Raw genomic sequence first — 216,126 nt, forward strand, 5'->3', positions numbered from 1 at the left:
CCCTGCTGCCTGCGCCTGCTCCTGCTCTGAGCTTCAGCGGGTTCTGAGGTTGGAAAGGGCAACTGAGAAGACGGGGGCCTGTCAGTGGCCTCTGCCTGCAGCTGACACCGATTGATTGATTGATTGCCTAATTGTCTGTTTAATCCCGTACAAGAGGGTGGGTTTATTATTTAAGCAAGTCAACTCAAAAACAACAAAACAATGCGGCCTACCAAGAACCAGCAGCAGCTGAGGAGTAGAACAACAAAAAACAGTGGAAAAGGGGAAGGAAGAAAATCCTCTTCTCTGGGAGGATTTTACTTAATGAGACACCAGCTTGGGACTGTTGTCCAGTGACCAGCCCCTTGGTCACATGAAGTCCAGGGCTGCTTCCCCCTTTCTCCAGCCTGGGGTGAACAGCAGGAACCTCAGCATGTTTGACTTTACAGGGAGAAAACGATAGCGAGAGAAATATGTATATATTTTTTCATCAAGTCGCACTCCCTAGATAGAAGAGTATAGGAAAGGCACTGTCAGCTCTGGGCTTGGCCACAGTTTTTCTCAACATGCATATGTGTATCTACCTGCTTGCTCAGGATGGACTCAGACTATCTTTCGTTCCAGAGAGGCAGATGTCCCTAGGATCAACCTCGGAGGAAGCCAAAGCTTTCCCTAGCAGATAGGGAATGCTCTGATTCCATCTCCCACCCCTTATCATTGGAAGAAAATTATTTTCTATGGTCATTTGGCCTTAGATTCTGGTAGTCAGAACTTGCCTCTCCCATGTGAACCTCCGAGCATTGGCATATGGGTGTATGAGTCTGTGTGTACCACTACGTGCAGATCCATAGCTACTCACAGAGAGAGGAGGGGGAAAAGAAAATCCAGACTACACTGCTAATGCCTTGAGCTGGGAGAGCATTTTCAGGGTCAACATGGGAAGGAAGGAAGGTGTTCATCATCATCTGTGGTCATCAATGCAAATCCAGAAAGTGCCCTTGTCCTGAGCAGGGAGTTGAGCCTATGAGACACAGCCTCTCTTCGAGTCCCAAGGACACTTATATCTTCCCCCACCTCTTTCCCAGGAAGATATACTAGCTGATATGTTGGTGTTGGGTGGCTTAGGTCCTACACAAGTTACCCTTGACACCAGGACTTGATTGGGTATCCACAGGACTAGCTGAGCCCCAACCACAGCTGCCCGCTTAGAGCTGTTGGGAACTCAGCTTCCTCTGGAGAGGCTCTGTGCTTCCATGTGGGAGGGTCAATCCCCGAATGACACACCCATAGCCAGGCTGCCTCCCTCCCTGTGGCCCTCCTAGCAAGGCTTGAACTTCCGAAAGGAGTTCCTAGCAAAGACCCCATCTGAGCAGGGGGAGGAAAGAGAGGAGGCTGGTCATCTGACTTAGCTGCTCCCCATAACTTAGCGGGGAGGATCAACCCAGGTCCGAAGCTGCCTGGCATATTTGAAAGCCCTGGAGTTAGTGTTTGACCAGCAGTTCAGGGCTTCCCTTGCCGCTTCTGAGGCCTCCATGGGGGAGGACTGCCCTCTATTGGTCCCTGAGCTGGGACATGGCAGGAGATATCCGGGCCCCCTTGGAGCTGAGCATCCCACACACACCCCCATCCCAAAACTGGCTTCAAGTCAGCTGCTCTGTGGGAAGTGCCAGCTAGAGCTAAGGCAACTTTAGCCTCCAAAGAAGCAATCCCGCTTCATGCGGGCACACGTCTTGCCCTCAGGACCTTCCTTCTCAGTCGACCTCCACCTGCAGTCCCACATGCATTCGGAAATTTGCTATCGCACGCAATCTCCTCCATCTTTCTCCCACTCTCATGTATCACCATCCCTCCTCCTGCTGAAACCCCGGGCCACACTCTCCCAGCTTGCTCACTCACACACATTCTTACACACCCATGGTCACACCCACACGGTATTTTGGCTGTCTAGTACCAGCTTTCTGGTCTTTGGCATTGAGCTCTCAGGAGTTTCTGGGTACCTGGCACATGTAGTATTTGATTCAGCACATGCAACCATCCTATGCAGCGCTGATGGGGGCCCCTTGTCTTAGAATTTCCAAGCACTTACCCCACAAACTGCTTTCCAAATGCATCCCTGCCCATCATTGTCTCAGCTCCTCCCAGATATCTTCCTGCTCCCTTTCAGATAATTAAAGTTAGGCTGTGTGTTTGTGTGTGTGTGTGATCTTATTTTTTAAACACACACCCCCACACGTACATATGCGTGTATATATACAAACACACACAGCAATTAGATCTCCCCACTCCTGCCACCATCCCTCTCCTGCAGTAAAACCTCAGCTACGCACATGCAGCCACCTCACCAAGCATGTGAATCCTGCACAGCATCACCTAGTCATGGGCTCCCGATGTCACACACACACACACACACACACACACAGTGGCACTTTCACAGTTGCACCCACCCCCAGTTCCCTGGTGTTCCTCCAGGGGCACGACCCACCTCCCACCCACCTCCCGGGCATCCAAGTAGGCTCTGCCCCAATAAGCTAAGTGTCAGAAGGGCTCTGCTTTAGCCCCCACCACCCCCCACCCAAACCCAACACACCCCAGCGGACATGTCTCCGGCTGAGCCAGACCAGGGTGGGTCTGGGTATTATTAGGCTGCAGAGACAGCACGGAGGCATATGGTCTCGTACACAAGAAATAATGTTCATGTTAAATCAGACCTCATGCATAATGCATGGTGCCTGATCTCACATTATTTTGGGTGTTCGTCAAAATCAGTGTTCTTTCTTGTGAGGGCTCCTGAAAAGAAGGAAAAAAAGGCGCTTGCTAATTACACCCGCAGCCTGGACCCAGGCAGCTGAAAGGGCCCCAGGAGCCTCCCTCTGGCTCCACTTCACCCACCAGTGGGTCTTGTCCCTCTGCCCCACTCTGTCTTCCCACATGGAAGGAGGGGCTGACTCGGGTTTGTAGCAGACGTGAGGCCCCGTGTTAGTTTTATTTCTTTTCTCTCGGCTCTCTGTCCCCGGAGGGTTCTGGGGAATAGCAGTGGCTCCGCCGCTCTCACACCCGATTCATTTGCCGTTTTATGAACTCCCCGTTGATTCATCGCCTCCCTAAGTCAATGATTCACTCCTGATGGCTTTTCAGAAATCCTTCTTCAAAGGCTCCAGATTATTCAGCTCTGAACAGGAGCGAGAACCACAGCAGGCCTGGACTCTGCACGGCTGCTGCTCCTAGTGCTTGGGGTTGGATATGGACACTGTTCTTAGCCTTCGCTTTCCCAGGGATAGGAAGGCCTGGGGAGGAGGGAGTGCTCCCTCTTCTTAGAAGCTGGTAGAGCTGACCCAATCAGCTCATGGAGCGACCTAGCCCTCCGCCAAGGCCCCCTCCAGCCACTGTGGGTCACCCGCCTTCTCCCATTCTTACCAACATCCCTGGGAAGCCCTCCATGGCTCGGGGAAGCAGAGAGGAGAATGGTGGCACGTAGGCTGTGTGATCAGACAGACCTGGTTACAAATCCCAGCTCCACCTCCTATCAGTGTGGTACCTTAGGCCAGCTACTTATCCTTTCTGTGCCTCAGTTTCCTGATATGGTAACAATGGCAGTCCCTATATCATAGGGCTCTCTTGAAAATAAAGTGGGCTAATGTCTCTATAGTGCTCAGGATAAGCAGGTGACCAATGAATGAAGCTGTTTTATTGTGGACCCTGGACAGGGCATTGGGCAAAGATAAGTGTATAGGGCAGAAAAGCAAAACATAATGAACTTTCACCATGGATCCTGCTCTGTCCAAGGCACTCTGACATAGTACTTAGCTGGCACTTTATTCGTTACTTTCATTATCTCATATTTATCATTCCCATTTTACAGAAGAGGAAACTGGCACCCAGGGAATTTTAGTGATCTGTCTAAGGTGACATGACTAGTTAATGATAGAACATTGGATAAAACTCATTTTGTCTGACTCCCTGGTCCATGTTCTTTTCAGATATCCTGGTGGGCAGTAGTGCCCAAAACAGGAGATTCCAGAACTCAGGAATGGACCAGAGATGAGGACCAAGGGTGTTGGAGCAAACTGGCTAGGATCTCTGCCCCCCCTCCACTACCCCCAAACCAGGTAAATGCTGTGAAGCTCAAGGAAGTTGAGTGATTTGACTGGTGTCACCAGCAAGCTCCAGAAACCCTCCTGATTGGTCCATTCCAAGCTGCTATGCATTGAGCAACCATATGGGGTGGCTAGCAATGTGGGCGCCAGAGCCCACCACGCTTTAATCCTGGCTGCCCCACCTGCAGCCATGTGACCTTGGGCAGGCCATTTAAGCTCTCCACACCTCAGTTTCCTCATCTGTAAAATGAAGATAATAATAGTATCTATCTCATAGGATTTCTGGGAGAATTAAATAAGAGATGATATACATAAACACTTAAGAGGAGAGCCTGGCACATTGCAAGTGCACATTAATTGTTAGCTATAAAAACAATTTTATATGTACAATATATATTATCATATTATTGCTGGGCTGAAGCAGGGCAGAAAAATAACACCTCGTGCTTTGTCTTCCCCAGAATGATTTCCCTTCATTCTCAACACCACTCTAAACTTAAAGGCTCAAGATCTCCATCCCCAGTCCACACAAGAGGAAGCTGAGGTCCAAAGATGTCGAGGAACTTGTTCAAGATGACCTCAGAAAACTAGTGGCAAGTGCAGTCTCCCCAACCATTCCCCACTTGTGACTCCTTTTGCCAACCCAATGTATCCAACAAAATGTTCTCTGAATCCCTTTTGAGTACTAAGGCTATGTGCTGCATTCTGCAGGGACAATAGCCAGAGTTTCAGGAAAGGCTTCATAGAAGGTGGTACTGTGAAGCTGTGTCATGAAGAATGGGTAGAAGTTTGCCAGTGGCGGTGGGGAAGGGGCACATGCTTCAGGGCCTGATCCCGAGGAGGCCGTTCAGGCCTAGTGCCCTCAGACCCCACCCATTCTCCCTTCTTGAACCTTCATGCCTTTTCCTACCCCTTTTAGCACCTTTTCAGCCCCTCACTTCCTCCTCTGTCATCTGACCCCAGTGTAGAAGATTCAACTCAGGATCAGGCTCCCTAGATCCTAGGAAGTCACCTACCATGAGACCCAGCCTGGCTGTAGATTCCTTTTAGTCCCAACTCCTGGTTCCACTCCAACCCAGCCCAGCGGATGTCCAACAAACTATACCACAGAGCAACTCAGCCTCACAGGTCGGGCCCAGGTACTAGCTCCAGGCCTCACTCCACTCTTCATCCTTAATATGACCCATATTGGATCACTTGTCATCCCTGGACCTTAGTATATGAAGTGGGTATTCCCTCATCCACCTATCCACAAATCCTCCATCCATCCATTCATCTATTCATCAACCTACCCACCCATCCATCCACTCATCCATTCACCCATCCACCCCTCAACTACCCATTCAACAACCCACCCACTTATCTGCTCATCGAATCATCCAATTTAACAACCAAGCCCTGTGTTGAGTACCAGGAACATAGAGTTCTCGAGAAACTCCTCAATTAGCCTCTTTCCCTCCCTGCCTCTCAGTCATGTAGGGTAGGCATGTGAGGTCCCATGTGAAACAATTGTGATGAAAGGACTAAATCTGTTGTTGCCTCCATAAATCTTGTGTGTCGGAGCACTGGGAAGGTCCATGCCATGTTCTATTCTTCAGGGCTCCACAGAAGTTGTAGTCGATGTGGTCTTTGCATGGGCCTGGGACTCCCCTTCGCTCTAATTTCTCACTCTCTGGGTGCCAAGTGCTGACCTAAACTAGAGGAATTTTCAAAGGAGGTGGGAGAGAGGAAAGAGCTTATGTGCTTAACTCCTGCCAAGGCTGAAGATCGCCACTGGGACTCAGTTTCCCACAGAAGCTTCTCAGCATCAGGAGATGTGGGACAATATAATGTTCTGGTCCCAGGCCTGTCACCACCGAACTGTGTGACCTTAAGCAAGACCCTGCCATTCTCTGGACCTCCATTTCTCCACCAGTGTAGTGTGAGGGGTGGTCTATAGGCCCTTCCTATTCTGAGGTTGCCCCTCTCGGTTCTCGGCCCCGTTCCAGCCTGGGTGGGCCTGCTGCTCTGACAATGGGGCCTCTCTGACCAGCCCACACATGAGAAGGGGTGGGAGATGACGTGGCTTGGCGTCCATAGCCCTGAGTCCTCTGGCTATTCAACTCCTCCTCCTCTGACACAAACAACCCTCAGTCGCCTCCCTTCCTGCCCCCCAGAATCTGGGCACAGCTGGGGCCGGCTATGCCCTGGCCACCCCATGAATCACCCTTCTATGGGTCCTGGGGGAGTGGTCCAGGGAGCATCCTACGCCCCACGTGGGGTGAGGGACAGAATTGTGGCCTCAAGCAGGCAGTGTCCACAGGGACAATGGGGGCCTGTGGCTGACAGCCGGAATGCAGCTATTGTCCCACCCTGGCCCCCAACCCCAAGGCCTCAGGTCCCCAGGCTGGGTAGGCTGGCGTGGGTCGGTGCGTCAGGCACTTGTGTGCCAGGGCCAGGGATGCATGGCCTGCCGCTTCCCCTCTCTGGGCAGGTGGGCGGGTGGGCTGATGGGCCAAGCCCCACCTCCACACCCAGCCTCACAAAGGAACCCATGCACAGGGAGGGGAGAAACAAGACAGGGCCCAAGGCAGCCAACTTAGGCTCCAGCCCACCCATCCCTTGGGTACTTGGAGCAGACCCTCAGAGAAGGGGCCTAGCAGCTCTGAGGCCCAAGCTATACATCACAGTGTGGAGGGGGACCACATTAGAATAATGCAGGATTAGAGTGGGGTTGCTATAGCGACGTATTAGGGCAATACATCTAGGAACCCTGGCCCCTTGGTGATATATGGCTCTGCTCAGCTGTAGGGAGCAGGGGGAGGGGACCTGACCCGCCCCTCCAAGGGGAGAGCAGACACCAAACATTCTCTTCTTTGGAGAAGAACATCTGCCTTGGACTCCAAAAACAGGCTTCTCAGAATTCTGCCGAGATGGAAGGAGATGCCCAGCCAACCCAACCTCCAGCACCCCTGCTTTAGTCCATGCTCAACTCGACTGCAACTCTTAAACCCCAGCTCCAATCTCACCCTCAGCCCCAGCCTGTTCCCCAGCCCCAGCCTGAGCCCCAGCCTCCATCCCAGCCCCTCCAGCCCTGTCCTTTCTGCCTGTGCTAAGGACCATTCCTGCCCTATCTCTTCAGTAGCCACTGGATTAATAGGATTCTATTTCAGGGGATCAAAGAGGGAGAGGGAGGAGAAAGAGGTGGGATTATCCACAAATACTCCACAGTCAAACCACTGGAAGCTGATGAGAGAAGCCTAGAGAGTAAGTCTGAGGGCAGATGTGCTGCCCCTTCTCACCCGGAGGCCTCCACAGGCCAACATCTGGCCAGCCCAGCCCATCTAATCCCAGGTCCGGGAACCAACTGCCTCCACACACCCCCAGAGCCACCAAGAGGGTGTACAGGTGGACTGGCCCAAGCACAACAATTGGGTGGGAGCCCAGCAAAGGAGGACTGGTGAAAAAATCTTCACACAATATTTGTAACAAAAGGCGACAGAGTCAGCAGGGGCTCCCTTTCAAACTGCTGTGTCAAGTCCCAGCGGCCCTTGCATGCCCTGAGTGCCTGGGGACTTAAGGGAAGATTCTCTTGAGATAACCCAGGTTGCTCCATCCCCCTGAGTGTCTCCGTGAGAAGAGGATGAGGGACAGGTAAGGCCAAACACCTTCAAGAATCACAGGTGTACCTATGACTATCTCACTGTCCCTCTCTATCTTGACTTTTCTTCTATGTACTTTGTGTGTAACTGTCAACACTGGTGTGTACATGAGTGTGTGCATGTATATGTCTGGCTCCTCGCTGAATAGTAATTTTTAGTTAATTCAGTTGACTACAATAGTTACACAACGCATCCCCCGCCCCCTCCAAATCTTCCTCTTTCCCTTGGAAGTGATGTTCTGGCTCTATGCTGGAGAGGGCGTTACCTCGTTCACATGCACACATGTCCACACCTGCCTGGCACTCACATGCATGGACATCATACATGCACGGACATCATACATGCACATATACTTTGGCCCCATCCCTGGGTATGTCCCCACGATGGGAGAAACCAGACCTTTATCCCCGATTGGGAAGGACACCATAAAGGGGGTTTCTTCTCTGTCTTTCATTCTCTGTGCCTCTCCCTTCTCACACTCACACACACATGCATGCTCACACATGTGCACATACAATATGCACATGCTCTCACACACAGAGGAGCAAAAAGAAGGGAAGAGAAAGACTAAACAAAGAAGGTAGGTGGAAGACAGAGTGTGTGTGCCCAGAGGGCAGTTCCTGGGGTGGGGGTGGCAGCATGCCCAGGGCTTTGAGTGGGCAAGAAAGCTTCGTGGCTTCCTCTCTTCCCTAGCCAGCAACCAAAGGTCAGCCCAGGCTGCCCAGCCACGTGCGGTCCACCCACTCCCCAGGCAGGTCATGTGAGACCAGGACCAAAGCCCCATGAACATACCATTGTCTTCCAGAGCCCAGCCTTATGCCGAACCAAACAAGCACCCTCCAGCCCAGGACTAGTCCTTGCCCTTCCAGAACCTTTGGTCCCCTTGGGGTCTCTAAGGACAAGCCGGGTGATGCTTAGTCGGGTCCTTATTCTCTTTGGGACTTTACATACCCTTCTGGGAAATGGGAAGGAGTTGGCCTTCCATTTTCACTGAGAGTGCCTGGGGGTGGGGAGTAGAGAGCAGGGCAGGAAGAGCCCTTTTCTCATGGTCCCTCTGAGGGGGCACATATACCATCCCATGCCACCCCCTCCCTTTGCCCATTCCCCAAATGCTCTGGGGAGAGGGCGGGGGAAGACAGCAAAGCAGAGAGGGCCAAAAAGTTGCCCTGAAGGTCACCTTGCACGTCAGCACTGGGATGGGCACCAGAGCCCCTTGTGCCCTGGCTCGCAGCCTGAAGCACAACACAGGCTCCATTGACTCCTGGGCACCCTGTTTCCCAAGATGCATGCAAAGCTGTGGGCTCGTGGTGCCACCAGACCCAGCCAGGAAAGGAGCCCAGAGCTGGCTGGCTGGATGACCAGGGATGAATGCAGCTCCTGAGGGGTTGGATCTGGGCTGAAGGACCTCATAGTCAACCTCTAGGCCCTGTCCTACCCATCCTGGAACCGAGTCAAAGATCTCGGGTACCCAGATAGCACAGAGTCTCTGTCAGTGCTGTGTCTACCATCCCTAAACCCTACCTATACCATGCAAAAATGGACACCGCACACACACACACACACACACACACACACACACACACACCCTGAGACTAAACCTGGGTCAAAGGCACCCTGGGCCACGCTCTGTCTCTGACAAGAGAAGTCTGGTAGGGAAACATGGTTGTGTCTGGGAGAGGAAGATTGGAGGAAAGCTGGGCTGGGAAGCTCCGGCCCCTCTGGGGGCTCCAGAAAGGGAGGGCTGCCCCAGCAGGATGACAGAGAGATGATTAAACCCACAGAGAAGATTGATAAGGGAGCTAAACAGCTGCAGCTCTGCAAGGTGGGCTGGGGACAAATCTCATCTTGTCCTGGCATCGCTCAAAGCACTGGGGGGCTGGGCCAGCCGGGTTGAGCTCATGACCTACACAAGCTCTGGAGCAGGGGTGGGGGTGGAGCAGAGGGCTGCTCCCACCTTCTTCCCTCAAAGGCCTCTGGGGGGTGGATTTCAGAGCCCAGCCCCCATTCCTGCCTCCCCAGAGCACCATCCCCGCTCGATACGCATCCACACCTGGGCAGTGTGCCTGCCCACAGGTGTCCCCTTCACCCACTGCATCTCTACCACATTTCTCACTCTCATTATTATTAGATGTGATTTACAGCGGAAACGCTGAGTCAGACAAACCAAGACTCCCAGTTAGAAGCAGGGGGAGAAGAGAGACGAGTCCAGGAGAGATGCCCCTCTCTGGGCAGGCTCCTGGGAAGAGAGCAAAGAAATTGGGATGGGGGAGGGGGGACTTCTAGGATACAGAGGACATTTTTCTCTCCTGCGTCTCCTTCAGGCCTCAGAGGCCCAGGCCCCTCACCCAGGACATTCAGGCCCTTACCTGACTCCTACCCACCCCCTCAACCTTGGTCCTGTCAGCCTCAGGCTCTTTCTGGACAAGTTTGAAGACAGCCCAGGAATCCTGAAGCCTTGAACTGAGGTGGCTCTGCTGAGCCTCACTTTTCCTCACCCAAGGGCTCATGGTTCTCAAGACAGCCCCTGAGTCCCAGAGATGGAGAGAGGCAGGAAAAGTGCACTGCTGGGGTCCCAGTCCCCCACCCACAAGCAGAAAACATGGGCACTGGGTGTTCGTGTGGGTGTCCAAAGGCATAAGGCTGCTTGGAGAGCACACGTTTTGCTTCCGCCTTGAGCAGAAGAGCACGGTGGGCAGGTCCTTCTCTGTTCCCTGGGTCTCTGACTCCCTGGCAGGGAGGTACTGGGCATTGTTGCCAAAAATAAACGTTCCCTCTCCCGCTCCCTGGCTCCCGGCTCCCGCTCATTAGGATGCGTGGCGTTTGGCTGCGGTCCCACACCTTGCAGCTCATTATAAATATGCAGTCGCTGCTGGCGCTACCCCAATCATCTCTGCAATCAGAGCTTTTAATTAGGTTAATTAAATTGTATCAAATCTCGCAGGGACGCAGTTCACTGATGCTGATGAGGCAGCCAAAACAGACCCCAGCTCCTCTGCTAATGAAGGCCGCTGCCTGCCTGAGCAGTGAGGAAGCAGGAGCGCATAATAAATGGGCGCGTCCTCTGGGAGGAGCTGCTGCCCAGGCCATGAGCTCCAGCAGGGGTCTGCGTGAAGCAGACCAGGCTCCAGCTGCAGCAGAGACTCCCACCTCCGGGACCATCCCCTTCATTCAAGAACTAACCGGGGCAGCTCCAGCAGCCCGGGCAGGTGGGCAGTGTCAGGGCCCTGAGCACCTGCCATCCCTCCACCCCAAACTTGGGTGGGCCCCCAAGATACACTGACTCCTTCTAGGGTCTCCTCTTTACTTCTTCCCCCAGAACTGCCCAACAAGGTCAGGATATCCTCTCCCACACACCCACACACTCACACATACACTTAGCCCTCTCACCACCTCTCTGGTTGTCTTATTAGCCAGGGAGGCCAGGCTGAGACTAGAAAGCCCATCCAGCCACTGCTGGCCTAGTCTCCATCTGCCACAGAGGCCATCTGCCCCTGGTGGGGTGTGGGGGTGCCTATAATGCTCCCTGCCCGTAACAGAAGGGAGTGGCACCCCCCCAGTCTCCAAGCACCAGATGGAGCCTATATCTTAACACCATCACTGCACCGAAAGAGCCCTTGCTTAAGGAGAGACTCTTGCCCCCAGACGTCTTGGGATCAAATCACTATGGGATGCTAGATGGGAGCAGGAGAGAGGATGTCCCCTTTCCCTTGACCCTCCCCATCCTGAGCTGGCAGCCCCAGCCTCAGGGGCTCCAAAGCTAGAGGACCTTTAAGCAGGATGGCAGGTGCTGCCACCTGCAAAGGGGCTGTCCCCAGCGCTCTCTCAGCCTGGCTCCAAACCCTCCTCTTAACCCCCACATCACTGGTCTCAGTGTCACAAAGCAGAGGAGGAGAGAGGATGGGGAAATTTTCAGCACTCTGAAGACTCGTTTCTGCTGTAGAAGCTGGGTTTTTTTTTTGGCTTGGAAAGGTTTTTTCTTTTTTTTTTTTTCCACTTGGTAACATGAAAACATGAAACCTGAAACTACCACCACCACCCCACCCCCTAACATTTGTCACCTCAGAGAGAAGCCTTTGGGGTTAACTGGGAGAAAGCTGTAAATGAGTCAGGTTGATTCAAGGCAGAAGGGGCTGCCCAGCTGCCTCCCAAGCACCACAGTTTCATTAACACTTATGATCTGAGCATGGCCATTAGGTGACAGACAGGGGAAAGGGTTTCCTTCCCACCTCTTCTTACCCCCAAACACAGCAGTCTCAGGAAACATTCCTCTTGCCTAGAAATAGCTAGGTCCTTGGCTCTGTTCTGGACCAGACTCTACCCCCACCCTTGCCGAAGCAGAGGGCCCAAGACTGTAACTGAAAGGCATCTGGCAGTTCGCTCCCCTTACACGAGAGAAGCCACTGCCATTACTAGGGCCATCAAGTAAAATGCACAGGGAGAATTAGGTCTGAACACTTCATTTAGGAGACACATAGATTGGACAAGACTTCCCAAATGTAGCAATGATGGATCCAGGAGTGGGGAACAGGGAGATTCGTCATAGGGAGTCTGGAAAAGCAGGTGAGATTTTTTTCTCCCCTCTGACCAGGGTAGTTCAGGAAAGGAGAACAAGCAGAAACATGAACTGGGCAGTCTATTCTAGCATCCTGACTCGTAAGGTAGTGGACCTGGGAAAGGAAGCTCTGACTCTCATTGTTTCACGGCTTCTCTCTGATATTTTCTCACACTTTCTGCTGAGACAGATCCATGGAGGTGGTGGAAGCACTGCCAGCAGGGAAGCCCCATGACCTAGCAGGCTCTAGAGGGCGCACCCTCTGACCCCAGGAGGCAGCTGCACAAGCTTTAGAAACCCGCATGCTCAGCCCCCCAGTCGGGGACTTGGGGTTTGCCCCCAATTCCTCCTGTCACTTGGGGCTTTGAGCCAGGACTCCCATCCAAGCTTCAGCCCATCCTCCCCCAACACCTTGTACATGAGGCTCCTAGGAATGGCACACTGTAAGAGTCTGAGAAGGAAGGAGGCCAGCACCACACACCTACTTGCTTCACTGCTTCAAGTCCCAACAGACCCTGGCCTCACCAGCCTCCACAGGTAGGCAGAGCAAGTCTGCATTGCTGGCTGCCTTCCCTGCTGGAGGACGTGCAGCTCTAATTGCTCAATGCCCCAGGGCCAGCAGCATGGGGAAAGACAACTAGATTTAAACACTCAAAATTGCATGTGGGGAGACCCCCATCATGTCTTGGTGGAACCTTCAACAACAGAATTGTAGGAAAGACTCCAATGCTTCCTACAAATGACCTCTTAGGGAAAGCCCTTTCTTCCTGGGGCCAAACTTACCTCAAGCTCAGGAGAAAATCTGTTTTTATGGGAACTCTCCCCCATGGCACTAAATCCAATAGACAAATACATATAAACCACCCACGGAGTACAAGGATACTTCTGACAGAACCAAGTGTGCTAGGTGGGTGGACACCAGCACCCTGTGATCTAATCCCAGCAAAGGGGCAGCAGCTCCACCTGCTGGGCCCTTTCCCACCCTGTTTCCAGGAATCTGTTTCCTCCAAATATAGAAGAAAAAGGGAAGAGTCAGAAAAAGGTTTTATTCAAGAACAACGCTAGGGCTTGCCCCTCTCCCACCTCAGTCAGAAAGGCCTTAAGCATGGCAGTGAACAGACACTGAGTCAGGCTCATTGATTCTCTGCTGGACAGACCTGGGGGTCCATGGTGTCCACATAGCTGCTGCCACGGAGACTTGGTTTATATGAGACCTGGACCAGACAAAGGTCCTGACTCACAGAAATGTTCTCCATCCCTACAGGCTACCCACAATCCCCTTGGCAAAGCCAGGACAGGATGCCACCCACAGCCCAAGCTACCCCTTGGGCCTGAACAGGTGAATCCTAAGGGAACAATGCTCTCTCCCTTTCCCAACCAAGCCAGGAATCTCAAGAGGCCTCACTGAGCACCAAAGCATCAAAGCCTGGAACTATTTTCAGGACCCATGAGGCTGCAGCCTCTGACTTGGGCTACTCACAAGGCGCAGTCAATGTCTTCCTTTAGAATCCTTGGGCCTCAAAGATAGCCTTCAGTGTTAACAGCAATTCAGGACACCTAGCCTTATCCCTTACAGTTCTCTGATAACCTCTGGCCTGGAACTAGAGCACTCCAAGAACATGGACTTCCATGTTCCATGTGACCTGTGCACATCTCTTCAAGTGAAATTCTATACTTACATGCGTGTGAACCCTGTGTGTGTGAAACCCTAGTGGTGTGTCCGTGTACCTGTTTGTGAGGGCTGAATTGTGCCTTGTGTCTGTTAATGTGAAAGCCTAATGAAGTACGTGTACCTTTGTGTGGGCGTATGCTTCACAAGGCATTTAGGTATACTTGCTTCCCTCATCCCCTGCCCCTTCTGAACCAACAGGGACAGAAGAAAAGGTAGGAGCAGCAATATCAAGCCATTTTGTCCCAGGAACAGACTGCTGCTTGGTCTGCTCACTTCTCTGTCCCACACCAGATAAACCCCTTCCCTGGGTTGAGACATGCATGTTCTGTAAGACTATCAACATTTACTGAGCTCAGCACATTCACAGACTGGGAGTTAAACAAACTGGGAAGCACTTCCTTCCAGAGGAAAAAGCTGTTGGCGTCTCTCCTGGGCCCTTCGTGTTTTCTAGGGTCCCCAGATCTGAATCCCATTGGGCACACTCTGAGGAAACAGGCTTTTCCTCTAGGTTTTGTACAGGAACCAAGCAATCATAAGAACTTATTAACTATTAACAATGATTTAAAATAAAATCATCATTTAAAATCCACACACAACTGTTTCCCCTTCAGGGCACTGGTGAGGTGTGAGCAAGCCTCCCAGAACCCTGCTCCACACCCCTCCCCCATTCGGCCTAGCATGCTCAGTCCTGTACTGACAAGCCTTGGCCTACAAGGCCTACAGGGGCAGGGAAGGGAAGGGTGAGACTCTGGAAAGAGAAGAAAGCTACCACATGCATTCTGGGGTCTGTATCCCCAGAGTGAAGGGCTCTGCCAATCCTTTTACAGCCTTGGAATCACAAGTTGACCAGGAGAACGAGAGTAATAACACAGCCTGTTCTATTCTGATTTGAGCTTCATGAATAAGGAGGTGTCTCTATGGGTTCCTGGTTCCATGGGTTTCTATCAGCTGTTGGAAAGTATGAGAAAAATATTCCTCCTTGGATAACTTTCAAAGCCACCTAAATATCCAATAAAATAACAAAGAATGAAGGTAAAATCAGATGAACTACTGGATAAAACATTATGCTATCACTAAAAATATTTTAATTTTTATGACCATATATTACTTCTTAAAAATTCAGTGATGTAACAAAATAGAAAAGAGCTAATGATTCAATGTTAAGTAAAAATGTATGATATAAAATTACTACATTACAACTACAAAACACAAAAACATAAACAAAAGGTAGTGCATAGCTTTACAAAATGGAAGAAATAAACCAGAATGCTCAGAGTAGTTCACCCTCATAACTCCAGCTCCTAGCACAGTAAATATTTTTGTTCCTGAATAAGTATTGGGACTAGAGATGAATTCATCTATTTTCCAAATTTGCTATGAGATTATATGACCTTCATAATGAAAACAAATTTAAGTTTATACAAGTAAGAGAGATTTCACAGCCCAGAACAATAACACAGGGAAGGGGCTTTAATGTAATTTATAGAAAGACATCAAAAGTCAACTCTACAACAACTTATGGTTACAAACAGAAAAGCTAAGCCATCTGGACAAAGAATTCGAAGTGACTAAGAAAAAAAAATAGAATTCTGTCCATGTGGAATGAAAAGGCTCATCTATAATAATTCAACGTTTTCGACGACTCTGAAATTTGTAAATAGCTGGGGAGTTCACTGTTTCTTTCTTCACCTTCACCTTCCGAGTTTTATCCTACAAAAGAGTAAAAAGGTTACCAGTAAACAGTGGGGGGGGGGGGTTAAAATAGGGAGATTAATAAACCACCTAATAAAAAGTCCCTAATTCAGCCCTTCTCAAAGTTTAGGAAAGACAAGGTCCTAATTCTCTAAGGCACCCCCCACTGTATGCGATGAATTAATTTCTCTCCTGGGTGTCTATAAAGGTACTATCTTGGAATGGCTGAGAAAAAAGATATCCAGATGATTATTTTTTTGTAGGGCTTAATTCTCTCACAGAACCCCAGTTAAGAAAGGCTGAACTAAATAACCTGCAGAGCTAAAGAATGTGACATTTAGAGGAATAATAATAAGAAAGGGGCATCTTATATTCCTTAGCTCTGCTATTTAACTTCACAATGTTGTCTATTTTTAAATACCAATGAGTGACATGCATTGCTTTGTCAACCTGTTTAAATGTTACAGATAGCTGCTCATAAGCTACAAAGTTCATATATAATCCCCTTATTACCTTCTTAATCAAGAAACATTTCAACACTGTCAGAGTAACAGACACTGGCTCAAACCACTACTCCCAAGGAGCAGACATTTTCACTCTCAATTAAGACCTTTATCAGAGAGAGAGAGAGAGAGAGAGAGAGAGAGAGAGAGAGAAGAGGCCTAAGGCTTCTCTCTGCTCACCAGAAGATCTTTGCGTGTTTGAATTTTCTGTGCAATAACAAACAATTCCTTCTCTCGTTCAATCCGCTGTGTCAGGCAGTTATACTGCTTTTGCCTTTCTTTAGCTATCCGCTGCAGAAGAAACACAAACTTTCAATAAAACAATAAAAGAATAAAAATGATTAAGAAACTGTCTTTTAATCCACTTAAGCCCAAACTCATAAATGGTTTTGATAGTTCCCTTCTCATTCAGAATCAACATAGTGTGATACTATAAAGTTGTCTGTTTAAGGAACGTCACATTCTAAAGCTGAAAGGATGCTTGGAAACCATCTTACCCAAACCTGCCATTTTACCAATGCAGCAATTGAGGCCCAAAGAAAAATAACCTGCCCAAGGATATACGGTTCACCTGGAGCAGAGTCAGGAGTGAGTCTCACAAATCCCAAGAATCTTTCCACTACTACACTAAACTGCGTCAACCCTTGTGTCTGAGCTACCCGGTTATCTGAGGTGATGGCAGGGCATGAACCAGCCCTGGAAACCCTACACTAAGTGAATGGAGAAGAGAAGGGCCACCAGGCAGTGGTGGAAACTGAGAAGCCTCAGAACTTAGTCAGCAAAAGGACTTTTTCAAGGGAAGCTGACCCGAGAATTCTCACTGGTAACGACTCCTCAAAAACCAGCGGTCCTTAAATTTGGGGGAATCATAAACCTATAAGAAACTGATTAAAGTTTTGGATCCTTTCATGGGATAAATGTGATATGTATTTCTACAAATGTGTATGCAAACATATATACGCATTTGCAAAAATTTCAGTGTGTGTGTTTGGGAAGGGGGGTGTTCACAGACCTCCTGAAGCCCATTCATGGACTGCCCACCTCTTCCAAGTTACAGACTATTATCTACCCACCAGCAGCTCCTTAATAAAAATAATTTTGCTTTAGACAAAACAATCAAAAGAAACAATACTGCTACACAAAAATGACAAGATCCACACCTTCCCACCTTCTCAAGAGCTATTTTGGTGAACTAATTTACACAGGAGTTTGGGATACTAATCTTCTTTAGGGACTACCACAATACCTGAGAAGTATCAGTGACACAACTAATTGAAAATAAACCTAACTGACAAACAGGGTTATCACAAGAACACCAGTCAGCCAGCTCCTCAGCTGGAAGTGTTATTTACATAGAGGGGAATATTACTGGGTGTCAGGCTCCAACAATTCACCAATCCTAGCAGAGTCTCACAGCAGTGGTTTCAGACAGCTTTTGTTTCCACTTTATTACACACACTGTCAAATTTATGGGATTACCCAATATAGTCAAACTAATTAGGGGTATTTATATTACTAAAGCAAGTTTAGCTGCCTCTGAGCTAGAGAAAACTGCTGTGAAATTAAACATTGGAAGCAAAACTGATGCGGTGTAAATGATTCAAATCAAAACAGAACAGCTGTCTGCCTGAAACACATTGACAGCATTTTTTTTTTAAACGAATCAGTCAGAAGTGAGAGTTCAACTCCAGAAGGCTCTGAGAAAAAGCATGTCTTCTGTACAAATCCAGTTACAGGACTGGAAAGCACCACAAAAGAAAAGTCAATTACAAAGTTTTGGTTACAATCACTAGCATGATATGAAAAGATCTTTTGATATGTGTACTCACTGCTAAAGGCAGAGTATCAAAGTATACCAAACTCCTTAATCTTCGTTGCTCCCTCCTTTCTCTGCATTTTAAAAATGTTTGGCATCTGTTACAAACGTTAAGCAAAAAAGCATAGGTTTGGAGCTAGGATTCAGGCCCAGATCTAGAGGCCAGACCCTAAGTCATTGACCACTAAGCTACATACACGTCCTCCAATCTCAGAGACCAACGAATCCCCTCCACTTTCATTCCTATCATCCTATCATCACATCCCCACTCTACTTTTCTAAGGAACTTAGTGCGCTTTCCACAAATAATTATACTAAATGCAGTGGCAAAAAAGGAATCTAGATTCCTCTAGCCTCAAATCTGAAGAACAACAGAGAAAATTACCTTCAATTTACTCTGATGGGTAACTCCTTTCACTTTTTCCTTCCGCAAGGTCTCTATTCTGGGTCTATTAAAGACTCTGTCGACTAGTTCCGGGGCTGTTCGCAGGTGAGTTGCAATATCAAACTGTTCAACTAAAAGTTAAAACAATCCTTAAAGCACTGCCCAAAGTCTGTCTCTAACACCAAACAACAAAGACCAATATGCTAGATTGCCCCAGAAACCTTCATAAATTTCATACCTTCTTTTTTGGTATCAAAAAAGAACACGTGCTTGTTCTGTTGTTTCCCCTGGAAATCCAGCAGATGGAGCTCTGATTTTAGTCTTTCAATTTTCTAGAATACAGAATATGATCTCACTTTATGCTGGGTTCTTCTGGGATATCAGAAATGAATTCCAAAATTTCAAACCATTTCACATCATAATCACCAGCCAGCAAAGAATTTTTTCGCACTTAAATTTATCAACCACCAACTACATACCAGGTACAGGGCTAGGCATTATACAAAACTGCCTATGAAATAAAAAAGGGGAAATAGCTTCAGGGAGGTTAATTTGTCCATAATCATGGGGCTAGTAAATGGCAAATCCAGAATTGAAACCTAAGTCTGTCTTATTCCCAAACTTGAACTCTTTCCACTCCACCATGCTAATTATACTTCTAACTTGTTATTACAGTTAAGGATATTTTAAGATTTTAAATGCCAGAAGAAATCAATTTATGACCTGAGATGGATGGATTTAAATTTTCCTTTCTTACCAACAAACATACATCAGATCAAAGAATTCAATTGTTACCTTAGCTTCTGCAACCCTTTTCATTTCTATATATTTGATATCCTGAGTTTTCATCAATTTCAGCTGTTCTGGAGTTACTTCTTCCTTAGTCTCCTTAATAACATGAACTCCATCCTAAAATCCAAATTTAAAAGATACACTCACTATTAGATTAAATTCACTAATTAATCGTACAGTTCACAGTTGGAACAAAGGCAACCAAATGTTTTATGCTAATGGCAATCCAATGCACTAGGCCCCTAAGGTACACATTCAATTTAGCACCTCCAGTCTTCCACTCTTAGAAGGGCTCCAGGCGAAAGACAACTCAGGTTCAGAAACAGAAATGCACATAGCCCCACGAAGAGGCAGGTTTTGCCTTGGCTACTGACTGACCAAGAGTGCCTGGACCAAGCAGAGAAGGGTTAAATTAAGGCCAAGGATTCTTCCTCTCCATCTCCTCCCCCATCCCTATTTTCCAACAGTGGAACACAAAATACCAACTGACCACTGGATTGAGGCACCCACCTGGAGCTGAACCCGAGTCATTTTATAGTAGAATTCATCTGGATTTTTTTCAAGGGCCTTCTTCCGGAGAGCTTTGAGGTATTCTTGCTTTTTTCGGTAGTCACTAAAAAGTAGGTTAAACAAGGTTCATAGCAAAAAGAACACAGTGAGCAAACTCCACAGGGATCTACGAGTTCACACAAAATGAAATTAAAAACTGCCAAAGCAATGACTGGGTTCTGATCCATGGTAACTCTCCCCACTCCACATGTTTTATATCATAACAGAGAAACACCAAACAAAGCATGAATAAAAACTCCCTAAACAGGGTTCTGGTGCAAGCTTGGGCACCAAGGAACCAAATATGATTCAGAAACTACACAGTGCAGTATAGCATAGAATTAGGACTCTGGAGCCCAGTTGGGGGAGACGAGGCAACTGTTTGGGTTCAAATCTTGACTCTACCACTTCTGGCTGACTAACCCTGGGTCAGTTTATAAACCACTCACTATCCTAATTTTACCTGTAAAAAGGGGATGATAATAATAGTAACTTACCCCAGAAGGTTGTTGGGAGGAATGAATGAATATAATATTGTACATCTCTTAGAGCACTACCTGGCCCAGTAGCAGCACTCAATTGTTATTATTAGCTTTAAACACTCTGGGACCCAGAACAATCTACTTAATCCACTGCCATCTGTATGTACCAGGAGCATAAGAAGGACCTCAACAGGCATGCATGGTTAACAAATAATTATGAAGTATTTTGCAAATAAAGTGCTTAAAAAGAAAAAGAATGGGGATAATTGTTTTATAAAATGCTTTCAGAGTTCATTATCACCCACACTCAGTCTCATGAATCTATCTTTCACATTTCTTCATTCCATACCACACACATGGTGATGTAAGAGACTCAACAACTGGAATTTTAGATTATATCTTGCACTTCAAGAAAAGGGAGAAAAAAAGATTCAGCTTTTGGCTCAAACACCAAGGCAGAAGCAAATCAAAGCCACCATGAGAGAATAATCTGGAGCAACATAATAAAAAAAATTTCACAATGCAACCACAGTTAAATACATACCACTCTGCTAAACAAAGAAAGTTTGGGGTCACAGAAAAGTATCTCACAAACTGCCAGAGCCTTGGCCATTTTATCAATGACAGGAAATTATCCCCTTTTGGTAGCTCAGGCAATTCAGCTGCAACGCAGCTTTCTCAGCAGCACCTCTACCAGAGAGACTGAACTCACTCTGCACGAAGTTTGTAATCTTTCTTTTTCTCTAGCAGGCCCAGATGTTTTCGAAAGCCAGGCTAGAAGACAAAAGAAAAAAAATTGCTTAGTTTCCTCAGCAAACACATACTCAAATCAACTGACAGGAATGAGGGTCTCTAAAGTGCTCCGTAAATGCATGTCCTTGAAGTTAAACCCATACCCTGTTCCCTCCCTACCCTCCCCCAATTGGGCTCTGTCCAAGGATGAGAGGGACCACACAGGTGCCAAGAGGTCACATAGTAGTTTTCTTGGCCTATTAAGGACAGAGAGAGAAAACAATGACTCGGCACTAGGCAAGCAGTTGCCAGTTGTACTAAAATTACTACTAACTTAATCCAAGGATTTATAAACTACTATGAAGGCAAAATATAGTAACAGGGTGGCAACTGTGGTAAGAGAGCTAAATTTAGAACCTGGAGACTTGGGTTCAAATCCAAACTTTACTTTTTAACAACCTGTGACTTTCGGCAAATCACTTAACTTCTCTGAGCTGCAGTTACCTAACTGCAAAATGAGAATAAGGTACTTAATTCACAGGATTATTATAAGGGTTAAACAAGCCTCTGTAAGTGGAAGTGGCTGCAGCTTGGCAAACAGCAGGTGCCCAGCAAATATCTACTATTACTGTTAATGTTATTAACCTATGCTACAAGTTATGAGAGAAAATCAAGCATGACAGGAAATACTTTCTCTGACACAGATCCTGGATAGTATGGAGGATATGAAGATTAAATCTTAGTATTATCAAGCTACCATTTGCTGACAACTTATTACAAGTTAGGATCTATGCTAGATGCTTTGCCCACAACATCATAACAGACCATATTTATTAAGCATTTATTCTATTACAAGACAGTGTACTAAACTCATTATACAAAATCTCATATAGTCACATACCATATAATCATCCAAAGTGTACAATTGTTCCCAGTACCATTATATAGTTGTGCATTCATCACAATTTTTTAACATTTTCAATACCACATACACACAAAAAAAGTCTCATATAACCCCCACAACAACTACAGAAAGTAGGTAAAGCAGGCACTAACTAGTGTTATCCCAGTTTTCCAGAAAGGGAATAAGATTTAGGGAACAATGTGCCCAAGAATAAAGAACTAATTAGTGGCTAAGCTAGAACTAAAACCCTTTCCATCCAGTGCCACAGTCTATGCTCTTCACCAGCCCACTAGACTATGTCTGCTTCTGCTTTGGGAAATTTTGACGTTTGCAGAAGTACACTTCTCTACTGCTTAAATTTGTATAACAATTTGGGTGGAATTTTTAACAGTCACCTTTCTCATCTTTTATCCTTCAAATGATGCAGTAAATAACTCAGTATTTAAAATAACACCCAAAACTGCCCTGGATGATTTTTATTTAAATTACAACAGGCAATAAGAGGTTGAGAGAGAGTGGAGAAAGAAAACTCAAAGGTCAAAAGAGCAACATGAGGCAGAAATCTTAGTATATGTCATGTTCCCTTGATGTACAGCTGCATTATAAAAGGAACCTGACATTGCATCTTAAATGCTCCTCACATTATAACATACACACCCTTGATAGTTCTCCTACTGCATCACTGACGGACCTATGGGATACAGTCCAAACTTCATCCAAATAGGGAAGGTCCTTGTCAGTGTTTACCCACTTTTCCAGCACAGCCTTCTCATCACCTCTCCCACAAAGTCCCTCTATTCCTCCTCAGGGAGTATCACTCATGCTATGCTCGTGGCCAACCTGGAAAGCCCCTCTCCCTCCTCTGCTAATCCAAATCAACTGTGACTTTGGACATGCTATTCAATCTACGCAACAGATACCTCATTTGCAAAATGAAGATAATAGCAACTACCTCACAGGAATGTTGTAGGATTATATGAGAAAATCCTTGAAAAAACAGGAGGACTGTGCCTAGCACAGTTGGGTGCTCAAAATTGATAGCCATAATTACTGCCTTGCAAGTTCAAAAAGTCTAAGATGCTTTCTCCTATCATCTATACTCTTCCCACTCAAATTCCTCATTTGGCATTTTTTATGTGCCATCTCTTATGAAGTTGCCTCTTTATAAAACTTTTAGTAGCCTCTGGAGTTAAAACACCTGTTTCCTGGCTTTGCCACTTCCCACCTATAGCTGCACATCTTTGAGCAAATTAACCTTCTGAGCCTTAGTTTCCTCACCTGCAAATGTGAGAAAATAATAATACATACTTCCACATGGTTGTTTTGAGGGTTAAATGAGCTAATGAGGGTAAGCACTTTGCACTTTGGCTCTGGCACACATGGAACACCTGCTGCTATCACCACTTTTAGATCCATCCAACACATAAGTCTTCCAAAGAAGGTGGCAAATCACACTGTTGCCCCCAGTACACCACTAAGCACACAGCAAGTGTGCAATAAATGTCTGATAAATGCTAAGTCCTCCTGCTTTTCAAGGATTTTCTCATAAAATCCTACAACATTCCTGTGAGGTAGTTGCTATTATCTTCATTTTACAAATGAGGAATCTGTTGCTTAGACTGAATAGCATGTCCAAAGTCACAGGTGAATTGGATTAGCAGAGGAGGGAAAGGAGCTTTCCAGGTTGGCCATGAGCATAGCATGAGTGATACTCCCTGAGGAGGAATAGAGGGACTTTGTGGGAGAGGTGATGAGAAGGCCATGCTGGAAAAGTGGGTAAACACACTAAGTGAACTGTGATCGAGAGGTCTTAGTTCTAGTCCATCAAGCAGCTGCCCAACTTTAGATACATCTCTTCCCCTCTCTCCCCCATCTGTAAAATGAAGTTCGACCAGATCTCCTCGAGTGGTCGCAGCGGCTGAGGCAGTGCTAAGTCTCGGCAGCCGGAATCCCACACGTAATTTCCGAAAGCAGTGGGGTGAATAAATTGATTCTGCATCTAAGAAGTGAATATTAACCTCCCCACAAAGAAACACCCTCCACAGAAATCCTACAACAACTCTTTACTCTGCCTGAATTTGGGGTTTGTGACTGGGCAAGTCATTTTCACTCTCTGGGCCTCAGTTTCTCTGCCTGTATAATAGGGATGGAAAACACCAACATTACAGGGAGAGGAATAAGCAAAAACCTATGTGTTAGATCTTCATGAACCACAAAGCCCACGCATGATGACGATACCACATTAATAACAGCAACCCCTTGGGTCACGGCCCGCATATGTAGAGAGCAGAGCCGAGTTTTAGAAGTATGTTCTGATCTCAAAACTTAACTAGTTTTGTCAGCACTGATGTGGACTTCCTCAAGGAAAGTCAAGCACTTTTACACACATTATCTTCACTTAATTACCCACTGAAACCCTGCAAAGTAGGTTTTGATTATCCCCAAGGACTAAGGCGCAGTCAGTGTTGGAAGCGGGACGGCGCTTCCAGGAGAGAGACCCCACACCCTCCCACCGCGATGCTCCGCCCCAACCACGGGTACCTTAGCATATATTTGAGTATATTTACATTCAGCATCTCAGAACAGCCCGGGTCAGAACGACGGGGGCTGTGGTGAGAGCAGCGCAGGGGACCACCGCCTAGCGCTCGTGGAGGCTGGCGGTCCTACCTGACTTCGCTCCCGGTGTTCCCGCTGCCGGGACTTAGCCGCCTTCCGAAAAGCCGCCGCCATATCTGCTCACGCCTGGAAAAACTTAAAAGACAAGGATGGCTCCGCACTGCCTCAGCCGCTGAGACCACTGACACTACCGGAAACAGGCCAAGTCACCAGCGTTAGAACCGCCCACTTCCTCTCCTCAGCCAATCCAGCGCCTGCTTTTCCGGAAATACGTCTTTTAGCAAGGCAGCCGCCACAGGCTTCTTCTGGGAAGCGTAGTTTCTTAGGTCTAAGTCTCTTGACTCTACTAGCTTTAGTCTTTATTCGCCAGTGCCTATCCACGTGTACCAAAATATCGCCTTAGCGCTCGGCTCCGCGTTGGTACCTGGGAACACGTGGCTGGCACTGCTCGCTGGCTGAGCTGGGCTGGGCGTTTGCGCATGCGCGATCCCCAGTCTCTGCTCGGGTGGGGCATTTACGCGGTACATTTAAAGCTAGGAGCAATGTGGTTTTTACAGTGTGCTGGAAAGAGCACTTTATAGAGAGACAAGAGTCTTTAAAGCTGTATCTGGCTCTGCCACTTACTGGTTGTGTGGCTTTTCGCAAGTCGCTTGATTTTATTTAATGAGCATCATTTTTTCTCATCCATAAAAGGAAGATAATAGCCTGCTTACAGTTTGAGGAGTCGTTAACTATGAACAACATAGAAGGAAATCACTTAATGGCAATTGTTGTCCCTCACACTACCCTGTGTGACAGAAGTAGCGTCAGAGGCAATACGATTTAATGGTTAGGACCATGGACCATGGAGGTGTGTTCCAATCCTAACTGCTACTGGACATGGCAAAGTTAGCTTCGCTGAGCCTCAGTCTTCCTATCTGTAAAATGGAAGCAATAATACTACTATACCCCCAGGATTGTTGTGAGGATTAAATGAAATAATGTGTGTAAAGTGCTTAAGGCAGTGTTCTCCCCTTAGCAAGTTCACAATAAAATTAGAGCTATTATTTTTTATTATCACCAAACCTGTCTCTACGGCTAGAGAGAAGCTTGAGAACAGCAGAGCATTCCAGAGGTATTTTGTTTCTCTCCCATTACGTGAAGCTGACCTTCTGTCGGTTCATGACAGGGGTCACCCTTGCAGCTGAGGAGTTCTGGAGAAATCCTCTCCTTAGTCCCTGGAGATGCTAGTCCAGTAGACCAGTGTGCATGAAAGACCTGAAAGTAGTTGAGATCTGCCATGTGAAAAGTCCTTTCTTGCCTCTGAACCTAAGTGTTGCCCAACTAGGGCCATATGCATTATCAGAATTCCACCTCACATGTCACTCACCACTGGAAGACAAAGCTCTTCATGATCTGGCCTGTGCCTACTGTTCCAGCTTCATCTCACTCATTTCCCCCAGCCATACTGTCCTTCCTGCTCCATGAACAAAAAAAAAGCACATTCTCACCTGAAACCCTCTGAAATTGTTTTTCACTCTGCCTAGAACTGATGTCTCCTGATGCTTACTTGGTGAGTTCTTCCTTCTTCCTCAGATCTCAGTTCAAATGTCCTCTCCCTGGGGAATTTCCCTACCACTACATTTGATGTAATGGCACTTTCCATCACATCACTCTGTTTTCTTCAAAACACAGTCTGATATTTTTGTTTGTTTTTTTATTTATTTTCGCCTCCCTCATCTATTCCATACATATTCACTAGAATGTAATCTCCATGAGACAAGGATCATGTCTGTCTTATTTGCTGCTTGCATCCCCAATCTCTAGAGCAAGTGCTTAGAACACTTTGTAAATTAATAAACCACCACCACCATCACTTACCCCTCACCCCCACAATCAACTCTGTGAGGGCATGTTTGTATTATTATCCCCACTTAGGCAGCACAGAGGCCCAGACTGTACCGTCCAATTGAATTTTCTGCATTGATGGAAATGTGCTATATCTGCTCTTTCCAATATGGTTGCCACTAGCCACTTGTGGTTATTGAATACTTGAAATGTGACCAGGGCAGCTAAGGAGCTGAATTTTTTGTTTTATTTTATTTTAATTACTGTTATTGGACAGTACAGTTTAGGAGGCTAGTCTAAGAAAAACCACACAGCTAGTTTGTGGGAGAGCTAGAACTAGAACCTTTGTACCTCTAGGTCCCAGCATAGTAGGTATTTGTAGGTGTTTGTTTTATAATAGATTGAATCCAGGCCTCCTCATCCCAGTCCTGAGGGTTTCCATGGCTCCACAGGGCTTCTTATGCCTAGCCCTCACTTAAAGATTGAGGAAGGAAAGGGAGTGAAGACACTGGATGGACCCTCATCGCACTGACAAATAACCAAGATGCCATAATAAACCAGATTAAGAAGCCCAACCAGAAGACAGAGTGACCTGGTGGCAGCACCAGCCACTCCTGCCACTTCCAGGAAGAAGGCATTGAGTGACAGGCATACCAAGGAAAAGGCAGCTCCATGTACTGGAGGAGACCCTGGGGTCAGCCCTGGATTAGAACTTCACATCCACAATGGAGCCACATTCTCAAACTGTCAGTGCCTCATTTCCTAATCTGTAAAAATAACCACCTCATATGGTTTCTGTGTGGAAAAAGTTGGTAATGAATTGCACTTAGCATGGCATCCTGTACACAGTATGCATTTAACCACGTTAGTTCTCCTTCTACCATATCCTCCCCACTCCCACCCCACCCTGCCTGTGCTCTGTGGAAGTCACTCATTTCACCTTCACCCACAGACCCATTGTCAGGTTTGGGATCATGAGGAAAGTGCTTCTGGACAATTTGAAAGAGGGTGTCTGCTTAGCAATGAGGCCTGCAAGGACTCCAGGCAGCCTAGCCTGTAGCAGAGAGCAATAAGCTCAGACAAGGAAGGAAGTTTTCTCACTGGGGGAAGGAGGGCTTGTGGTTACAGGCATCAGGGAGTGATTCAGCACTCAGAGGAAACCATAAGAAGCTTGTCAGTCGTCACCCAGGGCCTCCTTTTGAAAACCCCTCCAAGGTGGGAGAACAGCTGGGAGGAGAGCAAGCCCCCTTCCACAATGAGACAAGAAAGGCTGTGTAGGGACCTCCTGGCAAAATCCCACTCACCCCAAGACCAGTCATCCAGCACACGGGCTCGGCTTCCAGCCCCAGGTCAGACGCACCTGTTGCCCGGAGAGGGGGGTGGGGAGGATGGATGGGGAACAGGAACAGGGAGTCCATGTGGCTGATCCCCCTGATGCCCCTGGGGCACGTCCTCCTGGCCCAATGTAAACAGAGTGGGCAGGGAAATGTGAGCCCATTAGGCAGCTGGAAATGGGGAGGGAAAAAGACACAGCCCCCCTCCCCTATCTAGTCGCCCTTTCCAGGCCAGGCCAAGCCAGAGGTCTCTCAAACTTTTCTGGCATGTTGATTACAAGCCCAAGCAGCAGAACCTTAGCACTTGACCATGAAAGGGTGTGAGAGGGGTGAGGGTGGGTTGGGGGTGGGCGGTGGGGGTAACTACCACATTTTGAAGAACTACTGTGTGCTTTCTTTCAATTCTCACAACAGTGCTGTGAGATAGGTAGTCAACAACTCTTAGATGAGAGCCTGAGGCTTAAAGAGGGTAAGTGACTAAAAAGGCCATACAGCCGAATAGTAAGCTCATTTTGGCATAAAGTGCTTTGGCATTTGATCATCCAGATTTGAATCCCAGCTTTGCCATTATTAGCTGTGTCCCTCTGGACGAGTTACTTTATCTCTCTGTGCTTCCAATTCCTCATCTTTAAAACAGGGATAAAAATACACAGCTCATAAAGTTGTTGGATGATCGAGTGGGTTAATATATGGAAAATGCTCAGACAGGGGCCGGTGCAAAGTAAGAACTCAGAAAATATTGGCTCTTGTTATTATTATGCTATTTAGCAGAGATTGAAACCATGAGTAAAGAACAGCAACTCCAATACTCTGCCTCTAATCCAGCACCTGTCTTATTCATTCATAACTCCTCCCTTTCTGAAGGCTCCTTATCTTTACTCATAGCTGTCACCCCTCACCCAGAACAGACGCCCCTCCTGCCATCTACTCCAACCTGGCAGAGTCCTTCCTGTATTCCCCAGGGCTGGGAGTCCCCTACTCCTATAAGACAAATCTCTGGACTCTGCTGACCTCAATCCCTGAGAAGGGGCCCACCCATGGGCTGGCTGCTCACCCCCTGAACTCCAGATAACAGATGCCTGTGGTCCAAACTAGGGGGCAGGTTTCCAAATTGAAGCAGTGTCTTTCATTCATTCATTCATCAGATATTTATGATGTACCAGGCACTGGAGCAGGTACTGGGAATGCAGTGATAAACAAGAGAGGCCCAGCACCTCCCCTCATGAAACTTACTGTTTAGGCAGTAACAACGATAATAATAAACACGCAATTATTATATATGAAAGGAAACTTGCCCTCCAGGGCAAACTTGGGACCCAGGCATCCAGGTATGTGATGCAGAGTTGGGAGAGGAAGGTCTTTGGTTGCCCCAGCCAGGGAAGGAGTAAGTCCCTGCTCTGAGAGTTTGCTGGGTGTAGCCTGGGGGATTGGTGGGGAGGGCCCTCTGTGGACACCTGAATCTCTTGCATACTAGAGGTTATTTCCAGGGTTGGTTTGTTGTCTCTTGTTTTGCAAACAGCATAGCAGAGCCTCCTCCCTCCCTCCCCCACCCCTCCAGACCTAGGCTATTTATTCCTAGTGACAAGCCTGAGGATCCCAGGAGGGGTGGCCTCAAGGACCTGGAGGGGCCCTGTGTTCCTGGCAGGCATGCAGCCCTCTCTCCTGGGCACAAGGAGGAAGCAAGCCAGAGGGTCAGAAACTGGTGGGGGGTGGGGGGGATTGGGGGGGAGTGTCTTCCCACACACAGGCACACACTCACCCTCCTCTCACCCCTCCCCAAGAAGCTCAAAGACCATGGGGCCAAGGATTAGGGTCTCCCCTGGGCCTCAAAGGTCAGAACTATTCCTGGGCACTGTGGAAGCAGAGGCAGGGCCTTTCCATGCCAGGATGCAGCCTGGGGTGGGAAGGTGGTGAGCTCTGTTTTTGCTACTTAGAGCTGTGGAATAAAGCCCTTTAAAGGTCACGGTCCTTTAGGCAGGCCCTCTCTTCACCCCATGTCTCCAGAGAACACCTCAGTCATGGAGCCAAGAAAGCAGAGTCAAAACCACCCTTCCTCCAGGCTTGACTTGAGCCTTCTTCACACACTGGGGCTGTGCTTCTTGGGGTTAAACTAGGCTAGGAGGGACACACGGAGGGAATGAAGATTCTTTAGTCCCCAAATACACCGTGGTCTGCTGGGCCCTGTACCCCTTTCCTGGGATTGAATACAGCAGGCCCCGCTTGCAGTTGGGGGAATGGGGAAGGGGGGCAGGGAGAGAGGGTAGCCAAGGCTGAAGGGAGGGGGCAGGGGCGGGGTCCTGGCCGCTGGAGAAGACCGGGAGAGTCAGGTTAAGCTGGGCCGGGGCCGGGGATGGGGGTGGCTGGGGGCTGGCTCAAGTCTAAAGAAGAGGTGGGGGCGGGGTCTGGCCCCCCGCAGCCGGGATAGGGGGCCAGGGGCGGGATCCTCACCCCGCAAGCAGGGGGGCCGGGGGCGGGGCCGGGGGGGGGCGGACTCCCGCGCTCACTTCCTCGGGGAGGGGTTGGGGCCGTGCTCTCACTAGCCCACAGTCCGGCTCCAGCCCGCAGCCTCGCCGGCAGCTTGCCCGGTCCCTGCTCGGCCCCGCCGGCAGGTAGGAGCCGCCGACGGACACGGCCCCCGGTTTCTTGCCCCACCCCCGCGAGCGCTGCGCCCCGCTTCGAGGTGAGCTCCCGGGCAAGCGCGGCTCGGAATCCCGGCCGCCGCAAAGGGCTAAGGGCAACTGCGGCCCCCGGCCCCAGCCCGGGCCCAGGTCCCACTGTGGGCGTGGGAGGCTCGCCAGGAGTAGGGGCCCCGGGAGCGCTGAGTACCGGACGAGATCGCTTGGGGCCGCCGGGAGGGGCGGGGGCTGCTGCGAGATTTGGGCGGGGAGGGGGGGGGCGAGGTTTGAAATAGAAAAGCCGGACTGGAGAGATAGACAGGGACGCTGGCCTGGGGAGACCGGGAGGGGCCGAGAAACTGAGGCTGACGGAAACCTCGGTGGAGCGACACGGAGAGAGAGAGACAGGGACACAAGCGACAGGCTTAGGCTCGGGGCTGCAGACGGGAGGCTACCTGGATATTCGAAATGGGGGGGGGGCAGAGTCTTGGATGCACAGTCACCGAGACAGACGCGAGGCACAGGGGCGGATCAGGGATTTGTGGAGCACTTGAAAGAAAAAGCATACATATGACTCTGGTGAGCACGTTGCCTGGGCTCCTCCCAGGGCCTCGGAGGGGCCTGGGCAAGTGAAGGGCCCTGAAGCCTCAGCCTCATTAGCTTCATAGTGAATCAGCCCATGCAAGGCCTACAGACACGTTCAGGGTAGAGATGCTAAAAGACACAGAGAGCCACTTGGCCACACAGAGACAGAGAAAGCAGAGAACCAAGGCACTTAGAGACACTGTGAGACCAAGACTTGGGTGCACAGAGACAGAAATCCAGAGAAGCAGCAGCTCCCACTGGGAGACAGCCACTCAGAGGTACAGAGACCCCCAAAACATGAAGACAGCTGCTGCGGAACAGAGCTAGAAACCGAGGCTGAGCTTTAATGGAGGCAGAGGGACAGAGGCATGCTGACAGCTTCCAAGACTGACCCTGAGACTCCAGGCCTGGAAAGATTGGGGAGCAAGGATGTGGGGAAACAGAAACTCTGAACCAGCTGAGCCCCCAGGAGACAGAGGACCTGAGATGGTAAGATTGAGATCAAGAAAGAGCCCCATGGACATACACAGCCATCAAGACAGCCTGAATTATTTTTAAACTCAAATCTTGGACTGGCTACTTTAGCCCTGGGGGACCCAGGGTGAATGAACTCTTCCTCTCCTGTCCCCAGGGCAGCTGCTTGATCCTGCTCCCTGCCCCCATTCCACCCCCAAACTGCTCTGACTTCTAGGCCTCATGGGGGGAGGGGAGGGGAGAGGAGAGGGGAGAGAAGTTTGGGGTTGGTGCCTGGTAGCTGGTGGGGAGGGAGGGAGTTGGTTTCTCCCCTAAGTCTCCTGTCAGCTCCTGGGAGCTGGGGGAGGGGTGTGTTCTGAACTGACTCACAGCTGTGGGGCCTGGCCAGGGCCCTCCTGGACAGTGGGGGCGAGAAGGGGGAACAAAAAGGGTTGAGCAGTTGGCATGGGTAATTGGAAAGGCCTCTGGGTGTCTTCCAATTGCAGAGCTGGCAGCTGGGGGTCCAATGGGGAAAAGAGCCAAACTCCAGTCCTAGTGATATGGCCCAGTATCTCCTTTCCCCCTGCCCTTAAATTCTGACCACCTCCTCTGCCACCACCACAGTCCTCTCCCAAGGGATTGGGAGGCAGGAGTCCTGGGCTCTGACTATCTGAGTGACCCTGGGCATGCCCCTGCCCTTACCCTGGCCCCCTCTTGCTCACCTGTAAAATGAGCTGGAGACTCTACCTGCCTTCCTTTGGGGAGATCCGATAAGATGGTGGGTGTGAATGCATTTGTGAGAGGCAGAGGAGCATACGGGTATTTTCACGTGTCCCCATGTGAGGGGTCTCAGTGGAGTTAGAGTGGCTGGGCTGGAGTGGCCACTGGCCCAATTGGTCTCCTCTGCAAGCCCTATAGGCCCGAGGCCTCTCCCATTTTCCCAGAACAACTGCAGGTTCTGTTTGCGTTCTCTTTCTGGACTTACTCTGAGAATGTCCCGATTTAAAAAAAAAAGAGAGAGAGACAAAGAGAGACTCAGGGAGCATAAAAGACTTGTCCAAGGTCACCCAGCTAGTAAGAGAGAGAGCCGGGATTCAAACCCAGGTTTATGATTTCATAGCTCAGACATCTCCACACCACACACCATAGCCCAATAGCCGACCATTTTGCGCTCTGGGAGGTTAACTGGGAGGTGCCAGGTGTGTGTGTGTGTGTGTGTGTGTGTGTGTGTTAGTGGGGGCAGGGGCTGAGAGCCATCTGGCAAACTGAGCATTTCCCCCCACAACCCCCAGCCAGGAAGGAATACAAGACTGATTCTTCTAGTCCCTGCCAGGGAAAGAGGCCAGGGATGGGGGTGGGGGTGGGGGGATGAGGGAGGGAGGGTGGGGGATGGGCAGAGACAGGTGGGCATTAATAGTGCCCTTCACTCTGTCCTCACCAGAGGCCAGCTGGACTGACAGGGGGATTCTGGGAAGGAAATAAGCCACACCCATACCCTATTTGGGGTGCCCCATCTCAAGTGGTGACTGCCTCTCACGGGGCGGGCCCAGGGCTAGCCTGGGCCTGGGAAGGTGGCTGCTTTGCTGCCGGCCAAGCCAGGAAGGAAGGAAAGGGCCCAAGGCACTCTCTACAGACCACTCCACCTGTGTGACCCCCTGCTGCCCGGTGGCTGCCAGCCCAGAGCAGGCTCAGATGTTGGGCCACCAAAGGAAAATGGGGCCTAAGTGGGTAGGAGGGCACTGATAGGGAGGAAATCCGGTTCTGAAGACCCCAGCTCCCTAGTGGCCTTGTCTGCTGGTCAGAGGTGCAAACCAGGTATTCTCCCACTGCATAGAGCAGAAGCTGAGCTCTCACAGCCACCCCTTCAGAAGAGCCAGGCCCCCTCCAGGCTTCCGCTGGCGCCTGGAGTCTGAGCTCCAAGCCAGAGCAGTGCTTGCTGGAGAGAATTTCCCGCTGGGGGTGGCTAAAAAAAGGAGGGCTTTTCCTTCAACTTGAGCCAGGGCAGACTCTGGGGACAACAAGTCACTGGGGTCTAATGGCAGGGGAGGATTTGAGGGGTTCCTTTGTATGTCCCTTTAACCTCTTAACTTCCCCAGGCTCATCTGCAGCTGTGAGAACATCCCACCTCGGCATTTCAGCCCCTTCCTATGGGTCCAGGTTGCTCCTCTCCACCCCTTTCCAGATCCCAGCCCTTGGAGAGCTGGCTTCCTGGGACAGGAGGCCAGGGGTGCGAGCTCTGACTTTGGGGCTCGATGCTGAATTGCGAGCAGCAGCAGGGACTGGGAACCCCACTTCCCTACCTCCCCACTCCCCACGCTCCTGTTCCAGAGGCAGCTGTGTGGATGACTTCATCCCACAAACATGCTTTGTTCCTGAGAAAATGGAAAGTGTCTGAGGTTTGGTGGGGGGCGGGGTGTCTGCAGCAACAGCTTGCAGGGCTCCCCCTTGCCTCACTCTCCACCCGAGATGGGGCCTGAATCAGGGAGAAAGTGTCTTCAATGGTTCTCACTTCCTCACCCTTCACTCTCCCTGCTCCAAACCCTTAGAAATCAGAAAAACTAGGGAGAGGCTGTCTCTCCCAGAGGCAGGAGAAGGAAAACAGTGACCCAGGAATGGAAAGATCCTGGGGTGATGCCTGGCAGGGAGTGATAGGGGGCACACTGCACTCTCGCAGTCTGTCTCCATCCAGTTCCCTTTTCCTTCCCCAGGCAATTCATTTTCCTTTTATCTCCCAGTTGCTGGCAAAACATGTCATCTGGCCATCTGTGCTGCCACAGCTGCTGCAGATGTTGCAGGCCAAGGTTGCTCAGACTGGTGTGACCAGAGACACAGCAGGGGTAGAAGGGGATGAGGGAGAGGGTCCAGCTGGGGAAGCCTAGCTGTGTCCAGCTTGCAGGATTTCCTTCCTGCTTAAACCTAAGCTGGTTCTTAGGTTCTTGTTGCTTGGCTGATTCTCACACTGGCCTCCTCCACCATTCATCCGTCCAGGGTCCATCTAGCCTTCCACCCTTTCCTGGATCAGGAGGGGAAACAGGGAAAGCACATTCCCATTCCTAAGCCCCCCACTCCAGAGAACTCATGGTAGAGTTTCCACATTCCTAAGGCCCCTTCCTGGGAGTTGGGAGAGGGTGAGGGTGCTGCTGTTCAGATGGAGGTGGATGGGGTAGCTCCTTGCCTCTGCTCCTGCCACCCTGGGGACAGCAGGGACAGTGGAGACCATACTCGGGCTGGGACAGGAAATGAGTCACTGACCCAGGAAAAGCCCCCCCTCCCCCGATCTGCCAGGCCCAGATAAGAAAACAACTTCTGCTTCCTGATTCTTTCCTAACCCCCTCCCTTCTTCCCCTCTAAATACAAAAATAAACATACAGGACTCCTGGGTTCCCAGAAGCACCTATTCCATCCCCACTTGTTTTGACCAGATATTTCCTAGGCCTGGTCCCTTGCTCTTTCTTGAATGCAGAGGCTCTTGCAAGGGGCTAAGCCACAGTCCCCTGGTGACCCTTGCCCCACCTTGTGCTCCTGACAGGCTCCCCAGCACATCACCGCCATGAGCGAGGCCTTTGACTGTGCAAAATGTGGTGAATCTCTGTATGGCCGTAAATACATCCAGACGGACGGTGGCCCCCACTGCGTGCCCTGCTATGACAACACTTTTGCCAACACCTGTGCTGAGTGCCAGCAGCTAATCGGGCATGATTCGAGGGTGAGGACTGGACCAGACAAAGAAGGGGGAGGGGACTGGCAGGAGGGGACAATGGGAGGATCTACCAGGCCTAGGTGCCAGTGCCTCTGCTGTGCTCCCTGCAGGAGCTGTTCTATGAAGACCGCCACTTCCACGAAGGCTGCTTCCGCTGTTGCCACTGCCAGCGCTCCCTGGCCGATGAGCCCTTCACCTGCCAGGACAACGATCTGCTCTGCAATGACTGCTACTGCAGTGCCTTCTCCTCACAGTGCTCTGCCTGTGGGGAGACTGTCATGCCTGGTACATCTCCTGGGGCTCATCGTGTACGGGGACTGGCACGCCTGGCATCTACCTGAGGGCTTATCATGTGCAGGGACCAGCACGCCTGGCATCTGTGTAGGGTCTTTGCATGTGCAAGGAATTGGCACGCCTATCTGATGCACAGATGGAGGTTTGGTATGTCTAAAGACTGGCACGTGCAGTGTGACCCTGGAAATGTAGTGCATACAGGATATGCCATGCCTATGTGCTGTTGGGAGTTTAGTGTGCACAGGCTCTGGCACACTCAGGTATACACATGAAGGCTTACCATGTGCAGGAAGTGACAATCTTCGTACATTCCTGAGGGCTTAGTGTGTACTGGACCAGCAGACCTGATGTACACCTAGGGGCTTAACATGTATGAAGACTTGCATGTTTGGTACATGTTGGAGCTAAAGTTATGCTGCAACTCTCATGCTTGGTGCAGAAGGGCTTAGTATGTGCACAGACAAATAACTGAGGGTTTAACATGTAGAGACCTGCATGCTTAGTAGATAATTTAAGACTTAGCATGTTTGGAAAATGACATGATTGGGAGGTACAAGGGCTTAGCATGTACTGAATCTAATGCCAGGGCATTAGACCTTTGTGTGGGCTTGTCTAGTATATGTGGGGCTTTGGTGTGTACTTAAACCATCATGTCTGGTGTGTATGGGCTTAGCATATACTAAGACACCATGCCTGCTTCTTGGAGACTTGAGGTGTGCTGAATAGTCTCCTGGTATATATGGGCTTAACATCTGCCAAAACTTCATGTTTGGCTTAAGGGGGCCTAGTGTGTGCTGAGCCATCATTTCCAGAGTTTGCAGGTGGCGGGGTTGGAGGGAAGTGAGCATGTACAGTATACGTGGTGGGAGTCTTGATGCGTGTGCATGGATGCCATCCTGCCCAGGATTTGGGAGCATTGGAAACTCCCGTGGGGGGAGCAGAGGGTGGCTCTCGGGAGCTTGCAACACAGCCTCTGAGTGGGACCCCCTTTCCCCGCAGGGTCCCGGAAGCTGGAGTATGGAGGCCAGACATGGCATGAGCACTGCTTCCTGTGCAGCGGCTGTGAGCAGCCACTGGGCTCCTGTTCCTTTGTGCCTGACAAGGGTGCTCACTACTGTGTGCCCTGCTATGAGAACAAGTTTGCGCCCCGCTGTGCCCGCTGCAGCAAGGTGGGGGTTGGGCCAGTGGGTGGTGGTGCTAACCTCCACTGCTTTCGTGGGTGGGGGTGAGTAAAACTCTGTAGTGGGGTGGAAATCCTCACTCCCCCTTGCTGATGGGTGCTGCCCCCACAGACACTGACACAGGGTGGTGTGACGTACCGTGACCAGCCCTGGCACCGGGAATGCCTGGTCTGCACCGGGTGCAAGACACCCCTGGCGGGGCAGCAGTTCACCTCCCGGGATGACGATCCTTACTGTGTGGCCTGTTTTGGGGAACTCTTTGCACCCAAGTGCAGCAGCTGCAAGCGCCCCATCACAGGTGGGACAAGGGTCAAAGAACAGGGTGGGTAGGGTGCAGGCAAGTGAAGGGGATCTGGTACTGGGTGAGGTTGTGGGGCAGGATTACCTCCAGATCAGCAGAGCTAACCTCCAACCTTCCTTCAGGACTCGGTGGGGGCAAGTATGTGTCCTTTGAAGATCGCCACTGGCACCATAGCTGTTTCGCCTGCGCCCGCTGCTCCACCTCCCTGGTGGGCCAAGGCTTCGTGCCGGATGGAGACCAAGTGCTGTGCCAGGCCTGCAGCCAGGCAGGGCCCTGAACCAGGGTGTCTGGGCCCAGGCCCTCCTGAACCAGTGCTCCAGGACTTGCAGCTCCCTTTCCAATCCACCTCTGAGACACAGCTCCTCCCCAAAATGAGGTTCCTCCTGGCCTCCAGGATTCAGCCTCCCCCTCCCAACATCCCCAAACTGGTACTCTCTGACTGAGGGTCCCCAAACTTGGACTAAAAGGAAGCCTCTAGGATTCAAGGCCCCCCCCCCACACACACACACACACCACCACCACCACCACCAAACCAGGACTCTAGAACTCAGCTCCCTCATCTATCCAAATCAGGGCTCTAGACCTCAGCCCTCCACACATGGACTCAGACCCAGGCCCCCTTAAGTCTAGACTTTCCTCCAGAGATTTTATGTCTCCTGAGGGTGCCTGAGAAGTCCTCAAAACTGGACTGTACTCAGGCCTGACACCCCCATCCCCCAATCACCAAGGCTGGGGCTGTCAGGGCAGCAGAGCAGCAGGGGTTGCTGGTTGGGGGATCCTAGGGTGCAGGGCTCTGCCTAGCCCATGTCCATCAAGTGTCTTCTCATTTCATTTCAGTCCGATTTTGTCCAGAGGTGGACAGAGGGGTGGGCATGGCTCACCCCCTTTCCAGGTTCTGCAATAAAGCAGTGTGAGGAAGCCGGGGCCTCTGTGTGTTTGTCTGGAGGATGAAGGGGGCAGGAAGACCCGGAGACTGAGGCTCCGTGCGGGGCAGTCGGGGGAGGCTGCCGGGACGCAGGGTGGGAGATCCTTCCCGAGGAAGGGATCCCTGCCGCCGCAGCTACCATCCGTCTCCAGCTTAGCCTGCCTGCCTCCTGCTGGCGTAGGGTTCTCCCCTCCGCGTGGGGAGGGAGGGGTTTGGGGGAGGTGGGGTTCCCTCTGTCTTGGTATGATAGCCCCTCCCCTAACAGCCCTTCCCAAATCTCACCCCTTCCCGTCTCGATCCCCAGTCTGGGCCCAAATCCTCTGCCCCCTTCCCCCTCTTCCCAGGGATTAGCGGGGGCGGCCCAGGATCCGCTCGCGGCCTCGCGTTTTTTGCCAAAAAAGGCAAGGATGCAGCTGCACGCGCCGCGGGAACATCTGGATCCGATTCCCGGCATGAATGGGTCATGGCCCCGCCCCCTCGCACCCCCGCCGTGATTCACGAGCGGGGGCGCGAATGAGCGAGGGGGGTTACCCCCCAAAGTGGGGAGATGGGGCGGAGTTCTGCTCCAGTCACCCCGGCGTCCGACGCCCCCTGCCCCCCACCCCCTTCGTGACCTGCGGTCTGGGACGCCGCCCTCTGACTGTCGGAGGCAATTTCATGCGCACACGCAGGCTAATACGCACAAATAGTCAGCCGGCAGCTTCTCTTCCGGGGAGGGGTCCCGGGCCTCTATGTAGGCCGACCCTCGGCTTGTGGAGTGAACCGCAGGGGCCCACTCCGGATCTGGCGGAAACCGTGTGATCATATATATCTCAAATTAAATCCTCCCAGAAATCTTGTGGGGTGGGCATTATTACTTACATTTCACAGTCAGCTGCCCCAAATCGCATAGGTAATCACTGATGGATCCAGAATTCTAATCCGCTTTACACTGCCTCCCGGGCTCATTTTGAATCCTAAACTTTTTGAGGTAGTGATTGACATTTTCAACAAACCTAACTAATGCCCACCATGTGCGCTTACCACGATTAATAATTATGTGTTTACCTTGCTTTTGTTTGTTTCTTGCACCAGACTCTGAGGATGGAGCTTGCGCCTGTCTTCTCACTGCTCCATTCCCAGGGCCTTGCTCTCTTACTACATGTTCAATAAATTCTTGTTAAGGAGGAGCAGGCCAGGCATAGGAAACAGCTGGTGCAAAGGCGTGGAGGCCTGAAAACATGATGCTTTGGGATGCACAGCAAGAAATTTACTTTGGAGTTAGTGCCAGGATACTAAAATGGCAGGCAGAGCCCAGGTCATGAAAAGCCCAAAGCCAAGTTAAACAGACCTCACCCTGTGGGTAATGCAGCCAATGAAGATGTTTAAGCAGGAGCGTGAGATGAGTTTTGGAAAGATCACTCTAGCTGCAGCCTGAATAATGAATAGGAAGGATAAAAGGAGCAGGCAAGTCAGGAGTCTAGTGCAATGGTTCAGGCGAGAGCTGATGAGGCAGGAAGCAGCCAGAATAGAAAACACAGAACTTGGTGACTGATTTGATGGCATGGGATGGAGAGGGGAAGAGAGGCATCAGGTTTGCAGCAGAGTGTCAGGATCAACAGTGGCACTTAGGTGGTCCTACAATACCATGGTGCTGCTACAATACCAGGTTTCATTGATTTCAAAATAAATATTTTTTTCAAATTTAACATCTCAAAAATCTGGGATGCATCTTATAATCAAAGATGTTTTTACTATTTTTCTTTCTTTCTGAATCATAAAATAATGTGTTTTACATTTGATGGCATATCATATTTGATGAAGTGCAATAAATCACAAACCTTTCCCCCAAAATACATACACTCCAAGTCTCTCCATTCCACAATGGAGATTCCTTCCCTCTTTCCTAGTGGCCCAGGAAAAGCCGTAGGTGGGGAGCTGTGCCTGGGGTCTTCTCTCTAAGGTTAGAGATTCTGTTTAAATTTTCAGACACCAAATATGATCCTCAAAACAACCCCCTGAGTAAGCAAGACAAGAATCATTATCCCTACTCTATTTTTCAATCTTTTAAAAACCAAAAGATAACTTTTTTTGATTAAAAAAAAAAAGGCAAGGTATGCTCATCATAAAACAAAACAAAACAAAAAATGTGGAGAGTTCCAAAAAGTAAGAGAATAAAAGTAAATTACTAATGACTCCTTGTGTATTATAGCCTCCTAGTCCTTTTTTAAGCATGGATATGCATAAATGTATTCCTTTTTAAATAGAAAAAGCAATACATCTATATGTTAAAACTTTTCCTCTCTACTTTGGGAATATATGAAAAGAAAAATTTCCCTCTCATTCTAGATCTCCCAGGCTATCTCTTCAAAAACAACCACAGTTTACTGTAAGTTGGATATCCTTACAGAAAGAATCTCTTTGTGCATCTAGTTTTTTTTGACTCATCTTTCCATGAGTTCATACAGAATTTTTAACAGCTCTATTATATAATTTATATACCATAAAGTTACCCATTTTAAGTGTACAATTCAATTATTTTTAGTAAAATGAGTTGTGGAACTGTTACCACAACTAATTTTATAACATTTCTATCTCCCCAAGAAGATCCCTTGTATCCATTTGTGGTCACTTTCCATCTTACCTCCAGCCCCAGGCAACCACTCATCTGCCTTCTGTCTCAGCAGTATTGCCTTTCTGGAATTTCGTATAAATAGTATCAGACACTATGTCGTTTTTCTCTCTGCCTTCTTTTTATCTAGCATGATGTTTTCAAGATTCATCCATGTTGTAGCATTTATCAGTACTTCATTACTTTTTATTGCTGAATAATATTCCAATGTATGGCTATACCACATTTTGTTTATCCATTAACCAATTAATAGACTTTTGGGTTGTCTCCATTTTCTGCACGTTTATGAGGAAGTCTCTGTATGGACCTATGTCATCACCTAGAAGTGAACATATAGATTTACTTCATTTTTTTTAACGACTGTAGCATCCCATTGCTTGTACGTACCTTATTTTATTTAAGCAGTCCCCTGCTGATAGACAATTAGGTTGTTTCCACATGTGAATTTCTGAAAAAAAAGCTATCATCCCCACTTTACTGACGTGACACTGAGGTCCAGAGAAGTGTAAAACATTATTATAGGTCACACTGAAAGCTAAAAACTCAAGTTCAGTCCCAACTCCTATCTCGTGCTCTTCAACTATTCCTCAGAACAGAGAGTCTCCCTGCCAGCCCTACGTGCCCTGCCGACCCCGGCAAGCCCCAGGAAGCCCGAGGCTTAATTTCGGGTTCCTGGATTTCCATACGCCCTCTAAAGGCGTCGGCAAACCTCCCATCATTGCTCCACCATACCCACGACCAGCAGAGGTCACTACTGACATCTCGGTAGGACAGACTGGCTCTCCCCCTGGTGCTCACTTCCCCGAGACACTTCCGACACGTGCGGAACTTCGGTGCAGCCGGATGCGAGGCGTGGGGACGCAGGCGCGCAAGGCGGCAGGAGTTGCTTCCGGCTGCGTCGGTGGTCTGAATTGAGGTTCGGCGGCTAAGTGAAAATGGAGACAATTCTGGAGCAGCAGCGGCGATATCATGAGGAGAAGGAACGACTCATGGACGTCATGGCTAAAGAAATGCTTACTAAGAAGTCCACGGTGAGTGGGGCCAGAGCAGAGGCTACAGAAGGTTGGGCTCCTTGCCCAGTGTTCAGCCTCCGAGAGCTTTCTTTGGCTCCCAGACCCTCCTGCTTCCCTCCCCCTGCACTCTCACGGGGCTCGCTCTCCAAGCTCCGGCTTTGGTAACCTCCTGCAGGGACCCAGCGTCCCAGAGGCCTCTGTGCTTCTGCCGCTCAGACCTGGGAGGGTAAGTTTCGCCCCCGTCGGCCTTTCCAATTCCAGGACGCAAACTAACGGCGTCTTTGTCACCGTTTGATTTCAGCTCCGGGACCAGATCAATTCTGACCACCGCACACGAGCCATGCAAGATGTGAGTGCTCTGCTGTCCACTTCTCTTTAGGTCGGGAGGAGGACGGGGGTGGTGGAAAGAGAGGAGGTGGGGTGCGGGATCTCACCATGAGCCCTGGCCAAAGGTTGCCGGATTGGCCAGTCGAGGGTTGCCTGCTTGGAGCAGGGGACTAAACTGTCCTCTTCTCTGAAAGGGAAACTCTTAGTTATTCTTCATTACTAGGAAAAACACCCTTTCTTATAGCATCCTGTGCCCCTTAGATGTGCAAATAAGTGGTATGGGGAGTCAGTGATTCTGGCACAGAAGGTATTATCCCGTCCCTCCAAAAGAGAATGCTCTGTATTAGTATTTTCCTCTCAGAATATTGTGTTTTAAAGTATTTTTGTCCACCAAACTGCATTTGCGCAGTACTTATTGAAGCTGGTTGATGAGTAAATGGAGGTTCATTATGCTGTGCTCTCTACTTTTGCATATGTTTGAAATCTGTCTAGAAAGGAAAAAGACAATCGGAGCTTCGGATTTGTAGATCATCAGTATTTCAGGCCCCCAGTTCCTTATCCCAATTCCCAAATACAAAAATCTCTGAAAACCAAGAGTTTTTGTTTTGTTTTGTTTTGTTTTTGGGAATTGTTTGGCAGCAAAACCTGACCTGAGCAGATGAGAGGCTTTTTGTGTTCTTTATTTATCCCACTTAATAGATGTGCATAAATTTCACCACAGAATTATTCATGTGTCTATTAATTATTAACATCCCATATTGCTCGAGGGGGGTTATGTAATTTATAGTTTATGGTACCTTTCTGACCTGTTAAAAAAAATGCAAACTCTGAAATAAATCTGGTCCTCCCAAATTTTGGTTTTATTATGGATCTGTGCTATCATTAGTTAATATACTTTGGATCCAAAGGAAGCTGTGTAATGTTTTAGTTAACCCATGTACTCATTTGAGCTTGTTGAAATACTGAGAATCTTTGAAGTCCTCAGGTGGGAACTTCTGCTTAGCCAAAGGGGATGAATCTTTTATAGGGAAAGTTAGTCATCTGTAAGATATAAAGAGGGAGCTGCCATCCCTCAAATCATATCACTTAAGTAATCTTCAAATCAGCCTGCTTTAAAAACTAATCAGAAACTAGGGCTGTCTATTAATAGGTATTAGAAAATACCAGAACTTTTAACATCACATCTCCTGAGGTTTCCCTAGGCTGTGACTAGAGAACCCTTGTTCTTAGCCCTACAGTTGTACAAATTGCTTTATTCTAATGGGTTTGTATTTGCCTTTCAGAGGTATATGGAGGTCAGCGGGAACCTGAGGGATTTGTATGACGATAAGGATGGGTAAGTGATAGTCACAGCCAATCCAGGAGTTAGTGCTTCTGAGGAACCATGGTTAAAAGACTGACTTTGTGCTCTGTGCCCTTTGGATTTTTCCTGAAATTCCAGGTTACGAAAAGAGGAGCTGAATGCCATTTCAGGACCCAATGAATTTGCTGAATTCTATAACAGACTCAAGCAAATAAAGGAATTCCACCGGAAACACCCTAATGAGGTATAGCCTTAATAAAGCATTCTCTCCAGACCTACTCAAAAAGCATACTAAAGGAAAGTTTTAAGGAAAATAGAGGCTTGCTAATCAGATGTCCTTTCAAGAAAGAACTTGCCGTTTAGCTGCAAGGAATGTCGTTAGTGGACAGCCTACAACTGTAGTGCTTTCAGGATCCCCCTCAGCTTTTAAGCCAAGGCCACACTCTTTCTGGGTAACTCCCAGCCAGTGATTGAGCACAGCAGGGAACCTAGGGCCTGGCCATTTCTACCCAATGTGGGAGTAATCTTTGTTCCAGAGTTCCCCACTTGGTTAGTCAAGATTGCGTCTGATTGGTCATGGTCTAGATTCTCTCTGTACAATCCTACTTTCTCCTCCTTTTTATCTTTTACAGGCATTACCACCCCCACCCCCAACCCCCAATAGACTGCTTATGTTCCTAGTTCTGTCTCAAGATCCCCCTCCTAGAGGACCCAACTAACACAAAGATACTTTATTCCCAATGTCCATCACACCTTCAGGATCCAGCCCAAGGCCAGCTTTCATGAAATACCTTTCCCAGTCCACACCTCCCAAATTAATCTTCCTTTTCCTTATCATCCTATTGTATTTTATATTTTTTCTGTCAATAGCAATTACCACTTTACAGTTTGTAACAGTGAATGTCTACCCACTATATTGAAAAGGGAGCAGGGATTATGCCATGGTTAGAACTTGCTAAGCACGTTGCACAGCTCCCCAAAGGAATATTTGGAGGGGTGGGGGGTGACGAAGGGTGGAGTGAGGCACAGCTGCAGATGAAATGGAGAGGGATGAGTCAAAAATAACTCCGTGCTTTCATGACTGTATAACTGGGAAGATGTTTGTTTCCTTGGTAGAAATAGGGAAGAAGGGGGTAATCTATTTTCAGTAGAAAATGAATTTTTATGTATGTAGATTTTCAGGTGATACTGTTATACCTAAATAGAAGTGTCCCATGAGCAGTTGAAATTAGGTAACTGGGGCTCAAACAAGAAGTAGAGGCTAATGATTTGGATTTGGAAATCATCATATGGACTTGATAGTTGAAGCCATGAATCATAGAGTTGAGAGAGAGAGAAGAGAGACTGTTAGAGAGCCTGGTTAGGTGCCTTGGGCACACTCACTCTTAAAGTACAAGAGGAAAAGGAGCCTGGGAAGACCTCCGTAACAGACAATGCCAGACAGTATCTTACTGAAGCTAAGAAAAAGAGAATTCTATAAAGGAAGTCACGGGTGTCAGCTGTTGTAGATTGGTAACCGCTAGGTTTAGGATTTCTGTTTTATTGAAGTAGTGGGAATGGAAATCTGGTCACGGGTGAAGATGGTAATGGGGAGGTAGAAATTTGGAGTGTGGAACATGTACTTGAAAGATTGGCAGAAGAAAAGATGAGAAGCAGGAAAGAGTAAGGAAGACAGGGAAGACATGCTTATCTAAAGGAGTAGACAGCAAAAGAAAAAGACTAAAGATACCAGAAAGGGGAGGCTATTTATTGAAGTAATGTGAAAGTAGATGAAGGATTCCATACACACGCATAGTTCCACCTCCCTTGGAGAATAGAATATGAATTTTGCTAACCAAGAGAGAATATATTAGCACCATTCTGGTGCATTAACCTTATTCCAGCCCTGGTAGAAAGGTGAGGAATACATGGCTCAATAAACAATTGGAGGGCCACTTGAGATAGATTAAGTGAAAAAAAGAAAGTCCATTTATGCAAAAAACATTAAAACCTGCATGCATGTGAAAGTGTGTTTATATAAAAGATATTTAAATATATAGAGCGGTGGTTTCCAAATTTTGATGCATATTTGAATTATCTGAGACTCTTTTAAAGGTATGGCTGTCTGACCCCTCCATCTGATTTAATTGGAGTGAGGTGTGATGAGCGTATCTGGATTTTTAAAAACTCCTCCAGGTACAGCAAAGTTTAGGAACCGCTGGCAAAAAAAGAAGGCTCGGGGTGGGGGATGGGGTGTCTGGAAGTATGTACTCTAGAACATTAACAGCAGTTACCTCTTTCAAGGAAAGCTAATAAAGGGGAACTTTCATTTTTCATCTCTTTGTATGATTTGGGTTTTTGTGAGCATGTTACTTTAGCAATTTTTAGTTTAAAAAAAAAAGGGGGGGGAGATGAGGGATGCTAGGTAATTTGAGAAGAGTAGTGGCCCCTAATGAAAACTCAAGACCAAACAGAGCATCTGAAGCCCCCATTCCTGTGACATTGAACTTTTATAAAGGATCCCCCTGAGCTTTTTCTCTTTTTTGCCTCAGATCTGTGTGCCAATGTCAGTGGAATTTGAGGAACTCCTGAAGGCTCGAGAGAATCCAAGTGAAGAGGCACAAAGTAAGTAGGATTTAATATTTCTTTCCATTACTAACAAAAATACAGTTTAATGACAGAGCTCAGTTTTGCCCTCTGATCCCTGGAAAACAGGACCCCAGAGAAATTTATAATCAGATTATCTCTTTTTTAAAAAATATAATCTCTGTTTTAAGTGCACAATATAATCACTGTTTTAAGTGCACAATTCAGTGGTTTTAATTACTTTTACAATGCTGTACTATCATCACCAATTACTAAAATTTTTTCATCACCCAAAGTACAAACTCTTTACTCATGAAGTAATAACTCCCCATTCCTCCCCCTCTTCCCTTGGTAACCCCTAATCTACTTTCTGTCTCTATGAATTTGTATAGTCTGATTATTTTGCTAGTTTTCTCTTGGCTGATTTCTGGGCCAGATTGACATTCAGAATTGGCCTTGGAAAAAATGTTCATTTTGTGCTAGCCTACTTCAAACTCACTGGCCTGGAAAGCTGAGGTTTACTTTGGTAGCATAGGGAGGACATTTTGATTTAGGAATGCCTCATGAAACAAGGAACTAGCAGTCATTTGAAAAGTCTAATGCAAGCGAGTGGTCTTTAGTATCTGAATATTGATATCTGATTCCTTCAGACTTGGTGGAGTTCACTGATGAAGAGGGATATGGTCGTTACCTTGATCTCCACGACTGTTACCTCAAATACATTAACCTGAAGGCATCTGAGGTAAAGTGTGGGAGATGGGAGGGTGTTTCTGATTCCAGGGGTGAGTCAGGACACTGGTCTGGGGCTACCAGACATGAAACAGTTACAGAGGATCTTTGTTGCGTTTTGTAGCTGTTTCCTTTAAGAGAGTATATGCTTTTTTGGAATGAAGCAGTATTTGGAATGTAAATCGGGTTTCTATAATGAATGCAACAAGCACATTATTACTTTTGTAAAAACAAAATTTTCCGTAAGACCACAAATAAATATCTGGGTTCCTGTGTTATGCACACACACTGGTAGGTATATGGAAGATACAAAAAACAAAATCTCTGCTAGCAAAGGGCTATTTAAATGTGTAAACAAGACCTCAAAAAATAACTTATAAGAGATGAGGTTTAATATGACAGTCTCAGAAAGCCATGAGGAAATGTGTGATTAAGTTCTTCAGGGAGTCATAAGGAAACGTCCCCAAAGGCCGGTGGCTGAACTTCAAGCTCTGGGAGGGCAGATCTCTTGTCTGTTTTGTTCTTTGTTGTATCCCTAGAACTTAGTACAAAGGTGGTCGGTAGACCGGTGTATAAGTGAATAAATGGCACCTTTAGTACTTTATTTTAGGATATAATGGATGTTAAAGTCCTTAACCAAGTGCCTGGCATACAATAAGTGTTCATTAAGTTTTCTTGATATGCTTTTACTCAATTCAGTGGAATTAACATCCCAGTTAATGTAGGGATTGAATAATGGGAAATGAAAAGACTAAAATAATCCAGAGCTTGTTACTTTGTTTGGGAACACTCAATTTTAGTCTCACTTATTGGAGATTATATTGTAACTTGGAGCAACACAACTGAATCTTATGTCCTCTTTTTTTAGAAGCTGGATTATATCACATACCTGTCCATTTTTGACCAGTTGTTTGACATTCCTAAAGAAAGGAAGAATGCAGAGTATAAGAGGTAAGCATTAATAGCTTCTAGGCCTCTGCTGGATTTGATTAGATTATCTGATGTGAAAGTCTGAGAGCAAAGTTTTGAAGTTTGCTACCTGAAAGGCATACATGACTTCCAGGTTTCTTGGAGATTAGGGGTTTTGAATGATGTGGTTTTAAAACATTTGTAATACTTTGGCTCTGGAAGAATGTGTCTTTGGGTATATCTGCAGTCTTATCCCCATACTCTTCTTAATTTTGTCTTTGGTTGTAGAAGGAAGTCTCCCATCCACATCCCATCCACATCTCCTATTAAACTCCAGAGAAACTTTCCCAATCTGGGAAAATCAGACTTTCCCAGATTGTGACTTAAGTGAGGTGCTTGGGTCTGGTGTGTAAGTGGGAAGTTATGTTGGTGTTATTACGTTCCTGATTAATGATCTGCAGCCCTACATTCTTTTTTTTTCTCATTTTCTTTTTACCTGAAATCTTTTATGTGTGGGAATTGTGTCATGAGGGTGAAAGGAGGTAGGGAAGGTCAGAATGAAAATGACATGTTGGAAAAAAAAACTGTAAACTCATTTTAAAAACTAGTATTAACTAGAATTACAAGTATATTCTGCAGAGCATAACAGTATTAAAAATGCTTTCCTTGCATTGCTTTTCTTGTGTAGATACCTAGAGATGTTGCTTGAGTACCTTCAGGATTACACAGATAGGGTGAAGCCCCTCCAAGACCAAAACGAACTTTTTGGGAAGATTCAGACTGAGTTTGAGAAGAAGTGGGATAATGGTACTTTTCCTGGATGGCCGGTGAGCTTCAGTGGAGGTCTGGGTGGAGGACAAGCCAGGGAATTTAACTAATTATTTTACTTTAATCTTCCACTTCCTCTTCCTATCTGTGGCATTAGATGCTAATAGTCTTGTCATCAGTTGTGACCACAAGATGTTCCCTGCCAGATATGCTAGGTTTTCTCTATGTACTTTGGAAAAGATTTGCCAGGCCCCTTGCTGTTGACTGGGTGGTGGATTTTCACCAACCACCTTATTATTGCTGCATGGTTCCTACTGACCAAAAACTGATAAAAATATGTGCTGGATGTCTCTACAATGTATCTTGACTCCTGGGGATGAACTTGACCTTTTCCTTATCTCACAGGGAGAGAACAGGATATACATGTATATATTTTGCCCTGCTTCTGTAGGAATTCATAATGTGTATAAAAAGAGGGTCAACCAGCACCTGATCATTTAGATGGCTCTATTACCTTCATCCTAAACCTGGATCTTAATAAACTCGTGCTTTTCTTCCTATCAGAAAGAGACAAGCAGTGCCCTGACCCATGCCGGAGCCCATCTTGACCTCTCTGCATTCTCTTCCTGGGAGGTATGTTTTCTACAGCCATGGCATTGGGCTTGCCAGTCCACCTTCAGAGGGACCACTCGCTCTCCTGTTTTTAATGCCATGGTCGTGTTATGACTTATAAGACACCAGTTCCTGGGACCCAGCTTCTATAAAGAATGTGGAAAAATAAAAAGAAGATGTTATATAACTACTTTGAAAACTGTGTAATAATAATTGTAACTACATTAAGCTGTAGTGGAGGTAATATAACTGTACCAGTGTGATTAAGTATGAACTTGACCACAGGGTCAGTCCTTTGGAAGATTTGAGCTGTTAGGAGATCAGCTAAGAAATGCGCAGTCTTACCACTGCCTCAGAACGCTCACACACCAGCCTGCAAAGACCTAGGTTTGAGCATTTCCCAAAATCTATTTATCTAATATTGTGACTTGTCCCCTTTTTTTCAGGAGTTGGCCTCTCTGGGTTTGGACAGATTGAAATCTGCACTCTTAGCTTTAGGGCTGAAATGTGGCGGGTAAGAGATTGGTTTTTCAATTTTAACTGTCCATTTACTGTCTGTCTAGCTAGATCTTCTAAGTGACTCTAATTGCATTCCTTCTCTCACCCCACACTGTAAAAATAAGCAAGTCTGTATGGTAAACTAATCCTGAAATCCTTTGCCCCTCCTGTCTCCCTAGCACTCTGGAAGAGCGAGCCCAAAGGCTGTTCAGCACCAAAGGAAAGTCTTTGGAGTCGCTTGATACCTCTCTGTTTGCCAAAAATCCCAAGTCAAAGGGTACCAAGCGGTGAGTGCAAGTTTTTAGCACAACAGTGTAGGTTTTAAAGCCTGTTTTATCATCACCATTGGTTCATAGAGATCAAGACTATTCTTTATCTCTGTTAATGGTACAGAGGGCTGTCACCATTGATAGAAAACCAAGGGCAGTCTGTATTTGTGATTGAGAATGGGTAAATGTAATGTTGAAATGGTGCTCTAGGTACTTCTGTTACCTCAAGAGGTTATGGAGGGTGCTTGCTTCAGCGGCGCATATACTAAAATTGGAGTGATACAGAGAAGATTAGCATGGCCCTTCACAAGTATGATGTGCAAATTCATGAAGCATTCCATATTTTTTGACTGACACTCCCTTTATCCAGTGTATGGGCAGATGAGTAATAAAATAAAGACAAAAAAAATATTATTATTATGGGGGGGGTTAGTAAGGGGTATGGGATGTTTTAGGTGTTCTTTTTTATTTTTATTTTTCTTGTGTTTTGGAGTAATGAAAGTGTTCTAAAATTGATTGTTCTAAATTTGGATGGATTATATGGTGTATGAATATATCTCAATAAAATTGCATTAAAAAAAATCACAAGGACAAAAGAAAAAAAAGGCAAACTGTCAATCTAAGAGGCATAGTCACACCCCAAGCGCCTGTTTTCTACAGTGACCACAGCTGCACACCACAGGGAAATATTTGCTCACAATGATAATGATCCCTGACAATAAAAAATTTGCACAAAGGAAAAAAAAGTAGGTTATGGTAGCAGAAAGGTTAATTAGGTTCAAAAAACATTTTTCTAAGCTTATTTTTGCTAATGACGGTTGAATGTATTCTTGAGCCACAGGACATTTCTTATATGTGTTTTTTTCCTAATTCTCACAATAATCTTGAAAAGTAATTGTTATCCTAATTTTTTGCAGATAAGGATTCAGAAATATTACATAATTTGTCTACTTCTCACAGTTACTCTTTTGTGGGGCCACGATTTGAGCCCAGGTCTGCCTAACTCCAGAGCTCTTCTATACCACATTTCCTTTGTAGATTATAATGATGGGAATTTAAATGTTCTTGACACTTCTTCCAGAATGAGGTCAAAGAGGAAATTTCCATGCATTCTGAGAAATAAGCTCAGTACTTCTGTGAGAGAGTCTTGAGCTCAGAAGAGTATTTTGCTTTCATAGTGTGGTATTTCTCATGTGCTTGTGGTATTTCTCATGTGCAACCATGGAGTAAATGTTCCCAGATACGGGAGCATGATATTGGGGGATGAACCCCAGAGTTATTCAACTTGGTTCTTGTTCTCAGAGACACTGAGAGGAACAAAGACATTGCTTTCCTCGAAGCCCAGATCTACGAATATGTGGAGATTCTTGGGGTGAGTAACCAACTTTGCTGAGGGTTATAAAGGCTAGAAGGTGTGGAAATGAGGTAGATTGAACTATCCATGACAGGATTTTTTTTCAGGGTTCAAAAGAGGAAGGGATAGGTGTTAAACTATTTCCTGAGGGTCCTTGGACCTTCAGTTAGTCCAGTTGTGTGGTCAGCTGATATCCCCAAGATTGTCCCGTCCCGGCATAGAGAATAGACTCCCTCCCCAATACAGTTTCAAAAATAGGACCAGTTCTTTGCCACAGTGTATGCAGGGGGCAACCCAAGAAGCAGACACTCAAAGGGCAAATAATAGAAAGGCTACTCATACCAACTTTTCAGGTAGGTCTCATATTTAGGAGTTGTCACAGTCTTATTAGGGCTACAGTGTTAGTGGTACTAAATTGGGTGTGAGCTGTTCCTTGACTGTTCTTTCATTCAGGGTTGGGGGTGGGAAAAGGCCTGACCTGACCAAGACCCTGGCTCAGAAGGTAGAGAAGGGGCAGGAAGAAAAGAGATCTTTTTCAGGGAAGAGAAGGTAGAAGAAAGGGCAGTCCTCATCCAGAGAAGATGGTCAGTGCCTCTGGGAGTTTGGAGAAGGCTGGTCTTTCAGCTAGTGTCTGCTTTTTACAGCTTTCAGCTGCTCTCCGAGCCTGTCCCATTGCAGATGCTCAGGTGGTAGTTGAATGGTTGGTTCTGACTTAGATAGCTATCTCCTAAGAAATTTATATATCTCTGTCACTTGCCATAGACTTTTTCATTCTGTCCAGTTTGAGGATCACTAAAATAATAGCTATAAAACTAGAGTCCCCTGTTGGTTCACTCTGTTATGACTGCTTTCAATGAAAGTGGGCTAGCCCGACATTGGACATGGGGATGGTTAACGTTCTGCATAGTGAAATTGGGCTATGCCCAAGTGAGTGGTAATCTGAGGTGTCAGTCCTCTGAAGATGGGACTAATTTGTACCCTCTACTTTCTCCTTCTTTGAGAGCATTTTGCTTTTCCTGCCAGGAGGTGGCACCATTCTCATTGAAATTTGAACTAGTTCCAGCCAAAATGATTTCTGGAAGTTGCTCTCAATGTATATATATGATTGTTACCATTATTTCACCTTTTATTCATGGCTCTTGGTTTCCAGGTACTGTGTTAAATCTTTGGATGCAACAATGAATATAACTTAGCCTGTCACCCTCAAAAAATTCACATTATAGTTGGGGAGAGAGACCGATGATCACAGTGTAATGTAATATGTGCAGTAATACACTGAGGTTGAATTTCCTAAGTAAAAAGAGGGAGAAAAAATTTCAAGGTAGAGGAAACAGCAAGAGCAAAGGTACCACATTATGCAAGGAAATTATATGTAAGAAACTAATGAGAAATTCAGTGTGACAGGAGTGTGCCTTCTTGAGGAAGGGAATAGTCAGAGAAAAATTTGGAGTTATGTTGGAAATGTGGACCTTGTCCTGTAAGCAGTAGGAAACCAGTAGAAGCCAATGGAACTTTTTTAAGCAGGAGAATGCCCCACTAGATTTGTTTCATAAACAGATAAATCTGGCAGCAGAATGGAAGCTGGACTGGAATGGGGCAAGACTCAAGGCAGGTTAGGAGGTGAGAGCAGTAACAGTGGAAAGAAGAATGGACTGGTTCAGGGAGTATTTTAGAGACAGAATAGATGAGACTTTTGTTTTCTGATGTTCTGGGATAACCTGTGGCCTCAGGTGAGCAATTTAGGCAAATGAACTAAAACCTTTGACTTTTTCCTTTGGGATTAAAGAGGGCTTGCTGATAAGTTCTGATATGAAGACAAGACTTTCCTTTTATTCTGTAAGAAAACCTTGTGCTTGAAAATGAGGGATCAGTAGGGTTTGGGTTAAAAATAAGAGGTAGTTTCCCTTCTTGTTGCATACTTTTCTCTGACTTTCCCTTTCATTTATGGACCTGCCTTAGGAACAGCGACATCTCACTCATGAAAATGTGCAACGCAAGCAGGCAAGGACAGGAGAAGAGCGAGAAGAGGAGGAGGAAGAGCAGATCAGTGAGAGTGAAAGTGAAGACGAAGAGAACGAGATCATTTACAACCCCAAAAACCTGCCCCTTGGCTGGGATGGCAAAGTAAGTCCCAGCATTGGCACCTACCTCCCATTCCACATTTTGGAAGCAAATTTTCAGCTGCTCTCTGAGCCCTTCCCTTTGCAGACATTAAGCTAATACTGTTTCTCATCTGATTTCTTTTAGCCCATTCCTTACTGGCTATATAAGCTTCATGGCCTAAATATCAACTACAACTGTGAAATTTGTGGAAACTACACCTATCGAGGGCCCAAGGCCTTCCAGCGACATTTTGCTGTAAGGAATTCAGAGCCTTTTCTCCTGGGAATTGAAGTATGAAGTGTGAGACTTTTAGAGAAGAGGATAGAAGCAGCCTGAGAGCAATCAGAGAGTTTAAGGGAATCAGAGAGAAAGTGGGTCCAAAGTCAAGCATGGCTTTTAGCACCAGTACTAGCCTTGACTAATACCTGGGACAGTTTCTCTAGGCATTCTACTCCCCTGCTATTTGAAATTCAGTTTTCTCGTTTCAGTTTGCTCTTGCTTGCTCTACTTTTCTCTTCTTTTTGTCTTTCTGCCAAGATCTTTGACTAATCTCTGCTCCTTGGACATTCCTCTATCCCATTGCTAGTATTTGGGTCCAACGAAGAAGCTGACCATATCTCCCTCTTTGGGACTTAAATGGGTCTCTGCCTCTTTAAAAAAAGAAACCAAGCGGATGATATTTATCATGTTATTCCTGGAACAAGGCATTATCTGGATGCTACTCTAGTTAAATGTAGACCCACCCTTGATTCTTTTCAGTCTTCAGTTCTTGGCACTTGGAGGGAAATTTTACAGAATGGAAAAGACTTTCTAGACCAAAGATGACAAACATTACTGATTGATCCTGGCTCTTTCCTGCTAAGCCCTGAGTGATCTCTGAATTTTTCACAGCATTGCCCTTCAATCAACTGGAGTTGGCATATAGGACAGAGCCCATGCACTTTGCCATCCCTGAGCCAAAACTGTCATAATGTCAGAGTCTCTCCCTGCTCTCTTTCACATCCTTTCTTATGCCCAGTAAAAAGTCTTCTCCTTTACTTACAAAGATGACACTGACCTGCCATCAGTAAGCCTTATGGGAGTTCTCTCATGCTGGTGGTGGGGATTGCTTGGGCTCAATTAGATTCTCCCACAGCCTGATTAGTGTACTTTCTGTGATCTTGACACAGAGGTTTTATCTAAAAACTACTGGATCTAGAATCTAGGTTTTATAAGCCAGCTCAGTGAGGCAAACAATGCTGTTGTCAGTCACAACCAGCTGTTTATAAACATCAACCACAAAGGGAATGCTGCCTTTAGGCAGAGTCTTTTGCAAAGCGTCAGGTTAGGGTTTTTGAGCAGAATGAAGTTAGCACTCTGTGTTCAACTAGTCCCATTTCACACTGTCCTTTTGCTTCTCTTCTCCCAGGAATGGCGTCATGCCCATGGCATGAGGTGTTTGGGCATCCCAAATACCGCCCACTTTGCTAATGTGACACAGATTGAAGATGCTGTCTCTTGTAAGTAAACTTTATTTATTGTTCCTTAGTACAGACCATGTGGCCACTCCTGCAGCTCACTGTCCCAATACGCTGGTGAATCAGCTCCAAGGGCAATAGACTGTAGATATGTAAAAGCTTGAACTATCGTACAATTATTGCATTTTGAGGGGAATGAGTTAATAGTATTGATTGTTTCTCCCTTGAAAAGCGCCCCATGCTGAGTATAAAATAGTAGTGTTTAGCCTGGCATCTGTGAACCCCCTTATATGTGAGATTTTGAGTGAATGTTTGTATGTGTATTTTTCTGAATTGATTTTAATATGTTAAGAACTGCTGATATAAAGGAAAAATTAGAAATGGTCCCAGTAAACTTATTTCTGAGGTAAGAAGGCAGATTCACAGAAACACGACAGCAGAATACCTCTTGGAGAAAAAGAAGGAGAGTGCATGTGAGGGGATGTGCTGTTAAAGCATCAGAGACTTCCGATTTTCCTGGCAGTGATAGCTTTTTCTGCCATTAGCATTTTCCTTACAGGTTTTTTATTTCTTTCTAATTTCCTCTTCCTTGTCATGTTGGTTAGGCTGAGAAAAGAATTTTACCATTCCATAAGGTGATCTCCACCTTGTTAAGTTACAGGCACTCTCTCATCAAACTGTTCAGCTGCTTGATAAGCAAACTCACCCTTGGCTCCCAGCTCAGGGGTTCTTCAAATCCCCCATTGCAGAGCCAAATAGAAATGACTGTCTAAAGAGCTTCCTGATCCCTGACTTAGCCCTTGGATTCTGGGGACTTTTTCATTGCTTTTTTTCATTGGGAATTAGCTCAAGAATCACTTTGTTCTTTTCCTAATAATTTTCCAGTCAGGATCATACAGTTCCTCTGTTCAGAATTACAGTGCATCTCATCACCAAATTCTCCAGTCAGCTTTCATTTTGCCCTTCACTTTGTTAAAGGAGACTAAAGTAGTATTGAAATTTCATAGAATTATAACACTGCATTTAGAATGCAATTTGATTTTTTATGTATTTTCTAGTTATATATCACTAATATACCTGAGTTAATTTATGACTTATAATAACCTCTGGATTAGTTTATTTTAGGCTTAAAATCATGTCAGCTGCAACAACAAAGGTTGATACTTCTGTTTAGTTTGTTCCATGTATTTATTATTTCTTCATGGATAGTTATCCCAAGCATTATCCCAAGGCTTATATTAAATAAGAGCAGGTGATACATCATCCCTGACTGTTTTTAAAGGAAATGATGCTCTTGCATCTATATTCATTTTAAGATTGGCTGGTGATTTTAATATCATATTTCAAAAAGGAAAGATTGCTTAGTACTAATTTTTTAAATTAGATATAAACAAAAAATGTTACTGAATTTTATTAAATTTTTTAGGATGTGTTAAAATAATTATAACATTTTTACCACTTTTCTTTTATCAGGTATTAGATAAAACATCATTCCTGGATTATCATATTGAATGATAGATACTAATTGTTTTAATACAGCTGTATGTCCTGTTAAGATTCTGTTTAGAATTCATATATCTGTTCATAAATCAGATGGGCCTAAAGTTTTCTTTTGAGGCATTGTCTTTGTCATGTTTAGGGATTGAAACCATATTTATGGTAAAAATGGATTGGATTACATGCTACATTCTCTCCTGTTGTTAGAAACTATTTATATTTACATAGTGATTGCCACATAAAAAGGGACCTGCAAGATTCTTTAGTTAATAGTAAGCAATGTAATTTCTTGATTTCTTGTGACAAAGTAGGAAATCAAGTGTTTTACTTTTTTTTTTTTTTTTTGGTTTTATTATTTCCTTTCTCTTACTTTTTGTGACCTTGTTTCTTCAAGCAAGGACTTTATTCTCCTTGTTTCTTTATTCTTTCTAATATAGGCATTTAGAACTGTGTGTCGTTCTGTAAAGACTCCGTTGAAAACACCCTTTAAAAAATTTTTTTTAATTAAAAATTTGCAAAATTTACACTCAATACCCAACAAGGAACAACTCTTCTTTCTCCCATCACACCATCTCCTGGTAATCTCTAATCTACTCTCTCTCTACAAATTTGCTATTTCTAGATATTTTTTATAAGTGAAATCATACATTATTTGTCCTTTTGTGCCTTATTTCACTCAGTGTTAATTCGTGTTGCCACATCTCAGAATTTCATTCCTTCTTACAATCCAATTATATTCCATTGTGTGTATGTACAAGATTTTCTTTATCTGTTAATCTGTTGATGGACATTTGAGTTGTTTCCACTTTTGGCTGTTGTAGATAGACTGCTATGATCATTGGTGTACACATATCTCTTTGAGTCCCTGTTTTTAGTTTCTCTGGGTATATACCTAGGAGTGGGATTGCTGGGTCATATGGTAATTCTGTATTTAACTTTCTGAGGAACTACCATACAACTTTCCATTGTTTTTTGTTTTTGTTTTTTTTTTGAATATAGCCATTCTTGAGGGTATGAAGTGGTATCTCATTGTGGTTTTGATTTTCGTTCCCTAGTATCTAATGATGTTGAACATTTTTTCATGTGCTTATTGGCCAGGAACATCCTTTTTTCTGACATGTATTAATAGCTTCATTTACTAAGAATATTCATCTCTGATTTTTTTTTAATTAATTCAGAACTTACTTGAAAACGTACTTTCAATTTTACTTGGTTGAGCTCCTTTTAACTCTGTTTCTATGTTCTTGGTCCATGCAGTAAGATACAGAATTTCTGCCTTTAAATTATATTGTATCTTTGTGTCCAAGTATAGTCAGTGATTTGTTATAAGATTTATGTATACTTGGAAAGAATTGCTTAGACCATTTCCCCAATTATCCAAATTTTGGCAATAAATGTTGACTCTTTTTGACCCCAGTCATCAATACTTGTCATTGTATAGGAGAACTAAACCTTTTAGACTCAGTGTATTGATGGATCTATTTTTATTCATCTCTTTTCCTGGAAAGGTTCTCTTAATGCATATTTTTTAGTTGAATTACTATAAGAGGTGATTATATCCAGATAGACAGAAGCACTGTAAATTCCATACTTTTCACTTAAAAAAAAAAAAAAAGAGTACAAAGCATAGCCAAAGAAAGAGTCCTATGTAACTGCCACCAGCAACCCCCATTTAGCAATATTTACTAGATCTATATCTAACTATTAAACTAATAGCATCAAGTCCAAATATCGTCATCTCACCTATAATAACATTAAGACTTAAATGTCTTAATGAAATCCAGGTATATTGCCTATAAGAGCAGTTGCTTCGCTAAAATCATGCTCTGTGTCTGTGGCATTTTATTAGCTTAGGTATCCCATCAGAAACAGGAAATTCAGATAGTTTGCTTGACTTTTAGTGAACCCATGCTGATACCTAGTCGTGATCACATTCTTTTCTAATTTCTCTCAGATTTCTCTGAAGAATAACATCTTGCTTACTGCTCTACCATTTCTTACATCCGTTTTTTTTCTTAAGAAAATCATGACAGCATTTCCAGTCTCCAATATTTTAGTACCGCTCTGGTTCAACTTAATATATTGGTTTCCTGAATGACCTAGACAAGAATATGAAAGGACCATGTCCTGGTGCATAGTAAGCAAGTGATAAATTCTCCTTTCCTTTCTGATGTGCATATTATCTGGTCTTGAAGACATCAGCTAATTTTAAGCAATTAGCAAGGAAAGAAAATAATAGTGGTTGAGCACCTATATGCCAGGCCCAAAGCTAAGCATTTTCACATATATTAACCTCATTTGTTATCTCTTCACCCATCTTAGGCTTCAACTTTCTCTATATATTTCTTCTAATTTTGTCAAGTTTGATTGGAAAAATGGAAGCATATAGGAATCAGGTAGCTTTGCCTTCTCACTGTCATCTATTAATGTTGTTATCTTCCCTCCCTAGTAGTGGACCTGACCTATCTTATCTATTCACTGTACCATTTGTTTTAAGTGCGCCTTCCTGATAACCATTCTTATGGATTTCGTCATTCTTTCCTTGATTTGTATCTGTCCTGTCTTGTGAACATGAATGATCACTCCCTCTAAAGATGTGAGGTTTTTTGTAGTTGTCTTTCGCTTTTCATCTTCATTGGGATAAGTTGTTACTGTACTGTCAGAATTTTGTTTTTAATTTCTCCAGTATCTGTTGAGCCATGTTATCTTTTTAGATTCTTTGGTCATGATATTTTGCCTTTTTTTCTCTGAAGTTTTTGAAATACATGCACCAGATTTTAAATAAACATATTTGACAGTATATAATCATCCCTCTCTCTTCTCTTATGAATTTTAAGACAATAAAATCACTTTTTTTCCAAAATTCCCATAGGTTATTCCATATCAACACAAGTTCTTCCTTTAAGAGAATCAGTTCTCTATTCTGTGAAGTCTTTGGTTATATTAGATCCAACTTTTCTTTTCCAGCAAAACAAAGATAATCATATATTTTGCAGTGGAAGGGATTTTGTCTATAGGTGGTCCAGAATCAAAATTCCAGTTTTGGGTAAGCCAAAGTCTGGAGGCAGGAGTCATCCTAGGCAGGAGTCACACCTAGGGGTGTGTTATAATACTGTGTACCCATTGGATACTTAGTAAAACTAATTGTTGCTCATTTCTTATCCTGTAGTGTGGGCCAAGCTGAAACTGCAGAAGGCATCAGAACGATGGCAGCCTGACACTGAGGTGGGTGCTAATGGAGGGGATTAGAATCAGGGACAAAGTTGAGGATAGCATCAAGTGATAACCTTGGAGAAGGGAGGTAAAGATGGTCCCTAGATCACTGCAGTATCAAATATAATGTGACAATATCTATAAATTGGGTCTTGACATCTAAGCCTAATTTATTTATGATATTTAATATCAGACTTTCATTCTTGCCTTAAGACCAATTGTATTCTCCTATTGAAAATTCTTTTCAAGTGGCAGGCAGGAATACCCAAACTCTTGTCTGCTACTGAGAGTCATAAGCTAAGAAGTTAAGAATTGTATCACACATTAGATCTTCTCTGAGAAAGCATCTGATGAGAGCTGATCCTCTCATAGGGTTGGGGAGGCTTCCTTGTTGGCCTTGAGATAGTTATCCTTGAGCAGTAGATTTCAGAGAGGAGAGGTGACGTGCATGTGAAGCATGCTCACAACTCACCCAGAGTCCCACAGTGACTGGCAATAGGTTCCCTTTCTTTTAGGGCAGTGGATTTTAACATTCCTTCTTTAACAACAACACCTTTTTCAAACAAACTATAACATGGAACTTCAGTGTATAAAATGGAATAAAGCAGAATTTCTCTGGAAATGGGGAAGTTCAGCCTTCTTGGTTGAACTTGATCTCCTTTTCAGCTCCCACAGTGGCCTCTTTGGCAGAAACTTAGGGTTCTTGGGAACTATTGGAAAACTGTTGTCTTAGATCAGCCGTTCCCAACCAGAGTTCTTCATCTTAAACACAGAAAGTTAATTTGAATAAATTATTTTTTCAGATATCCCAAGGATGGGTCATAACTGGTACCATTGTAGATGCATAGGAAGTTATTTCATTCTACACAATGGATGCCTTATGGCAATAGGACAATTCTCTTGAGGAACCTTAGTTAAGAAAGACTGTCTTAAATGAACACCAATCTCAAGAGTACCAGGATATGCTGTGGAATGAGGCCACGGTGAACTTAGGTGCTCAGAAATTGTTTCCAAACATCTCCCTCAGGAGAGGTGGCTGACAAAGTGTATCCCTTCCGTTTTAGGAAGAGTATGAAGACTCCAGTGGGAATGTTGTGAATAAGAAGACTTACGAGGATCTGAAAAGACAAGGACTGCTCTAGTGTTCAGTATCTCAGCTGTTGGCCTTGCCCAGGCTTCCTTGAGATCTGCTTTTTCTACTTCTCCCAACCAAATGCCCCTAAAGACTCTTTGCTACATAGTCTTACGGTCTAGCATGTATCTTGTAGAAACAAGGCATGCTGGAAGATTGCAGAGTTGTGGTGTATTTTAACTTTGTTTTATATTAAAAAAAAAAGATTCTGTCAGAAAATAAAGCCAGCCCTTGTTTTGAATGTGCCTGATTCTGAAACCCAGGATCATGAACTAACTCCATTAGTTCTCAGTGCCTCTCTACCCCTTTCTTACGAATATCAGTGGCAACTAAGGTTTAATGAGCACCCGTTAGGTTGCATGTATTATGATAGGGAAATCTGATTTAACTTCTTTCCAATTGCTGCCACTTCCCCAAATCAGCATCACTCAGGATAATCGTGCCCTTAGTTGAGTCAGCCATTTATGCATATACTGGGAAGGACTGGGAGAATCAGCAAGGGCCTCTCCTAAGCACAAAATTGTAGCACCAAGGTTTGCCTTTTATTTTCATAAAAAAAAAGGAGTCGGACTGTTTGGGAGTGGGTCTTCAGCCCTACCCCTCCCCAAGCCTCGGCAGCTTGGCACACAATGGAACCAGGACCGGCAGTGACTTCACCTGCTTTCTGGTTCAGAACAAGAGCCTGTGCTTCGGTGATCCTGTCTGCCTGTTTGTTCTACAGGATCCCATGGGGCTGTAGAAGTAGCTGATATTCTTGTATTCTCTAGGCCCAGATACCCAAGACCTTGCATGGAGTTGAGCAGGTGCCCCAGGATCTGAATCTGGTATCCCAAGTGGAAAGAACAAGGGGAACCAAGGAGGCACTGCTCTGTCCACATGCACAATTGTTTGAAGGCCCAGGGCCTGCTCCAGAACAGGATTTCCTGAGAGGTTCCCTTTGCCTGTCAGCACTCACACCTTTGGTTTTTTGGGTTTTCTTTAATATATCATTTTTGTAAAACTCCCAACTCCAGAACTGGCTTTCTCTCACACATTTAGGAAGTTCCCTGGTCACCTCCATGGCAGTAGGATTTCACCACCTCCACCCCTGTGGCACTGTGCTCTGGGCTGGCATTTTCCTTCCTGGTTTAACCCCTCCCTTGGGCAACTCCTTGTATGTGTGTTTGTGCTTTGGCTCCTCCAGTTGCTTAAAACCATAGTGGGGGAGGCGGGGCAAGATGGCAGACTGGTGAGCTGTATGTTTTAGTTACTCCTCCAGGAAAGTAGGTAGAAAGCCAGGAACTGCGTGGACTGGACACCACAGAGCAATCTGACTTTGGGCATACTTCATACAACACTCATGAAAACGTGGAACTGCTGAGATCAGCGAAATCTGTAAGTTTTTGCGGCCAGGGGACCCGCGCCCCTCCCTGCCAGGCTCAGTCCCGTGGGAGGAGGGGCTGTCAGCTCCGGGAAGGAGAAGGGAGAACTGCAGTCGCAGCCCTTATCAGAAACTCATTCTACTGATCCAAACTCCAACCATAGATAGACTGAGACCAGACACCAGAGAATCTGAGAGCAGCCAGCCCAGCAGAGAGGAGACAGGCACAGAAAAAAAACAACACGAAAAACTCCAAAATAAAAGCGGAGGATTTTTGGAGTTCTGGTGAACATAGAAAGGGGAAGAGCCCTGAGGCGCATATGCAAATCCCGAAGAAAAGCTGATCTCTCTTTTTTGTGGACCTTTCCTTAATGGCCCTGGTTGCTTTGTCTCTTAGCATTTCAATAACCCATTAGATCTCTGAGGAGGGCCCTTTTTTTTTTTTTTTTTTTTTTTTTAATCCTTTTTTCTTTTTCTAAAACAATTACTCTAAGACGCCCAATACAGAAAGCTTCAAAGACCTGCAATTTGGGCAGGTCAAGTCAAGAGCAGAACTAGGAGAGCTCTGAGACAAAACGCAATAATCCAGTGGCTGGGAAAATTCACTAAACACCACAACTTCCCAAGAAAAGGGGGGTGTCCGCTCACAGCCATCATCCTGGTGGACAGGAAACACTCCTGCCCATCGCCAGCCCCATAGCCCAGAACTGCCCCAGACAACCCAGTGTGACGGAAGTGCTTCAAATAACAGGCACATACCACAAAACTGGGCGTGGACATTAGCCTTCCCTGCAACCTCAGCTGATTGTCCCAGAGTTGGGAAGGTAGAGCAATGTGAGTTAACAAAGCCCCATTCAGCCATCATTTCAGCAGACTGGGAGCCTCCCTACACAGCCCAGCAGCCCAGAACTGCCCTGGGGGGACGGCACTCACCTGTGACATACCACAGTCATCCCTCAACAGAGGACCAGGGGGTGCACGGCCTGGAAGAGGGGCCCACTTGCAAGTCTCAGGAGCCATACGCCAATACCAAGGACTTGTGGGTCAGTGGCAGAGACAAACTGTGGCAGGACTGAACTGAAGGATTAGACTATTGCAGCAGCCTTAAAACTCTAAGATCACCAGGGAGATTTGATAGTTAGAGCCACCCCCCCCCTCCCTGACTGCCCAGAAACACGCCCCATATACAGGGCAGGCAACACCAACTACACACGCAAGCTTGGTACACCAATTGGACCCCACAAGACTCACTCCCCCACTCACCAAAAAGGCTAAGCAGGGGAGAACTGGCTTGTGGAGAACAGGTGGCTCGTGGACGCCACCTGCTGGTTAGTTAGAGAAAGTGTACTCCACGAAGCTGTAGATGTGATAAATTAGAGATAAGGACTTCAATTGGTCTACAAATCCTAAAAGAACCCTATCAAGTTCAGCAAATGCCACGAGGCCAAAAACAACAGAAAATTATAAAGCATATGAAAAAACCAGACGATATGGATAACGCAAGCCTAAGCACCAAAATCAAAAGATCAGAAGAGACACAGCACCTAGAGCAGCTACTCAAAGAACTAAAGATGAACAATGAGACCATAGTACGGGAGACAAAGGAAATCAAGAAGACCCTAGAAGAGCATAAAGAAGACATTGCAAGACTAAATAAAAAAATGGATGATCTTATGGAAATTAAAGAAACTGTTGACCAAATTAAAAAGATTCTGGACACTCATAGTACAAGACTAGAGGAAGTTGAACAACGAATCAGTGACCTCGAAGATGACAGAATGGAAAATGAAAGCATAAAAGAAAGAATGGGGAAAAAAATTGAAAAAATCGAAATGGACCTCAGGGATATGATAGATAATATGAAACGTCCAAACATAAGACTCATTGGTGTCCCAGAAGGGGAAGAAAAGGGTAAAGGTCTAGGAAGAGTATTCAAAGAAATTGTTGGGGAAAACTTCCCAAATCTTCTAAACAACATAAATACACAAATCATAAATGCTCAGCGAACCCCAAATAGAATAAATCCAAATAAACCCACTCCGAGACATATACTGATCACACTGTCAAACACAGAAGAGAAGGAGCAAGTTCTGAAAGCAACAAGAGAAAAGCAATTCACCACATACAAAGGAAACAGCATAAGACTAAGTAGTGACTACTCAGCAGCCACCATGGAGGCGAGAAGGCAGTGGCACGATATATTTAAAATTCTGAGTGAGAAAAATTTCCAGCCAAGAATACTTTATCCAGCAAAGCTCTCCTTCAAATTTGAGGGAGAGCTTAAATTTTTCACAGACAAACAAATGCTGAGAGAATTTGCTAACAAGAGCCCTGCCCTACTGGAGATACTAAAGGGAGCCCTACAGACAGAGAAACAAAGAAAGGACAGAGAGACTTGGAGAAAGGTTCAGTACTAAAGAGATTTGGTATGGGTACAATAAAGGATATTAATAGACAGAGGGGAAAAATATGACAAACATAAACCAAAGGATAAGATGGCTGATTCAAGAAATGCCTTCACGGTTATAATGTTGAATGTAAATGGATTAAACTCCCCAATTAAAAGATATAGATTCGCAGAATGGATCAAAAAAAATGAACCATCAATATGTTGCATACAAGAGACTCATCTTAGACACAGGGACACAAAGAAACTGAAAGTGAAAGGATGGAAAAAAATATTTCATGCAAGCTACAGCCAAAAGAAAGCAGGTGTAGCAATATTAATCTCAGATAAAATAGACTTCAAATGCAGGGATGTTCTGAGAGACAAAGAAGGCCACTACATACTAATAAAAGGGACAATTCAACAAGAAGAAATAACAATCGTAAATGTCTATGCACCCAATCAAGGTGCCACAAAATACGTGAGAGAAACACTGGCAAAACTAAAGGAAGCAATTGATGCTTCCACAATAATTGTGGGAGACTTCAACACATCACTCTCTCCTATAGATAGATCAACCAGACAGAAGACCAATAAGGAAATTGAAAACCTAAACAATCTGATAAATGAATTAGATTTAACAGACATATACAGGACATTACATCCCAAATCACCAGGATACACATACTTTTCTAGTGCTCATGGAATTTTCTCCGGAATAGATCATATGCTGGGACATAAAACAAGCCTCAATAAATTTAAAAAGATTGAAATTATTCAAAGCACATTCTCTGACCACAATGGAATACAATTAGAAGTCAATAACCATCAGAGACTTAGAAAATTCACAAATACCTGGAGGTTAAACAACACACTCCTAAACAATCAGTAGGTTAAAGAAGAAATAGCAAGAGAAATTGCTAAATATATAGAGACGAATGAAAATGAGAACACAACATACCAAAACCTATGGGATGCAGCAAAAGCAGTGCTAAGGGGGAAAGTTATAGCACTAAATGCATATATTAAAAAGGAAGAAAGAGCCAAAATCAAAGAACTAATGGATCAACTGAAGAAGCTAGAAAATGAACAGCAAACCAATCCTAAACCAAGTACAAGAAAAGAAATAACAAGGATTAAAGCAGAAATAAATGACATAGAGAACAAAAAACAATAGAGAGGATAAATATCACCAAAAGTTGGTTCTTTGAGAAGATCAACAAGATTGACAAGCCCCTAGCTAGACTGACAAAATCAAAAAGAGAGAAGACCCATATAAACAAAATAATGAATGAAAAAGGTGACATAACTGCAGATCCTGAAGAAATTAAAAAAATTATAAGAGGATACTATGAACAACTGTATGGCAACAAACTGGATAATGTAGAGGGAATGGACAATTTCCTGGAAACATATGAACAACCTAGACTGACCAGAGAAGAAATAGAAGACCTCAACCAACACATCACAAGCAAAGAGATCCAATCAGTCATCAAAAATCTTCCCACAAATAAATGCCCAGGGCCAGATGGCTTCACAGGGGAATTCTACCAAACTTTCCAGAAAGAACTGACACCAATCTTACTCAAACTCTTTCAAAACATTGAAGAAAATGGAACACTACCTAACTCATTTTATGAAGCTAACATCAATCTAATACCAAAACCAGGCAAAGATGCTACAAAAAAGGAAAACTACCGGCCAATCTCCCTAATGAATATAGATGCAAAAATCCTCAACAAAATACTTGCAAATCGAATCCAAAGACACATTAAAAAAATCATACACCATGACCAAGTGGGGTTTATTCCAGGCATGCAAGGATGGTTCAACATAAGAAAATCAATCAATGTATTACAACACATTAACAAGTCAAGAGGGAAAAATCAATTGATCATCTCAATAGATGCTGAAAAAGCATTTGACAAAATCCAACATCCCTTTTTGATAAAAACACTTCAAAAGGTAGGAATTGAAGGAAACTTCCTCAACATGATAAAGAGCATATATGAAAAACCCACAGCCAGCATAGTACTCAATGGTGAGAGACTGAAAGCCTTCCCTCTAAGATCAGGAACAAGACAAGGATGCCCGCTGTCACCACTGTTATTCAACATTGTGCTGGAAGTGCTAGCCAGGGCAATCCGGCAAGACAAAGAAATAAAAGGCATCCAAATTGGAAAAGAAGAAGTAAAACTGTCATTGTTTGCAGATGATATGATCTTATATTGAGAAAACCCTGAGAAATCGACAATACAGCTACTAGAGCTAATAAACAAGTTTAGCAAAGTAGCGGGATACAAGATTAATGCACATAAGTCAGTAATGTTTCTATATGCTAGAAATGAACAAACTGAAGAGACACTCAAGAAAAAGATACCATTTTCAATAGCAACTAAAAAAATCAAGTACCTAGGAATAAACTTAACCAAAGATGTAAAAGACCTATACAAAGAAAACTACATAACTCTACTAAAAGAAATAGAAGGGGACCTTAAAAGATGGAAAAATATTCCATGTTCATGGATAGGAAGACTAAATGTCATTAAGATGTCAATTCCACCCAAACTCATCTACAGATTCAATGCAATCCCAATCCAAATTCCAACAACCTACTTTGCAGACTTGGAAAAGCTAGTTATCAAATTTATTTGGAAAGGGAAGATGCCTCGAATTGCTAAAGACACTCTAAAAAAGAAAAACGAAGTGGGAGGACTTACACTCCCTGACTTTGAAGCTTATTATAAAGCCACAGTTGCCAAAACAGCATGGTACTGGCACAAAGATAGACATATAGATCAATGGAATCGAATTGAGAATTCCGAGATAGACCCTCAGATCTATGGCCGACTGATCTTTGATAAGGCCCCCAAAGTCACTGAACTGAGTCATAATGGTCTTTTCAACAAATGGGGCTGGGAGAGTTGGATATCCATATCCAAAAGAATGAAAGAGGACCCCTACCTCACCCCCTACACAAAAATTAACTCAAAATGGACCAAAGATCTCAATATAAAAGAAAGTACCATAAAACTCCTAGAAGATAATGTAGGAAAACATCTTCAAGACCTTGTATTAGGCGGCCACTTCCTAGACTTTACACCCAAAGCACAAGCAACAAAAGAGAAAATAGATAAATGGGAACTCCTCAAGCTTAGAAGTTTCTGCACCTCAAAGGAATTTCTCCAAAAAGGTAAAGAGGCAGCCAACTCAATGGGAAAAAATTTTTGGAAACCATGTATCTGACAAAAGACTGATATCTTGCATATATAAAGAAATCCTACAACTCAATGACAATAGTACAGTCGGCCCAATTATAAAATGGGCAAAAGATATGAAAAGACAGTTCTCTGAAGAGGAAATACAAATGGTCAAGAAACACATGAAAAAAATGTTCAGCTTCACTAGCTATTAGAGAGATGCAAATTAAGACCACAATGAGATACCATCTAACACCGGTTAGAATGGCTGCCATTAAACAAACAGGAAACTACAAATACTGAAGGGGATGTGGAGAAATTGGAACTCTTATTCATTGTTGGTGGGACTGTATAATGGTTCAGCCACTCTGGAAGTCAGTCTGGCAGTTCCTTAGAAAACTAGATATAGAGTTACCATTCGATCCAGCGATTGCACTTCTCGGTATATACCCGGAAGATCGGAAAGCAGTGACACGAACAGATATCTGCACGCCAATGTTCATAGCAGCATTATTCACAATTGCCAAGACATGGAAACAACCCAAATGTCCTTCAACAGATGAGTGGATAAATAAAATGTGGTATATACACACGATGGAATACTACGCGGCACTAAGAAGGAACGATCTCGTGAAACATATGACAACATGGATGAACCTTGAAGACATAATGCTGAGCGAAATAAGCCAGGCACAAAAAGAGAAATATTATATGCTACCACTAATGTGAACTTTGAAAAATGTAAAACAAATGGTTTATAATGTAGAATGTAGGGGAACTAGCAATAGAGAGCAATTAAGGAAGGGGGAACAATAATCCAAGAAGAACAGATAAGCTATTTAACGTTCTGGGGATGCCCAGGAATGACTATGGTCTGTTAATTTCTGATGGATATAGTAGGAGCAAGTTCACAGAAATGTTGCTATATTATGTAACTTTCTTGGGGTAAAGTAGGAACATGTTGGAAGTTAAGCAGTTATCTTAGGTTAGTTGTCTTTTTCTTACTCCCTTGTTATGGTCTCTTTGAAATGTTCTTTTATTGTATGTTTGTTTTCTTTTTAACTTTTTTTTTCATACAGTTGATTTAAAAAAGAAGGGAAAGTTAAAACAAAAAAAAAAAGAAAGAAAAACAAGGAAAAAAAAAAAGATGTAGTGCCCCCTTGAGGAGCCTGTGGAGAATGCAGGGGTATTCGCCTACCCCACCTCCATGGTTGCTAACATGACCACAGACATAGGGGACTGGTGGTTTGATGGGTTGAGCCCTCTACCACAGGTTTTACCCTTGGGAAGACGGTTGCTGCAAAGGAGAGGCTAGGCCTCCCTATGGTTGTGCCTAAGAGCCTCCTCCCGAATGCCTCTTTGTTGCTCAGATGTGGCCCTGTCTCTCTAGCTAAGCCAACTTGAAAGGTGAAATCACTGCCCTCCCCCCTATGTGGGATCAGACACCCAGGGGAGTGAATCTCCCTGGCAACGTGGAATACGACTTCCGGGGAGGAATGTAGACCTGGCATTGTGGGACGGAGAACATCTTCTTGACCAAAAGGGGGATGTGAAAGGAAATGAAATAAGCTTCAGTGGCAGAGAGATTCCAAAAGGAGCCGAGACGTCACTCTGGTGGGCACTCTTATGCACACTTTAGACAACCCTTTTTAGGTTCTAAAGAATTGGGGTAGCTGGTGGTGGATACGTGAAACTATCAAACTACAACCCAGAACCAATGAATCTCGAAGACAGTTGTATAAAAATGTAGCTTATGAGGGGTGACAAAGGGATTGGGAAAGCCATAAGGACCACACTCCACTTTGTCTAGTTTATGGATGGATGAGTAGAAAAATAGGGGAAGGAAACAAACAGACAAAGGTACCCAGTGTTCTTTTTCACTTCAATTGCTCTTTTTCACTCTAATTATTATTCTTGTTATTTTCGTGTGTGTGCTAATGAAGGTGTCAGGGATTGATTTGGGTGATGAATGTACCACTATGTTATGGTACTGTAAACAATCGAAAGTATGATTTGTTTTGTATGACTGCGTGGTATGTGAATATATCTCAATAAAATGAAGATAAAAAAAAAACAGAATTTGGGGAATATTTTTTAAGGATGGTTCAGCAGTCTTCTAATTCGTACAGCAGAAGGAAATAATTGATGTATGTTCATGTGAAAGAGAATAAATACAGCTGAAAAAAAATAATTAAAATGGAAAATTTTGTTATATATATTTTACCACAATAAAATTTTTAAAAAAATTTCTTAAAAAAAAAAAAAAAACATAGTGGGACCTGAGCCCAGGGCCTGAGCTTTTGGAGCAAAGTGAGTGGATAATTAAACCTAATTATCCCAACTAGAAACACTGGTTACTGAAAACTGGTCCAAGGTGCAAAGAGACATTGCCATTTGAGAAAAGAGTTAGACAGAGCCTTGGGAATGGTAAATGTGGGGCGGAGAGTTCCTTCCAGCCTTCCTGTTGGAACAGTAGCAACATTGGGGCTACCAAGGAATGAATGCATCTTTCACTTTCCAGCTGTTACACTCCTCAGAGCCCCCTCTTTAGGAGAGGGCACCTGAGACTCAGGGTTAACACAACACCTGACAACCTGTCTTTCTTCCCAGTGCCAAGGGTAGGTGGGACCAGGTTCTGAGGAGTCCTTCCAGCACCCTACCCAGGAAACTACAGTCATTCTGTGAAATGTGTGTCAGAACAACCTTAGAGGGAACTTGGGGTTTACTTGTCCCAGCAAAGGCTTCTTTTATTTGTTACATTCATTCATTTTTTTTTTTTTTTTTTTTTTTTTTACTAAATGTCCACTAGAAGAGATTCAAATCATGAATTACGCTTACAGCACTTTTGTTTTAATTTTCATTTTATTGAGATATATTCACATACCACACAGTGATACAAAACAAATCTTACTTTCGATTGTTTACAGTACCATTACATAGTTGTACATTCATCACCTAAATCAATCCCTGACACCTTCATTAGCACACACACAAAAATAACAAGAATAATAATTAGAGTGAAAAAGAGCAATTGAAATAAAAAAGAGCACTGGTTACCTTTGTCTGTTTGTTTCCTTCCCCTATTTTTCTACTCATCCATCCATAAACTAGACAAAGTGGAGTGTGGTCCTTATGGCTTTCCCAATCCCATTGTCACCCCTCATAAGCTACATTTTTATACAACTGTCTTCGAGATTCATGGGTTCTGGGTTGTAGTTTGATAGTTTCAGGTATCCACCACCAGCTACCCCAATTCTTTAGAACCTAAAAAGGGGTGTCTAAAGTGTGCGTAAGAGTGCCCACCAGAGTGACCTCTCGGCTCCTTTTCAAATCTCTCTGCCACTAAGGCTTATTTCATTTCCTTTCACATCCCCCTTTTGGTCAAGAAGATGTTCTCCGTCCCATGATGCTGGGTCTACATTCCTCCCCGGGTGTCATATTCCACGTTGCCAGGGAGATTCACTTCCCTGGGTGTCTGATCCCACATAGGGGGGAGGGCAGTGATTTCACCTTTCAAGTTGGCTTAGCCAGAGAGAGAGGGCCACATCTGAGCAACAAAGAGGCATTCAGGAGGAGACTCTTAGGCACAAATATAGGGAGGTCTAGCCTCTCCTTTGCAGCAACCGTCTTCTCAAGGGTAAAACTTATGGTAGAGGCTCAACCCATCAAACCACTAGTCCCCTATGTCTGTGGTCATGTTAGCAACCATGGAGGTGGGGTAGGCGAATACCCCTGCATTCTCCACAGGCTCCTCAAGGGGGCACTACATCTTTTTTTTTTTTTCCTTGTTTGTCTTTTTTCTTTTCTTTTTTTTTTTAACTTTCCCTTCTTTTTCTTTTTCTTTTTTTTTTTTTTGTTGTATTCTTTTTTTTTTTTAATCATCATTTTATTGAGATATATTCACATACCACGCAGTCATACAAAACAAATTGTACTTTCGATTTTTTACAGTACCATTACATAGTTGTACATTCATCACCTAAATCAATCCCTGACACCTTCATTAGCACACACACAAAAATAACAAGAATAATAATTAGAGTGAAAAAGAGCAATTGAAGTAAAAAAGAACACTAGGTACCTTTGTCTGTTTGTTTGCTTCCCCTACTTTTCTACACATCGATCCATAAACTAGACAAAGTGGAGTTTGGTCCTTATGGCATTCCCAATCCCACTGTCACCCCTCATAAGCTACATTTTTATACAACTGTCTTCGAGATTCATGGGTTCTGGGTTGTAGTTTAATAGTTTCAGGTATCCACCACCAGCTACCCCAATTCTTTAGAACCTAAAAAAGGTTGTCTAAAGTGTGCGTAAGAGTGCCCACCAGAGTGATCTCTCGGCTCGTTTTGGAATCTCTCTGCCACTGAAGCTTATTTCATTTCCTTTCACATCCCCCTTTTGGTCAAGAAGATGTTCTCCATCCCACGATGCCGGGTCTACATTCCTCCCCGGGAGTCATATTCCACGTTGCCAGGGAGATTCACTCCCCTGGGTGTCTGATCCCACGTAGGGGGGAGGGCAGTGATTTCACCTTTCAAGTTGGCTTAGCTAGAGAGACAGGGCCACATCTGAGCAACAAAGAGGCATTCGGGAGGAGGCTCTTAGGCACAACCATAGGGAGGCCTAGCCTCTCCTTTGCAGCAACCGTCTTCCCAAGGGTAAAACCTGTGGTAGAGGGCTCAACCCATCAAACCACCAGTCCCCTATGTCTGTGGTCATGTTAGCAACCATGGAGGTGGGGTAGGCGAATACCCCTGCATTCTCCACAGGCTCCTCAAGGGGGCACTACATCTTTTTTTTTTTCCTTGTTTTTCTTTCTTTTTTTTTTTTGTTTTAACTTTCCCTTCTTTTTTAAATCAACTGTATGAAAAAAAAAGTTAAAAAGAAAACAAACATACAATAAAAGAACATTTCAAAGAGACCATAACAAGGGAGTAGGAAAAAGACAACTAACCTAAGATAACTGCTTAACTTCCAACATGTTCCTACTTTACCCCAAGAAAGTTACATAACATAGCAACATTTCTGTGAACTTGTTCCTACTATATCCATCAGAAATTAACAGACCGTAGTCATTCCTGGGCATCCCCAGAACGTTAAATAGCTTATCTGTTCTTCTTGGATTATTGTTCCCCTTTCCTTAATTGCTCTCTATTGCTAGTTCCCCTACATTCTACATTATAAACCATTTGTTTTACATTTTTCAAAGTTCACATTAGTGGTAGCATATAATATTTCTCTTTTTGTGCCTGGCTTATTTCGCTCAGCATTATGTCTTCAAGGTTCATCCATGTTGTCATATGTTTCACGAGATCGTTCCTTCTTAGTGCCGCGTAGTATTCCATCGTGTGTATATACCACATTTTATTTATCCACTCATCTGTTGAAAGACATCTGGGTTGTTTCCATGTCTTGGCAATTGTGAATAATGCTGCTATAAACATTGGCGTGCAGATATCTGTTCGTGTCACTGCTTTCCGACCTTCCAGGTATATACCGAGAAGTGCAATCTCTGGATCGAATGGTAACTCTATATCTAGTTTTCTAAGGAACTGCCAGACTGACTTCCAGAGTGGCTGAACCATTATACAGTCCCACCAACAATGAATAAGAGTTCCAATTTCTCCACATCCCCTTCAGTATTTGTAGTTTCCTGTTTGTTTAATGGCAGCCATTCTAACCAGTGTTAGATGGTATCTCATTGTGGTCTTAATTTGCATCTCTCTAATAGCTAGTGAAGCTGACATTTTTTCATGTGTTTCTTGGCCATTTGTATTTCCTCTTCAGAGAACTGTCTTTTCATATCTTTTGCCCATTTTATAATTGGGCTGTCTGTACTATTGTCATTGAGTTGTAGGATTTCTTTATATATGCAAGATATCAGTCTTTTGTCAGATACATGGTTTCCAAAAATTTTTTCCCATTGAGTTGGCTGCGTCTTTACCTTTTTGAGAAATTCCTTTGAGGTGCAGAAACTTCTAAGCTTGAGGAGTTCCCATTTATCTATTTTCTCTTTTGTTGCTTGTGCTTTGGGTGTAAAGTCTAGGAAATGGCCACCTAATACAAGGTCTTGAAGATGTTTTCCTACATTATCTTCTAGGAGTTTTATGGTACTTTCTTTTATATTGAGATCTTTGGTCCATTTTGAGTTAATTTTTGTGTAGGGGGTGAGGTAGGGGTCCTCTTTCATTCTTTTGGATATGGATATCCAACTCTCCCAGCCCCATTTGTTGAAAAGACCATTATGACTCAGTTCAGTGACTTTGGGGGCCTTATCAAAGATCAGTCGGCCATAGATCTGAGGGTCTATCTCGGAATTCTCAATTCGATTCCATTGATCTATATGTCTATCTTTGTGCCAGTACCATGCTGTTTTGGCAACTGTGGCTTTATAATAAGCTTCAAAGTCAGGGAGTGTAAGTCCTCCCACTTCGTTTTTCTTTTTTAGAGTGTCTTTAGCAATTCGAGGCATCTTCCCTTTCCAAATAAATTTGATAACTAGCTTTTCCAAGTCTGCAAAGTAGGTTGTTGGAATTTGGATTGGGATTGCATTGAATCTGTAGATGAGTTTGGGTAGATTTGACATCTTAATGACATTTAGCCTTCCTATCCATGAACATGGAATATTTTTCCATCTTTTAAGGTCCCCTTCTATTTCTTTTAGTAGAGTTGCATAGTTTTCTTTGTATAGGTCTTTTACATCTTTGGTTAAGTTTATTCCTAGGTACTTGATTTTTTTAGTTGCTATTGAAAATGGTATCTTTTTCTTGAGTGTCTCTTCAGTTTGTTCATTTCTAGCATATAGAAACATTACTGACTTATGTGCATTAATCTTGTATCCCGCTACTTTGCTAAACTTGTTTATTAGCTCTAGTAGCTGTATTGTTGATTTCTCAGGGTTTTCTCGATATAAGATCATATCATCTGCAAACAATGACAGTTTTACTTCTTCTTTTCCAATTTGGATGCCTTTTATTTCTTTGTCTTGCCGGATTGCCCTGGCTAGCACTTCCAGCACAATGTTGAATAACAGTGGTGACAGCGGGCATCCTTGTCTTGTTCCTGATCTTAGAGGGAAGGCTTTCAGTCTCTCACCATTGAGTACTATGCTGGCTGTGGGTTTTTCATATATGCTCTTTATCATGTTGAGGAAGTTTCCTTCAATTCCTACCTTTTGAAGTGTTTTTATCAAAAAGGGATGTTGGATTTTGTCAAATGCTTTTTCAGCATCTATTGAGATGATCAATTGATTTTTCCCTCTTGACTTGTTAATGTGTTGTAATACATTGATTGATTTTCTTATGTTGAACCATCCTTGCATGCCTGGAATAAACCCCACTTGGTCATGGTGTATGATTTTTTTAATGTGTCTTTGGATTCGATTTGCAAGTATTTTGTTGAGGATTTTTGCATCTATATTCATTAGGGAGATTGGCCGGTAGTTTTCCTTTTTTGTAGCATCTTTGCCTGGTTTTGGTATTAGATTGATGTTAGCTTCATAAAATGAGTTAGGTAGTGTTCCATTTTCTTCAATGTTTTGAAAGAGTTTGAGTAAGATTGGTGTCAGTTCTTTCTGGAAAGTTTGGTAGAATTCCCCTGTGAAGCCATCTGGCCCTGGGCATTTATTTGTGGGAAGATTTTTGATGACTGATTGGATCTCTTTGCTTGTGATGTGTTGGTTGAGGTCTTCTATTTCTTCTCTGGTCAGTCTAGGTTGTTCATATGTTTCCAGGAAATTGTCCATTCCCTCTACATTATCCAGTTTGTTGCCATACAGTTGTTCATAGTATCCTCTTATAATTTTTTTAATTTCTTCAGGATCTGCAGTTATGTCACCTTTTTCATTCATTATTTTGTTTATATGGGTCTTCTCTCTTTTTGATTTTGTCAGTCTAGCTAGGGGCTTGTCAATCTTGTTGATCTTCTCAAAGAACCAACTTTTGGTGATATTTATCCTCTCTATTGTTTTTTTGTTCTCTATGTCATTTATTTCTGCTTTAATCCTTGTTATTTCTTTTCTTGTACTTGGTTTAGGATTGGTTTGCTGTTCATTTTCTAGCTTCTTCAGTTGATCCATTAGTTCTTTGATTTTGGCTCTTTCTTCCTTTTTAATATATGCATTTAGTGCTATAACTTTCCCCCTTAGCACTGCTTTTGCTGCATCCCATAGGTTTTGGTATGTTGTGTTCTCATTTTCATTCGTCTCTATATATTTAGCAATTTCTCTTGCTATTTCTTCTTTAACCTACTGATTGTTTAGGAGTGTGTTGTTTAACCTCCAGGTATTTGTGAATTTTCTAAGTCTCTGATGGTTATTGACTTCTAATTGTATTCCATTGTGGTCAGAGAATGTGCTTTGAATAATTTCAATCTTTTTAAATTTATTGAGGCTTGTTTTATGTCCCAGCATATGATCTATTCCGGAGAAAATTCCATGAGCACTAGAAAAGTATGTGTATCCTGGTGATTTGGGATGTAATGTCCTGTATATGTCTGTTAAATCTAATTCATTTATCAGATTGTTTAGGTTTTCAATTTCCTTATTGGTCTTCTGTCTGGTTGATCTATCTATAGGAGAGAGTGATGTGTTGAAGTCTCCCACAATTATTGTGGAAACATCAATTGCTTCCTTTAGTTTTGCCAGTGTTTCTCTCATGTATTTTGTGGCACCTTGATTGGGTGCATAGACATTTACGATTGTTATTTCTTCTTGTTGAATTGTCCCTTTTATTAGTGTGTAGTGGCCTTCTTTGTCTCTCAGAACATCCCTGCATTTGAAGTCTATTTTATCTGAGATTAATATTGCTACACCTGCTTTCTTTTGGCTGTAGCTTGCATGAAATATTTTTTTCCATCCTTTCACTTTCAGTTTCTTTGTGTCCCTGTGTCTAAGATGAGTCTCTTGTATGCAACATATTGATGGTTCATTTTTTTTGATCCATTCTGCGAATCTATATCTTTTAATTGGGGAGTTTAATCCATTTACATTCAACGTTATAACCGTGAAGGCATTTCTTGAATCAGCCATCTTATCCTTTGGTTTATGTTTGTCATATTTATCCCCTCTGTCTATTAATATCCTTTATTGTACCCATACCGAATCTCTTTAGTACTGAACCTTTCTCCAAGTCTCTCTGTCCTTTCTTTGTTTCTCTGTCTGTAGAGCTCCCTTTAGTATCTCCAGTAGGGCAGGGCTCTTGTTAGCAAATTCTCTCAGCATTTGTTTGTCTGTGAAAAATTTAAGCTCTCCCTCAAATTTGAAGGAGAGCTTTGCTGGATAAAGTATTCTTGGCTGGAAATTTTTCTCACTCAGAATTTTAAATATATCGTGCCACTGCCTTCTCGCCTTCATGGTGGCTGCTGAGTAGTCACTACTTAGTCTTATGCTGTTTCCTTTGTATGTGGTGAATTGCTTTTCTCTTGCTGCTTTCAGAACTTGCTCCTTCTCTTCTGTGTTTGACACCGTGATCAGTATATGTCTTGGAGTGGGTTTATTTGGATTTGTTCTATTTGGAGTTCACTGAGCATTTATGATTTGTGTATTTATGTTGTTTAGAAGATTTGGGAAGTTTTCCCCAACAATTTCTTTGAATACTCTTCCTAGACCTTACCCTTTTCTTCCCATTCTGGGACACCAATGAGTCTTATATTCGGACGTTTCATATTATCTATCATATCCCTGAGGTCCATTTCGATTTTTTCAATTTTTTTCCCCATTCTTTCTTTTATGCTTTCATTTTCCATTCTGTCATCTTCCAGGTCACTGATTCGTTGTTCAACTTCCTCTAGTCTTGTACTATAAGTGTCCAGAATCTTTTTAATTTGGTCAACAGTTTCTTTAATTTCCATAAGATCATCCATTTTTTTATTTAGTCTGGCAATATCTTCTTTATGCTCTTCTAGGGTCTTCTTGATTTCCTTTGTATCCCGTACTATGGTCTCATTGTTCATCTTTAGTTCTTTGAGTAGCTGCTCTAGGTGCTGTGTCTCTTCTGATCTTTTGATTTGGGTGCTTGGGCTTTGGTTATCCATATCATCTGGTTTTTTCATATGCTTTATAATTTTCTGTTGTTTCTGGCCTCGTGGCATTTGCTGAACTTGATAGGGTTCTTTTAGGATTTGTAGACCAATTGAAGTCCTTATCTCTAATTTATCAGATCTACAGCTTCGTGGAGTACACTTTCTCTAACTAACCAGCAGGTGGCGTCCACGAGCCACCTGTTCTCCACAAGCCAGTTCTCCCCTGCTTAGCCTTTTTGGTGAGTGGGGGAGTGAGTCTTGTGGGGTCCAATTGGTGCACCAAGCTTGCGTGTGTAGTCGGTGTTGCCTGCCCTGTATATGGGGCGTGTTTCTGGGCAGTCAGGGAGGAGGGGGTTGGCTCTAACAATCAAATCTCCCTGGTGATCCTAGAGTTTTAAAGGTGCTGCAATAGTCTAATCCTTCAGTTCATTCCTGCCACAGTTTGTCTCTGCCACTGACCCACAAGTCCTTGGTATTGGCGTATGGCTCCTGAGACTTGCAAGTGGGCCCCTCTTCCAGGCTGTGCACCCCGGGTCCTCTGTTGAGGGATGACTGTGCTATGTCACAGGTGAGTGCCGTCCCCCCAGGGCAGTTCTGGGCTGCTGGGCCGTGTAGGGAGGCTCCCAGTCTGCTGAAATGATGGCTGAATGGGGCTTTGTTAATTCACACTGCTCCACTTTCCCAACTCTGGGACAATCAGCTGAGGTTGCAGGGAAGGCTAATGTCCACGCCCAGTTTTGTGGTGTGTGCCTGTTATTTGAAGCACTTCCGTCACACTGGGTTGTCTGGGGCAGCTCTGGGCTATGGGGCTGGCGATGGGCAGGAGTGTTTCCTGTCCACCAGGATGATGGCTGTGAGTGGACACCCCCCTTTTCTTGGGAAGTTGTGGTGTTTAGTGAATTTTCTCAGCCACTGGATTATTGCCTTTTGTCTCAGAGCTCTCTTAGTTCTGCTCTTGACTTGACCTGCCCAAATTGCAAGTCTTTGAAGCTTTCTGTATTGGGCTTCTTAGAGTAATTGTTTTAGAAAAAGAAAAAAGGATTAAAAAAAACAAAAGGGTCCTCCTCAGAGATCTAATGGGTTATTGAAATGCTAAGAGACAAAGCAACCAGGGCCATTAAGGAAAGGTCCACAGGGCAGAGAGATCAGCTTTTCTTCGGGATTTGCATATGCGCCTCAGGGCCTGAGCTCTGCCCTTCCCCTTTCTATGTTCACCAGAACTCCAAAAATCCTCCGCTTTTATTTTGGAGTTTTTCGTGTTGTTTTTTTTCTATGCCTGTCTCCTCTCTGCTGGGCTGGCTGCTCTCAGATTCTCTGGTGTCTGGTCTCAGTCTATCTATGGTTGGAGTTTGGATCAGTAGAATGAGTTTCCGATAAGGGCTGCGACTGCAGTTCTCCCTTCTCCTTCCCGGAGCTGACAGCCCCTCCTCCCACGGGACTGAGCCTGGCAGGGAGGGGCGCGGGTCCCCTGGCCGCAAAAACTTACAGATTTCGCTGATCTCAGCAGTTCCACGTTTTCATGAGTGTTGTATGAAGTATGCCCAAAGTCAGATTGCTCTGTGGTGTCCAGTCCACGCAGTTCCTGGCTTTCTACCTACTTTCCTGGAGGAGTAACTAAAACATACAGCTCACCAGTCCGCCATCTTGCCCCGCCTCCCCCATTCATTTTTTTTTTAGTGCCTTCTATGTGCCAGGCACAGCTAGGTCTGCAAACCTTGAGAATTAGGTACAGGCAAGATGGTGGGAGCAGAAGCCAGAGGTAAGCAACCTCCAAAGGCAGAAAGAGCCATATAACCAACTCTGTCCAGCCTTGAGAGGCACAGAGCTATTAGCCAAGAAGTTGGCAGTCTTGGACCAGAGGGACCTCAGAGAAGTCTGGACCATGAAGTCACGGGATCTGCTGTAGGAAGAACAAAAATTTCAGCTCAGCTCCTTGAACAGGATGGGGAAGGAGTAGAGGATTGCTTGCTCTTGTTTATATAAGTAGTTCCTAATCTCTTTAATATCAAAATACAAACATAGCTGTGGACTTTCTTCCTAGAAACAGATACGCATGCATACAGAAATCTGTGCACACTGGTAGTGGTTCATAGATCCCCAGAAGTCTATCCTTAGTTCCTGGGTTGAGAATCTCTCTTTTAGAGATGGAGTCTAAATCTATTCTAGGGCTCTTAACTGCCAAGACCAGGTGATCCAGCTAGCCCTTACAGGAAAAGCTGCAGGACTATCTGTCCCTCCTGGCCCAAACAGGAAGCCTTTGGGGAGCTGTTCCTAGGATTGACCCCCAGATTGGTGCTGCTGAACCCAAAGGCTGAACGTCCCAGGAGCAAGGGTCTCCTAACTCCCCACTTCTGAGGAAAACAAATAAATGTGTGTCCAGCTTCAACCGGTTATCACTTTCCACTCCACTTCCCTTCTGTTGCCCTCCCTAGGATCAACTTGTACCGGAAGGTGGGAAGCTCTGTGAAGAGAGCACCTGAAAGGAAACCAATGTGTTGTGGAAGTAAGGGTAAACAAAGTTCTGAGATTTTTCTCATTCTTAATGCATTATTATTATTTTGTATCATTGGGCTAATGAATCCCTTTCCCCTCATCCTTCAGGTCCTACCATCAGTTCTCATAGTAAGAATGGGCCTGTGACTCTCCCCAAAGTCCACCCCCTTCCACCATCAGGCAGACAGAGTCCTCCCATTCCTGGGGGCGGGAGGAGGGGGGGTGCTGGGAGGATACTCTGGCTTCCCCTCCTTCTGGTCCCTTCTGAGAGCTTTCTCTACCCTCCTGTTTTCTGATCAAGTTAAATAAGTCACCTCTCGGGGGGATGTTGTGGGATGGGCATCTTTCAGTCTGCCCAGCTGCCAGAGGCTTTATCCTCTCCCTCTGGCTGCATTCTGGACATTGGCTGTGTTTCCTTCTTTTGCCTGTGGCCCCTGTGGGTCTCCAGTGGCAGCTGCATCAGAGGAAACTCCCAGAGCCAACAAATGGTTGGAAGGGAGGAGGGGTAGCTGCCAGCCTCCCGGGCTGCACGTGCAGCCTCCCTGACTTGCACATACACTCGCTGCCTTCCACACCCTCAGGTGTACAGGTAAGTCTACAGCTGGGATAGGGTGAGGCATGGAATATTGGGAACATTTTCTCTAGCCATGGAGGGGTGCACAAGTGGGTGGACAAGGAGCCAGAATTAATGCCTACAGGAGGTAGCCATCTAGGTTTTGCCTGGCCCTCTGATTCTGCCAAGAGCCAGCTGACTGAGTGTCTGCTCTCACCCCCACCCTCTCCCCCTCCCCACCCCCTCCTGAGCTGTCCCTGCTGCCTCATCTATACAAAACAGGGAGGATGTGTGACATGAGCCCTTCCTCCATCCTTTTGCAAGGACACAGGGACCTAGGTAGAACTTTTGGGCCGTTCTCTTGACCTTTCATCTTTGGAGACTGAGGTCCCCTTGGAGAGCTGCTGACCAGATGAGAATTGCTTCTTGAGTGTAGCATTAGAGGGGAGAGCGGAAGCTCTGGGGCTAACTATGGGGCAAGGGTGGAGAGAGAAGTCCCTCATTGCCAAGGGATCATGTCTACCTCACCTGATCCTGAGCACCTGGGGTGGGGGAGGGGAGGATGGGGGGACCCAGACCAGAGGGGTCCTAGCTCCAGGCTCTGTTCTGTATCCCATCACCCTGGCAGCCATCACCTGAGAGACGGATCTGAGTGCCGATGGAGTACCACAGCCATGAGGACAGGGAAGCCAGTGTCCTGTTAGCCCTAGGAATGCTGAGGGCTGGATTGTGCCCAGGGTTGGGTGGGAAAATGGGAATGTTGCCCCAGTCTCTCTTCTCCAGCAGTCTTCTATCCTTCATGGTCAGATTCCCCAGTGCTGGGGGAGGCAGTGTGCCAGTTTGAATGTACTGTGTCCCCCAAACGCCATTATCTTTGATGTAGTCTTCTGGGGCAGACGTTTTGGTGCTGATTAGATTTGCTTGGAATGTGTCCCACCCAGCTGTGGGTGATGACTCTGATGAGATATTCCCATGGAGGCATGGCCCCACCCATTCAGGGTGGGCCTTGATCAGTGGAGCCATGTAAATGAGCTGACTCAAAGAGAAGGAACTCAGTGCAGCTGTGAGTGACATTTTGAAGAGAAGCAAGCTTGCTAGAGAGGAGTGTCCTGGGAGAAAGCCATTTTGAAACCAGAACTTTGGAGCAGACACCAGTCACGTGCCTTCCCAGCTAACAGAGGTTTTCCGGATGCCATTGGCCATCCTCCAGTGAAGGTACCCGATTACTGATGTGTTACCTTGGACACTTTATGGCCTTAAGACTGTAACTGTGTAGCCAAATAAACCCCCTTTTTATAAAGGCCAGTCCATCTCTGGTGTTTTGCATTCTGCAGCATTAGCAAACTAGAACAGATTTTGGTACCAGAGAAGTGGGGTGCTTTTGCTGCTGAGTTTGCAAATACCGAACATGTTGTAACAGCTTTTCAAATGGATAAGGGAAAGATTCTGGAAGAATTGTGAGGAGCTTGATAGAAAAGGCCAAAACTGCTTTAAAGACTACTGTTTATGGAAATACAGACTCTAAAGATACTTCTGATGAGGACTTGAGCAGAAATGATGAATGTGTTGTTGGGAACTGGAAGAAAGGTGATCCTTGTTTCAAAGTGGCAGAGAATTTGGCAAAACTGAGTCCTGGTGTCAGATGGAAGGAAGAATTTGAAAGCAACAATCTGGAATACTTAGCTGAGGAGATCTCCAGACTACGTGTGGAGGATGTATCCTGGCTTCTCCTTGCAGCTTATAGTAAAATGCAAGTGGAGAGAGATAAACTTAGAACTGAACTCTTGGGTTCAAAGAAACCAGAAGCTGATGGCTTGGAAAATTATGAGCTTCCAGGGGGTGGAATCCCAGAAGCTACAGCCCAACGTGAGGATGTAACCAAACATGGAACCCAGCCACCATTTCATTACAAGCCAAGATTGGAGATGGAATTATCCAGAAAGGATTTGTGGAAAGTCCTATTGTCTGATGGCTTTGACCCCTGTATGCTTCATGCAAAGCCAACAGAATTTTTGCGAGATCTTTACAGACAGAGCCATTGCCAGTCTGGACTGGAGAAGACAGACAAGGAACAAACTGAAGGAAAAATTTCTTCAAGGACAGAGCCATGGAGGTTGAGGTCTGGAGTCAAGAGGTCTTGGGCTGGGAGAGCAGAGTGGCCCACACACATGGAAAAGGTGAGTTTGCCCTGGAGGTCGAGGGCGGGCCTTCCACCTCGATGCTCAGGAAGTGTCTTGCCACCCCAAGCCCCAAAGAGGGTGGAGCACATTCCCAGGGAATTGGGGAGAGCCTGGCTGCCACCACACTGTTCTGAAGGGGTTGAGCATGTGCCCCAGAGATTGAAGGGAATCCGGGAGCTGCCCCAATGTTTGAGGAGGGTGGGGCTGAGAAGGTGGTCTCCCCAATGTGTGGATATGTTGGAGCACTCACCCAAGTGTTTGGAGAGGAAAGGGCTGCCACAAAGGCCCTTAGGAAGGGTTAGACTCCCGCTCTCTCAAGCCCCAAGGATGCAACATCATTCTGTGAATGACTCTCAGACTTTGAAATCTAATGGAGTTTGTCCTGAGGGTTTTAGGAACTGTTTTGGTCCTGTTAACCCTGTTTTCCTTACTGTTTCTCCTTATGGCAATGGGAATGTTTATCCTATGAATGTCCCTCCTTTGTATATTGGAAGCATATAACTTGTTCTAAGTCCACAGATCCAAAGCTAAAGGAGAATTATGCCTTAGAACCCACCACGCCTGTAATTGATTTTGATAGGATCTTGTACTTAACTCTTCTTACTGAAATGATGTAAGTTTTTTTTGATATTGTGATGGAATGAATGTATTTTGTATTTGGAAAGATAATGTCATTTTGGGGTCCAGGGAGTGGAATGTGCCAGTTTGAATGTACTGTGTCCCCCAAACGCCATTATCTTTGATGTAGTCTTGTGGGCAGACGTTTTGGTGCTGATTAGATTTGCTTGGAATGTGCCCCACCCAGCTGTGGGTGATGACTCTGATGAGATATTCCCATGGAGGCATGGCCCCACCCATTTAGGGTGGGCCTTGATCAGTGGAGCCATATAAATGAGCTGACTCAAAGAGAAGGAACTCAGTGCAGCTATGAGTGACATTTTGAAAAGAAGCAAGCTTGCTAGAGAGGAATGTCCTGGGAGAAAGCCATTTTGAAACCAGAACTTTGGAGCAGACGCTAGTCATGTGCCTTCCCAGCTAACAGAGGTTTTCCAGATGCCATTGGCCATCCTCCAGTGAAGGTACCTGATTACTGATGTGTTACCTTGGACACTTTATGGCCTTAAGACTGTAACTGTGTACCAAATAAACCCCCTTTTTATAAAGGCCAATCCATCTCTGGTGTTTTGCATTCTGCAGCATTAGCAAACTAGACACAGGGCCTGGGATCCAAATATCCATGGTCTGAGAACTACCTCCTACCTTTGGCTCAGTTCTAATTAGGGACAGACAGTGAGGCCTGAATCCTGAAGAACCTTTGGACAAAGTGAGCCCTGACTTCGACCCTCTCTGTGACTCATGGTTTCCCTGCCCTGGGTTCTGAGGAAGCGTATCACCCTGCCCTTGACACTACCCCCCTCCCCACCGGGGTACCTTCTGATGTCACAGGCAAATGAGGCCAAACCAGAGGCACCGGATATCTATTTCCTGTCACTGCACCTGCTCCCCTAGGGCCTGGGATGCTACTGTTGCCATGCCAACAGCAGCCACTCTCAAAGGAGCTGTTACTAGGCTGCAGGTCCTTTTGTGCCTGTCTAAGTGTCATTTTGATGATCTGAATTGCAGGAAGCAAGGCCCAGCCCCTGGGACTCACTCCCTGCAGGTCTACCTCCCCTGCTCCCCAGCCTCAGTTTATTCTTCCACACAGTGTAATCCTCGTCTGGGCTGCCCAGAACTGGTACTTCACTCTCTCCAACTCCTGCAGCACCTCAACAGAAGATGTCTGTGGCTGCTGGTAGCCACAGCACCGCTTTGCTCAGAGGTAGCTGCCCTCAGCCCAGCTTTTCCTGAACCCTGTCGCCAATCCTGTACCATGACTATTGCTGGACCTGGAACTGCCCCTACTTCTCCCCAACCTCATGCCCTCTTCCACTTAACCACTGCATGACCTTTCCTTGACCTGTGATCTTTGAATTGGTTACTCCCTGCAGTGTCTCCCTCTCTCCATGTCTTCCTACCAGTCCTCCTGCTGGTCTTACTGGTAACCCAGACCTTAGTGAGAAGTCACCTGACCCCTGCCTCTATCCAGGTAAGCAGCTTATGAAGGATGGGAGAGCCTCCCTAAGGCCTTCATCCCCTGGGAAGGAGGCCACAGCGTTCAAAGCCTTCTGTAGATGTGCCACAGCTTCCACTGCTTTGGGGAGATGTGCTACCAGGAGGCCAAGTTCTCCAACACCAAATGGGAGGGTGCAGACCTGGGGAGCACCACTGTGAGGTGAGGGATTGGGGGCTCCTATGGGGTCCCAGATGGGAAGCTATCCTGAGGGGAAGGAGGGTGGAGGGAGCTACTGCAGGGGCAGAGGAGGGTTGCCATTGGAAGGGGTGCTGACATTCAGGTGCAGTAAGGTGCTGGGAAGAGAGCTACTGAAGGGGGAGAAATGGGGTCAGGATTTGCAATGCTGGGAGAATTTGAGTCCTGAATTTTGCACTCCCTTTACCCAGCTGATCCAACTCAATGCTTTCTACTTCATGGCCCAGTGCAGTTTCAAGTGTGTGGGTGGAAATGAAACCAGGTCCAGCCCTTGCCTACCATTCAACAACTCGATGCCCCACCCAGGACCCTGCACAGTGCTGTAGTGGGCCACTCTGCCTGGTGCTCAAGGAACTGGCCTCGGGTGAGATAGTACCTCCAGCCTACAGCTTGAAACCCCTCCTCCATTGCCCCCCAACATTGGCTCCTGCTCCTGTTGACCTATAACCTCTGAGCTCTGCCTCCCACCTCTCCCCTTCAACTCTGACCCTTGTCGACCCACAGATCCCCAAAACTGAACCCCATCCTTTGACAAGCCCCCAAGTCAGAGCTTAATCCACACTAACCACTCTTGATTCCAAATTTATCTCTGTCCATACCCTAACTGCTAAACCTCGCCTGGCCCCCTACCTCTGAGATCTACCCTCCTCATTGACTCCACATCTGAGCCTTCAGTGCTTACCTCCCTCCAGGTCCCCCTCTCAATTTCCCCACCTTCTCTCCCCAGCCCAGTTTATCCTGACCCCTCCCACCCAAGCACCAAGAAAGCATGGAGCCCAGCTCCTGTGCATGGCCAGGCAGAGCCAGGAGGATGAGCTGCCCCCACACAAGATGCCCTCCCTCACAGAGGGATTGGGACCCTGCAGAGGACTTGCTCCCCAGTGGAGCTGCCACAGCACTTCTCGAGGCAACTCTGCTCTGCTCCCAGGCCTAGGTCCCCTGACGATCCCAGAGGACAAGCTGCTTCCCACTCCACCTCTGGTGACCACTAACTTGCCAGTCCCCAAGGAAAATGTGAGTGTCTTTCCACACCCGCCTGCTCTGGGAGGTGGAGGCAGGAACGGACAGTGTGTGGGTGGTGGGGCAGTGGGCAGGCGTGGATGGGGCTTCAGCCGGGCCTCTGACCAGCGTTCACCCTCTGTGCAGTCTGAACAGAGCTCCCGGCACTCAAACCTTCCTCCCACTCTCTCTTCCAGGGAAAATCTGTGCCACCTTTTCCTGCCAAGGCAGTGACTGCTTCAAAGGGCAAAAAGCTTTGGCCACCTGCCCTGAGGGCTTAAACTTCTGTGAGGTGGGCCCCTAGGCAGCTCCAAGGATTGGGGTGCTGCCCTCCCTGGGAACTGCAGTCCTTTCCCTTCCTGCCAGGAGGGAGTAGGGTAGCAGCTGGCTCTAGCTGGAGATGGACCTGCTGGGAGTCAGGCTTCCTGGAGTCCAATGTGCTTGACCTGGCTAGAATCTTCCAAGTCTCCATGATGGGTCCTTTGTTTCTGGTTACCCTATGTGTTCTCTGGGGACTGGCTGGCTGACCTTGTTGGGAGGGAGCTAGGGATCCAGAGAGGTTCAGCTCAGCTCCTGACCCCAGTTGACACTCCCTGACTCAAGGAGTGGAGGAGGGTGCAAGCGGAGGATGAATGACAAGTTCTGGAGCCCGAACTGAGGCAATCCCATCTCTTCCAGCTGAAACTGTCCAGCTCAGGCTATATTGCAGGCTGCAGCCAGGTCTGCGTGGCAGGGATCCCCGGGTGTCACAGGGCTGTGTCTGAGCCCTGCTACCAAGATGCTGCCTCAGCCTCAGGCAGCTGCCTCCAACTGGATGGGACCCTCCATGTCAACCAGGGAGCCCCAGGGGCAACCAGGGGCCCTGTGCACTGGGCCTTGGCTGGGGCTGCACTGCCACTCCTCCATGCTGCCTTGCTCCCATTCCTGCTCCCCTAACTGGGCCCAGCAGAATCAGTGAGCAACAGCCCAGAAGACCCTGTACACACTGCAAGCACCTGATTCTGATTCCCATAGCTGTGTCTTTAGTAAAAGAGATTTATGAAGTCCACAGCTCTGGACCCAAGGCTCCTCACTTCTCTCCTCCCAGGGTTGGTACCTGAATGGGGTGCCCTTCAGGGGGACAGAGCCTTGGTCCCAATCCCAAGGGGCGGCTGAGGTTTGTCTGGAAGAACAGAATAACCTTGCATCTGATCCCTAATCCAGTGGGAGAACCCCAAAGTCTTCTAGGGACAGTATCCTCATCTGTAAAAAGTGCTTGGCCCCATCCACTTTCCCCAGATCCTCCTCCCCAGCCTTTGACACTAGGAGTGGGGCTGGTGTTGGGGGTCCCCTGCTCTCCTGCAGTGATTCCCAGCCCCTGATCTCTAAGAACCTGAATCAATCCCCTTTTCCCTCACCCCCCAGATGACTCTGCAACCAAATCTAAATAAACTTGGCCTCCATCTGTGCTGCAGATGTTTCCAGTGAAAGGAGAAGACTGGGGAGAGGGTGATATTTCTGGAAGGGGTTTAACTGTACAAAACCAAGTTGGACTGGTCATTAGGAAGGTAACTTCCAGCTTAGGGAAAGGCAGGGGTGAGGAAGAGGCTTGGAGAGAAGTCTCCCCTTCCCCAGGACTAGCCCATTTTGTTGTCCTTCAGTTTGGTCAAAGTTTGAGAGAAGATGTATTCATTTAATTCATTCATTAATTCATGCATTAATCCAAGAAACCTGTTTTGAGGGCCAACTGTGTCAGAAACTGCTGGGGTGATGAATGAAATGGTCAATGGGCTGAGACCCCTATCCTAAAATTCCTTATCTGAGCTAGCTAGCCATCTGAAGCAAACTCTCCTCATCTTAGTCGGGGAAATTGAGACCTAAAAAGGAGAGATTTTACCTAAGGGCACATGGCCTGGTAAATCAGGGTAAGGGCTTGAGCAACAACACAGCCCATCCTCTGGACATCTGGAGAGCTGGGAGGCCCTCCCTGATGTATCCTTCCCCCACCCCCCACACCAAGGAATACAGGACTCAGCCTCTGCATGGTGACAGTTAACAGAGCCTGTATGTGGCACTGCTACACACTTTGCAAAGTGTGCTCACATCCATTATCTTCATGACAGTCCCATGAGGCAGGTGGGAACGAGTTGCCCCATTTGCAGACAGTGGAGGCTAAGGGGGAACTAGGGCAGCCTGTGGCAGGATAAATGGCACAGGCATTGGAGTCAGAGTTTCAACTGAGACCCAGTTATGCACTTGCTAGCCGCAGGGACTTGGTCAAATTGCTTAATCCCTCTGAGCCTCGGTTTCCCCATCTGGAAAATGGGTGTAATGTTTCTTCATAGTGTTTTTTACCTTTAAGCTTGAACAGAGTGTTAATTTTGTAAGGGACAGTTTCAGCAGAGGCCTGAGCTGGGCTGCCCAGAATGGGAGGAGTTGAGGATGGAATTGAGAAGGAAATAAAAATGCATTATTTTTTCCTTAGGGCAAACGTGACATCTTCCTTCCAGGTCCTGAGCGGGTGGGGGGGGTGAGGGGGTGAGGGGGTGGCTTGGAGGGTGGGGAGTGGAAGTCAGAGCATTCAGTAGAAAAACCTTTCCAGAACAGGGACTCCCAGCATACCACAGGACCTAAGGGGTTAATGGGGAGCCCTCCCCGCCATGATTGACACGGGCATGCTGGGACTTGTAGGCAGGCTGCCCATCCTGTGGCCCGGAGCCCTGTGGGAAGCGTAGTCACTGGCCCAGCCCCGGGGCCATGGTATCCTGCGCCCAGCGGTGACAGCTCAGGAGGTATGCGGCAATGGCAGGGGCCTGGGAACAGCCGTGGGCAGAGAAGCCAGGGCGGTGCTAAGCAGGAGGGAGTGGGCAGGCTGAGGGCTGGGGACCCCTGTACTGTAGCTGTCAGAACCAGACACCCCCTGGCTTGCGGCTGATGCAATGGGGCCTGCAGGCCGGTGGTGAGGGGCAAGGAGCAACGGGATGCCTTTCCAGCCCCCAAGGGAAGGGGAATGGGCCCATCCTTCCCGAAGGTAACGGGATATTCCCCCCAACCTGATGGAGACCATCACTGACTCCTCGGAGAGAGGCGCCAGAAGGACTAATACTGCTCCCCACCCCTAAAAAGGGAGGAAGAATCCCATCCCAGGAGCAATGGGACAAGGTCCCCCACTCCAATAATGGGACCATGCACCCCACTTCCAACAAATAGACAGAACTCCACTCAGGAACAACTGGACGCCCTCCCAGACAAAGGGCGGTACAATGAATTGTAATCCCACCAGGGGCAAAGGGACGCGGCCCCTCTGCCTGGGAACTTGAAAACGTCCCACTCCAGGGAAGAGGACGGGAGGAGGAACAGGCCACCCCTCTCGCTTTTCCCTCCACAAAGGCCCTTCCTTCCTGCCTGCCAGCCCTCTGAGGCAGCTCCGTCACCTCCTGGCTAACTCATTGGCCAAAGTGGGTGCCCACATCCTTTTTTCTCCAGGGTGTGTCTGTCTGCTCATCAGGGGCAGGCATGGACCAGTCCACGGCGATCCAGGAGACCCTGGCTGAGGGGGAATACTGCGTCATCATATCCTTCCCAGCCCTGAACTCCCCAGCCCTGGGACCTGCCCTGGCCTTGGAAGTGGAATGGAAGGTGCCTGGGTGTCTGTCCGCTCTCTCCCTCTCTCCATTTCCTTGGGGCAGAAGGAAAGCAGTATTTACAGGTACCTACTCAGTGCTGGACTCTGCTGGGTGCTTTAAAATACACAGCTATCCTCCCAATCCCCTGTGAAGTCGGGGATATTATCCCCATTTCACAGATGAGGAAGGTTCAGAGGAGTGAAGTGACTTGGCCAAGGTCATACAGTTTATCTGTGCAAGCAGGGAAAGGGCAGGGAAGGGGGTGGAGGGCTGGGTTGGGGGAACCCTGGCCTCTGGTTTTGGTTTTCCTTGACCCTGATCAGCAGGCGGTGCAAGGCATGCTGTGTGAGGGAGACAGTCGGCAGAGCCGCCTCCTGGGGCTTGTCCGATACCGTCCGGAACACGGTGGCCAGGAACACGCGTAAGTAAGGGGTTCAATCCTTGCCTGTCTGGGCCGTAGGGTTATTCTTCACTGTACCCTCCAGCTGAACTTCAGTCAGCCCTTTAGGGCAGGATCAAAGTCTAGAATAATGATACCTAATATTTTCTGAGCCCCTACTATGTACTGGCAGTGTCCTAAATCCATTACATGCATTAATTCATTTTATCCTCACAATTCAATGAGAAAGCTCCCATAGAAGAGGCAGTTTAATATGGCGGTCCAGAGCTTGAGTTCTGTTGCCTGACTGCCTAGGTTCAAATCCAGGCTTTGTTAACTTGCGAGCTACATGAATCTTCAGCAAAGTGTTTTACTCCTCTGTACTTCAGTTTGTCAAGATTAAAGTGCATTAGCACATGTAAAGTGTTCAAAACACCATGGAGCACATAGCAAGTGCTCAATAAATGTTGCCTAGTAACACCTGCATTTTACAGAGAAAGACTAAACTACACTTGTCTAAGTTCTCATAGATAGTGAGTGAACCTTAGTCTCAGAGCTGGGCAGGAGGGGACCTGAGACATTTTCTAATCCAACACACCCATTTCACAGATGGAGAAACAGAGGTCCAGGGAGGGAAGGGGGGTGGTGGGGGTTGCACCACCTCTGTCTCACACAGTGCTAGAATGTGCAAGGATAGATCGAGCACGTGTTTTACTAACAAAGCAGGGACTCCCCCAAATGAGGAAAGCTTGGCTTTGATGAACTCATTCATAAAAACAGCCGCCTATAATGCGCCCCATGGAAAGAGATGGCAAAAGGAGTGTGTATTGTCAGGGCACTACCAGCACAGTCCTAAGGACCTCCAGGACAGGCCTGAGGGGTGGCCAGTGGCCCCTGTGCTCACGTCTGCTTCCTGCCCTCAGCCTCTTCCTGTATACGCACCGGAGGATGGCCATTATCGGGGATGATGTCTGTTTGGACCAGATAGTGCCAATCTCGCGGGATTTTACGCTGGAAGAAGGTGCCACAGGGACTGGGTGGTATGAGGTCCTCCCCTCTGGGCTCCCCAGGTCATCTCTGTCCTTGTTGGGGGCGAGGGCAGTGGGCAGCTTGGTCACATTTCTGTGGGAGCAAGGATGGTGCTGGAGTTGGGGTGCTCAATGACGAAGGGCATTCTCATTTCCTTCCCTACAGTCTCCCCAGATGGTGAATGCTACATCCTCGGTGAGTGGTCCTCTCAGTCTGGGTCCAGTTGGGGCAGGGGGTACAGGATCTGCAGAGAGAGGGGAATGGTATGAAGTAACAGCACCCCCTGATATCTTTATTGTGCCAAGTAAGACCCTATCTGGGCTCTGCTCACCTCTCTGGCTGGCCTCATCTCCCATCACTCTTGTTCTTGCTTACTGCCTCCTGGATTGCTTCCATTTCCTGACATCTGACATGTTCTCATCATGGAGCCCCTGCACATGCTATTCCCTTTTCTAAAAGCCTTTACACCTCTTTTTACTTAGCAGACTCCAATTTGTCCATCCATCCAATTCACACTTACTTCCCTTGCGAATTGAACCCCTGAAACTGTATCTCACTGATACATGTCCCTTTTTCCTATCCTTGCCAGCTCCTTGCCAGTTATTTATAATAACTTATTTAATGCCTGTCTTCTTTGCTAGCCTGTAACAATAATAATTATCAAATTGAATATTTAATCAATGACTGTTGTATGCCAGGAAGTATGCTAAAAGCTTTGCACCCATCATATTGTGCTTTACTCATAACAACTCAGGTTATCACTGTCTTCATCCCTGTTTTATGGGCAAGGTAACTGAGGCCCAGAGAAATTAAGTAATTTTTAAGTGGTAGAACTGGATTCAAACTCAGACTTTAGACTCTAGACTACACACTTAACCACGCTGCTAGATTGTTTCTACTCATTTATTAGTTCAGCATGTCTTTTTTGTTGTTAAGCATTGATTATTTTTTTAAAAAGTTTTTATTGTGGTAACATATATACAACACAAAGTTCAGCATGTTTTTGGGAGCCTGCCATGTGCTTGGTCCTGGGCATAAACCATGAACAAGGTGCCTGGCTCCATGAACACAACAGGCCCACGTCTGTTCTCTCCACATTGGTATTCCATGTGCCTGGCACAGTCAGGTAGACTGACTGACGGACAGTCCCTCTTGTCTGCCTCTACATGCTTTGCATTCTGCTGGGAGTGGTATAGACCAGAGGTCCAGAGAGCCTGTTCAGTTCCATCTAATACTGCTGTGGTCAAGCTATTGACTTTGCAGGGCCTTGGTTTACACCATCTGTAAAGTGGGGATGATGTTAATTTGGAGCTGAGGGTACAGAGGGTTCCCTTATTGCCCCAGGGACAACCTTGAGTGAGTTGCTTAAGGACCAGAGAGGCTTTGGGAGCCTGGGCTGCTGGTCTCCATTCTGGGAGCTCCAGCTTGAAGATGCATCCAAGCAATTACCTCCAGGCAGCCAAGAGCTCATTTCTTAACACCTCTGTGCAGGCTCAGATGTGACCATCCAGCTGGACACAGGGGAGCTCAGCCTCATATTCCAGCTCCCCTTTGGCTCACACACCAGGACGTTCCTCCAGGAAGTCTCCAGGGCCTGCCCAGGTAGGCAAGGCCCCAGACTCCTTGTGGGGGTTGGTTGGGCGCTGACTACTCCAGTTGACAGTCCACCTTTAGGACTCATAGTCCACAGTTTCTGTGCCCTCTCAAAGCTGCAGGCAGGAGGCCACAGTGCCCTCAGGCCACCAGCCAACCATGGTGTTCGCTTTTCTGTTTACCCTCTTCTGGACCTGAGTTTTTACTCTAGCAAGGCCCCTTTGACCTCCTGGCTCTGGCAGGGCTGCATAGAGTGGATTGTGATTCTGATGGAGAAATCTCTTACGAGTTTGCAGGATCAGCAGCTTCTATACCATCTTTCCTCTCTCTGTCAACCACAGCTAGAACCAAGGGAAGGTTGTCATATGGATTGTCCTACCCTTGTACCCTACTCTGTCCCACTGCAGCTGAGAGGGTGGTCAAGCAGTGAGAAGTTAGTGGCCTCTAGAGCAAATTTTGTTTAGATCTGGAGATCAGCCAAGCAGGCAAAGGAGAGTTTGTACAGAGCTGAGGATCAGTCACAAAGAACACAAATTCGAGCCACCAGGTGCTGGGCCTTAGCTGTGGAGGAGACAAAACTATAGAGTCTTGACTGCCTGGTTAAGGAGTTTAAAATGTATTTTATAGGCAGGGATAAATTTTTTTTTTTTTTAATCATCATTTTATTGAGATATATTCACATACCACGCAGTCATACAAAACAAATCGTACTTTCGATTGTTTACAGTACCATTACATAGTTGTACATTCATCACCTAAATCAATCCCTGACACCTTCATTAGCACACACACAAAAATAACAAGAATAATAATTAGAGTGAAAAAGAGCAATTGAAGTAAAAAAGAACACTGGGTACCTTTGTCTGTTTGTTTCCTTCCCCTACTTTTCTACACATCCATCCATAAACTAGACAAAGTGGAGTTTGGTCCTTTTGGCTTTCCCAATCCCATTGTCACCAGGCAGGGATAAATTTATCTTTAAATCTTAAAATAATATGACAAATATCTGATTTTATGTTTATTATGAGTAGTTGTAGGAGGGTTGAAAATAATAATAATAGCAAAGAGCATGGGCTTTGAAGCTACACAGACCCTTGAGCTTGAAACCCACCTCTGCCAGTCCCTAGCTGTGTGACTTTGGGCAGACCACCTCACTTCTCTGAACCTTAGTTTTGTAGATGCAAGGATTTTGAGAATGAAATGATGTAACACGTGACCATGCCCTGCCCAGAAAGTGTTTCCTCCCTTTGCCAAGAGGGTTCAGAGCTTAGCTAACATTCGTTGTTGATTTAGCATGTGTTAGACACTGTACTAAGAGCTTTCCACATGTCATCTCATTTAATACTCACCACAACCTTACAAAGTATTATCAAAGTATTATTTTACAGACAAGGAAACAGAGGCTCAGAGAGTTTGAGTGCCTTGCCTGGGTACATGGCTGGTAAAGTGTAGCCAGGATTAGATTATCTAATGTAGTCTAATTAGGTAGTTCTACTTGGGAGCTTGAGCTCTTGAGCATGTTGCTCTAGTACTTCCTTAGTTTATGCTCACCTGTCACATATAGATGTCTCAAGAAAGGCTTCAGGTAGGAGGTCATGTTTAAGCTGAGACTTGAAGGATGAATAAGGGTTTTTCCAGGCAGGCAGCAAGGAGGATAAGAGCATGGCAGTCAGAAGGAAAAGCAGGTGGTTTGTTGCAGCTTAGCTTCTGGTAGGAGGAGGGGTGTTGAGAAAGCTGAGCCAGAAAAGGCCAGCAGAGGGCAGCTGCCAGGTCTTGAAAAACAACAAAGAGCTCCGACTTTGGCCTTTACCTCCTGGGGTGCCATTAAGGAGTTCTCAGCTGGGGAATGATTGGGCAGGATTTGCATGTTAGAAAAATTCATCTGGCAACTGCAGAAGGAAGCTGGGAGATCAACTGGAATGTGTTGCAATGGTTGGGACACAAAGGAATGAGGCCTGGATGAGGGAGGGCACTGGTTTTGGAGATGGGAAAGAGGGGATGGACTGGAGAGGCAGAAGAGGTCAAACAGATGAGAAAGAAGGCAGTGAGTTTGGGCTGTGTTCACTACCTTATCCCTAGTGGTTAGAACAATGCCTGGCACATGGTAGGTACTTAATAGATATTGCTTGAATGGATGCATACAGCTTGGTACCTGGCTGTGAGAATGAAGGGGCTTGGGTGACTGCCTTGCAGTCTCCTTACCTGCTCTTCCTTCTGGAATCCACACCCATAGTACCCAGCAGGAAAACTCTGCACTGACTCAATTTCTCTCAGTAGGTATCATGACTGGGGGTGGGAGGGGCTTCCTCAGGGAGGAAGGCCCTTGTATATCCACCAGCCCAATCCTTTCATTTCACAGATAAAGACACAGAGGCCCAGAGAATGGAAGTACCTGTCAAGAGACCAGAGTTAGAGAAAGGAATTAGTTAACATTGATTGAGTACCAATTAATGTGCCAGACATTTTTTTTTCCCCTAGACTTCCAACATGTTCTCCTACTGAGTCTTTTGAGCAATACTGAGGAGTAGGTATCCTATTTTATAGATGAGCAAACTGATACAGAGAAATTAAGTAACTTACCAATTTTCCTTAGCTATTGTTATAATAGGTCCAGGTTTGGAACCCCAGGTAATCTGACTCCAAAGCCCACATAGTCTAGAGATTTCAGTTCAGATTCCAGCTCTGCCATTTCCTAGATGTGAATGTGGACAACATATTTTATTTCTTTAGGTCTTGATTTTCTTATTTGTATCACAGAAGTATTGACTTGCCTTACCTACTCTTCTAAGAGTTTTGTGAAGATCTGATGAGGCTGAGAATAATTTAGTAGTATATAAATGCTGAAAAAAAATTTAAAATCTGTGTCTGGAAGAGCCATAGTGAGGATTGGAACCCCAGTCTCCTCATTTATGATGTCCTTCCAAATCCAGTTCAGTTCAGTTGGGTCCATGCAGTTCGATAAGCAGAGCAGGTAGGACAGCATAGTGATTAATATCAAGAGTTTTGGAATCAGGCAAACTGGGATTTGAGTCACAGGCAGGGTGTCCGAAGAATTTATTGGAAGGAGGGGCTTAGGCGTAGCAATCAGGTTGGAAGCGGGAACCAGAGGGTTTGTCTTGAAAGTATACTTCCTAGCAAACACAATGCTTTTCCGTAGAAAAACATTGGGATGGTTTGCGAGTTGCTGATGGAAGGTATGGGTAGGTAAAGCCCCCTCCCTACTCCTTAATACCGATACCAAGTTTGAGTCCCCACTCTGCCACTCACTCTGCGACCTTAGAAAATTACTTAACCTCTCTGAGCTCAGAGTCCGTTAAGTAGGAATAATAGTTCCTTACTTCACAAAGTTTGTTGTGAGGTTTAAAAGAAGCAGTAACGTAAAACACAGACCTTAGCCCATAGTTACCATAAAGTCGGGGGAATGGTGGGGGTCGCTGCCTTGGAAGAGCACTTCTGTTTTCACATTTATCGTCGAATTTGACTCTCAGAACCACCAAGAGAGCAAGGGAGAGGCTGAGCGATTTGCTCGCGGTCATATAATCGTTCAGAAGTGGAACCGGCCCTTGAGGCTCGTGGCTCAGTATTCCCTCAATGTTCCTGCCACAGGCTTCGATTCTGCGACCCCAGATCCCGAGTTCCTGTGGCTGTCTCGAAACAGGTGCATGGAGCCGGAGCCGGAGCCGGAGCCGGAGCCGGAGCGGGAGGGGGACTCTCCAGTGCCTCGGGGTAGGAACTCGGTCCCAGGTACCTGGTCCTGCAGCGCTAGAATTGGCGGAGACAGGTTTCCGTCCCGCTAGGGGCGGTGGGGATTGGACGAGGCCCAAGCTGCAGAGGGCGGGCTCCGTTCTGTTTAGGGGCGGGGCGATGGCGCCGACGGGCCTCCGATTGGCAGAGGTGGCACGCGGGGGCGGTCCCCTCTGGGGGGCGCAGCGGGCGGGGCGGACGGCGGGATGAAGAGCTGGAGGAAGCAAGCCGGGAAATGTCTGCTGCCGGCGGCTCTCGGGAGCGCGACTCTGCAGGTTCGGTGGGCGATGGGACGCTTGGCTGGAGATCTGGGCCGGGGGCGGAGGCGGGCTCGGCCCCCGGGCGGCCAGGGTCCGCGGTGTGGCCGGTGGCCGCCCGGGGCGAAGATCCAGGTCCTGGCCTACCGAGAGGGAACCTGGGGCTGAAGTTCTGTGAGAATGTTGAGTTCTTCTCAGCCGGACGTGGTGAGGGCGGGCGAGTGGGGATGGGGGTACCCAGGAAACCGGAGGTTGGGGTTCAGTTGAAGCCCGTTTCTGACTCGCTCTGTGAATTCGGGCCAGTCACTTCGCCGGTCTGAGCCTCAGTTTCCCCGGCTGAGGTTGGCGTCCGTGTGAGTGCACTCGCTGTGACAGAGCCTTCCTTTGGGGTGAGGTATGGTGTGTGTGTTGGGCTGTCTGCCTTCTTGTCTGTCCTCAGCCCCTGTGATAGATTGGACTTGTGTGTATAGCTGGAGGCCAGGGAAGCCTTGGGCACCCTAAGACTGGAGTCCAGGGTGAGGTTAGTTACAGGTGAAAGGGGCTAGGTTTTTAACACCCAGTCCCTGGTGGATTATGCTGTGCACCACAGAAGACCATTGTGGAGCAGGAGTTTGTCTTTTGGAGAGTGAGAAGCCCAGTGCTGAAATTTGGGTCAGTCCATTGTTTGGGGAGGCCATGCAGACCTGTCTTTTCTGTCCAGCTGCAAGGTTTCCCGCCAGGGCTCCCTGGTGTTTTTGCCCCTGGCTGTGCCCAAGCTGCTCCAGTTACATGCAAGCTTTGGCATGACCACTAGTACCCATTTGTGTCCCTTTTCTCAGATATTTGCTAGAGATGAAGAGCCTGTTAAGTAGCTGTGTAAAGTGTGAGCCAACACTCCACTTGCTCTTACAAGGCTTGGAAACTATGAAAAGAGGGGAGCCATATTGCACAAGACTGTAAAATGAGAGGAACCTAAGCAAGCAAAGGACTTACTTCCTCAGTGTCACACAAAGTGATTAAAGCATCTGATGGTGCTTATAGTTTGCATTTTTCTTGGGCTTATCTCAGGGCTCACTTGAAGTGCTGATCTTGAGACAGCTGTTGCTTCAGTTTCCATGACATTTTGGTCCATGTGGCTGGGTCCGTGAGAGTTTTAAGATTAAGAACATATCCTTTGCTTCCTCCTTTGCAAAGGGGCTGCCAGAATCCAGGCAATTGGTGGGGGCAGGCCCAATGGCAGCAGAAAGAGGTGGGTTCTATCTTCTCAGCCAGTATGTCAGAACCAGGCCCTTGGAGTGCTTCATCCCCTCAGTAGAGGGAGGTCTCCCAGGAGAGGTCAGACCAGTATTGAAGCCAATTACCTGGCCCTGGGTGAGAAATGTGCAGGAATCTCAGTATCTTTCGTTTCCTTTCAAGAAAAAAAAAAAAAACAAACTAGCCACATGCTGCTGAGGAATTATTGTCACAGTTTGGGTTTTATTTTTCGTTTAACAGAATTTGTCACCATTGTAATCCCTTACAGTAAGTGGAGTTAGGCTAATAATTGCCAAGTTGCTCCTGTTTAAAATCTGTAAGAAATGACACCAGGTTCCCAGGTCATCACCTGATGTTCAGGTCATCACCGTTTCCAGAGTTGTTCTAATCTCAGAGGACAGATACACCTTCTGCAACAAGTAGGAGGAACCCTCTGAACTGCCTCCAATGTTCAGGACGACCCAGGCCCCAAGAGAAACAGGTAGTGGGTTTGGTTCTTCCTATATACAAATGATCAAAACACCAACTTCCTGATGGCCTGGGGAACCAACCCAAGGCAAAAGTCTGCTTAAAAATGCTGTTTGCAATGCACAGCAGAAGAAACAAGATTTCCGCCCCCTGAAGCTGCCCACCTGATAGGGAGGTCTGACAGTCCATAATAGAGTAAGAGAGTGTGGGGTCAACCCAGCAGGACGGCAGTCCTTGTGGGTGAGCCAAGGGCAAGAGCACCTTAGAGCCTAAGTATTTTGGGGGCAGGGTGAATTGAGTCTGTATAGTAGTGGAGAAAGAAAAGATATCGCTTGAGTGCTTGTTTCCAAAATATCTGTTCTTTTCTTTGAATTGTCTCTGCTGAATTCAGAGGTATTAGGACTGACTTGGTAGGGACTGTAGTAGAAAAGTGAAATGAAACTAGTTTCAAATTGGAGTCCATGTCTTCAGCTTCAGACCTGTGTTTTTGAACCAAATTGTGATGTTGAAGTGAGATGCAGTCAGTGCTTCTGGTTGAGTGCCAGGCTCTTCCTATGATTCTCTTGGCCTGAACAGTCAGCTGCTAAGATTTTGCACTAGCTTTAGACTAGCTGTTGTTGGCAGAGGCTTTTCTGCTTTTTCACTAATTTAATTGCTCTTAACTTCTTTGTATAGCCACCACCCCCCACCCCACCCCTTAAAAAGGATGGGGTCTGATTTGGGAGAAATGCCTCATTGTTTCTATCAAACACCTGAAGGTGTGCTTATCCAGAAAACCCCTTGGGAAATCTTGCATAGGGCTCAGTACTCATCCATGTCATTGTGGAAAGTGTTCACCTGCATTTCATCCTGGACACATACAAAGACCTGGAGCCATGTTCTGGAGGATTCTGAGATGTATTAGAAAGGAAACAGCTACTCAGAAATCCCACTGGGGCTGTTCTGACTAGGCTAATTTAACGTAGTGGTAGTAAACAAATTTTGGTGTTTTGAAGTGGTTTTCTTATTCCGTGGTTGATTCAAAGCAAGCCAGCTTTGTAGTAACTCAAATTTAGATTGAAATGTGTTGAGTATTTTTTCCCCTGGACCCAGGAAATAAAGCCTTAAAGTCTGTCTGGCCTGAGAAAGGAAATGAATGCTATTTATATCTTGGGGTAGCATAAAGGGTAAATTAAACTATCAGGGCAGAAGCCAGAGACAATGTTGGAAAAATATCCCCTGGGTTGATTGGTTTTCTTTCTTTTTATCTTTCTTCTTCTTCTTCTTCCTTCTTCCTTCCTCCCTCTTCCTTCCTCCTTCTTCTTCTTTTTTTTTTTTTTTAATTTCTTTAGTTTCAGAAGTTGTGGAGCCTTGACCTGTCAGTATTTATAAGTGAAACCTGTGTGATTAATGTATCCTTTTAGCATGGAGGAAATTAATTTGCTTCTTTTTATCCTGGAGGTAGAAATATAACTACCCCATCATCTCTACCTTCTTGAGAAGCTCTGCAGCCTCCTAAGCAAATGACTTTTTTTAGGTCAGTTTGTTTCTTTAAACAAGAGAACTGTGTTCATATTTCTTCCTCTTTTTGTTGTTCCCCTCTCCATTTTCCTTCTTTGTCCCATTTAACCTTGTGTTTGTTTCTAGTACAAGAGAATCCCCTGCAGACTTTTTTTTTTTTTCCTGAAAACTGTTTGTTTTGGAATTCTACAGTGGGAATCTGCAGCAAGAGAGGTGACCCACAAACATTCCAATAGAAGTAGAGCTTTGCACAGAAAAATCCTCAGGGACGATGTTCAGCGAGAAAGTTGCATCAGTATTTATTAGAGGAAGGATGGCATTGGACCATAGAATCTAGCTGACTTGCATGTTTTCCTTTGCTGCTTAAAATATGCTGGAACAGTTTTGTAGACTTTACCGATGGTACACATGTGAAATGAAGCTAGCAAATATGAATCAGAAGAGGCATTATTTCTTGGAATGTTGATGATGAAGATTTGAAAAAAGTGTATATCTAAGTGGGTGAGGGCCTAGATTTAATATTAGACATGTATCTTGACTTTCCTCTCTTGCATCTGTAAAATGGAATTAGCCTTTGCCTCCTGGGTGGTCAAACAGGATTTAAGGAGCACTAAATTATTTAGGGGCTCTTTCTTTGGGAAACTTAGTTAGAAATATTGCAAATGCCCACATCTAGTTGCTTAGAAACTTACTGCCCTCTTCAGGTCCTACCTGAGGGTGAGTTTCTTCAAATAAGTCCTATACTCATTATCTTCTTTACTCTTTCCCTTCTTCCAGTGTCTTTTCTCTTAATGCAGTCACTAAAAACCTCTTTCATCCTTGAACTCTTTCTTCTTCTCTCATGTCTAATAACCAAACTTGGCCCATTCTTTTCCTGCAATGCCTTTCCTGCCCATATTTTAAAACCCCCATAGTTACCGTTGGTATTATATTACCTGAACAATTACAGTAGTCTTCTTACAAGTCTTCCTAATCTTAAGTCTCCCTTTCCCTTGGGGATCTCTTTAAACCATAACTTTTATCATGTCCTACTATTTGGGTAGGAACGTGAATGTTGGACCCCTCCTGTTGCCTATGGAATAAAGTTCAGAATCCTTAGTGTAGTGTTCAAGCCCTGCACAGCCTGGCCAAGTCCCACTCTCTAGGCTTAGCTGCCACAGCTCACCTTCATTTTTACTTCAAACTTGGCTGCTTATTATTTCTGAATCAGGCTCTGTACCTTTTTACCTCTTTGTTAACTTCTCATTCAGCTACATTTCTGTAAGCTCAACCTCACTGTTCTTAGCATTTTGCATCCTGTCTCCTTCCCAAATGCCAACCTAATGCCTTGTACATCAATAGGGTTAAAAAAATGTCCTTGGTTGAATTGTAGCACCCCATACAATTCATACCCAAAGACCGTACCCGAAGATCTACTGACCCCTTCCTCTTTGGGCATGTGCTACACTCCCCCACCCCACACCACCCCCACCCCCATCTTCCTGGTTTGCTCTTGCCCACTTCTCTTTCAACTTTATCACTAGACCACAGACAGTTCACAGAAGGCCCCAGTGAAAAGAGCGCACTGGAGGAAAAAGTCAAGTCATCTCTCCTGTAGCCCATCACCACTAATCTGTTGCCTTAATGAAATTGTGCTGTAGTCTGCCTTGATCCTTGTTAACCTAAATTGGATTTGCACCAAGTGGAAATTATTTTGAGTCCAGGGCTCACAGGTTGCAGGGCATAGGATGTGTTTTACAGCTCTCTGCCCATTTTAGGTGTCTAGGAATTCTGTGGGTTTTTTTTGTTTGTTTTGGTTTTCCTTTTTAAAATCATGAGCTAGTGGGAAATGTAGGAAAGAAAGGGAGGGAGGGAAGGAGGAAAGAAGGAAGGAAGGAAAGGAAACTAAGAATGGTTATTTGACTTTTAAAAAGTGACGCTGTTTGGGATGGTGACAAGGCTGAAATGGAAGAGATAGATTCTTTTCATTCTTTTTGATGTTAGGTGCCCTGTGTTATGGGGATCATTAAATATATTGAGTATAAACTGAACTCCCTGCCCTATGTACTATGTACTATGTAAACGCCTAGCTCCTCTTTGCCTACTGGGTAAAATCCAAACTCCACATGGCATTCCACATCCTACAGTTCAGCCCTAGATTTATTATCATTATAACTATAATTATCAGCAGTTACCATTTATTAAGAACTTACTATGGGCCTGTGGTCCCCACACTGTGCCACAAAAATTCTGTAAGAAGATCTCCATTTTTCAGATGGGGAGATTGAAGCTCAGAGAGGGTAGGCAATGTCCCATGGTCACCCACCTGGTCAGTGACAGAGTTGAAAATGGAACTCAGGTTATCTGATTTACTTGCATACTTGAACCCTACCACCACCTCTCTACTTTTGTATCCCCTAATGCTTTTCAAACAAGACTACTCATTTTTACTACTCCTTACCATTTATTTCTGAGCATACCAATAACACCATGTCTTTGTGCCTTTGCTGAAGTTGTTTCTATTTCCTCTACCAGAAATGCTTTCCGAATGCTTCAGTTTTCTGATAGGTAATGTAATTGCTTGTTAAGAGCAGAGACTTTAAAAAAATTCAATTTTATTGAGATATATTCACATACCATACAGTCATCCCAAGTGTACAGTTGTTCACAGTACCATCATATAGTTGTGCATTCATCACCACAATCAATTTTTGAAAATTTTAATTGCTCCAATGAAAAAATGAAAATAAGAATAAAAATAAAAGTAAAAAAGAACACCTAAAATATCCCATCCCCCCCATTATTCATTTAATTTTTGTCCCCATTTTTCTACTCATCTGTTCCTACACTGGATAAAGGGAGTGCGAGCCACAAGGTTTTCACAATCACATGGTCGCACTGTGTAAGCTACATAGTTATACAGTCGTCTTCAAGAATCAAGGCTACTGGGTTACAGTTCAACAGTTTCAGTTATTTCCTTCTAGCTATTCCAATACACTAAAAACTAAAAGGGGATATCTATATAATGCATAAGAATAACCTCCAGAATGACCTCTGACTCCATTTGAAATCTCTCAGTCCCTGAAACTTTATTTTATTTCATTTCTTGTCCCCCTTTAGGTCAAGAAGGCTTTCTCAATCCCTTGATGCCAGGTCCAGAAGAGCACAGACTCTTGACCCAGGCTTGCTGGGTTTGAATACTGGCTGTGCCCCTTTATACTTAGTTTTGTCCTTTTGGGCAAGTTACTTAACCTCTCTGTGTTTGTTTCCTGGTCTAAAGTAGAGATAATAGCATCTACCTCAGAGTACCTGTGAGGATTAAATATATGTAAAGTGGCTAAAACAGTGCATGTCATGTAGTAAGCCTTAAGTATTTGCTGTTTATATTACTAATGATAATATTGTTATTGTTATCATTTTTAACACAGACTGACTTGGATTCTGGTTAGTTGTATCTGGATCTGTTTATCTCCCAGTGAATTGACTGTATCCCGCTGCTCTGTGCTGTCTTGGCCTGTGAAAGCCTACAGGACAGGGCCCTCTTTTGGTATGTGCACAGCATGGAGTCACTGGCAGCATCACACTAACCCAGTTTCAGCTTTCAGTTATTTTGGAGTACATGGTTTGCAGGTGTTTTGTTCAAGTGGTTTTACAAGTTCTTCTAGTGTGCTGGAGATGGAATGCAAAGGCCAATGACTGAGGATGTAGACGTCCTCTCAGATCTATCTAGTAGATGCTGAGGAGGGTCAGGCCATGATCTCCACCCAGCAGTGACAGCCACACACCCACACATCCTGTGGAGATGGTGGTGCTACTTTTGCTTTGTTGTCCAAACAGGCTTAACCCTTCTCTTCATTCAGTACTTATCCCTCAGAGTTTAGTCTCTTTGAAGGTGTTGTGTTCATGCTTGCAAAAGAGGAGGCTATGGGGCTTTGGAATCAAGCTAGTATCAACTTTGCCATTTACTGGCTCTGTGTCATTTACTGCACCATATTCTGTGTCCTTGGACATGTCTGCTATCTGCTTTGGTCCTCAATATCCTTATTTGTAAAATGAGGCCAATAACTGATCAGAAATAATACATGTAGTACTTAGCACAATACCTAGCTATTAGAAAGTCCTCAATAAATGGTAGTCATTATTATCAAAGCAATTGGGGATTAGGAGTGGAAGAGAAGAGGGAAAATACTAAAAGTTACTGAGTGTCTGCTGTATGCCAGGTTTCTTAGTTTTGCCACAGCTGCTATGATAAATACCACACAATAGATTGGCTTAAAAAACAAGTATTTTTTAGCTCACGGTTTTGGAGTCTAGAAGTCTAAACTCAAGGCATTGGCAAGGTCGTGTTTTCCCTCCAATGTCTGTAGCAATCTGGTGCTGGTTTGTTACAATCCTTGGGGTCCCTTGAGTTGCATCTCTGCTTCTCATCACATGGCGATCTCTCTTTCCTTGTGTCTGATCTCCAGGCTTTTTAATAAGGCCTCCAGTAATATGGATTAAGGCCCACCCTGATTCAGCTTAGCTTTACCTAAATAGGATCTTAGAAGATCCTATTTGCATATAAGCCCACACTTTAATAATGCATCTTCAAAGGGTCCTATTAACAAATGGGTCCACATCCACAGGAATACGGATTAAAACTTGATCATGTCTTTATGGGCAACATGATTCAATCCTCAATGATTAGGCATGGAACTAGACTCTTGGCCCATATATATTTCATTTGTTTATCCTTTTTGCTTCTCTGTAAGCTTGGTGGTGTTACCCCCACTTTACAAATGAGGAAACAAGTAATTTGCTTGAAGTTTCATATCAGTTAATGAATGGAGCCAATAAAATAGCCAGGTCTATTTTATTCTGAAGTCCATGCTTTTTCCAAAACACTGATAATATCTTTTAAAGTGACAAACAAGTTATATAGACAATAAGGCCCTCAGAATTTAGAGAAATGACTAGTAAGGACTGGTGTGGTTGAGTAAGACATCATGAAGGAGGTCACGCTTGAGGATGGGCTTTGAAGCAAGGGTGGCCAGAAGATAGGAGACACAGGAGTGAGGGAGGCAGGAGTGAGTGGCATGCATGGGGAACCTGTCTGTTTAGATTGGGCTGCCTTTGGCTGGTGAATTGGTGAGCCACAGATGGCCAATCTGCAAAGTGCCTCATATGCCAGTTTAACCAGTTTAGACCTTAACCTGCAGGCAGTGGTGTAACACTGCTCTTTTTTTTAGAGCAGTGAGAGATGAAATCCGAGTTTAATCAGGACAGGTCGAAAGTTGAGTAAGAGTAAGAATTGAGTATGAAGTGGGAAGATCGCTTAGGAGGCTCTTGAAGTAACAAGTAAGTCATTGGTGGAATGAAGAACCTAATGACTGGCTGGCTCTGGGGGCACAAGGAGAGGGGTGAGTGGATGTCAGGATTCCAAGAGAATGATGGTGCTGGTTACAGAAGGAAGAGCTAAGGGAAAGGACCCAGGATTCAAATCACAGTTTTACCTGGGACCTATCTGCATGCAGACCATCCTGTGGAATTGACTATTAGGCACTGGAGGGTCTGAGCTCAGGCAGAGCTGGACAGCTCTGTTTAGAATTGACTGATGGCTGATGTTCTCCTTGTAGAGGAGGGGTCTAGATCTGCCCTGTCCAGTTCAGTAGCCACTGGCCACATAGGTTATTTAAATTTAAATTAGTTAAAATAAAATTTAAAAATTCAGTTTCTCATTTGCTGTGGCCACATTTCAAATGTTCAAGTGTGGCTAGTGGCTATGTTGGGCAGTGCAGTTACGGAACATTTCCATCATCACAGGAAGTTCTATTGGGCAGCACTGGTCTAGATCTTGGGGAGTACCTACAAATAACTAGAGGGCCTAGAGGAGGTGAAGGAGACAGAGAAGAAGACAGAAGGAGCAATTCAATTAAGAAATGATGCTGTGACCTCTTGGACAATTCTCAAAAGAAATGAGCTACTTGCATTTTGATTTGAATGTACTCTTTTCCTTTTTAGAGACCATGTTTTAGAAAAAGGTCAGACCCCAAGTTGGTGGTAGGCCTGGCTAGTAGAAATTGAAATTGAGGCCTTGCTTCCTATATTTGTTTTGTAGAGCTGGACCTCCAACTGGTCTGGTTTGGCCTCTAGAGCACCTTTAGGCTGTGCAGTGAAGGATATAGCCTTAAATTAACCATGGGAAAAGAAGACAGCAACCACACAAGGCCCATACTATTATCTTTGTGCAGTTGAGGAAGCAGAGGCCTAGAGAAGTTTGATAATTTGATCAAGGTCACCTAGTTAATTAGTAGCAGGGCCAGAAATGGAACCAAAGTCTCTGACTCCAAAGCCTGTGCACTTAATATACGCATATTTTTTATTATATAAAAAATACCTGTTATAGCTAACTTTGAAAGTACATGTAAGCAAAAAGAAAAAGAAATCCTACCACTGAGAAATGACTGCTATTAACATTTTGATGTATACCCTTCCAGACTGTCCTTTGTGTATACGTGTGTGTCTATACAAAGATAAATGTGTATTTCTAAACATGTGGTATATGTACCTAGATATCTACTCTGGTCCTTTTTAATCATATAGATATGTTAGGCTATGCTTTTAACTACTGATCTGAATTCCTTATAGGCAATTCTGAAGCCCTGAAAGTGCTGAAGACTGAAAAAAAAATTTTTGTAAGTTTGGCCAAAGCTCATTGGCGGTAAAACTTGCTTGAAGTGACATGAGAATATTTATAGACATTATTTATCCCAGAAGTGTCAGTATTCAAAATTAGTACTGTACCAATATTAAAGCTTTTGATTGCTGGATGTTGCATCAGACTTTGCTGGTCATGTTTTATATTACATGGCATAGGTACTTTATCATCTTTCTAAAATTCCTGAAATTCTGAATTCCAAAATACACTTGGCCCCAAGGATTTCAGAGAAGGGATTATAGATCTGTGTTAAGCTATCCTGCAGCTTGGGGTAAAGGAGGAGCCTCAAGGGTCAATGTTTTCTGCTTGTTGAGGTGTGTGAGAGGGGTTTGGGTTCTGTAGGATGGGTTTTTTTTGCAAGAAAATTAGAATACTTCTGCACGTTCACACCTCCAGATCAAGCTGCAATTGTTGCTATAGTTGACCTACGAGGCTTTTACTGAGAAATGGTTTCAATTGTAAGTATGAAAGGTGGTAAGCAAGAACTCACCCAGAAGTCATGGTGAGCTTAATCTCTGCACTGAGGTTGTTTGTTCAGTATATGCTTACTGAACTGCCTGGTATGTTCCATATTCTGTGGTTTGCCTGGGACACAGAAAAAAGCCATCAGTCCCTGCTCCCAAGAAGCTTGTGGTCTAGCTAAAGAACTAAGACAAATAAGAACACCGTTAAACACAGTTATAGTTCCATTATGATGAATGCCTTGACAGAGGAGGCACTGAGTGTGTGAGAATGTAAGGAGAAGGCCAGAGAAGGCTTTTTGAGGAAGATGACTCCTGAGTTGAGGCTTGAAGGATGAGTTGAAGTCCACCACGTGAAGGTGGGATTGGGAGGTGATTAGGATTTACCCAGGACCAGGGGTTGAGTGAGCGGGCAACATCTGAAAAGGTAAATAGTTTCAGTGTCACTGGAATTGGCAGTAGGGGAGGAGAGGTTGGAGTGGGGAAGGAGTGGGACGCGGGGATAATTATAAAGGTACTTGTATGCAATACTCAGAGGTTTTGGCCTTATTCTAAAGTTGATGTAAGTTATTGAAGGATTTTATGCAAAGGACTGACCTGCTCAGATTTGTGATTTCTTTCTAGCTGTTGGCAGAATGTATTGGAGATGGGTGAGAATGGAGGCAGGGAAATCCTGAAGTAGACTTCCCAGAAGTGTTAAGGGCCTAAACTAAGACATAGCAGTGAGGATAGAGAAGAGGGTCAAGTAAAAACATGCATAGGAGAGAGGACTTATAGGATTTGGTGACTGAATGTGGGAAGAAAAGAAAAATATCAGATATCACCTATTATATTTGGTGACAAAGAGCTGGAGGTTTGAGGCTGGCAGAAGGGCAGAGTGGTAGTAGCGAAGCAGGAGGGGAGAAAGGACAGAAAGCTGTGGCCAGAGTGGGAACTGTGGAGCTGTGTGACGGTAAAGAAGCTGCAGACAACCAGCTTCCTTCTGGGCGAGATCCTGGAGAGAAGAGATTCCGAGAAGATTGCCCTGTGGCTGGAAATCCCCCAAATCGTGCCTTAAAGTTTCCATACAGAGCAACATGAATGAACATGTTCCAGTCCTTGCTGGACTAAGTCCAGAGGGAGGCACAATGTGAAAGGGTCGATAAGATATGTCTCTCCCAGGAGGTTTTCTGATCAGTATACTACCCACCCGTGGAGGTAAGCTGAATCTGCAAGACAACCACTTGTCCCTAGGAGTTGTCCTTCCAGACTGGCTGTTAGGAGGAAGTACCCACAGAAACAAAACCCCAAGGGAGCCCTTAGGAAGCACTGACACGCAGAAATGGAGCACTTAATCTTAATTCTTTGGTTTCAGAAGTGCAAGTACCTTTGCATATTGTAAATGCCCCATAGATGAGGAAACTAAGTCCCGAAGAGAGGAAGTAACTTGTCAAGTCACACAGGAAGATAATGGCAGAGCTGGATTTCAATTTCAGTTTCCCGATTCTTTCATTCATTCAACACATTGAGGACCTATGGTGCACCAGGTGCTGTCTACATCCCAGGAAATAGCATAAAGAAGACAAAGCCCCTGCCTCATGGAGCTTACATGTTAGTGGAAATGGCATCCAATAAATGGATGAATAAGTGTAAAATTTAATATCAAATAGTATTAATGCTAAAAGGAAAATAATAACAAGAAGGCTGTGGTTCTTAAACTGTGTGCTGAACCACCCTGGAGTTCTGCAGTGAACTCATAGGGACACTGGGATATTTAAAAATTTCAAGGTAAACACAGATACTTGACACATTTTGACATTGAACAAACTTCTGGTTTGAGATGGGTCAGTTTCAACATCAGATGATGCTACATTCCTTTTGATGACATCATATCCTTATGAAGCTGGATTTTTGTTGGTTGCCACAATTAAAAACAAGTACCATGCAAAAATCACTGTGGAACAGGAAATGAGTGTGGTCGAGTCCAATCTGATTCCCAGGTTTGAGAAGTTGTGCGGTGCAAAATAGGCACACCTACTCACTAGTAAGTAATTGTGGTTATTTTAGAAGATATAAAAATATTTTTTCTTTCTATATTATTTTTTCAAACTGCTACTAAGTTGGTAGGACTTAAACATTTATTACGTTACTTGGCCGTAACTTCTTAAACAGAACCATCAGGTATTTCTTTTTGCCTATAGACACCTTGAAAAAAATTATTGAGACAGTAAGGGAACTGTGAACCAAGAAGGAACCTCTGGAGTAAGGGGATAGAGTGATATGGTGTGGCAGGGCCTGTTTTTTCAGATGGGGTGGTCAGAGAGGACTTCTCTGAGGAGGTGACATTTGAGCTAGACCTGAATGAAATGAAGTAAGCAGTGTGAGCATCTGGAGGAAAGGCGTTCCAGGTAGAGAGATCAGCAAGATCAGACTCTGAGTTGGGAATGAGTTTGACATGCTCAGAAATAGCAAAAAAGGAAGTAAGTGTGGTAAAATCAGTCTGAGAGAGGTGGGCCAAGATGGATGAGGCCAGAAAGGCATGGAAGGCCAGGTTAGGTAGAGCCTTATCAATGCTATTCAGGGGGTTGGATTTTATTCTGCGGTGATAGGAAGCTATGGGGATGTTACTTCATCTGATAGACTTTTCTTTTTTTTTTTTTCAAAGTTCACTCTGGCTGCTATATGGAGAACTCACTATAGGAGCATAAGAATGGAAACACAGAAACAGGAGGCTGCTGTCGTAGTGTTGATGACAGCTGGTGGTCACTTCTCTGAAATGATTAGTGGTGGAGGTTGGGAGAAGCAGTCCGATTCTGGGCATGTTTTTGAAGGTAGAACATGCCGTAATTCCTGGTGAATTAGGTGTGGGGTGTGTGGATGGACAGAGAAGAGTCACAAATGAGTCCTAGGTTTTTATTCTGAGCATTTGGTTGAATGCTGCTGCCATTTGTTGAGATGAAGACTAAGACGGAGAGCAGGGTGAAATCTGGAGCTCAGGGGACAGGTCCAGGCTAGAGATGTAATTTGGGAGCGATCAGCATTGTAGGTTAAACACTGAGACTAAATGAGTTAACCTAGATGAGAAAGAGTGTAGCCAGGGAAGAGGTACTATGTAAAGGGGGTGGGGGTGGGGGTAATGGAGAGCAGGAACCTTTAAGGAGTAATGTGGACAGAGTTGTCAGGGAAGCCAAGAGAAGATAGTGTTTACCCAAGAAGGGAGTGATCATCTATCAGGTACTGCCAAAGAGGGCAAATTGCCTAAAGACTGAGTGAGAAATGACCATGGGATCTGGCTACTTGAGTGAAAGCAATTGCTGGGGAGTAGTGGAGACAAAAACTCAATTGCTGAGGGTTGAAAAGAGAATGGGAGGTGAGGCAGAGACTAGCTAAGCCTTTGAAAGAGTTTTGATTTCAGTCCCCAGTATGCTTTTTAAAAAAATTGAATAAACTTTAAATTTTATGACAGTTTTAGATTTACAGAAAAGTCGTAAAGAGCATACACGAGTTTCCATATACTCCAAACCCAGTTTCCACTATTATTAATATCTTACATTAATATGATACATTTTTCACAATTAATGAACCAATATTGATATTATCTAAAGTCCATACTTTATTCCCATTTCTTTTTTTTTTACTTAATGTTCTTTTCCTGTTCCAAGATCCCATTAGGACACCACATTACATTTAGTCATCATGTCTCCTTAGGCTCCTCTTTGTTGTGACAGTTTCTCAGATTTTCCTTGTTTTTAAAGAAAATTTGAGCAGTACTGGTCAGGTATTTTGTAGTGTGACTCTCAGTTTGGGTTTGTCAGATGTTTTTCTTAATATTAGATTGGGATTATAGGTTTTTGTATGAAGACCACAGGGCTGAAGTACCATTCTCATCACATCTTATAGGGGTCATATCGTCAACATGACTAACCATTGTAGATGCTGACCTTGATCACCTGGCTGAGGTAGTGTTTGTTAGATTTCTCCACTGTAAAGTTATTCTTTTTTCCCTCTTTCCATGCTGTACTCTTTGGAAGGAAGTCACTATGTGCAGCCCACACTTAAGGATGAGTTATCTTCCACCTGATTGAGGAAAGAATTTCTGCCTATATGATTTGGAATTCTTCTGCATGGGAAATTTGTCTCTCGTCCTCCATTTATTTATATGTTCACTCATTTCTTTATATCAGTATGGACTCATGGATATTTATTTTATACTTTGGGAAATAATCCAGTGCTACTTTATTTTGTTGTCAAATTGTTCCAGCTTTGGTCACTGGTACTTCATTCAACTGGCTCCTTTGTCCTTTTTACATTTCCCCCCATGATTGTGGGGTCGTTTTTGTTTTTAGAACATCCTTACTGTGTGGCACTATTTAATGCTTCAGGCTTATCTTGAGTATTTCCTGTCTCAGTCCTAGAGTCAACCATATCTCCAGGGTGCCCTGGTTCCTTTTATTGGAGAATGATACTAGAAACCACCATCTACATGTGGTCATTGCTACCAGGCTATCCTTGCTTCTAGGCCCTCCCAGCTTACAGAGCAAGGGAATATGTGTGTGTACTAATTCATGTATATACACATATCTACACATATTTCTATATGGTACAATCTGTATTAGTATTAAGCTAAACATGAGTTGGTTATGACGTCTGTAATTCTCATCCCTTGCTACATGGATCATTCTAGCCTCCTCTCCTTGCTTATTTGTAACTGCTTACTCTAACAGCGAGAAACCTGGCTCCCACCATTCACCATCCATTTACTTAATTGTTCAATTCCAAGTATAGTGGTTTTAGAATTGTTAACCTGTACCCCCATGGGAAACGAGTACAGTTCCTTTTGCCTTTAGCATTATGGTCTCCAGTCATTTCCAAAGTTCTTAGGACAACTCTTTCCTCCTTGCCCCTTCAATAAGGTTGTTTCATACATTTATAGTATAGATTCTTTTGTCACATTCTACATTGCATCCCAGAATCCCCTGGCCTCTCAAATGATTTTTTTTTATTTGCATACATTAAGGTTCACTCTTGAGGCTGTAAAGTTCTACGGGTTTTGACAAATGCATACTGTCATGTATCCACCATTACAATTTCAAACAGAAGTTTCACTACCCTAAAAAAGTCCCCTGTACTTCACCTATTCAAACCCCACCCTCCTCCCAACCCCTGGCAACCACTAATCAGTTTGCCATCTTTATAGTTTTGCCTTTTCCAGAATCTTCTATAATTGGAATCAAAAAGTATGTAGCCCCTTGGGAAGACGGTTGCTGCAAAGGAGAGGCTAGGCCTCCCTATGGTTGTGCCTAAGAGCCTCCTCCCGAATGCCTCTTTGTTGCTCAGATGTGGCCCTGTCTCTCTAGCTAAGCCAACTTGAAAGGTGAAATCACTGCCCTCCCCCCTACGTGGGATCAGACACCCAGGGGAGTCAATCTCCCTGGCAACGTGGAATACGACTCCCAGGGAGGAATGTAGACCTGGCATCATGGGACGGAGAACATCTTCTTGACCAAAAGGGGGATGTGAAAGGAAATGAAATAAGCTTCAGTGGCAGAGAGATTCCAAAAGGAGCCGAGAGGTCACTCTGGTGGGCACTCTTATGCACACTTTAGACAACCCTTTTTAGGTTCTAAAGAATTGGGGTAGCTGGTGGTGGATACCTGAAACTATCAAACTACAACCCAGAACCCATGAATCTCGAAGACAGTTGTATAAAAATGTAGCTTATGAGGGGTGACAATGGGATTGGGAAAGCCATAAGGACCACACTCCACTTTGTCTAGTTTATGGATGGATGAGTAGAAAAATAGGGGAAGGAAACAAACAGACAAAGGTACCCAGTGTTCTTTTTTACTTCAATTGCTCTTTTTCACTTTAATTATTATTCTTGTTATTTTTGTGTGTGTGCTAATGAAGGTGTCAGGGATTGATTTGGGTGATGAATGTACCACTATGTAATGGAACTGTAAACAATCGAAAGTACGATTTGTTTTGTATGACTGCGTGGTATGTGAATATATCTCAATAAAATGAAGATTAAAAAAAAAAAGAAAAATAAAAAAATAAGTATGTAGCATTTTCAGACAGGCTTCTTCCACTTAGCAATATGCATTTAAGATTTATGTGTGTCTTTTTGTGGCTTGATAGCTCGTTCCTTTTTTATTGCTGAGTAGTATATACCATTATATGGATGTATGGATGTAGTTTGTTTACCCATTCATCTATCAGAGGATTTCTTGGTTGCTTCCAGTTTTTAAGGATTATGACTAAAGCTGCTATAAGCATTTGGGTAGAGGTTTTGTGTGAACATAATTTTTCAAATAAAAAATACCTAGGAGCATGATTGCTGAATCATATAGTAAGACTATGTTTAGCTTTGTAAGAAACTGTCACTCTGGTCCAAAGTGGCTGTTACCATTTTGCGTTCCTACCAATAATGAAGGGAAGTTACTGTTTGACATCCTTTCCGGTGATTGGTATTATCAGTTTTTTGCCGTTCCAATAGATGTCCTAGACACCTTTCACTATCTCAAATGCCTTAGTTCTCTAAACTTTATAGTTCAGTGGGAATAAAGCAGGAGAAGTGGATTGAGGATTTCGTTTCCTGAAATATAACTAACTGATTAAGAGGTCCTAGAACTCTAGAGACAACCTATTCTAGTTTTCCCTTTTTACTTTTGTCATATGGTTGAAGACAATAGGAAGATGACCCAACATTCCAAAAGAATGCTACAGATTTAAACTTGGATGTTATGTATTTATTAGGGATTCAGGTACACTTATTCCTTCATCCAGTATTTTCTTTTGAATGGTTGGCTGACTGAACCAGTTATAATGTGCTGGGTAATGTGCTGGATGATGGGGATGCAGTGATGAATAAATCAGACATGGTTCTTTCCTCAGTAAGCTTACAGTCTGGGGAGACAAACAGTTACAATACACAGTGATCAAGGCTATGATTAGGCAGTTTAGGGGGCTGTGGGAACACCAATGTCAGGGCATCTGACCAGTCAAGGAGGGGTCAGAGAGGGCTTCTTGGAAGGAGTGACCTTTAGGATGTGGTCTGCAGCAGGGGTTGGCTAACTATGGTCTATGGACCAAATCCTGTCCTTTGCCTGTTTTTTTGCAGCCCTCAAGCTTAGCATTTTTAAATGTTTGAAAAGAATCAAAAGAGAATAATATTTTGGGACATGCAAAAAGTATGTGAAATTCAAATTTCAGTCTCCCTAAATAAAATTATATTGGAACACCGCCATGCTTATAGCTGCTTTCACACTAATAGCAGAGTAGTTGTGGCAGAGACTGTGTAGCCTGCAAAGCCAAAAATACTTACTGTCTGTCCCTTTACAGAAAACATTTGGAGGTCCCTGTTCTACTGGACTAACAGGAGTTAACCATGTAAACCATGTAAAAGATGAGAAAGAGTGAAGTTGTTTTCTGATGGATGGAATCTTTTATGCAACTGCAGTAACTTTATGCTAAGAGTATGGCATCCAAGGAGACAGGGGGCAAGGGGGCTGTGGTGGCTGGACCGGTGGGCAAGATCCAGACTGGAAAGAAGCCTCCGCTGACATATGAAGGGGTTTGAGTATCCCATTGTGGGGAGCCTTTAAAAGGTTTTAAGTGATGTAATCAGATTTACTTTTTCAAAAGATCCTCTAGCCAGTGCAGAGATTGGATGGGGTGAGAAATGGAGTCTAGATGAGGCTTGTACAGTCATTCAAGGGAGGTGTTGGTAACCTGGATGACTACAGTGACCTTGGGGATAGGAATATATTGATCAGAGAGGCATTTAGGAAATAAAATTGAAAGGCCTTGGTGATTGGAGGCATTGAAATGCAATTATTTTCATGTTTTGGACAATTTTCTCTTTTCGGTTGTTTTTTTCTGGTTCATGTGAATGCATGGTTGAGAAACCCATATTTAGTAATACTCTTCAGTGCAAAATTCTTTAGTGGTGTTTCCTGCCTCCGGTGGTCCTGCCTGTGACTTGTGTATTGGAGCAACTCTCTGTGGCCTTTTCATGTTGTTCCTTGTTGACTAGAGATTTGGCCTTTAAGTTGTGGGAAGCTATTGGCAGATTAATTTTCTTTTTCGAGTTTATCTTGGAATAAAAACTTTCCCAAAATATTGCTTTGTTGGGAGCCTTCAGGCGTTTTAGTTTTCAAGAGAATTTGTTGGGACAAAAGTTTCTCATTCCCTAGAGCACTTAGACCCTTTCCAATTTTAGCTCTTTGACCCTTGCCTCTTTCCTCTTTGGAGTTGAAGTCCCACTGGCAGTCGATAGTAATAAGGTTATCTTTTATTTTGCAATATGTTTTATGGCTTTCAAAGTGCTTACTCACATGTCAGCTCACTTGATTCCCACAGTAAACCTGTGAGGAAGGCAGGACATGTCAAGTTAATGGGATTAAAAGAGGCTAAATCACTTGCCCAAAGTCAAAAGTTCAATTAATAATAAAGCAAGTGATAGAACACAGGTTTTCAGATTTCATAGTTTTATTCTTTCTATAATGCACCCTGTCTCCAAGAAATGGGAGTTAGACTAGCTGGAATAGTTATTTTCAGCAGTGAAGACATCTGATGAAATACTTTTTCCCCCTTTTGTACCCAGACATTGGCAAAGGCCTTTCCTACATTTTTGAGCAATATGTGGACTACCAATAATTCCTAGACTATAATGTCAAAGTGTGTGTATGTATGTTTATTTTAATTCCTTTCCCCATTCCCTTAGGTGGTTCTATCTTTGACAATTCGGGGCCAAATGGGAAATGTCTGTTTGTGGACCAAAGCTCCAGGAGTCAGGATAAATCAGAAAACCTGTTTACCAGGTAATACAGCTCTCCTTTCATTCTGTACCTTTTAGGACTGAGGTTATCCTCATTATAGAACTGAGGTCTAAATTACTGTGCATGCTGTCAGTTGTCTTAAGGTAGCTGGACAAAGAAATGTCTTAATGCATGACATTTATCAAACACTGACTGTATATGCCAGGCACCATGCTAAGTGCTGTTAGATGGATTATATTGTTTTGACCTAAGAGGTAGGTACCATTATTTTCTATCTCTTACAGCCAAGGAAAATCAGGTCCCAGAACTAGCAATGGCACATCTAGGATCTGAAACTAACAGTCTAACCTCACCTTAGAAATGTATAAGATTACAAACATTTTGATTTCTCCCTCCCACTCTTTTACAGGTTCCCTGACTCTGAAATAACTTCTATTTTCCTTTTTTTATTTACTTCTTTTATTTTTATTATTATTAGAGAAGTTTACAAAAAAATTGTACATAAAATAAAAAGTTCCCTTATACCCCCCAATTATTAACACCTTGCATAAGTGTGGTACATTTGTTACAATTCATGAAAGCACATTTAAAATTTTATAATATACTTTATTAACTATAGTCCATCATTTACAATAGGGTTTGCTGTTTGCATGGTACAGTCCTATGTTTGTTTGTTTGTTTTAAATTTTTGTTCTAGTAACATATAAACAACCTGCACAATGTTGTGCTATCATTGCCACCATACATTACCAGAACTTTTCCATCAACCCAAATAGAAACTCTACCATTTTAAGCATTGCCTTTCTTTTTTTTCTGATAATGCTATTATATTTAGTCTGTACTCCTGTGCCCCCTACTGATCATAGCCAGAATCATCTGCTCAAGTTAAAACTTCACTTTCTTCTGTCAGTGTTTTAATTATGCACTTAAACAATAAACAATGCCTTAACTTTACACGTAGCTAGAGCCCTCATTCTCAATTCACTTTTGAGCCTTCTTGGTATACATAGATACATTTTTACATAGCCTTAATTAGTATGTACATAATTATAGTAATATCAAACACTTAAATGACATTTATTCAGTGTCAGAAACTGTTTTAAACACTTTTTGTATCTTAATTCATTAAGTAATTTTCAACAAGTTTCTTGAGCTATTATATAGGATTATGTTAGATAAATATGTCAAATTCTGCATAACTTTTAATGTTGGCATTTGAATAATTTATAGTATGATTATAAATACCTGTGTGAAAATTGTCTTTCTTTTTATTTTGGATTATTCCTGTGTAATAGTTTGAACAAGTAGAATTATCAAGTCAAGGGATCTGGATGGTTTTATGGTTTTGTTACGTGAACCACTAGGGTCCAGAAAGAGCACTGTCATATCTGAACTCTAATCCAGACTTTTTCACCATCCAATAGGGTGGATCATTAATAATGCTGGGTCTTATTTCTCTCATTTGGAAAATGAAGGGGTTAGATTTATATGATTTTCAAGATCCCCTTCTGGTGTGAGATTCTACGAATCTTTTCAGGAAACTCTTCAGAACTACTGGACCATTATATTTCACAATCAACAAAATAAATTCACTTAATTCTCCCTAGACATAATGTTGTGATAAATAAATTTTACTTTGTCCTCCTTTAGTCTTCTGTGACTCAGATGCTTGTGTGTGGAAACTTTTAGCTTTATATTTGTGTAATTTGTCATTGAGGACTCATCAAAATATGATAAATTTATTTTTGTTTTTCTAGACAGAATAAATCCAAGTCTGAAATTACCAACATGGTTCGCTCCTCCGCTGTCACAGTATCAGACAAGGCTCATATTTTATCGATGCAAAAGTTTGGCCTGCGAGATACAATTGTGAAATCACAGCTACTACAGAAAGAAGAGGAATACACCTATATCCAGAACTTCAGGTAGCTAACTGAGTCATAAGAGTATTTTCAAATTGAAATGGTCATTCATCTCTTTGAAATTAAGCACTTCCTCCCAAATCCCAGATTTGGAAGCAAATCATTCTGTAGAATCTCTCTCATCATTTTCTAAATGAGTGATCCCTTTCATTCTTTGTTAGCAAGCATTTATTCTTTTCCTATTCTAGCCAAGAAGATGCAGTAGATGCAGTACAGTGGGAGTGATACAACTTGTAAATAGTTATAGAAATATTTGGAGAGAGATGTGAGTACAGAAGAGGGATCAATATCGTGGTGTTTTTATATCCTCTGAGGTTTTTTTACTCCCTGATCAGTGTGAGCCATCGAAGAAAGTCATTTAAAATGAAGTTAGTAAAATGAAGTTAGTGTTTTCATAATCTCATTAGACAGGTCTACTGAAAGTTAAATGAATAAAGGTCCCAGGATTCTGCTAGATCTTTTTAAGTCATTGCATTGGGACCATAAGACAAAGTAACGTTATTTCTAGGCATATACACAGTGAATCATAGTGCAAAATCACCTTTTGAACACTAGCATTGCTTTCTTGCAGAAAGTAATTACCAAGGTACTTATCATTTCATTTCAGTTGCATATACAGGTCAAGAATCATTTGGGGGATTGTGGCTATATAATGGCTATTAAAGGGAAATGTTCACAGTATGTCTATACTGTTTGAAGTTGTTATCACAAAAGCAACAAAAATCATGGCAGACTGCAAGCCATCCCTTGGTCTAGGCTTTGGTCTAGGCTAGATACAACATTTTTAAGTCTTAAAATTCCACTCCAGAAAGACCAAAACCAGGCAAAATCAGCATAAAATGCTTTTCTCTGTCATCTCTATAGTCCTCACCAGTCACTGATTGATTCTCTTTGATGACAGATTCTTTGTGGGAACATACAATGTGAATGGACAGTCCCCCAAAGAATGCCTCCGACCGTGGCTAAGCCATGGTATCCAGGCTCCAGACGTGTACTCTGTAGGGTGAGTGCTTCTCCTCCTCAACAATGTATAGCTGTGGTCGAAGGGATGGGGATATGAATATAACTGAGTCTTCACAGCAGGGGAAGGAAATTGAAAAATGAGCATGTGGTTAATAACATCTGCTTCCCTGTTTGATGTTCTTTCTCATGGTAAACAAATTTCTAGCACTATTAAAGAGCTGTGTTGGCATTTAAATGCTAATATTTAATTTTTAGTGCAACTCTCTGACAGAATCAGTACATCTTGAACTGAATTTCATTACTTAGACCTTCAACATTTTGTTGGTCACAAAGTAAAAATATCTTTTCCCCCCACACTCAGCCCACCCCCCCCCACATTCAAAATCTTCTCATCACTGTACTAGGCACTTTTTTTTTTTTTTTTTTTGAGGGAGAGGTTGCAAAAGAAGCGTGTATGGTATAGTGGGAAGGGTGGGAAGGGCCTAGAATTTGGAATTTATATAGACCTAGGTTTGGATCACAGTTTGCCACTTGGTGCTTGTGTGAACATCTTTTAGGCTTTGAGGCCAGTGATCTCTGACATAAAATGGGGTTGGTTCCATTTACTTCAGAGACAAGTTTTGAAGATTAAATAAGCTAATGTTTGTGGAAGTACCTGTTAAGTTCCTTGGCAATAAGTATTTATTTTTTTGCCCTCCTGAGGGTGTTGCAGATTAGCTGGAAAGCTAAGACCTTTGCTCCTAAACCAATCTGAGAAAATGTCATCTTGCGTGTTACCTTGTTCTGTTAACTGGTTGCTCCTTCCAACAGATTTCAGGAACTTGATCTGAGTAAGGAAGCCTTTTTTTTTCATGATACCCCAAAGGAGGAAGAGTGGTTTAAAGCTGTATCAGAGGGTCTTCATCCAGATGCCAAATATGCAAAGGTAAGAGAGGAATTAGGGCCCTTTTAATTTTAGCTTATCATCCAAGGAAATTATAAGATGATTTTTCACTTTTTCTGTGACCTTTATCGTAAGCCAGTCCTAGTTACCCTGCTGGGTGGGAAAGATGCAAGGTCTTGGCCCTGTTGTAGGCTTTCTCAAGTTTTTGCATAGCATGCTCAGGGAGTCAAAGGTGATTATCCTGCATCCTAGGATGGGGAAGGAGATACATCAATACCCTTGGCCAGCTTCAAGATCACTTTTCCTTTGGGATATGTATTCCTGTTTTTCACTTCTAATTCATGCCATGACTCAAATGTTTGGCTGTATTTTCCAGGTGAAGCTCATCCGACTAGTTGGGATTATGCTCCTTTTATATGTCAAGCAAGAACATGCAGCATATATCTCAGAAGTGGAAGCTGAGACTGTGGGGACAGGAATCATGGGGAGGATGGTGAGTTCTTGAGTTCTTGCATTCTGAGGACCTAGATCACAAGTTTTGACCCAGCTTCTCACAGAGGAGGGTCTACATGTATCCCAGTTTGAGGGTGCTGATATTGCAAGGTGAATTAGGTCCTCAAGCAGGACTACATTGAGCAGATTATTTATAAATCATATATTAGTGAATTGCCGGCTGATTTGCCCAGCTAGCATGCATCCTCATTCACTTGACACGAGGACCTCCAGGTGATCCTCCTGTTTAATCCATGAACTATGTTGGGTCATCAGGGAAAAGAAAGAATGCTAAAAGTAGGTTTGCAATTTCCTCTTCCTTTTAGGCAATTAAAGTCCTGCTTTTAGGTTCTATTGCAAGAGCTTAGCTTCATGTGGAGGAGGGAGGGCATGTAATTTGCCTATGATTTAGTGAAAGAACACTGGACTGAGAAGAGCTAGGTTCTGGACCCACCTCTGCCACTGACTGGCTGGTCCTTTTGCCTTCTCTGATTTGTTTTGTTATCTGTAGAATATAGGTGATAATGTCTGCTTTATTTACCTCACAGGATTATTGTGAAAGCTAATTAAGAGGAAATGTTTTGAAATTTTGTGGGTATGTATCACTGATGCAATTAAGTTGTAAGCTGGATTTCTCTTTTTGGATCCTTTTCATAGGGTAACAAAGGTGGAGTGGCAATCAGGTTTCTGTTCCACAATACCAGCATCTGCATTGTGAATTCTCACTTGGCAGCCCACACAGAAGAGTATGAGAGGAGGAACCAGGACTACAAAGACATTTGTTCTCGAATGCAGTTTTGTCAGGTTGACCCAAGCCTTCCCCCTCTGACCATCAGCAAGCATGAGTGAGTCTGGGCTTCTCCCTCTACAGTTCAAAATGTCTGCTCTGCAGAGTTGTGGGCTCTATCTTTTGTTGGGGACATGACTAGGGGCTCTCCCACTGCTAGAGTGGTAATATCTGCCAGCTCTCAGTTACATGTGGATTATATCTCTTGGAACCTAATTTACCATCTGTCATACCTCTGGAATCTTTCTCAAACATCATCTGTGCCCTGAAAATGTATAAGATTTATTTTAATGTGGGTCTGCCTTGATCTAACATCATGAGGAACGCATCCAAAGAATGAGCTTCTCAAACCTGGATTTTATTTGCCTGTTCTTTCCAGAAGCATGTGCAGTTGAGAGATGGGCTGCATTTGTCTGTCTTCATGTACAGTCTTTTTTTCTCTTGATTCAATTTTACAAAACCATAGTTGCAGCTACTTGGAGCATCTTTTTTTAATTTAATTTTATTGAGATATATTCACATACCATAGTCATCCACAGTGTACAATCAGTTGTTCACAGTACCCTTATATGATTGTGCATTCATCACCACAATCAATTTTTGAACAGTTTTATTACCACATACAAAAAAGAATAAGAATAAAAGTTAAAGTAAAAAAGAACACCCAAAACATCCCATATTCTCCATCCCTCCCTATTGTTCATTTACTTTTTTTTAACTTTATAAAAAAATAAAAAAAAAATTTCAAACAAAACAAAGGAATAAGAAAAATAAATAACCTAAACTAACTACATTGCTTCCAACATGTTCCTTCCCTACCCCAAGAAAATTAACAAACCGTAGTAATTCCTGAGCACCCCCATATCATTAAGATTACCCTTAATATCTTATCTGTTCTTTTTAGATTAGGATTCCCCCTTGACTGGTTGCTGTCTACCTCTAGGTCCCCTACATTCTACAATATAAGACACTATTTTACATTTTTCAGAGTTCACATTAGTGGAAACATAAAATATCTCTCTTTTTGTGTCTGGCATATTTCACTCAGTATTATGTCTTCAAGTTTCATCCATGTTGTTGTATGTTTCACAACCTTGTTGCCTGAAGCATCTTGTAACAATTTTTGTATATTCTCTTTATTTTATTTCTTAAACTTCCTATTTGTCTAAATTCAAAGTGTATTAGGATTTCAGACTTTGCAGTGACACTTAAAGGTTGCGCCACTTCTTTTAAAAAGAGGAAAAAGCCATTAGGGCCGCAGTATTTGCCAGGGAATAATGAGAGTCAAGCCTCTTTTCCTAACTACTGTGTTGGAAATGTTTTGAGCAGAAACCTGCTTGTGTTCTTGAAGCTGACAGGATGACTTTCATTCTCCAGGGAACCTAGCAGGGAGTGTGTCTTACAGCTGAGAGCTTCCTTTCTGGTGAACCTGCAGTATCCTAGTTTGTGAGGTTACAGCTTGAGTGTCTGTCTGTCTGCTTTTAGCTTGTGGATGCATTTATTTTGGGGGTGTGTATACTGACATGCAGATTCTCTAATGATATGGTTGCTGGCTTCAGATAGAGCAGTATTGGCCCTTATGGGATACGTGATATCATCTGGAAACATTCAGTTATCTTCTCCTCAAAGCAGTAGGTATAATAAAATACCTGCCACACTCTGTACAGGAGACAGAAAGAGTCAATAATATGATGGTGGCTAAATACAGACTCCACTGTAAAAGTTGAGCTGTGAACTGGAGTGTGCCTGGAGGCAGAGGTGATGGCATAGCATCATCTGGTTTGGGGTCCCTGGGTGATGGCACAGAATTCCCAATACTTGGTCCTTTTTGCCTTTCCCCAAGAATGAGGGAAATTCTCATGTTGCTTTTAGATCTTATTAGACTATCTTTTCAACCATGTAAGAATAAAACAGTAAAGGAGAACTCAATGCCGTTTATAATGAACTTGAACCAAGATAATTGAGTAAGCAGCATGTTAGACACGGTATTAAATGGATGACAAGAGAAAAAAATTTAACTGAACAGCTGGATCACTTCCCCACCCAGCTCCCAAGAGGCAGAGCCTCAGGGGACTTCTCTCAGAAGCACCCTGGATAGGATGGGTTAAAGTCCCTCCTAAACCTGTTACCTTTGTGCTCTGCCCTCACAGCGTGATCCTGTGGCTGGGGGACCTCAACTACAGGATAGAAGAGCTGGATGTGGAAAAGGTGAAAAAGCTCATCGAAGAGAAGGCCTTTCAAACCCTGTATGCGTATGACCAGGTACATACGGTCTCCTGGGTCCTCTTCAGGCAGCTGCTCCTCTCTGTAAGGGCACAGGAACACTTGACTTCCAAGCTCTCAGGCCTCCTCTTCTCAGCATGCGAAGTTTCCCTCAGGAGCTGATGTGGTCCAGTCATTTCTTTATTTCAACTGCATTTCCCTCTTCCATAGTTGTTTCCTTTTTGGCTCTTTCCTTGAGATACTTTGTCTCCTTTGGGAGCAAGATCCCTCACTCTCTCTCTCTCTCTTTCTCACTCACTCTCTCACTCACTCATTCACTCCAGAGGTCTGAAGTTGGGGCTAAAAGGGTACCAGACTTCTCTTAAAGAAGGTACTTTGTATGTCTGGTATAATTTAATAATTTTTTAGAATGATTCTCCTACACCTTCCCCATTCACTTGGTATGAATGAGAGCTCTTCTTCCTGAGAGGCTTGCTTTACTTCCTGCAGGAAACAGCTCTGTAACCTGCTCTTCTCCACTTCTGTTTGACTTAGCCTTTCTTTCTCAGAACATTTGCCATTTCACAGTACAAGGAAAATCTGTTTCTCTCTGACTTTCTTCAATCTACTCCTCTCTGTAGGTTTCAAAACTGTTCAGAGTTGTTCAGAAGGTTTTTCATCCATATTTCCTCTTAGTATTGTCATTAGTTTAAATCTTTCTACTATCCATTTTTTGCCCAGTGTAGATCAACTGAAGAAAAAATTTCCAAATTTGTTATGTCTGCTGTATGGAATAATTTTCCCTTTATTGATTAATTTTTCTCTTCAGCTTTTTTCCTTGGTAAATTACTTGCATCCTCTTTAGTCCATTTCAGCGTTAATCCATTCTGCTCTATAGCTATCTCTTGCCTCTGTATTCTTGACTGATGTATTATGATTTCCCTTGTAGTTTGATTTCTGTCTCCTCTTGCCTTCTTTACTGGCCTTTCCCGAAGTAATTGTAACCACTTTATGTGGTCATTTTGCTTTCTGCATAACTTAAAGGTCTTTACATACCCATTCAGGAAGGATCAGCCTCCATTAATACCTAGTTTTTAAAAATTTCCTATTGCTTTCTTCCTTAATGGTTTTTTAGCACATCATGTTTTGGGGAAGTTGGCAAGTGGTGTCCCCTGAATAGCTGACCCTGTCTCCAGTGTTAGAGCTGACAGTTCTTCACCAGTCTACCCAGCACCAAGCTTGGTGCTCCAGGGAAGAGGTAGCAGCACCTGTAGTTTTTGACTCTTGCTAAGAATGTGATCTGGAAGGAGTTCCTTGCATTAGTGCAGTAGGAAGAAAGCTGGCTCTTCTTATGTGTTGGGCACTGTTGTAGGTTGATAGCTAATCTTCCCAACAATCCTATGAGGTAGATTCTATTATAGATCCAAAATTTACAGATGGGGAAACTGAAGCACAGAGTTTCCCCCACTTCTCATAACTAATTTAACAACATAGTTCTTCTAACTGTGTATTTGGAGCTATTGTGCTACCCAGATGAAGTGTTCAATACCTGGAAGGGAAAAACTCTATGTCCAGTGGTACCTAACCTTTCTAGAGACATCTCAGTAAGATGGTGTTCAGTCATCCTTGGATGTAGGTACATACTCATAAAAGATCCTTAAAAACTGTGCAGGTGAAGAAATGGCCAGCTTGCTCCTCTTCCTAGGAGTTACTGAACTCGAGATCCTTATATGCTTTCTCACGGGTTTGGATTCGATTGATTTTCTTTTCTTCGTTAATTCAAAGTTTGACCTTTTTATTCTGAGATTTAATTTTCTTCCATCCTTTTCTATAGCTGAAGACTCAGGTGGCTGCAAAGGAGGTCTTTGAAGGTTTCACAGAGGGCAAACTCACATTCCAGCCTACATATAAGTATGATACTGGCTCTGACGACTGGGATACCAGGTAGGTCAGAGGTTCCTTTCTTTGGGGGTTGAGCAAATGAAAACCCAGAAGTTCTGAGAGGCACTTGCCCTTGTGGGTCTACAGAGGAAGATGTTTCCTGTGGCTTTTTCCCATATTTTGAGCTCTGGTCAAACATTTTCTCTCATTATCTGCTCATTAAGCAGCCTGCCTTCCTATGTACTTTCCTTACATTAGTGTTTTTTTTTTTGTTTTTGGCCCCCATTTAATCTGACTGCTTTAGCCATTGTGCCATAATAATTCTTGCTACTGATTTACTTTTCAGCTATGCTTAGGGTGATGAGGGGATTCCAATTACATTAGCTTGTGCTAACATGGTAGTTAAATGTTATATTAGTACTTACTGTGTGCCACACACTATTCTATACAATTTACTTTAATCCTCTCAGCAACCCTATGAGGTAAATATGATTTCTTATCCTTAGTTTATAGATCAGGTAACTGAGGCATAGAAAAAGTTAAGCCTCCCAAGCAGGCAAGTGGTAGATCCAGGATTTGAACCCAGACAGTAGGAATTCAGTCTGCTCTCTTAACCACCGTCTTTTAAGGACAGTGTAGTACTTACTCTCAGATTGCCTTTTTGACTCTCTCCTTATCCCCGTAGGAGAATAAAGAGCAGAGAATCTGTCCGATTGGTATTTCAGCTCTGAGCTTTGGGAGTTACTTTGAGATGATAGTCGCAGGATGCATCTTACCCCTTGGTAGACCTGAATCATTCCTGCCTTATGACATCCCTTAGCTGCATGGACTTGGAGGCTCTTCCCTGCCTTTTCCTGACTGAGCCAAGGTGTTTGCCAGGCAGTTGGTGCTGTGGTCTCCGTGAGGTCTCCCAGTGTGGACTTTGCATTTCAGTGAGAAGTGTCGTGCTCCTGCCTGGTGTGACCGGGTCCTCTGGAAAGGGAAGAACATCACTCAATTGAGTTACCAGAGCCACATGGCCCTGAAGACCAGTGACCACAAGCCTGTCAGCTCAGAGTTTGACATTGGGGTAGGTAAGCAGCTGGTGCGTGATGTAATAGTTCTGTGAGGAATTGGTTCTCACAACCAAGGTCCCTTTTGCCTTCCTGGTCTCCTCCTCCCCTCTTGAAAATGGGGAACCTCCTTTTAAAAATTGTTTTAACATTATAAAAGCAATTCACTATTGGTATTTTGCTATTATATGTTTTTACATACATGTATATTCCCCTTTGCTTTTTGAACTGAATCTTTCCAAACCTTTTTATGCATTTACACACGAGTATGTCAATTTTTGATTTACAACATAGAGGATGTTTTTCCTTTTTTGTAAAAGAGACTACGTTCTGACTATGTCTTAGAAGAAATTTCCATATCAATAAAGGTAAAGCCTCCTCATTACTTTTAAAGACTGTGAAGTATTCCATGGTATGATGAACCCTAATGTATATGTCGATGATCGTTTAAGTTGTTTCCAAAGTTTTGCTGTTGTGAGCTCCCTTCACGTAAATCTTTGTGTACCAGTGTCAGTACTTCTATAGAATGAAATGCCTAGAGGTGAAATTAGCGATTCAAAGAAAAATATGTTTTAAATTTATTAGATGCTTCTAAATTATCCCCCCAAACAGTCCTCATCATTTTATTCTTCTGCCAACCATGTATGAACTTTATTTTCCCACACTCTTGCCAATATTGGATTTTATTAATCTTTTAAATTTTTGCCAACCTGATGAGAATAAAAATGGTTTTTCATTATTTTAGATGGCATTTCTCAGATTACTAGTGAGGTTGAGCATCTTTTTATTTGTTTATTATCTATTTGCATTTCATCCTCTGACTTCTGTGTTTATATTGCCAATTCTTAAGGGTGTGGTTAGGTGTATATCAGAATCTCTGAGGTTGTGGGTACTTAGAAAAAAGCCTAACGAATATTATAAATAAAGTTTTATTATTGGAAAATGAAAAAAATTATGTTTGTAATTAAAAATCCAAATGGGAAAACTTCACAAAATCTTCTTGGCTGATAGAATATTGGTTCAAAAAACTTGAGAAATGCTGCTTTAAATCAAGCCTTAGAGAGGATTCTCACTGCAGGATGGTTAGCAGCAACAAGCAAAATAAAGCTAGGCACTGAGCATCTTTCTGTTCTGGATCTACTACCTGGCAGAACTGCGAGCCAAGCTTCCCCTTTTTTCTGCTAATCTGGAAACAGTTGACTTTACCACAAGCTTTACTTCCAGGGGACCCTAATAATTATATTGTTAATTGGTTTCTTTGTTAATTAATTAGATCTAGTTAGCTATCACTTTCTGTAGGAAATTACTGTGTTGCTATCAACTTCTATCTCATAATGCTTTAAATGCCCTCCATAGTGAGAAAGAGGGCATGGGCACAAGTCCAAGCACTCATCTTTGATATTTCCCTTCCAGGTGAGGGTCATAAATGACGAGCTTTACCGGAGGACCCTGGAAGAGATTGTTCGCTCCCTGGATAAGTTGGAAAATGCCAACATTCCCTCTGTTTCTCTCTCCCAGAGAGAGGTAGGAAGGACCTGTTAAGAATATTAGCATCAGGCTCTTGTATTCACAGAACTTAAATCTCCCTGAGCTGCTAGGGTTTTTAATTCAAGGAAGCACCTCTCAGACAATGGACGCCAATCTTTCTTTATAGGTTGCTTTTAGATAAAGTGAGGCTGATGATGCTAGCTGAGAAGAGAGGGTTTGTTGGTTTAGGTATGTTCATCTCCTGATCTTGTAAACCAGCATTCTTTAATTTTGTAACTCATCTATTCCATCCACACATGGGCCATCCATGAGTTAAATAATGGCATAGGTGATCCAAAATATGTCTTATTTTATTTTAGAATAACTGATTCGTATTTTTGCAATGGATTTGTCTTCCTACTGGCGGTTTGCTTTAACTGAGATTAAACTTAGTCTGAATTTCTTGGGTATGCAGAGAGAGAAGGCAATGTAGAAAAGTCATGGGAAATGGAGGTAGTCAAGTTAGAGCTAAAGGTTTTTCATGTTAGAGCCACAACATAGATGATTCAGAGTTGACAAAACCAAGCAGTCAGTCAAATGGAGGATTATTTTTAATAACATAAAAATGAGGGCATTTTTAATGTCAAGCTCCTTGGATGGATGATTTTGAGCTTAAGTTTGGGGGTAGAATTTGCAAAGGGTGTTTTGGAAAGGCACAGAAGATGTAAACTTTGACTTCTTCGGGAAACTTATCTACAAAAACAACTTAAGTTTTTTGAGTTTGGAGGTTTCTGGGTTAAACACAGACAGCTGGTCTTTAGTAGTAGCTGTGGCTTTCCAGGTAAATTCTTAACAAAGCAGAAACACTATTTGAAAGAGATAGTCCTTCACTTTCTTTCCATGGTAAGGGTAACCTAGTTGAGTTGAGGTTGCTATTCATTTGCCAAGGAGAGGGCACTAGTTCTGAACTGGTCCTGGGCTTGTTCCCAGTTCTGTTTTCAGAATGTGAAGTACATGCAGTTGCAAGTAGAATCCTTTACAATTCACAATGGACAAGTACCCTGTCAGTTTGAATTCATCAACAAGCCTGATGAAGAATCCTACTGTAAGCAGTGGCTGAATGCCAACCCCAGCAGAGGGTTCCTCCTGCCAGGTAAGGCCTCTGTTCCCCAGTTCTTGGTTGCTGGTTTGGGGAGCAACCTACCCTGCCTTTGCTCATTTTTCTAAAATAAGCTTTTTGCTTGTGAGTGTTTTGTTCTCCACTTGAAACTTTTTTTTTAAAGCCCTATGGATGCACCCATCCACAAATAAAATATAAAGTAGTAAGGATGAGCATGATTCATTTCAAAAGGATTCCCAGTAGGGGTTTATATGTTCCATCATTTCACAGAAAGAGAAACAAGATTGCTGTAAGGCAGTTGCTGCTGTTGAAGAAACCATTTTCACTGTCTCACTATAATCAACTCCCAATTATCTGCTCCTGTAGAGGAAAGATAATGGGGTGGTCATCTGGAAGTTAGGTCTGGCTCTGGAATGTACCACCTGAGTCTATCCCCTAACATTTCTTTTCACTCAGCATTATACCATGTGGCAGAGGGATTAGGCATGTTTTATGGATAATTCATAGGTTGAAATTACAGTGTATTTCCTACTGAATAGGTATCTTGATCTTATCTGGTTCAGGGAAGGTTCTTGATTCATGCCTTCTCTTGTATTGTTTCTAGCTTGAGCTGTGCTCCTTAGTACTTGAATTGAATTTCATAACATTTGTCTTTTCAAATGTTTTAGTTAGTTGTTTCTGTATTCCCAGTTAATCATAAACTCCTTGTTCTTGTGTTTCCCAGGTACTGAGCATATAACTCCTTGCTGGTTGACATCTTTTATTTCCTTTCCCTAACCCGTTATGCTGCACCCGCCTCCCTCCTATCTTTCCCCCTTTACCCTTGGCCTCTCCCTAGCCAACATTACTTTTTTTAATTTTTATCCAGATTCTGACATTGAGATTGAATTGGAGCTATTTGTAAATAAGACCACAGCCACAAAGCTCAACTCTGGTGAAGACAAAATTGAGGACATTCTGGTTTTGCACTTGGACAGGGGAAAGGATTACTTTTTGTCTGTGTCTGGAAACTACCTACCCAGTTGTTTTGGGTCTCCCATTCATACACTGTGCTATATGAGGGAGCCAATTTTGGATCTACCACCTGAAATAATTAGAGAACTGGTGAGTTATGTGACAAAAGGAAACATGTAGAACTGTCTAGATGCCAAGCTACTCAAACAGGATATTCCTGTGCCTACCTTTTCAGGGACCTGAGACTCCCCAGCCTCCCTAGAGCTTGCCTAGTATATAAGTTATACATTGCTGTGGAACAAAGTACCCCAAAATTTTAGTAACTTAAAATGATGATGTTTTTGCTTCTCATGATTCTGTGGGTTTCTAGTGTGGTTCTTCTGCTAGTCTCACCTGGACGCATTTATGCATGTGTAATCAGGTGGCAGCTGTAATACGGGACGGGTTCAAGATAGCCTTCCTCACATGTCTTGGTATTGGCTATTTGCTGGGCTTCTCTAGCCAACTGGTCTCTCATCATGTAATAGGCTAGCCCGGCTTCCTTACATGGTAGCAAGTGCATTCCAAGAGCACTAGGGCAGAAGCCAAAGCTACAATGCCTCTTAGGGTTTAGGCTCCATAACACATAGTACTACTTCTGCACATTTTACTGGTCAGAGCAAGTTACAAAGCTGCCAGATTCCAGCAGTGGGGCAACAGATTCCGCCTCTGAAAGGGAAGAGCTGCAAAATCTTTTGGCGATGTTTTTCAGTTTTTCACACATAGTATTTTAGAGAAACTCAGCTTTGGATACTAAGATAATGAAGAGTCCCTCGCTCATGATATTATTCCTTTTTTTATTTTATTTTTTAATTAAATCATCACTTGGTAGTTTACCATCCTAAATTAAATTTGCTAAGATCCAAAAGTCTTCTAAAGAGATAATTCAAATACAAGGGGACTAGTTTGGAGCATATTTATGGTAATATGTATTCTTTTTTTTTTCCCATTGCATTTTTTCATTTATGGACTCTTGAACTCTATCCTCCCTGTTGTATAGACGAAAACAGAGGCCCAAACAAGGAGAGTGATTTATCACAGGTCACATGGTGAGTTGACGGTAGACCTGGACCTTCAACTCAGGTTTTTGGCCTCCCAAGTCTGTGTTCTTCCCTTACCACAGACCACACCATCTCTCTGGTTCTAACAATGAAATGCTCTAGGTGTGATTTTTGTGTTTTATTTTTTTTTCTTTCCAAGAAGATGGTGCATATTTTATCTGATTCATTGAAACTGCTTGCTATAACCCTCTCCCAATTCTTAAAAAACACCTTTTGTCCCTTGATTTTACCACCTGATTTCATTTTTTGCCTGTGGAATGTTTAATTAGGGGTATTGAAAGGCTTCCCTTTTTCCATGGGTTGGCTGTCCCTTCATCACGTATTCTCCTAAGCCAGCCTGGAAGAAGTTCCATTGGTGGGCCTTCCTGTCACGATTTTTATTATTTTTCAGACTCTGATGCCAGTACAGGCTGAAGATGATGGGAGCCAGTTGGAGAACCCCATGGAAATCCCCAAAGAGCTCTGGATGATGGTTGATTACCTGTACCGAAATGCTGTCCAGCAGGTAGTTAAGCAGTCAGACCTGATTGAGGCAAGCTGCCTTGAGAAAGCCTGTCATCAGCCCCAAGAACTTTTGGCTTTTTGCTTTTACCATAGGGAACCTGTGGAGAACTGTACTTCCTCCAGAAAGTGAATGAGGAATACCCAGGTTTATGTCTCACAGCCCTGTGAGACCCTGCTATTACACACGGCACTTGATTACCCCCAAGGGAAGCAGCCTGGTACAGAACGGCCTTCCCAGCACAGCATGTTCTCTCCTCTGTCCTCTGGAATGCCCCAGCTAGAAAGCCATCTGGAGGCCTCTCAGGATGTCAGCCTGCTATCCTTTGCAGGAAATCTCACCAGCTTTTGAGACTAGGAGGGACTAACTTGTTGACAAGCCAACCAGAGGTAGGGAACCAGATGGAGAACCCCAGGCCATCAGTCAGCATTTCTTATGTGACTTAAGCAGGCTTCATGGTGTCATATTCAAGCTGTAATTCTACAGCTCTAACACTTCAGAGAAACATTCATTATTATGATATTCCATTTTTACCTTTTTTTTTTTTTTGCTTTTTTCTTGCATATATTGTTACAGCGTATCAGGCACTATTCTAAGTTTTAGGGCATTTCTTCATTTAGTTCTCACAATAACTTCAGCTGCATAGAGAGGTTAAGTAACTTGTTCAGTGTTCCAAAGCTGATCATTGGGCAGGGTTGGGATTTGAACCCAGGAAGTCAAATGGTGCTTAAGAATATGGACTCTAGAGTGTAAGAATCCATATTCTTAAGCACCATGCTACTCTACTTTTTCTGTAGAACTCCTTTCAAGTGTAGCTTTTGAACTATACATATAATATTGATATTATTCAAGTGTAACTTTTGAACAATATGTATAATGTAGTTATTATTAACACAGTTTTATGACTTTGAGTCTTTTTATAAAACAAATGAATATAAAGTATCCTAGGACTAGTGGAAACACCTTTATTGCCATAACCTTGTTAGCACAAAGCACTTGGATGCATTTTGGCTTAAAAATTTTATATTTTCTTGTTTTACTTTTTCTGGTTAATGTCTCCATAGCACTTCAGGAAGCTGAGCTACTTTTAAGTTTTCCCTTTACATCAGATTTTCTTATCATGTGTACTATGTCCTACCCATAGTTTTATAATAGACGCCTTGTCATTCTAAAGATCTTTTGGGGAAGCATGCCTGGGAAGTGCTGCAAGATGAATAAGCCACATCAGCTAGATCAGATTGTCTACCAGGGTGATTTAAGGATCTCACCACACTGTTCCTTTTTGCACTATAGCTGGTGATTATATTTCTAGGCCAGAAAATCACTGCCAATTTTCTGTGAAAATAATTATTTTGTGACTTTTTTCCCTTTTGCAGGAAGATCTGTTTCAGCAACCAGGCCTGAGATCAGAATTTGAGCATATAAGGGACTGTTTGGATACTGGAATGATTGACACCCTCTGTATCCTTAAGACATTCAGCTGTGTTTGTGTGTTTGTGTGTGTAAGTGAATATGAGTAAGAGAGGTGAGAGAAAGTAAGTAAGACTATTTTAAGGCTCAAAAACTTATATTTTATCCCCTGCTATTATATTTTTCTTACTTAAAGTTTGCATAGAGAAGACTTTACAACTTTAAGCAACCTATATAGCAAGAACTCAGGAGGGCCTGGCTGAGCTGACAAAGAGTTTGGTCCCTTCAAGATGTCAGGGTGGCATCCTAAGTCTGATCGGAGAGACTGGTTGGGCAACACTTCTGGCATGTGCTCGCTCCTGGGCCTTTTCCTAACTAACCATGGGCATCAGCATCAAATGTTCCTTAACCATGGGCCAAAAGCTGCTAGCAATCATTCTGTAGCTGAGGCCTTGTTGCTTTTCCTGGAGAGCCTCCCAGAGCCTGTCATTTGTTACAGTGCCTACCATAGCTGTTTGGAGTGTTCTGGCAACCACACAGCAAGTAAACAGGTGAGGGGATGCACTGAGCATCAGTGTACACATCACTAGCCCCAGGTCTCATTGGACCTGAGGAAACAAAGTAAGTACAGTCCTTCAAATACAGTGTCTTAGAAACCCAACTCCGTTTCTTTCCTTCCCAAACCTGTTCTCCCTCTCATGTCCCTTTTTCTTTTTATGGCATCATCCTTAACTCCAGTGACTCAATCCTGAAACCTGAGTTCATTTCTGACTCCTCCCGCTCCCTCACCTCTCACATGCCAATTCCCATTGATCTATCACCCACCCTTTCACCTCCACTTTCATTCCACATACCTTGGTTCCAGAACCTGCATTCAGGCTCCTCCTTGCTGATTTGTTTACACACTGCCTTCATATTATGTTTCCTAAAGCTGTCTTTCATCATGTTCCGATGGTCAAAAACCATACATGGCTCTCCATTGCCAGTGAGTCATTTTCTTAAACAAATATCCAAGACCTAGTTGTTCACACATGCAGTAGGCCAAGCAGAATAATCTAGAAGACTTGTTAATAATATAGGCTCCAGTGCCTCACCCCAAATCCACTGAATCAGAATCCCTATAAATGAGGCCCAGGAATCTACAAGCTCCCCAACTGTCTGATATGCAGATAGGCGGGGTACTTATTGAATTCCAGCCTGATCAACTCTTCCAGGCTAGTGCCTATTAAAACTGTTTTGCTTCTGCCAAAATTGACTTTTCACAATGTGTTCTACTTGTCTCACTGTTTACCTTCTCTTGCCTTGTTTTATACTTTTCTCTGCCCTATGCACCCTAGGTCCTGCCTCTGCAAGTCCAATCTCGTCTTATATTCAATATCAAACTTAATTGTCTTCTATTTCCTGTAGTGTTTTGAAAACACACAGAAGTTCAACCTCTAAATTTATATAGTGCTCAATCTATGTCTTTTGGCACTTGGGCCAAGTGGTAAGTGATCAGAGTTTTCTGTGCGCCATCTTATTTGTGCAATTGGATCATGTACTTAGTTCCTGGAACATAGTAAAATCTTGGCAAATGATTGAATGAATGAGACAAAACTCCCAGTTCTCCCTCTTTCAGGTCATCTCCACTCTCCCCATATTCCACAAAAATGTCTTCAACTACTTGATGGCGTTTTTGCAAGAATTGCTGAAAAATTCAGCAAAAAATCATTTGGATGAGAATATTCTAGGTAAGCAGCCAGGTGTATGTGGGCAGCATCTCCACAAACTCAGAAACTCATTATGAGAAATGTGGTTGAGGAGGGTCCCAAATCCATCAAGTCCACTGCTGAATCATTTGTTTTCTTTGTTTTTCATGCAGCTAGCATATTTGGCAGCTTGCTGCTTCGAAGCCCAGCTGGTCACCAAAAGCTTGAAGTGGCAGAAAAGAAGAAGGCTCAAGAATTTATTCACCAGTTCCTCTGCAACTTATCTTAAGCCTTCTATCTCCTTCCCTATTTTACTGGAGGCAGCCAATTACCAGCCCCACCTATTTCAGCTCAAGGGATGCCTTAAGAGGTGTGAGGTCCTCTTGGAAGCAAGAATGGTAGTTGCCTGTTTTCTGAGCCCAGATCCTCATGGCTAGCACACTCAGCGCTATTAAATTGTGAAAGATACAGGGGAAAATCCACAACAATAAAACTGACATTTGGTGTTCAACTTTAGTTATTTAACACAGCTAGATCTCTATTCCATCTTTTAATTTAAAAATTTTTAAAATAACTTTACTTCTTGTGCTCTTGCAGTATGCCTTCAGGGCATAGTCAGTACCTTCCCTGTGTCCTGGGATGAGCGCCTCATGATCAGATATCATTTAAACAAACTTTGGAGTCCTGAAAGGAAAGTGAGTTGGACAGTAAGAATGCAGATGGAAATTGCTGAATAAACAGGCTGCACCTCAGGGGCTTCCTGTGCTCAGTCTGAGGACATGTGTATATGCATATGGAGACCCTATCCTCCACCTACTCAGAAGTGGCTCAATATTTGAGGCTGGCCACTCAGTCTCTGAGGGCAACAGTGTCTTGAAAATGAAAGCACAGAAGAAATCAGTGTTCTGGTGAAGTAAGTGGGATTTTCTGGGCCAGCAAATCCTCCAAACTGTATATAATGCATCCCTTCATTTGTGTAATATATTTTGATGATAAATGTATTTTTAACAGTGGTTGTTGTGTATGTTTTTCTCTCTCTAAGAGATGGCAGCTCTCTACAGCTGGACCTTTGTGGCTTAAACATTGGGGCAGCTGGTCAGAGACCAAAGAGACATTTACCTGGCTGCCTGGTGGCTAACAGACTATTCACATTTTTCAAGCAAAAGATGTTACAGACATGGCCTGAACCCCTCAACTACTGGTTGTCCCACTCTGAGTATTCTAGAGAGGAAGTTTATGGGGAAAACAGGCAGTGGCTGCTGAGAGGAATCATCCAGGCATTTGGGTTTGAATGAAAAAGAGCCTAGTGAAGGCACTGGCAAGATGGTGACTGTAGTACTCAAATGCCATTGCTTGGTGGCAGAAAATTGTGGTTTTCGAACCTGGCCAGTAGGATGGCAATGTGAATGGTTAAAGACAGAGAATGACCTGTAGGTGTAGATGGAGTTGAGTTCTCTTGAAGCCAACGATCCTCTGCAGGGAAAAAAAAAAGTTGGGCAGCCTGGACAGGAGTGTGAGAAGAAGGAATTGGAAGCCTATGAAAAGAGAGGAGGAAGAGGCGGCAGCCTCTCTGGCTGGGTTTGGAATACTCCTACTTCTGCCTCTTGGGTCCAGTCTTCCTTTCTTAATTTCTCCACTGAGTCCCTAACCAGCCAGGACCGTCCTGCCTATATTAACTTTGATGGGTGATGAGGGGGAGCTGAGGCCACAGAAGGAGAAATCCGGGAATGCCATAGTCTTCCAGGCTCTCCCCTTGCAGGTCCGAACGAGGATCCTTTTGGTTAGCTGGTCTTTACACTGTAGTTGTGCCTGCCAGGGAGAGGGTGACCAGCGCAAGCCTGCCTGAGGTGCCTTAAGAAAAATGGTTGGGTGCTCGTCTGGAGCCGCGGGAACGAACTTACCGCTCGGGCCGCAACCTCGCTGTACCTCCCCTACCCCTCCCCGCTCGCCAATTGGAGGCTCGAGCTCAGCCCCCAGACCGCCTAAACCAACCAGAAGCACGAGGGGGAGAGCGAGCCGCTTTCCCCTCCTTCCTCCGGAAAGCGGAAGCGGAAGTGACGCTAGGGGAAGGTGGGGGCAATCATGGTGCCGCTGGGGAGGGGAGAAGCTGCTACTGCCGCCGTTGCCGGGAGCCGCGGAGGTAAAAGGCGAAACTAGACTCGGCCTGGGCTTGGGGCTTCGCGGGGGGGCGGGGGACTTGGGCTTCCTCCTGAAGCATTTCCCAGTAGAGACCCCAGTCCAGTCACTATAGGGACCCCACCCCTCCTCCGTTTCCATGGGAATGGGTATCCAGCCCCCCTCCCCTGTTTCCATGGAGACCCGGACCCTGCCCCTCTTCGCCGGGTTTGGAGCCCCCAGACCGTCTGGGATTTTTTCCGAGTAGCTCTGAGCTGGAGCTTTCCCAGACTAGTTCTTTTCCCAGCCTCCTCTCAAGGGTGCTCCGTTCGTACTCCTCTTTTGCCACCCTCGAACCTCCTGGTCTGTTTGTTCCGGACAGTTGGTCTGCGCGTTGCCGCCGATGGTGCCAGGACAACCCAGTGGTTGTCTTATCTCTCCTCTCAGATGTGGCGATATGTGCATCTACGGCGTTGCGTAAGCTAGAGCAAGGGGTCGGGCCGGTTCCTCCCGGATCTGATCCCTTGGCATGTCACTGGTAATCACCTCTGTCTAGCCTATTCACTACGTAAAGGCTCACTTTCAAACCCAGAACAGAAGAGAAAGGTAAAGTAAAAAGTCAGACGGAAAACTAGAAGTGGTATGCTGATTATCTGTATATTCTCTGTTCTGCCTGTCATACCTACATTTGTAGAACCTGCGTGTTTGCAGGTGATGGAAAAATCACTATTCCAGAACAGGAAGGCTTCAGATTTGGTATTTTGCTTAAGTGAGTATATCTGCAGGTCTTTCATTCATTTAGCTGACATTTCCTGAACCCCTAATAAGCTAGGAGTTGTAGAAACCAAAATAAGTAAGACTAATTATTCCCTCACTGCAGAGACCCTATTATTCAAGTATAGCTTTTGGTTAACACCAGATTCTTTTAAGAGAGAATAAGATAAAGTGATCTTCATTAGACATGCTTGATTAGGGAGCAGTCCCTCCACTCAGAAGCTGAAACATCTGTTCTTGGAAGGAGAAACAAAATTAACACTTGTTCCTCTACTGTTTGTCAGACACTGAGCTTTACATACACTATCTCTTTTATTCCTCATAACCTGGAGAGAACAGAATAACAAGTATCACCTTACATGTAAGAAAAATGAAGCATAGAAAATTACTCAAGTAGTAAGGGGCAAAGCTGGGGTTTGTAGTTAGGTCAGTCTGGCTTCAAAGCCTTGCTCCTTCTGTCATTGACTGCACCAGCTTACAGTCTGATTTAGGGGATATTGGAGTGGAGTTTTCTTACTTTAAGATTTACAGCAACTCAGCTTTGAAGCAGCACTTGTTCTCTTTACTCCTTTATCTCCCTTAGGAATTTTGACCAATTTTCAAATTGTTTGGCAGCAAGGCACATTCAGAAGGTTTTATGAACTGATTTGCTACTTACTATTTCAGTTTTTTTTTTTTTTTAGAAAGGCATTGCTTTTCCTTAAAAATGACTTGAAGATATCAAAGTTAAACTAAAAAAAAAAAAACTATTCTCACAGAAGATGAATTTTTCATTTGCTTTGACCTGCCCTTTGAATAAGAGGGAAGGTGAGCCCTGTGGCTGCTGAGGAGGCCCCTGGGTCCTATGGTATGGCTCTAACTCTGGCCTTGTTTTATTGCAGACAGGTCATTACCTTTTCATTTCTCACAATTGGGCTGAACACTATTGAACCATGGGAGAACACAGTCCAGACGACAACATCATCTACTTTGAGGCAGAGGAAGATGAGCTGACCCCCGATGACAAGATGCTCAGGTTTGTGGATAAAAATGGACTGGTGCCTTCCTCATCTGGAACTGTTTATGATAGGACAACTGTTCTTATTGAGCAAGACCCTGGCACTTTGGAAGATGAAGATGATGATGGACAGTGCGGAGAACACTTGCCTTTTCTGGTAGGGGGTGAAGAAGGCTTTCACCTAATAGACCATGAAGCAATGTCCCAGGGTTATGTGCAACACATTATCTCACCAGATCAGATTCATTTAACAATAAACCCTGGTTCCACGCCCATGCCAAGAAATATCGAAGGTGCAACCCTCACTCTGCAGTCGGAATGTCCAGAAACGAAACGTAAAGAAGTAAGTAAAATGGGATGAGGGCTTTGTTTGGCATTGGGGAAAGTCCTTTGCACAACTCTTGTTAGCAGTTTTTGTTGGGGTGTAAAGGTATCCCTGGGGTTAGGGCCTACGGTGGTTTTGCTTGTCAACATTGATACATATGCCTCACATTTTCTTGTGACTACATTCTGCTTTCTAGAACTTCTGGTTTGTTTGACCTCATTGAAATTTTGGAAAACTAAATATAATTTCTCAAAAGTTCTTCCCCACATCATAAATGAAATAGAAATTTCACTAAGTGATAAATCCATGGTTCTGATGCTGACATAACTAGTTTTGGTTTATCTGATAATGAAATAACTGGATTTGGCTTATCTCTGGGTTGCATATAAATTCTTGAATATGCTTTATTTTTCTAGATAAGTGGTAAATCCATGGTTCTGATGCTGACATAACTAGTTTTGGTTTATCTGATAATGAAATAACTGGATTTGGCTTATCTCTGGGTTGCATATAAATTCTTGAATATGCTTTATTATTCTAGTGAATGTTTAATGAACAATAAAGACTACCTTTTTTTCTTAAGGAACTCAGGCATTAGATGGTAAATGAGAATAAGTTATCTAAAATAAGTTTTCACATTCATCTTTAACTGATGTGAATAAAGTAATACATGTCAGAATGCCTTGGAAACTAAAGCATTGTACAGATTGTACTAATGGTGCTTATTAGCAGAATAGCAGATATAATTTAAAGGCGATGATTTACATTATCCAGGAACTGATTACAAGTCAAGGGAAAAAATAGGTCACTGGCAAAGTTGCAAGGACAGAGACTAAGTATAAGATGTTACCAAACATAAATAGGGAAAACTACTCAGCAAAATATTTTCCTTTTTTGCTTGAAATTAGAGAACTTTGTTTTACAATCATCTTCAAGAGTCAAGGCTACTGGGTTGGAGTTGGTAGTTTCAGGTATTTACTTCTAGCTATTCCAACATATTAAAACCTAAAAAGTGTTGTCTGTATAGTGTGTAAGAATGTCCACCAGAGTGACCTCTTGACTATTTGACATCTCTCAGCCACTGAAACTTTATTTCGGTTTATTTCACATCCCCCTTTTGGTCAAGAAGCTGTTCTCAATCCCACAATGCCGGGTCCAGATTCATCCCCAGGAGTCATATCCTGCGTTGCCAGGGAGATTTACACCTCTGGGAGTCAGGTCCCACATAGCGGGGATGGCAGCGAGATCACCCGCTAAGGTGACTTAGAGAGGGAGGGCCACATCTGAGCAACAAAGAGGCACTCAGGGGGAGACTCTTAGGCACGATTATAAGCAGGTTTAGCCTCTCCTTGCAGCAACCAGCTTCATAGGGGCCAGCCCCAAGACAGAGAGCTCAGCACATCAAGCCATCAGTCCCCAGCGTTTCATCAGCAACAGTCCAAGTGAGGAAGTCCAACACCTCTGCATCCTCCCCCGGCTCTTCGGGGGGCCAGCTAGGGACAATTTTGCCCCCCAGTAGATATTTGGCAAAATCTGGGGCCATTTTTGGTTGTCGCATTGGCGAGGCACTACTGGAATCTAGGGGGTAGAGGCCAGAGATGTTACTAAATATTCTACATTGCACAGGACAGTCCCCTACAACAAAGAATCATATGGCCTGAAATGTCAATAGTGCTGAAGTTCAGAAACCCTGCTCTCGATTATTTTCATGTGTGCAGCTGTCAAGTTAGGCGCCTCCTCCACCCCACCCCATCCTGTTTCATCTTTATGCAATGGAATGTAGAGGCCAGCCTGTAAAACTTTCCCTACTAAATTATTTTTTTCAAATATAATTTTTTTTATTAGAGCAGTTGTAGGTTTACAAAAAAAATCATACGGAAAGTACAGCGTTCCCTATACCCCCTCTCACACACCTACCAAATCTTATATTGTTGGTTTCAACCCAATATTTGAATTTGTCAGCGTTCCTTTCACTTCAACAAACATTTATAAAGCAAGGTACTGTTATGCTTTGTGGGGGTTGCAAAAATGACTGATAACTTAACAGTGTAGAAATAGAAATACATTTATACCAGCAACCATAGCATCAGGTACAGTGTGAGAAATGTGAAGGAGAGGCACAGACATTGCACTGGGCGCACAGAGAAGTCATCTTTAGCTTCAAGGATCAGGAAGGTCTGTGGAAAAAGTGGCATTTGAGCTCGTCTTGAAGAATGTGAATAACTGCGAAAAAAAGCTAGAGGGAAGGCTTTCCAAGAGACAGGAACAGCATGAATAAAGGAATGGAAGTGGGAGAGTACGGGCCATTTTCAGGGAATAGTGAGTTGTCCTGTTAGGTTAGAAGAGAGGTTCAGCATACTTTTTCCATAAAGGGTTAAGTAATAGATAGTCTAGGCTTTGGGCAACATATGGTCTCTGTCATATGTCAATTTTGTTATTTTAGCACAAAAGCAGCCGTAAACAATACGTAAATGAATGAGCCTGTATGTGTTCCAATAAAACTTTATTTACAAACACAGGCAGTGGACTGGATTTGGCTCACTGGCTGTATATAGTTTGCTGACCCCTGGACTAGAACACACAGAGTAGTAGGAGACAAGGATAGAAAACAATGGAGGTCCAAACAAGGAAGGCAGTGAAAGCATGCTAAGGGGTTTGGACTGTATTCTGGAAGTAGTGGGAAACTCTTGAAGGTTTTTGAGCTAAGGAGTGATGTGATTAGAGTAACATTTTAGAAAAAGATTCATTTGGTATCAGTGGTGGTTCAGAGACAGAAACTGGAGACAGATTGCCCAGTTGGGAGATAGTTGTAGTCGAGGTTTGGGGTTTCTTTTAAATTTGATGAAGGATAGAACCCTTATACATGTAAACAATCTAGAGCTTTGGCAGGAGTGGGTATGAGAGAGGGGAAAACTGGTTTGTCATTGGATTTTGAAGAGTGAGCCATGAGTTGGGCATGATTCAAAGGTTTTGAATCATGTTGACTGGAAAGATTCACCCACTTTTCCAAGTGTGTTGCGTTTCTACTGTTCTTAGCAAAGGGCCACATAGTTGATTGCCAGGGTTCTCTGCCCTTGAAGATCCTCAAGTCTATAGAGTACATTGTGATAAGTATTTTAATAGAGACATATTCATAGTGCTATGGGCATGCTGAGGAGAAAGTGGCTAATCCTGCTGCCCCTGGGAATGGAGATTCCAGTAACAGGAAGGAGTCATGAAGACAGGAAGAGGAGAAAGTTTGGTGGGGAAATTGATGAGTTTAGTTTGGAGTATATTGAATTTATGGTCGTTGGAGAAAAGTAAAGCGAACAAGTTGAGAAGTACATTGAAAGTGTAGATCTGAAGTTGAGAAAATGGCTTGGAATTAGTATTGGGGATCCACAAAGGGGCAGTAGTTCAAACTATGGGAAGTTTACTCAAGAGAAAACTAAGAGTTGGTCTGAATTTGAGGCTTGGAAAGAGAAAGAAGAACCAGAGAAGATCGCAGTGGTCAAAGAGATGGGTGGAATGCAGAGTTGTGGATGCTGAGAGAGAGGAGTTTCAAGAATGAATATTCTTAGCTGACTCTGCAGAGGGGTTGAGGAGAGGAAAAGAAGCCATTAGTTCTTCCAGGTATATAGTTGTTCATATCATGAGAAGACTTTCAGTAGAGCACTGGGGCCTAAAGCTAGATTTCTAGTGGAGAAGTAAGTGGATAGTGAGGAACTAGAGGCAGGAAATGTCAACTGTTTTTTGTTTTTTTTTTTTTAATTTGGAGGTTGGAGGAAGAAGAGTTACAAGGCAGTAGTAGCTAAGGAGATTGAGTAATTTGTTTTTTAGTATAGAAAATTTGAATGTGGTTTAGAACCTAAACTTTAGACCATCCTCAGTTAATGATTATTAGGTGAAAAGTTTCATGAGCAAATGTTTGAAACCAAGACAAAGGTTTATTACAGGATTTTTCAGAGCCTTTAACGTGCTAATGACTAAGAAGGAAGGAAATGCAGAATTCTGCAGATGTTTCAGACTTGGGAAACCTTTCTCATGTCTCATTTCCACAGTCCAATGTTTTATGGAACAAATTTTGAGAGATGCTGATCTAAGGCAGAAGAGACTGCAATAGTAGGAGGGAATGATTACAAAATCAGTGATGTTAGCCCTTACCTTCCCATTTTGTGCTATTTGCAAATTGTTCTGTACCATTTGCAAGCCTATTTGCCATTCATGTCTTCAGGCCATTGATGTTCATTTCGAATAGGACAGGGTCAAGGATACCATGAGCACCTTGTTCAGTCTGCTGTGGATTTAGCTCACTGTACTCTCCTCCTACCCAAATTTTTCCATTCTAGCCGTGAAACCTAATGGATAGGTCTGTAACAGTCTATAAACTATTCTCTAAATCAGTAGGTGTGTGGTTGATTGGGGATTGAGGGAGAAGCAGCAGTGTGTTTAGTCTTTGAAAATCTTGCTTAACGACCAGGCATTCAGAAGACTTTGCCTCCCTGAAGCACCATCTTATCTTAGCTTTTTGCTTTAACAGTGATTCCCTTCTCATTTAAATCCATTTAATTGGACTAAAGAGGCTGATATTTATGTCTATTTGATAACATGCTTCATGATCTCATCCTTTTTTTATTTTTTAACTTGGTCTTTTTCTCTATCTCTGCATCCAGGTATTACTCTTAAGAAATCAAATCGTTTAATAACTGGTTAGTCTTGGTTTCCTAAGCAGCTGATTTTCTGAGTCAGATTTTAGCCTGATTTTCCAGTTTACCTCTAGTTGTTCCATTGTTTCCTCAGTGTGTACAGGCTTACCTGTTAATTCATTGTTTTTCCCCTCCTGCTTTTCTTGTGAAGAAATAATCCAACCAGAACCTTGCTACAGATACAGTCTTCTCCTACCACAGAGCCACTGGTCATTTTGGCTCTAATTTCATATATCTTAGTCTCATAGTTGCTATTTTACTACTGGTTCCTTATTGAATTGGTAGCTTTGAAAAGTTTCTAATCAAATATTGTCATTCTGCCAAACAGCAACATTCTTAAAGGTTGTTCCTTCAAGACCTTTCTCCTCTACGTTTCTAGGCAGCTGTTTTTCCTTTAGTTGGTTTAAACAGTCCATGGTTCCCCAAACTTTTTTACATCTGTTCCCTTCCAGAGAATCTGCCAGGACTATCTAGTTATCTGTTCATACACCTCTGTCTGAAACACATTTGATGAACATAATATACTCCCACCCCCAATGGCTAACTGACTGTTGCTTTACTGCTGAATAGTTGGCAAAAAAGTATGAAGAAACCCAGGAATCATCATATGCAAATATGTTGTTCTTGATGCACTTCAATGAATTCCAGTTCATTGATTGAGAAGGAATATCCTTTTTTTTTTTTTTTTAACCAAGAAGCACAGTTACAATGCTGCTTTATGAATTAGGCTGCTATAGTGCTGCCAGATCTGAGGGATAAATTGCATGGTCAGTGGCACATCCAAGAGATTTTTCTTCAGTGTGACAAATTTTAAATATAAAAGTAACAGAAAAAAACTTGATCCAATGTTTCAGAGCCTTTTTGCAATGTGTCCTTTCCTTTGGGAGGCCTACTTTCAATCTTATTTCTCATTATAAATCCCTCAGGCAAACCAGGATGTTGCTGACTCTCGGAGGGAACCACTCACTTTTTTAGTCTTTGCATACTGTGATTACATTTCTTTGCAGGTTCCCTTCCGAACTCCCACGGAATTGCCATTCAGAACTAGGACAGATGGAGACTGTTTCCACTTGAAATCTTGGTGTTAACGAATCATTCATTCTATCCACAAGCTTTTACTTATTGAGTGCCTATTTTTGTGAAATATTAGGAAGTACAAAGAAATAGACCCTGCTCTGAGAGGCTTGGAATCTCATAGAGAGACTGCTAGTGACAATACATGCAAGGTTCTGTAAGAGCCCAGAACAGGGAGCGTTTTCTCATTACCATCCAATGAAGCTGTTTTAGTGGTGTATCCACTATAGGCCTGCATGTGTGCTATGCACACCCCCCATTAGTCATCACTGTAAGCCCACTGGCATGGGAAAGGGGAAGGGATTGTTCTGTGTATATTGTTTTTTGAATGTGGTGCTGCAGGAATAATAGGCCTCAAATTTATATATGGTAAATGTTAGGTATTGCTCAGTTTTTGCTATTGTAGGGCATTGACGAAAGAACCTGAGTTTTAATGATTGCTTCCTCTTATTTAAATCAAACTTGTTTTTAAAATTGTTTCTGCTCTGATGGGCAAAGGAATAATTTAGACCTGGGTTCCATCTTGGCTCTGGTATAAGCTAAGTGTGTCACCTTGTGATTAATTTCTGTTTTCCTCTTTGTAAAATGGAAATTAAAATATACCATTGCATTTTGTGAAGATTAAATAAGATTATTCATATATAAATCTGTATTAGTGTATGCATAAAACATTTAGCATAGTGTCCAATTTGTCACAGTTTTTCAGTAAATGTACAGTTACTTTCTCTTCCTCATAGACCCACGTGGTTCTTGAAGGAGGTATGGAAGTAATCTCCAGTTTACAAAGAGGCTGTGATGTTAAAATATTCTTTGTCAGGAACTCCTTAGGAAGCATTTTCTCCTTGAAACAAGGTTATAAACTGTGGTTGGGTTTCAGACAGCCCACAGAAGTCTCAGTAACCCCTAATTAACTGAACAGTTGTACTTACATTGTTATACTAATACTGCTACAGAATGCAAACCACTATTTATAACCATGTTTCCAAATGAGACCATGTACAGGGGTACTGTGGACACCAGCCTTGCTACAGATAATCTTTTGCTATCATACTCACTCCCTTTGACTTCTCTAACAACAGGCCACTGAAAGTTATGTCCAAAGTGGTTAATTGGGGCACCAGCCAAAGCTGAGGGCTCTTATAGCTAAAGATTGAGACCCCTATTTTACCTGGCAGTGGCAGTGGAGAATGGATGAGATAACTAGTATCTGAGTGCCTGCTTTGTACCAGTCTCTGTATTAGCAGCTTAAATATAGTTTTGTTTCTAATTTTCTTAACAACAACCTGTTTCACAGATTAAAAAGTGGTGGCTTAGAACCATACGACTAGCAAGTGGTAGAACTGAGATTTGAACTGAGGACTTTCTGGATGCCAAAGCCTATGCTTTTCCACTGTAACACACACCACCTTCCTGAAGACAAAAGGGAGAATCAGACACTGAGACCTGTGGCTGTGAAAAGGGCTGAGAAACGAGGAGCAGCAGGATGGCATTCGTTCTGTGGGGGAAAAGGGTAGAGTCATGGGAACAGCTACGTGAATTCAACTCTGGTGGTGGGTGATAAGAGGTCTGTTGAAGAAACGGGCAGTTCAGAGCTTAAAGTTCTGCTCTGGATTCTTTGGTTGCATGTAATAGAGTTGAATAAATGAAATCAGTTCCAGCATGGGGACAGGGTTGGTGTGGAGAGAGGGAAGGGAAGTCTCTAGTGATGGAGAGAAAAGGGCAGTTCCTATGGCCATAAGAGCCAGGCCGATCATTTATTTATAGGTATGTATGCCAGGTGCTCAGAATCAGGGACTCCTGTCCATCCTAAGGAGGGGACTATACATGTATATAGAATCTAGTACTCTAACTCTCACTTCTTTTTCCTCCAGCAGAAACCCAGCCTTTTCTCTTCTCTGAAAATTTTTAAGCTTCTGTCTCCTGGAGTTCCAGTGTTTAATTTCTCACTTTTACTTATCTCATTCACCTTTCCTTCTTCTCTGATTCTGTTATTTAACAGGGCAGTCATCTTTGTTAAACGTTTCTGTGTGTTAGAACGGCTCAGAACACTTTAACCACCATCAGTTCTCTGAGGGCTCATGCTTCCTTGCCTATTATTAGCAAGACTCTGTACTAAGCACAAATCCTTAGTGAACCTAACCTATACTCCTTCTGTGCTCCTTTAAAGAGTAATTGATAACTGTTTGAGGCCATACAGGAAGATGAAAGTGATGTCATTCTTAAGCTCTTTTGGAGAAACAAGTTTTCCTTATTATCCAGTGGCATCATCAGTGACATTATATTTCTATTATAGATTCTTTCATTAATTTTGGTAGGCAAATTAAGTATGTGTCACCCTCCCTCAAGTTCTTCAAATTCAGCTGAGACATCACCTCTTCTGAGAACCTGCCTTAGTCATGCTCACGTCTGAGTTGGATGCTTCTTTTATATAGTCCCATGGAATGTGGAACATTCATATCATTACGACTTCTCACGCCATATTCTTGTTTGTTTTTGTGTGAGATTCTCCTCTTGACTTTGAGCTCATAGCTCTAGGGCTATATCCCTTTTTTCGGTATTCTTCACACCTGGAAAAATATAATGCACGGGATATAAATTTTGAATGTATGAATGATAAACCTTAATTTTATTTAAATGTACAAGAAGTTGCAGAACCCTCTCTATGTAACCAGGAAAACCTACATTTTTTTTGCAACTTCCTGTCCTGAGCCAGTTTAAGGAGATTCAGTTTTCTCTTTTTGTAAACTGGGTGCTATTTTTAAATGATTCTGAAAGACACAGACTATTGACATGCACTTACTGTCTCCTTCCAGATAAGGTGAGAGATATCACTAATTTATTCAACACATTATGGTGGGGAGCAGGCATTTGCTTTGACAGTCAACTGTCCCCACCACCTATAAATACAAATACCTTCCCCAATCTTGTGTCCTCTCCTAACTTTCTGTCCTTTTTCTTCTCAGCCAAGTTTCTTGAAAGAGTAGTTATTTATTGTCTCCAATTCCTTGTTTCTCCCTGACTCCTCAGCCATTGCATTCTGCTTCTGGTCCTACCACTCCAATGAAACTAGTCTTGCTAGGGGCAATCATGACCTTTTGAGTTGGGTAAATCTTAAATGCTAAACCAGTCATCTCTGCTACATTTGACCTAGTTGACCAATCTTCTTGAAACTGTTCCTTTAGTGTCCTTGCTACTACTTTCCTCAGCATGGTTTTATTTTGCTAATTTGTTCATTCATTCATTCATTCAACAAATATGAATCAAGTGCCAGTTATCTACAAGGCTAGATCCTGAGACTGTGACACTGAAAAAGACAGACATGGCCCTTGCCTTCATGGAGTTTACAATCCAGCCGGAGTAGTCATTCGCTCATCTAGTTCAACAGTTATTTATTTAGTCCCTGTTGTCTTCCAGTTACTGCTGTGCCTAGCAACTAGATAACTATGTAAATTATTTAATTATGTAATTATTTAATCTTAATTATATTTTGTGCTTTGAAGAAATACAGGAAACTATAGGGGCCTATGTTTTAGTTTGAGATGGGGCGAAGAGCAATCGGGAGATTTCCTTAAGAAAGGAACATTTAATGGAGGCCCGATTTGTCTAAGTTAAAAAAAAACAAAAACACTGTGAAATTGGGGGTTGGCAGGGCAGGAGAGTGAAGGGGTAGTTAATTATTTGTTGCACTGTTACTTATAAAGTTATCAACTGTGGTATAGTCTGAAGAACGAAGCTCTGCTCTTATCGTTCACTGTTGTCACAAGCCTTCTAATTAGCCATGCAGATTCCTTTGTTATCTCATTCACAGTCCCAGTTCTCCTTACTGGTCAGTGATTATTTTGAAATCTCTATCTGGCAGCATCAAAAGAGGTTCTTGGTCTTGGTGGGTAGTCAGGATTTATGCATGAGAGGATAATTAACAATAATACACTTACTAAGTGTCAAATGAGTAGTATAGTTAAATATTATTGGAATTGAGAAAGGGGTACTGTTACCTAGACATGGGGTGATTGTGGAGAGCCTTGGACAGAATCAGAAAAGCAGAGAAAAAAGGAACCAGGCATTCCTCGTGGTGAGAAAGGAGAGAGTAAAGGCAAGAAAGTGGGAATTCAGTGGTGCAATTGGGGAAGGGTATACTGTTGACACAGGCCTAGACAGAGCTGACCATTGGACTGATTACAGAGTATTGTGATAGAAGATGAAAGGACCTGTGAAGGGCCTTGACTAGCAGGCAAAAGAACTGGGACTTTATCATTTGGGTAGAAAGATGGCATGTGTAGATGTTGTTTTAGAAATAATCAGGCAATGATTGACTTCAAAACTAGGCATACTAGCACATGAGAAGAAGAGTGCCTAGACTAGTGAGTCAATTCAGTTCAACAGATATTTATGGAGCACCTACCGTGTGGTAGTAGCAAGAGTAAGGAATGACCAGGTGAGAGCATTTGCCTAAGTGTTGGGAAGATGAGAGAGGGAGGCGGAGGGATGAACTCGGGCCCTCTCTTCCCCTCACTGGTTTTAGGGGTCCACAAACTAAGGCCCAGAGGCCGGCCAGATCCCTCCATGTGACTTTTTTGTACAGCCCTTGAGGTAACAGTGGTTTTTATATTTATAAATTGTTGAAAAACATCAAAACAAGAATATTTCATGATTCATGGCAATTATATAAAATTCACATTTCAGTGTCCATAAATAAAGTTTTATTGGAACACACCCATGCTTTTCATTTACTTATTGTCTATAGTTCCTTTCACATATAATGGCAGAGTTGAGTCCCTGTGACAGAGACCATATGTCTAGCAAAGCCTGAAATATTTACTATCTAGCCCTTTACAGAAAAAAATGTGTGAACTCCTGAGTCACACCCATCCTTATCTCTATTCTGCTGTCTCTGAAACTGAATGTCTCTCTTCCTACATGAGGCTTTTCTCTCCACCAAGGCTTTTAATCTCTCTTCTTAATGTTATTCCCTAAATCCCCAATTTCTCCCTTCTCTTTTTTCCAGGAGTTTTTTCCATCCAGGTATGCCCAAGACTTATCCTACTTGAAAAACAAAAACAACTTCAACTCAAAAATCCACTATGCTGCTTTCCATCTCTACTTTCTACTTCCACTTCACCTTTCATTTATTCACTTAATTTAGACTTAATCTGACCTCATCAATCCATTAAAACTTGCTAAGGCATTGGTGAACTCCTATGTGGAGATCCAGTAATTTCCTCATTCCTTATCTTCTTTGTTTTCTCTGACATTTTTACAGTTTTGATCATTCCCTTTTCCTTGAGAAACTTGTTCTTTTGGCTTTTGCACCATCATCATTCTCCTTTGTTTCTCTTTCTACTTCTGCAGCCCTTTCTCCCACTCACCCAGTGAGGGCTTCCTTTCTTTTACCAGTATCTTAAACCTTAGTAACTTTCAGGGGTTAATCCTTTGTCCTCTTAAAGGAGCTATTACTTTATTGAGTGCCTCCCCTATGCCACTCATATTAAAATGCTTTATACACATTATTCCTAATCCTTGCAACAACCATGCAAAGATAGGTTTTGTTTCCTCCATGTTATAAATAAGGATATTGAGGCTTAGTCAGTTTAAGTAATTTTCCCAAGGTTATACAGCTAGTAAGTAATACAGCTGGGACTTGAATCTGAACCTACTTTCGTATACAGGTAAAGTCATCTATTATCTGTGTAGCAAAGACTCCTGCTGTATACTTTCTTGGCTTACAGCTTGTATGTCCAACTGTCTTCTAGATAATTCACCTGAAAGTCCTGGAAGCACTTTATACCCAACTCACCATTTCTACCTAATCCTCACCCAACCCAAAATTGGCAGTGTGACCATCTATCCTAATCATCCAGGCCATAAATTCGGGGATTGTTCCAACCCAGCTCTTGAAGGGCTCGGGCTGGCACAGCCCTAAGACCAAAGAACATGCCAAGCAGAGTCAGACATGACTTCTATTAAGACCTAACAAACAGGAGAGGGTCCTCAGTAGTGGCCTTCTGAGGAAAATGAAATCACCACACCATAAAGGTGGGGGTGCAAAGGGGCAGCTTATAAGGGTTTAGGACAAAGACGTTCCACAGGGTATGAGAACAGAGTTTTAGCAGGGTCTCATGACACAGGGGTCTGGAGATTTGTTATCAGAGGTGATCAGGGGAGGGGAGTTTCAGTGCTTTACAAGATAAGTGTACAATACCATCTGTACATACTTTCTTCCCTGAGGAGAGGGAAGTTACTGTACATAGCAGTAACTAACTCAATATGGAGAGGGAGTCCAGACCCTGGGTCTCCACAGGGATTGAACTCAACTTCCTCTTATCCCCTAGCCCTTTCATCTCCAGCACCCAGTGTTTACTATAGTTGATAATTTCTTCCCTCCATAATTTCTCTGGAATTCATCTCATAATTTCCACTGTCGCTTTCCTAGTTCGCTCTCTCTCATCTCTCTCCTGGACTGTTGTCCCTCTTCTCTTAACTTCTGTCCCTTGTACTCTCTTTCCCTTCCAGTCCCTCCTCCACAAGGCTGCCACAATTCTGTCTCTTAAATCCCGTATCTGATCGCATTGCTTTCTGGGTGAAAACCTGTAGATGGTTCTCCATTATCCTATTCTACTCCTTAACTTAATTAAGGAGGCCTTACCTTATTTTTCTAGATTCCTCTCCTGCCAATCTCTCATATACTGCAAGTGTGTTTGTGGTTCACTGTTCACTGTTGTGAACAGTTCCCATGCTGTTACCTCTTTCTAGAATGCCTTTCTCTTCCTGGTTTGTCTGAGGAACACATTTTCACCTCCTCCCTTAAAAATAGACAAACAGGTGGTAGGACAATAATGTAAGTGTATTCAAACAGTGCTGTGTGAGTATGATTGAAAAGGGAAGTCTGGAATCATGTATGTCACTAGAAGGAAAGCTAGAGGATAAAACACGGAACTGTGTAATAGTGAAACCTATTGTGGATGATTACTGTGGTTAATTGTACAAATATAAGAAAGTTCTTACATGAACTAGAACAAACGTACATCACTAATACAAGGTGTTATTAGGGTGGTATATGAGAAAAAATACAATTAATGCAAACTAAGGACTATAGTTAACAGTAACATTGTAATATTCTTGCATCAATTGTAATGAAGATACTATACCAAAGCTAAGTATCAATAATAGGGGGTATAAGGAGTAAGGGATTTTTTTTTTTTTCAGAGCAATGAAAATGTTCTGAAATTTGTTGTGTTGGTGAATGCATAACTCTGTGATTATACCAAGAGCCATTGAGTATACATTTTGGATGGATTGTATCATGTGAATGAAACTGTTAAAAAAAGACACAAAAAACTAGACAAGCAAAAAACGCACTGAGTTCAGAGAGAGTACCTTAGCTTCTACGCTTTCACTGATTTTTGCTGTCTCTGAGAGGAGTTAGGTCTTCTCTTTTTTATGTTCCTAAAGCACCTTATGCATGTATTTGTTATAGGACTCAGCGTACTGTATAATAATGTGTACACACATCTGTTTCCTTAAGAGTGGAGCTCCTTAAAGGTACAGATTTTGTCTTGTCCACCTTCTTATCTGTGGTATCTAGTCTGGTGCCTGGGATATAGTAGTTCAGTAAATGTTTGTTCAGAGAATAACAAACAAAAGTGTAATTGGAGATATGGACTGAAACTTTGGAGAAAGATTAGGATTAGAGATTTGTGCACATGAAGATGTTGGTTAAGATTAAAGAGTAGATAATACTAGCACCTTCATATGTATGGTGTCAGTTCAAAAAGTATTTTCACAAATTTTTTATCTCATTTTGTTCCACTCAAAAGCGCTATGAGACAGGCAGAGTAGGCATTAATATTCCTATTTTAGAAATAAAGATCCTAAAGCTCAGAGAAGTGAAATGGCTTGCCCAAGGACTTGAACATAAGTATCAGAATTCAGTCTTCTGCCACTAGTCTAATGCTGTTTCCATTGCACCAGTGTAGACATGGGAAAAGACTTGAGAGATGAGAGATAAGTTTTGGAGTACACCTACATTTGGGAGTTAGGGGAAAGGAGTGGCTCAGGGAAGGAGATAAAGAGTTCTCTGAGAAATAGGAGAAGGACAAAATGATACTGCTTTTATGGAGAGGAGACATCATCAATGAGGTGTATTGCAAATTGCACAGGAAAAATGGGGAAGGATGAAAGAATTTAACCAAGAGAATAATTTTAGTACAGTGAAGCCAGCTTGCCAAATGGTTTGGTATACTTGGGTGTTGAAGGAATTGGAGACACACATAGACTGCTCTTTTAAGGAGTTTGGCGGTGAAAGGAAGCAAAGAGGTTGGTAGCTGGAGAAATGTCATACCACCAAATATTCCAAGAAATTCATGATACATTGTTTTCATTTTGTAAGCTTGAAAATTTGCTGTGGGAACTATGCTGGGGAAATAATTGCTTGATGATTGAATATATAAATTTCAGGATGTTTTAGACTCTGATGGTGGTCAATTCAGCCTTCATGTAGTACCACAGGACAGGGTGTGGTATTTGTCAACCAAAAGCTTGGAAACAGTCTAAATGTCCATCAACAATAGAACAGATAAATAAATTGTGGTATATTCATACAGTGGAGAAATAGCAATGAAAATGAAGAAACTATTGCTAACATGCAACAGTCTGGATGAATCTCAACAAACATAAATTTGCAGCAATCAGCCAGACTATATGATTCTGCTTATAAAGAACAAAAACAGACAAAGCTAATCTATTGTATTTGAAATTACATTCGTGGTTTCCTTTGGTAAAAAGGAAGGGAAAAGTGACTGGGAAGGACTGCAAAGGGGTGCTGTGGAAGTGCCAAGAATGTCTTGACCTGGGTCGTGAACTTTATAATTCATTGAGCTGTGTACTTATGATTTATGTATTTTCTGTAAGCATGTCATACTTCAATAAAAAGTTAATTAAAAAAAATCATGGTTTTAATCAGTGCATCACAGCTGTCTTTAAGCAGTATTTAACAGATAAATATAGTTTAAAGGGGCAATAAAAATACTGAATGTATAAAAGACAACCCTTTAAAGTGAATTCAAAATTACTTGCTTTTTAATTCAACTACTTCTATTTATTTCTTATTCATCTAAAACCTAAAGCAAGAAATTAGATAAAAATTTTAAAAGATACAAAAGAAAACAAAACTTGTTAATGATAGTTGAGAATACAGTATTTTTCCCCTAATTACCCATATTCCTCACTTCTATTATTTCTTCCCTCTCATATTTTCTTATTTTCCACAGTTCTTTTCTACCTTCTTTCCCACTTCCTTTAATCCTCCAAGATCATTTCCTAGGTAAGTGGAGATTTCAAAACAAGAGCATACTGGGAAGCTAGCTTCCCAGGTCATCTTAGGACAAATGTAGCTCTTCTTTCATATCTCCTATTTTTCTCTTCCTCTTGTCCTCAAATTCCATAATTTTTTCCGCCATCTTTTTTTCTCACATCTCTCCCTCTGTTCTCCACCTCCATACTTCTTCCTAATTATACCATGTCCACCTGAAGCACAAATAATAGTAAGAGGACATCAATCAGTATTTGTCCTCCACAAAATTATGTTCTTCTTAATAACGATTAAAGCTATGAACACTGTGTTTATGGTTGTTCAGATGAAACAATAAACAGCAGTCTTTCAATGATAAATACAAAGAAACTGCTGCTTTTGCCTTTCTCTGTGATTTTCCACACTCCAAAACTCTGCATTGGTTTTCAACCGATTTTCTGGCCCAAAACACCTGAGGGACATACCATATTCCCATCTCAAAAGTGATTAAGGTAGTGATTCTTGGCTGGAAGTGAAGGAGAGGTAGAGTGTAAAGAAAGAACGAAGGGGCAGGGGATGATAAATAATTTTGAAAAAGCTCAATGCAGATTATCTACTCAAAAGTCATTCACTTGACTTCTACTCTAGAGGCTGGAAAACTAACATGAATGTTCCAACTTTCATTGAAGCTAAGGGATAGCCATGTGACATAATTCTGACTAGTAAGATGTATACCAAAATTTTTGAGTAGGGCTTTCTTCCCAAATAAAAAGTCAAAGCCTTACTAGGAATAAGTGCCATGCTCTAATACAATCTTCCTACCTGGACTACTAAGGATTCAGATGTAAAAATTGTACTTAGGAGAGTGTATCTTCGCCTCTGCTACTGCTGTCCTCATTCCACATCATTCCATACATGACATCCTTTTTTTTCTCCAAAGTAGGGCACATAGTCTTCCCTGTCTTTATGCTCCAGTGCTTCCTTCTCCAGGTATGAAAGGAGGTGCTTTCTATCAAACGGCCCTGTGGCAGACTTTGAAGTCTGGTTCTTCTGCCAGAACCCTGAAGGCAGAAGGGCATTCTCAGGGTCAAGATCATCCAGAACAGTTTCCAGTTGTTTTAGTTCTATTTCCGATAGATTGCCAAGGAGCTCATCTTCATCAAGGTCCTTGTACCTTTCCAAGTCCTTCCGGAATGGTAGTGCCATGACTTGCAATGTAGAAAGTCACTTAACTTTTGCTATATTCAGTGTAGTCAGAAGTGATTTCTTGGAAACAACCCAAATGTCCTTCAACAGATGAGTGGATAAATAAAATGTGGTATATACATACGATGGAATACTACACAGCAGTAAGAAGGAACGATCTTGTGAAACATAAGACAACATGGATGAACCTTGAAGACGTAATGCTGAGTGAAATAAGCCAGGCACAAAAAGAGAAATACTATATGCTACCACTAATGTGAACTTTGAAAAATGTAAAACAAATGGATTATAATGTAGAATGTAGGGGAACTATCAATAGAGAGCAATTAAGGAAGGGGGAACAATAATCCAAGAAGAACAGATAAGCTATTTAACGTTCTGGGAATGCCCAGGAATGACTATGGTCTGTTAATTTCTGATGGGTATAGTAGGAACAAGTTCAAAGAAATGTTGCTATATTAGGTAACTTTCTTCGGGTAGAATAGGAACATGTTGGAAATAAAGCAGTTATCTTAGGTTAGTTGTCTTTTTCTTACTCCCTTGTTATGGTCTCTTTGAAATGTTCTTTTATTGTATTTTTTTTAATTATTATTATTTTTTTATTTTTCGTACAGTTGATTTAAAAAAAAAAAAAAAGGAAAAAAATATGTAGAACCCCCTTGAGGAGCCTGTGGAGAATGCAAGGGTATTGGCCTACCCCTCCTCGATGGTTGCTAAAATGACCACAGACATAGGGGACTGGTGGTTTGATGGGTTGAGCCCTCTACCACAGGATTTACCCTTGGGAAGACTGTTGCTGCAAAGGAGAGGTTAGGCCTCTCTATAATTGTGCCTAAGAGCCTCCTCCTGAATGCCTCTTTGTTGCTCAGATGTGGCCCTCTCTCTCTAGCTAAGCCAACTTGAAAGGTGAAATCACTGCCCTCTCCCCTACGTGGGATCAGACACCCAGGGGAGTGAATCTCCCTGGCAACGTGGAATATGACTCCCGGGGAGGAATGTAGATCTGGCATCGTGGGACGGAGAGCATCTTCTTGACCAAAAGGGGGATGTGAAAGGAAGTGAAATAAGCTTCAGTGGCAGAGAGATTCCAAAAGGAGCCGAGAGGTCACTCTGGTGGGCACTCTTATGCACAATTTAGACAACCCTTTTTAGGTTCTAAAGAATTGGGGTAGCTGGTGGTAGATACCTGAAACTATCAAACTACAACCCAGAACCCATGAATCTCAAAGACAATTGTATAAAAATGTAGCTCATGAGGAGTGACAATGGGATTGGGAAAGCCATAAGGACCACACTCCCCTTTGTCTAGTTTATGGATGGATGAGTAGAAAAATAGGGGAAGGAAACAAACAAACAAACAAACAGACAGACAAAGGTACCCAGTGTTCTTTTTTACTTCAATTGCTCTTTTTCACTTTAATTATTATTATTATTTTTGTGTGTGTGCTAATGAAGGTGTCAGGGATTGATTTAGGTGATGAATGCACAACTATGTAATGGTACTGTGAACAATCGAATGTACGATTTGTTTTGTATGACTGTGTGGTATGTGAATATATCTCAATAAAATGAAGACTTTAAAAAAAAGAAAAAAAAGTGATTTCTATGTTTTTCTTAAAGCTTTGATAAAATGGTCCCCACTGGGAAAGAGAAGAGTTTTTGTTTGTTTTTAAATGGACATACAACAGCTGCCTTGGTGAAACTTCTCGTTACCTTCGGTCTCCTTCAGCTCGCTTCTAACGAACATTTTTCTGGAGTAGAAGGTCTAGAAAGGAATTGTTGAACAGCTAACTTTGAGATTTATCTACAGCAGATCTTCCTCTCAGCTTCTGTGCAACTCATTCACCAATTGGCTTTAACTAACTTCCTTGGTTGATACAATCACAATCTATCTAATTCTGATCGCGGCTTGAAGACCAGGAGGAGCCATATTTAAGCATAAGTACAAGTACACACAGAAATCAAACAAAAGTGGACTTGAAATTTCCATGTCACGACTTCCATCTTCTGGTGCAGATAACAAGAGAAGGTGATGTAGGGTGGTCACTGCCTAGACCCCCAGGTCATTATTCTTTGTGATGGCAGCCACCACCCTTGTTTGGTAAACTGGTATCCAAACTTGAGGATCCTTGAATTCTCGAGCATCTGGGCAATTTCCATTTCTATACCCATTCCCAACTTTTGTCTCTGCCTGGCGCCTGCTGGGGCCACAGACCTCCTTCACAGACCCGCTGGGACTGCTGACTGCTTGAAGCTGCTCAGTTCCCAGAACGCAACCTTTTTCCACAGTCTATGTCCCAGGGAGTTGCCGGATCCACCCGCCTCCAGCAAACCCAACTCGATGGCACCGTCCATGGGGTTCTTTCCCAGTCTGCCATGGACGCGCGTGAGCCAATCAGTCTTTAAACAAAGTCAATATTATTTTTGAATATAGGTAATTGTAACAGTATATGGCCACCTTTAGAGGACAGATGTACACTAGAGTCTGAAAATACCCTTTTTATAGTCATTTAGAATATTTGCCTACATACAAATTTATCTTTTCTCTGTTGTATGTCATTTGTTGTCCAGATATTATTTCATCAATGGAAAGATTTCCCCACTTCATTGTTAGAGGTTGTTTTCTATGTTTATGACAAAAATCTGTTTGTATTATCCTCATCTGAGAATTGAGCTTTATGGGGAGTTAGGCCCTGGGCAGCTCTATTGTCCCACTGATGAGGTGTTCTCTCTCTGCCAGGTAAAGCGGTACCAGTGCACCTTTGAGGGCTGTCCCCGTACCTACAGCACAGCAGGCAACCTGCGTACCCACCAGAAGACTCACCGAGGAGAGTACACCTTTGTCTGTAATCAAGAGGGCTGCGGAAAGGCCTTCCTCACCTCCTACAGCCTCAGGATCCATGTGCGCGTGCACACGAAGGAGAAGCCATTTGAGTGCGATGTTCAGGGCTGTGAGAAGGCGTTCAATACACTGTACAGGTCAGCCTCTTCTCCTAACCTTGTCATGATTGCAGAGCTCTCATTCTTTGCACAGTAGAGATGTTCACTTTCAGGGTTTTAAAGAGCACAGCTATGCTTAACTATTTAAAATTCACTAGAGAAATTTGTTACTTAAAGATTGACATATACTAGGTTACTTAAAAATGATATCTACATCTGTGTTTAGATTTGTATCTCATGGAGTGACATTCTGCCTGGGTATATTAGTATTGGCATAGAGTTGTGTCTCCCCTTGGCTCAAGATCTTGGTGCGGTAGCTGCTGTAATTTTCTTTCCTACCTCACTTCAAAGATAAGTTTTTTTTTTCCTACCTCACCTTGAAGATAACCCTAGGAAATAGGGAATGACCCATTCAATTGCCATTTCTCTTTTCCACTGTTTATATCAGGTGACTTATATTAGTCTTTGACATTGGGTATAAAATAACAAAAATAACAATAGCTAACACTTACAAAGCACTCTCTATATGCTAGGCACTCTCCTAAGTGTAATCCTCACAACTGATAAGTAAACTGAAGCACAGAAGTTCTGGAACCAGCTCAAGGTCGGAGTACCAGGCAGTCTAGTTCCAGTCACGTTCATAACCTCTATGCTATATACTCTGAATTTCTCTTCAGGTGAAAAATTTGGATACCGTTATTTTATTATAAGTATAGAATTCCTATGTACTTTATCCTGAAGGACATTAAACTGACATTGGGACGCTCTGTAGTACATTATGACAAAGGGAATTTCTCTGGGATATTTTCCAGGCTGAAAGCACATCAGAGGCTTCACACAGGGAAAACGTTTAACTGTGAATCTGAAGGCTGCAGCAAATACTTCACCACACTCAGTGATCTGAGGAAGCACATTCGAACCCATACAGGAGAAAAGCCATTTCGGTAGGTCTTGCTGGTTTCCACAGGCCTGTTTGTTACAGACCAGGTTTCAACTGGGTGTCTTGATATACTCTGAAAATTTTCAAAGTAGGAAGAAAACTTCTTTCACTAGCTCTTTCTTTGGCAGTGATAGCTTTCCCTAGGATAGTTATAACTAACTACTGCAGATTGGAGAAGTGGTGATGGATTCCAAGAACATCCTTACTCTGTAGATGATGGTCTTTTTGCCTCATTTTTTCCCTTTATTTTTAAGAAGCATTGGTTGAAACTCACTTATATGGCAGGTACTTTTATTAGTGCTGCAAAAATACTAAGACACAGGCTCTCTTCCCCCAAAGACCTTACAGTCTGGTGGAAAAGAACAAGTAACCAGACAGTATCTGAGACTGAGAGATGCCCAAAGTGCTTTGAGCATAGAAGAGAAATAGCTAGCCAAGAATTGAGATAGAGAGGGGAGGAGAGATGAGAGGGGAAGTAAGAGGTAAAAATGCTTAGACTAGTGCTGTAGGTATTTTATTATATTACTTGTTCAGTTGATGCTTTGTAATATCATGTGCATGTATACACACACATGTAGGTCATTGATTTTTATTTATATTTGTCAAATATAATATATATATATATATAAATGTAGTAAACTCGAAAGAAAGACTTGTATAATCTTCTTTCTTCCAAGCTCCTAGCATGGTCTGGGCATTCAGTATATGTTCAGAAATAACTTGGGATGATTATATGACATTTACTTTGAGATAATCAGTTAATAACATCTTAAATGCGATATAGAGATGTGTTAACTGAAAATTGCCCGTAAACAGTGTCTTTTAAGTTTAGCAAGAGGTATTGCTGCTCTAATTGTGGAATTAAATATGCTACCTCTCCCTTTTCAAATCACTCATCTCCTTATTAGGGTACTTAGACACAATTTAAAAGTCCTCAGGAGGAGGCGGGGCAAGATGGCAGCATAGAGAGGTGTGGAATTTAGTTAGTCCCCTAGAGCAACTAGTAAATAGCCAGGAACAAGTAATAAATGTTTTGGATCAACTGTTGGGGGACATCCATGACTGTTCACACATCGTACACCAGCCTGGAATGGGTGGAATGGCTGAGATTGCAGCATAAAAACTGTAAGTAAAGCTCCCCAAACTGCAGAACCGGTGCCCCTCTCGCACCAGCACGGCAGGCTGAGTTGCAAAACTTTGCTGTGGGGGAGAGAAGCAGTCCTTGCCGGGAGCAAGGGAATGTAGCTCAACCAAACTCCAATAGCAGTTATAATTAACAAATTTGGACTACTGAATACAAACTACAAGCACAGTTAAAACCAGAGCAAGGAGGAATCTTAGGTTCCTCCCAGCAGACAGGAAGCAGGGCTGAAGGAAAAAAAATACATAACTAAGTAAAAAACAGAGGCTTTTGGAGATGGCTGAGCTCAGAATACTGGAAAATGGCTGTTTCCCAAGAAAGGGGGCACAGAGAACCAGGTACCAACACTGGTTGACCAGCAAAACTGGGGTCTGGGGACTGGTCCTGAAAAGGGGCTTTTGCTCTCTTCCGCCCTTTTTTTTTTCTCTCATTCCAAGCAGGTCATGACAGAAAGCCTCAGGCATTTTTCAATTGTCAGTGCTGACCCAGGCGAGGGTAGAGTTAACAGAGTCAGAGAGACAAAGGAGAAATTCAAGTGTAGAAGATAACTCCCAAAAGAGTATATCTTCCTTAGGAAAGGGAGGCAGGGCCCAGCTCAAGTGGAAGCCCTCCTTCAGAGAATTCAGACCCCAGGGCTAGGGGTATGGGGAAATACAAAACAGAAACAGCTTAGGCTTGGCTTCTGACACCCTCAACCCCTGGTCAGGACAGGGTCCACTGAGAATTAAAGGAACCACACCTCTTTACACTAGTGGGGAACTGCAGGCTGACAAGCACCACCTGCTGGGCAGGATAGGAAAAGTACAGAGATTAGAGGCCTCACAGGAAAGTCAGACAACGTGCTGGGTTTCATCCTCAGGGGAACGTGATACTGATTAGACCTTCCTCCAGAGACCTGGGCCCGTCTGGTCTAGGAAAATCTGACTGGGGTAATAAAAGAAACTAGATGCCTAGACAACAAAAAATTTCAAGTCATCTTAGGAAAAACAAGGATATGGCCCAGTCAAAGGAACAAACTTACACTTCAACTGAGATATAGGAATTGAAACAACAAATTAGAAACAAACAAACAAATTAGTTATCAAACAAGTCTCCTAAATCAATCCAAAAATCAAATCAACACGTTGAAGGAAGGTATGGCAAAGAGATGAACGATATAAAAAAGACATTGGGTGAATGTAACGAAGAACTCAAAAGTGTGAAAAAACAATTTGCAGAACTTATGGGAATGAAAGGCATAATACAGGAGATGAAAAAACGAAGACATACAACAACAGATTTAAAGAGGCAGAAGAAAAGATTCATGAATTGGAGACCAGGATATCTGAAATTCTGCACACAAAAAAACAGATAAGAGAAAAGAATGGAAAAATATGAGCAGCGTCTTAGGGAACTGAATGACAACATGAAGTGCAACCCAGTAGCCTTGATTCTTGAAGATGATTGTATAACTATATAGCTTACACTGTGTGACTGTGTGATTGTGAAAACTTTGTGGCTCCCACTCTCTTTATACAGTGTATGGACAGATGACTAGAAAAATGAGGACAAACAGTAAATGAATAATAGGGAGGGATGGGGGGTATGGGATGTTTTGGGTGTTCTTTTTCACTTTAACTTCTATTCTTATTCTGTTTTGTGTGTGGTAATGAAAATGTTCAAAAATGGATGGTGGTGATGAATGCACAACTTTATAATGGTGCTGTGAGCAATTGATTGTACACCGTGGATGATTGTATGGTATGTGAATCTATCTCAATAAAATTGAACTTAAGGAAAAAAAAACTTGGTATCACAATTTGAATTATATTTAACATAAAATGTTAAATATCAAGGTTTTTCCTAAATTTTTCAGTGCTCTTGAAAGTAACAATAAATCAGGAACTCTCTGGGAATCAGATTATCTTTAAACCATTAAGACTACTGTGTTGAATTTATTCAGTAACACCTAATAACTTACTGCTTGTAAGTACTACAGCTTCCTATAGTGCCTAATGGGAAATTTGGAACTGGTTAACTTCTTTTTTTTTCTAAATAATTTTTAATTTTTTATTGAGATTGTTCACATACCATACAACTATCCAAAGATCCAAAGTGTACAATCAGTTGCCCATGGTACCATCATACAGCTGTGCATCCATCACCACAATTTTTTTTCAATTTTTAGAACATTATCGTTACTCCAGAAAAGAAATAAAGACAAAAAAAGGAAACTCCAATCCTCCCACACCCCTAACCACCACCCCCTCCATTATTGATTCATAGCTTTGGTATAGTACATTTGTGTTGATGAAATAATGTTAAAGCACTAACTGTAGTATATAGTTTGCAGTAAGTATATGTATTTTTTTCCTATATGCCTCTCTATTATTAACTTCTAGTTATAGTGGTTAATCACGGACATTGTCCACCACAAGATTCACTGTTTAATACATTCCCATTTTTTAACCTCCAACGTTCCTTCTGGTGACATTCATGACTCTAAGCTTCCCCTTTCCACTACCTTCACACACCATTCAGCACTGGTAGTTATCCTCATAACGTGCTACCATCACCTCTGTCCATTTCCAAACATTTAAGTTCACCATAGTTGAACATTCTGCTCATAATAAGCAATCATTCCCCATTCTTTAGTCTCATTCTATATCCTGGTAACTTATATTTCATGTCTATGAGTTTACATATTATAATTAGTTCCTATCAGTGAGACCCTGCAATATTTATCCCTATGTGTCTGTCTTATTTCACTCAATATAGTGCCCTCAAAGTTTCTTCATCAACCCATTTTTTTAAGATGGTTTTGTTCACACACCATACTTTCCGTCCTAAGTAAACAATCATTGGTTCCCTGTATAGTCACGTATTTACGTAGTCAGCGCTATCACCACTATCTATATAAGGACATCTCCATTTCTTTCACAAAGAAGGAGGAAGAGTCAAAGAAGGTAGAGAGACAAAAGAAAAAGAAAAAAGAGAGAGAAAAAAAACATGACATCCAGAAAGCAACAAAAGGAAAGATGGCATTAAACTAAAGTAGAATAAAGAGTCAGACAACATCACCAATGCCATACCCTTCCCCTATGTCCCCCCCGCCATATGCATTTAGCTTTGGTATATTGCCTTTGTTATATATTAAAGGAAGCATAATACCATGTTTCTGTTTGCATGGATTGTATTTCCCCCCAATCCCACCCTATTTTTAACACCTTGCCATGTTGACATTCATTTGTTCTACCTCATCTAAAAACATATTTGTACCTTTTATTACAATCTTTGAACACCCTAGGTTTCGCTGAGTTATACAGTCCCAGTCTTTATCTTTCATCTTTTGTTCTGGTGTCCCACATGATCCTAACCTTCCTCTTTCAACCATGCTCACAGTCATCTTTGTTCAGTGTACTTACATTGCTGTGCTACTATCTCCCAAAATTGTTTTCCAAATCTCTCACTCTTGTCTTTTCCTTTCTGTCTGCAGTGCTTCCTTTAGTGTTCCCTGTAGAGCAGGTATCTTGTTCACAAACTCCATCATTTTCTGTTTGTCAGAGAACATTTTAAGCTCTCCCTCATATTTGAAGGACAGTTTTGCTGGATATAGGATTCTTGGTTGGTGGTTTTCCTCTTACAGTATCTTAAACATATCACCCCACTTCCTTCTTGCCTCCATGGTTTCTATTGAGAAATCTGCACATAGTCTTAACAAGCTTCCTTTGTATGTGATGGATCACTTTTCTCTTGCTGCTTTCTGCAGTCTCTCTTTGTCTTTGACGTTTGATGATCTGATTAATTAAGTGTCTTGCTGTAGGCCTATTCATATCTATTCTGTTTGGAGTACAGTGTGCTTCTTGGATCCATAATTTTATGTCTTTCGTAAGAGATGGGAAATTTTTGTTGACTGTTTCTTCTATTATTGCTTCTGCCCCTATTCCTTTCTCTTCTCCTTCTGGGACACCAATGACACGTACATTCCTGCATTTCATTTTGTCCTTAAGTTCCCGGAGACATTGCTCATATTTTTCCATTCTTTTCTCTATCTGTTCTATTGTGTGTAGGCTTTCAGGTGCCTTGTTCTCCAGTTCTTGAGTGTTTTCTTCTGCCTCTTGAGATCTGCTGTTCTATGTTTCCATTTTGTCTTTCATCTCTTGTATTGTGCCTTTCGTTTCCATAGATTCTGCCAGTTGTTTTCTCGAACTTACGATTTCTACCTTAAGTACGCCCAGTGTTTCCATTATACACTTCATCTCTTTTGCCATATCTTCCCTAAACTTCTTGAATTGATTTAGTATTAGTTGTTTGAATTCCTGTATCTCAGTTGAAGTGTAAGTTTGTTCCTTTGACTGGGCCATGTTTTTCTTAGTGTTGGTTGTTGTTTTCTCTTGTATAGGCGTCTGATTTCCTTGGTTACCCCAATCAGTTTTTCCCAGACAGAATGGGCTCAGGTCTCAGAAGGAGGCAATAGTATCACATCTCCCTAACGGTGAGTCTTAGAAGATTGGTACACCCTGTGAGACCTCAAGCCACTGTGCTTTTTTGCCCAGCAGGTGGCACCTGTCAGCCTGTAGCTCCAGACTGATGTAAGGAGGTGCGGCCCTTGGCTGTTTTCCCCCAGGCTCTGGGGTCTGGTTCTGAATGGAAGGTGGGTAGTAGAGCTTGGCGCCACCTTCTTCCTCTTAGGGAAAATACACCCCCTAGGGAGAGGTCATCTCCACCCTTGTCTGGGTCAGAGGGCTAGGAACTGAAAATGGCTGAGGCTTTCTCCACTGAGCCAAAAGAGAGACAGAAAGCCCCCTTCTGGCTCTCCAAAGTCGGTCGTCACCAAAAGCCTCTGTCTGCTTGTTGGGGATTCATATCTTGTATTGAGCAGTCCACGTTTGTTAATTAAACCCCCAGATGGAGCTCAGCTGAGTTATGTTCACTTGCTTGGAGAGTGCTGCTCTCTAGCACCGAGAGGCTTTGCAGTTCGGGCCGTGGGGGGTGGGGTCAGGGCAGGGGGAGTCTTCCGGCTTGGATCCTCAGTTTTTACTTACAGATTTTATGCTGCGATCTCGGGCATTCCTCCCAATTCAGGTTGGTGTATGATCAGTGGACAGTCACATTTGTCCCCCTGCATTTATTCCAGATTATTTACTAGTTGTTCCTGGTTGTTTATTAGTTGTTCCAGGGGGAAAACTAGCTTCTACTCCTCTCTATGCTGCCATCTTCTGGAACAGGTTAACTCTTGCTCATTAAAAACAAAAGTTATTTAAAAAAAAAGTCTTCAGGGAAAGTCAAGTCTTAAATACCAATTAAATGGAATTGTAGTTTTTAAATTGCAAATGAATTTCTGAGTCATGGCCCCTTTAGAAGCAAGAATAGTTAGATTCTAGCTGGTTACTCTCCAGATGCTGAAGCTTTGATTACTTTTTCCCCCCATAGGCTGCTGAGGGGACTCTGACTTCTACTCAGTTATGTGCATTTATTTGTGTGATGATTAAAACTACTAGTGGAATTTCTTCTTGAATACTAGATGGGACATCAGACCTCATGATTATATGTAATTAAAAATTAAAATGCTTAAGGAAGCTTTCTGTTTAAAGAAAGTATTTTAATTTATAAGGAAATGGATTCATTCAATGTAAATAATTATTGAATGCCTGCTGTGTGCAGGAACTACAGCAAATCTGAAGAGCTACATGGACCCTGCCCTTGAAGAGTTTACAATCTATGAGAACAGATAACAAATGTACCACCCATAAAGATCCCATGAAATTGGAAGTGAGAGGTGCCATCAAAGAAGAACGCAGAGTTCTGAGGACAGAAAGATTATTTGTGGTTTTGGTTATCAAGAAAGAAAAGGGGAAAGAGTAGATCTCAACACTGAAGAGTATGGATAAGTCATTACAGTCAAAAAATTCTGACTGATTTTCTGTTCTAATGTTATAGTTCAGGCTCCCATGCATGTGTGAGAGCCTCTGTATCGACCACTGATGTTGCTAATATTCCACTGGCAGTAGATTTTCCATTCCATTTCTCCTTGTTAATAAAGTTGTGTTAAGGAATTCATGGAAAGACATCTATTGTCAGGCTCTCAACATGTGCTTTACCTGTAGGACAAGAAGTATTTATACAGGCCATCACATCCAAAATATGTCACCTTTTCCAAGGACGTCCCAATCCCATCTGTAAAACCAGTTTTTATTCATCTGATCTTGGTGTTCCTAACATTTGTTTTAGTATATATTTGTAAAAGATGTTGAAGATTAAAGGTCTATTAGCTAATGATTTCTGTTTTTCTTTTCTTAATACGTGCTTAGGTGTGATCATGATGGTTGTGGAAAAGCATTTGCAGCAAGCCACCACCTTAAAACTCATGTCCGTACACATACTGGTGAGTTTAGGCTGTTTTTTTTAATTTTAACCTTCATCAAGCCCAGAGATGTCTGTGTTTCCATTGAGCCCTTTAAAGCTGTGTGGAGGAAGCAAGCTTAATCAGCTATAATGTTTAAGTTTCTTTCAGAGGTAAAAGGGTTAAAAGGTCAATTCAGGAGTCCAATTTTAAGAAATGATAGCAATACAGAGATGCCTTAAAAAAGAACCTGTGAAAAAACTAATCTTCTCTTTAGACTTCTCACGAGCCGGCCCTTTCTTTTCCTTGCACTGCATTAAGTTTTAGGCCTGAGATGATTAACATGTAATTTATCCATCTTTTAACAACTCTTACCTGAACCTTCCTAAGAATATTTACTTCCCTTTGATAGGGAAAGGTGGATTTCTTAGTCCGATGAAATGACTTTATGGTAAAATTAATGCTGCTTTGTCATTTTTGCAGGTGAAAGGCCCTTTTTCTGCCCCAGTAATGGCTGTGAGAAAACATTCAGCACTCAATACAGTCTCAAAAGTCATATGAAAGGTCATGATAACAAAGGACACTCATACAATGCACTTCCAAATCACAATGGATCAGAGGTGCGCAGTGGTTTGTTTCTTTTTTTTTTGATCTGGTCACTACAGAACAGCAACAATTGTTTGTGTATCAAAATAAAAGGTTAAAACTTATTCTCTATATATCTGTTAGCGAGAGGGAAGAAATCAGAGTCAAGATCTATATCTTTGTGATGGGTGGTGGAAGCCAGAGATTTCACCAAGCTCCCTGTACTTAAACTTCTGATTCAACTCTGCCTCATTTTCATCAGGTATGGTGGAAAATGGTGTTCTTAAAACCAGCAGTCTCAGAATGGCTTTCAGAGGATCAGTCAGATGCTCTAAGAGGCTTTTGTTTTCCCATTCGTGTCTATAAAAATGACGTATTTGTACTTGAGTTTGGGATATGAATTAATGATTTGCTTCACATATCTATCCTTGGGGAGCCAGGCAGGGTCTGCAGGAGGGTCACTTGTCCTTTTGAATTATCTGCCTACTAAAAAGTTTGAGAGCCACTGGGTTAAGATACTGAACCACACGACAAGCCTCTGAAGAGTTTTAGGCAGTTTTGTCACTTCTTCTTTACCAAGCCCATCTTCCTTATTTCCTTCTTCCCTATAGCTCCATTCCGGAGAGATCTTGGGATAAATTTATTGTTACTACTTCTAATTTGGTATTGAGCACTACCTTATGTCTTTTAAACCTGTGAAGTGAGTACTATTATAATCTGCATTTTACAGATAGAGAAACTGAAGCACATTGACCCCTTTTGAATAATCAGGTTCCTGGAATGTGTACTATGATTTTGATTTGGAGAGAGACAACATGCTCTAGTTCTGTGGTTTTCAATTTTTAAACAACAAAGTGTCCATTTAAAAGGAACCCCAACCCTGTGTTTTGTTAATAATAGCTAATATTTATTGAATATTTACTATGTGCCAGGCACTGTGCTAAGTGCTTCTAAATGGATTAACAAACTTCTCACAGAAATTCTGTTAGGTAGATACTGTTATTATCCCCGTTTTACTGATAGAGAAACTCAAAGCAAAGACAAATTAAATAACTTGCCCTAAGTTTCCATAGCTTATAAATTAGTCTAATTTAGGCAGGCAGTCTGATTCCAGAGCCCAGTTCTTAACCCCTACATTGAGAGACAAAATAGCGTTAGATATGAAAAGTGCAGCCTCTGGGGCCTGGTTGCCTGAGGTCTTCATTTGTAAAGACAGATTTTTTAAAAATTGGAGATTTGAGAGTCTTTGTTTACTAAGCTTCATTTATTAAGTCATGATCAATTTTTCATTTTTGTAATAATCCAAGGACAACTGCCAGCAACCTCTAAACATTGGAGTGTCCCAGTGCTCACACTTCAGATCTCATCTTTTCTGGGTCCTATTTACTCCCCAATGGAGTAAATCTCATCTGTTTTCAGGGCTTTAAATGCCATCTGTATTGCCTTTGAGCCCTTAATTTGTGTCTCCAATCTAGATCTCTCCCTGAACTCCAGGCTTTGTATATTCAACCACCTACTAAACATCTCCACTCAGGTATCTGTTAGGCATCTTAAACCTGACATGTCCAAACTCATTCCTCCAGCAGTCTTTCCTACCTTAATAAATGGTGTCTCTGTTTTTCTTGTAGCAGATGCCAAAAATCTTGGAGTATTTATTGACTACTCTCCTTTTCTCATACTCCACATCCAATCTACCAGCAAACTTTGAGAATATATCTAGAATCTCATCACTTCTGATTACTTCTTTCAAGCCCCACTATCCTTTCTTGCCTGGATAATTGCAGTAACCTGCTCAGTAGTTGTTTTAGTATCTTTTCTGTCTTCCTCTGCCCATTCCACTCCACACTGCAACAGGTTAGTCTACATATATCAGCCAGAGGGACCTTTCTAAACCATATGGCAAGTAATTTCTGTCCTCATAGGCATCTGTGTATCTTCTTGTATCACTTAAAATAAAAGTTTAAATCTTTTTAATGGGCTACAAAGCCGTATACAATCTGGTGTGATCACCTCTCTCACCTCATTTACTTCTTTTCCCCTCCCTTCTGCCATATTGTTCTCCTTTTGGTCCTTTGAACAAAGAAAGCCAGTCTTGCCTCCATACCTTTGTACTTGTCCCTCTGCTTGGAATACTTGCCCCAGACATGTGCATGGCTCCCTCCCTCTTTTCGTTAGTCTCTGTTCAAATATGGCCTTATCTGAAAACCATTCTGTATTATAAAATAGCAGCCCCTACTTCAGCATTCCCCATTCTCTTTACCTCCATAGTACTTATCATCATCTTGCATATTATATATTTATTTGGTTTTTTGTTCTTCTCTCCCCACTAGAATGTTAGCTCTTTCAGGGCAAGGACATTGTTTTGTTCATTATTATATCCCTGTGTTTGAAACAGTGCCTAATACGTAATAGACGTTCAATAAATATTTGTTGAATGCATGCGTGAATGGGGGCATCTTGTCCACATGAGGAAAAAAAGGGTTACTACACAAAGTGTGCAAATCACGACTGGCATTCTAGGAACTAGAGTTCAGAATTAGCCTGAGCAGCCGTATTTGAATAATAAATCCTCAGTGCTACCCTGAGTAAGGATTCCTTGGATCCCCATATTGGGAACACTGTGGTATAATGGAAGGAAGATGAATTTTTCAGTCAGAAGCACTGGGTTTGTTTTCCGCTAATCATATGTCCTTGTGTAGTTCATTGCCCCTTTGTTAGCATCAATTTTCTCATATTTGAAATGCAAATATAAAATATTTCAAAGTTTATATGAATAGTAAATGAGGACATGTGAAATCACTTTGTAAATGATAAAAACCAATTTTACAAATATGAATTTCACATTTTTGCAGCTTTTGTTATTCTGGAGTCTGAGTCCTGGGATAGCTTAGGTACTCTTACTTTGTTAACCATCTTTAAGAAATGTAAGAGATTCTTCTAAGAATATCAGTTTTTTTTAAATAAAATAACTCACATGGCCCTTGCTTTTGAATGGTTTATGCCTCTCCAGGTAACACACCTAGACATTCAGAACCTTAGGGAGTTCATAATCAAGACTTTTAAAAAATGGTCCTTAAGGTGCTCAAATAGCTAAAGGAAAGCATGAACAAAGAATTAAAGGAAATCAGAAAAGTGATAGATGAACACAAAGTGAATACAATAGAAAGATGGAAGTTATGAGAAGGAACCAAACAGCTGAAGACCACGGTAACAGAAATTAAAAATTCCCTAGAGGGGTTCAACAGCAGATTGGAGCTGGCAGAAGAAATAAGCTGAGAACTTGAAGATAAGATAATTCCAGTATAAGGAGCTGAACAAAGAAAGAATGAAGAGAAGTGAAGAAAGCCTAAGGAACCTATGGGATACTACCAAGCATGCTAGTATACATGTTGTGGGAGTCCCAGCAGGAGAAGAAAGAGAAAAGGGGCAGAGAGAATATTCAAAGAAAGAATGACTGAAAACATCCCAAGTTTAACGAAAGACATGAATATACACATCCATTATGCTCAACAAACTCCAACCAGGATAAACCCAAATAGACCCATGCTGCAGCATATTATAATCAAACTATTGAATGCCAAAAATAGAGAATTCTGAAAGCCACAGAGAAAAGCAACATGTCATGTTTAAGAGAGCCTCAATAAGATAAAGTGCCAATTTCTCATCAGAAACCATGAAGACAAGAAGGCAGTGGGATGACACATTTTAAAGTGCTGACAGCAAAAAATTGCCAACTGAGAATCCTATATCCTGCAAAACTGTCCTTCAAAAATGAGGAGGAATTAAGACATTTCCAGATAAATAAAAGCTGAGGGAGTTCATCACCACTAAACTGGCTCTACAAGAGATGCTAAAGAGAATAGTATGTTGAAACAAAGGACAATAGACAATTGACGCCACATGAAGAAATAAAGCTCTTGGGTGAGGGTAATGACATAGGTAAATATAAATGCCAGTACTATTGTACTTTTGGTTTGTAATTCCACCTCTAAAGGCAAAAGCATAAAATGTAATGGAATAAGTGATTCTGGACTCATGATGTATAAATATGTAATGTGTAACAAGAACTACGTAAAGGTGGGGGACAGAGGGGTATAGGAACATACTTTCTATATACAGTTGAAGTTAGTTGGTATCAAAGCAAACAAGAGTATTGTAGATTTAAGATGTTAAATTTAAGCTCCATAGTAACTACAAAGAAAATATCAGAGAATATGCAAGCTCATGGAGACAGAACTTAAGAGTATGGGTTGCCAGGGGTGGTGGTCAGTGGGATGGGGAGTTAAAGCATATTATATATAAGGTTTCCGTTTGGGGAGACTGGAAGGTTTTAGTTAGTAATGGATGGTGATGAGGGTACTGCAGTATTGTGAATGTGATTAATCCCATTGAATAGTACGCTTGGAAGTGGTTGTGATGGGCAAGTTTATGTTGTATATATGTTCCAACAATTAAGAAAAGAAAAGAAAGAGCAACTAAAGAGATGACAACAGTTAAATGCAATGCATGTTCCTGGATGGGGTCTATCAAGGGTGGAGAAAAGGCCCAAAGGGGACATTATTGGAATATATGGAAAAATTGGAATATAGACTGAACTTTATATCAATGTTAAGTTTCTTGAACTTGATAAAAGTGCACTTAAATTAGTTATATAAGTGACATCCTTGTTCTTAAGAAATATACGTGGCAGTATGAAGTGTTCAAGGAGCATGATGTACACAGCCTACACTCAAGTGTTCAGAAAGTGGATGGACAGATGGATGGATGGATGGATGGATGGATGGATAGATAAATATGGCAAATGTAGCAAAATGTTAAAATTGGTGGATCTATGTATCTTGGGAGTAGAGGGGAGTATCTGTATGTTGAAGTTCTCTGTTTGGAGTTTGTATTATTTTTGAAACTGTCCTATAAGCCTTAAAGTATTTCAGAACAAGTTGTGTTTTGTTTTGTTGTTTTTTTAAAACAGTCAGAAACTGGACATAACTTTGGAAGAAGGGGGGATACTTGGGTAGGTTTTCAGATTTTATGGCTAATCACCACAGTTGGCAACAAACGAGGTGGCCAAAACTCAGTAAAAACTTAGTCTTAACTGGCTTGAATAACCAGAGGACAGAGTTCAGGGCAACCACAGTATCTGGAAAGTATGGGGAAATAGCCTAGAAAAGAAAGGGCCACAAGAGGGGAGACCCAAATTCTATGGATAAACTGCCCAAATCTCTGTCTGACCCAGCCTGAACTGTGGATATGTGGACTCTAAGCAGCCCAGCTAAAACTGAAGAACTGAACAGAAATTGCTGCTACCTACTGCAAGGGAGACAGAGTTTGGAGTGTGAGCATAGCTAAGTAAGGAGCCTGTTAAAGCATACAAACAAAACCACCACTCTTCAGAGAAGTATAAAAGAATCCAGAGTATCTGCACCATCTCATTTGCAGTATCCAGGACAATCCAAAATTAGTAGACATGTGAAGAAATAGGATAACATGATCTCTATTCAAGAGAAAAGATAATCTGTGGAAACTGATCTTGAGATGTCCCAGATGTTGGAATTAGTGGACAAGGATTTATAAACAGCTATTATATGCTCAAGAATGGAATATGCTTGTAATGATTGAAAAAATAGGAACTCTAAGCAGAGAAATAGAAACTATGAAAAATGTACCAAATGGAAATTTGGAACTGAAAAATATGATATCTGAAATAAAACAAACAAAAAAAAACACATTGGGATGGGCTTGATAGCAGATTGAAAATGACCAAAGAAAGAATCTGTTAAGTTGAAGATAGATCGATAGAAATGAGCCATTCAGAAGTACAAGAAAAAAAGATGAAATAAATACATCATGTGATTTTAATGTAAATTCACATTTCATAACTAGTGTTCTAAAAGGAATTTCTACACTGGTTGGCCTGGGTGCCCTCTGCCCTCTGAGCTAGCCAGCTCTAAGACTTCTGAATATAATATCCTTTTGATCTTTGACACTATTAAATGGCTTAGTAGTGCACTCCCTAGCCAGTGCTGTGACATATGACTGAAGAACTTTCTGGAGCCCTATGGTCACCAGGTGAGATACCCTGGTATAAAGGGACATTAAGTACTTACAAAAAAGGAAACCTTTTCTGTCACAATTTCCATGAGCAAGAGAGAGAAGAGCTCTATCTCTTGAAGTCAAATTACATATTGTGCCTCAGCAACCAGCCTTTATTCCAGAATTGGAAAGTCTCGTATTTCATCTTTCAAAGTATTCTTGAGGTAATAGGATTAATTTTGCTTTGCTTTGTTTTAAAAAAGTTATGAATTGGTAAAATCCAATGATAAATTTTTATGAGATAATCATTTGAGTTTCTGGACTGTGTTTATGTGTCCTTAGAAGTGAACTTTGGTTCACTCAGATACTTTAACGAAGGAGGGCTGACGCTGCTAGGAGGTGGCCCTCTTAGCTCTCTCTTTGCTCCAATTCCCACAGTCTCAGACTGTTCTTGTCTTCTCTACTTTTGGGTGCAGCTCCCACTCACCATTTCCCCAGGGTTTTTGCCCTAAAGCGTAGCAGTGGCTGAGTAGCTAACCCCTCAGCACTTCTCTTTTTTATTTTATTTAAAAAAACTTTTTATTGAGGTATAATATACATGCAGAAAAGTACACATATCATAAATATACTGCTTAATAAATTATCAAAATTTATCACACCCATGGAACCAACACCCAGATCAAGAAACAGAACATTACCAGCACCCAAGAATCCCCCTAATTCCCAGTTCCAGCCACTGCCTCTCCATAAAGATAACTGCTATCCTGACTTCTAGCAATCTAAGATTAGTTTCCCCTGTTTTTGTGCTTCATCTTATTGGAATTATATAAGACATACTCATTTGTGTCTGGCTTCTTTTCTGCAACATTATGTTTAAGAAATCAGTCCATCTTGTTGCATCTAGTTATAGATCATTCATCCTCAAAGCAAAATTAACAGTTTGTCTTTTGTTCTGTTTTTGGACATTTGGATAGTTTCTGATTTGGGGTCATTATGGTCTTCATATCTATAAGATATGAACATTCTTGTTCATGTCTTACAGAGGCACAAGGCCCATTCCTTTTTAAGGGTGTTATTGATGATAATCAGTTGTTTTTAAGCGGGTAGAACAAAAATAACCATGTGGAAGTTGCAAAGCTTACAGATTGGTGGTAGTTCCTAATTCGCTGTTTTTCAAGCTGGTTGTACGTCTTCATTGGGTTGTAAATTAGTGATTTGCAATTAGCATTTTAAAAACATCAACAAAATAAAAAATATAAGAGGACATTGCACATAGCAAGGGTAAACACTGTTTCATAGACTTTTCTTTTTCCTAAGTTAAATTCAGTCCAATTTATTATACTTCTTAGGTTTATGGTTCTTATGATAAGAAATTACATTTTCAAAAGCTTTTTACAATTTACAAAACACTTAGTTTATTAAGTCTTCTGTTTCATAGACATTTGTTTGATGTGTGTGTGTGTATAATATAAAATGTATTTCTTACTTTGTGTCATGGTGAAAAGTTTGAAGACCACTGTCCTGGCCTTTGGTTCTTAACTCCCTTTGAACTAGAAGCTGGCAACTCTGCATAGATTTCTGTCTTTAGTTTCTATCATGCCTGGCAGTCAGATTCACTGAACTTCCCCTGTCAGTCTTCTAGTTGATGGGATCATAGTGGAGTAATTGGCACCTTTTGTCTCAAGTGAGCAGTTTCATCTCTGGGTACCTCCAGATTGGTGGACAGTTACGTTCACCACACATTTGCCCAGCACCAGAGTAATCCTGAGTACAGTTATCCCTTCCACCTCATGGGGTTAGGGGCATGGCACCCCCATGATCTGGAAAATCCATGTAAATTTTTTTTACTTATTTTAACTTTAAAAAAGAAATTTTGTATATTTATGGTATTAAAAGATAAAATATTTTAATATTATACAATACTATACATATATTTTATGCATTTCTGAGTTTCTAAACTTTTTCTTTGTCCTCTGCTAGCCTTTACATGTCATTTGTGGCTTTTTGGAAAAACTTTCCCAAAATTCCCATGTAATTTCTTATCCCAACCAGTGCTATATCAAAACTGCAATAGGGAAAGTCACTATTTGGAAAGATAACTGTATTCCCTCCTAGAAGCAGAGTCTGTTGCAAAATGTCCTTAAAAAAACAAGTTGGCATTGGGACTAACTATATGATGGTACTATGAACAGTTGATTGTACACCATGGATGCTTGTATGGTATGTGAATATATCTCAATAAAACTGAATTTAATTAAAAAAAAATAATAAGTTGGCACTGGGGAAACTCTGGCCCTAAGAAATGTTTTGTTTGTTCTACATAGTGCTTTTAATTTTTTTTGTTAGTTTTATTTACATATCAGATTTCACATAAAAATCCAAATTGCTGACCTTTTTCAAGCTTTGGTAATACCAGGCTTGCAATTCACCTAACCACAGGTAGCTAAAAGGACTTTAAATGGGTGGGCCAATGCTCTCCAGTTTGCCACAGCCTCCCCCAACCCCCTTCACTTACTTATATTACTTGCCTGACTTTGTCACCTTTGCTCAACAAAATGAGGTAGACTGGAGATGAACTGGAGATAAAATAATTGTTTTTATTCCCCCTCCCCTCATATAAAGTAAAGAGTGGAGGTGGTCATTGTCTTTAGTGCCTACCAGCAACCAGGTTCTCAGGGATTAGAGTCTTTTTTTTTTTTCTTCACATTTCATCTTTTTTCCCAATGTCTGTGACCTTTGATTAAGTTTAGGGTTATTCCATTTTGTCAATGTAAGCTTCTTTGTATTCTTTGATTTATTATCATGCGTACTCTTAGAATATAATAGATGATTTGTAATGACTTGAAAGCATATATTTTATATATATTATCATATATATATCTTGTAATATATTATTACAAGAGAAAAGTAAGTTGCAGGGTAATGAATATTATACAGTCCCATTTTCATAAAAACAAAATAATAACTCCTGTATATAGGATTTGATCGTTTCAAGGAGAGGTCTGCAAACTTTTTTTTTTGTATAGAAACAGACAGTAAATATTTTAGGTTTTGTAGACTATCCAGTCTTTCACAACTCCTCAACTCTGCCTTGTAGTGCATAAGCAGCCATGGGCAATATGTAAATGAATGAGCATGACTGTGTTCCAGTAAAACTTTATTTACGAAAAAATAAAGTCATAGTTTGCCAGCTCCTGTTTTAGAGCATTTGAGGACTCAGAATTTTCAGTGTCTGATGTATATGGAAATATGTCACCTTGAAATAGGATAGGTAGGAAACAAGAACCATATCAAAAGATCATTCTAGTTTTTCTCTGAAAATGTTTTTTACTTGGTGGAGAATTGCCTCGGGATGACTCATCTCATGTCTTTGCCTCTCTTCCTCAGACACAGGGCCAGGACCTCAGCACAATTTCACCAGCAATCATCTTTGAATCAATGTTCCAGAATTCAGATGATACAGCAATTCAGGAAGATCCTCAACAGACAGGTTTGTTAATAAAGACTCTACTGCTCACAGCTCAACAGCGGGAAACGGAATTCGCACTTCTTGACACAGTGAATGACAGGGAAAGTGAAATAATATTTCAATTGCTTGAATAAAGTGGACTTTCTTTGAAGGATTAGTAAAGTATGGGCCTTTCAGTTCAATTCCATCTTTCACCCTACTTCCCTCAGCTCCTGAAGAGGAGGGTCTCTTTTTCCAGAAACCCCTGTATTTTAAAGCTCTTGTTGACTTGAAAAAAAATGGGAGGAGCTGTGAGCACTTTCTTTTTCTGATGTGGTACCCTGTTTGTGAGTGGGTAGGAACCAGAAACCAAGCTGCAGATGTATAGATCATTACTGTGTTTGGATGAAAATTTGTTCATAAAGATTCTTCACAATGGTGAGGAAGTCTATTCACTGGACATGCCAAAAGAGGATGTCTATTTTGTTTTCCAGAAAAGCCTTAGTGGTTAGACCTAGACTAGGTTTTCACATTTAGAAAGTGAGGTTGATCATGCAGCCTGGTACTTTGACCAGAGGTGTCATTAAATGAAAATCAGAAAGCCAACCTGTTAGTGAAGAATTGGCCCTAATGGACATCAGCTGTCTTTTATGTAGCCTATAATAACTCTATTTTTGTGGCTCATATAAGGCTTGGGATATGTATATATATTTCTATTTCTTTTTTTTGCCAGCTGCCTTGATTGAAAGTTTTAATGGTGATGCAGAGGCAGTCAGTGATGTTCCACCATCCACAGGAAATTCAGCATCTTTATCTCTTCCACTTGTACTGCAGCCTGGCATCTCCGAGCCACCCCAGCCTCTACTACCAGCCTCAGCGTCATCTGCACCTCCTCCTGCTCCCTCTCTAGGAACTGGTTCCCAACAAGCTGCATTTGGCAACCCCCCTGCTCTCTTACAACCTCCAGAAGTGCCTGTTCCCCACAGCACACAGTTTGCTGCTAATCATCAAGAGTTTCTTCCGCACCCCCAGGCACCGCAGCCCATTGTACCAGGACTTTCTGTTGTTGCTGGGGCTTCTACGGCAGCGGCAGCAGCAACGGTCATGGCAGCACCACCCCCACCACAAAGTACTACTGAGCCTCTGCCAGCCATGGTCCAGACTCTGCCCCTGGGTGCCAACTCTGTCCTGACTAATAATCCTACTATAACCATCACCCCAACTCCCAGCACGGCTATTCTGCAGTCCAGCCTAGTCATGGGAGAACAGAACTTACAATGGATATTAAATGGTGCCACCAGTTCACCGCAAAACCAAGAACAAATTGTAAGTATTATGTATAAACAGATCCAGTGTGGTGAAGTGTGTTTACATGGATGACATGTTCAGATGCTTTTACTTCAAAAAGGAAAATGGTTATCATATCTGCCCTGAAACACATGATTCTATCTCTTAGTCATTTTCCCCATAATCTAGTATATAAATTTAGGAAATACTGTGGGGTATACCTACAAATAGGAAGGCAGAGAAACACCCTTCAAGGTTACTGAACACATATTCCATCCTTAGTCTAATCCTATCTTCTGTATAGGAAGGCAGTCAACAAACTGCAGAGGCCCAAGAACATTTCAGAAAAGTAAGTTCTCTCCTAGGCAGAGCCAGACTGATGTGAGGGACTAATGTAACCTAGTCAGACAGAACTGGACAGCAATGACCAAATCAGAACACTAGCCTGTGCTCCCAAAGCCCACCATAAAAGCGGTTTCTAAGAAAGTGTTTGCTCTTAAGAAGGGACTTAGTCATTCAATTCAATATATTTTGAGAGCCTAGTTTTGCCAGATACCATACTGGATACTTGGGGGTGGGGTGGGGAGGGGGTACAGAAAAGTGAAAACATGATCTCTTTTTCATAAAAACTTATACTTTGGGTAAAGAAGCTAAAATACCTAAGAGGAAATTAATGTTGCCAATAGATGAAGTGCCAAATAATAATAATAATAATAATAGTAATTAAGAGGAATAACAATAGCAGTAGCTATTACTTATTGTGCCCTTACTATGTATCAGGCACTTTTGAAACTGAATATCTATCACGGGTCAGTCATTAAATTAGATACTTTATGTATATTTTTAGTTTTTAGTTTTGTTTTGTTTTTTTTAATTGAACTGATGGTACAGAGAGTTCCCATATACCCCCTTCTCCCCAGCTTCCCCCAATATCCCCTATTATAAACATCTTGCATTAGTGTGTTACATTTGTTTTGGTTGTTGAACAAGTATTGTATTGATACATTTTTATTACCTAAAGTTCATACTACCCGTTAGGGTTTATTCTCTATGCTGTATAGTTCTGTGGGTTTTGAGAAATGTGTATCATGAATCCACCATTACAATATCATCTAGAATAGTTTCGCCATCCTAAAAATCCTCGGTGTTGCACCTATTCATCCTTCTCTTCCCTGCTCCCCTGGCAACCATTGATCTTTTTACTAAAAGTCTCTATGTATCTGTATCTCTGTATGTCACACACTGTGCTAACGAAGCAATTTTAATGCATTATCTCATTCACAGCAGTCTAGGAGGTAGGTATGATTTTACTGATAGAGAGCTGAGGCTCAGAGAGATTAAGTGATTAGCCCAAAGTCACACAGCTCGTAAGAGGCCAAGCTGGGATTTGAGCAAAAGTAGTCTGACTCCGGAGCTTATGCTCTTGGCTACTACATTGTCCTTTCAGAAGAGGGGTTCAGGCACTAAGAATTATTGGAGGATGGCCGCACAGCTCAGCTTTGAAGTATGGGTAAGAATTAGATGGAGAAAGGATTTGCTAGGTAGGAAATATGTGGGTGAATGTGTGACCATATCAAACAAACTGGAAAGGTAGTGTAGAGGTAAATAATGAGAGACCTCAAATTCCAGAAATGGGATGCCAACCACTTCTGGAGGCAACACATTAATTTCTGGATCTACCTTGGGAAGCAGCATGGAACAAGTGTCATCCCTTTTCCACACAATTCACTTATTTGTATTTTTTTTGTATGTGGTTCTCATTTCCTATCATTTTATAGTGTCATCTCCTATAACTTAGCCAAAAGCTTTTACTTTCCTCTAATACTCATTTTACAGCACTTTTTTTCTTAAAGGGATGAAAAAATAAAGCCCCTTTAAGACAAGACTTGAAGGAAGCAGAAACCCTTTAGCCAATATAATAGGGAGAGTAATAAAGTGATACGGGTGATTTTTTGGCTGTGACTTCATAATCCTACTTAGTAATAATATAAACAGCTAATGTTTTTTGAATCTTTGGTATGTACCAAGTATTCTATGTGCTTCATCTCATTTAATCCTTGCAAGGATCCTTTGGGAGGTTCTTCGGTTATCATTCCCATTTTTATGGATAAGGAAACTTAAGCTCTAAGGTTAAATAACTTGCCTGAAATCAACAATTAATAGGGAGCAGATCTTGGACTTTAATCCAGATGTGACTGTTTGAAGAGGCCTTCTCTTTAACATTTGTCCTTTGCAGCTTATAGCACAGTGCCCAGGGCCTTCGAAGCAAGTTGCTGCACAGTGGCTGCTCTGGCTGTGGTAGGAAGCCTTAGCTCCTATCTTTAGCATGCAGCTTAATCCTTGAGTGGAATAAAGAACTTCCCAGCCTTTATGGAAGTATGGGGGTAGGAAGTAGAGTGGAAATCCTGGAGGGGATGCCATCCAACCCAGGGGTTCCCTCTGAGAAGACCATCAGCTTGAGAAAAGCCCCCTTGGAAGAGCCTTTGGGCACATAGAACCTATTGGACCAGGCAGCTGGGGAGACAGCCAAGTCGTCAGGCACAAAGCTGACAACATTATTCAGCACTGAATGTCAAAAGTTTAGTGACCTCATGTCAGAGCACAAACAAAACATCACTCAGTACAAAAATCCCTAGACACAGGGTTTTCTGTCCCAGGGTGTGACCATTACAATTGTGGAGACTGCCATGTTTGAGTGACCATAAATGTGATTTTTTTTTTCCCCAGCAGCAAGCGTCTAAAGTTGAGAATGTGTTTTTTACTACTGCAGTACCAGTAGCCAGTAGCACAGGTATGTAATTCTGCATAGCTTTAAAAGAAAGTAAACTCTCTGGGTCTTGAGGCATGAGTTAATTATTACTTCTTCTCAGTTTTTAGAATGTTAAAAATCTTTAAATAGCAGCAATTAAATTTGTCACATTATTTATTTATTACAGTATTTCATATTCTCATAGTCGTTGGAAGTTAGCGCATTTATGATGTAAATACCGTGTTTAACATTCTTTACTAATGATTCTTTCCCCTTCAGATACAGTTTTTAATGTAGTCAGAAAAAAGTTTGAATCACAGTTAATACTAAAGAGGGTATATGTTAATTCCCTGGACTCTTTTCTAATTACAGTAATAAATAGCACCTGATTCAGACTCTTACAGAGATGAACGGTCCTTTTGTCAAAACTTTCTATGCTATAGATTAAGAAACTGGGACACAGAAAAATTAAATGACTCCCCCAAAATCACATAGTGAATTTGTGGCAGAGCCAAAGCACTAGTTCTCAGGTCTCCTAACTCCCACTTTCTTCTGCCCATCAGCCTCTCTAGCTTTGTTGAGACACACAAAGCCTAGCTGAATTCAGAGCGTGTATGTGCATAACACCCAGACACACACACACACACAGGTGAGAGAATAGACATGCACAAAAGGCTGACTAAAAGGAAACTTACTGATACCTACTGTGTCAGACTCTGGGGCTACAAATATGAGTAAGATGGCCTAAAAGACCTCAGAGCCCCTCGAGCTGCCAGAGCTAAACAAGTCCTGTATAGTGTGGAGAAACAGGAGCACTGTGGACTCGCATCAGGAAGCTCACGTGTGGGCCTCACTGGGCTAGCCCTTGGTACCAACCTATAGGGAAGGGAAGCCATACCTGGGGGCATCAGGAAAAGAGGGGATTGAGCTGATCCTGAAGGATGAGAGCGACAGTGTCTGGGGAATTAAGGCAGAAGAAAGGGTCCACAGGCTCAGAGGTATGAAGAATGTATCAGGAAAGAGGAGGCATGTATGGAGGGTGCAGGGGAGAATAGCAGAAAATGAAGCTGGAAAGAGAGGGTGTATCTAGACTGTGTGTGTGGCTCTCTAAGGAAGGGGGACTTCATCTTGGAAAGGATGAGGAGTGTCAGAGGTTTTTTTCCTGAGAAGGAACGTGGTCCAATTTTAAGCAGAACAAAGCCTGGAGCATGGCACCCACCTTCCTGCCGTTCCTGCCTCTGTGGCACTCAGCCCTGCCCTAGTCTGTATACCCGTCCCTCATGCCCTTGCCCTGCGCCTACTTGAAGAGCAGTCTCTCTCGCCTCTTTCACAGGGAGCTCTGTACAGCAGATTGGCCTCAGTGTTCCTGTGATCATCATCAAACAAGAGGAAGCATGTCAGTGTCAGTGTGCATGCCGGGACTCTGCAAAGGAGCGGGCAGCCAGCAGGAGAAAGGGCTGTTCTTCCCCTCCCCCTCCAGAGCCAAGCCCCCAGCCTCCTGATGGGCCCAGCCTGCAGCTACCACCACAGACTTTTTCCTCACCCCTTGCCCCCCTGCCGTCCTCTTCCACTCTACCCTCTTCCTGCGAGCAAAACAGACAAGCGGAGATTCCTTCAGACCCCCAAACTGAAACATTAAGTGCCATGGATGTGTCAGAGTTTCTGTCCCTCCAGAACCTGGACACCCCATCCAATCTGATTCCCATTGAAGCACTACTGCAGGGAGAAGAGGAGATGGGTCTGACCAGCAGCTTCTCCAAGTGAAGGGTCCGTATGTGCTCACCTCCAGGAAGAGGGTGAGCAGAAGGCATAAGGTTCAAGTGATGCCTACCACCTTGGGTCAGAAATTTGAAAAATGAAGAGATCTACTGTTTTGAAATCCTCGCCTTTCAGATGTATTTTCTTCATTCACATCCCAGGAGCATCCATTTTAAGCAACTGATCTTTGGAAAGGAAAAAAAAAAAAAAAAAAAGCTAAGTTATAAATGAACTATTTGGCTGCACTGTATGTCACTTTTGCTTATTGTCATGTGAACATGGAAATTAAGGTTACTCGTATGCATAAAAATTCTAAATGAAAGGGTGTGGTTTCCATCAATCTGATATAGCCCATCACTTGCACTGGGGTCTTTGTGGTTTGGGCATTAGAGTTCAGTGATTTGGGTGCTGCTCTTCCCTGTGTGTCTTTTGCATCTGACGCTGAAGCTTGCTCAAATGGCCAGACCCTCACTGTCAGAGAGAGAAGTGGGAAAGGCAGGTCAGACAGCTGTGAGTTGGACAGGGATTGGAAGAGATGGCTTTGTTGTTTGCGCTTGGTGTCCGTGGAGTTCATGGTGGATAATGCAGGGGTTGTTCTCCAGCCAGCGACAGCACAAATGGGCCCCCTCAGGCCTGCCCTGCAGCCTGTGTGTGGAGATGATTTGGTTCAGCCAACTGCTGTCTATCCATGGTGTGTGTGCAGAGCAGGCTCTAGCAACACGATCAGAGTCTTTGCCTTGCTAATTCTCTCTCTCTCAGTTGGTTGCTAGGCCTTGCAGATCACAGTGTGTTTTCCTTAGGGAACATCCCTGTTTTGTCCCAGAGTGGACATGTAGGTTATGGCGGGGAGCTGTCAGTGGTCTGCCTTGCCTTTAATTTGCTTCCTCAGAGCAGAAGGGCTGCATTTTGCTTATTAGGAGAAGGTGCGGATGTAAGGAAGTTTTTATAAGGTGGCATGTAATTGGCAAGCCAAGTGTCCTGGTTCCAGGTTCTCTCCAGGCTTTTGGTTGATCCTTCCCACCTCTGTCCCTCACCCCTTTGGATTTTACATACAGCCTAGTACAGTGCAAATAAAGATGACGTGCTCAGCTTAGTTATATGATTTCTAAACAAAACAAAATACAAAACGATGATCTTTTACTCAGGGTAATACAAAACAAAACAAAACAAAACAAAAAAAATTTCTTCCACCAAAAAGCCTGAAATGTTGCAATAAGTTATCTCATTTGGAATGTTTCATTAAGTTGTGTTATAGGAAAAAAAAAATTTTGGATTTGTGTATAGAATTTTATCCATCTGCCTTTGGCCCCAAGTCATTGCCTCTTAAAATAAAACATAAAATACAATCCACACTTTCCTATATTAATGTAGTTATGAGGGTGTTAGCAAAGAACTACTGTGCTTACCAAGCTCAGAAGCTAGGGAAAGCTCAGGGTCTGGAATGGGCCTCTGCCTCCCAAGAGCCCTTTCTCTGCCTTGAGCAAAAAGCAGATTTCCCCAAACAGGGCTACTCTTTGGTCCGTGATATCAGGCAGAAAGCAGCCATAATTTTGCCTTCCTTTTCCACTCTCTAAGGTAAAGAGATTTACATTTGTCACCCTCCTGTTCTCTGAGGCATACTCAGGGCTAGCCAAGGCAGTATCCAGAGCAGACCAGAAGCCCTGCGTTTTAGCCAGGATATTTATGGATGGACTTGGACAAGAGGGCAGTGTTGGTAAATGTTGTTACTGCCATGAGGAGAAATGGGCTTACTTTTAAGCAGCTGATTTCTCATCCCAGGAGTCTAGTCAGGAGAATTTTATTTTTTGACCTTCTGTACTCTTCTTCCCAAAAGGCTGATGGGTCCTGGTGACCACTGACCTCAGGGAAGTTGAGAAAGCAGAAGGAATCATCTATTACCACTAACCTCGAGGTTAGTCTTCCTGGAAATCAGCTACTGAACATGGGTTGTCCTTAGCTGTCTCTAGGCCTTGCACCCATAGGAAGCTTTGAGGGAACTGTTGAGTCCCTCAAAGCCGTTTCAACTGCTGAGAGAGAGCAGCAAGATGGGATCCCAAAGTCAACTTGTATAGGAGAGCAGTAATGACCTCACCACATCACCAGTGCTGTTGTCACCTGGGATTCTGGTTCCCTGGGAGCTGAGGTGGGAAAGAGGAGCCCAGAGAAGGCCATTTGAAGCTGCCCACAGTTTAAATATTGCTTCTTCCTGGGTAGCCAGGGTGTGCTCATGTTGGGCCTCCTGACCCAGATCGATGGCTTTTCTGCTCTCCAAATATTGGGGCTAATAAAGGAAGCATCTTAAAACAGTGTTTAGGTTGACAGATTTTTCTAGTTGAAGAAGTTGACGTATCTGCTTTTTGAAGATGGCTCTAGATTACAAGGGGGACTATCAGATCCAATCAGCTTTTGAAAAAACAGGAGTGTACTTAAAATGATAGTGAGTGGTTGTGAAGGGCAGGTTTATTCCACAAGTAGGCAGTCTTTCCTTCCATCTTCTTCCAGCCCTCCTTCCCTCTCCACCTCCCTTCCATTAGCCTGGCCTCTAGTGTGGGTAGTGTGCCAAGAACCTGGGCTGAGCTAGAGCCAGAAAGAGCCTTCATAGAGAATATGGTTTCCAAATCTGGGTATTTACCTAGGATTAGGTTAGAGAGAGTTTGCAGACTTCTGGCTGGTGAAATCAACCTTTTTTTCTTCCCATGGTAACCTTCACTACTTCCACCCAGATTTCTATTGTTAGCTCCCACTAGCATCCCAGTTAGGCTGTCCCTTTAAAGTGTGCTCATCAGCACCAGGGGTTGGAATTCGTGGGCTTAGGAGTTGGTGAGGAAACCTTGGCTGGTACTGCCAAGCTGCCTTAGTGAATTTGGCCCTTTCCAGGCACTTGGGTGCGGCATTGAGGGAAAGGGGCCTGGCCTTTCCTGCCAGAGTCTGGCTTCATCACAGCCAGTCTCATGGGGGCATCATTAATTTACTGACAGAAGTTGGGGTCATGTATTGAATCCCACTCCCCTTTAGAAGGAGATCATGGTACAAAGCCCAGGAAGGGCCTTCAGGTACAAAGACCTCTCTGGGTAGAAGGCAAGGGACTTCTCTTCACCGCCCCTGGGAGAGTCGAAGAGTTTTGTTTCAGGGTCAAGGCAGTGGGCCGATGGGGATAATGGAGGGTGGGTGGGTTTTCCTGAGAGAATTTGTATAATGCTGAATGTGTCCGTCCGGAGGGACAAGTTTGCAAAACCTCATATTGGTATATTAAAGAAATAATAAAAGAAAAAAGCACTTTAGATTATGTTATCTTTAACTCAATTGCTGCAATTACTTGTGTGTGTGTGTGTGTGTGTGTGTATATATATATATATATATATATATATATATATACACACACATATATATACTTTCCACAAAGTTTTATTTTTTGCTCAGAATTACAACTTAAATTGAGGTGTGAAAAGAAAAGCACTTATCTTGGTGCAATATTTGTAGCTTGATGGTCGTTGTCCCATGTGGCCCTGGCCTGGACTCGTTTTTAATGCTGGGTCAGCCCTGTACTATGAGGCTGTCTATAGGGAAACACTATTATGCATTCTCAATAACTGCTCAATCTATGCAAGCCTTCCCTGTGCCCCTGGGCACCCCCCTCAGGCTCTCAGAACTTTTGTGGGTCCTGTTTTCTGCTGACTTTTGAGGCCCTTTTTCATCACTTCTTGGTCCCTTGCCGTCTTTCCCTTCTTCACCATAACCAAGTGACGCCTGAAAGGAAGAAACAGGTTGTTCCTAAGCAGAAACCTAGCACCTTCTAGACTTTTATATTAGCAATCACTTCCATGGTCCTTAATCTAACAGACTTCTCCAGAGTCGCTGAAACCATTGATTTGTGAAACTACAACAATTGCTAAAGGAGTTTACAATTTTCCTATGCCACCAAGCAGAAATATGTTTGGGTGGGTGGTGGGGGTAGTGGGGGGTGGGGGAAGGTGAGCCATTTCCATACCATTCCCCATACCACCTGTGTTGGCTGTTTAAGCACAAAGGCCTCCAACCTTCATTAAATCCAGTAAACAAAGCTGTTAGTAATCTAGTTTATCAACTTCTTTCTCTCACACTCTCTCCTTCTCCCCCATTTTATCTTCAATTCTCAGGCTAATATAGAAGAGTTTTAAAATACACTTCAGCTAAAGTAGAAAGATTTCCATAGATCCAATATTATGTAAATGGTCTGTTGTGACATAGACAGGAAATTGTGCATTCCTTAATAATTGGGAAGGAGGGGCAGCAAAACTGAATTATGTGTATTTCTGATTTGTTAGTCAGTTTAGCCTGTTTTCCTCTTGAGTATCTGGGGGTGGGGATGGGGGAGAAGGAAAAGTTTCTTCTCAGGCCCTTTAGGGAAGCTGATGATCATAGTCTGGGCATTTCTCACTCCTGTTCAAGAGAGGGCTTCTCAGTCTGCACTGAAAAATGCAAGTTAAACTGGATCTTTATGTCAATGTGTACATAGTACAACCTTTTTTTACTGGAAGCAAGGTTTAAAACCATGCACTGCCCTTTTGGTGGTGTGCCTGCTGGGCCAAAAATTGGGTGATAATGTAGTGTCACTTTCTCAGCTCAATGCAGTTTCTACTCTTTTTCTTATGGGGAAATTTTTCATAAAACCTTTTTCCACCAAAACCCAGGGGTGTTTTTTGCAATATCCTTGTTATCCTTGTAGTGGTGCCAAGTCAGAGGCTTCTCTTGCCCCTTCTCCTGTGCTCTCAGCCTCCCCAGGGCTCTGTTTGATTCAACAGTCTACATCCTTTGTTGTATTTTGGAGAATGTGGGGGTGTAGTCAGGGTCCAAGGTGGCTGTTCCCGTTCCCTGTCAACTCCTCCTAGTCCCTGTTTGGGGAAACTGGCTGGAAACAGGTTTTTGTTGAATCTGTGACTAACATGTTCTAGCCGGGAAAGGCAAGAGCCCCCAGGAGCCTTCTTTTTTGACACACACTGATCAATCATTGGCTGGTGTTTTGGGAACAATGTTAAAATCCCAAATAGTTTTATTTGGATTTTATGTAAAAGTCTATCAAATTTCTTTAAGTTTGCAACATGGGAACAACAGACTTTCACTGAGCGATACGAAAACGTTACAGGTTCAGTACTTCCAAAGGAAGAAACCTCGAAACCCAAAAAAGAGTACATATGAATTTGTATTTTTGAAGAATGTGAAATAATGGTGTTTGCTTAATTGCTCATTTTGTATAAACTTAATATTGTACTTTAAAATATCTACTAAGAACTGAAAATTTAACTTTTTGGAATTGAAAAAGCAATATTAAATACTAATGAAATCCTAATTAAATGCTTATTTAAATCTGGTGGTATCTGTGGCATTTCTTCCCAACGCTGCCCATGGTTGTTAGCTGTCACCCGTTTCCCCCTTCCCAGCCATCAGAGTTGGAGAGGGGACAGAAAGGAAAGATCATTCACCAGGAGGGTCTGCAGGTTTCCTTTTAATCAAGGCTCTGCTGAAGGTGTTCGTGGAACTAGAAGCCCCCAAAGTATGAAATGCACAAGTGGGCTGACACCGCCTGAATCCCCCAAAGCAGGCAAGACCAAACTGGCAAGCACTGCTGTTCTGCTCAAATTCAGGTAATCAGACTGGGTATCCATTGGCTGCATTTCAAAACACAGCACTGCTTTTAGTCAGGATGAAGTGGAAGTGAACCCAGCTGCTAGCAGAGCTGCCACCCCAGGCTGAGGGCCAAATAACAGCCACTGCCAGTGAAGACTGGCCCCTTTATTGAAGGGGAGTTGTTCAGAGTCCAGTCACCAGGAGGGAGAGAAGTCAGGGCACCCGCTTAGAGATGGTCAGGGCTCCGCAGCTCCATCACCAGCATCCTTTGGAAAGCCACCTCTGGTGGAGACAGTTGGCTGGGAGGGCCCTCCAGGTTTGGCTGAGACGTTCTGGTTGGAACAGAAAGGAAGAAAAGTGAGGCTGGGAAGAAAGGCCTTGGATTAGGCCCTGCAAGGATATGGCCACTATACATTTGGATAACACTTAACTTTTCCAAAATCTCTCTCCCAGATCAAAGGGGGTTAGGAGTAGGGCAATGGACACACTGCCAACCTCCGGGAAAAGCTAGGATTTGGCAAGTCCTGTCAGAATGTAGACCCCAACCCCCCAGGCCCAGCTGGGAGTGGGCACTGACCCCGCCACCAGCTGGCTCCGGGCGCCGGCGGCCAAGCTGCCTCAGCATCTCCTCACAGGCGGCGATGGTGTCCAGGAGCTGCCGCTGCCGCTGCTCCACCGCATCCAGCAGCTGCTGGGCGCGCTCATCCCGGGGCGGCTGCGGGGGTGGCCTCCCGCCGAGCCCGAGCCCAGCCTTACCGCGGTCCACGCCGGCAGCCTCCCTGCCCCGGAGAGACGGAGAGACAGACCTATGGTCAGAGCCGGCGCTCGCGCGGGGTCTGAGCCCTTTCCCCCCGCCCCGACGGGCCCCCTCTCACCCCCGTGACCAGTCTGAGCCTGGGCCCCACTCCATCTCCGCCTGCGCGGTACGACCACTGCCCCCCAATCGGCCGTCCCCCCTCCCCAGCGCTGTGCTAGGGCTCTGCAAAGCTGCGCCCCGCCCCGTTCCCACCGGTCTCCTTCAAGCCTCCTGGGGGTCGCTGTCCCTTTAAGGTGCCCGGCGTGGAGGCGGGGCATAGCCTCTACAACCGGAAGCTGACTGTTCGCGTCACTTCCTCCCGGAAGCGGGCCTCAGCGGATGTCTCCCCTGCGTCCGTGCAAGGGAATCAAGGCCGCCGTGGCTGCTAGCGTGGGGTTGAGCGAGGGGCCCGTGGGCTCCTCCAGGAGCAGCCGTCTCCTCCGCCCACCGAGCCCCGCCCCGGCGGTGCCGGGGGCCCGGCTCTTGCGGCTGCCGGGGAGCGGAGTCTTGCGGGCAGCGAGCTCTGAGCGCGCCGGTTGGACAGAAGCGCTGCGGGCCGCCGTGGCCGAGCTGCGCGCCGGCGCCGTGGTAGCTGTCCCCACCGATACGTTGTATGGCCTGGCCTGCTCAGCGAGCTGCTCGGCCGCACTGGGCTCTGTCTATCGCCTCAAAGGCCGCAACGAGGCCAAGCCGCTGGCTGTATGCCTGGGCCGCGTGGCCGACGTCTACAGGTGAGGCCGCCCGGACCCGGCCCGGCTGGGGGCGGCACCGCGGGAGGGGTTTCCGGTGACAGGCTTGGGAGACTGAGGCGCAGGGAGCGGGAGGGGCTTGTCTAGGCTTACCAAGGAATCCGGAACTGGAAATATGTATTGAGCACTTAGCGTATGGCAAGTCTTGAACTGGAAGCTAGGACGCAGCGATGAACGAAACAGGCAGGGCCCCTATTCTTTTGACGCTTTTGTGCTAATGGGGAAGAAGGGGTGTCCGATGGTTTAAAAAAGAAAAAGAAAGAAACAAATAGATACAGTAGCTTGATTTAGTAGGGAGTGCCTTGAAGAAAATAAAATACGGAACACGTGCAGCTTTGGCAACCCCTGACAGAGGTTGCAGGTGGTTTCCAAGCCTGGGGTGCTCCTAGGAAGGTGAAGCTGGGAGACAGAGGGATCCATTGCAGTCCCCAAGGACCTTTTTCTGGATCTGGCCTGGAGTCTGGAGAAGGGCCAGTGGTGGCCCTTCATTCATGAACTGAGTTATGCCCCTCTGTTTCCCAGGTACTGCCATGTGAAGGTTCCCAAGGGGCTTCTGAAAGATCTGCTGCCAGGACCAGTTACCCTGGTAATGGAACGTTCGGAGGAGCTCAACAAGGACCTGAACCCCTTCACTTCTGTCAGTCAGGTTTTCTCTTACTGCGTTCCACATTAAGATCTAGGCCAGACCCATCCTTCATCCCTTCCAGCCTTTCTGATGATCCCTCTCCCCTTCTTTGTCTTGTAGCTTGTAGGCATCCGGATTCCTGATCATGCCTTCATGCAGGACTTGGCCCATGTGTTTGGGGGACCACTTGCTCTCACCAGCGCCAACCTCAGCTCCCAGGCCAGTTCTCTGAATGTCAAGGTGAGGGTTACCTAGTCTTCTCCCCATTGATGTTACCAGGCGAAACACAGTTTCCTTTGATCCAGTGGAGTTGGTGGTGCACTTTATTACCTGGCAGGGAAAGTCTCCCTTTTTGTCTAATGGTGGGAAGTCTGTCCAGTTGGCAGCAGGTAGGGGTTTGGGGCATCCAAATTAAAGAACCTTGGAAAGGTTTTATCACAAAGTTTGAGAGGCCAAGGGGATAATTAGTGTTTTCTTCCAACTGTCTTGATGATAGTAAAGGTAAGTACAATCATTGTTTCCCCCCTTTTGTAGGGGTAGCAGTTGTTGGACAATACAGAGTTACAACAGTTGAAGTAGTTAAGGCTCCAAGAAGTTAAATCACTTGTCCCAGGGCGCAGAGCCATTAAGTGGCAGATCCAGATTTTTACCCAGTTTGTTACTCCTGCCCTGTTCTGGTCACCTCTGCCACAAGCCAGCTTGAAGAAGGTATCATCCTAAGCCCGTCTTGACTGCATAGTTTAGAATGAATAAGTACACAAAGAAGTTTAACTTGTATTTTTCTTACTAAATTTAAATGTAGAGTGTAGTAAGGAGATGGGGCCTTCCATGCCCAGACCTAGAGAATGGTCTCAGTGCCCTTGGAAGGTAAGGGCTCAGTGTCCCTTCTTTGTCTGCAGACAGCAGGTTAATCTTGGTCCTGGTGGTGTACTCAAAGCAGGAGTGGGGATTTTGGGGTGGGAAGATGCTTTTTTCTTCATCCAGTAATTGACCTACCCAACACAGTAACTGGTATATATGATCCCCTATCCTGTATTCCCAGGCATAACTGTCACTGCAGTGTCTTTATTGGGGGGTCTCTTTCTCAGCAATTCAGTCCACAGTTCATGAATATCTTTCCCACATCACCAAGGATTGAGTGCTGATACATGCACTTACAGAGTCCACCCTGTTTTCCTCTCTCTACCCTGATCCAGAGCTCCACCAAGATCCTGGATCAGAGTGCTAGAGCTGGAAGATCCCTTAGAGATCATCTAGTTCAGCCCTCTTGTTTTACAGATGAGGGTAAAGTAACTTGCCCTAGGTTGAACAGAGATGGGGTAGAAAGTCCAGGGTTAGAACCCACATCTAACCTAGGACTCCAATCATTGCACTTATTACCTCCCCAATGGAAGCAATGTGAGAAAGTTCCTGGTACAGCAAGAGGCTGTAGGCCTTAGGTTCTAAACCGCTGTTGTTTGGGGCTCTAATCCCAGGGGTGGAGGGAGGGAGGGCATCTCCAAACTTTATAGGAAGCCAGTGTCCTTAGCAAAGCTTACTTGACTAAGTGAGGGTCCTTCTTCTGCCTAGGGGAAGATACCTCCTATTTTGGAACTGTGTGGCTTTTGTCTTATTTATGAATCCCACACTCAATGAGACATCATTGCAGATAGATGCCAGAGATAGTATCCATGCTCTTCCTCTCCCCCTTCTCAGGAGTTCCAAGACCTCTGGCCTCATTTGTCCCTGGTCATTGATGGGGGGCCACTTGGGGATGGACAGAGCCCTGAGTATCGCCTTGGTTCAACTGTGGTCGACTTGTCTGTGCCTGGAAAGTTTGGCATCATTCGTCCAGGCTGGTGAGTCTCTTTGCTGTGGGAGGTTGGGAGATGCCAAAAAAAAGACAAGCCTCGACAAAATGAAGACTATCACTCCTGTCTTGTCCTGAGTGGGGCGGCTGGTTCCAAGAAGTGGTTGATACAGTGGGACCAAGTTTGCTGGTATTTACTGGTTCTTTCAGGATTCTAAAGGCTACCCCAAGGGTTTGATGAACAGAGCATAGTAAAACCAGTGTTTAAAGGTCCCTAATCACCAGACCCTGGTAGGTTCAGGGCTTTGAGAAGTCAGACTGTAACTGTTCTCCATTTCCTCCTCAGTGCCCTGGAAAGTACTACAGCCATCCTCCAACAGAAGTATGGGCTACTCCCCTCAGATGGATCCTGCTTGTGAAACTTGGGAGGAAAGGGGTGCCCAAGGAGTGGTGCTGGACACTATGTGTCTGTCTGCTGGTGGTTGGCAAGGCTTCATTTGCAGAGGCCATTGGGGCTACATCACCCCAAAACCTGACCCCTTTGGGCAGTATGTCTTTCTGAACATTGTAGACCATGCCCCAGAAGCTGCTGGTTTAGTTCAACAGGTGTGTGTGGGGGGGTATTTATTACCTGTAATTTCATGTTTCATTCAAAAGCTGAATTGAGAGGTTAAGAACATTCCAAAGAAGGCCTTGTTCTAATGAATTTCTTCTTTGTTTCAACTGAAAAGTGATTTAAATAACAGATTTGGAGTGTAGGGAGAGCCTCCTTCCTGGTGGGTGGTGTCATTTAAGGTCCAAATGAGCTAGAGCTACCACTGTTGTTTCAAAGCCTCACATACCAAAGGCATGTGTTTGGACTACTAAAACTGGAACCAGGTTATGATAAAGATTGTAGGGCCACAGCCCAAACAGTTTCCTCTGAAATAGTGGGGCTGGAGGTACACTGTAATTGCCTGGTGGGGAACATTGTCATTTTGTCAATGGTAGGAGATCTGTTCAGTTGGCAGGGGGTAGAGGTCAGGGGGTGGGGGGGATGGGGGGAGGTGCCAGGATCCAAATCAAAGAATATTGGAAAATAAATCTCTACCATCCTTTTCAGCCAGTAGCTTTTCTTATTTATTCATAAAATAAGGTATAGTTGATTCTACCTTAAAAGCCCTTTATTTAAATCCAGTATTTACTCAGCAGCCTTTTATCTTTACTCTTATGTATATCAAATGTTAAGCATAATTATTGGGCATTTGAACTGTTTTTATTTAATATAAAACAGTGCTGCTATTAAATACCTTTGTAAATGGTTTATTTTTTTCTTCAATTATTTCCTTAAGTCAAAGTGTATGAATATTTTTGTGGCTCTTGATACAGATAAGCCTCCAAAAGAACTGAGTCAAGTTAAGTTGCTGCCAGCAGAGTGAGAATTGCTGATTTAATTATTTTTTCAAATTTCATTTGTATGAAATGAAGCCTCTGTGTTATTATCTTTTGTATATTACTGTAGGTGAATATTCCAGCGCTTTTCATCTGTCCTTGCCTGCCTTGGTTTCCTCAGCTAATGCATAGGTGAAGTGGCCAGGCTTGCCCATCCATCTGGTGGGCTTTAGTGTTAGCTGCATAACTGGAGCTGGGTGTCCTTGTGGTAACTACCAGGTCCACTTTCTCTCCTTGTACCCCAGTTCCCAGAATGGAAAGTCAATCTTGAGTCCATAAACTTCTCACTGCAGTGGTTTCCAGTGCACATATTTTTAAGTAGGTCCTAAGAATCTTGCCAAGAAGTTGTCTCAAGGGATAATGATCCCTGCCATTAGCATTTTAGTTTATAACTAAGCACTGGTTTGTTAAATAGTCCCTCTAGAGATCTCATTTAAACTAGTGATTTGTTAAGCAAATGTATTCTTCACTGCTAATACTGGAGCCAGCCCAACCCACTTCTCAATTTGTCATGGAATCTGGCTGGGGTCAGAGTCAAGAAGGTCTTGGAGAGAGAAGAAAGAATGCTTTTTGGAAAACATCATTTCATATTTAATTAATAGAAATCACTGTAGCACTGAAGGTGGCTCTAGTGAGTGGGTCTTTTTCAGTTTAGGCAGCTAAAGGGAGGGGGATGTCCTCGTCTTCTCCCTGGGAAATATAGGCTCCAGACCACAGAGCTATTTTCTTGAAAGAAAAAGCTGATCTCCCAGCATTGGGTAAAACTGTGAGAAAGAAAAACTTATAGTTGTGCCCAGGCACTGACTACAGGCCACAGCAAATAGGGAAAGCTGGATCCTGATAGCTTCAGGGTTGGAATTGTTCCTTGGTCATTTCTCCCCCAGCATCTAACACATAGAAAGGTGCTTCATTAGTGTGTATTGAATGAATGTACAAATGTCAGGATTATTATTTTCTGATAGTTGGCTTCAGCAATCTATTGGGAAGAACTTAAACCTAGAATTTCCCTTTTAGAAAAATTTTAAATGGTTCTTTAACTTAGAGAAGGCAGACTGGACGTGAAAAGGAGGCCTGAAGAGAGATGCAGGCTGGCAGAAGGGAGCAGGGTGTGCATGCTAGCGCAGAACCCTGATGCCTCTCCAGAAGCAGCAATTTGCATGACCACTACATACCACCAACCTGCTGCACAATTCAGAACTGGAAAGGATTATTTTGAAGTGTTCTAACTGATACAGAGCTGGGCTCTGGGCTTAGTCCAGTCACCTAGCTTCTGTGGTTGCCTCTGGACCTCCACCTAGTTTCCTGTCACTGCAGACCACTCCAGCAACACTTGCCTGATGAACAGGCTTTGTTCTTCAGGGGCCTGCCCAGAAGCACCAACTGCTGACTTGGAGACAAGTGAGTACCTACACATTCTCAGCTGAGCCCCACATTGTACATCCTTCAGGGATGCTTGGACATCGGCACCTCAGGCTCGTATTTGCAGACCCCTCACATTAGCCACTGCTCCTTCTCTTTGATGAAGTGCTCTGCCCAGCGGCGGGTCAGCTCAAGGTACAGGCTGGGCTGATGCGGCAGGTAGTCCAAATATAGGCGACTTGGCGTCTTCTTGGGAATGGCCTTCTCAATTTGGGTGCCCTCATGCCACTCATTGAAAGAGGTGATGGAGACAATCTCAGGCCTTACTGTTAAGGCTGCCTGCAAGGCTGTCTCATAGTACTTGCCATTGACCCTGTTCCGCGTATTGTGATTGTTCCAAGGCCGGATGCTGGTATCAATGTAGCCAGGCCCCACGCTGGGAATGAACATGAGGTTGTTGGCATCACAAAAGTTCTTCACAGCTCTCCAGTTCTGATGGGAGGAGCCGAAGGAGAACCCATTGGAGGCAAAGTAGGTATACATGCCATCGAAGCCGCCGGCCAGAATGTCATGGGTGTGCCCCTCCTCCACCAACAATGCTATGAAGACCCCATCATAGGGGGTGTTGCGGAGGGAGTGGGGCCCATTTGGCGTGAGGAGGTGGGCCCAGGCCTCAGGAGATGTCAGATATGAGTCGTAGATATAAAAGAGTGGGAGGCTCTTACCTATGCTGTTCTTATAGCGGTAAAATGCACCATGGGAGCCATACCTGAGGAGCAGGAGGAAGAAGAGCCTGAGTTGGCAGCCTATCAGGGAAGAAGCCAGCACAGCTATTGGACAGGCCATGGATGGGATCTTTCTTGATGCCCACGGCACAGATTAGAATCCAGCCAGTCTCCACAGTTGGACTTGTCATGCCTCTAAGCAAGAACCTAGTTCCCCTTCATTCTCTCCCCAGGCCTGTTAATCATTTATTCAAGTCTCACTTCCCTACTTTAGGCCAAGCAACCACCATCTTTCATTTGGACTGCTGCACAGCTGCCTAACTGGTCTGCATGCAGGCTTCTGCTCCTGCCTCCCTATAATCTATTCTCTTTTCAAAACGTCAGTCAGATCTTATTGCTACTTACCATGATCTACAAGGTCCCACCTACTTGATCTGGCCCTGCTTACACCACTCCTACTCCCCCATCTCTTCACTCCAGCTATACTCCACCCTTTCTGTTCTGCTGTCATGCCAAGCTTGTCTCACCTTATGGCCTTTTTGCATTTGCCAGCCTTCTGCCTGGAATTTTCTGCCTGCCCCCAGATCTTTATAGAGCTAACTCTTCATTGAGGTGTTAGCTCAGATGTCATCTCAGAGAGGCTCACTTAACCACCCTAGAATAGTTTCTTAGGAACACTCTAACACAATATCCTGCTTTCTTCATCATTATTTTTCCATAATATGGATCACTTTAATTTTTCCTGCTTAATTACTGTCTGTTCCGCTGCCTGCCTAACATACTAGAATGTAAACTTGAGTCCCATTACTGTATAACTGGGGCTCAGACAATGCCTGAAAGCATGTAGGTACTCAAATGTTTTTTGAATGAATGAATGACATGTGCCAGGCAATGTGCAAGCCACTTTCACATTAGCTCATGTAACTCTCAAAAGATTTAAAGGCTTAAGAGGCTTCTGACTGGAAGCTGCAGAACTAAAATTCAAGCAAGGTTGCCTGATTCCAAGCCCAGTACTCTCTTACAGCTGCCAGGAACACAGGCATTCTGCCCTGTGCCTCTCGGTCTGCCCCTCCAAACCTTCTGTCTTCACCCCTATTTTGATTCCCACCAAAATCCCAGCCCCCAGAGCAGTCTTACGTGTCAATGATGTACTTGATGTTGTCATGTAGAGTGATGTCATCCCGGCCCTTGTAGGGCTGGATGTGGAAGGCCACCTGCCACAAACAGAGGAGTTACTGGTCAGGTGGGTATCTGTCCAGGGGCCACATTGCTGACCTGACTGCAGGCACCAGCGTATAAGGCTCATGCTCCAACCATGGTCTGGATGAGAGGCTGAGTTCAGGAGGGGGCCTGGCAATGGTGGATACAAAAGAAATAAAGGCAGCCACTGCTCTCCAGGACCAAAAATGCGACTATCAAGCCGTAGCCTTTGGGATGAGAAGTTTGCCCACTTCTCATAGCAGGGCATCTGGGAATCTTCCTGATGGGCTGTTGTAGGACAGCTAATAGGTTTCAACCTATGTGCCATTCCAAGTGATGAGTGGTAGCTGCCTGAAACAACGGGAAGAAGGATGCTGAAACTGTATCAATGAGTTATGATCTATTAAACATATCAGTGATGGACTAAGGAATGGGGAATAAGGCTTCATTTTTCTTCCTTTGACACAAAAGAGGGAAATGACTTATTTGAATGGTACATTTGAGGAAAATAACTGGACATGCTTAGCTCAGCTCCATCCTTCTTTAAGCCTGCCTGGCGAGAGCACATGTTATGCTCTACTCCTTGAGGTCCAGCACTGCCTTCAACCAGGGAGGTGAACCTGACTTCAGTCTGGAGTTCAATTTGCAGGCCCATTTGGCTCTTGCACTAATCTCCAACTTAGCCTCTATTGCTAACTAATAAAAGTGTTAGTCTTCCATTTGTCCTATATTAAGGTTTATTTGCAATTTTTTTCAGAGCTCAAGAAAATAAACAGTGATAGAGGCACTATTTATTAGGCCCTTTCCCCAATTACCACAATTGCTACATATTTGCCATTCCTGGGCTGCTGCTAAGAACTTATGAGGGTGGAGGAGGGGACAGCTCCAGGATGGGAGCATTTGACCTCTTCTTGGAGACTCACCTGGATGCTGTACTGATGGGCAGTGTCCAGAATGGCAGGAACCAGATCATCTGAGGGTTCCCCATTATCATCGGCCATGCCAGGTGGGTACCAGGACAAAACCAGGACGCCTGAGACACAACACAGAGACTGCTTCAAAGACATACAGCACCCCCCTCAACAGAGATTATTTTTCCCCACTCACAAACCATCTTCAACCACAAAACAAAGGTTTCTGAAAACCGTGAAAGAGGCTCCTGCCAGGTTAACTTCGCCCAGATCAGATTCCAGAGCTGCGCGTCGTGGAGCTGTCCACGCCCGCGGTGCTGAAAAGCAGCTGCTGCGGGAACCATAACCAGGCCGGGAGGGAACCCGAGAGAAACGTGGGTAGGAACTGGGCACTCGAGTGCTTTAGCAAGCAGTAGAACAAAGGGAACGGGTAGACAATGCCACACCCACCTGAAAACCACAGAGCTGCCTCTGGAGAAGAGGAGCACCTCTGAAGTCCCCCAGGGAGAAGAGCCCTGAGGAACTGTCATCTTAGTGCTTCCCGTGGGAAATAACATTTGCCCCTCTAAGGTATAAGATCTTGAGGCATGGCTCAGGTCTGCCTAATCTTTGTATACCTCCTACCTCTGCCTCTGGCATTCAATGTTTTTTGTTTGTTTTTTCTCCTCACTCAAACTACCACCAGATAAATTGAAATATACTGCAAAATCCAGCAGAATTCAGTGACAAAACCTGAAATAATTGAGCCAAGGAGCCTCCCCCAAGCCAGCAAAGGAGGCTCCCAGGGACTCTCTTTAAACCAAGTACTTGATAAAAAATTCCTGGGCCGCCCACTGCAAGCAGAGCAAGATCCATCATACAACATGGGCAAATTTTCCTCTCTGCAGCCAGAAAAAGCAGGAAGGGCTACTCTACCTTGCACGTGGTGTGAAAGCACAGGCCAGCCCAGGAGCTGCTACTCTGAACCTCAGAGTCCCGAGAAGTCACTACACCCAGGTCTCACTTCACCTCGCCAAACCCACAAGCCCAGCAGATGGAAAGACTGCCTCCCTCTGCTAGTTGCCCATACCTGGGACAGTTCTGGTGCAAACTCCTTCCACTGGCCGTTCCAGCAGCTCCGCCCTGTAGAAGGGCCCTGGAGTTGTGGGGGGTCAGGCGGCCAAGTGGGAAGGGGGGATCTGAGTGCCGAGTGGCAGTGCAGAATGAGAGTGGGCGGGAAAGGGTGAGAAGCCAAGCTCAGGGGTGTGTCCCGGTGACAGACTGGAGGGAGATGGGGTTGTGGGGAAGAAAGGCGAGGCTGGGGGACGGCCTCCCGGGCAGGGAACTCACCGATGGCGGCTTCCTTGAGCTGGGTCATGTGCTCCCTCAGCACGTCGGGGTCCCGGGAGCTGTAGGGCCCCAGCTCCGGGTAGAAGCTGGAGCCCAAGTCGTCGGGGGGACTGTGGCGGCCGCGGGGATAACTGGCCGAAATCTTGGGGTCCCAGTGCGGCACCATGACGTGGTCCCAGTGAATGTAGTGGCCCTCGCGCCGCGGGCTCCCATACCAGGAGTAGTAGAAGGCGTGCAGGTCGGAGTAGACGCGCAGACTCTGCCCAGGGGCCGGCTCGGCCTCCGCGGGGGCCGGCCCGGGGGAACTACCCGGGCCCGCGGTACGGGGCGGGGGCGGCGGAGGCGGAGGCGCGGCTGGGGCGGCCGGAGCCCGGGCGGCGGGCGCAGGGGCCGCCTCCGGGCGCCGATCAAAAGGCGCCAACTCGAGGCCGGGGCCCAGCGCCGGGAGTCCGTCCGGGGCCTTGAGCGTGCGCAGGCCCATGAGGGTGCCAAAGGCAAAGAGTAGCACCAGGAAAAGCGCGATGCAGGCGCGGCGCCGCCGCCGGGCCATGACGACCCCTGCGCTCCTCTGCCTGGGCCCAGCTACCTCCCCGAGCGCCTCGCCATGACTGCCCGCCCGGCTCCCGCGCGCCGCGCAATCCGCGCGCGACCCAGGGAGACGGCGCCGCCAAGCACAGAGCTCGGCGTGGGCGGCTCCCGGCCTCTCCCCACAGTGCGGGAGGGCCCGGCACACATAGAATGCAGGCGGCGCAGACCAAGTGGTCGCGAGCTGAGGGGGGAACGGACGGAGAGTAGAGACCCAACGCCACTGAACCACGAATTTCTGTACTGAAGGATCGGGATCCTAAATCAAGCCGCGTCATTCGCGGAAGGATTGTTGCAGCGGGGTCGAGGCACCTGGCGGGGCAAAGAGAATGGCCTTCGTCCGGAGCACTTGAGAGGGCCCGGGCAGCAGCGCTAAAGGGGGTGGGGGCAGAGGGCAGGGTGGGGAGGGAAAGGGAGTGGTCTAAGGTTTTCCCGTTCTCCAGTGATCTTCCCTAACGGTCCCTCTTTGTTGACTTCATTGACCCTCTCCCTACTGATGTCATTGACCACCCTTGTTTGCCCCAGGTCCCCCATCCCTCGGATCCCCTCTCACACACCCTGAGAAGACTCTGAAGTCTGGGGGAAAAGGAGTGGGGAAAACCCCGAGGAGCCAGACACCCCAGAGCATTGATGGAAGAGGGGGACCTTGGCTTGCGCAAGGTCACACCGGTCAGGCCGAAACCCTGGAGTCTGGGACTGGCTCTCCAGAGCTCCTTTCACGGCCCAGATTGCCTGGTCTCGGGCCTGCTATCACCCTTGTCTCTCCTTGGACAACTTCCTAGAGTCGTTCAGGATTGAGACGGTTCCCATAGAGGTCTTTGCCCAGGGCCTGGCAAAATAAACACTCAGTACATGTTCGCCATTATTCCTAGACTCGAGTTCCAAAGAGCAGGCCCCAAGTCTTATTTACGTTTTTAGAATCCAAGAGTTACCAGACAGGGTCTGGCATTCAGTTCCCAGGGCTGTTTGTTGAATGCGTAGCAGACTCTGGTGTGCTTTCCATAAACAATGATAAGCTTTTCACTCAACATTTGTTGAGTTCTTACTATGACTTATTCATTATTCATTCAGTCAGGAAATAGTTTTGTTTATTGTCTTCTTCCTTCACTGGTCCATGATGACAGCAACTGTGTTTCATTGACTACTGTATTTGCAGTGTCTAAAACAGCTTGACATAATAGTATGCATCCAATTTTTTCTTTAAATAAATGAATTGCAGGGACCCCAGGAAGAAGAAGGGAAAGGTTGGGAAATGATGGGTAGGTCTGGAGCCCAGGCATGTGAGTTTGAGAGAATTCATGGTAGTAAGTGTGAATTAGTGGAATGTTTTCAGCTCCAATTAGCAGACACCTGATTCAAACTGGCTTAAGCAATATGGAAATATATTACTGTATCTCACAAAGCAGTAAGCCCAATGGTAGGGTAGAGTGGGTAGATTCCCTAGTTCAATAGTGTGATGAGAAATCTGAGACATTTCCATCTCACTGCTCTGCTGATGATGATTTCATCCTAAATCTGGCTCCTCTTATGTCAGAAGATATCTTAGCTGCCAGAGGTAATTGGGGCTGCATGCCTCCTTTTCCCATTCAACAGGCAACAGTGAGACTGATTTCTCTTTCCAAGAGGTCCTAAGCAAGCATCTCCTTGAATCTCATTGATCTAATCTGGTTTAGATTTGATCATCCCAAACCAATTGTTGCCAAGGGGGATGGAATTATCATGACTGGATTAGATTAAGTTTCTGGAGTGAAATAAATGTTGGGGAGAATACCATAATGTCTACCATGGAATGAGATGACTCTGGGAATGAATAAGAGTGAAAAGAGAAAACGAGTAAGGATGAAACTCTCAGGAACACCAGCATTTATGGTTGGGCAGACAGAGCAGAGTCCATGAAGGAAACTGAGTCATCAAAGAGGAAATAAGAGTGGGAGTGGGTGATGACAGTTTTAATAATTGGGAGTGGGTGATGATGGTTTTGGAAAATTAATGGGAAGGTTTTCCCAACTCTCAATAATTGCACTATTTCCAGAAATGCCCTGAAACACAATAGTGTATTGTGTTTGGCCATGCTCAAAGTACTCAACCCTGCCAGCCACTCAGCTACCTCTGACCCAAAACGGACCGACCAATCATGGTGCCATCTACTGCTGTAGACACTGACCAAAGAGTGGTCAATTACAATATTTTTCTGGGATCTTTCTCTGATGTTGGGAATAGATTCAATTCTTCTCTCTAAAGGTGAAGCCATTAGAGGAGAATGGAAAGGCATAGGAGAAATTTGTTGGTATTGGAGTCCCTGGTTTCAGTTTTCTTTGAGGCCTAGTTTCAGGTGGGAAATACTGAAATATCCTTTCAATAAATTGCCCCTTGTATTCAAGATGAACAGATGGAGCAGACGTTACTAATTGCCTATACCAAGAAGAGTTTGAAAAAAGGGACTTGGAGGCAGGGAGGTCATTTGAGAGGTAATCCCAATAAGCAAGACTGAGGCATCAGGGAGAATGAGACAAAAAAGAAATAAAAGCCAAACTAATGATACTTGTTGAGGTTGCTGCTATAGATAAAGGAGACTTGATTCCATCAGAACTTCTGAGAAGTACACAAACGCCTCCTAGAATTATCTATCTAAAATGTGGGCAGCTGGAGCACTTATCTACTGGCTCCTCTCCCCCATTGGTTGAGTGTTGTCCCTAAGGGTGTTAACTTCCTTGTACTTCGGGTCTGCTTTTTACCAAGCAGGCTCCCATGACAGCAGAGAGGACCTTGAGGCAGGCACAAAGAAAGAAAGATACATTGTTTGTTAGAAGTGAGATGCTGCCAGTGAGAGGTAAGTCTAAGCTTTCACAGACTATCCACCCCAAGTGTATTCATTTCCTGTTGCTGTTGTAACAAATCACTTCAAACTCAGCAGCTTAAAACAATACAAAATTTATTGCCCCACAATTTCTATAAATCAGAAGTCCAAGTTCAGCTGGTTCTCAGGGTCTCATGAGGCCAAAATCAAGGTGTTGGCAAGACTATACTCCTTTCGAGAGGCTCTGGGGGCAAATCTGCTTCCAAACTCATTGACAGAATTCAGTTCTGTGCAACTTTTGGACTAAGGTCCCCATTTCCTTGTTGGCTGTTAGTCAGGGGTTGTTCTCAAAGTCGGTTCACAGCCATTCCTAGATTAGTGTTTCATTGAGTAGCCAAAGGATGGGAATCTTGGTAGGGTGTGGTGGTAGATCTTTTAGAATTCTGCCTACGACAGTAGCTGTTCCTGAAATCAAGGTGGGCCAAGGGTACATGACATACTGAATGAAAGGTGTCTGCTGTACCCGCTCTATCAGTTAGAACATATTCAGCTGCAAATAAGACAAGAAACAGCTGAGCATGACTCAAAGCAGTGTTTCTCAAACTTTAATGAAGTTTGAGATTCCTTGGAGGTCTTGCTAAAATGAAGACTATGATTCAGTAAGTCTGGGATAGGCCCTGAGATTCTGCATTTCTAACAAACTCCCAGGTGATGCTGCTTTTTCCTGGTCCTCAGTCAACTTTTTCTTTATAACTTATTATTTTTGAATAATTTCAAACTTATAAGACAGTTGCAAAAATAATATAAAATCCATAAAGAGAACTCCAATATACCACTACCACTAGTTACCTAGATCCACCAATTTTAACATTTTTCACCTTTAAAATACCATATCTATCTTTTTCTTTCTTTCTTTCCTTCTTCCTTCCTTCCTTTCTTTCTATCACCTATCTATTTCCTGAACATTTGAGAGCAAGTTGCACACATCATACTCTTTGAACACATAATACTTCAACATACATTTCCCATGAACAAGGATATTCACTTATGTAATCACCTTAAGTGCTGCTATCAAAAAAGTTGACACTGATATGAAGCTTACATTCTGTATCCTAATTTTTTCTTATATCCCAATAATGTCCTTTGAGCCTTTTCTCCTCTATTCTCAGATTACACCCAGGATCATGTATTGCATTTAATTGTCATTAGCTCTTTCTTTTTTTTTAATTGTGGAAAAATATATCTAACATAAATCTCTCCATTCCAATGTCTTCCAAGCATACCATTCAGTGGGATTAATCACATTCACAATGTTGCAGTCCCTTCACGACCATCCATTACTAGAACTTTCCCTGTACGCAAACAGAAACCCTACACTCATTTTGCATTAACTCTCCTTTACCCCTGCCCCTACTCCTGGTAACCTACACTATACTTTCTGTCTCTATGAGCTTGCATCTTCTCTGATATTTTCTTTGTGGTTACCATGAGGCTTAAATTTAACTTCATAAATCTATAACAATCTAGTTTGCTTTGATACCGACTTAAAACTTCAACAGCACACATAAAATATGTTCCTATATCTCTTCTCCTCCTCCCCCTTTATGTAATTCTTGCCACAGATTACACATTTATACATTTAGAGGCAGTATCATTAATTTTTGTCATACTTATGCATTCGCCTTTTATATACTGTAAGAAGTTAAAAGTGGAGTTTCAAAGAACAAATAGAAGTATTGGTATTTGTATTTACCCATGCATAATAAATGACAAGTTCAGCCCTTTACATCACTCAACCCTAAGAAAGCCATCAGTCATAAGTCAACCCTCCAAGCAGAAATCCAGGCGACTCTTCTCTGCAGAAAATGAAAGACCCCTGAGAAAAGTCCTACACATTCTGACATTGAAATCCTTGAGAAAAGTCCTACATGTACCGAAAAGCCAGCTCACCGCCTGATCAATGAATGAATGAAACACATCAGTCAGCAAACCTGCCCCATGCATTCAGACCTTTAAATCAGCTTTCTAGTGCCTCACTCTAAATGTGAATAAACAGCTAAAATTCTCAGACATTTACTGAAAGCATCTTGCATGAAAGACAGAGATAAAAAAAAAAAAAGAAGAAAGAAAGAAATGGAAGAAGAAAGAAAGAGCTGCAGAGGACAAGAGAGAAACAAACTAGATCAGAGAAAACAGAAATAATGCAGCTAGCTAAATAAAAACAAATAAACAAAATACTATACCCTGGAAGGTTTGCATTCGTGAAACAGAAACAGGATGCTATATAAAAGGGCGTAGGGTTGATCAGAGAACAAGAAGAGTTCTTGGAAATTGAAAACAATAGAGCCTAAATTTAAATTTTTAATTGAAAGTCTGGAAAATAAAATCAAGGAATCTCCAAAGAAGTAAGAGAAAAGCCCAGAAGACGGAATTTGGAAGAAAAATGAGAAAATTAGAAGACCAATCCTCAAGTCCAATATCTGATTAATACAAATTCCATAAAGAAAGAACAGATAACATGAAAGGAGAAATCATCAAGGAAATCATTCAAGAAAATTACCCAGGACATGACTTTCTGGATTGCAGTAGCCCTCTCAGTGAGAAATGAAAGAAAGAAACAAAGAAAAAGACCCACACAGGACTCATCGTCATAATATTTCATAATAATTCTCTGAAGACAGAGAAAAGATCCTAAAAGTTTTCAGAGAAAAAGACATCATATAACATAGATTTGGAATTAGAATGGCATGGGAAACCAGAGGACAGTGGTGAATTACCTCCAATATTTGAAGGAATGTAACTTTGAACTCTAGAATTCTATAATCAGTTTTTTTAATTCAATTTTATTGAGATTGTTCACATACCATACAATCTTCCAAAGTACACAATCAGTTGCCCACAGTACCATCACACAGCTGTGCATCCATCACCACAAGTAATTTTTTTTCAATTTTTAGAACATTTCATTACTCCAGAAAAGAAATGAAAACAAAAAAGAAAACTCAAATCCTCCCATACCCCAACCTCCCCCCTCCATTATTGACTCATAGTATTGGTATAGTACATATGTTACTGTTGATGAAAGAATGTTAAAATACTACTAATTGTAGTACATATATTTTCCCCTATATAACCCTCAATTATTAACTTCTAGTTATAGTGTCATACATTTGTTCTAGTTCATGAGAGAGATCTCTAATCATGGACATTGTCCACCACAAGATACACTGTTTTATACATTCCCATCTTTTAACTGCCAACATTCTTTCTGGAGACATACGTGACTCTAAGCTTCCCCTTTCCACCACATTCACACACCATTCAGCATTGTTAGTTATTCTCACAATAAAGTTCTCCATCACCTCTGACCATTTCTAAACACTTAAGTTCAACCTAGTTAAACATTCTGCTCATAATAAGCAACCACTCTCCATTCTTTAGCCTCATTCTATATCCTGGTAACTTAGATTTCATGTCCATGAGTTTACCTATTATAATTAGCTCATATCAGCGAGACCATACAATATTTGTTGTTTGGTGTCTGACTTATTTCACTCAATATAGTGCCCTCAGGTTTTCTTCAACCTGTATTTTTTTAAGACGGTTTTGTTCACACGCTATACATTCCATCCTAAGTAAACAATCGATGGTTATCGATTGTGATTATGCATTCACCACCATCACCACTATCTATATAAGGACATCCATTTCTTCTACAAAGAAGGAGGAAGAGTCAAAGAATGTAGAGGGACAAAAGAAAAAGAAAGAAATGACAGCTAAAAAGCGATAAAAGGAAAGACAGAATTAAACTAAAGTACAATAAAAGAGCCAGGCAACATCACCAATGCCAAGAGTCCCACAGCCCTCCCTGATATCCCCCTCTTATAGGCATTTAGGTTTGGTATATTACCTTTGTTACATTAAAGGAAACATAGTACAATGTTTCTGTTAACTATAGTCTCTAGTTTGCATGATTGTATTTTTTCACCAATACCACTCCATTTTTAACCCCTTGCAAAGTTGACAGTCATTTGTTCCCCCTAATGTAAAAACATATTTGTACGTTTTTTCACAATTGTTGATCACTCTAGGTTTCACTGAGTTATGCAGTCCCAGTCTTTATCTTTCCTCTTTCCTTCTGGTTTCCCACATGCTTCTAACCTCTTTCAACCATACTCACAGTCATCTTTGTTCAGTGTACACACATTGTTGTGCTACTATCACCCAATATTGTGTTCCAAGCCTGTCACTCCTTTCTTTTCCTATCTGTCTGTAGTGCTCCCTTTAGTATTTCCTGTAGAGCAGGTATCTTGCTCACAAAATCTGTCATTGTCTGTCAGAGAATGTTTTAAACTCTCCCTCATAATTGAAGGACAGTTTTGCTGGATATATGATTCTTGGTTGACAGTTTTTCTCTTTCCATATCTTAAATTTATTGTACCACTTCTTTCTTGCCTCCATGGTTTCTACTAAGAAATCTGCATATAGTCTTATCAAGCTTCCTTTGTATGCGATGGATCGCTTTTCTCTTGCTGCTTTCAGGATTCTCTCTTTGTCTTTGACATTTGATAATCTGACTAAGTGTCTTGGTGTAGATCTGTTCAGATCTATTTTGTTTGGGGTACCCTGCAACTATGCTATAAGGAGAAGAAATTCCTCTTTCCCCAAGGAAAGAAGAAAAGAGAGAAAGAGAGCAAAAGACTTTTTCAGAAGGGAGAGAGCAGCTGCCTCAGTATCTGACAGGTTTCCAGAGCCAACTCCATTTCCCGCTAAGCTGACCAGTTCATCGTGGGGAGGTGTTTGCATCCACACCACGACTACCCACCCCTTCAGATGAGTTGGTTTGAATGTTTCTGCTGTGGAAGACAGACCCCAGAATGGTCCCCAAGATTCTCATTTCCTGGTGTTCACAGCCTCCCCTTGATTGTGAGCAGGAATTGTGACTTACTTCTAACCAATACAAGATGGCAAAGGTAAGTGATCCTGATGATGTAACTTAGGTCCCAAATCAGTTGATTTTGAGTTAATTAAAAGAGAGGTTATCCTGAATTGATCAGATGAATGTCTTGAGAAGATAGAAAACAGGATTTTTTTTACACAATATGTAATTAATCTCAGATAACAAGAAAGAACATATTTTCCCGTAAGGATTTGGGGAATTCCTGTGACAGAGGGCCCAAATATTCCATGTGCTCCCCTATGTTTCCCATTCTCCTTGCAATTAGTTTGGGTCCACATGACTTGTTCTAGCCAACGATCTGTGTTGTGCTACTTCTGGGCTGAGGTATCTAAGAGTTAGTGTGCCGTGTCCATCCTTCTCTTTCCCAGTCACATGTTCCTGATGGTGAAGATACAAGATGACAGAATCCTGTCAGCCTTTTTCCCTGAGGACTATAAGTGGAGCAGAGTTCCTAATAATCCACAATGAACATATAATGGGAGCTAGAAATAAATTTGTCGAATTAAGCCCCTGAAAGTTAGGGGTGTGTCTTTTGCAGAAGATAGCAGTTAATACGCTAATTACTTTTATCCCTGGATGCACTCTACATTCTGTATTCATTCCTTTTCACAAATTCTTTTTTCGTGGATGCCCAGGACTCTTTTTACTGCAGACATGGAGGTGTGGTATGCATGATGTGCATTCATATACTTTGAGGCTATATTAAGGTGTTTACAAATTTAGATTTGTTATATCTTCCTGGTTATTGAACCTTTATTCATTATCTATTATGTCGTCATGCGTCTTGATTTAAAGTCTAATTTGTATAATGCTAGTATAACCACATGACTTTCTTTTTTTATCAGTGTTTTTATGGTATGTCTTTTTTCAACCTCTTACTTTAAAATATCTGTATCTGTATATTTAAGGTGTATTTATTATAAGCAGTATGTAGTTGATTTTTAAAAACCAATCTGTGCTACCTGCTACATGGAAGAACCTTGAAGAAATCATGTTGAGTGAAATAAGCCAGACACAAAAGGACAAGTATGGTATGATTTCATTTATATGAAATAATTAGAATATGCAGATTCACAGAGGCAGGTTATGAGGGGCAAGGGTGGGGAGAGGGGAATGGGATGTTATTGCTTAATGGGTACAGAGTTTCTGTTTGGGGTGTTAGAAAAGTTATGGTAATGGATGGTAGTGGTGACTAGAGCACAACATTGTACCACAAATATACCACTGAATTGTATATCTGAAAACAAATGAATATTTATTGAACATTTGCTATGTTTGAGGAAGTAGAATGGGGTGCTAAAAGAATAAATGATGCTTATAATCTTAAAAAATTTGATGAATAAAAAGAAAGAAAGAAAAAATATCTGTATTTTGCTTAGTAATTGATCAGGTTGTTTCTCTTTGAGGCACCCAGCTTGAAACAACTTCAATATTTCTTTAAAAATAAATGTTCCATTTCCTGGGCAATGCAAGGATTTTAAAACCTATTTTAATTCCATTCACTTCCTCCCACTGTGCATTATTTTTGTTATGTGCTTTATTTTTGCATATATTTAAAACTCCACATGACATTATTGCTTTATTCAGTCATTGTTCATTTATTTTTACCCATATATTTACTTTCCTGCATCTCTGTGCTCTCTTTTTTTGGGGTGGGGGGGTGGGGGGGTATATTTTTATTATGTTTGAAGATTTTCCTTTAGTATTTCTTTTAGTGAGTCTGTGGGTGATGAGTTTCCTCAGGTTTTGATATGTCTGAAAACCTATTAATTATGCCTTCATTTTTGAAAGATATATTAACTGAACTTTAAATTAATTGGTTTCTTTTTCAGCACTTTACAGATATCATTCCATTGTGTTTTGGATTTTATCATTAATGTTAGGATTTAGTTGTCATCTTAATGCTGCTCCTTTGAAGGTAAAGTGTCTTTTTTCTCTAATTAATTTTAATATATTCCTTTGTGTTTGCTTTTCAGAATAGATGGGACCCTATGAAATGCCTATGTGTGTTTTTCTTTGTATTTATCCTGCTTGGGCTTAATAGCTCTTCTTCTTCTCGTCCTCCTTCTCCTCCTCCTCCTTCTCCTCCTCTTCATTCTCCTCCTCTTCTCTCCCCCTCATCTTCCACCTCCTCTTCTTGTCCTCCTCCTCCTCCTCCTCCTTCTCCACACAACCAGAAACTCAAATAACCTTTAATAAAGTGTTTAAAACAAATCGCTTTACAAAAATCGTTAAGACTTTTAAAGACATAACATTGGAAACTGTACACAAGTTTTAAAAACAAAAAAAAATGCCACTGACACAGGGCGCGTTCCTATAAAATTGACTTCAGGAACCTCAGAACAATTTGTTATGATTCTACATATTCATAAAATGTGCTGTTTCAGTTTGCTAAAACTGCCAAAATGCAGAAAGGGGTTGGCTTTACAAAGGGGGTTTATTAGCTTACAATTTTACAATCCTAAGGCCGTGAAAATGTACAGATTAAGGTATCAACAACAGGATACAATCTCTGAAGAAAGGCTGCTGGCCTCTGGGACACCTCTGTCACATGGAAAGGCACGTGACTGGCATCTGCTCATCCTTCTTTCCTGGGTTTTCTTGTTTTCAGGCTCTGGCTTCTGAGGCTTTTTCAGCTTCCATGGATGTTTTTCTCTCTCTCTCTGAGCTCTCTGTTTTTTTCTGTCCTTTATCCTCTCATAAAGAAATTGGAAGGAAAAGAGGAGCCAAAGGTCCCAAACAATTCCAGAAATCTGCAGGGCAAACTCCATTAGATTCAAAGTCTGAGAATCATCTACAGAAAGATGTTTTAGCCTCAGGGCTTGAGAGAGCATCACTCCTACCTTTTCCAAGGGCTTTGTGCAACAGCCCTGCTCTCTCTAAACACTGGGGCGAGGGCTCCAACATCTCTGAACTCTGGGGAGACCATCATGTTCTCAGCCCCACCCTCTGCAAGCTTCTGATCAGCCAGACTCTCTGCCATCTCTAGGGCCCAGGTCCCATCTTCTTAGAATAGTAGGGTGGTGGCCAGGGTCTCTTCAATCCCCAGTGATGGTGCTCCAGCCTCTCTGAGGCCTGAGGGGCAGCATTCTTCCTGAACAATGGGGTGGCCAATAATCCCCTCAATTCCCCAGATATCTGAGAGCCCTGGGTGGTAACACTTCTCCTGAACAATGGGGTGGAAGGTCCACCCTCAGCAAACTCCAGGGCCAGCTCACCCTCTCCATATGCTTAGGTGGGTCTGCTCTCCTGGCCCGAGATTTCTTGGCTCCAGGTCTCAGCTTTCATGATTCTGCCTTTGAAGTCATTTTTTTTCAATCTGTCCCTTTTCTGTCCCTTTTAGCCCAAATTGACAGTGGTTCTGTTTATACAGATTCCACAACAAACTTGTCCATTTTGCATGCAGCACACAGTGGTCCCAACCATCAGACAATAGGACTTTCCACAAATCCTTTCTGGATAACTCCATCTCCAATACTGATTTGCACTGAAATGGCTGACTGGTTAAATCCTCACATGGGGCTCTATTTTCTGGGGACTCACTTTCCAGAAACAGAATTTTCCAAACTATCCATTTCTGGTTTCTTTGTATCCAAGAGTTCAGTTCTCAGTGTATCACTTCCTCTTGCATTTTTCTACAAGTTGCAAGGAGAAGCCAGGCTGCATTTTCCACATTTAGTTTGGAGAAGTCTTCAGCTAAGTATTCAAGCTTGTCGCTATCAAATTCTACCTTCCATTCAACACCAGGACTCAATTTTGCCAAATTCTCTGCCACTTTAAAACAAGGATTGCCTTTCTTCCAGTTGGCAATGACACATTCATCATTTCTGTCTGAAGCCTCCTTGGAAGTACCTTTAGCATTCATATTTCTACCAACTGTCTCTTCAAAGCAATCTAGGTCTTTTCTATCAAGCATCTCACAATTCTTCCAGAATCTTCCTTTGTCCATTTATAAAGCTATTCCAGCATTTTTGGCATTTGCAAATTGCAGCAACCCACTCCTGGTACCAAATCTGTTTTGGTTTGCTAAAGCTACCAAAATGCAATATATCAGAAAGGGGTTGGCTTTTACAAAAGAGGGTTATTAGCTGACAATTTTACAATTCTAAGGTCATGAAAATCTGGACATTATCCTCAACAAGAGGTCACCTTCTCTGAAGAAAGGCCGCTGGCATCTAGGACATCTGTGTCATGTGGGAAGGCACCTGCCAGTGTTTGCTGGTCCTTCTCTCTCAGGTTTCTCAGAGCTCTTGTTTCAGTGGCTTTTTCAACTTTTGTGGATGTTTCTGTCTCTCTGAGCTCTCTGGCCTTTTTCTGTCCTTTATCCTTTCATAAAGGACTTCAGTAAAGGATTAAGACTCACTTTGAATTGGGTGGGTCACATCTCAATTGAAACAACCTAATCAAAATGTCCCTCCTACAATAGGTGTACAGCCTCAAGAATGGATAAAAAACATGGCCTTTTCTGGGGTACATAACAGCATCAAACCAGCACAGGTGCTTAGTTATATTTTCACAGATTTTGAATGTTTAATTGAGAACAGCTGCTCAAAAACTAGTTCTCTCTCTCAATCTCCACATCATTTCCAACCTCAGGTTACCCATGAACCCATTTATGGCTCATTCCTTAATGGCATGCTATGAAATAGAACAGCAGAAAAGACTGGGCAGAAACATTTATTTCCAGGTATATGGATAAGCAACAAAGAAAAATTAAACTTTCTATTTCAGAGCAAAAAAAGAAAAATACACTTTGGTCAAGGCATAGAAATTTCTGGAAAAAGGCAAAGGTCCCAGGGCAGAAGTTATAACCTTTAACAGTATTTTGTGACATTGAAAAATATAACCTGCCATACATCTTGCCAGGAAACTTCTTTCAAGAGGGGTTGTGCCTAATCTAGCCCTTATAGTTAAAAACGGCCAAATCTTAAACTCACCAAGTTATTTTAGAGATAAGGGAACAAGGTAAAGAAGTTAGAAGAACTTCTAACTTGTCTTAAGAAGTTAAGAGCTTGCATGTGGTGATATCATTTATGGCAAAGCAGGAATTGGCATTTTTATGTTCTAACTACCAGGCTCAAATACTTTCTACTATACCACCTGATCCTTCAGTATCCTCTACTTCAGGACTTCAGCTTCCTTATTAAAAAAAGCAAAAACAAAAACAAAACCATGCTGCCGAATGCTCTCATCTTTCTACCCAAGAAGAGTTCTGCAATGTAAGCCAACTGCCTCCTTGTTGCTGAAAGGCCGGACAATAGCCAACCAGGATTGTATTATAAGAACCATCCTCACACTTGAAGTAGTGTATTACATCAACTCTCAGGTCAAATTCTTTAACATTTTTTCTGTTAAGATTGTTTCCCAAACCTTACACAAGTCCATGTTCCCCACTTTTTTTTTGAGGCTCTGAAGCCTCAAACTTGGTAACTGTCCTAACAGAGGTGAGTTCACAGAATAATCTGAGCAACTGCTGATTGTGAAGGTGATGTAGTATGAAAAAGTTATGAAAAGCAGCATGGGAATATCAAACCTGTTTAAACTGTTCAGGTTGAAATATCCAAATTAAGAGTAACACTGAGAGACAAGAGAAAAAACTGTGCAGTGATAGTTTAATTCACCTGTGTGAGTCACTCATATTTGATAACTGGGTGGAGCTAGATGTGAAGAAGCAAGGTGAAGGCTAAGGGGGGTGGGAAACAACAAATAACGCTTAAGTGTCAATTCAACTGAAACGCCTCAATTTGTATTCCTGCCAAATGATTTACACAATTATCTGCCAAGTGTCACGCTTGATTTGCTGTGCTGCCTCTGGTTTCCTTGCAAGGAAGTAGTGCAGGTCTCAACATTTCTGTATTTTTCAGTAGTGATTTCAGACTCGGTAGCTCCAGCTCCTAGACAGTAGCACTCTGATTCTACTACGTCTTGTCCTTCTCTCGAACTTTTTCCACTTTTCCCTGCTTTTGGTGAATCTTTCTCCTTCTTGCTTTTATTCGGCAAGGCTGGTGTAGGCTGTCCCGACCACTGACGGCCCCCGCAGCAGCAGCGCCCCTGCTCCTGCCTTCACGGCTCCCCCACCCTGGCCACCAATATCAGCCTGGGGACTGAGTCATTTTTTGGCCCTTACTTCCCCTTTCCCAGCTCCCAGAGGCTGCAATAGCAGCAGCAGCTTGATAGCACTTTTCAAATATGTGGCTTGATGTCTTTTATTAGTTTGGGAAATTTTTCAACTCTCTCTTCAAATATTGCATCTTTCCCATTCTCTCTCTCCTCTCTAGGACTCTAATTACATGTATATTATACCTTTCACTATGTCTCATATGTCTCTTCCACTCTTACCTATATTTTCCATTCTTTTTTCTCTCTCCATACTTCAGTCTAGATATTTTATACTTACCTATCTTCCAGCTCTCTAATCCTAGAATTAGCTGTTAAACCTATCTATTGTGTTAAATTCAGTTGTTGTATTTTTCAGTTCTCAGAGTTCAAATGGATTCCTTTTTAGAATATCCAGGTTTGATGATTTGCTAGCACTCTACCACAATCCCAATGCAAAATTTTGCTGTTGTACACAGACAGCAAAATTGGTTCAGTTACATGAACCAATAAACTCTCTTGTTAAAGCTAGTTTTGGTTGGATTTCAGCTATGTACAACTGAACACTCTTTACTGACAGTGTTGATACATCTGCATTCACTTTTTTGCCTATAAAATTTTTATTAGTTCATATTATATTGGCAACTAAGATTTAAAAGGAATGCTTCAATCTAAAAAGGGGCTGCTCAGAAATGGAATTAGAATAAAAGCAGAATCAGAGAAGCTTATGTTGGCAGATCCCATTCTAAGCTCTGGCCCCTAGTACAGTCACTCAAGTGCCAGTGGCAGACTTATCCTTATTAGGGATTTGGAGGCACAAGGCTATCAGAGCCTGATGCCATCAAATATTTAAACCACCCAACTCCCTCTCCTCACACTCTCACAGCAGTCTTCACATCAGAAATTGGCTTTTTGTGCACATTTTCCTACAGGGAAAGAATGTGCTGTACATGACAATGTGAGCATTCTCAATCCCTTGGCAGTTCCATTTCTCATCATAGATTAATACACTGGAACTTTAACTCATATACCAGAATAGAAGATAAATTAGTAGGTCTATTTCCCAATCCCCCAGCATTTAGGTTCTCTCTTATTGTTGTTAAAGTCAATTTTATGAGCCTGGACCACAATGAATTCACCAAGGTAAATGTCACCTCTGAGGCCATTGGCAGCTGGTCAGCCAGTCTGCCCTGATGACACTCCTGTCTTTTCAAGTACATTTCTCTCAGACTCCTGCACTTTCTAACCACCTTAATCTCAATGTCTGCCTCTTTCTTTATCCCTCACTCTGTCTTTTCTTCTATGATTGTGTCTCTAATTCTCTCTATCTTCCTATCTCACCACTAAACCCTCCTTTTCCTTTCTTTCCTTTTTCTTCCTTTTTTCACCTTAATTAACCACAGAGTTGACTAATAATACATATCAGAGCCATGTGCCAGGCACTGTGCTGAGCCATATACATAAATTATATTCTGACCACACAATAGCTCTTAAAAGTATTTTCACCCCCATTTTACAAAGGAGGAAGTGGAGACTCATAAAAACTAAGTAGTTGTGTTTAATCACTCAAAAGGTTTTCTCAGCATAATTTTTGAAGCCAATAAATTAGATGTTTATACTTCCTTTACCTAAGAAAAATTCAGTTTAAAATTTTGTTTATAACCTCCATCTTATTGTTACTTGTGAGCCTGCTGTCCTAGAAATGAACCCAAATATGGTATGTTTCTTTCATTTTTAGGATAGGAAAGGGGAGATGAAATGGAAGAGGAGAGACAAATTGGAGGTGTTCCTTTGAGCATTAGGACTCCTGACTGCTCTTTTCTCCCTCTCTATCCTCTTTCTTGAGAGCAGGGCTTTGGCCCTGATTTCTCTGGTTCAATCATAGTCTTCTCTATGGAGGATTCAATCTTCCATGTCCAGCCAGGCTGAGTTTACTTTCTGCATTTGCACAACAGGAAGAGATAAAATTTTCAATTTCTATATTTGTAACTGTCAAATATACATGGAGAGGGAGGCTGCAGTAAAGTTGGGTCTGCCCCCGCTGGAAGACCATTTCTCATTATTTGGGGGTTGAATTAATCTTCTTATGCCCAACACATGTTGTACCCCCCACCCTAGAAGATAGTAGTGTGTAGATAGAGAGACTTCCCTATCATCCCGCCTCAGTGGGGATCTGGGAAGAGCAGAAGAGGAAACAGGAGAGTCCATGTGGGTTCCAGGCCCCTCCACTTTTATTCTAGGGAGTGAGGACTGCACGGATCCTGGAGACTCAAATCGCTGGATCTGAGCTATAGGAGAGAGAAGGACAGCGAACCTTAGGCTGAGTATTAAGCCGCGGCAGCGGAGAAGTCCTTGGTTCAGCTGAATCTCGTCGGTTCAGCACCACGGACAGAAACCAGCCCAAACCTGACCCTCCCTCTGATAGTTCAGCATCAAGCCTAGGGCCCTGCCCGCTATTCCAGGGAGGTGCCTAATCCAGGCCCCTGGGTTGAGTGGCCCCAGCACTTAAAGGTCGCGATGGACAGTGGCTTGGTTCCCTTCTAAGGCTCTACCGAATTTCTTCACTGAGTTATCTATTCCGCAGCCTCCTGGTAGAGTACCTTCCACCTTCATAAGAGCAACTCTTATTAAGACCTGGCTAATTTGCATAAATCTGCATACGCCGGTGCTCCTCTGGTCTCGTTTCATTATAAACGAATTATTCAGAGGAAGAAAGAGGATTATCTCACACCTTCTTTTCCCTTTCTTTCTCTCATCTCCGGGGTCTCAGTCTGGCGATTTCCCTGAGGTGCCTGCAGATGTTTGTGATGAGAGAGGGTGGAAAACCAGACTCCTGACAGCCAGGGATTCCCTGGGGCGTCCTATGTGGCTTTCCCCAGATAATCCTCCCCATCTGTTTGGCTCCTGAATGACCCTTTCAATGCTCAGAGGGAGTCTGCATTTTGCTTTAGCACAGGTAAGGGTCAGAGATGCTTAGGCAGAAGTCTCTGAAGCCTGGATGAGAAGCCATAGCTGGTGCCTTAGAGACTGCCTTGAGGGTGGGATCTGGTTTTAAAGGGGGACGATATGTGGTGGAGTGAGGACTAATTCTGAAATGAAAGGAGTCCTGAGTCTCTAAGCAGCTTCTAAAAATACCATCTCCTGGCTCTGGGGGGAGGGGGAGGGGAATAATAGAGCATGAGGAGAATGAAGACAGGAAGGAGGTGGGGCTGTAAGAGCCCTCCTTCAGGTAGATCTGATTTCAGAGGCCTCCGCAAGCATTCAAAGACCAGCTAGACACCACACCTCCTTCTGCTTCCTCTGCTGGGTCCAGTGTTCTGAGCCCCAGCCTTTTCTGACAACCTTTATTTAAATAGGTAAAGGAGACTAACACCTCCCACCTCCTACTGCTATGTCCAGCAAGCATATCTGTGAGTGAGCAAGTGTGCACATACACATATTATACACACACACATAAACACACACCAATGACAGGTGAAAGCGGATTGTAAATAGTCAAGTAGTCTGTGATACCAGGAATTCTCATTACACTCTGTGCTCAAAGAAATAAGTCTGTGGCTGGAAAACAATTCATCCAGAACATGGTGCTCAGGAAGTGTTGGTTGGAGGGTGAAAAATACATATATGCAGAGGCCATGTAGACATAGGACTCACACTTATTTTCAAGGCTCCTCAGGCCACTATGGCCTCCAAAGGAGAAGCATAGGGTCCCCAAGAAAAGAGCTCTGAAATGCCACAAAGTGGGTATAGCTTTATTCCCTCAAGTTCAACCCGGATAGTGGTGCTCAATAACCCCCTCCCTCACCCAGGAGGTCCCCAGCCTCTCCCACCACCAACGCCTTAAATCCTCAGCTTGCACACAAATGACCTTCACTACATAGAGGTCGTATTC

The 216,126-nt window shown here is 43.4% G+C and overlaps 8 protein-coding genes, 1 long non-coding RNA gene and 1 other non-coding gene across 20 annotated transcripts; 6 read left to right on the plus strand and 4 right to left on the minus strand.

Annotated features, from left to right (window-relative positions):
• Nucleotides 1–15,385: 15,385 nt before the first annotated feature.
• Nucleotides 15,386–24,611, minus strand: UTP11 (UTP11 small subunit processome component). The gene is made up of 8 exons (XM_037827663.1): nucleotides 24,461–24,611; nucleotides 20,870–20,931; nucleotides 19,637–19,739; nucleotides 19,130–19,243; nucleotides 18,573–18,666; nucleotides 18,335–18,465; nucleotides 16,314–16,424; nucleotides 15,386–15,648 (listed from the first exon to the last, which is right to left on the minus strand). The coding sequence occupies exons 1-8, from the start codon at nucleotides 24,521–24,523 to the stop codon at nucleotides 15,565–15,567; spliced, it is 762 nt and encodes a 253-aa protein (XP_037683591.1). The 5' UTR covers nucleotides 24,524–24,611; the 3' UTR covers nucleotides 15,386–15,564.
• A 5,482-nt stretch (nucleotides 24,612–30,093) lies between these two features.
• On the plus strand, nucleotides 30,094–37,623 carry FHL3 (four and a half LIM domains 3). Of its 3 annotated transcripts, none has more exons than XM_037827664.1 (6): nucleotides 30,094–30,250; nucleotides 34,753–34,929; nucleotides 35,034–35,208; nucleotides 36,217–36,386; nucleotides 36,510–36,696; nucleotides 36,822–37,623. In XM_037827664.1, exons 2-6 carry the CDS (start codon nucleotides 34,774–34,776, stop codon nucleotides 36,974–36,976), a joined length of 843 nt encoding a protein of 280 aa, XP_037683592.1. In that variant the 5' UTR covers nucleotides 30,094–30,250; nucleotides 34,753–34,773; the 3' UTR covers nucleotides 36,977–37,623. The 3 variants fall into 3 exon arrangements, with proteins under 3 accessions (XP_037683592.1, XP_037683593.1, XP_037683594.1); XM_037827665.1 differs by having other exon boundaries at nucleotides 30,103–30,179; XM_037827666.1 differs by lacking the exons at nucleotides 30,094–30,250; nucleotides 34,753–34,929; nucleotides 35,034–35,208 and adding an exon at nucleotides 35,216–35,364.
• Nucleotides 37,624–41,096: 3,473 nt separating this feature from the next.
• On the plus strand, nucleotides 41,097–60,225 carry SF3A3 (splicing factor 3a subunit 3). The gene is made up of 17 exons (XM_037827667.1): nucleotides 41,097–41,266; nucleotides 41,550–41,597; nucleotides 42,859–42,911; nucleotides 43,017–43,122; nucleotides 45,410–45,482; nucleotides 46,094–46,185; nucleotides 47,041–47,123; nucleotides 47,770–47,908; nucleotides 48,414–48,482; nucleotides 48,908–48,975; nucleotides 49,139–49,246; nucleotides 50,531–50,600; nucleotides 52,542–52,706; nucleotides 52,830–52,940; nucleotides 54,094–54,184; nucleotides 58,809–58,864; nucleotides 59,917–60,225. The coding sequence occupies exons 1-17, from the start codon at nucleotides 41,171–41,173 to the stop codon at nucleotides 59,992–59,994; spliced, it is 1,506 nt and encodes a 501-aa protein (XP_037683595.1). The 5' UTR covers nucleotides 41,097–41,170; the 3' UTR covers nucleotides 59,995–60,225.
• Nucleotides 49,470–49,575, plus strand: LOC119528277. Its single transcript, XR_005215596.1, has one exon. It is a non-coding gene; the product is annotated as a U6 spliceosomal RNA (small nuclear RNA).
• Nucleotides 60,226–88,217: 27,992 nt separating the features above from the next.
• On the plus strand, nucleotides 88,218–134,629 carry INPP5B (inositol polyphosphate-5-phosphatase B). Of its 5 annotated transcripts, none has more exons than XM_037827668.1 (24): nucleotides 88,218–88,257; nucleotides 88,952–89,038; nucleotides 89,418–89,512; nucleotides 90,394–90,491; nucleotides 90,665–90,694; nucleotides 91,991–92,101; nucleotides 95,699–95,818; nucleotides 115,139–115,235; nucleotides 116,951–117,118; nucleotides 118,017–118,118; nucleotides 118,889–119,003; nucleotides 119,338–119,454; nucleotides 120,111–120,298; nucleotides 122,391–122,502; nucleotides 124,277–124,386; nucleotides 125,257–125,392; nucleotides 126,789–126,899; nucleotides 127,833–127,995; nucleotides 128,831–129,066; nucleotides 130,408–130,521; nucleotides 131,895–131,979; nucleotides 132,352–132,479; nucleotides 133,547–133,658; nucleotides 133,790–134,629. In XM_037827668.1, exons 2-24 carry the CDS (start codon nucleotides 88,982–88,984, stop codon nucleotides 133,903–133,905), a joined length of 2,721 nt encoding a protein of 906 aa, XP_037683596.1. In that variant the 5' UTR covers nucleotides 88,218–88,257; nucleotides 88,952–88,981; the 3' UTR covers nucleotides 133,906–134,629. The 5 variants fall into 5 exon arrangements, 4 of the variants coding, with proteins under 4 accessions (XP_037683596.1, XP_037683597.1, XP_037683598.1 ...); XM_037827669.1 differs by having other exon boundaries at nucleotides 127,845–127,995; XR_005215430.1 differs by lacking the exons at nucleotides 133,547–133,658; nucleotides 133,790–134,629 and adding an exon at nucleotides 130,614–130,907 and having other exon boundaries at nucleotides 132,352–132,400.
• LOC119527544 lies at nucleotides 90,066–95,867 on the minus strand. The gene is made up of 3 exons (XR_005215431.1): nucleotides 94,673–95,867; nucleotides 94,295–94,484; nucleotides 90,066–90,743 (listed from the first exon to the last, which is right to left on the minus strand). It is a non-coding gene; the product is annotated as an uncharacterized LOC119527544 (long non-coding RNA).
• Nucleotides 134,630–135,690: 1,061 nt separating the features above from the next.
• Nucleotides 135,691–181,528, plus strand: MTF1 (metal regulatory transcription factor 1). 3 transcript variants are annotated; one of them, XM_037827672.1, is made up of 10 exons: nucleotides 135,691–135,756; nucleotides 137,387–137,845; nucleotides 156,819–157,057; nucleotides 157,831–157,962; nucleotides 165,390–165,463; nucleotides 165,905–166,041; nucleotides 175,424–175,526; nucleotides 176,218–176,810; nucleotides 179,499–179,562; nucleotides 180,854–181,528. In XM_037827672.1, exons 2-10 carry the CDS (start codon nucleotides 137,438–137,440, stop codon nucleotides 181,282–181,284), a joined length of 2,181 nt encoding a protein of 726 aa, XP_037683600.1. In that variant the 5' UTR covers nucleotides 135,691–135,756; nucleotides 137,387–137,437; the 3' UTR covers nucleotides 181,285–181,528. The 3 variants fall into 3 exon arrangements, with proteins under 3 accessions (XP_037683600.1, XP_037683602.1, XP_037683601.1); XM_037827674.1 differs by having other exon boundaries at nucleotides 179,502–179,562; XM_037827673.1 differs by having other exon boundaries at nucleotides 135,705–135,756; nucleotides 137,391–137,845.
• Nucleotides 181,529–186,744: 5,216 nt separating this feature from the next.
• On the minus strand, nucleotides 186,745–188,445 carry C2H1orf122 (chromosome 2 C1orf122 homolog). Of its 2 annotated transcripts, none has more exons than XM_037827678.1 (3): nucleotides 187,892–188,445; nucleotides 187,460–187,661; nucleotides 186,745–187,214 (listed from the first exon to the last, which is right to left on the minus strand). In XM_037827678.1, the coding sequence occupies exons 1-3, from the start codon at nucleotides 187,954–187,956 to the stop codon at nucleotides 187,119–187,121; spliced, it is 363 nt and encodes a 120-aa protein (XP_037683606.1). In that variant the 5' UTR covers nucleotides 187,957–188,445; the 3' UTR covers nucleotides 186,745–187,118. The 2 variants fall into 2 exon arrangements, with proteins under 2 accessions (XP_037683606.1, XP_037683607.1); XM_037827679.1 differs by lacking the exon at nucleotides 187,892–188,445 and adding an exon at nucleotides 187,758–187,884.
• On the plus strand, nucleotides 188,009–191,849 carry YRDC (yrdC N6-threonylcarbamoyltransferase domain containing). The gene is made up of 5 exons (XM_037827677.1): nucleotides 188,009–188,409; nucleotides 188,950–189,064; nucleotides 189,173–189,292; nucleotides 190,748–190,890; nucleotides 191,188–191,849. Exons 1-5 carry the CDS (start codon nucleotides 188,018–188,020, stop codon nucleotides 191,258–191,260), a joined length of 843 nt encoding a protein of 280 aa, XP_037683605.1. The 5' UTR covers nucleotides 188,009–188,017; the 3' UTR covers nucleotides 191,261–191,849.
• Nucleotides 191,850–191,946: 97 nt separating this feature from the next.
• MANEAL (mannosidase endo-alpha like) lies at nucleotides 191,947–198,416 on the minus strand. Of its 2 annotated transcripts, XM_037827675.1 has the most exons (4): nucleotides 197,797–198,416; nucleotides 196,480–196,589; nucleotides 195,494–195,570; nucleotides 191,947–194,400 (listed from the first exon to the last, which is right to left on the minus strand). In XM_037827675.1, the coding sequence occupies exons 1-4, from the start codon at nucleotides 198,344–198,346 to the stop codon at nucleotides 193,764–193,766; spliced, it is 1,374 nt and encodes a 457-aa protein (XP_037683603.1). In that variant the 5' UTR covers nucleotides 198,347–198,416; the 3' UTR covers nucleotides 191,947–193,763. The 2 variants fall into 2 exon arrangements, with proteins under 2 accessions (XP_037683603.1, XP_037683604.1); XM_037827676.1 differs by lacking the exons at nucleotides 195,494–195,570; nucleotides 197,797–198,416 and having other exon boundaries at nucleotides 196,480–196,550.
• Between the last annotated feature and the right edge of the window lie 17,710 nt (nucleotides 198,417–216,126).

The sequence above is a fragment of the Choloepus didactylus genome, chromosome 2, assembly GCF_015220235.1.
Source record: "Choloepus didactylus isolate mChoDid1 chromosome 2, mChoDid1.pri, whole genome shotgun sequence".
Classification (NCBI taxonomy): Eukaryota; Metazoa; Chordata; class Mammalia; order Pilosa; family Megalonychidae; genus Choloepus; species Choloepus didactylus.

Coding starts and splice junctions, on each gene's coding strand:
- UTP11 (XM_037827663.1), bottom strand. CDS start 24,523: ATGGCGGCGGCTTTTCGGAAGGCGGCTAAGTCCCGGCAGCGGGAACAC. Junction 18,667..19,129: donor AAAGGGTTGCAGAAGCTAAG/GTAACAATTGAA, acceptor TCTGTATTCTAG/AAAATTGAAAGACTAAAATC. Junction 16,425..18,334: donor CCCATCAGAGTAAATTGAAG/GTAATTTTCTCT, acceptor TTTCTTCTGCAG/CGGATAGCTAAAGAAAGGCA.
- FHL3 (XM_037827664.1), top strand. CDS start 34,774: ATGAGCGAGGCCTTTGACTGTGCAAAATGTGGTGAATCTCTGTATGGC. Junction 34,930..35,033: donor TAATCGGGCATGATTCGAGG/GTGAGGACTGGA, acceptor TGCTCCCTGCAG/GAGCTGTTCTATGAAGACCG. Junction 36,387..36,509: donor GCTGTGCCCGCTGCAGCAAG/GTGGGGGTTGGG, acceptor CTGCCCCCACAG/ACACTGACACAGGGTGGTGT.
- SF3A3 (XM_037827667.1), top strand. CDS start 41,171: ATGGAGACAATTCTGGAGCAGCAGCGGCGATATCATGAGGAGAAGGAA. Junction 43,123..45,409: donor ACCGGAAACACCCTAATGAG/GTATAGCCTTAA, acceptor TTTTTGCCTCAG/ATCTGTGTGCCAATGTCAGT. Junction 58,865..59,916: donor GATGGCAGCCTGACACTGAG/GTGGGTGCTAAT, acceptor CTTCCGTTTTAG/GAAGAGTATGAAGACTCCAG.
- INPP5B (XM_037827668.1), top strand. CDS start 88,982: ATGGACCAGTCCACGGCGATCCAGGAGACCCTGGCTGAGGGGGAATAC. Junction 90,492..90,664: donor GGATTTTACGCTGGAAGAAG/GTGCCACAGGGA, acceptor CCTTCCCTACAG/TCTCCCCAGATGGTGAATGC. Junction 119,455..120,110: donor CAGGAATCATGGGGAGGATG/GTGAGTTCTTGA, acceptor TCCTTTTCATAG/GGTAACAAAGGTGGAGTGGC.
- MTF1 (XM_037827672.1), top strand. CDS start 137,438: ATGGGAGAACACAGTCCAGACGACAACATCATCTACTTTGAGGCAGAG. Junction 157,058..157,830: donor GCGTTCAATACACTGTACAG/GTCAGCCTCTTC, acceptor GATATTTTCCAG/GCTGAAAGCACATCAGAGGC. Junction 157,963..165,389: donor ACAGGAGAAAAGCCATTTCG/GTAGGTCTTGCT, acceptor ATACGTGCTTAG/GTGTGATCATGATGGTTGTG.
- C2H1orf122 (XM_037827678.1), bottom strand. CDS start 187,956: ATGCCCCGCCTCCACGCCGGGCACCTTAAAGGGACAGCGACCCCCAGG. Junction 187,662..187,891: donor AGGAGGCTTGAAGGAGACCG/GTGGGAACGGGG, acceptor TCTCCGGGGCAG/GGAGGCTGCCGGCGTGGACC. Junction 187,215..187,459: donor CGGAGCCAGCTGGTGGCGGG/GTCAGTGCCCAC, acceptor TGTTCCAACCAG/AACGTCTCAGCCAAACCTGG.
- YRDC (XM_037827677.1), top strand. CDS start 188,018: ATGTCTCCCCTGCGTCCGTGCAAGGGAATCAAGGCCGCCGTGGCTGCT. Junction 189,065..189,172: donor ACCTGAACCCCTTCACTTCT/GTCAGTCAGGTT, acceptor TTTGTCTTGTAG/CTTGTAGGCATCCGGATTCC. Junction 190,891..191,187: donor GGCATCATTCGTCCAGGCTG/GTGAGTCTCTTT, acceptor TTTCCTCCTCAG/TGCCCTGGAAAGTACTACAG.
- MANEAL (XM_037827675.1), bottom strand. CDS start 198,346: ATGGCCCGGCGGCGGCGCCGCGCCTGCATCGCGCTTTTCCTGGTGCTA. Junction 195,571..196,479: donor CCCATCAGTACAGCATCCAG/GTGAGTCTCCAA, acceptor TGTTTGTGGCAG/GTGGCCTTCCACATCCAGCC. Junction 194,401..195,493: donor ATCAAGTACATCATTGACAC/GTAAGACTGCTC, acceptor CCTGCTCCTCAG/GTATGGCTCCCATGGTGCAT.